General features: G+C 35.0%; 35 protein-coding genes, 5 long non-coding RNA genes and 9 pseudogenes across 74 annotated transcripts; 23 read left to right on the top strand and 26 right to left on the bottom strand.

The window, feature by feature from the left end:
* Positions 1-6,138: 6,138 nt before the first annotated feature.
* On the bottom strand, positions 6,139-7,261 carry LOC104737336 (peptide methionine sulfoxide reductase B5-like). Its single transcript, XM_010457484.3, has 3 exons — positions 6,911-7,261; positions 6,568-6,724; positions 6,139-6,467 (listed from the first exon to the last, which is right to left on the bottom strand). Exons 1-3 carry the CDS (start codon positions 7,006-7,008, stop codon positions 6,306-6,308), a joined length of 417 nt encoding a protein of 138 aa, XP_010455786.1. The 5' UTR covers positions 7,009-7,261; the 3' UTR covers positions 6,139-6,305.
* Positions 7,262-8,398: 1,137 nt separating this feature from the next.
* LOC104737334 (peptide methionine sulfoxide reductase B5) lies at positions 8,399-9,624 on the bottom strand. Its single transcript, XM_010457483.3, has 3 exons — positions 9,267-9,624; positions 8,943-9,099; positions 8,399-8,834 (listed from the first exon to the last, which is right to left on the bottom strand). Exons 1-3 carry the CDS (start codon positions 9,365-9,367, stop codon positions 8,670-8,672), a joined length of 423 nt encoding a protein of 140 aa, XP_010455785.1. The 5' UTR covers positions 9,368-9,624; the 3' UTR covers positions 8,399-8,669.
* A 74-nt stretch (positions 9,625-9,698) lies between these two features.
* On the bottom strand, positions 9,699-11,356 carry LOC104737333 (peptide methionine sulfoxide reductase B3-like). The gene is made up of 3 exons (XM_010457482.3): positions 11,056-11,356; positions 10,173-10,329; positions 9,699-10,058 (listed from the first exon to the last, which is right to left on the bottom strand). Exons 1-3 carry the CDS (start codon positions 11,262-11,264, stop codon positions 9,900-9,902), a joined length of 525 nt encoding a protein of 174 aa, XP_010455784.1. The 5' UTR covers positions 11,265-11,356; the 3' UTR covers positions 9,699-9,899.
* Positions 11,357-11,392: 36 nt separating this feature from the next.
* Positions 11,393-15,925, top strand: LOC104737331 (pentatricopeptide repeat-containing protein At4g04790, mitochondrial). Its single transcript, XM_010457477.3, is given in 17 exon segments — positions 11,393-11,696; positions 11,781-11,828; positions 11,919-12,509; positions 12,589-12,768; positions 12,897-12,961; positions 13,052-13,159; positions 13,242-13,355; positions 13,456-13,551; positions 13,702-13,800; positions 13,922-14,041; positions 14,188-14,292; positions 14,392-14,556; positions 14,639-14,766; positions 14,855-14,933; positions 15,151-15,368; positions 15,629-15,756; positions 15,759-15,925. Coding segments are annotated over 17 exon segments (2,460 nt in total). The 5' UTR covers positions 11,393-11,527; the 3' UTR covers positions 15,806-15,925.
* A 270-nt stretch (positions 15,926-16,195) lies between these two features.
* Positions 16,196-17,643, bottom strand: LOC104737332 (mediator of RNA polymerase II transcription subunit 21). 4 transcript variants are annotated; one of them, XM_010457479.3, is made up of 4 exons: positions 17,460-17,643; positions 16,848-17,152; positions 16,695-16,746; positions 16,196-16,409 (listed from the first exon to the last, which is right to left on the bottom strand). In XM_010457479.3, the coding sequence occupies exons 2-4, from the start codon at positions 17,139-17,141 to the stop codon at positions 16,333-16,335; spliced, it is 423 nt and encodes a 140-aa protein (XP_010455781.1). In that variant the 5' UTR covers positions 17,142-17,152; positions 17,460-17,643; the 3' UTR covers positions 16,196-16,332. The 4 variants fall into 4 exon arrangements, with proteins under 4 accessions (XP_010455781.1, XP_010455783.1, XP_010455782.1 ...); XM_010457481.3 differs by having other exon boundaries at positions 16,848-17,141; positions 17,460-17,551; XM_010457480.3 differs by having other exon boundaries at positions 17,328-17,513.
* Positions 17,644-18,176: 533 nt separating this feature from the next.
* On the top strand, positions 18,177-20,422 carry LOC104737330 (iron-sulfur cluster assembly SufBD family protein ABCI8, chloroplastic). Its single transcript, XM_010457476.3, has 2 exons — positions 18,177-19,845; positions 19,975-20,422. Exons 1-2 carry the CDS (start codon positions 18,412-18,414, stop codon positions 20,191-20,193), a joined length of 1,653 nt encoding a protein of 550 aa, XP_010455778.1. The 5' UTR covers positions 18,177-18,411; the 3' UTR covers positions 20,194-20,422.
* Positions 20,163-24,442, bottom strand: LOC104737329 (sugar transporter ERD6-like 15). Of its 3 annotated transcripts, XM_010457475.3 has the most exons (18): positions 24,149-24,442; positions 23,936-23,998; positions 23,735-23,824; positions 23,563-23,622; positions 23,357-23,422; positions 23,087-23,152; positions 22,937-23,012; positions 22,768-22,832; positions 22,215-22,307; positions 22,021-22,110; positions 21,833-21,917; positions 21,691-21,734; positions 21,530-21,592; positions 21,372-21,431; positions 21,219-21,272; positions 20,935-20,994; positions 20,737-20,851; positions 20,163-20,599 (listed from the first exon to the last, which is right to left on the bottom strand). In XM_010457475.3, the coding sequence occupies exons 1-18, from the start codon at positions 24,290-24,292 to the stop codon at positions 20,457-20,459; spliced, it is 1,437 nt and encodes a 478-aa protein (XP_010455777.1). In that variant the 5' UTR covers positions 24,293-24,442; the 3' UTR covers positions 20,163-20,456. The 3 variants fall into 3 exon arrangements, with proteins under 3 accessions (XP_010455777.1, XP_087338041.1, XP_087338042.1); XM_087481915.1 differs by having other exon boundaries at positions 23,735-23,998; positions 24,149-24,429; XM_087481916.1 differs by having other exon boundaries at positions 20,325-20,599; positions 21,219-21,431; positions 24,149-24,429.
* Positions 24,443-24,694: 252 nt separating this feature from the next.
* LOC104737327 (sugar transporter ERD6-like 14) lies at positions 24,695-28,593 on the bottom strand (annotated as a pseudogene). Its single transcript, XR_015578336.1, has 19 exons — positions 28,396-28,593; positions 28,124-28,284; positions 27,954-28,014; positions 27,732-27,821; positions 27,578-27,637; positions 27,369-27,434; positions 27,176-27,241; positions 27,027-27,102; positions 26,855-26,919; positions 26,620-26,712; positions 26,420-26,509; positions 26,239-26,323; positions 26,112-26,155; positions 25,936-25,998; positions 25,770-25,829; positions 25,601-25,654; positions 25,429-25,488; positions 25,221-25,335; positions 24,695-25,117 (listed from the first exon to the last, which is right to left on the bottom strand). The product of XR_015578336.1 is annotated as a sugar transporter ERD6-like 14 (transcript).
* A 324-nt stretch (positions 28,594-28,917) lies between these two features.
* On the bottom strand, positions 28,918-38,632 carry LOC104737326 (sugar transporter ERD6-like 14; annotated as a pseudogene). The gene is made up of 18 exons (XR_015578845.1): positions 38,242-38,632; positions 38,080-38,142; positions 37,866-37,955; positions 37,704-37,763; positions 37,499-37,564; positions 37,028-37,093; positions 36,865-36,940; positions 36,688-36,752; positions 30,677-30,769; positions 30,476-30,565; positions 30,286-30,370; positions 30,164-30,207; positions 29,987-30,049; positions 29,820-29,879; positions 29,660-29,713; positions 29,517-29,574; positions 29,308-29,424; positions 28,918-29,203 (listed from the first exon to the last, which is right to left on the bottom strand). The product of XR_015578845.1 is annotated as a sugar transporter ERD6-like 14 (transcript).
* A 3,241-nt stretch (positions 38,633-41,873) lies between these two features.
* LOC104737325 (uncharacterized) lies at positions 41,874-42,493 on the top strand. The gene has a single exon (XM_010457473.2). The coding sequence runs from the start codon at positions 41,932-41,934 to the stop codon at positions 42,382-42,384; it is 453 nt and encodes a 150-aa protein (XP_010455775.1). The 5' UTR covers positions 41,874-41,931; the 3' UTR covers positions 42,385-42,493.
* A 2,515-nt stretch (positions 42,494-45,008) lies between these two features.
* Positions 45,009-47,025, bottom strand: LOC104737324 (uncharacterized). The gene is made up of 5 exons (XM_087480854.1): positions 46,833-47,025; positions 46,688-46,750; positions 46,535-46,590; positions 46,002-46,074; positions 45,009-45,806 (listed from the first exon to the last, which is right to left on the bottom strand). Exons 4-5 carry the CDS (start codon positions 46,067-46,069, stop codon positions 45,380-45,382), a joined length of 495 nt encoding a protein of 164 aa, XP_087336980.1. The 5' UTR covers positions 46,070-46,074; positions 46,535-46,590; positions 46,688-46,750; positions 46,833-47,025; the 3' UTR covers positions 45,009-45,379.
* A 4,206-nt stretch (positions 47,026-51,231) lies between these two features.
* LOC104737323 (SH3 domain-containing protein PJ696.02-like) lies at positions 51,232-54,859 on the top strand. Of its 4 annotated transcripts, none has more exons than XM_087482707.1 (7): positions 51,232-51,775; positions 51,880-52,813; positions 52,979-53,179; positions 53,306-53,367; positions 53,854-54,034; positions 54,118-54,280; positions 54,548-54,859. In XM_087482707.1, exons 2-4 carry the CDS (start codon positions 52,502-52,504, stop codon positions 53,324-53,326), a joined length of 534 nt encoding a protein of 177 aa, XP_087338833.1. In that variant the 5' UTR covers positions 51,232-51,775; positions 51,880-52,501; the 3' UTR covers positions 53,327-53,367; positions 53,854-54,034; positions 54,118-54,280; positions 54,548-54,859. The 4 variants fall into 4 exon arrangements, with proteins under 4 accessions (XP_087338833.1, XP_087338832.1, XP_087338831.1 ...); XM_087482706.1 differs by having other exon boundaries at positions 53,270-53,367; positions 54,118-54,262; XM_087482705.1 differs by having other exon boundaries at positions 53,270-53,367.
* Positions 54,860-54,968: 109 nt separating this feature from the next.
* Positions 54,969-56,549, bottom strand: LOC104738443 (putative F-box protein At3g23950 pseudogene; annotated as a pseudogene). Its single transcript, XR_015578823.1, has one exon. The product of XR_015578823.1 is annotated as a putative F-box protein At3g23950 pseudogene (transcript).
* Positions 56,550-56,762: 213 nt separating this feature from the next.
* On the bottom strand, positions 56,763-58,300 carry LOC104738441 (uncharacterized). Its single transcript, XM_010458617.2, has one exon. It carries the CDS (start codon positions 58,175-58,177, stop codon positions 57,473-57,475), a length of 705 nt encoding a protein of 234 aa, XP_010456919.2. The 5' UTR covers positions 58,178-58,300; the 3' UTR covers positions 56,763-57,472.
* Positions 58,301-58,616: 316 nt separating this feature from the next.
* LOC104738440 (glutathione S-transferase T3-like) lies at positions 58,617-59,958 on the bottom strand. The gene has a single exon (XM_010458616.2). The coding sequence runs from the start codon at positions 59,735-59,737 to the stop codon at positions 58,859-58,861; it is 879 nt and encodes a 292-aa protein (XP_010456918.2). The 5' UTR covers positions 59,738-59,958; the 3' UTR covers positions 58,617-58,858.
* Positions 59,959-61,210, bottom strand: LOC147929916 (uncharacterized). The gene is made up of 3 exons (XR_015577552.1): positions 60,925-61,210; positions 60,425-60,488; positions 59,959-60,318 (listed from the first exon to the last, which is right to left on the bottom strand). It is a non-coding gene; the product is annotated as an uncharacterized LOC147929916 (long non-coding RNA).
* Positions 61,211-64,939: 3,729 nt separating this feature from the next.
* Positions 64,940-68,556, top strand: LOC104737322 (calcium-dependent protein kinase 21). 2 transcript variants are annotated; one of them, XM_010457471.3, is made up of 8 exons: positions 64,940-66,072; positions 66,627-66,770; positions 66,851-67,003; positions 67,267-67,379; positions 67,543-67,710; positions 67,797-67,924; positions 68,016-68,115; positions 68,189-68,556. In XM_010457471.3, the coding sequence occupies exons 1-8, from the start codon at positions 65,355-65,357 to the stop codon at positions 68,273-68,275; spliced, it is 1,611 nt and encodes a 536-aa protein (XP_010455773.2). In that variant the 5' UTR covers positions 64,940-65,354; the 3' UTR covers positions 68,276-68,556. The 2 variants fall into 2 exon arrangements, 1 of the variants encoding a protein (XP_010455773.2); XR_015578317.1 differs by having other exon boundaries at positions 65,169-66,072; positions 67,248-67,379.
* Positions 68,557-71,322: 2,766 nt separating this feature from the next.
* Positions 71,323-76,272, top strand: LOC104737320 (uncharacterized). Of its 7 annotated transcripts, none has more exons than XR_015578829.1 (11): positions 71,365-71,498; positions 71,604-71,652; positions 71,737-71,794; positions 72,001-72,136; positions 72,245-72,448; positions 72,580-72,637; positions 72,780-72,842; positions 73,163-73,210; positions 73,426-73,473; positions 73,888-74,613; positions 74,704-76,077. XR_015578829.1 is itself a non-coding variant. In XM_087482710.1 (9 exons), exons 4-8 carry the CDS (start codon positions 72,234-72,236, stop codon positions 73,456-73,458), a joined length of 417 nt encoding a protein of 138 aa, XP_087338836.1. In that variant the 5' UTR covers positions 71,365-71,498; positions 71,604-71,652; positions 71,737-71,794; positions 72,001-72,233; the 3' UTR covers positions 73,459-73,473; positions 73,877-74,016. The 7 variants fall into 7 exon arrangements, 3 of the variants coding, with proteins under 3 accessions (XP_087338836.1, XP_010455765.1, XP_087338837.1); XR_015578828.1 differs by having other exon boundaries at positions 73,877-74,613; positions 74,704-74,899; XR_015578830.1 differs by lacking the exons at positions 73,888-74,613; positions 74,704-76,077 and having other exon boundaries at positions 71,323-71,498; positions 71,604-71,661; positions 73,426-73,765.
* A 1,782-nt stretch (positions 76,273-78,054) lies between these two features.
* LOC147929915 (uncharacterized) lies at positions 78,055-79,521 on the bottom strand. The gene is made up of 3 exons (XM_087480786.1): positions 78,669-79,521; positions 78,420-78,494; positions 78,055-78,287 (listed from the first exon to the last, which is right to left on the bottom strand). Exons 1-3 carry the CDS (start codon positions 79,519-79,521, stop codon positions 78,055-78,057), a joined length of 1,161 nt encoding a protein of 386 aa, XP_087336912.1.
* Positions 79,522-82,192: 2,671 nt separating this feature from the next.
* Positions 82,193-83,708, bottom strand: LOC147929914 (uncharacterized). Its single transcript, XR_015578826.1, has 3 exons — positions 83,079-83,708; positions 82,889-83,004; positions 82,193-82,745 (listed from the first exon to the last, which is right to left on the bottom strand). It is a non-coding gene; the product is annotated as an uncharacterized LOC147929914 (long non-coding RNA).
* Positions 83,709-84,861: 1,153 nt separating this feature from the next.
* LOC104737316 (calcium-dependent protein kinase 31-like) lies at positions 84,862-88,033 on the top strand. The gene is made up of 8 exons (XM_010457458.3): positions 84,862-85,570; positions 86,231-86,374; positions 86,462-86,614; positions 86,900-87,012; positions 87,116-87,283; positions 87,364-87,491; positions 87,607-87,706; positions 87,815-88,033. Exons 1-8 carry the CDS (start codon positions 85,009-85,011, stop codon positions 87,902-87,904), a joined length of 1,458 nt encoding a protein of 485 aa, XP_010455760.1. The 5' UTR covers positions 84,862-85,008; the 3' UTR covers positions 87,905-88,033.
* A 3,119-nt stretch (positions 88,034-91,152) lies between these two features.
* Positions 91,153-92,025, top strand: LOC147929913 (uncharacterized). The gene is made up of 3 exons (XM_087480785.1): positions 91,153-91,569; positions 91,656-91,790; positions 91,885-92,025. The coding sequence occupies exons 1-3, from the start codon at positions 91,153-91,155 to the stop codon at positions 92,023-92,025; spliced, it is 693 nt and encodes a 230-aa protein (XP_087336911.1).
* Positions 92,026-93,804: 1,779 nt separating this feature from the next.
* LOC104737317 (uncharacterized) lies at positions 93,805-97,975 on the bottom strand. Of its 4 annotated transcripts, none has more exons than XR_015578012.1 (22): positions 97,595-97,952; positions 97,422-97,501; positions 97,198-97,284; positions 97,051-97,101; positions 96,843-96,960; positions 96,691-96,747; positions 96,524-96,588; positions 96,352-96,435; positions 96,188-96,238; positions 96,030-96,092; positions 95,894-95,940; positions 95,730-95,799; positions 95,579-95,641; positions 95,407-95,496; positions 95,265-95,303; positions 94,968-95,136; positions 94,802-94,879; positions 94,629-94,714; positions 94,489-94,537; positions 94,313-94,393; positions 94,124-94,217; positions 93,805-94,032 (listed from the first exon to the last, which is right to left on the bottom strand). XR_015578012.1 is itself a non-coding variant. In XM_010457459.3 (22 exons), the coding sequence occupies exons 1-22, from the start codon at positions 97,710-97,712 to the stop codon at positions 93,983-93,985; spliced, it is 1,671 nt and encodes a 556-aa protein (XP_010455761.1). In that variant the 5' UTR covers positions 97,713-97,975; the 3' UTR covers positions 93,805-93,982. The 4 variants fall into 4 exon arrangements, 2 of the variants coding, with proteins under 2 accessions (XP_010455761.1, XP_010455762.2); XR_015578013.1 differs by having other exon boundaries at positions 94,987-95,136; positions 95,418-95,496; XM_010457459.3 differs by having other exon boundaries at positions 94,987-95,136; positions 97,595-97,975.
* Positions 97,976-103,971: 5,996 nt separating this feature from the next.
* LOC104738439 (uncharacterized) lies at positions 103,972-106,746 on the bottom strand (annotated as a pseudogene).
* Positions 106,747-113,385: 6,639 nt separating this feature from the next.
* LOC147929912 (uncharacterized) lies at positions 113,386-114,126 on the top strand. The gene has a single exon (XM_087480784.1). It carries the CDS (start codon positions 113,386-113,388, stop codon positions 114,124-114,126), a length of 741 nt encoding a protein of 246 aa, XP_087336910.1.
* Positions 114,127-115,103: 977 nt separating this feature from the next.
* LOC147929911 (uncharacterized) lies at positions 115,104-115,949 on the top strand. The gene has a single exon (XM_087480783.1). It carries the CDS (start codon positions 115,104-115,106, stop codon positions 115,947-115,949), a length of 846 nt encoding a protein of 281 aa, XP_087336909.1.
* A 3,390-nt stretch (positions 115,950-119,339) lies between these two features.
* Positions 119,340-121,742, top strand: LOC104738438 (putative F-box only protein 15 pseudogene; annotated as a pseudogene).
* A 761-nt stretch (positions 121,743-122,503) lies between these two features.
* On the top strand, positions 122,504-125,396 carry LOC104737318 (calcium-dependent protein kinase 31). The gene is made up of 8 exons (XM_010457461.3): positions 122,504-123,242; positions 123,655-123,798; positions 123,875-124,027; positions 124,225-124,337; positions 124,463-124,630; positions 124,718-124,845; positions 124,941-125,043; positions 125,144-125,396. Exons 1-8 carry the CDS (start codon positions 122,684-122,686, stop codon positions 125,207-125,209), a joined length of 1,434 nt encoding a protein of 477 aa, XP_010455763.2. The 5' UTR covers positions 122,504-122,683; the 3' UTR covers positions 125,210-125,396.
* A 313-nt stretch (positions 125,397-125,709) lies between these two features.
* Positions 125,710-126,843, top strand: LOC104737315 (putative F-box only protein 15 pseudogene; annotated as a pseudogene).
* Positions 126,844-130,058: 3,215 nt separating this feature from the next.
* On the top strand, positions 130,059-131,198 carry LOC104737314 (putative F-box only protein 15 pseudogene; annotated as a pseudogene).
* Positions 131,199-131,425: 227 nt separating this feature from the next.
* On the bottom strand, positions 131,426-136,358 carry LOC147929910 (tRNA wybutosine-synthesizing protein 2/3/4). Its single transcript, XM_087481829.1, has 9 exons — positions 135,340-136,358; positions 134,710-135,100; positions 133,354-134,433; positions 133,106-133,235; positions 132,670-132,905; positions 132,423-132,558; positions 132,216-132,292; positions 131,996-132,102; positions 131,426-131,797 (listed from the first exon to the last, which is right to left on the bottom strand). Exons 1-9 carry the CDS (start codon positions 136,076-136,078, stop codon positions 131,703-131,705), a joined length of 2,991 nt encoding a protein of 996 aa, XP_087337955.1. The 5' UTR covers positions 136,079-136,358; the 3' UTR covers positions 131,426-131,702.
* A 1,113-nt stretch (positions 136,359-137,471) lies between these two features.
* Positions 137,472-139,055, top strand: LOC104737311 (ATP synthase gamma chain 1, chloroplastic). The gene has a single exon (XM_010457454.3). It carries the CDS (start codon positions 137,743-137,745, stop codon positions 138,868-138,870), a length of 1,128 nt encoding a protein of 375 aa, XP_010455756.1. The 5' UTR covers positions 137,472-137,742; the 3' UTR covers positions 138,871-139,055.
* Positions 139,056-142,445: 3,390 nt separating this feature from the next.
* On the top strand, positions 142,446-142,952 carry LOC104738437 (F-box/LRR-repeat protein At3g62440-like). Its single transcript, XM_010458613.1, has one exon. It carries the CDS (start codon positions 142,446-142,448, stop codon positions 142,950-142,952), a length of 507 nt encoding a protein of 168 aa, XP_010456915.1.
* A 1,771-nt stretch (positions 142,953-144,723) lies between these two features.
* On the bottom strand, positions 144,724-146,303 carry LOC147929909 (uncharacterized). 5 transcript variants are annotated; one of them, XR_015578926.1, is made up of 5 exons: positions 146,063-146,303; positions 145,469-145,621; positions 145,364-145,384; positions 145,198-145,253; positions 144,724-145,019 (listed from the first exon to the last, which is right to left on the bottom strand). It is a non-coding gene; the product is annotated as an uncharacterized LOC147929909 (long non-coding RNA). The 5 variants fall into 5 exon arrangements; XR_015578925.1 differs by having other exon boundaries at positions 144,724-145,002; positions 145,469-145,684; positions 146,063-146,302; XR_015578927.1 differs by having other exon boundaries at positions 144,724-145,002; positions 146,063-146,259.
* Positions 146,304-148,875: 2,572 nt separating this feature from the next.
* Positions 148,876-149,912, top strand: LOC104737310 (protein S40-6-like). Its single transcript, XM_010457453.3, has one exon. The coding sequence runs from the start codon at positions 149,275-149,277 to the stop codon at positions 149,758-149,760; it is 486 nt and encodes a 161-aa protein (XP_010455755.2). The 5' UTR covers positions 148,876-149,274; the 3' UTR covers positions 149,761-149,912.
* A 3,069-nt stretch (positions 149,913-152,981) lies between these two features.
* LOC109124695 (autophagy-related protein 8b) lies at positions 152,982-154,713 on the top strand. The gene is made up of 6 exons (XM_010457451.3): positions 152,982-153,265; positions 153,383-153,437; positions 153,745-153,800; positions 153,884-153,936; positions 154,187-154,305; positions 154,407-154,713. The coding sequence occupies exons 2-6, from the start codon at positions 153,401-153,403 to the stop codon at positions 154,502-154,504; spliced, it is 363 nt and encodes a 120-aa protein (XP_010455753.1). The 5' UTR covers positions 152,982-153,265; positions 153,383-153,400; the 3' UTR covers positions 154,505-154,713.
* A 157-nt stretch (positions 154,714-154,870) lies between these two features.
* Positions 154,871-156,315, top strand: LOC104737307 (uncharacterized). 5 transcript variants are annotated; one of them, XM_010457449.3, is made up of 3 exons: positions 154,871-154,999; positions 155,469-155,623; positions 155,715-156,315. In XM_010457449.3, the coding sequence occupies exons 2-3, from the start codon at positions 155,479-155,481 to the stop codon at positions 156,086-156,088; spliced, it is 519 nt and encodes a 172-aa protein (XP_010455751.2). In that variant the 5' UTR covers positions 154,871-154,999; positions 155,469-155,478; the 3' UTR covers positions 156,089-156,315. The 5 variants fall into 5 exon arrangements, with proteins under 5 accessions (XP_010455751.2, XP_010455750.2, XP_087338982.1 ...); XM_010457448.3 differs by having other exon boundaries at positions 154,875-154,999; positions 155,465-155,623; XM_087482856.1 differs by having other exon boundaries at positions 154,890-155,003.
* Positions 156,252-158,443, bottom strand: LOC104737308 (5'-adenylylsulfate reductase 1, chloroplastic). The gene is made up of 3 exons (XM_010457450.3): positions 158,095-158,443; positions 157,630-157,933; positions 156,252-157,542 (listed from the first exon to the last, which is right to left on the bottom strand). Exons 1-3 carry the CDS (start codon positions 158,177-158,179, stop codon positions 156,516-156,518), a joined length of 1,416 nt encoding a protein of 471 aa, XP_010455752.1. The 5' UTR covers positions 158,180-158,443; the 3' UTR covers positions 156,252-156,515.
* A 1,537-nt stretch (positions 158,444-159,980) lies between these two features.
* Positions 159,981-162,167, bottom strand: LOC147929908 (uncharacterized). The gene is made up of 2 exons (XR_015578923.1): positions 161,416-162,167; positions 159,981-161,328 (listed from the first exon to the last, which is right to left on the bottom strand). It is a non-coding gene; the product is annotated as an uncharacterized LOC147929908 (long non-coding RNA).
* A 2,727-nt stretch (positions 162,168-164,894) lies between these two features.
* On the top strand, positions 164,895-168,968 carry LOC104737306 (myb family transcription factor MOF1-like). 4 transcript variants are annotated; one of them, XM_087480957.1, is made up of 6 exons: positions 164,895-165,085; positions 168,106-168,182; positions 168,282-168,318; positions 168,460-168,553; positions 168,648-168,720; positions 168,856-168,968. In XM_087480957.1, the coding sequence occupies exons 1-6, from the start codon at positions 164,971-164,973 to the stop codon at positions 168,958-168,960; spliced, it is 501 nt and encodes a 166-aa protein (XP_087337083.1). In that variant the 5' UTR covers positions 164,895-164,970; the 3' UTR covers positions 168,961-168,968. The 4 variants fall into 4 exon arrangements, with proteins under 4 accessions (XP_087337083.1, XP_010455748.1, XP_010455747.1 ...); XM_010457446.3 differs by lacking the exons at positions 168,106-168,182; positions 168,282-168,318; positions 168,460-168,553; positions 168,648-168,720; positions 168,856-168,968 and adding exons at positions 165,277-165,353; positions 165,506-165,542; positions 165,678-165,798; positions 165,901-166,012; positions 166,257-166,574; XM_010457445.3 differs by lacking the exons at positions 168,106-168,182; positions 168,282-168,318; positions 168,460-168,553; positions 168,648-168,720; positions 168,856-168,968 and adding exons at positions 165,277-165,353; positions 165,506-165,542; positions 165,675-165,798; positions 165,901-166,012; positions 166,257-166,574.
* Positions 168,969-181,730: 12,762 nt separating this feature from the next.
* On the top strand, positions 181,731-186,548 carry LOC104707606 (110 kDa U5 small nuclear ribonucleoprotein component CLO). Its single transcript, XM_010457444.3, has 11 exons — positions 181,731-182,092; positions 182,558-183,306; positions 183,391-183,459; positions 183,555-184,748; positions 184,849-184,947; positions 185,059-185,217; positions 185,358-185,443; positions 185,527-185,725; positions 185,810-185,920; positions 186,008-186,214; positions 186,296-186,548. Exons 2-11 carry the CDS (start codon positions 182,572-182,574, stop codon positions 186,392-186,394), a joined length of 2,958 nt encoding a protein of 985 aa, XP_010455746.2. The 5' UTR covers positions 181,731-182,092; positions 182,558-182,571; the 3' UTR covers positions 186,395-186,548.
* A 4,216-nt stretch (positions 186,549-190,764) lies between these two features.
* On the top strand, positions 190,765-192,098 carry LOC104737302 (uncharacterized). Its single transcript, XM_010457443.3, has 6 exons — positions 190,765-190,923; positions 191,128-191,204; positions 191,316-191,352; positions 191,475-191,568; positions 191,661-191,718; positions 191,835-192,098. Exons 1-6 carry the CDS (start codon positions 190,809-190,811, stop codon positions 191,937-191,939), a joined length of 486 nt encoding a protein of 161 aa, XP_010455745.3. The 5' UTR covers positions 190,765-190,808; the 3' UTR covers positions 191,940-192,098.
* A 1,568-nt stretch (positions 192,099-193,666) lies between these two features.
* LOC104737301 (cysteine-rich receptor-like protein kinase 40) lies at positions 193,667-196,501 on the bottom strand. 2 transcript variants are annotated; one of them, XR_015577742.1, is made up of 8 exons: positions 195,596-196,501; positions 195,343-195,459; positions 195,108-195,241; positions 194,814-195,024; positions 194,704-194,735; positions 194,498-194,623; positions 194,263-194,401; positions 193,667-194,162 (listed from the first exon to the last, which is right to left on the bottom strand). XR_015577742.1 is itself a non-coding variant. In XM_010457441.3 (7 exons), exons 1-7 carry the CDS (start codon positions 196,431-196,433, stop codon positions 193,875-193,877), a joined length of 1,965 nt encoding a protein of 654 aa, XP_010455743.1. In that variant the 5' UTR covers positions 196,434-196,501; the 3' UTR covers positions 193,667-193,874. The 2 variants fall into 2 exon arrangements, 1 of the variants encoding a protein (XP_010455743.1); XM_010457441.3 differs by having other exon boundaries at positions 194,498-194,735.
* On the top strand, positions 195,589-196,914 carry LOC147929907 (uncharacterized). The gene is made up of 2 exons (XR_015577743.1): positions 195,589-196,448; positions 196,532-196,914. It is a non-coding gene; the product is annotated as an uncharacterized LOC147929907 (long non-coding RNA).
* Positions 196,915-198,009: 1,095 nt separating this feature from the next.
* LOC104737300 (putative cysteine-rich receptor-like protein kinase 39) lies at positions 198,010-200,729 on the bottom strand (annotated as a pseudogene). Its single transcript, XR_015577741.1, has 7 exons — positions 199,884-200,729; positions 199,671-199,796; positions 199,451-199,583; positions 199,144-199,354; positions 198,831-199,068; positions 198,588-198,725; positions 198,010-198,485 (listed from the first exon to the last, which is right to left on the bottom strand). The product of XR_015577741.1 is annotated as a putative cysteine-rich receptor-like protein kinase 39 (transcript).
* A 973-nt stretch (positions 200,730-201,702) lies between these two features.
* On the bottom strand, positions 201,703-204,369 carry LOC104737298 (cysteine-rich receptor-like protein kinase 40). The gene is made up of 7 exons (XM_010457438.3): positions 203,467-204,369; positions 203,282-203,383; positions 203,074-203,207; positions 202,776-202,986; positions 202,455-202,692; positions 202,218-202,356; positions 201,703-202,136 (listed from the first exon to the last, which is right to left on the bottom strand). The coding sequence occupies exons 1-7, from the start codon at positions 204,299-204,301 to the stop codon at positions 201,852-201,854; spliced, it is 1,944 nt and encodes a 647-aa protein (XP_010455740.1). The 5' UTR covers positions 204,302-204,369; the 3' UTR covers positions 201,703-201,851.
* A 13,570-nt stretch (positions 204,370-217,939) lies between these two features.
* On the bottom strand, positions 217,940-220,532 carry LOC104737299 (putative cysteine-rich receptor-like protein kinase 39). Its single transcript, XM_010457440.3, has 6 exons — positions 219,623-220,532; positions 219,280-219,536; positions 218,990-219,200; positions 218,671-218,908; positions 218,437-218,575; positions 217,940-218,341 (listed from the first exon to the last, which is right to left on the bottom strand). Exons 1-6 carry the CDS (start codon positions 220,470-220,472, stop codon positions 218,057-218,059), a joined length of 1,980 nt encoding a protein of 659 aa, XP_010455742.1. The 5' UTR covers positions 220,473-220,532; the 3' UTR covers positions 217,940-218,056.
* A 5,016-nt stretch (positions 220,533-225,548) lies between these two features.
* LOC147929906 (uncharacterized) lies at positions 225,549-228,512 on the bottom strand (annotated as a pseudogene).
* Positions 228,513-237,245: 8,733 nt separating this feature from the next.
* LOC104709720 (cysteine-rich receptor-like protein kinase 38) lies at positions 237,246-240,219 on the bottom strand. Its single transcript, XM_087480857.1, has 7 exons — positions 239,172-240,219; positions 238,994-239,101; positions 238,787-238,911; positions 238,506-238,716; positions 238,193-238,430; positions 237,948-238,089; positions 237,246-237,875 (listed from the first exon to the last, which is right to left on the bottom strand). Exons 1-7 carry the CDS (start codon positions 240,001-240,003, stop codon positions 237,555-237,557), a joined length of 1,977 nt encoding a protein of 658 aa, XP_087336983.1. The 5' UTR covers positions 240,004-240,219; the 3' UTR covers positions 237,246-237,554.
* Positions 240,220-243,185: the final 2,966 nt, after the last annotated feature.

Raw genomic sequence — 243,185 nt, 5'->3', positions numbered from 1 at the left:
GAGGAAGGGAAAACAATTGGATTCAGTTACTCAATAAATTTCTCCGTAAGTTCTTCTTAAACTGTTCAGGAAATAGAACCGCACGCCACTCCTCTTCGGATCTTTTTATCAAACCACCAGCTTCCGGAGCTGCCTTCATATTTTGTTTCGGTTTGCTGCTACGGCTAGGCCACGACCGCAAACAAATTGAGGTATCTTAGTTTAGTGAAAACTCATAAACAGGAAAATAATGAGTGTTAATTCAGACAAAGCGAGCGAGGCAGAGAGTGAATGAGTACGAAGAGAAATTTTGAGGTTGGAGAGTTAAGTTGCTAGGGTTTGGCTAAAATCCTATAACACATATATTTTGATTTTGAAATCCACTAACCAATAACCCTCATTACATCCACCACGCATAAATTATAACTACTAGATATGGCTGTCATGTAATCTTTGAAGAATCAAGAACGTCTAATCCCCACATGTACATGTATATTAATTGTCATTGACACATTATTATTGCATGTGAAAAGAGATGAATACTTACCGTTTACAGCTGGCGTGACTTCATCATTTTTGGTGCTGTGACTAGCTAGTGGATCACTGACAACGAGACAATATAATGTGTTACTAGTTTTGATTAATTTGTCATTTGTGACAATGTGGTTTTACATTTTACTATATGATTACACTAATGAGCGGTAGTACAAAGACAAACGGAAGTTGTGAGGCATTGAGATAAAGAACACGTATTGTCATCACTGGTCATATATGAACGAGACCCTAACACGTTTGTACCATGCAGATGAACATATGCATTGTTACTCGCTGGTGATCTATAGTGTTTTGATCCCAACAACTCATATATATAAAAATTTGAAATTCTATAACTAGCGATCTTTCTCAGCTAGAAAGCAATGGCTTCGATTGGGCGTGGCTATCCCAAATGAAATATAATTATACATATATATCCTTTAATAAGCTGGGGTTAAATTGGAGTTGGACTTGACAGAATATAATACTTAGTGGAAACAGAAAATGCAAATAGATTATCTGAATGATTAACATTCTGATTTCTAGTGGTTTACAAACAAATTCAAGTATTAGTTCCATGCCATTCAAGATTATCTGATTAATAGGATAGTACGTGTTGGTATTATGAAAAAATGGATTATTCATAATATATTTACATATAGAGCGTTGACGATTCTAGGTAGGCTCCCTGTTTTAGAAATCGCAAGGTGTTAGTCTGCGGTCAAGGTAGACCTAATGCCTAGCAAAAAAATCAGGAATTAAACAGGATTAGTCGGGGATTAGTTTTAGGATTATTTTATTAAATTAATAATAAAATACAAATATAAAATATTAAAATATATGAATAATTATGTTTATGTTAAAAATATCAAATAAAATATAAAACTATAGTACTGTAACACATAAAAACATAATTTTAAAAGAAAACTTTATGATTTTCATTAAAATTTTGTACATTACTAATTGTAAAACATCATAAACTCTTAATTTAAATGTCTAAATAACAAAAAATATATATTTGATATATATTTGGCTTCAAAAATAATCGGTATATACAAAATTAAGCGGAAGTAATCAGAGTAGACAAGTTATAACTAAACTAGACGGGCATAATCGGATAATCGCGGAGATTTTTAAAACAGGGAGTAATACTGATACACGAAGAAACACATACCATATATATATATATATATATATATATATATATTTGAAGTACATTTTGGGTTATACCCTTTTATTTGTACTTATTTACAACGTTAATCCCTAAATAATTTTCAAAAATAACACTATTTCAGATTTTGTTTCCTAAATATTTTACATATCATTCCAACTAAAAAAATACAACCGAATCAATATGAAAACCAAAACTATGATATATTTAACCACACTTTCTATTGTGTATTGAAGATATTCTATCTCTGAATCCTTTACAAACAAAGAAAACAACAATTTGATTCCTATTTTGTTTTCCAAAACCTGTGAACTTTGATTCTTAATCTAAAAAAAACTTTGATTCACATTTATTTAAATATTATAACTAATATCTATAAACTTAATAAAATTTTAAAATATTACAAATATGTAAACTAAAATTTTTTAAAATACTATAAAATATGGTTATATAGTAGATGAGTTATGAAAATGAGATGTTGGAATTAATAAAATATCATTAAATTTGTGCTAACACGAGTTAAATCTTCATTTTATTATTTGTCAACACTATTAATATTAGAATATTTGTCATATAAAATTAAGTTGATTTAACTAAGATTATGACTTCATCATAGCGTACAAATGACTTACTATGTATTTAGATCCCTTATCTTTTGTTATAATAATTAAAAATAAAAAAGAATCTCAAACACTAAACAAAACAAACTTAATATAACAACAAATGATTAATATAAACATTCAGCCGCGCAAACAGTCGAAAAATTTAGTTATTCCTCTATTTGAAAAATATCCAATATTTAACAAACAAATAAAATATAAAATAAAAATAATAATAAAAATTATATGCATGCAATGTACCACGGGTTAAAATATAGTTTTAATTAATAATTAATTAATGACATCAACTACAATATTTAATTTTGTCTAAAGTATAAACGGACAAATTAGAAAGTTGATTGATAACAAAAGTGAGTTCACACTTCACCATTACATTACATCATATATGATATCTATTTGTATAATTAATAGTTTAGAGATAAATATAAAAATCAGAATTTTGATTCTAAAGTGTCCAAATAAGCATAAAACATAAAAAAACAGTAAAGTCTTATTTAAAATGATTATATTTATGTTTATTATTACTTACAATTAATAACATTAAAGTTGTAATAAAAAAACTAGCTCCAACAAGATGGGAGTGGCAAGCTCTTCTCAGATTGGGTCCTAAAACTTCGAAGAAGAAGAGATGTACTAGGAGATGGAGTAGGAGACGCTCTCCATCTCCGCCTAGAGACCCTTCGCCCGGACCAGTCAGAACTCGAAAAAATTTCAGTGTTTTTAATCGAGGTGCGAGTTGCCGAGTTTAGGATCAGTTTATGTAGATGCTTTAGTTAGATTTATTATTCACTCTATTGAGTGTGTGTTTTATGTAGTTAGATTTATTATTCATTCTATTGAGTGTGTTTGATGTGATTTAAGTTTATGTAAACATTTAGTTTCACTCTATTGAGTGTGTTTTTTAAATGTTATATAACTAAATTCTCTATTTCCCTGGCGAATAGATAATAACCACCATTGATTATCAACGTAACCAAATCATCAGAAAAGTGATATATAACAAGTTTCTAAGTTGGGCCATCGTTTGTGGATGATAAAAATGATACAAATTACAGAGTTGTAAGATTTTTTGTTTTGTTTTAGTTTTGAAGAGTTTTTTGGCGTCCGCGGTTAGACTGTAAAAGAGAGAAAGAATAAATTTTATTTTACTTTTAATTAAAGTCGTTTTCTTCCTCCTTCATTTGGCAAGTCTCATTCTCCATTGATGGAGATTTTGCTAAATTATACTCAACAAATCTAGATATGAAGTTTTATAAAATCAACAATTTTATTGAGTTAGAAATTTTGGTTGTAAGATCAATTACGTTAGGATTATGTCATGATTTAGGGTTGTACATATTTTGTGCTGAATTTGGCTCAAAACTTATAACTTGGCTCAAACTTATGAATTATATTTATTAATTATACTAATTTATATTATTTTAGAATATGAGATAGTTATATACCTTAAACATCTTATTATATAAAGCTTGATGTCAAAATTACTCATTAACAATATCGTGACATATGTAAATTGCATCATTCAGATGTTGACATATGTCAATTCTAAATTTATTAAAATTTTAAAAAATAAAAATGTAAAAATTCAAAACCTACCATAAAAATGTTTTATATAAAAGTAAAATAGAGAAAAGAAAACCTAATTTTAATTTGAAATCTTTTAAAGAAAAAAAAATCTTTGTAAACTTCCAAATGTAAAACAAATCTATTAACAGTTTTAAAAATATTAAAAAGCAATTATAAGAAAATTATAAAATTTAAACAGCTTTAAATTTTTAAAAGATCATTATAAGGAAATTATATATATATATATATATATATCATAAAATTCGAAATTATAATATAGTTGATCTATTTTAATTTTAAGTTGCTAATTTTACAAGAAAAATGATTACTTTTTATATAAGATAAAAAAATGATTGTGAAAATATACAATTAATTACTGTTTCTAAAACAAATGTAAATACTCACCTTTACATAAAGAAAAAGATGGTTGAAGTAAAAAATATAAAAAGATCGTCTCATATTTTTTCATCAATCAAATAATTTATTCAAAAATACTGTTATTGTAATATATAAGATAGGAGTATGTAATATTAACGTATGCGTTTTTGTAACTATAAAAATGCTAAAGTGAAGAAACATATAATAAGTTATTTAATGTCTTCATAAAGATAATTTGTTGGTAGTAGTAAAGACTAAAGAGTATATTTTAAAAGTAAAATATATTTATGTGTACAAATACACTTTTAGTGGTAATGTATATAGTAGATTTGTAAATGGATATACATTAGTGTATTATAGCAAAAAAAATAACTATTTTCTATAACTAAAAGTTTATCTCTTTACTTTTACACATTGTTTTTACTTATGAAAAGAATTAAATATATATTCTTTGTTAAATTTAATTTAATTTTAATAACTTTGAACTCATCTACAACTATTTTCTTTAACTAAAAGTGTATCCATTTACCTTTTTTTTTCTCAACCAAATAATAAATTAAAAGGAAATTCTTCGGTTAGTTATTCAAGCTGGAGGGAAGGGGTTTACAAAAGAAACTTCAGAGATAAGAGAACACGAAGCACGAGCAAGACAATCTGCATTTGTATTTGACACACGCGGGATCAAAGAAATATAGAATAGTGGGAAGGACTCCAGTGAGTTAAACTCATCAAGCAGGTTGGAGAAGGACGGCTAATCTTTAGGGACTGCACAATAGTGAGCAACTCAGCAAAATCAGTCTCAAAATGTTGACAAGCGATCCTAGCAGCACGTATCCGCTCCATGACCGACAACAACGCTTCTAACTCCGAATGTAGGGGGGATGGGCTCCATCTTAGACACTTGGCCCCCAACAACAATGTTCGCTCCTCACTAACGCAACACCACCAGCCCAATCCTGAATGCACATTGGTTGCTTTCCAAGAACCATCAATCTGACAACCAAGTGAAGAAACCTGGACATCCGAAGACGGAGATGGAGCTGGCATGATCCGCCGTAAAAGAGTTAGCCTCTTCCTAGGCTAAGTTATCGTCCAAAGCCTGAACAATTATATCATTCGCCTCGATCTCTAAACCTTGAAAAACGTTTTTATTTATGGCCCATAAAATCTATGGTAATTGAAGAAGTTGATCAGGATCACCCTGTTGAGAGGTATCCCTCCAGACAAAAAATCCAAATTCGAGTACATCGACTCATATGGAAAACTCTCTGACGAGACTAGAGTCGGAGATAAATCCCAAACTTCACACGAGCGAGCTAGAACATTCAAAAAAACATGATTAATAGTCTCAACTGCAGAGTCGCACTATTTACACCAAATATTATATTTGACAATTCTGTGTATCAATTTATTTTTATAGATAGTTTTTACTTATTAAAAATATTTATTTTATATTTTTTGTTAAATTTAATTTATTTAAAAAACTTTAAACCCGTACATCGGGCGGGTCCTAATCTAGTACTCCCTCCGTTTCAAAATATAAGATGTTTTAGCCAAAGCACGCATAATAAAAAAATGTTTACTTTTAAAAAGTTTAACCAATCAAAAACAAGACTACATAAATAAATAATAAGAAAATATAAAAGTAGTCTAAAAGTTGTCTCAAAAATTGAAAACATCCTATATTATGAAACAAGCAAAAACCTCTAAAACATCCTATATTATGAAAAGAGGGAGTATTGTATAAGGTTGTAAATTTGATTGTGATTGTAGAGATTTTCCATAGTTATTTTGATTTTGAGCTAACGATTTAAAAAATCACTACTTGTCTTATAATATTTATATATATATATATATATATATATATATAAGATTGCAAATTTATACAAGAGGTTTAAAAGCCAAATCTCATTAATTGATGAATCTTATTACATGTTGCATTCACCACCACACAAAGTGCATATACACAACATGATGATGATGTTTTTACCAGAGATTTTCGAAGACGATAGTACAAGAAAATCTGATTAGAGGATCATACATATCCTATGATCAGACTAGAGAAGGGAAGGTTTTGCCGGACTGAAACTGATTGAAACGCTGTTAACGCAATGACGTTCATCGGTTGGAGTACCGTAACCTTCTCCTTTGAAAACATGGCCTAAATGTCCATCACACGCTGCACAAGTGATCTCAGTTCTTCTCCCATCTGGATCAGGCTGGTAATAAAATCAAAGCAAAAAAGAGATTTTGGTTACTAGTTAGCTAGTAGTCAGTAATTTAACCCAAAAAACATACAAAGGAGAAGAATGTCTTTACGGATCGGTTTATGGCACCGGGAAGTCCTTCAAAGAAAGCTGGCCAGCCACATCCGGGATCGAACTTTGTGGTTGATTTATAAAGAGGAGTCTTGCATCCGACGCAACTGAAGATCCCTTCCTCGAAAAACTTGTCATATTCCCCAGTTCCTGGCTTTCTGATATATTTTGACAACAACAACAAAAAAAACATCAGGGGAGACCAAATCAAGAACATACTCAGTGCCTTTTTGCAAATATTTCATTTTCAATGTACTCGAATGACTAAGTAATCTATACTTGGACTAGCCTAATTAAAATCTAAGGGTTATATAGTAACCAAGATAACCAACTAGACAACGTACTCGGTCCCTTTTTGACGGAGAATCCGAAACTGCTCAGGAGAAAGCACCGTACGCCACTCCTCCTCTGTTTTTTGGACCACTAAGCCAGGAGCTTCCATGATGACCACCACGGAGAGGCTGAAACTGCGACAGAGGGAATGGTCTGATGATGATGATCAGGAGGTATGTTCTTCTTGAATCAATGTAGTGATGTATATTTGTACCTAATTTTAATTGATGTATGATTCTAGTTTTGCATCTACATTCATATCATATGAACTGTTTGTATATAATCTATATAGACAGGTCAATGATTTATTAAGTTATTGAATCATTCACGTAATGCCAAAGTTGCTCATTTGCCAGCCGTCCAGTTCTGTTCCCCAGATTTGGCTTCATATAAAAAGAAGAATCCCAATATTTTTTGAAAAAGGGTTTAAAAAAAATCCCAATTTGAGATAAGCTTTAGAAAGATTGGGATAATATTGTTATAAACAATTTCAAGATTTCGGATTTGTGATTAGACATCACGAGCCAGACATGGCTGAACCGGCTTTTTTGGGCTATCATTATAATTTATGGCACTATAAGAGTAGCTTTGTTTCTTTTAATAATAATTTGACAAGAATTCTTATCTTCTTGTCATAAAGAGAAGAATTAATGCATGTAACGGTCTGTGTCAAGATAGTACATATGTGGACATGCCCCGCATGCGCAACATTGTGACAGAGCCGTGCTTCCCAGTTTTGGTTAGAAGACATGCAAATATATATTAAGCAACAGAAAAGAAAAAATAATTTTCTATAAATGGAAACTTTTTTTAGTGGAGGGCATTAAGATTGAAATGCTTACTAAAATGATAAAATATAAGAGTCAATTCTCCAGAGTCCAGACCCAACATATATATATTGACGTTAAGAAGAGAAGCAGTGTTGGTAGGAATAGGTGAGTTGGTGACTTGGTGTGGCTTGAGGTTGACATTATGAGAATCCATAAGAACGAAGAAGAGAAGAGAAACAGGAAGAAAATCGAAAGAGAGGCGGTTAGAAGTAATTTAGGTTTAGGAGTCGTATAGGCTCTTATACCATATGAATTAATTATGAATGTAAAAATTGACTTGTATTAGATAAATGATCTTTCTTTGATAAGTATTAGATGAATGATCTTACAAAATTTAGAAAATCAAGTAATAAATGTACAAAACAGATAACTGAGAGATGATTGAGGACTATAGGAGGATGATTAAGGAATGGATCCGACTCATCAACTCTGTTACTCTGATATGTGGTTTCAATATTTTTGATCCTTAAAGAGTCGATGAGTCAAATGAAGTAGTATAGGATTCAATGTGTTGATGACTTAATGGGTCATATGTGTCGGATTGTAATAGTTTCATCACTTTCATGGGTTAATAATCATTAATCCACCAAATTATCATACTATAATCATCAATAGCATCATACCATCATTGCCTTTTATACCATCCTCATGAATATGATACCATCATCATCATCAAATCTACGACATTATATAACATTGAAAATTATAGAAATGTCGTTATAACCAAAGGATCTAGATAAGATAAGATAAGATTCAGTTTGACCACACAAAAAAAAAACAGATAAGGTTCTTTAAACAGACATGTTTTAAAAACACTAATGATCCTTAAATAACAAAATTATTTAAGATCAATGTTGAGATAAATTATTTAACACCTCGAGATTTTTATTTTTCTGCTGCATTGATCCTCAGATATTGTACGATCAACAACTACTCGTCCTCAGGTGTCAGAGGAAGATTTGGCCGGGTGAAATTTGATGGAAACGCTGTTAACGCAATGGCGTTCATCAGTTGGAGTAGCATAACCTTCTCCTTTGTGAAAATGACCTAAATGTCCACCGCAAGCGGCACAAGTGATCTCAGTTCCATCTCCATCTGGATCAGGCTGGTAAAAATAATGTAGAATCAAATCAAGCAGAAAGAGTTTTTGATTAGTTATCAGTATTGATCATGAAATTAAACCAAATATTTACAAAAAGAGAAGAATCTTTACGGATCGGTTAATGGCACCGGGGAGTCCTTCAAAGAAAGCTGGCCAGCCACATCCTGGATCGAACTTTGTGGTTGATTTATAAAGAGGAGTCTTGCATCCGACGCAACTGAAGATCCCTTCCTCAAAAAACTTGTCATATTCCCCAGTTCCTGGCTTTCTGATTTGTTCCAATATATGTACAATTAAAACAAAAGACCAAAAGCAAGAAGCAACTACAGTACTTGTTTTAATTACTGTAAGATTCACTCTCAGCCTAATTAAGCTTCTTCTCTCAAAAAGGTGAAAAAGAAAACATACTGAATCTATAAAAAAAGAAAGCCTTACTCAGTGCCTCTCTCACGGAGAATCCTAAATTGCTCAGGTGAAAGAACAGCACGCCACTCCTCCTCTGATTTTTTGACCAACGAACCAGTATCTGTCGTCATGACCACCACCTCGGATGCTAACTACCGCCGCTGAAAATAACTAGAGGCTGGAATTGCTTGATGATAAGGTAGGTCCAACGAACCAGTATCTGTCGTCATGACCACCACCTCGGATGCTAACTACCGCCGCTGAAAATAACTAGAGGCTGGAATTGCTTGATGATAAGGTACGTTCTTGAAACATTAATTGCAGCGGATCTAATTTGTACACAATACTCTGTGATGTATGGTTCCTAGTTTTCCGTCTAGATTCATATGAAACGTTCTGAATCTATAGACTTGTGTATCTTGCACGTGTCAATAGAGCTTAAGACATGTGCAGCATAGCAGCTTTTGTATTACAAGAATACGTTTTTATTCAGTTAAAAATCATACAGACTACAGGTGCTGTCAAAATGCTCAAGGTGCTGAATTTAATAATAATGAAAAAAACAGTATAGGCTATACGACACACTCACACACACACCTACAAGATTCTTATTCTGTTCTGTCTCTCATTCACTTGAGTGAAAAAAAATCCAGAGAAAGAAATCTACAAGGAAGACTTCTCGGGTGTGAACTTAAGGGACACACTGTTTACGCAATGGCGTTCATCGGTAGGAGTAGGGAAACCTTCTCCTTTGAAAACATGACCAAGATGTCCACCACATGCTGCACAGTTGATCTCTGTTCTTCTACCATCTGGGTCTGACTGATAAAAACAATGTAATCCAAGAATGTAAGCAGAGCAAAAAAAAAAGAAGAGTTCATGTTTGTTATCAATTTTTGATGAGAAAGTGTATGTGTGTTTGAGAGCAGTTATTACGGTTCGGGTAATGGCACCGGGGATTGCGTCAAAGAATGCTGGCCAGCCACAACCGGCGTTAAACTTTGTGGTTGATTTATAAAGAGGAGCTTTGCATGCCGCACAACCGTAGATTCCTTCTTTGTCGAAATTAACGTATTCTCCTGTGCCTGGATATCTGAAATTAACAAAACACAAACCCACATGAACAAAGGGATTACATAACCATCCATTCTCTATTCAATATGATTTATACTCAAATACTAGAAAGACTGACACACCAAAAGACAAAGCAGACATTTTCATGGTTATTTTACATATAGCAATACATTCTCAGACAGGACCTAATAATGGTAAAGGCTCCTATAGGAACTAATAAGACTAAACGCCAAAGTTTTCTAGGTTTGAGCTCTCGTATGTCATATACATTCAGGGTAAAAGAGACTGAGGATAAGCTCACATTTGGAGTTTTAAGAGTAATAAAAGATGGTATCCCTGAAGAACTATAACCTTACATTGAAGCTGCTAATTCCAATCACTCAAAAGAATTGAGTATGAACCTGAACTGTTCAACATCTACAGCAGAAGATTTCTATGTATGATCCATGCACACAAAAGATATAAATTCCAACATATTATTGCTCATCAAGAATATATATCACTGTATCGTTTTGTATACTAATGTTGGCCATCACGTATCAATAATGTTCAACAATTACAAAAAGCAAAAGTTGAAGTTTTTTAACTCTGAGAATCACAAATGATGCGAACCAAGATGTAAACACCCTAAGTTTCAAAAACCAGATGCCTAATCCAAGGTAATATAATTCCCAAAGTTGCTAACTTTTAAAGCAAAATTGAACCATATAAATCGCTGATGAAAGGTGAAACAAAAAACCCTTACTCAGTGCCCTTTTGACGAAGAATCCTAAACTGCTCAGGAGAAAGAATCGCACGCCACTCTTCATCTCCTTTCTGAACCGATCCTGGAGCCGCCATAGCAACCGTAGAAGCTAATTCGGAAGAGAGACAAATCGAACCGAATACAACAACGATTGATGATAAAAGTAGCGTAAATGAGAAAAATAGAATCTTTGTATTGATGATGATCATCTAAATTTTCAACCTTTAAATTGAATCAAATCCAACAAGACCACACAAAATCAAATTTTTGAGAATTCTTCTTCTCCATCTTATCTATTCTTGTCTATTTACTTGATTATCCCTGATTTTTATAGTTAATTAAATTATCACCCTAAGGTTTTAAAATTGAAGTTGAAAAAACCCCTACAGGGTTTATATAAAAAACCTTCCAAGCTTCTCTTCTTCTTCTTCTTCTTCTGCTTCTCGATCTCTCTCACTCGAGAGATTCGAACATGGTTGTCTCAAAGGCTAGCAAAAGCTTATTAAGCTCAGTCTTCAAATCCCGTATTAGAAACGCCGGCGAATCTTCAATTGTTTCCGGCAACAGAGACATCGCCGGAACTTCTCAAGCTGTCAAAGAACTTCTCAGTTCCAAAAACCCTTCCTCTGGTAACCAAAAAGGTTAGATTTTTAAGGCCCAATTCGAACCATTTCAGTAATTGGGATTTTCAGAATGAATGATTCTGTGCAAATGTTTGTGTGTAGATGTTGAGGAATCGTCATTACCTGATCGAGTATCGAATTTGTTACATGGTATGTCTCTTTATCAGTTAAGTTCCTCCTTTAACGAACTCTCTCAAGTTGTTACTTGTATCAATGATCTCTATTCAATCACATTTTCAGTAACTACTTCGGAGAAGAACATATCATTGAAGATACCAAGTTTTACTACTAAGATCCCTTTTGACATTTCGTTGAGATCGAAAGAGTTGTCCCGTGAGAGGAAAGAGAAGCGTGTTTACAAGAAGAACGGTCTGTCACGGCGTTTCGCTAAGATATTTAGAGACTCTGCTCAGAAACTAGGCACCGAGGCTATGTTTGCTGCTTTTGGTAGGGTGGCCAAAGAGATGAGTGTAACTGAATACAGTGCCATGATTGGAGTTTACTTGGAGCATGCGGAGAAAAGCAATGATCTAAATTATGCTCTTGACCATATTGACAAGGCTTTTGAGCTTTTGAAATCCATGAGGGATCGTGGATTCTTGATTGAAGAAAGAGTTTACGGTCCTCTTCTTGATTATTTGACTGGTATGGATATGGTAGAGGAATTTCATAGTTTTAAGGATGTGATTAGTGAGGCTAGTCCTGGCTCGGTTGAGAGACTTGGTTACTATGAAATGCTTCTTTGGATCCAACTTGGCGACGGAGAGAAGATTGAAGAACTTTGCAGTACAATTGATGGTAATAAGGGGGAAGGCTTATCAATCTTACAAGGTTAGCCATATTCAGTTTATGACAACTCTGGTGTTTTGTGGAAAACTGTTAACCTTTTTGTTTTATCTTAAAATAACAGAAAACTATCTGCTTGCACTATGTAAGAAAGACCAAAGGTACCATCTGCAGAGTCTCTTAGAGATAGTAGATGTCACAAAAGTTCATTCGTCGGACCTATTGGCAAACATATTTGAATACCTTGGGAGGTTTTCATTGGATTCTGTTGCAAGATATTTCCTGTATGAACTAAAAGAAAGTGGTAAGAGTGCGTTTGACATAAACCAAGAAATTTTGTCTTGATGCTGACTCATTGCACAATAACATGTTTATGACTCTAGAAAATAATTGTTATAGCATGTGTAATATGTATTCCATTAACATGCACAGATGAAGGAGTGAAAAAAGTTTCGGATCTTATTTCTATCTATTCGACTTGCATCCCAAATACGACGGTAAGGACTTCTCATGAACATTACTGGTAAATTAGTTTTAAAATTCTTTGCTTAGATTGCCCATGTTTTTACTGGTTTTTTACACTAAAGGTTGTGGATACCATATTGAAGTTCAACAAGAAGCATGAAGAACTTGATGTTTTGCCTTCTTCTACATCGTACGAGAAGCTTGTTAAGTATAGCTGTGACTCAAATGAGGTATTTGTTATGCTTGCTTTACAATAATCTGGCTTTATTTCGGGTGCTCTCTCTCATGATTATTCTCTCTTTTGTACTCTAGGTAGTCACTGCTCTTGATGTAGTTGAAAAAATGGGTGAAGCAGGTCTGGTTATATCCGCAGATATCCTACATTCACTGTTACATGCCATTGATGAAGTTCTCGAGTTTGATTTGGTATGCATCCTCATATAGCTTGAATCTAGATCCATACAAAATACAGTTGAACTCTGCTCATATATGAAATGGAGTTTCCTCATACTTTTGACTGCTTCAGGTGCGAAGAATCCATTCAATTATGTGCACAAAGAGTGTGAAACCGAATACTGAGAACTTCCGGAGCATTATACGTTTGTGCACAAGAATCAAAGATGTAACTTCCTGTCTACTAATTTCAGCTTCAGTATATCCTCAAACCCTATATTACAAATGAAGACCTGTCTGTGCTGTTTCTTACAGTTTCTGGTTTGCTTGTTTTTCTAAACACAAAATTTTGCTCTAATATTTTGATTTTTATGTGCAGTTTGAAGGTGCATATATTATGCTTGGTAATTTAAAGAACTTCAATTTGGAACCGAACTCTAGCATGTTCAACTGTATATTGGCTGGATATTTTCGGGAGGTAATATCTAAGCTCCCAATTCATGTTTGCATAATCTGAACTGATAGGTTGTCCATCTTTCTGTGATCTCCCAGCGTCTCTTAAATTCTTTTCAGCTGATGGTTTTTGTATGTTTTTAAAGAAAAATGTGAGTAGCGCGTTAATGGTCGTCAAGCAAATGAAGGAAGCTGGCGTTAAACCAGATTCCATAACTTTTGGTTATCTAATAAACAACTGTAACAATGAGGACGCTATTACTAAGGTAAAATTCAGAATGTTCTGTTTTTTAGATCTTTTGGCTTACTTGTTCTTCTTAACTTGGAGTTGTGTAAACGCCACTACAAAATCTCTACTCTGTCTCTCTTTCTCTGTGTGTTGAGTGAGGAATGTCTTTGTGCCTTTTACAAGTACTACGAGGAGATGCAGCAAGCAGGAGTTCAAGCTACAAAGCGTATTTACATGTCCCTGATAGATGCATATGCAGCATCTGGGAAGTTTGAGAAGGCGAAACAGGTAGGCACTCATACTCTTTCTTTCTTTGGTAAGATCTCGAAAGTGGAATATATAGGTACGTAATTAGAGTAAGAGCTCAATACTTTTATTCTATCATAGGTGCTCCTAGACCCAGATGTTCCAGCTATATACCAAAATGAGCTGAAAAGTGTGCTTATTTCGGCTCTTGCATCACGTGGAAAATGGGCAGATGCCTTGCATATATATAAAGAAATGAGGAAAGCTGAATGCCAAGTAGACCCGAAATCAATTATATCTCTTATAGTAAGTATACATTTTCAATCACTCTTTTTCTTAATACAATATATCAATTGACTGATGATCAGTAAAATGATTATCTCTGTAGGAATACTCTGATTCGAAGGGAGAGTTAAGTACGCTAGTTCAACTGGCTGATGACCTACAAGATGATACTAGTTGGATAGATGGTTTCTTCAGAATGATCTTGTTTGCTGTCCGCAATAGAAAGTCGAGGTAGAGTAAATCACCCATCTCCAGAATTAGTTCTTGTGTGCCCCATTGTTGAATGTCTCATTCTTGATTTGCCCTTTTTGTTGTATAGCAATATTGTTGATTTGCTGAAACGGAACAAGGTGCGGTTGTTAAAGAAAGACATACCTGTGGAAAGTCATTTTGACGAGGTTTGATTTTGTTTCTCTCTTGGACTTCTGAAAACTTTGTTCATTTAGATGTCTCCGACTATGCGCAACGTTCACATTTTATGTTTGAAGTAAAAAACAAAGCAAGAACATTGAGTTAGAACATCAAGCTCGAGTCTGTAGCTAGTAGCTATCTTCTCTTTTACTATATTAGCCTTCAGTACTTTAAGCCTCTCAGTGATTTGCTGTTTTGGATCAGGTGTTTTGGGCAATCGCAGAGACAGAGCCAACCAAAGTGCAGCTAGGAATGGATTTGCTAAGATTTATGAAAGAGGAGCTTGGGTTTGTTCCTTCAAGAAAATGTCTAGATTTTCTCTTACACGCATGTGTTAATGCCAAGGACCTGAAGCACGGTCTATTGGTGTGGAAAGAGTACCAATCTGCAGCACTCCCTTCCAACGTCCTAAGCTTTTTGAGGTAAGCCAACCTCTTCCTCCTTATCTAGATTTAATAGGTTTCTTTGCTCAAGAACGACAGATTTAAGGAACACAAGACAAATCTTGTACTATCATTGGCACAAAAGAGAGTTCATAGTTTACCACTAGGGTTTCGGTTTACGGGTTGCATTAGTTTCAATAGAATGCTATTTATTCTGATAAATAGATCATCAGTTTCCAAGAGATCAAGAGGTTTCAAGGGTTCCAATATATCATTGGTTCTGGTTTATGGTTTGGCAGGATGTATCAGGTTCTACTAGCTGCAGGGGATTCGGAAGGTGCCAAGGTATTGGTATCAAAAATTCCAAAAGATGATAAAGATGTACAACATATCATCGAAGAAAGCCAGTCAGTATTTTCTCAAGCACCTAAAAAGAGAAACCGAAGAAGAAATTGATTGTTTCCCCAACAAAGTAGTGATTTTGTACAGAACTCGGATTACATTCTTACTTGCTGGACTCTGCATAAGACTTGATATGTGACAGGGAAAGGGTGAGGAGGCAAGACTAACCGGCTGAGTAATTTTCAGCCACAGGATTAAAACCTTGTCTCTACTGCTGCACCAGACTGGTCGCAATCTGCACTTGCTTAAGTCCAGTCAAGTTCCGGTTTTGGACCCCAAGTTATGGACTGATCATTTCTTTTCAGCAACTTCGATTAATGTGACAGATACCCAAGATGGTAGTAATCTAAGTATCTAACCAACCCTGACCGGAAGATCAGACATGGTGGGTCAACTATGATTGCTCTGTAACATATAGAATGAATAGGTGGATTCTATGATATTGTAACAGGTTAAAATAATAGTTTTGTTGTTGTGAGCTAACTATCATTCTTGTCATTGCTTCTGCAACAAATTGTTTTGGTGAATCAAATCAGAATTGATATTCATTCTGAACCAGATCATTTTGTTTCTGAGTCAGCTTGACACAAAGGTAATCATTTCATTCAGGTTTCTTCATGTTCAGACAATTGTCTGCAGCTTGTCCAAATAGCTCTTGGACTTGTTTTAGCTCCTTCTCTGTTACAAACAAGGTCACAGGTTGACATCAGCTTCAATTGTCAGAGGCAGTAGCAAGGAAAATTCGAAAAAAAATCCAAATTCTAGAACCACTAAAGAGAACTCCCAACAACGGTTAGATACATCTAATCCTAGTGTGTGTAGCAACCAAGTATGTATACACATTCAAATTTGAAGTGCATAATAATGGATCTGCTCCAGTTACAGATAGACACACCAACAATGAAGTGAAACCCTAAAAAGACGAAGTGGATATTTAAAGCGAAGTTGGCCAAGAAGAGTTACCTGCAGCCTCAAGTTGCTTCTGGAGTTCTTGACCAATAAGATCATTCTCCACCTGAAGAGAAAAACACAGCAGAGAAGCAAAACAGGGCAAAGCAGTTAGACGAATAACTGTGTAATTCGGATTACAAAAAAATCAATGTGACTTTGTTTTACCTGGAGTTCAGCGATTCTTTTGAGCTGAGCTTCTTCACCACCTTCTGCCAAGGGAAGTGCAGCAACCAAAGCATCAAACTGTTTAGCAGCCTTAACTAAACCGGCACTGAGCTGCTTAGGTTGCTCAGGAAAAGGGGTAGCTTCATCAGTAACCGTGGTTGCAGCAGCAGGTGGTTCAGGGTAATTAGGTGAAAGCTGGACAGGAGGTGCATCCCTTTGCAGTGTTCCAAAAGCATTGAAAGTGATAGAAGCAATCGAATTCACTTGTTCTTGCAACTGTGATATTATATCCATCTTCAAAACACCTTGAACGACAAGAGCATTAACCAAAATTGGTACTCAATTCCTAAAATTTATCAACTATGATTCAGAAACAAACTGCTACAAAGTCCAATCTCAATCCCAAAGTTCTAGCTTTTTTCAACAAGATTTGCTCTTTTATACCCTCACCACTATCCCTAAGAAAAGCTTAATACTTACATAGACAATGGCGATTTCTCAGGTGCCTAAATCGATTCTTTCTAAAAACACGGTGAAATTTGAATCAAGGAAGACAATTAATTCTCCGATGAGATCGCCGGAGCAAGGGATTGAAGGAAGAGTCTAACTTACCCGTCGACTAGATTTCTCCGGCGACGCAGAGGAAAGTGTTGTTGGAACGACGACAGAGAAGAATAGCCGTGACTTGGGCTTTATTTTTTTTTTTCTATTTTTCGTTCTGGATTTGGGCCGAATCGTTTAAATATGGGCTTTAAAAACGTGGCAAGCCCAAAAAGGCATGACTGCGTGACAAAATAAAACTCTAACCGAACAAAATCTAAATCAAATAAACCTACTGGTTTTATTAAACCAAAGTCGGTTTGAATTTAAATTTCGTAGTACCAAATTAAACCGAAGCGTATAAACCAAGATATTTGTATTTCAAATATATTCATATTTTAAAATTAATTATTATCTATTCTTTTATTTATTCTTTTTAGCATTTTTAAGATAAAAATCAAACTAAAATTTTTAATTAACCGAATCGAAATCAAATCGAGTAAAAATATGTTACATATATATATATTTTTTATGAACAACCAAAAATATTAAATATCTAAAAGAGATATTTTAACAAAAAAAAAAAGAGATTAAACTGTTTTTTTTTATGTCTAGATTTATTATTAATTACAAATTATGAGAACAATTACATATGATTCTACCATGAACAATTAGACATAATTCTACATATGAGATCAAACTGTTTTATCTTTATTTTTTTTAAAAAAATAGTCAGTGGAAAACATATGTGGTTAATAATAGTTGAGCTGAGTAGTGAAAAAATTCAAGCCAAAAAAAAAAAAAAAGTCCCGTGGTGGACACGAGACGATCATCAATCTACGGCCATAAAAATTAATCATTTTATTTCAATTAAGAAAAAAACACAAATTCAATAAATATTTCATTTTTATTCCTATCCTTTGCTTTCCAACACACGACTCTCTCTCAACAGCAAAACAACAATAACGAAAAGAAAAAAAAAAAAACAATCTTGTTCTAACTTCTCCTAAGAGCCACAGCATCAATGGCGTCTCTTCTCGCAAACGGTGTCTCCAGCTTCTCACCACAACCCACTTCCGATTCCTCAAAATCACCAAAAGGGTTTCACCCAAAACCCGAATCTTTCAAATTCCCATCTCCCAAATCCCTAAATCCAACAAGACCACTCTTCAAAATCAGAGCCGATGTCGGAATCGACTCACGTCCCATCGAAGCTACCGAATCATCAAGCTCAGCCGATAAGCTTCAACAGTATTTTCAAAATCTCGATTACGACAAGAAGTACGGATTCGTCGAAGACATCGACTCCTTCACGATCCCTAAAGGCTTATCGGAAGAAACGATTCGGTCGATTTCGAAATTGAAAGAGGAACCTGAGTGGATGCTCGAGTTTAGGTTCAAAGCTTATGAGAAGTTTCTGAAACTTGAAGAGCCTAAGTGGTCAGACAATAGGTATCCTTCGATTAACTTCCAGGATATGTGTTATTACTCTGCTCCCAAAAAGAAACCAACTCTGAATAGTTTAGATGAAGCTGACCCTCAGCTTCTTGAGTATTTCGATAAGTTAGGTGTTCCTTTGACAGAGCAGAAACGTTTAGCTAACGTTGCTGTTGATGCTGTTCTCGATAGTGTTTCAATAGCTACTACTCATAGGAAGACTCTTGAGAAGTCTGGTGTCATCTTCTGTTCCATCTCTGAAGCTATTAGGGAGTATCCTGATTTGATTAAGAAGTATTTGGGAAGAGTTGTGCCTAGTGATGATAATTACTACGCTGCTTTGAATGCTGCGGTTTTTAGTGATGGGTCTTTCTGTTATATCCCGAAGAACACTAGATGCCCTATGCCTATTTCGACTTATTTCCGGATTAACGCTATGGAGACTGGTCAGTTTGAGAGGACTTTGATTGTTGCTGAGGAAGGGAGTTTTGTTGAGTATTTAGAAGGATGTACTGCTCCTTCTTATGATAAGAATCAGCTTCATGCTGCTGTGGTTGAGCTCTATTGTGGGAAAGGAGCTGAGATTAAGTACTCTACTGTCCAGAATTGGTATGCTGGGGATCAAGAAGGTAAAGGTGGGATTTACAATTTTGTCACAAAGCGTGGTCTTTGCGCTGGGGATCGTTCCAAGATCTCGTGGACTCAGGTTGAGACAGGGTCAGCGATCACTTGGAAGTACCCTAGTGTGGTTTTAGAAGGCGATGATTCAGTTGGCGAGTTTTACTCTGTTGCGTTGACTAATAACTATCAGCAAGCTGATACAGGGACCAAGATGATTCACAAAGGGAAAAACACAAAAAGTAGAATCATTTCAAAGGGGATATCGGCTGGGCACTCGAGAAACTGTTACCGTGGTCTTGTTCAGGTTCAGTCCAGAGCTGAGAATGCTAAAAATACTTCGACTTGTGACTCAATGCTTATCGGTGACAAAGCAGCTGCTAATACCTATCCTTACATCCAGGTTAATATGTCTATGATCTAATCTTTATTATAAGCTGTTAACTTCTGTCTGCCTGTTCTTGATTGATTGCATATAAATTTTGGTTGTGAACTTCTCTTCTAATTTGTTGTGGGTCTGAAACATTACCAGGTAAAGAATCCATCTGCGAAAGTAGAACACGAAGCAAGTACCTCAAAGATTGGAGAAGATCAGCTATTCTATTTCCAGCAGAGAGGAATCGATCACGAGAGAGCATTAGCAGCAATGATCTCTGGATTCTGCAGAGATGTTTTCAACAAGCTACCTGATGAATTTGGAGCTGAAGTTAACCAGCTTATGAGCATCAAGCTTGAAGGATCAGTGGGTTAAAAGCAAACCTCACATTTACAGAACAGTTAAGGAAACAAAACAGAGTCTTTGTGCTTCTCTATAAGAACATTTGTAGTTTCAGTCTCTGTAAAACTTTGTATTATGTAATGTTTTGGTAGTTTTATGTGAATCTTGTGAAAGGTGTTGTTAATAGTATAACTCTTGCTAAAAACATGAAAGCAATAATGTTTACAGAAATGATCTTTGTAATAAAACTTTTTTGTGCACATTCTTCTTTCTTCTAATACAGTTCTTGGTAAATATTAGAAAATTGTAGAATCGTCAGGAGGAGGATCAGTGAAAAGAGATTGAATCTCTTCTAGGGATTTGCCTTTAGTCTCCGGAACAAGCGTGGCTATGAACACAAATCCAAGGCCAATCACTGTGGCAAAAATCAGAAATGTTCCTGCAATAAGTAAAACGTTTTTAGTTAGGTGACAACAACTTTACTTTCAAGATTCCGAAATTGTGAAGAGACCATATGTTTTTGCCAACTTATATTCTTTAATTAATTACACCTTAAAACAAAATTAAATATTATACCTGTGGAGCTCCACTGAAGCAAGAAACTGAAGGAATAAGCAACGAGCAATGAGCTTATAGAGCTGACCAAGTTACACATTGTTCCTGCTGCTCCTTTCACGTCTACTGGATATATCTAGTAAAGGAAATAAAACATTATTACTTATGTAATGGATTTAGCAATTTTTAGATGTCTGTGATGTTTCTATATCTATTTACCTCTGATGCTATGATCCATGGTATTGTCCCCATACCTGATCCGTATGATCCAAAATACACCTAATTAAATAAACACGAAAAAAGACGACTATTGAGATTATGAAAATTCCTTGTATTTTATATCAAATCGGATAATTTATAAACTATATATTCTATCTTTGTTCAAAAAGAAAAAAAAAATTATATATTCTAAATCCTTTAAACTTAAAAACCTAAAACAAAATTGACCTAGTTCTTTATAGATTATATAAAATTTTAGATTTATTCTCAATTATATTAATTACCATAACACTAATCAGAGACAAGATAGGTGTTCCTGTCTCCCAGCAATGGTTCTCCTGCAGAACGAAATAACCGGAAAATTTATGGTCCGGTTTGATAAAAACTAAAAGCAATTTCTGGTTTAGTAGAGAAGATGGAACAGTAATTAAGCATGCCTTCAAGAAGAATGAAATGGCTGTGGCAAGACAACCCAAGAACATTCCAGCTTGAGAAACCTACACTCAGTCCCAATAAAAAAAAATCCTAAACTTTCTTTAAAAACCGAACAAATTAATCTATCCATTTCTTGCACGAGTTTGAGATTTTGTTTTACCAATAGGAGCGTACGTCTTCCAGATACATCAACAAGCACGGTACCTAAAATGCCTCCAAACATCTACAAGAATGTGCTTTAAATTTATTTGTTTAAAAATGTATCGAAAAAAACTATGGAATTATATGCAAACATTCTCTATGGTCTTATCTTAGTATAACCTGAACAACTGATGTCGATATGAATCCAAAGTGACTCGATACACCTGGATCATCGGATGATTAAGGACCATTCAATGAAGTTTAATCATCCTTATGGTAAATATAAAAACAAGATGGTCCATTGAAGAAAAAGAATAGTTACCGGTAGAAATGAAAATGGAGCCAGTGTAAAAAGAATAACCGTTAAGACCTCCAAGCTGAGGCAAAGCTATAAGAACAACTCCAATCTGTATAATGAACCAATTTAAACAAATAAGTCAAGAAAATGCAAAAAAAAAAAAAAACAGTAATGCTTTTGATGTTTTTAACCTTTTGAAGAGATTTACTTACGGTAAGTGAGAACGCATATTTTCGCTGAAATAGCTTGAAGAAACCGCTGCCATCGATGTCTTGTTGTTGTCTAACATGTTCTGTATAGTCCTGATTATCATCAAATTGTTAGGAGATTTATGTTATTAAAATATATATATATATATATATATATATATACTTATATATGTAGATCATATGGATTATATCTTTACTAATATCTCTGCTGCTTCATCTGATACATCAGATGTTGCTCCTCTAAGGCTTAACAAAACCGCCTTAACCTCCGTTTCCCTCCCAACTTTAGCCTACAAAACGAATTAGTTTATTTGATTTAAGCTTTAAGGTTTTGCAGAGCAAGTATTCATGTAAAGATATAATGTTTCCCTTTGACTCACCAAAGATTAAGAAAAAAACACTAATCCTTTGACCAATAAATATACGTTAATTTAGTGATAAAAGTATCATGTTTAATTACACTTTTAAAACAAACTGTAAATTAAATGTCAAAGAATTTTTGTAATTAGTTTATATACAGAGATGAAAATGTTATGTTTTACATTTGGTAAATACACACTATAAATGTCTGTGGCTATCGGTTTTGGTTTTTGAAGTATCCAAAATATACTAGAAAAAAAATCACAAAAAAAAAATACCGTATTCTTATGTAATGTGTTACCTTAAAATTGAAAATAATAATCTAACATACACATATAACACAAATATAAAACACAAAATATATAATAACTGAATAAAACAAATGCTTACTAGCCATCTAGGAGATTCGGGGATGAAGAAAAGAAGAGGCATAACCATTAGAGAAGGTATAGATCCTGTCCAACAGAACACAAAAACTATTAGTACTTGTTTTTTTTTTTGAATGAAATGAGAAAGTTTGATTTTTGCATTTCGAAAAGAATTGGTCTTAATTACATACCCAAAATGGCTAAATTGCGCCATGCAACGACTGTTCCAAGTGCATAAAAGACCGATATACCAACACCCGCAGATAGCTGTAGAACATTCAAAAATTTGTGTAATAAAATTCTATTATAGTTTTCAAGATTTTAGTTCTCTTATAATTTACCTGTGCCAAGGAAGAAGCAGCTCCTCGCAAGTTCCTTGGGGCTATTTCAGTGATGTAAACCGGTCCCTGTGATTAATAACGATTGTCACATCATATAATTTGTTACAAAATAAAAGCACCAATATATTTTAAATCTTGTTTTTAATAAGTCTCAGAAGTTTATAATACCTTTTGAATTGTATCTAATCTAATTAACCCCAAAACTTACAATTTCAAAATATGCTCAAAATAATCGGATTGAACACCACTAGTATTTTTACTCATTCATACCAAATATGCGCTAATTCCGATCGAGATCCCTTGCAACAACCTTCCGAGATCAAGCAGCCAAACATCCTGTTGTTCAAACAATTAAAGAACAACAATAATAATAAGATACAATAAGTAGAAACAATTTATCGACTTTCTTTATAAAAATTTAAACCAATGTATAATTTCACTTTTTGTCCAAAATAAAAATTTATAATTTCACAAACCTTGGCAAATGCAATAGCAAACCAGCCGATTACGAAGAGGATGTTAGTGATCCATATTGTCTGGTTCGAAAAAGAATCACACAAAAGAATTGTATATTTTTATAACCATAACTAATTGTAATAAAATTAACTTCTAACATTGAGAACTAATCATTCTTCGGGAGAAACTTACGTAGACACGACCAACCAAATCTGTTAATTTCCCACAGATTAATGCTCCAAGGATTAATCCAACCGTCAATATTGATCCAAACAGTGAATACTGAATTTTTGAAAGAAAAAAATAACAGTAATCGAAAATTAGTTGAACCAGAACCAAAACCAAACAGATAACCGGAATTAACCGAAAATAAAATAAAATAGAACTTGTTACATCAGCTATGGAGAGATTCAAGTCTTGCATGATACCGGACTGTGTAGGAGCTGAGTATCCGATCTGTAAAAATAATATTAATTACACGAAGAAAAGAAAAAAAACAAGTTTTATCGAAATCTGGAACTGACGATTAAACATGCATGAACCAATTTAGTTTTCGATTAAATAATTAAGAATTAGATTGTTAGAAAATCAAGCTTAGGAACTCACAATGCATCCAAAGGCAAAGGCACCGCAAGAACCGACAATGAAAGCAAGAACAAAAGGTTTTGTAGAGGCTTTTGATATTTCCGACAGAAGTGAAGAAGATGATGCTCTACTCGGAGAAACTAATAATAAACCTTCTTCTGCCATTTTACGAAATGTGATATTATGAATCAAATTTGCTTCGGTTACTTTCTTTGTTGTTTACATTCTTTGTTCTTTAACAACAACAACAAAAAAAATTGTGAAAGGTATGATAAGTTTTGTTTTAGAAGTAGATGAGAACAATTAAAAGAGATCGGAAAGCTAATTTAGATATTTTTTTAATATAAATTGAGATAAATCTTGTAACTCGTGCAGCAAGAAATTGCGGAACTGAAAACACACACAAACTGTACATGTTTCCTTTTCTTATTTATTAGTACTAGATTTATTTGTTTTTCTAATGGTTATCACGTTTGCTTTTGTTTCTTTTTTTCATGGGCATATAAAATTTTTTAAAAGATGAGTTAATTGTATGGTATTTAAGAAAATACTTAAACAGCAATGGAGGGCAAGTAAAACACAAAGCACTTTAACTACTCTATGCCTTAACTGATGTTAATGTAGTAAACATAACCGGAGATCACTTTCGAGATCGCAATATACAACAACAAAGCACTTAATTTATGGGAATATTTAACATAATTATATGAGCACATGACCCAATATATAGTAAACAGCATATCAAGGAACCACTTTTGTTGTCTAATATATATAGTATAGCTAATAGCTTGCGTCTTGAGGTCTCAAAGTTTAGAGGTAGTATCTTAAATTTTCTTTCTTCCTTGTTTTAGAAAACTGTAGAATCTTGAGGATGAGAATCAGTGAAAAGAGATTGAATTTCTTCTAAAGATTTGCCTTTGGTCTCTGGAACAAGCTTGGCAGTGAACACATATCCAATGCAAATCACTGCCGCAAATATCACAAATGTTCCTGCAATATAATAGTTTTATTTCCCAAGTTCATGCATGAAGAAGATCATTAATTTATAACATTGTTTTTTGTATAATATATATAGTATAGACTAATTAGTTACCTGTGGAGCTCCACTGAAGCAAGAAACTGAAGGAATAAGCAACGAGCCATGAGCTTATAGAGCTGACCAAGTTACAAACCGTTCCTGCTGCTCCTTTCACGTCAACTGGATAAATCTAGTTAAGATAATGGGAAAAAAGTGAACTATTAATTTACAGTGAATTAACATTTATAGATAATGCGATTTTTTTTTTCAATCTTTAGTTTACCTCTGATGCTATCGTCCATGGTATCGATCCCATGCCTAATCCGTATGATCCAAAATACACCTATATGTAATATATATGATAGAGTTAATACAAAAAGCAGGACAATTTTTATGGTTTTGGCATTGTTTAAATAATGGTCTTTTCTTCTGTTAATAACGGTTTATTTAATTACCATAACACTACTGAGAGCCAATATTGGTGTTCCATTTTCCCAGCAATTGTTCTTCTGCATGAGTAAGAAAACCAAAAAGATTACATCTTGGTTATTCAAAACTGAAAACCAAACCACCGGTTTAGTAGAGTCGTTATATAGATAATAGGATTAGTAAGCGCATGCATGCCTGCAAGAGGAATGAAATGGCTGTGGCAAGACAACCCAAGAACATTCCAGCTTGAGAAACCTACAATCACTCTCAAAAAAGAAATTATTTTTCGAATCAAAATAATTAACCTATCCATTTGGTTATCTACACTTGCGATTTTCGGGTTTTAAGATTTCTGTTTTACCAATAGGATAGAACGTCTTCCAGATAAATCCACTAGCACAGCTCCTAAAATGCCTCCAGATATCTACAAGAATTAATGTGTGTTTTTAATGATCGGTTAAAATGGATGTATTCCGAGTGTTAGCCAAAAATAAAAAATAAAAAAATACATGCTTTATGATCTTATATTAGTAAAACCTGAACAATAGATGTCAATATGAATCCAACGTCACTTGATACACCTATTAATCTGATAATTATTGACTGGTCGATAGAGCAAAATCATGGAAGAAGAAGAAGAAGAGAGAATGAAAGCTTTCTTTACCGGTAGAAGTGAAAATGGTATCGGTGTAAAAAGTATAACCATTTAGACCTCCAAGCTGAGGCACAGATATAAGAACAACTCCAATCTGTGTAAACAAGAAAAAAAATCAAGAAAATGCAATATATATAGTGTTTTCAATTTCTGTTTCATTTTTTTTACCTCTTTTTGAAGAGTTACTTACAGTAAGTGGCAACACGTATTTTCGCTGGAACAACTTGAAGAAACGACGGCCATCGACGTCTTGTTGTTCTTCAACATGTTGTGTATATTCCTGATGACCATCAAAATTAAATGTTGGAAAATCGATCAATGTAAAAAATATATATAGATCATATGTATGACTATTCAGTATTCAGTGCATATAGATTTATATATCCTTACTAATATCTCTTTTGCTTCTTCCGATACATCAGATTTTGCTCCTCGCAGGCTTAACAAAACTGCCTCAACCTCCTTCTCCCTTTCCACTTTAGCCTACAAACAGATTTTTTATCAATGATAAGAGCATTTAAGACCAAGAATTTAACAATGTTAATATCCATATATATACATGTGAAGTTAAATGTATTTTGACCAAACAAGTAAATGCAAATGGATAAAACAAACAAGTGCTTACTAGCCATCTAGGAGATTCTGGGACAAAGAAAAGAAGAGGCACAACCATTAGAGAAGGTATAGATCCTGTCCAACGAAAGAACACACAAAAAAAACATTAGTACAAACTTTTTGTTTGAAGGAATGTTCCATTTGTGCAATTCGATATGAATCAATTAATCTCCTTCACATACCCAAAATGGCTAATTTGCGCCAATCAACGACTGTTCCAAGTGCATAAATAACCGATAGACCAACACCTGTGAATAACTGTATAGGACTTTTAAAACTTATATTACATTTTTCATAACAGGTTTTCAGGAATTTGGTTCACTTAATTTACCTGCACAAAGGAAGAAGCAGCTCCTCTCAGGTTTTTTGGTGCTATCTCGCTGATGTAAAAAGGCCCCTATGATTTTATTAATCATCATCAGATGATATGCTTTATTACAAAATTTCATGCCAACAAATAACTTAAATTTAATTTGAAATCTCATTTAAAAACACCTCTAGCTAGGGTTTTAATTCATTCATACCAAATACGAGAAAATTCCCACCGAAACCCCTTGCAATAACCTTCCAACATCGAGCAGCCAAACATCCTTTGTGACAAAAAGGAAAAAAAAAAAAAAACATAAACAAAAATAGTTAAGAGAATTAAAATCACTTATAAAGTTAAACAACTGCATTTCATTATTGATTGTAATGTAGCATAAATTAAGAAAACTCAATAAAAGTCGTAAACCTTGGCAAATGCAATAGCAAGCCAGCCGATTACGAAGAGGATGTTAGTGATCCATATTGTCTGGTTCGAAAAAGAATCACACAAAAGATTATTATAACCATACTACAATTAACATTTGAGATTGAGAACTAATCATTCTTCACTAGAAACTTACGTAGACACGACCAACCAAATCTGTTAATTTCCCACAGATTAATGCTCCAAGGATTAGTCCCACCGTCAATATCGATCCAAAAAATGAAAACTGAGAGAGAGGTAAAAACGAAAATAATAATAATATTAATTGAAAATTAGCTATCTGAACCAAAAAAATCCGATCAAACCGGAATAAACCGAAAGAGAAAATAAAAATGAAAAATAATATTTGAACACATGCATCAGCTATGGATAGATTCGTCTTTTATGATACTTGTCTGTGTAGGAGCCGTATATCCGACCTGTAAGGAAATAAAATCTGGTTGATGAAAATTAAAATTGAAACATGCATTAACCCAATTATGATTATATATATATATATATATATATATTATGAGTTTAGGAACTCACAATGCAACCAAAAGTGTAGGCACCACAAGAAATGGCAGTGAAGGCAAAAATTAAAGGTCTCGTCGAAGCATTTGATATTTCAGACAGAAGTGAAGAGGATTTACTAGGAGAAGCATTTGGAGATTGTAATAATAAAGATTCTTCTGCCATCTTTTTAGAATCTGAGATTATAAATCAAAGTGTAATTAATTAACACAATCACAAGAAAGCATAATTAAACTTCATCAAAGAAAGAAGGAGAGATATATAAATCTTGGAAAAACGCAAAAAACCTTTGTTTGTTTTTTTCTTTTGAATTTGGAAGATTGTTGGTCTCCTCAAGTAGTGGAACTACACAAAAAAACACAGGTTGTGTTTCCCCTTTTATGCTTTAAGTTGGAATTAATTAGCAAGAAATTTTGTAACAAAAGTGGGGGCTGGGCAAAGTAAAACAAATAAAGACTATCACCAGCCAACAACCACGCAGGGTCATGTACTCACGTGCCAACTACCAAAATATATATCCACCACACAACTTATGTGACTTGAGAGTTGAGAGTACTCTTGAGACTTTTTCAACGTATGTTTTATGGGCTTGTTTACTTTGTGAGTTTTGTGGCTTAATGAATAAACTTTTATAGTCCTAATGATTCCACGTGTATATTTAAATAACTTGGGCACTTCTTGTTACATAGGCCCATTTAAAGAAGCATGTGTATATTCATTATTGTTTATTCTTATTTTCCTTTTTCCTTTGCGATAAATTTTTTTTTACTTAAATTTATAGAACTTGGGCGGTCAAACCCGACGTAATTTATGGGAATATTTAACATATTAATTCGCACATGGCCCAATCGTAAAAAACATATCAAGAACCGCTTTGTTTTCTCAATCTAGCTAAAATAGCTAGAAGTCAAAGTTTAACTATTGTAGAAAAGGGTCCTTTTATCCTTATCTTTTCAGAAAATTGTAGAATCTTCAGGAGGAGAATCGTGAAAAGAGATTGTATTTCTTCTAAAGATTTGCCTTTGGTCTCTGGAACAAGCTTGGCAGTGAACACATATCCAATGCACAACACTGCCGCAAATATCACAAATGTTCCTGCAATAATAATAGTTTTATTTCCCAAGTTCATGCATGAAGAAGATCATTAATTTATAACATTGTTTTTTGTATAATATATATAGTATAGACTAATTAGTTACCTATGGAACTCCATTGAAGCAAGAAATTGAAGGAGTAAGTAACGAGCCATGAGTTTATAGAGCTGACCAAGTTACACACTGTGCCTGCTGCTCCTTTCACGTCTACTGGATAAATCTAACAAAGATAATGGTAAAAAATAAAATTTTAATTTACAATGAATTAACAATTTAGCTTTTTTTTTTTTGTTTTTTTTTAAATTTTGTTTCCTCTGATGCTATCATCCATGGTATCGGTCCCATGCCTAATCCGTATGATCCAAAATACACCTAATACGATAAATACACAAAACACAATTTCATAATTTTGGCATTGTTTATAATTGTCTTCTGATTAAAACTGTTTATTAATTACCATAACACTAATGAGAGCCAATATTGGTGTTCCATTATCCCACCAATTGTTCTTCTGCATGAGTAAGAAAAGAAAAAGAAAAAAAAAGATTACATACCGATTTTTCAAAATTGAAACCAAGCCACCGGTTAAGTATAGTATATAGATTAGTAAAGCATGCCTGCAAGAAGAATGAGATAGCTGTTGCAAGACAACCCAAGAACATTCCAGCTTGAGAAACCTACAATTGCTCCCAAAAAAAATATTTTTCGAAAGAATTCTCTCAAAAAGACCTATCGATTTGGTTATTTAATTACACTTGCGGTTTCCGTTTTAATTTTTGTTTACCAGTAGGAGAGAACGTCTTCCGGATATATCCACAAGCACAACACCTAAAATGCCTCCACACATCTACAAGAATGTGCTTTAAATGATCGTTAAAAGAATATGTATTGTGTGTAAAAAAAAAGAAAGAATAATATGTATGACTTCTAGTGATGCTTTATCATCTTACAAAAGTACAACCTGAACAATAGATGTCAATATGAATCCAACGTTACTTGATACGCCTGTTAATCATATAATCATTGATTGTTCGAATAAAAAGAAGATATATGAAAGAAGAAGAAGAATAAGGTTTTATTTACCGATAGAGGTAAAAATGGTATCAGTGTAAAAAGTATAACCATTAAGACCTCCAAGCTGAGGCATAGATATAAGAACAACTCCAATCTGTGTAAAACAATGTGTTAAATAATATAATCAAGAAAATGTGCAAAGACAATAATGTTTTCAATTTCAGTTTTAATTTTAACCTTTTTTTGAAGAGTTACTTACAGTAAGTGGCAACGAGTATTTTCGCTGGAACAATTTGAAGAAACCATGTCCCTCAATGTCTTGTTGTTCCTCAACATGCTGTGCATATTCCTAATAATCATCAAAATGTTGGGAAATCAATGTAATATATATATATATATAGATCTATCATATATATCTCATGACTATTCAGTGCATATGTATAGGTTTATATATCCTTACTAGGATATGTGTTGCTTCATCTGATACATCAGACCTTGCTCCTCGGAGGCTTAACAAAACCACCTCAACCTCCTTCCCCCTTCCCACTTTAGCCTACAAACAGATTTTGCCAATGATAAGAGTATTTTATAAGCCTTTGGTACTTTTATCGTATTTATGGGTTGAACAAGAAAAGAAGAGATTATGCTAAGCAAACAGGATCTGATTTTTTTATAACGCAATGTTATGTTTACATGTGAAGTTTAACGGGACCTAGAGTAGTATATAAGGGACACTGGAATCCTATATATGAAACTAAGCATGTGAACACAAGCGTAAATGCAAATGTATTTTGACTAAACAAGCAAAATGCAAATGGATAAAACAAACAAGTGCTTACTACGACAAAAAAAAAAAAAGCTAAAGGAAAAACACGCGCCTCACGCGCTGGCGAAAAAATTCTCTCCCGATAATGCGGTCCCTTTCTTTCAACCTTCACCTTCGCCAATCTCGGCGACGGCTCCCACCGGTCCCCATGACCAAAAAGAAGCCTAAAAAGCCTCCCGGCGGTCTCCCCACTGGAACCGTTACATCTAAGTCTCTTTTGACCAAATCCTCACCGCCTGTTTCCACAGAACCAGCTGGTTCAGATCCGTCAGATCTCCGTCCTAAGGACCTACCTGAGCCCAATTTGGCCTCAGAAACGACAAGTACCCACACTCCTGCCCCCAAGCCCCTTCAGTTGTTCAAGATGTGGTGAGTGCAAACCCTAATCGCACTGTTGCAGCTACAGGAGTCGTATCTTCGGTAACGGTACCTGCAAAGGAGCTCGTAGCACAAGATGGGTCTTCTCAACGAGAACAACACCCAGTGGAGAAGGATTCAATTCATCCCAAGCAGATGCCTGTAAAATCCTCTGTCGTATCAGACTCGCCCTAGAAGGATCTTCTGAAGGGCAACTCTATCAAAATGGAGAAAAAGGTACTCCTTTCACTTTGGAATCTGGGGAGGTGTGTGTCACAATTCCGAACTCTGTGATTGAAAAGAACAAAAAGGCGTGGGACAGTTTCATCCTTGGACAGTTCTATGAAGAAGCACCTCCTCGTGGTGCAGTTCAGGCGATTGTCAATGGGATCTGGAGTCGACAGCAAAAAGATATCACAGTCTCGAGAATGGAGGGCAACTCCTTCCTGTTCAGAGTCCCATGTCCAAATGTACGCCGGAGAATTATGAGCCAAAGTCTCTGGCAAATTGACGGTCAGTCCATGTTCGTCGCCAAATGGTCCCCTGAGGTTCAACCAACCAAACCGGAATTATCAATGGTTCCAGTGTGGTTAGAATTCACGGGTGTCCCCTTGCAATTCTTTAACAGAGATGGACTCTAACACATTGCGGGGCTTGTAGGTCATCATGTGTGTTTTCACCCTCACACTGAGAACTTTATCAATGTCGAAGTCGCAAAAGTCTACACAGTAATAGACCCCCGTAAGCCGCTTCCTGAAGCCGTTAACATCCGTTTGGAGTCTGGCCAGATCAAAAGGATCCACGTATCAAGTCCCTGGCCCCCCTCACTATGCAGTCATTGTAAGAAGGTTGGGCACACAGTCTCTCGATGTTCGAAAGCACGGCCTACCTGTAACTCTTGTGGTTCGGTGAAGCACGAAACAGCATCCTGCCCTTGTGCTAAAAAAGAAAAGAGTCAAGGAAAACGTCCCAGTCAAAGCCAACTTCCTTTGGTGGGTGCACCTGTTTCCAATGTCCCTATCAGCTCTGTCCCTTCACTCAAAGCCCAATCGTCGGATGCTCAAGAGGCAGTTGTACCAACGAAGTTACCCCAAGTGCAGGGCATTTACCCACCTAAGATAGGAGAAGTTCTTCTCGTGGCTGAGGTAACTCGGGATCAAGTTTCCAATACTAGGGAAGGAGGCTCTTTGATTCAATCATCGGTCCCAAAGAACCCTTCTGTCTCTTCGGTCAAAAGGACACAAGCTATTGGTTTTGATGACGGGGAGCTTTGTATCGACTTGCGGGAAAATATGTTTGCTCAACTATCTCCAAATCAAGTTGCAGTAGGTGAGCTGTCTTCAGATAATGCTTCTGATAATCTCTCGGAGGAGGATGATAATCCAGAAGAAGAAGAAGATCGTTTTTTGAAAGTTATCTCCAAGCGAATGCAGAGAAAGAACCTGCGACAGTTCAGGGCGGGAGGCCCTTTAAACCTCTAATAACCCCATTCCTTTATGGATATTTTTTGTTGGAATGTAAGAGGGTTTAATGATAAAATAAAGAGAAGAAGTTTTCGGAAATGGTTGAAGCTAAATAAACCGCTTTTTGGTGGGCTTATAGAGACCCATGTCAGCCAACAGAACTCGCAAACTATAGTATCTCGCGGGTTCCCAGGCTGGAATTTTGAAGGGAATTACGAGTTTTCCGACCTCGGTAAGATATGGATCCTCTGGCATCCTACTGTATAGGTATCTATCTTAAGCAAATCGTTGAAAATGATCACTTGCCTCCTTAAGTTACCATATGTTCCTCAGCGGATTGTCATCTCAGTTGTTTACGCATCCTCCACCTGTTGTGCATCGAGAAAGTTGTTATGGAATGAAATTGTGAGTCTAGCAACTAGTGCGACAGTTGTGAGCTTACCGTGGGCTGTCATAGGAGACTTCAATCAAATACTTTACCCCCATGAACACTCCACACCGCTCGTTAATCCCTCTTAGCCTGGTATGCGTGATCTTCAACAATGTCTTGACTTGACTGCTTTATGTGATCTTCCCTATTGTGGGAACACATACACATGGACGAATAAGCACTCAATCGGTCTTGTTGCTAAGAAGCTAGACAGAATAGTCGTGAATGACCTCTGGCGGATAGAGTTCCCTGACTCTCTGGCGGTATTTGGTGAACCTGCATTCTCAGACCACAGCCCGGGATGCCTGTTTCTTGACTCTGCCAAACAAAAGTCTAAGAAGCCATTCAAGTTCTTATCGCTACTGAATCAACATCCTGATTTTGCACCCTTAATCAAAATGTGGTGGGAGGCTCTCCGATTTGATGGGACCAAGATGTTTGCAATATCAAAGAAGCTGAAATTTCTTAAAGCGGTAATTCGTGAGTTTAGCAAGGAAAACTACTCAGGCATTGAGAAGCGGGCTTAGGAGGCTTATGCAATGCTTCTCCAGTGCCAACAAGACCTCCTTGCAGATCCTTCTGCTTTGTTGTGTCTCAAAGAAAGGGAAGCTCATCAGGCATGGTGCACTCTCGCACTGGCAGAAGAGTTGTTTCTAAGGCAGAAATCTAGAATTTGTTGGCTTAAAGAAGGGGACAAGAACTCCAGATTCTTTCATAGGGTGGTGCTCTCCAAACAATCCCAAAATGAAGTGATCTTCCTCATTGATGATTATGGCCAGGTGGTGGACACAAAGAAAGGTATCCAAGATCTTGCAGTGGATTTTTATAAAAAGTTGTTTGGAAACTTGGGTTCCTCTTCAGCAGCGACTGTTGCTGAACTAGCATAACTCATCCCACAAAGGTGCTCCACCACTGCCCTGCAGATCCTTAACGCACCTGTCACACCCGCGGAAATTAAAAATGTTGTGCTCAACCTGCCCAGAAACAAATCACCAGGTCCAGATGGTTATTGTGCAAAGTTCTTCATATCTCATTGGGTAACAGTAGGGCAGGAAGTCACGGAAGCAGTGCTCGAATTCTTCCAATCTGGCAAGTTGCTGAAGCAATGGATTGCGACTATTCTCTCCTTGATCCCCAAGACTCCGAATGCTCAGAAAATCGGTGATTTCAGGCCAATAGCTTGCTGCAACACCCTGTATAAGATTGTCTCCAAGATTTTAGCTAACAAGCTTAAAAAGGTGATCCCTGAGCTAATATCAAATAATTAGTCTGCGTTCATTCAAGGAAGACTTCATGTGGAAAATATCTTACTTGCTACAGAGCTGGTCCAAGGCTATAACCAGAAGAACATATCTGCAAGGGGAATGCTCAAGGTAGACCTCAGGAAAGCCTTTGACTCGGTTCAGTGGGATTATCTACTAAATGTTCTCACAGCGATGGAGTTTCCGGCTCAATTCATCGGTTTGATTGAGCAGTGCATATCCACTACAAGCTTCTCTTTATGCATCAATGGGGAATTATGTGGCTGCTTTAGAGGGGAAAAGGGGCTGAGACAAGGGGATTCTATCTCCCCGTACCTCTTTGTACTGGCTATGGAAGGGTTTTCTCGGTTGTTATCGCAAGACTACATCAATAATCAGATTGGAGCTCACCCTAATGCCTTAGAACCGCGGATCTCTCACCTTGTATTTGCGGATGACATCATGGTGTTTTTCGATGGTAAGACAGCCTCGCTTGAAAACATTGCTTCAGTCTTGCAGAAGTTCTCAGACGCCTCAGGTTTAACAATGAACAAGTCCAAGACTGACCTCTACTTTGCGGGTGTGAGCCACGCTGAAACCACTCAGATGAGTTCTCTTGGTTTCAACATTGGCTCACTCCCTATCAGGTATCTCGGGCTTCCACTTATGCACAGAAGGCTCAAAATTGCGGAATATAGACCACTGATTGAGAAGATCACGCAACGCATCACCTCCTGGTCTGCCAGAGCTCTGTCTTATGCGGGTAGACTCCAACTCCTCTCTTCAGTGATATATGGAACCCTAAACTTCTGGATGTCTGCATTCATCTTACCCAAGGGTTGTATAAAGAAGATAGAAAGTCTTTGTATAAATTTCCTGTGGGGTGGGGACGCAACTAAAAAAGGTACAGCAAGAGTCGCTTGGTGCAAACTTACTCTTCCTAAGCAAGAAGGTGGTCTAGGGCTTCGAAGCTTATCCCAGTGGAATAAGACTCTGTGTCTAAAATTGATCTGGAGACTTTTTACAGCAACAGACTCTTTGTGGGCTATCTGGATGAGAAACACAAAAATAAAAGATGTCAGTTTCTGGTCCATCGATGCAAGAAAGACTACATCCTGGACGTGGAAGACCCTCTTGAATCTCAGGCACATTGCAGGAAAGTTCTTAAAGGCGAGACTGGGTAATGGCTCGACACTTAGCTTCTGGTACGACTCTTGGACACCATATGGCTCGCTAATTGATTATCTAGGTCCCACGGGTCCTGCACAAACAGGAATTCCAATCCATGCAAAAGTTGCGCAGGCTTGGTCTCTGATGGGATGGAATCTCAGACCAGCAAGATCACCAAGGGCTGAAGAACTACATATTTTTCTTACAACAATAAATGTTCCACCTGACACTGATGAACCAGACAGGTACTTTTGGGTCTGCGGCACAGAGGAACTCTCAGTTTTCTCTACCAAAAAGTCATGGGAAATTTTGCGACCAAGACAGGATCCACCTCATTGGACTGAGCAGGTTTGGTTCAAAGGAGGTATTCCTCGACATGCTTTCATGATGTGGCTAACGCACCAGGATGGGCTACCAAATAGAGATAGATTGGTTAGATGCGGACTTCAAATCGAGCCTAACTGCTGCTTATGTGGGTTGTACCGAGAAACAAGAGAGCATCTGTTCCTTCGGTGTGAAGTCAGTGAGGAAATTTGGTCTGCAATGACTAGGAGGCTTGGTTATAGGCCGTTTTCTTTTCACACCTGGGAAGCATTCACCGCCTGGCTGGGTATAAACGATCGCACTGTACCACGATGTTTGCGTCGTCTAGCGGCCCAAGCAACTTTGTACGCTATATGGAGGGAACGAAACAACCGATATCACAACAACTCTGCAACGGAGGCTCAGATCTTGTTCAAAGGTCTAGACAGGCAAATCAGAGATGCCATTCTGGCAAAAAAGAGGAGAAAAAAATTTAAGGATCTACTTTTCGTCTGGTTAAAGTTTGACTAGGTATTCCTACTCAATTTCTTCAGCTTTTCCTCTCTTGTTTTTATTTTTTTGGGCAAGGGATGGGGTATGTATCAAGGCTTTTGTAATCTTTCTGCAACTTCAAGTTAATGAAAATTCACATAGTTATCAAATAAAAAAACAAGTGCTTACTAGCCATCTAGGAGATTCTGGGACGAAAAAAAGAAGAGGTAGAACCACTAGAGAAGGTATAGATCCTGTCCAACGACAAAACACAAAATCATTAGTACAATGTTATTTCAAATTGGAAGGAAACAAACAAAGAATGTTTGAGCTGTGTATTGATATGAACCAGTCTCCTTTACATACCCAAAATGGCTAAATTGCGCCAATCAACGAGTGTTCCAAGTACATAAAAGACCGATATACCAACACCGATGAATAGCTGTAGAACATTCAAAAACTTGTATTGTAGGAAGGTAATTACATTTTTTATAATAGCTTTTAAGGATTTTGGTTCTCTTAAGCTTACCTGCACCAAGGAAGAAGCAGTTCCTCGTAAGTTTTTTGGTGCTACCTCGCTGATGTAAATAGGCCCCTGTGATTAAATCATTATCAGAGATTATATGCTTTATTACAAAAGTCCATGCCAAGAAATTACCAGAATCCTATTTGAAAATTTCGTTTTTCAGTAATCCAAATGTCAAAGTTACACATTTTGAATTTACCATATAATCAACATCTAAAACTAAACACGTACATTTACAAGCAAAGAATAGTAAACCAAAGTCAAACAAAGTTTTTTGATGAAAGGTTAATTTTTAAAAAACTACACAACATTGCCAAACAGAGAGACCTTAAACTTCCAACAAATCTACAAAACTTGGATTGAGCCATTGAGGAATGATTAAATCTAATTAGACTTGGTTTGGAGTATTTTTTTAATGTATTTTTTCTTGATTAGACACCTCTAGCTAGGGTTTCTTTAATTATTTATTCATGCCAAATATGCGATAATTCCTCCCGAAATCCCTTGCAATAACCTTCCAACATCGAGCAGCCATGCATCCTTTTGTAACATAACAAAAAAGGATTAAAAAAAAAAGATATTTAAGAGAATTAAAATCACTTATCGAGTTAATTTAACAACGGCATTTCATAATTAAAACATAAAATTAAATTAAAAAAATAATCAGTAAATCAAAAACCTTGGCACATGCTATAGCGAACCAGCCGAGTAAAAAGAGAGTGTTTGTAATCCATATCGTCTAGTTCAAGAAAAGAAAAAGGATGGGTTTACACACCCAACTGAATAATTAAAATTTGTAAACCGAGATAACTAAACCATTGTTTTTGAATTGGAAACTTACATAGAAACGACCAACCAAATCTGTTAATTTCCCACAAACCAATGCTCCAAGGATTACCCCTACCGTCAATATCGATCCAAAAAATGAAAACTGATAAAAACGACCAAAAAAAAGACAAATAATTGAAAATTAACCGAGCCATAACCAAATCCAATCAAACCAGAAACAGATAACCGGAATAAACCAAAAAGCAAAATAATAATTGAACACTTGCATCAGCTATGGATAGATTCAAGTCTTTCATGATACTGGCCTGTGTAGGAGCCGTATACCCAACCTGTAGAAACAAAAGTTTTGGTTGGTAAAAAATTAAAATTGAAAACACCAATTATGATTTCGATCTAAATTGTTTTTTGTTCTTTTAAACTGAACTCACAATGCAACCATAGCTGAAGGCACCAGAAGAACATGCAATGAAGGCAAGAACGAAAGGTCTCGTGGAAGCATTTGATATATCAGACAGAAGTGAAGAAGATTTAGTAGGAGAAGCATTTGATAAATCTTCTGTATGAGAATGTAATAAAGATTCTTCCGCCATTTTTTTTTTTAGAATCTGCGGTTATAAAATCAACAGTGTAACACAATCACAAGAAAGCATAAAATTTCTTATAAGAAAGAAGAGATCAAATCTTGGAAAAAAAAAAATTGTGATAATGTATTTCTTGTGGTGTTCTGTAGAAAACTTCGAGCTCATTAACGACATCATGTACGTTGTGTGTCCCAAGTGGGGAGTGGGGCACATCAAACCAAAAAAATAATGCATAGCCAACAACCACGCTCCACGGCAGGGTTATACTTAATCACGTATCAACTACCTCATATCCCCACAAATCTTTTGCGTCTTTCGGACTCGGACTCAGAGCATCCACACCGTCTGTTGGGAACTTGAGTCTATTTAACCCTCAACGTATGATTTATGGGCTTGTGGACTAATGAATAAACTTTTTAATTGTCCAATGGTTACACGTAGATTAAAATCGTATGTGCGTTCCTTCTTACACAGGCCCGTTTAAAGAAACATGAATTCATTATTGTTTATAATTTATTCTTATTTTCCTTTTTCGTTCTTTTAAATATATATAATTTGGTGCGATTAAAATTAAAATAGAAGGTATGATCATTTCGGGTAAACATAGTAGAAAAGTTTTAGTTATTTTTATGGGACAATTTTTTAAAATAGCTCAATATATTTTTTTTTGGTTTGCAAACTTTCATTAAATTAAGTCCAAGATGGGCAAAGAGTTATAATTGAAAATAGAGCCCAACAAAGTAAAGCCCGATTATAAACCTAATAATCTAAAACAAAAAACAGCAACACACTATTAGGTTTAGAAAGTGACACGTATTGGACACGTGTTAATTACGAAGTTGGGGTGGAACAACGACCAAGTCACATCGCCTTCCACCGGAGCTGAGTCTCCGATCAAATCTTTTTGAGCTGTAAAATCATCTTTTTTGCCATCAGGATCCATCGATCTTTAGATTTTTGTCTCGAATATCACCACTTTCCTTCTGCATCTTCATCTAAGTGTTAAGAAACAAAGTGTCATGAATCTTCAGATCTGTGAAGCACCGGAAAATGTGAGATGGCTAGATGTCAGATTAGTCGCAAAACTTTGCTCTCCTAAACTGCTCTTCACCCTCCACAAGATTCCTCCCATCACAATTCACAAACTTAAGAAGAAACCATCATACAATGCCAATTACGGCCACTAATATGGGTATGAGGATTTACTTTCCTCTTGATTGGAATCAAGCAATCCAATGATCCAAAACCACTGAAACACCACTCAGCTTTGACCTCTTCAACATAAAAGAGATCTAAAGAGATCTATAATGTAAAAATAACTCTACTCTTATTTCATTTCACCCTACTTAAATTGAGAACTTTTTTAAATAAAAAAACCTAAATAAAAGTTGAATGTTAAGAAAATAACCCTTGTTACAAAATTCAAATCCAAAAAAATGGCTGTTCTAAACAATTAGTTGCATTAGTTTCTAATACAAAAATGCATTCAAAAATTGTAGCTTATTCCAACTATACAAGAGGATTGGTTCATATGATTGAGCTAAAGAAGCGTTAGAGAGAGATAGAGCTGGCAAAAGCCGAGTTCCTTAGCCGGTGAGTTGACTTTCCAAGTAATCACTCACACAGATCTGAACTCACCTTGTCAGTTGTCCCCATCATTATTCATGACACCGTTTGTTTTGTTTTTCATTATCATCATCATTATTTTATCTTTATTATTACTAACTCCGTTTTATACTCACTAAAAAACAATTAAATTTTCTATTTTATCCCTCCTTAATACACTATTTCATTTAATATAAATAATTAATAATTTAAAAATTAAGAGTAAAATTAAAAATTTAATACATAAAATTGCATCGTAAATACAAAACGACAAGTAATAAAAAAATAAAAAATTATCTCTAAAATGACCAGTAAAAATAAATGGAGGAAATAATAATTTATTATTAGTAGGACTAGAATATGACTATATGAGATGACAGAAACATAATTTTCAAAGCTAAATGCCCGTGGAAATTTTTGTCTTTTCATTTTTATTTAATTTATGTTGACGTTTTTGCCGGCATGCTGTATGAAATAAATGCGTCAGCTACGATATTGGATTATGTATTTTTTCCAATTATTTTTAGTTTCACATAATTGCGTCTGACGAATTGATGATTAGTGGTGAAAAAAGTTGTGTTTGATTGTATCCAGATCTAATCCTTTACAAATGTAATTCTTTCGAACTCGTCACTCTTCACAGCTTATATATAGCATATGTAAAAAAAAAAAAAAATTCTTTTCCTATTTCATATACGACCGAAAAAGCGAAAACAAACTTCCAACTTCCAAACAACTAGTAATGCACTATATATAATATTTAAATTTTATCAAAATAGTATGAACGTTCGATTTCTTCAATTCAAATGCTGAAATTTATATATAAATTTGAGTTTTTCTTTGAAATTATTTTATATCAAATATTGCTTAGAAATTAGAACAACCAAATTAAATGCTATAGCGAATTGTATTTGTTATCTACGTTTCACCATTTTCTAAATACTTTTGATAAAGAAACTAGAATATTAATTACTCATGGTAGCTGTTCATTCGTTTTACCTCGTCGTTGGATACTCATCGAGTAATACATCATTTAATGTAATGTATTATTAATGGGAGATTCCTTATCATGTTGCTTCCATCATCGGATACCTTAGAAAAAAGGAGAGTTACATGCATGCAAGTCGTGCCATCTAAATGCCACCAAAAGGCAAAAAAAAAAACAAAGCAAACTTAACATATACAGTAATTAACAAATACCAAAGGTCAATAATGATTATTTTATAATCATATGAGGAGGTCAAAGCTTGCTAAATTTATCAATGTTATGGACAGCAGGACAGGACACGGCCGCCAATAACGTTGTTTTAATCTTGATAAACCATATCATCAAACTAATTAACCGAGACTAACAAGTTTATACATGCATGATATTAACTGGTTTACATCATTTCACCTCTTTTTTTTTGTTTGTGAAAATGAGCATGATAAGATAGAAAATAATTCTCTTTTTTCTTTTTCTTTGACATCAACTCTTTTTTTTTTGTTTTCTATAATATAGATGGTATATTTTATAGATAAAATGGCTTTCTTAAAATCTGAGGTCTTGTATAATATGCGAATTATTGCAGGTAGTCAATCTTATATTTTTTAGGAGATAATTTTCTATGACTCGAGTTTTTTACATTTATAATCCAAGAAAAAAAAGCCTTTTTATAATTTATAACTTTCCCTGCAGGTTTAATGGTTCATCGTGGAATGACATTAATATGTTCAAAATTTTTAATGAATGAAAGGATTATTAATCAGAGAAATAATTACGCTGTGTTTTATATATGCGTGTGTGAGTGAATAGTATTGGCAGCAAACTTAGAAAACAATATATAATTTAATACACATGTATGTGCACATGAATATAACTCGTATAGTCATATACTAATTAATAATCCTCACATGGTCTCTCCCTCTCTCTCCCTCCCTCTCATACTATAAATGTTTATGTACTTTCGTGTTATTATAGCCTACTCAATCTTTCTTAATACTTCAACAGAACAAGAACTCAAAAAAGATCAATCAATGGCATTAATGGTGAAGAATCGTCCGTACGAGTACACAAAGATGGAGAATGAAGACCCACAGGAGCTAATTCACAGAAGAGCTCAGTTCCTAATCCAGAAGGTCTTAGAACGAGCCGACAACAAGACCAGACAGCAGCAACAGAGAAGGAGATCATCTGGACCGTTGATTATGATCCGAGTGGTTGGGATACGAATGAGAATTGGTAAGAAGCTAAGGAAGCTGAGGAAGAACAACAGTTGTGTCTGCAATAATCTCATCTCTCGTTTCCTCAAATCTTTTAAACGTTTCTTGTGTTCTTCTTCTTCTTCATCTTCTTCTTCTCGAACTATCTCTGATCTTCCTCCTCTCTTCTCTATACAAGTTTGATGATCTTGATCTTTTTGTTTTAATATTATATGTTATGATAATATATGCTTCCTATTGTAAAAAATATATAATTATATATGATATCGAGCTAAAATCTGGTTTTGAGATCTTTGATTGTTAAAACATTATGGTTGAAATACCATACGACTCATTTGATTAACCTTTGAAGATCACTAAACATTTCAAATGTTAGACACTTCATTTTTTTTAGAGCTCATGTTTTAGATGTATATTGAGGAATAATTGATTTAGTGAAAAGGTCTCTCGCATGCATATGACTTGTTAGACTGGAAGTAGGTTCAAGCGGGCCGATGAGAAAGTTAGGACTTAGGAAAATAAATTTTATCAAATAAGTTATATGAAAAGTGAGACTATATATATGATATTTCATTATTTTCGTCTAGATTGAACGACCAATCAATGAATCAATTTCTAAGTAATGTTTGGTTTAGAAAAAAAAAAAAAAAGAGAACGAAAAAGTAGAATTAGAGAGATGACATTTTAATTTAATCATGCCAAACGTTTTATATTATAAAGTAAGAAATTTGACGAGATATCAATTCTAGTTATGGAAAGCCAACCAAACATAAAAACTGTCATCATTTCAGTACTGAGATTTAAAAAATATATATATATATATAGATATACCAAACCCAAAATATATACATTATCTAAATTAAAGCAAATTTTGTCAAACATATCGGCCCTTACTCTTACTCACAAGTTGAAAGACGACGAAAGTGAGTACGAAAGAGACCAGTATATTATATTTGTTGCACCTATTTGCAAAGGAAACATATTTCTATATGCAGTGCACTATGACTCTATGACGACATTATACATTTATGTATCGTGAATCAAAGTGGTTTTAACTGAGATATCACCACTCATAACCGAGAATAACGATGCTGAGCATATTCTGTTGTATACATCAATACATGACATCGTCTAAGTATAGCAGATGGATGTCGCAGTCTATTTGAAAAAAACTACATATATTTTGGAAGTTCTAGCTTGCCATATACGCAGGGCCACACTTACGTACCTAATGGCCGAAGAAATTAAGACAACTATGTTTTACCTAAATTTTGTTTTCGTCCAAAGCAAAATCTCATAATATTCTCAACCACATAAGAACGACGAGGGGAAAATAATTGTAATGCGTTACGACTTTTATTAATCTTTTGGAAAATATGATATACTTTAACTCAATTTAAAACTATACAATTTTGAAGGAATAAATGGGAAAATGGTTGTGTGCGAGAGAAACTGGAAAAAGCTGTAAGACCGAACATGGCCACATAACTCATTCATCCATCACGATCTTGTCGGTTCTTTTACTTCTTTTGATCAAACTTTCAAAGCCATTAGCTCTTTTCTGTTGACTTTACGGTTTTATTTGGGTAGAACGTTGACCTAGTTCCTTTTATCAATATGTATCATGTCGTAGATTATTATCAAGTTGATAAAAATGAATAGTATTATATATATATAAGAAAAAACATTTTAATTAACTTTCAAAGTGTAATTCGGTAGCTTTTTAAATAATTTTGAAAGATTTTCACATATATGAAAAACCATCAAAGTAATTATGAAGTGGAATATTCACCAAAAAGAAATGGAAGTTTTCTTTTCTAAAACAAAATAGAATTCAAAACTTTTACCATTAATTCCTTTGAAATTTTTAAAGGTCAAATTTAATTATATTTTACTTTATATTTTTCAGCAAAATTGAAAAAAGACATTAAACTTTATATTTTTGAAAGGTTTTAATCATTTTCATATATCCTTGGGGCTGTGTGAATATTTCTGTTAAATCATTTTTCATATTCATATATGTCAGTTTACTTATTAAAGTTAATTGATACCCACTTTAGAAGGGAAACAGTCAAACAAATACCAAAAGAAATTATTGGAATCCCTTTTGGTTATAGAACATCCTTGGATCAAAGGGGGAGAAGCACCGGACAAGCATATTATTGATGACGATGTGTTATCCCGTATGAAGCAACTCCGAGCAATGAACAAACTTAAATAGGTAGTTGTAAAGGTTAAGAAGCAGCTCAAAATAATGATGATATTATCTTTCTGTATCCCTAATTGTGCATCTCGCGCTTATCATCTTGCAATCTCGATCGGGTTGTCATAATTGTGTGGTTGTTTGGAAGGTTATCGCAGAGAGTCTACTAGAAGAGGAGATCAAAGGTCTTAAAACCATGTTTGGGAATACCGATACTGACAAAAGCGGGACATTCACTTGTGAAGAAGTGATAAACTGGACTAATTAGGCTTAGGGTCTAGACTCTCTGTCTGAAACTGATGTTCAGAAACTCATGGGAGCCGTAAGTTATCTTCAGCATCTTGATTTCACTTTTTCAATAAAGATCTTGAGAAAAGACAAAGCTTGAAAACATATGATGATACGTGGATGGTGATGGAACAATTGACTACTAGGAGTTTTTATCTGCGACTATGCATAAATACAAAATCTTTTTCCTATATATCTGTAACTTTCTTGAGAATACCTGTGAATTCTGTATAATATATATATATATATATATATATAGAATTTTAAGTCAGAACCTGTTAATTAAAGACAACTCTCAGAATTTGTGTATGGGATGTAAACCAAAAAAAAAATGTTAACTTCCCAGCCTCTAAAATAAGAGGAAACAAATGTAAGGCGCAGCCGCAGATAATGGAAGATACAACTGACTCCTAAAATCTTCTTTAGTACATCGCACTCCAAACAGACTATGCGGTCTCTCATTTACACAAATTTGAACCAAACAAAAACATTTACTGTTCGACTCTAGAAGACCTAAGCAGTGTTACTTTTACTCTACGTCTCTATTGAACAGAAGAATGTAAGAAGCGCCTACCCTCAGAAACATATATTATTCAACTCTAGAAGACCATGTATGTGACACACCTAACTAAGTAAGCATTGTTACCCTTGTTCTCTGAACAGACGAATGGAAGAAGAGAAATACCCTCACGACGTATGCGTTTTCTTATTTGAAACACATGCATTGTCGGTCCTCTTCCTTTTCCTTGAGTTAATCTCATCATTGTTTTGCTCCTCTGCTAGGGCAGCGTCTTCAACATGTGCGTCTTCCCCTTCTGCGTTTTCCTCCTCTGCTACGGCAGCGTCTTCCTCTTCTGCGTTTTCATCAACTTTGGCTGCCTGTTCGTCTACGTTTTCATCCACTTTGGCTGCCTCATCGTCTGCGTTTTCATCCACTTTGGCTGCCTCTTCGTCTGCGTTTTCATCCACTTTGGCTGCCTCTTCGTCTGCTGCTGCGTCAACTTCATCTTCTCCATTACCTTCATATCCATTGTGTTGGCCTACACCACCATTATTCTGTTTCTCAATAATAGCTTGATCCTGTGCACCTCCGTTCCCACCACCTCCTCCGTTCCCACCACCTCCTCCGTTCCCACCACCTCCTCCGTTACCAGCTCCTCCATTCCCACCAACAATATTACCATCTGGTGCAAAGACAACGGTTTGAATACTCCCAGGGAACCACACTCGAACATCTTGTATAACAGCTCCTTCATCATGGTGCGCAGCAGTCAAGGACCATGAATTGGCGATACTAATGAAACTGTTCAACCTTGATACAGATAGTCTGCATCCGACCCAGATTTCTTGTTGTTGTTCTTGTTGTTGACCTTCCATTTATCCTGATCCAAAGAGCCAAGGGTTCAGCCAAATAATGCACAGTGATATAAATGATTTATACCAAAACAAATTAAACACAAGCCCACAATTTCTTCTTGTCTATGCCTGCAACACTTTTACATGACTCAAGAATCCAACTGGGGTTTCCACATAACATGACACATAACAACACATAATGTTCTTTTTAATCTGATTTTGTTGCATAAATGCATGATCACTAACTAATTTATGGTTTATATATGAGGTCTCATCCTTCACAAGACAAATACTCTACATATTAAAACAGATACAATCTGGGACTATACTGATTAAACCTTCAAAACAGAACTGCGTTCTTGGGAGCTTCCTAATCAAATCTACCAGTTGCAATAAAGCCGAGTTCTTGGGAGGTTCCTAATCAATTTAAAACAGCGTTCTTGGGTGCATTACAAACTAAAACTCAAAGGCAGAGTAAAAAATTACCAGATCATGTGATGAACGACGAACGAATGAGATTGAGGAAGAACTTGAGAGCGAATCTGCAGATTAAACAAGGCACAGAAGATGATTCAAAAAAAAACCCAAAACTGTTTTGAAGATTAACGAAACTGCATCAAATCAAAAGACAAATCTCACCGTCCGCAGTCCCCAAGAATTAGACTTCAGAATCCAATCGAAGAAAAAGATGAGGAAGCGAATCTGCAGAGAGCAAAAAGAGTGAAGAATCAGTGAATCGATCAAAAACCCTAAACCTTATCTGTGAATCTAAAGATGATCTCACCAGAAAATTCGATTCTTGATAGCAAAATCTTTGTTACAAGAGATCCAATTGAATCAAAAGTTGAAGCGAATCGATAGAATCGAAGCAATTATGGAGATGGATTCGAAAAGAGAAAAAAAAAAAATTGAGAATCGCAGCAACAGATGGATGATCTGTTACTGATCCTTAAGAATTTTTTTTTTTTTTTTTTTGTTTTCTTCTTCGAGGTAATTTGTTTATTATATAGCTGATCGAAATTGGGGCAAAAACTTGGGCGGGATGTGAACGTGAAGGGTTCGTTCGTTTAGTTATTTTTTCGGTTTAATAGAAATTTTGGTTCGATTCCTCTCGGTTTTGGTACGGATCAAACCGATTTATTAAACTTTAAAAGCCGAATTTAATTATTTTTTTGGGTATTTAAGAAAAAGGTAAAAGTAACCCTGGGCATAATAACCGAATCCGAAACTCGAAGTGAGCAGTTCGGTTCGGGTTCGGATAGGATAAAATACCCGATCGAATTTGATATTTCATGAGATCGGATACCCGATCGAGTTTGGGTAATACACGATACCCGAACCAGATCCGAAGATACCCGAACATAATGTAAAATCCATTAACTCCCTAATCCCTAATTCCCTTTTTCTTTCTTTGTGTTTGTCGATTTTAGAACTTGCTATAGCCTGTTCGACTACCAAGCTTCAAAATCGAGGTTACTTTTTTGCTTTTACCCAATAAAATCAGATATTAGTCTCATTTGTTCAAGCTGGAAACCCTAAATTGAATAGCATCCTCCCCTCCATCTGCGACTTCACGAAGGAAATCACAGGTTTGTTCTTTGATCTGAAACTCTATACTTGTCTGAAACTGAAACATGACAAACTGCTTTAGTGTTTAGAGTCCGATACTGCTTTGATGTTGTATGTTTCATCTTGTTTACTGTTTAGAGTCCGATACTGCTTTAGTGTGAATCCGATACTGCTTTTGCTTTCTCTGTTTATATGATTTGTCTGAAACTGCTTTGATGTTGCTTTGATGATGTATGTTTCATCTTGTTTAATTTTTAGACTTAGTGTGAATCTACAAACTCCATTGACATGATTAGATTGTAGAATCCGAAAATTAGATTGTAGAATCCGAAACTATCTACTCAAGCAATTAGTTTATTTTGATTATACATTTGTACTTGTCTTAGTTTGATTCATATATGGTTTTTAAGTGAAAACCATATGATTAATCTTATGATTCTCTGTTTATATGATTTGCATATGGTTCGTATATGGTTCTCTGTTTATATGATTGTGTAAGAGTAATCATATGTGTAAGAGTAATCAAGTTAAAATTCGTGTATGGTTCTCTGTTTATATGATTTACATATGGGCCTTATATGATTACTTTGAGTCTCTGACTTTGTTATCTCTGTTAATATGATATGCAGATGGGTTCGTCAAACCCAATGAACGAAGTTTATACCGATGATGATTTAAACGATGAAGAAGAAATGATGACACTGAGACCGAGAGTAAGAGGAAGAAGGAAACAAACTCAGGGAAGTGGATCTGGTGGTGGCACTACTGCTGAGCAAAACAAGACACCAAGGACACTAGCACCAAGGTCTGGTGTATGGACCCATTTCACAAGATTAGCAGGCAGCCGTAACAAGTGTAAGTGTAACTATTGTGGAAAGGAATTAGGATGTTCAACAAAATCAGGGACGAAGAACATGTGGAACCATCTCAAAATATGTAAGGCCTACAAGGCATGGGAAAAAGGTCAAAATGCTACAGGAGGACAGCAAGTGATTGATAAGGAAGGAAATAGCCAGTATGCAAAAGTCCCTGAGCATGTTTTCAGAGAAGCACTTAATCAAATGTTGGTGATAAGAGAGTTGCCATTGTCTTTTGTAAAAGGAGTGGCGTTAAATTTTTTTTGCGATAAGGTCAGTCACTTTGTCTTTGATTATGTGAATGATTTAATACATGTTTCTTATACACTTGATGTAATCAATCTTATCTATTTGTTACGGCTTTAATCTGTCTTTTATTATATGTAATTCATTTAGGTTAACCTCTATAAACCACATTCAAGAAGGACAACAACAAGAGACATTGTGAAAATGTATGTGGAGAGGAAGGCTACTCTTAGGCAATGGTTTTTGGCTAATAAGCAAAGAGTCTCACTCACCACTGATATTTGGGTTTCTTCGGTAACAGATACTTTTTTAAAAACTAAAATTCTGATCTTAGCTTTTTATTCTTAATAACCTATATTTACTGCTTTTTTTTTTCTTATAGGTTCAAGTTACATGGTTATCACATCACACTACATTGACAAACAATGACGATTAAAGAAGCTAATCATTGGATTTAAGAATGTGATAGATCACAAAGGTACAACGATTGCAAACACACTTCTAGAATGTCTTGCTGAATGGGGGATAGAGAAGGTGTTCAGTGTCACTGTTGACAATGCAACTGTTAATAGCAATGCTCTGAGTCAATTTCAATCAAGCTTCTCTGAGGTATCAAATGATTCTCTGGTTATGGATGGAGATTTCATGCATCTTAAGTGCGCTGGTCATATTATAAACTTGATAGTGAAGGATGGATTGACTGAAATCGATGCTAGTGTGGCTGCAGTCCGTAATGGTATCTCATATGTCAGGTCAGGACCAAATAGAAGAAAGGCGTTTCAGCAAAGAGTTGAAAATGGTAGGTTCTCAAAGGGTAGTATGCCACTAGATGTTTGCACAAGGTGGAATTCTACGTATTTGATGCTGACAAGGGCGATTAAGTTTAAAGGAGCATTTGATAAAATGGAGTTTGAGGATAAGCTTTACAATGATCACTTCTTGGAGACTGTTGATGGCGTAAAAAGGATTGGACCTCCTTTGAGTCAAGATTGGCGTAAAATTGAGAGGTTAGTTAAGTTTCTTAATGTTTTCTATAAGGCTACATTGGTAGTATCCGCCTCAACTACTATGAATGCACATCAGTGTTATGGCAAGATAGTTAACATTGCTGTGAAGCTTCAGTTACTTTGTGATAGTGGGGATAGCGAGGTGAAGTTAAATGCTGAGAAAATGTTTCAGAAATTTGATAAGTATTGGGGTGGGTTGAAGAACATTAACAGGATGTTGATTATTGTTAGTGGTATGGATCCGAGAAAGAAGATGCAGTTTGCAAATTTGTGTTTTGAGGAGTTGTATGGGGTAGAGACTGTAGAAGCTAAGGCAATGAAGGATTCAGTTAAGGCTATAATGCGTGATATGTATAAAGAGTATAGTGAGAGATATGCTGAAGCAACAACATTTGCGGAACAAACTCAGTCTCACTGCTCATCTCAGAGTAATCGAGAGAGACATCAAGACTTATTTGACTCAGTCGATGATGATTTTGATGGATACAACCCGATGGAGCAGAAGTATGATACATTGCTCAGAACTATTGGAGTTAGAGATACTAATGAACTAGATACATATCTGAGAGAAGAAGTTGAGAATCCAGATTTGATAATGGGAGTTGAGTATGATGTACTCTCTTGGTGGAAGGTCAATAGTGCAAGGTACCCTGTTTTATCTCAGATGGCTAAAGATTTATTTGTAATGCAAGTGTCATCTGTTGCTTCTGAAAGTGCTTTTAGCACTAGTGGAAGGATAATAGATCCCTACAGAAGTTGTCTTACACACTACATGGTGGAGGTTCGGATGTGTACTGAACAATGGTTAAAACAAGGCATAAAGTTTGAAGAAAAGGTGCTTACAAATGCTCAAATTCTTGCAGAAGTTGAGTTTGAAGATGAGCTTCAAAGAAGTTACTTTCTTATCTCTCTATGCCATGTTAAGTACTTACTTACAAGTTACAGTTTGTAATGTTGGTTTGTTTATTTTCAGAGTTTGAATGTGAAGAAGAAGACTCTTGAGCATGTTACATGGCAGAAGAAGAAGAGGATTAGAAGACTGGTTTAATTGTCTAATCTACTTGCTTCTCTCTTTTAAACTTTATCTACTTGTTTCTCTCTTTTAAACATCAGAATTTAGACTTGCATTCTCTTTGAATCTCTTAACTCTTTACTCTTTAAGACTTTCAATCTTTATGTTTTTTGATATTTAAGTTATATGCTTCTTCGGGTATTTTGGTACGGGTTCGAGTTTTTGATAAGGATTTCGGGTATTTTTATCGATTTCGGATAAAAATACTCGAAATCTATCGGATATCCGAAATTCAGTTTGGACTTTGGGTGTATCCGAAAATACCCGAACCCGTTCGGGTTTTATCCGAACCTGACCCGATTATATAAAATACCCGATTAGATTCTATTTTCATATATCCGAAAATCCGAAAATCCGAAGCTCCGAACCTGATCGGGTTCAGGTACCCGAACGCCCAGGGCTAGGTAAGAGTAATTTTGAAAACAATTAGATAAAGTCGGAGCCCCTTGTTGCAAAACATTTAAGGCCAACGCCTCCTTTAAATAATTGTTTTTTGAGGTATTTTTAGGTTATCTTCTAGAAACGGAGGATCTCTAAAGTGGTAGCGATCATCATCACCCATCATCTTAATTGGCTAACCAGATCATGCTCTAGTCGAATCTCAATTACTTTCTCAATCCAAAACCAAAATTGAATGATGGTGTCAATCCATTCTCAATTTTTAGTTTTGGATTGAGAAAGTAATCGACACAACGATTTTTCTTGATTTGCAGAGTTTTGAGTTATGTCTTCCGTATCTAAATCATTGGCAGGGGCATCAGCAAGATCTCATACAAGAAGTTATCGTGTTTGGCCCTTTTTGGTAGACATACTCGAAGAACGTTGCTCGATCCTTCATGTGGCACCTTAATCGCAGTCAATGAATCTCCATCAGCAGAACTTGGGGCACTCAGCTTCAATGGTTGGCGATTTCATGTTTGTAAATTGGAGTGAGGGATGATCCCTTGGTCATTTTGAATGATTTGAGGAGGCTCTGGTTAGATTTATCATATGTTTTTGTTGCTTGTTGCTCTGACATTTCCTCGGATAATTGTTATCTCGAATTCTCTCTTCTAAATGCAAATTCTTTTAATTGAGCAGGTTTCGCCATGCAGCAGTATGTGTTGGCTTACATATTCGGGGGATTTTACTATGATAAGATAGTGTCCTCTTTGCGCCTTTTGGATATAAAGGACCTTCAGTGTAAAGAAAGAAGTTGAACAACAATGTCAATGGCCCTGTGCGCTACTCTCATGCTCTGGTTGCATATGGGTCTGAATTATTCATGTTGGTGGGTACAATGAGGAAAGTGAACTCAATGACCAAAGCTCTTCTTGGAAACTTGAAGTGATCTCTGGAAAATGGCCTCATGCCAGGTTTTCCCACACACTGCTGTTTATAGGCATCTAATTGGCATAACTGAAGATTGGAACTTATGAACATAAGAGTTGTTTGTTCGAATTACAGCCAGCATTCTTTCTTGGTGATGAGCTTATCGTCTTTAGGGCTGGGGCTGCTTGCTATGCTTTTGGGACAAAGTTTAGTGAACCAGTGATAATCAACTTGCTTCAGTCTGTAACTATGAGCGAAAATCATATTCCGCATAAACCTGAAGATGTTTCTATAGAAGTGAACAAAAACAACGCAGATTTGTATAGTGAAACTTCTCCGTCTCAGTCAGGAGTAACACAATTGGTTACCGGATAGCGCTGCTTCTGCTTGTATGCTATGTAGTGTGAGGTTTCATCCGATTATGTGTTCCCGTCATCATTGTCGATATTGTGGTGGAATCTTCTGTAGGGACTGTTCTAAAGGAAGAAGCTTGGTTCCTGCAAGGGTTTGTGATGTGTGTTTTGTGAGGTTGGAGTCTGTGCAGCCTTATTTGATGGACCAAGTTATTCCTGCTGCTCAGTTGCCAACCCATGAATTGACAGATCTTAGAACATTGAGGTCTTGGGTGAATTTTCCTTGGGGACAATCCATGGAGTATGAGATTTATAAGGCAACCAACACTATTCGGGGTTATATAACCAAGGTGAGATTTGTGGGTACTGAGCTCACTCTAAACTTTTTATTTAATTTGTGAGCATTCTTGAATGTCAACTATATCATTGTGTTAATGGCTGATTGGCTGACTAGCCTCTGTCCGTGAAATCCAGAATTCTAATAGTGTGTCTTTGATTTGAAAATTTCTCAACAGATTGGTTCTTCGAGAACCGAGAGGTTGATTCCAGATGCTATTTTAAGACAAGCAAAAGGTCTTGCAGTAATCACTGTTGCCATAGTTGGAGTTATGGTTACATATAAAATTGGGACTCGATTTGTGGTTGCTCGTAGAGATGATGTTTCCTGGTCTCCACCCTCCGCCATCTCTTCATTTGGTTTGGGATGGGGTGCTCAGGTAACATAGCTCTTTTAGTAATTCGTTGACTTTGAGAGAAGGTTTACTCAAACTAAAATGGTCTTTATATTTGCTTCCCTGCGACTGAAGACTGAAAGTTTTTCTGAACTTTCCCATATGAGGCAGCCTTTTAAGCAACGACTTTAAATAAAGTAGCGAAAACATGGTGCTGTTGAGCTTCCACAGAGGTAAGTGTTCTAGAATGCTGATTTTATAATGCTCGGGGACTAAAATGGTGAAAATCCGGTTGTGTTCATGTTGTTTCCGCTTCCATCGGATAGCTTTTGTGTGTTTTCTCAACAGTTAGATGGGAGTGGCTTGGGGATATTGGTTTGCTTCCTTTAACATCCTTTATAAGATCCAGCTTGAAGTTCTATCAGTGATGAAATTTGGTCTGCTGTTGCTGAATAGCTTTGTGCCAGTGCCAGCCGCCCAAAAATAGCTTCGAACCTTTTTTATCAGAAATTTGATCAGCGCTTTTAGAATCTTACACTAACTTTACTTTTAGTGGAAACCTTTATATCATACCGATTCATCTTAAAGCACCTTAAAACCTGCATTATTGATGCATTATAAGTTATGAGAATGCTGAGAACTTCACAAAACATTTTTTCTTACCTAATTGCATCTGCTTGCCATTTAGACTTATATCATTGATTTTGTGTTTTTGTCAGGGACGAGTTGAACAGAATGGTACAAGGGATAGTACAGTGAAGATTTTGTGGGAGACAGTGGATGGGATGATCGCTGTGAAGGTGGGATCTTGTCCTCGTGGGGGAATCTCTCAGAAAAGCTTCGAATGGGTAATATGGCCTGTGAAAATGAAGTTGTGGTGGACCTATTTCACTGGAATTGGTATGCCATTATTGAGTACTGTAGAGAAGAAAAAGTGGTTTTATACCATCAAAAGCCAATGCATTCTTAATTTACATTTTCAGGGTAAAGGGCATGCTGGTGTATGCTTGTGAGCGGTATCCTCATGCTATTGTGAGTGGAATATCACTTACGGGAGGAATACTCCAAGTGATCCGGCAATGTCAAGAACTCAGATGAGAGCAGTTGGGTCAAAGCATGTCGCCACAGGTACGTCCAGAGCCAAAGGTAAAGATTCTTGGCACTCGTTTGCTTGTTGGAACAAAATATGTCAAAAGCTTTTTGAACTTATAGAAAGAGCATTGGTTTTACAAGTTAGGTTTTATTTCATAATCATACGCGTAAACTAGCTTCACCAAAATAAAAGAAGAGTAATGGGGTGTTTCCTCTACTGAAAACCGATTTTCTGAATCAAAGACTGGGTGATGAGAATGAATATTGGTTTGGGTAATCCAAGAAAAGTAAACTTAAGACTTGTACTTCTTGCCTTTTCAGGTGTTCATGATTTAGTTTGTCGCTGGGAAGTTACAGTACTGGAACATACAGAGAAGGTGAAATGGTACGCTCCTCAGTTTCGCCAACTTGTCACCGATGTGAGATGCATATGATGATGATGATGATGATGATGATACCTCTAAGAGACTTCCCATTGTATTCTGTAACTTGTAAGATCTCAATTTCAATAACCGGTTTTTCTTTTTCTTTTTTTTTCTGGAGACATTGATTTCACCAGCATAACTTGTTATCTTGTACTGGTTTCATAGAATTCATTCCATATTTTGAAAGGTTTTATTAGTCATTTTCATCCTTTGGTTTGTTTGAATACTTCTGTTAAATCATTTTCCATATTCATATATGTCAGCTACTTATTAAAGTTAATTGAAACCCACTTTAGAAGCGAAACAATCAAACAAAAAGTCACCAAAAGAAATAGTACTCTTTAAAATGGATTTTACAAAAAAAATTGATTGATCACTCGCAATAAACTAAGACGAGAAAGTTTTAATTTTTAAGATGAAAAACTTTTCTCACTTCGTTTTTCTTATAAGCCTTTATTGCTTTTCTTCTCGAATGAAAAGCAAGAACTTAATATGAGAGAAGCTGGCCAATTAGGTGGACAAGGAGCAATCGAAATCCTAAAAAATAAGGTTCTTCTCATAAAGAAAGAAAGAAAAACTAAGAAAGATGCAGCATAATCAAGAAGCAAGCTGAGGGAGCGGGTTTAGCCAGCGTGGGAGAACGAATTGCGAAACGAAGAGATTGTGATAAGGAGCGTACATATCATTAGCGAGCTTTGGATAGATGGAGTCCATAAACTCCTTGCATCATGCGTGTCCTCAAGTTAAACAAGACCAGAGAGTCCCTGTTACAACTCCAACAGTACATGATATCAGAGTTTTTAGGATGCATCACCAGGGGAAAATAATCAACACCATTACCCCTGGTGAGGACTTGCCACAGAAGTTGCCATGAATTAGGATGCTCACGCGTACCGACCAGCCTCCAAACCCTGATTGTACAGAGTCCACTATTATTATCATTGAAAACGTTGCAATACATCAAGGATCCAGCAGAGGTTGTGATTGTTCTCTTAAAACGCCGAGTGTCTTGATATTGTTGGATATCAGGAAAAGGTATCATAGTAGACTCATCACCTCCACTATAGAATCATAGTAGACAACATAATTTGCGTCCATGGAGGAGTTATCAATCGTAGCAAGCCAGTGAAGACGCCCGTTTAAAGGAACCGAATGCGCTAATCTAGTCCAGATTAAGCTTTGGCGACAACGAACCTCTTTTGTCATCCACGACCCTGTTTCAGAGGAATATATCATAAAAGTGAGTTGATTAGACACAAAACGAGAGACCGACGTCCAGACAACCTTGTAACCCACGGCAATACCCTTTTCCATCTTTGTGACCAGTCCATTGTCGTTAAAATATTGACTCTCCTGTAACCTCACGACATCATAACCTGAGAGATGCGGAGGAAATGGGATCAGAACCCATTGTTGCAACAACGGGTTTCCGACATGATACATGGGTGCTCCTTCGATGGTTTCGGTGTAAAGCAATACCAATCCATCCGTGCAGCTCAAGACACTAGTTTTTCTCACTGTGGTGGTGGTGTCATTGTGACGCATAATGAAAGAGCCTAAGGAATCGGTAAGTCCCCATCTCTGGCATCCATGGTGTCCTATGATCTCTGTTCTGTTACTATTGTTCATGAAGATTGACCACGAAACGGAGGATGAGGACGAGTTCACAGACTCGTAGAGATCTCGGAAGAAGTCGGAATCTATCGTAGATTTCCATTCTTTGCAGAATGATCTGAATCTAGCGATGCTTCTCAATGATAATCTAGCCAATATCTTCACCCATGCTTCCTCTGGCACCAAATTTTGTTTTTGTTTTTTCTCCATTTCTAGATTTATTAGATCTAGGTTTCTCTTTTTTTTTTTGTTCGTCGCAGCAAGTGCTACAATATATGATATTTCGTAGCGAGTCCAACAAAAGCTGCTAGAACAAATATAATCTAAGAGGATCTTTATTGGTGGGTTTTGATTTTTGGGTTCTTACATTTTTTAGTAATAAAAAATGTACTTTTATAAGTTAAGAATTTTTGTTTGTTAATTAAATTTGTATTTCTCCAATGGTAAACTCTTACAAGTGAGGTTCTTAGTTAAAAAAAAAATATATAATTTTTAAATATTTAAACTATGAAGATTTTATTATTGCATTCATAAACTTTTAAACATACAAAACATTAAAACATATAAAAATAGAAGCAGAAATCACAAATAGGGACAAAGTTTAGTTGTAATTTTGATTTGTGCCAAATTTTTGGCATATATGCTCAACCAAATCATCCTTCAATTGTTGATGTTTTATTTGATTACGAACTTCCTTCCGCTTGCTCAGCATGGTCATCATATTGCTGACATTTGAATGTATATCTAAGTCCACATGTGAAGTTCTGTTTGCTTCTACTTGTTCGAATTCTGCTAGATTTAACTGGTTGTACCCATCTTGTTCGTCCTCTACTATCATATTGTGAAGTATGATACACGCTCTCATAATCTTTCCAATTGTTTCCTTATTATAGACAAGAGCCGGATTTTTGACTATGGCGAAGCGAGCTTGCAAGACTCCAAAAGCACGCTCGACATCTTTACGGACAGCTTCTTGACATGTAGCAAAGAAGGATGCCTTTGGATCTTGTGGGAGTTTAATAGATTAAATAAAAGTAGCCCATTTTGGATAAATACCATCAGTGAGATAGTAAGCCAAATGATACTCGCGGCCGTTGACAATGTAATTCACTTTTGGAGCATAACCTTGTAATATATCATCAAAAACTGGAGAGCGATCAAGAACATTGATATCGTTTAATGTACCTGGAGGTCCAAAAAACGCGTGTCATATCCATAGATCGTGTGACGCTACAGCCTCTAAAACGATGTTTGGATTTCCGGATCCACGTGTGTATTGACCTTTCCATGCGGTTGGGCAATTCTTCCATTCCCAATGCATACAATCGATGCTTCCTATCATCCCCGGAAATCCTCGTAGCTCTCCAATATCGAGTAAACGTTGAAGATCCTCTGGTGTGGGTCTCCTTAGATACTCATCCCCAAATAAATTTATGACTCCTTCAACAAAATTGACCAAGCATTGCATCGCAGTGGTTTCAGAAAGTCGGAGGTATTCGTCAAGCGCATCAGCTGCACAACCATATGCCATCATACGAATTGCTGCTGTACATTTCTGTATTGCAGAGAGAGCGAACCTTCCGGTAGCATCTCTTCTTTGTTGAAAGAATAGAATTTCATTAGAGAGTCGATCAGTAATACGCATGAACAGCGCCTTGTTCATTCTATAGCGACGACGAAAAAGAGGAGGAGGGTATGTTGCATCTTCACTAAAATAATCGTTCCACAAGCGATCGTGTCCATCTTCACGATCTCTTTCAATATAGACTCTTTTTTTCCTTGGCTTTCTTGCTTGTTGGCGAGCAGCATGAGCAGAAACAATATGATCGAACGCTTGATCGTACACTTGATCAAATCTCTCATCAAGCATTTTGTCGAAATCATCAAAATTATTAGTAGAAGAAGATGCCATTTATTTCTTAAAGATGACTAAGATCAAAATAAAGAAGAAGATATGGATTTGTGAAGTGGTAAAAGAAAAAAATATTGAGCAATGAAGTTGTAGAAGAAGAAGTATTAAACGTTTAGGAGGAGAAGAGATGGAGTTGTGTGAGTTGTGGTAGTAATATATGACGTTCTTATATAGTGTTACAAATCTTGTTGAAAAAAAAGTGTTACAAATCATTTGTATGGTGTCGCCAGCCTTGGAAAGTCACGAGCAACAACAAAACAAGCATTTAAACAAGTCACGAGCAACAAAAACACAAAATGCATACAAGTCACGAGCAACAAAAATACAAATAAGTGGGTTACTCAAGTCCTTGTTTTCTTGTTTCTTCCTTTCACGAGCTTGTACCATGTCACTTCAAGTCACGAGCATCATTGTTTGTATTTGTCAACCACCTGTTTTTCTTGTCTATTCCTGTCACAAGCAACAAAAATACAAGCCATTTGAGTTTAAATTTTACACAAGAAGCACACAAATGTCCGATTACATAAACATTACATATCATCACATTAAAGCCGATTACATAAACATTACATATCATTACATTAAAGCCGATTACATAAACCATTACAAGAAGAACCGATTACATGAAAAACAAGAACAAACTAATGAGCTCATCATACATCAAGGACAAGAACAAACTTATTAGCTTAACAAATCATTAATTAGCTTGTTCTTTAAAGCAATATCAATATCACTAAGTGGCTCTGTTTTTGCAAGTATCATTTCAAGCATGCTGCGATTACTTATTTTCTCTCTCAAAGCAAAATCTTTTTCTTTTAACTCATAGATTGCCTCTAACTCCGACAGATATTTTCCATCTTCAACAACAGGGAATGTCTCGTTTACATTATTCTTCGACTTTCCCTTGCAAGATTTAACACCAGGTGGACGAGTCATTGGTTCGGAGTTTGAAGACTGTCCAGAGCCATCCCCAACCTTTCTTCTTTTAGCCGTGCCAGTCCGGTTAGTAGTAGAAGGTGAACACCATTTCTGATCATGTCTTAGCTCTCGCCAAGCGTGCTCCAATGTGAACTTCAAATTGTAATCATTATAATATATATCGTTTGCTAGCTTCATAACATCATTCTCATTTTGGCCACTTGATTTTTCCTTTGTCGCAGCCTCATAGCATCCAACAAACTTGCACACTATATCATTTATCTTTCCCCACCTCTGCTTACAATGACTGACTTCTCTCCTTTGTCGTGCATCCTTCAGATTTTCATTGAAATAATCTGCAATTCGTTTCCAAAAAGATGCACGTTTTTGCTCATTACTGACTATGGAATCCTTGCTCGTGTTTAGCCATGCACTAATGAGAAGAATATCATCTGCTGGTGCCCATTTATTTCTTGATCTACGGTCTTCATGTTGTGCATCTGAATATTGAGTGCTAAACGCCGGAACTTGTGATTCACCAAGTTCAATATTTGGTGAATCAATATCATAAGGATTGGTGTGGGTTTCTCCTTGACTATTTAATAGGTCCATGAAGCCAGGAGGGTGGCTAAATGGATTCATGGTATCGTGTTACAAGGAGAATGAAAGAGATTGTTGAAGGAGGAATGGTTTACTTTGAAGGAGAATGAAAGAGATATGTTTACTTTTAAGGAGGAATGGTTTACTATATAAGGTGAGGTTTAACTTAGTTTGAAAAAGTTTTGGGTTGTGTTGTTATTAGCAATCAATGACAATAAAACATGTTGGTGGGTGTTGTTATTAGTAATGCACAATAAGTATGATGTAGACATTTACCTAATCTAACACAACCAAACATTGAACTCATACACACACTAAGCAATTTACAATAAGTCCACACAACTAATATTCAACCATTTATCACAACCACCAAACACAAAGCAATCAATCCAAGACTCAAGTCTTACCTAATCGATATCAAAAAGCAATTCGTAATACTTAAACACAAGTGCGAGAGATGCATCTGTTAAACAATTATACTCACTATAAGTCCACACAACTAATACACACGAAATTCAAGCTTACTTCAATCAATTTTAGACATATAGACAGAGCTGAGTACCTGAGTTGATGGAGTTATTGTTTTAAATGGCGGCTTCATCATTATATTTCAACCACGTGATCTGAATGAGAAGAAAAAACAAATTATAGTAGACCATCTCGCCATGATATGTATCCAAGATGTATTCAACATACAGTACAATCTAATAAGAGAGATAGATATGATACCTTTCTAATTTAGAGAGCTGTAGTTTTTTAAGAAGATCATCTCGCCATGAATTGAACAAGGTCTCTGCGAATACCCATCATTTTTTCAAACAAGCAGAACAAGAACAAGAGGATGACCAAGGATCATAGACCATAATAACTAAAGCAATGAGAAGATGTCGAATGTGAAAATAATCCAACCAACCAAAATAAGCCTTTCACCAGAGCGATTAAAGAGAAGCACACACAAACTAGATCCAATTTGATTATAAATCATCACTAGAACTAAAACTTAGGGCAATTTTGTTATAAGATTCGAGACTAATCAGAAGATAACCTATGGAATGATTCAATTAGCTCTGAATCACATGAATCAAGTTTTGGGATTCCCAACTTAACCTAAAATCCTAAAGCTACATCAATTAAGGTAAGCGGAGGAGGAAGAAGCAAAAAACATTCAATCTGATAAGAACGAAAGGAGAGAGATGATAAAAACGCAGAGAAAGAGAGGAATCTTTTACAGAGATAGAATCATGCATCAGAGTCACGTTGAGATCTGCCGTCGGTGGAGATGATGAGTTAACGGGGTTGAACCGCCGGAGGCCACCCAAAATTGAATCATTCTTCTGCTTGCAATCGATTTTTGAGAGAAATCTCTACATCATCTGGGGATATCAGGGCGACCAGTTCCACCAAGGGGTAGATTGATTCTAGCGAGACTATAATCGGGACTCATCATCTCCCTGGATCGATTTTGCAGTCTCTACTTCGAGAAAGAGAGAGAAGAGGAAGAGAACGATAATCAACAAAAAAAAAAAAAACTTTTGTGTTAGAACAACACCCAACAATATTCGAACACATCATCGTCTCTTATGGTATCTTTAATCTCTTAGTTAAGAGGCAAATTCTTAACAATATTCTTAGTTTTGATTTAATTTTAAATAGACAAAACCTAAGAATTTGGGGCTAAGAGGTCCCGATAATGATGCTCTAACTACTCTTAGTAGGGGTGTCAATAGGGTGGTCCGACGTTGTCCGGGCCGAAACCCACAAAACCTGTATATATTTGAGTTAGGCACTTTAGGAGGAATACAAGAGTTTTCGGATTTTTCCAAGTTTATGTTACGAATAAGAAAAATTAAACTTATAATTTTATAACATGTTTTAAAAAATAATATTTAAAAGTGTACTTTAAATAAAATTAATCAAAATTTAAATAACTCATCAATATTTACTAGAACCAACTTAATTTAAATAGCATGAATACAAGAGTTCTCTTACTTTTCCAGGTTTATGTTACGAATAAGAAAAATTAAATTTCTAATTTTATAACATGTTTTAAAAAATAATATTTAAAAGTGTACTATAAATAAAGTTAATCAAAATTTGAATAACTCATCAATATTCACAAGAACCAACTTAATTTCAAGAAAAAAAAATTAAAACCAAATAATTATTTTATACTTTAACTATATAAAATATATCATATAAAATATCATAGCTAAAGATTTTTAAAATAATAAGTAAGGTTATTAAGTAAATATGAAAATTATGGTGAGAATTTTAAAGATTATTTACAGTAAATTATTAATCAAGTATTATAATCAAACAAAAATATTAACATAAAAGTAAAAATATATTTGTTTAAAAGTTTTTCAGGTCGGTCCAAAACCGATCGGGCTAAGCTCAAAAACCTTATAATCCGAATAGGCTGAACACAAAAGACTCGATTTATTCTGGACATATATATTTAAGCTCATACCTAATCTATCTTAACATTTTTGGAGTACATCTTTGTGTCATCCTCTCTTATATTTGTATCCAAACAAGTCTCAACTAAATTCTCTACAATTCTTACAACCAAACACAATTATTTCCTTATTTGATAATATTAATTTCCTAAAATCTATCTACCTAATTTAAATCAATATGTTAGATTAAAATATAATTCTCCTTTCATTTTTATTTAATCTTATATTTCATTATTTTAATTACTATTTAATACATAAAGTTAATAAAATTTTAGATTTTTTTCAGCATATGATGTGATTTGAATTTTTATAAACAGATATATATTTTAAAAATTGTCTTACTATATTTGTAACCAAACAAGTACATCCACATATAGAGCTCATAATACATTTTTGGAATACAATAGGGTGCCATCACTTTTTGCCAACTTTGGGTCTGGTTTTTAAACTAAAATTATAATCGATTAAATTTTCCGGATCCTCGTTAAGAACACCAAATATTTTGGACCCGTTTTAATTCATAGCATACTTATTTACATCAAATTAATGCCAATTATTACCAATTAAAGCTCACTGTATCTTAGGAAAGATCTAATTTGCATGCCGAATTTCTAGGGCCGAGTTTGACATAAAGAATTGATAACACAAATTATTTATTCACATCTTCTTAATCGCATCCCTATAATATAACAACTAATTCAAGATGAATAAATCTTAGGAAATATCTAATTTGCGTTTAATAAACGATTACATATTTGGTAAGATCTTATTAGCTTTAAATGTACACTACTAATCCAATAATATCAATTGAGAATCATAATAAGAACTAGATTATGACCCGCGGTACACCGCGGGTAATTTTTTTTTAAAGTTTTTTTTGTCAATATATTATTTGAATACTAATTTTGTTAATGTACTCTTTTTGTTAATTATAGTGATTTAGTATATAATATGTGGTATCCCACACAACAATTTTTACAATCTTAATTAAATCAGTTTGATTCGACATATTTTATATTGGTGTTGTTAAAATAGTAAAATAAGGATTTAACTCGTTGAAATATCATATTAATGATAGTTTATTTTTTAGTATTATCAGTTTAATCATGTAATGTTATATAACCCGTCATGTAATATAACTCGTTGTGTTATTTTGAAAATTTAATCTGTTTAAATATTTATAATTTTAAACTTTTTATTAAGTTTAGATATACCAGTTATAAATTAAAAACTTCTTAAAATTTTATAATTTACTATATACAGTAAATTTACTATATATGTATGTTGAACACACATTTTTATATTAATTGAGTAATATATGTTTGTTTAAAAAAATTCAAATCACAATTTCTGAAGGAAAAATACACATTTTTATGAATTTTATATATTATACGATGATTCATTACATTTAAATTTTAAATCAAAAAGAGATGATAGGAGAATATTTTTTTTAATCTGGAATAAATTATAGAATATTATATCTATATATATAGATAATTAAAATATTTTAACTGTGTTTGGTTATAAAGATAGTAGAGAAAGTTAACTAAACTTGTTTGAATATGAGTATAAGCATTAAATAACATTCAATGTAAAAACTTTCCAAAAAATATTTTTGAGCAAAAACTGCTGCAAAAATACTAGTATAGATATGTCATATCATTCATTCCTAAATCATAACTAACTAAATCGTAAAATGTATATTTCCAACTTGCGAATCAAGAGTTTCTACAAAACCCTACTTACAACCGTTAACAATATATAGATGCAATTCACCATCGACTACACGCACCTCTAAACCATTACAATATCATATTAACAAAATAATAGACTCGTGGTGTACCACGGGGTAAAACCTAGTGTATTTTAAAATCAGATCAGGCTAGTCCGCAGACCTTGGTCCTAATTGACATGTCTAACGAAGTAAGTTCCTCTCAACCACGGTCCACGCAAGATATTTAAATCGACCTAATTTTGAACCACAATATATTTTTGTCAAGCTAAGAGATTGAACAATTCTTGGGTTCACTCCTACGGTGAACCCCTTTGTTCACTTCTCCTTATTATAGCCAATGAGAATATTACATCTCATAATACATTTAAGAAGCTATTTATTCACATTCTTATAAAATAAGGAAACAAAATCTGTATACATTATTATAAAATTTAAAACTTAAACCGCTTATTTATAAACCCAAATTGATATATAATTTTATTCTAATTGTAAAATCTAAACCCTAACCATCTCATTTATAAACCTAAACCGACATATAATTTCTTTCTAATTGTAAAATCTAAACCTTAAACATCTCATTTGTAAACCCAAACCAACATATAATTTCGTTCTACTTATAAAATCTAAATCCTAACCATCTCATTTGTAAACCCAAACCGACATATAATTTTGTTTTAATTATAAAATCTAAATCCTAACCACTTCATTTGTAAAATCAAACCGACATATAGTTTTGTTTTAATTGTAAAATATAAACTCTAACCACTTCATTTGTAAACCCAAACCGACATATAATTTTGTTTGAATTGTAAAATCTAAACCCTAATCATCTTATTTGTAAACTCAAACCGATATATCATTTCATTCTAATTGTAAAAATCTAAACCAAGCCAATATTTAGCTTCCTTTAAAAAAAATTATACAGAATTTCTTTTTTTAATATGTATTGCTTTTTAATTTAATTTTGATTTTTTTTTAAATAATTTAATGTAAAAAAGACTCTGATTGGTATAAAAGGAAGAAGTGAACAAGAAGTGAACCTAAATATTTCTGTAAGAGATTCTACACATGGAAAACAAAAAAACAATAGTATTCAAAGTTTGAAATTTAAAATTTTTGTAATTATGAAGTGGAATATTCTCGTCCAACAGAAAAATAGAGTTTTCCTTTTCTAAAATAAAATAGGATTCAAATCTTTTACTATTAATTCCTTTGAAATATTTTAAGGTCAAATTTAATTATATATTTTCAGCAAAATTGACAAAAGACATTAACTTCTACAGTTCACCGTACACTCACACGCATTGACGCGGCTGGAATAATTCCAATTGCAGTCAAACAAAACTCAATTCATCTTCTTCTTCCTCCTCAAATCTCAAATATTTCGATCTGGGGTTCTCTCTTTCAATCCTCAAACCCCATCTTCTTCAAACCCATTAGCTAAAGTCTCCACCTTTACTAGCAAATGGGTTGCTTCAGCAGTAAACACCGGAAAACTCAAAACCACGGCGGAGAAAGATCAATTCCGATCAATCCAATACAAACCCACGTCCCTAATCAAGTCCCCGAGCATCGTAAACCTCAAATCCCAACCCCCAAACCCAAACCCACAAATCAACCAATCCATCAACAGGTTTCAACACCTTCATCGAACCCAATCTCAGTCCGAGATCCAGATACCATATTAGGTAAACCATTCGAAGACATCAGGAAATTTTACAGCTTGGGGAAAGAACTAGGTCGAGGTCAGTTTGGGATTACGTATATGTGTAGAGAGATTTCGAATGGGAACACTTACGCTTGCAAATCGATTCTTAAGAGGAAGCTGATCAGTAAGCAGGACAAAGAGGATGTGAAGAGAGAGATTCAGATAATGCAGTATTTGTCAGGACAACCAAACATTGTTGAGATCAAAGGTGCTTATGAGGATAAACAATCTGTACATTTGGTTATGGAGTTGTGTGCTGGTGGTGAGTTGTTTGATAGGATTATAGCTCAGGGTCATTACTCTGAGAGAGCTGCTGCTGGTATCATTAGGTCTATTGTGAATGTTGTTCAGATTTGTCACTTTATGGGTGTGGTTCATCGAGATCTCAAGCCTGAGAATTTCTTGCTTTCTAGTAAAGAAGAGAATGCTATGCTTAAGGCTACTGATTTCGGTTTGTCTGTCTTCATCGAAGAAGGTGAGCTATTAGGTTCTGTTTTTTGATTTGATAGTTTTTTGTATGTTCAACTGTTTGGAATCTTGCATTAGGCTCCTTTGTATCGAAAATGGTCTTAGGAGTTTGGTAGTTCATTGCATTGTGATCTCAAGCTCGAGAAGTTCTTATTCTTGTGAAACAGTGAGAATGTTATGGTCAAAGCATTCAATTTTGGGGTTTCTCTTTTCACTGAAGAATGACCATATTCTTTAGCGTATTGATGTATGAGTGTGTTTGATAGGTTTAGGATCCGAGCATGTTTCTTAATAATGTTTAGATTCTATAAGACTGTCTTGCATAAATCTCTTTAGTATTTAAAAACTGCATTTTCTTTGCTTTAATCATGAGCTAGGTTGGTGACTTATGTTCCAATGCATAGGAACGAGACTCAAGACTATTTAGTAAGAGAATTGGGTTTATGTTGTCTTATTGCACAGATTGTGATCCTTGTGATATTGTCAAGTATGTCATTTTCGTCTATTTTGATTCTTATGTTAATATGCTTGATGTTACGTTTGTAAAACCAAAAACTACAGGAAAAGTTTACCGGGATATAGTTGGGAGTGCTTACTACGTTGCTCCTGAAGTATTAAGGCGAAGTTACGGGAAAGAAATCGACATTTGGAGTGCAGGTGTTATTTTATACATCCTACTCAGTGGTGTACCTCCTTTTTGGGCCGGTAAAAACTTTAACCTAACAAATCTCTTTGATTTTTTCTTCTTATTGGAGTTTAATCTATTATCATATGCTATATTGTAGAAAATGAGAAAGGAATATTCGATGAAGTTGTAAAAGCTGAAATTGATTTTGAAAGCCAACCATGGCCTTCGATATCTGAGAGTGCGAAAGATCTTGTTAGGAAGATGCTAACCAAAGACCCGAGGAGACGATTCACAGCTGCACAGGTTCTTGGTAAGATTATGTGAACACCAGTATATATATTTTTTTCTTTCCAATTTGTATGTAATCTAATGAAATCAAATTAAAATTCCATGTTAGAAGGCTTGATTATACATTCGATAGGGCTCAACACCAGAAAAACATAGTTAGTCCATTGTATAAGTCATAAAAAGACACTGGTGAATGTTGAGGTCTGAACTTGATATTGCCTTTTAGTTTATAGTCGTCTAACTAGTAATGTTTTACTAATATGTAGCAATCCTTATGGTTTATAGAACATCCTTGGATCAAAGGGGGAGAAGCACCGGACAAGCCTATTGATAGCGCTGTGTTATCCCGTATGAAGCAATTCCGAGCAATGAACAAACTTAAGAAGCTAGCTCTAAAGGTAAAGAAGTAGCATAAATAATTGTGAAGTTATCTTTCTATATTCCTAATTGAGCATCATCCTTGTATTAATCTCTGTGCTCTAAACAAATAGAACGTCTCATATCTACTAATTGAGCATCTTCCTCACACTTCGGGTTGTGGTTTGTGTGTTTGGTTTGCAGGTTATCGCAGAGAGTCTATCAGAAGAGGAGATCAAAGGTCTGAAAACCATGTTTGCGAATATAGATACTGACAAAAGCGGGACAATTACTTATGAAGAACTCAAAACTGGGCTAACTAGACTTGGGTCTAGACTCTCTGAAACTGAAGTTAAGCAACTCATGGAAGCGGTAAGTTATCTACAGCATCTTGAGTTCACGTATTCAGTTAAGATCTTGAAAAAGACAGCTTGAAACACATGATGATAACTTTTCAGGCTGACGTGGATGGTAATGGAACAATTGACTACTACGAGTTTATATCTGCAACAATGCATAGATACAAATTAGATCGAGATGAGCATGTATACAAAGCATTTCAACACTTTGATAAAGACAACAGCGGGTAAGATTCTTTTATTTTTCTTTTTTTAAGGGGATCCAAGATTCAAATGTTATGAGGTACCAATGTGGTTATTGCTTTGGTAATACAACAGGCACATAACTAGGGATGAGTTGGAAAGTGCCATGAAGGAATATGGAATGGGAGATGAAGCTAGCATCAAAGAAGTTATATCCGAAGTTGATACCGACAATGTAAGTCGCACTCTCTAAGCCAATATCTCAAACATAAAAGCTTGTTGAAACCTTGTGTTAAACTCTGTTACAGGATGGAAAAATAAACTTTGAGGAATTTTGCGCAATGATGAGAAGCGGCTCCACGCAGCCACAAGGGAAACTGCTTCCATTCCATTGACCACGACGGCATAGATTCCAACAGTTTATCAACCAAAGCGATTCTTAAACCCGGAGAAGAAGAGTCAAACCGGGGGAAAACCCAGATGGGAGTAGTTGATATACTGTCTCAAAATGTTCTACTTTCTTCTCTGTGTTTGAACAGATTTATTTATCTTTCTCCTTAGTTAGTCTGAAACTGAGTTTGAGATACTGTCATGGCTTAGCTCTTTGTAACAATAACAAATCCAGCTCTTTTTTGTGTAACTTATTAAGACTTTCAAAGAGTAAATTCTTTTGTTATACATTTCTCTCTGAATAAAAAAACTAAGGAATGAACAAGAGATTTGGTTGATGAGGTTGGTCTAGGAAGTAGGAAGAGGTAAAATGTTCTTTTAGAATAGAAAAAAAAGATAGAGATATTATCACTATATGATGGTTAATCGTGTGTGTTTTGCCTATAAAGGTCACATTGTATCACTTAACCTATAAAATGTTTGGAATATTTCAACAAAAGAGTTTATTCTTACAGTATACACGAGGCTAATACCCCCAAACCCAAATTAAACATAGACTGCTAAACTCCCATTGATTTGGCTAAGCTAATTATTAGGGATTTAGTATTTAGTGCATTGGTGAAGCTGATCTGGGTGCCTGAGATTCTTGAGATGCATGGTTTTAATTTTAATGCTTAGAGTTTAGTGCTTAGTGCGTATCATTTATGGCTCGAGAATTATTTGTTTTTTGTGACTCTTGAGATGTGTTTTGTCATATCCATAAATCAAAAGAAACATTGGTTCATCCTGCTGCACTATTAGCATCATGCTTTAAATATTACGACCTTTGTACTAACCAGGCTTCACCTACATTTTTTTAATGTTTTTACAAACATATAAACTTTGAAAAAAATGATAAATTTTTAATAAGACAAACAAAAGAATTATTTATCAAATTGAAATACCACCAAAACTTATATTCACAGTAATAATGACAGAAGAAAATCCACAAACAACTTAAACAAAAATTAAAACAGCGACTAAGTGGAAAGGTAAAACATTTTTATAAGAGCTGATTAGTCGTTGATTATTCGTCTATATGTAATTAACGACTCTCGTCACTCGCGGTTTTTTGTCACTTAAATACAATGAATTATATTTAAGTATGATCACACATTTTCGTAGTCAATATGAAAGTTGTAAAGTGCAATGAAGCCTCGTAAAGTTTTTTTTTTCTGCAACTACTTCAAAAGATTAAGAGGGGGTATTGGTTTGAGATTTAAAGAGAATTCTAATGACTTTAAAAGTTTTATAAAATATGTTGTTGTTTAATCAAAACTTTTTAAAACTCTTTAAAATTTTGGTGTTATTAGTTGTAGATTTCTAAAAAGTTATTTAAAATCTTGATAAATATAGTTTTATTGGATTAAGAGTTTTATAAAGTCATTAAAAGTTTTATGTTATTCAAGTAAAACAAAAGAATCTTGGATTGTTAATGAATTCAAATATTATGTTATTGGTTTAGGATTTTATATCATTTCCTTCATAACAAAAGTCATGAAAACTCTTTAATCAAATAGAAAGATTGTGAAAGATTTTATGAAAGATCTTACAAGATTAGGAAAAACAAATCAGCAAAATTTTAAAAAACTTTCTAACAATCTCTTAGAATCCTTCATTTTCTACTTTATTTAAAGTCATTAAAATTTTCTTTAAATCTCAAACCAATACCCCCCTCTAATTTTTCTTTATAAACTATTTACATATATATATAAGAAACATAGGGACTAAAATTGAGGCCTAAAGCGAAATACAACTGAGGGCCTATTTTGTTTTTTAAAATTATTTTCATAAACTCGTAATTTAGTTTCAACTTCAAAAGTTATTGTTTAATAATCTAAGTTTAGTACTAATTAGTAATGTCTATGTACCTTTTATGCGAAAAGTCTCTAAAATTAGGCACATCTATACTAGTATTTTTGGAAAGTTTTTGCATTTAATGTCATTTAATGCTTATATTTATATCCAAACAAGTTTAATTAGTTCTCTCTACTATCCTTATAACCAAACAAAATTAAACTATTTTAAATATCCATATATATATTATTCTATAATTAATATATATATATTTAGAAGATTATTCCATATTAAAAAATATTATTCTCCTATCATCTTTTTTTTTATTTTAAATTTTAAATGTAGTGAATCATCATATAATACATAAAGTTAAATAAAATTTGTATTTTTCTGTATATATTGTGATTTGAATTTTTTTAAACAAACATATATTACTCAATGAATATAAAAAGTGTGTGTTCAACATATATATATAGTAAATTTACTCTATATAGTAAATCATAAAATTTTAAGAAGTTTATAATTTATAACTGATATATCTAAACTTAATAAAAAGTTTAAAATTATGAATATTTAAACATATTGAATTTTCAAAATAACATAAACGAGTTATATTACATGACGGGTTATATGACATTATATGATTGAATTGATACTATTAAAAATATATATTTCATTAATATGATACTTTAATACGAGTTAAATCTTTATTTTACTATTTTAAGTTTTAATAACACCAATAGAAAATATGTCGAATCAAACTAATTTGATTAAGACTGTATTAAACAAAAATTGTTGTGCGGTATACCACGAATTATACACCAAATCACTAAAATTAACAAAATAGTACATTAACAAAATTCTTATTAAAATAATATATTAATACTGCGGTCATAATCTAGAATGATTTAAAATGACTTCAGCATAATTTATCTTTACATACAGGTTTTAAATAGGAAAGAAAGATGTTTAAATTAGAATTTTAAAACTAATAGACCTTATTGGGCCTTCTTTATATAACTATAATCCATCTAACCTATAGATAACCACGAACCCGTTTAAAATAAAAATGCTTTTGCTTTTGTGTTTGTTGTTTATAAAAAAGAAATACTATATCACTTTTAATCGTGAAAAATGCAGAATTGTTAGATTAAAATATACGATGAATCAACGGTCGATCCTCCATATACAAAAGTAACCGTTAAAAAAACGCGTTATGTCGGCGATATACATACATATAAACATACATATCGATATCGGGGGGTTAAAGAAACGCTTTAATTTTTCTTTTTCTCCCAATTTTTTTGTTTTGCTCGCTTCGGGGTTTTCGCATGAAGAATGCTTCGATTCGACGACTGCTGAGGAGATTCACGTTGAGTAATCTTATGATTAGTATGTATTTCAATCTGTATCGCTAATTTGTTTTCAGGAATTGTATAAATTTTTTGTGTAATCCTTCTTATATTGATTTCGGGTTTTGATTTTGATTTGATCCAGGGATGAACCATTACAATCGACTGGGATTCTTCTCCGTCGTGATTATTTGGTAATTAAGGTTCATTCCTCTGATCCTCTCTTCGTGTTTTTGTTTAGGGTTTTCAATTTGACTAATTCTTCTTATGTTGTACAGATCTAGGATTTGTTTGTTCTGTTTGGTTCGATTCGGCACGAAACTATTTAATCGGCGGGTTGGTTTCTTCTTCCTCTGATACTCGCTTAGGATGATGATGAATAAAGCTTTTGTAATTGTAGATTATGGCTTTCTATAATTCCATGGATTTGCTGAGTTTTGGGTCATGAAGTGCACATGAGATCGAAGTAACTTCTTTTTGTTAATCTTTGACATTCCTCAACGTATAGGTGGCTTAATTTGATTTTTTAACTTTGAACACAGGACTGTGTTTTTGCATATCACATTGATATGGTTGACGATGAGCTCATGCGATTTGGTCATAAATCTATCATCGGCAAACATTTTGTTATCTAACGAGTATAGTCCACATCGGCTAGTCTGGGAATTTGGTAGTGGGGTATTTAGTCATGGTCTCATCTCTCTTGTGACTGGATCAGCTTATTTCTTTCCAAGTATTTTGGAAAATTGCTTGTGTTGGTTTCATACATGTGTGTATGATTTGTAGTTACCTCAAGGAGCTACTAGCAAAGGAAGGGTATTTAATAGTATCAGTGCCGTACAATGTTACATTTGATCATGAACAAGCTGCTAAGCAGGTTTATGAGAGGTTCAATTCCTGCTTGGACACGATTGTCTCATCTGGAATTCCAACTTCAAATTTGAAGCCTCAAGATCTAGCTGACCTTCCTCTTTTCTCAGTTGGTCACAGGTGGGAAAATTTTTTTTTCAGTTCTCTCCTCAATTCAATGTGTTCACTTATTCTATATGTGATTTTTTTTTTGCTCAACCCTATGAATTTTCTTTGTCCTGAATGCTGACTACTGTGAACTTTTTATACAGTAATGGTGCACTGTTACAAGTTTTGACCGGAAGTTATTTTGCTGAGAAGATACCAAAGGTTAGGTTACTTGTGAGCTAAAATTTTCAATATCAGTAAAATCAGCAAAGATTAGATCACCAAGATACCAAAGGTTAGGTTACCTTTTTATTTGTCTTAATTCTAAGCAAGTGTGACGAATATGTTATATCTCTTCTGAAAGGTTAATGCCATCATTTCATTCAACAATAAATCAGCGACAGAGGCAGTTCCATATTTTGAGCAGGTAATATCACCATTGGTTATGACTAGTCTCTTAAGCTTTGCTTGGTTTAGAATGTGTATTAGTTAATTGTCATTGTTCTCCTACATTTTCCTATTTAAACCTTCATTATATGACTCCGAAAGAGATCCCAGTATACAAATAAAGTAGCTAAACGTTCTTATTTGCCTGATCTTGGGGCTGGGGCTATTATCTTCACAATATTTATTAATGTGTCTTTTTTTTTTGTGCCAATTGATTTGATTCTGTACTACAACGGAGCTTATTGAACTGTTTTTGATTCAAATGTTTTTTCACTTAGTCAGAACTCTATTCTTTAGCAGGGATTATTATATGGCTTTGCTTGCGTTGTATCATCATCACCAAGAGAGGTAATATTTTATAGAGATGAACTTGTCCATTGTGTATGATCATAATTCTGATTATAGAGATGACACTAAATCAGGTTCTTTGAATCATGATACAATGATTTGTAAAGCACGTAATGGGGCTAACAAGCTTAGCTCTCTGTTTGAAGGAAGTACATTTTTCAGTCATTAGAATTTGTCTCTTTTTTCATTTTGATTTATCTATCATGTTCTTGCAGGTTTTGAGACCGCAAGTGGAGGAGTCAAGATGAGAGATGAGCACTAAGGTACCAGTTGTTCCTGCTCCTTTTCTTACTTGTTTTTTTGTGTGCACATGAACAAGGTAAATTCTTTCCTTTTTGTTATTTTTTTTTTTTGTGTTTTCAAGATTTTGACGACTGAAATCAAATGGGGTACAATTGATCAGTCCACTTCTGTTCGGATTTATTGTTTTTATTTTATTTAAGCAATTGACTTTTGTATCATTCTGATTTTAGAATCAAGATTTTTTGTTTTGTTTTTGTGGTCTTGGTTACTCCTTTGGTTTTTCACTTTAATAAACTCAGATCCGTTTTTGGTTTTGGTTACTTGGTCTGCGGATTCTTAGTTTTGGGGCTTTTAAGTTTTGATGTTTGTTTTTGTTTTCTTTTTAAACCCAAAACAGATCATTGACAGACATTAATCTAATAGTGTTGTGTCAGATTCTATTTTGGGGACATTGTCCCGAGCAAAATTGTGAACTGTTGGCTTGGTAGTGCATGCATGTTGGGAATTGGAAAAGAGGTTGCGTTTTGTAGGCTAAAGAAGTCTTAAGACAAAAGACATAGAACCAAAGAGTTCTCAAAGTTTGGTACCCTCGGCTGGTAAAAACCATAAGACATGAATAAAGAACCAAAGAGTTCTCAAAGTTCGGTACCCTCGGCTGGTAAAAACCATAAGACATGAATAAGGAACCAAAGAGTTCTTAAAGTTTGGTACATCGGCTGGTAAAACCATAAGACATGAAGAAAGAATCAAAGAGTTCTCAAAGTTTGGTACCCTCGGCTGGTAAAAACCATAAGACATGAAGAAAGAACCAAAGAGTTCTCAAAGTTTGGTACCCTCGGCTGGTAAAAACCATAAGACATGAAGAAAGAACCAAAGAGTTCTCAAAGTTTGGTACCCTCGGCTGATAAAAACCATAAGACATGAATAACTGACCTTGCGGCTTAATGATTCCTAAGACAAAGACATAAAAGAACCAAAGAGCTCTGATTGGTACCATTGGCTCGGAAAAACCATAAGACAAAGGAGTCAAAAGACATTGGAAGGGTAGTGCATGCATGTAAGGAAATGAGTTGCGATATGTTGGATTGAGCGGACTAAAGAAATCTTAAGACAAGATTGTGACTTGTTCGATGGTAAAAATGACCAGAAATTGGACCAACGTACGGCTTAAAGAAGTTTAGCCCAACGAGGTAAGTATATACATTCACATAAAATGAAGACTAACAAATTCTTTTTTCTTTTCCTTTCAGGTATGTGCTTCTCAAGTTACGGTGTTCAGATTGTCAAGACTTTTGATAGGTATATATTCTTTCAAACCTTTTTATTTTTGTTTAACTGCTTTCCAAACTTGTTTGTAATTAGTATATGAAAATCACAAGTGAAAGACACATACAACATCCTGAACTCCAAAGTGGTAGTTTCTGGTGCTTTTATCAACCAACCCTTAATGATGACGCAGTTGGGAACAGATTCCAATTCGAGAGACTAGGTATTATTTTCAGTTTGAAAATCATAAAAATTGGTTGCGTTTCTAGATGAGCACATTGTGTATTTTAATTTTACTATTCTCTATGTTTCAGTGCTTGTGTATCATAAGCTCTCTTATTCTATATAGTGGATGTAGAGTCTCTCGTAGATTAACTTATGTAGATTGTGTTTGTGTTCCTTGAACCTTGAAAGTATTTTTTTGTTTTGTGCTCTAAAACTTTGGTGATTGTTTTAAACATGTGAATGACATCCTAGGATTTTGCATCATCCACTGAGTAAAGGTTGATTTTAATTTGGCTTTTGAAACATTATATTGTGTGTTGAAAATACTTAATATCTCTGTTTTGGTGTTTGTATGTATAAATAACTTTTTCATTTAATGAAATAGATGCATCTTGGGATCTACTGTAGTTACTTATTTTTTAATGTCTGTGATAGTACTGCACATTATGGTAATAATATTATTGAATCTCGAATGTCTTTGTTTTGCATTATGCTCTAAACCCTTGGTGATTGCTCTGGAATTCCGCATTTACTATATCTATACACTAACTGAATTATGGTAATAGTATTACTCTCGAATGTCTTTGTTTTGCGTTATGCTCTAAACCCTTGGTGATTGTTGTAAGCATGTGAAACCACATTATGGAATTCTGCATTATACTCTAGTGAATACTGTGTTGGATTCTATAATTTATACCCCTTGGCTTGAGTATTTACTATATCTATACACTAACTGAAAATGTCATAAATTCTCTTGTTTTACGAAATTAATGAACATAGTTGAGACTCTTGCAGATTATGACAGTATTTTTGTTAAATCATGAATGGATTTGTTTCGTGTTATGTTCTCAATCCTTGGTGATGGGTACAAACATGTTAACTGACATTCTCAAAATTTGCATCATACACTTGTATGATTATTATGTTAGTTTTTACCACTTGTTGTACTCTCTGCCTTAATCTTCTTACAACACTAGTGCCTATCTTTTGGTCTCTTAGTCTTTGCGCTTGGAACTCTATCGAATGATTGGTGTATATAGTTAGAATGCAATGTGTATTTCTTTATTCTGTTCTATACCTTTTGTTTTAATCACACTTCTCTTTTTGATTGATGTCAAAATTCAGTTGTAGCCTCTCGGTATACATCTATTCCATTTTTACCATTCAATTTTGGTTGTTGTTGTTGTTGTTGTTGTTGTTTGTTTGTGCTAAACGCACAACTTGAATTTAACGCACAACTTGAATTTCAATGTTATTGTTGTTGAAAAACATAGTTTTTGTATGGTCATGAACATACATAAAATATATTTTTTTTAGCTTTGTTGTGTTAGATTATAAAATATGTATGGTCATGAACACCGTTTTTGCATTTTTGGTTGGAAAACGAATGATATATCATTTTGCGTTTCGAAATAGTTAGTTTGGTAAATTATACCAAATTAAAGATATGCTATCAATTTTTATGATTGGTTATGAGGATGTAGATAAGACTTTCAAATTTTAATCGTTTGTTTAATGCTTGGTTTCATATGATTAAACGTATAACTTGAGGTTGAACACTACTGATACTAGATATAAGTTAGATATTCAAAGAAACTTGTATTCATACTAGGAGTGGGTATTTTGTTTTGGAAAATATCGTATTCCACTAGAAGATGGAACCGAAAAAATAATGAGTTTTTTTACATATTTTTTCAAAAAAAAATTAGTCTACTTTTTCCACACGAACTTGTAAAATTGTATAAATTAAACTCCAAAATCTATATGTTGAAATCTCTACTTGAAAACTCAAACATAAGTGACCCCAAAACACTTGAAACATTGTAGAATCCAGCAAATCCACACATTTGACAAACCAAAAGCTATAAATGTATCCTCCGGGAAATTCCATTGGTCATAAGCTTTCTCCAAATCCAACTTAAGTAATATCCACCCCTTTCTCCCTTTCTTTCGCTTCATAGAGTGCACCGCCTCCTGCACCACTACTATATTATCAATACTCAACTTCCCAAGTATGAAACTCGCTTGCGCAAGGCCAATTAGCTTGGTCATTAACCCTTTCATCCGCAACACCATCACTTTGGTAATGATTTTAAACAGAACATTACACAAACTGATTGGTCTAAATTGTATAATTCTCTCCGGTTTATCTTCCTTCGGAATTAACACCATTAACACATCATTTGTCCCTGGTGGAAGCTTCCTTGAGTCAAAGAATTGTAGCACAAACTATGTCACCGACTCACCAACAACCTCCCAACACTGCTAGTAAAATCCTGGCTGAAACCCGTCAGGACCAGGGGCTTTGAACTGGCCCATGCTCCTCAAAGCGGCTTCAACCTCATGCAGGACTACCGGCCTACACAACCCGCGTCTCTCACCATCTGTTAACCGTTGTAACCCATCCTGCGGGAGTCCTTCAACCAGATCCTCGAGATCCTCCATATGAGTAAAGCCTCTGATAATAGCTCATTACCAACTGCTCTAACTCTTGCTGATCCGAGATCCACCTGCCATCATCACCTTTCAGGTTATCAATACGATTTCTCCGCTTCCGAATCACCGTAGACATGTGAAAGAATTGAGTATTTCTATCGCCTTTTGTAATCCACTTCTCTCGAGATTTTTGAAACCAGAGAGTCTCCTCATGCTCTAGTACCTAATCTAGTTCTTTCATAAGAGCATCCTCTCTCTGTAGCAACCCATCAGATTAGTGTTGGCTGATCTAACTCATCGTGCACTCGCTGAACCTCAGCCAACAACTCCTCCTTTCGTCTATTCACATCCCCAAAAACTTCTTTATTCTATTTCTTCAAAGCAACCCGCAGGGAATTCAATGCCACCAAGAGTTGTCATGTCACTTCTCCAAGACGACACTAAAAGCTCCTTAAACTCAGTATGCGCAACCAAGCAGCCTCAAATCTGAAAGGACGTCGACGGGGATCTCGACTTACTTCAGGGCTTAGTTGAAGAAGCAGGGGCGTATGATCAGATACCAAAAAGGGGAGATGAATGACCGACGCCTCCGGCCACTTCAACCGAGCTTGAGCACAACACAATACACGATCTAACCATTTGGCAACAAAAAACCTCTGTTCCCGACCTCTTTACTAAGTAAAATTGATACCGGTGTAACCCATGTCAATTAAGGATTCTTTATTAATCCGTTCTCCGAATGCTAATGAATAGATGGGTAATCTCCCATTCCCTCCAGATCTTTCATCAGTCTGAACAATAGGATTGACGTCTCCACCCACCACCAATGGTCCATCAATACCTTGTATAACCTGGTGAAACTTATCCCATAATCCAATCCTCCAATTAACTGAAGGGGTCGCATAACCTACGATAAGGTTCAAAACATACAAACCATTTTCCACTTTAGCATAAATGTATTGATCCGACGCCTCCATAATCACAACATTACCCACATTCGACCTCCATAAGAGCCACAACCACCACCCCCCCCCCCCACTTTGGCCTTCAGCATCCACCCAAAACGAGTGATCAAACCCTAGTTCCAGGCAAATATGACTTGCCCTCTCACCTCCTGCGTGAGTTTCGAATAAAGCAAGAATATTCGTACTGAACTTCTTCAAAAGATAACAAATCTACCCTCGAAAGTTGGGTTTATTCTCCTTCCGACAATTCCAGAATATACAATTCATGATGATTACCTCCAACAAAGTAAGAATCATTGGGGCAACTTCTTATTGCAACCCACCATCTGTTGCCTTTGCCGGTGGGCCCGTTCGCAGAACCATCGCTTTACAGCCAGGGTCCACCACAACACGATCACCGCTACTCCTTGACTGCTCAGAATCCTCCCCCAATTCATTCTCCCGGATCAACTTCGTACTACTGAATTGAATCCGAGCGAAACCACCACCAGGACCCTCTAGAGCCTCCTTTTCAACTCGAGGTCGCTTGCCATTCACCGTAAGCTCTGTTTCACCTTTTGTCGGACCAAAAATTAATCCCTTAACAGGCCGATTAACCTTAGTCCCTTTGGGCCGTGACATGTGCTTCATCTGCCCCTTACGTTGGGCTTCCTTCTGTCCTAAACTCCTCTCACGAGGCCCAATAGCTCCATTATTCAGAGTGGCCCCAAAAACCACTTTTCTTGCTTGAGTACCACTCTTTCCTTCCTGAATCTGATTCGAATAATAAACATTCTCCTTATTCGCTCCATGAATGATTCTTCTTTCCTTTTCTACTGGGGTTGCCAAATCAACAACTATTTTACCAAAACTGTTTGAGACTGCGATATTCGCGGGATTATTCTCTCTCCGAGAATCACGGTGGTGGTTTCCTTTATTCACGTTGCCCCCCATAACTGCCAACAGGTTGGTTCGCCGCGAAGGTTCTGACGTCTTCCCCCGGTGTCTCACCTCAATAAACCCATCCCCCGCCTGGACAGGTGCATTTTCCGTCGCTTTACCTTCTGCTACTGATGGCATAGGAGTCACTTCCCGATCATGGACTCTACTGGGACACGAGTGAATTAGATGTCCATACAAACCACATCCTGCACATATCTCCGATAACCCCTCATAAGCCACAAAGTAATTTACCATTTACCATGATAATGCCTTTAAGTAATCGTTTCAAATTAACCTCCACATAACTCTAGCGAACCTTACTCTCTCCACATTCAAGGTTGTTCGATCAACCCTAATAGGATTCCCCATGCCTATTGTCATCCTCATTAGGATCTCATTATGATAAAAATTAAACGGTAGATTCGCCAACCTCAACCACACCGGTGTTGTGGCAATCCCATCCTTCAACGGGTCAAACTCCGGCGACCAAGCTTGCACTAGAAGATAGCTCCCAAAGACTCTCCAAGGCCCACCAGTCAAAATTGCGAGGTACTCTTCCTTGTTTCCAATCCGCAGCATGTAAAAGTGTCTAGGCAGATCCACAATATTCAGTGTACCAGCCGGTTCCATAACACTCTTTGTCGTCAGCCAAACAGCGAGATCGGGACATTTCGACCAAGTACTTTGACAATCATACAGTTCCGCCACATGCCATTCATAGCATCCAACACCTCCTTCCCTATAGTGACCACTGGTTCACCGTCCTCTCCATCCGGGAACGTTAACGACACTCTCTCCGCCACAAACGCTGCGTCAACCACCACCTCTGGTACCAGCCTCCAACCAACATTTGTTCCCACCACTTTCTGGACCCAAGTCCCCAAAGCATCCGGCGGATCACCTGGTGGGCGGTCCTTCTCAGTTCTCACCAATATCCTCCAAAGTTGCATCTTGCTCACCACTCGAAACCCTAGAATCACCCTTAGTCGCTATTGTTTATGTAAATTTTTTTTTAAAATGTTATAAAAACATATCAATTAATAAATGTAAAGAACATATATACTCTATCTGTTTCAAAATATAAGATGTTTTAGCCAAAACACGCATAATAAGAAATGTTTACTTTTAAAAAGTTTAACCAATCAGAAACAATACTGCATAAAATAAATAATAAGAAAATACAAAAGTAGTCTAAAGTTGCCTCAAAAAATGAAAACATCCTATATTATGAAACAAAAAATCTTCTCTAAAACATCTTATATTATGAAACGGAGGGAGTATAACTTATTAACATATAACAATATGTTTTTTTTGTTAGTATCATTACCATAGTAATTTAACAACAGGCTTTCAATAGTTATTATAATTGATTATAGAGAGGAATATATTACTCTTGAATTATCACGAACTCGTTAACAGAAAACTTAATTTACAATAAATATAGATTTATATATCTATTTTAACATTTTTGAAGTACATTTTTGTGTCATCCTCTCTTATCTTTTTATTCAAACAAGTCTCAACTAAATTCTCTACAATCATTACAACCAAACACAATCATTTCCTTATTTGATGATTTTAATTTCCTAAAACTATCTACCTAATTTAAATCAATATGTTAGATTAAAATATAATTCTCCTTGCACTTTTATTTAATCTTATACTTAATTATTTTAATTACTATTTAATTCATAAAGTTAATAAAATTTTAGATTTTTTTTCTGGATATGATGTGATTTGAATTTTTATAAACGGATATATATTTTAGAAAAAATTTTAGGATATTTATAACCAAATTTTATTTAGGATATATATAGAGCTCGAAATACATTTTTAAAGTACAATAGGGTGTCATCACTTTTTGGTTTTTTGCCAATTTTGGGTCAGATTTTTAACTAAAATTATAACCGATTCAATTATCCGGATCCTCCTTAAGATTACCGAATATTTTGGGCCGGTTTCTAATCTATAGCGTACTTATTGACATCCAATTAATGTCAATTAATGCCTATTGTATCTTAGGAAATGTCTAATTTACATGCCGAATTTTTAGGGCTGAATTATGTAATCACATCCATATAATATAGCAACTAATTCAAGATGAATACATCTTAGGAAATATCTAATTTGCGTTTAATAAATGATTACATATTTGCTAAGTTCTTATTAGCTTTAAATTGACACTATTAATCCAATAATATCAATTGAGAATCAAAATAAGAATATGTCATATCATTCATTCCTAAATCATAGCTAACCAAATCATAAAATGTATATTCTCAACTTGCGAATCAAGAGTTTATACAAAACCTATCTACAACTGTTAACAATATATATAGATATGCAATTCACCATTGACTACAAGCACCACTAAACTATTACTACTATATCATATTAACAAAATAATAAATCTGTGGTGTACCACAGGGTAAAACCTAATATTTATACATAAATATAGAATTGACAGCAAATTAGTGGATATCATGATATGTGATTATTTATATATATCTTAGTATATAAACTAATTAAACTCAATATTTAGTTTGATTATTGATTAAAAATGAAAATATGGATAACTAAAAAGGAATATTCGTTCTAATTGTATATTCTTCTGTTTGCTATTAAAAGTATTAAGACATAACTCTTATCATTATAAATAAACTTATTACCCAAAAAATCATGAGATATTTAAAATCAATAATTATTAGATTGTGCAAAATTTTTATAATTACTCGACAAACTATAAATATAAATTTGATCTTTAAAACACACAAGATTTTGGAGTTTCATTATTTTTTCATAATGGTTTTTTTTGTAATATTCCGTCATTTATTAAAAACTAGATGAGGACTCGCCCAATTTGTGGGTTTAAAGTTTTATAAATTAAAATTAATTTAACAAAACTTATATTAAAATTTGTTGTATGTTATTTATAAATTTTATTTTTGTTATGTTATTTTTATTTAACAAATCTTTTGTGTATATTACTATTAAAAGTGTATTTTTACAAATATATTACAAATAAATTAAAAAGTATACTCTATTTTACAAATATATTTTTTATCATCACCTAGAAAATATCTATACGAACACATTAAGCCAACTATTTTACTTCCACTTCTGCATAGTTATTTAATTACTAAAATTATTGGCTCAAAAAATATTTTGAATAAAAAATATATTACATAATATACTAACCAATGATGTATCATCACAATAATGTATGATCACCATGGAGAAAACTTCGGCTCCGTCCTCATCCCTTATGGAGAGAACCTTGGGTCCAACATCCTCCACCATGGAGAGAACTTTGGCTCTGCCTTCCTCTCTTGGGAAGATAACCTTGCGTCTATTCTCCTACACCTTCCTCCCTTGGAAAGATAACCTTGCGTTCAACCTCCTCCACCTTCCTCCCTTGGGGAGATAACCTTGTGTCCAACCTTCTCTACCATAGAGAAAACCTCGGCTATGCACTCCTCCTGTGTGGAGAGAAAATGTTCACGTCTTTTTGGTATCTCAAAATGGCTTTCTCAGACAACCAATGAAAGTAAAAACTTTTTTTTTTAATGTCACAAAATCTTTTGATAGTAATGTTAAAATTTCCAATGTATTCATGACAAACCTTTTTTTAGCATATATCTCTGTAACGCCTCAATCGCCACCTTGCTTAGTGAGCACATGTTCCACTTTGAGTCCATAAGCCCACCTTCCTAAGTGGGCTCTACATCTATTCTCGGCCTGTGGACCCAACCATATTCGGTGGTCGGTTTATTATGTTTGGGAGGTTTTTAAAACTTGTTTACCGATCTTACCAATTAACAAATGATATTTTCCTGTGTTTTGTCTTCACTCGCACAGTTCCGACAATCACTTCGAGGAAGGCCACCCATCATGAAATTCTCTCAGGATCCTTAACCGAAAAAATAAGTGCATTTTGATGATATATATGGCCAAATCAATTTTTTTAAACTTTTCCGCAAACCAGATTGTCACAGACTTTAAGCTCCTATAAATCTATTAAGAACGATTTATGTTTTTCCAATTTATCTATCTATGTTTGTTGTAACCTTGTGTTTAATTAGCATATTTTATCCATCCATTAGGTTGATGAGTTTATACTCCCTATCTTCTTTTGGGATTGAATGAATAATGGTAGCAATGATGTTTGCAAAAAAAAAAAGGTTTATGATCAACCAATAAAGGTTGACAAATTATAAGAAAATTAATTTGGTATAATGAAAGAATCAATAGAAAATTATAAGCACGGTAATATATGAATGCCAAATAATGCAAAGATGAAAATATAAATTAAAGAAAATAATCTAATCTAATCTAAAAATATTAAAATAAAATTTAAAATACAATATTAAGAAAAGAAGACACATCTATTAATATTTTTTTTGTTTAACCTATTAACCTTACCTATTCCTAACTGAAAAAGGAGAAAGTAGGAGAAAATTTTGGTTTAAAAATATAAAAAAATTTACCTTCCCATTAAAAAAAGTTCTCAATTAACAAAGTTGAAACCAGTGTTTTTAAATAAATTATTTAAATATGAGATGATCTATCTTATTATTTATAATTAATAATTAACTGTATATTTTCCTTAATCTCTTTTTCTATATTTTTTTGTAGAATTAATAACTTAAAAGTAAAAATAAATAAATAATATTATAATTTTTAATTTTATGTAATATATATATATATATATATATATATTCTCCTTATAATTATTTTTGAAAAGTTTTTATTTTTTTTATAAACTCTGTAATTTTGGATAATTATCTTTTTACATTATTAATAATTTTTAAAACAAAATATTTTTTTTTTGTAATCAAATTGCTCCTATTAAATATTAAATTTTACACATGCCAAAATTTTGTTAATGGCTAACTTTCAAAACCCAACTTTATATAATAAGATATTAACAAACTCATCAACTCAAAAGATTTAAATAGCCTAATTAAAATATTAAATTAATAAATTAGATTATTTTCAGAAATTTTATTTTAGAATCTGATTATTACTAACATAAATATTAAATTACTCTTAAATCAATAAATATATTTTGTTATAGTTCCATAAGAAACATGCAAAATTTTTATGATTATACGATAAAACATAAAAAAAATATGAATTTGAGTTTTAAACCACACAAAAGACATGTTTTAATAAATACTAACATTTTGTTAATACTCTTTTTACGTTCAAAAATTTTACAAGTGAGACATAACTTTTACACGAAAGAAACGCAGATTTGAATAAAACAAAACAAAGAAAAACTTTAGTTACAAATTATGTTTTACATAAACAGATATTGGTTCTTAGATAATAATTTATCTTATAATTATTTTATTTAAATCAATCTATCTCGCACGTAATGCGGACTATTACCTAGTTATCTTCAATAGTAACATCAAAATATGAGATGAATAAATCCCTCTAGTACCTTAACATAATCCTACGGTTCATTTAACACCATCGTTGCGAACCTTCAGGCTGAGTCAGAGTGTTCTATCTTGTGTTGTGTCCCAACTTTTTCTACGTAACAAACAAAAAAAAACAATAAATTTGAATATTTTAAAGACCATTGTCCATTGTCTTAAAAATACCAAACGTACTACAGTGTTCGGACTTGAGATTCTTCTCTCCATTAAAAATCCAATTTTGAGTTCCTCAAAACATCTCATCTTCTTCAATCAACCCAGAAGGGTTTCTGAAAAAACTCACAATCAGATTAAAATGGGTTGCTTCATCAGTAAAGACCCAAAAAAACCATCGAAGAAGACGATACTCGAGAAACCATTCATGGACATTAGAAAGCTTTACATCCTCGGGGAGAAATTGGGTGAAGGCCAATTCGGTATAACTCGAAAATGCGTTGAGAGATCCACTGACACGACTTACGCCTGCAAAACCATACTCAAGAAGAACCTAAAGAAGGAAGAAGACGAACAAGCCGTGAAGAGAGAGATTCGTATCATGAAGCATTTGTCTGGTCAACCAAACATCGTCGAGTTCAAATGCGCTTACGAGGATAAAAATGCTGTACATATCGTTATGGAGTTTTGTGGTGGTGGTGAGTTGTTTAAAAAGATCGAAGCTTTGTCTGATGCTGGCAAGTTTTACTCTGAGAAAGATGCTGTTGAGATCATTAGGCCTATTGTGAATGTTGTTAAGAATTGCCATTTCATGGGTGTGATGCATCGTGATTTAAAGCCTGAGAATTTCTTGCTTTCGAGTAATGGTGAGGATGCTGTGCTCAAAGCTATTGACTTTGGCTGCTCTGTCTTTATCGAAGAAGGTGAGCTCCGAGATATATTCCTTTCTTTGAGTGTGTGTTTGATAGGTTTTAGATCCGATTATGTTAGTTTGTGCCTGTTTGCTTTAGTCATGTGCAAAATGTGGTGACTTTTGTTCCTTTGTATAGAGATTGGGACTCATAAACTTAGTTTAGAGGTTGTTCTTTAGTATTATAGAATTGGGTTTATGTTTTATCAAAACTAAGGCTAGAGGTTGATCTTTGAGGTTAGAGATTCTTTGAGTGTGTTCTGTCTTTAACGAGTATGTTAGTTTGTGTCTATTTGCTTTTAGGCCTTTAGTCATGTGCAAAATTTAGTGACTTTTGTTCCTATGCATAGAGAGATTGGGACTCAAAACTGAGGCTAGAAGTTGTCTTTGATATAATTATCTTAGGAGTTTGATAGTTTTGGATTATGTTACTGTTTTGTGTCTATGATATTTGTCTTTCACAAGTCTCTTTAGTATCAGAATCTGCGTTTGGTTGCTTCTGTCATGAAAAAATTTGGTTACTTTTGTTTGAATGGATAGAGATTCGGATTTGATGACTCATTGTCTTTTATTTAACAGATTGTTTTCAGGGTAGTCCATATTAGTTAGTTTGGTTGTTTTTTTTTTCATATGGTTGATTTGATGCATTTGTTTCTAAAACCAACAAAAACAGGAGAAGTATACCAGAATCGTGTTGGGAGTGCTTACTACGTTGCTCCTGAAGTATTAAAGGGAAAATATGGGAAAGAAGCTGACATTTGGAGTGCAGGGATTATTCTGTACATCCTGCTCTGTGGCAAACCTCCCTATGAGGCCGGTAAGAACTTAAAGCTACAGGATTTGTTTCTTTCTTAGTGTTTGATCTGTAATTTATAGGTTTATATATGTTGTGTATACATCTTAGAAACTGAGGAAGAGCTGCTCAAAGAGGTATTGAGAGACCAGATTGATTATAAGAGCAAACCATGGCCTTCAATATCTGTGAAGGCACAGCATCTTGTCAAAAAGATGCTTACGAAAAACCCCAAGGAGCGATTCTCTGCTGCAGATGTTCTTGGTAAGTTCCTTTATTTCTCTTTTCTAGATAGTTCTAAAGCCAACACAAATGTTCTATCTAAAGCAATCAAATTGGAAAGCAGATGAATCCATGGTTGTTTTGTGTTTATTGGGTGGGATTTAGGTGAGTTCCATAAGAAGCTTCAGGACTCCAGAATTGTGCTCACTATGTTTCCCCAAAAGACATTCCATTGTTTAGGCGTTAGAAGGACACTATGTGAATCTTGAAGTCTTCGTTGTGATCTGTCTATAATGCTTTACTACTATCCTTGTTTTTTGAATATAGAACATCCATGGATGAAAGACGGAGAAGCTTCAGATAAGCCTATTGATGGTGTTGTTTTATCCCGTTTGAAGGAGTTTCGACATATGAACAAGTTTAAGAAGGTAGCTCTAAAGGTAAAGAGTGTCCCGGTTCTTTCTAATTAATGTTACATCTCATATCCTTGCAAATGATCTTTCTTCCTATAATTGTGTATGAAGCATCAATTATGATTTGCAGGTTAGTGCAGCAAATCTATCAGAAGAGGAAATCAAAGGACTTAAGACACTGTTCACCAACATAGATACCGATAAAAGTGGTACAATTACTCTTCAAGAACTCAAAACAGGTCTGACCAGACTTGGATCTAAACTCACTAAATCCGAAGTGGAGGAACTCATGAAAGCCGTGAGTTATCATCATGTCTTTTAACTCTATATTATATCATCATGCCTCTTTTATCCAAAAGAAAGAGAAAATCATTTCAGGCTGATGTGGATGGTAATGGAACAATCGACATAGACGAGTTTATCTCTGCAACGATGCATAGATATAAACTGGATAGAGATGATCATTTGTACAAATTATTTCAACACTTTGACAAAGACAACGACGGGTAAGTTTCTTTCCGCTTTTGCTTATCAGATGCCAATAGAAACAAGAATCTATGTAGAAACAGATCGAACAATAAAGTTTAAACTAAAATGTGAAATGGTTTGTCTAAACAAAAGGCACATAACGAAGGAAGAGTTGGAGATGGCGATGAAGGAGTATGGTGTAAAAGATGAAGGAAGTATCAAAGAAATCATAACCGAAGTCGATACCGATAATGTAAGTTTGTCCAATCCAATCCAATACATCAAACATAAAACATTAGACCTGTTTTTTGTGTTTTGTAACCTTGTAACTGATGAACATGCAACTCTGTGTTACTTACAGGATGGAAGAATAAACTTTGATGAGTTCCGCACAATGATGAGAAGTGACAGCAGCCTGCTGCCACAAGGGGAACTTCTTCCCGTCAATTGAATCATATATGTATGCTATGCTCTTATTAGTTCTTAAATAACTTACTTTCTTGTATAATCCACTTAAAAGGAGTCATTCTTTTCGTATTTGTGTTATATCATAAACTGTCAAGTATTTGCGTTAACAAAACTCTCTTTCCCTTCTCATCTTCAGTAACCTCTCTCTAATTAAAAGAGCCAAATTACACAGCAAAGCGTACATCAAATAAATTGCTAGAGCATCTCCAATGGGAAAGATAACAAATGATGCTTAAGTGGGGTTAGAAATATTTTAATATTAATTTTTTAAAATTGTTTGGTTAAAATTTTTTTAAAGAAAAAGTAAAATTATATGCCTCAAGTGGTAGATCATAATTTTAGATCCTTAAACTTAAAAAAAAATTATTTTGAAAATTATAATTTTAGAAATAAAATTCATTTTGTATAAATATTTAAAATTATTTACAAAACTTAAAAATTATTGCATTTTATAAAAGTTTAAACAAACATTACATAAAAACATATTTAAAACAGATTACAAAAACAAGTAGTTGTAATACTATTGAATATTTTCAACTAATTTAATCATTTTTAATCTTTAAATTTAATAGAAAAAATATTTTCAAAACTTAAGTATTAAATTTTAAATACGTTAAAATCAATGGACTTAACATCTTATCTCATCTTACTGGTTTGTAAGCTTGGTGTCTAAGTTCAAAATGTTTATACGTAGTTCAAATCTAACACTTCAAGTTTTTTTTAACTAATTTTTGATAAATAGTTTTAAAATGAGATTGCAACAAAAAAAAAGTTTTAAAATGAGATTGTCTTTAAATTTAACAAAAAATTTTAAAATGTTTTCACACTAAGGGGAAGTTATTGGCTCATGGAGTTTAATAGATTTGAAAATCAAAACAAATATCATTTGTTACTCAATCATTGATTTTAAAATATCAAAATCATGTGTTATAGGTTAAAATCCTATTGTTTTTTTTCCTTTGTAACACTCCGTAATAAATATATGTAAATGCACTCCAAATATAGCCATTAATCTATTAAATTAGGGTGGGGGGGGGGGGGGAGGGGACAGAGGCTAAAACTAATGCAATAAATTCAGCGAGATTAATGACCATTCTTTTAATTAATGATACTTCTATGCTTTAAAAAAATTAGTAGCTTCAATGTTTTGATACTAATTATGGATATTTTTAAGTATTTTAAATTCATAGTTGACCATACCAAAAATTATACATTATCACTAAGCCAAGTTTCATTAATTTTTAAGTAGTTAAACATAGCCCAAACTAGAACCAACCCCACAATTCAACAACAACCATAAAGAAAGATATGACATCGCTATTGTCCAATAAATTCATAGAGAACAAATAAATGATGTCTTAAATTAAATAGAGGGCAAGCTTGGGAGAAAACAATGGGCATTGAAGATATTGCACCGTAGAAAATGTTGAAGAGGCTAAAAAAATTATTCAACCAATTTTCGCTATTTAATGAAGATCTTGAAAATAAAACTATCTAATCCATTCAACTAAAAAAGTTGAGAAAAAATATCCTAAAACAAAAAAAGTTGAAAACAAAATTAAATTAATTATACAGGAAAAATGTTCAACTTGTTCATCAACTTTTTTTATGATGAATGAGATAAATGATATTCAGCCCAATTTTATTGATGCAATCGATTGATAGTTAAAAAAAAACTAATTGAGATGGAAAAATAACCACAACTAGATTTTAACACGCGGTACATCGCGAGATAACTTCTTAAAAACAAAAATATTTTTAAGTTTGATTTATTTGTTTTATTTATTTGTTAATTTTATTTGTTTTATTTAGTGTTTGAAATCATATAATTATATCTGATTGTTAATTCCATGATTTAACCCGTGGTACACCACAATTCTTTTTATTTGTAAGTGACATTTTCACTGTTCTAATTTTGTATATATATATGTGAGTAAGATTGAGTTATTATGCTCTATATTATTATTGTAAACGGTTAATATACACCAATATATATAAAACATAATATTATTATTCATGGAAACTATAAGAATGTTATTTGATGTATGTCTATATATAAATGTATATATAAATTTATACTTGTGGGATTTTTAATTATTTGTATTTCTAAAAAACCCTATATTAATTTACTGTCTAATACCACTAATTGCATAACTTAACACTTTCATATAAATAAAGTATTCACTAATAATAGTTGTATCATTGTATTGAATTGATTGAATAACAAAAAAAAGAGTTGACCAAAACCAAACTTGTTACTGACAACTTGAACCAAAAACCATTGAACGAAAATCTAGTAATGTATGAGAAATAAAATAAAATACACAAAGAAACAAATAACCAAACTTCAACTCCAAAATAGTAGCATCCATCAAAATAGTTTTGGAGATTTAATGGGTTAAAACTTTAATGGGTGGAGTTGTTTTTGGAAAAATCATAATGTATAGATGTTGTTAAGATTTTTTGGCAATAAATGTAACAAATGTTGGTCAATTTAAGAAAGTTTAGTATTTGAGTTTCTCTGCAATGTTATTTATAGAATTGTTTTAGGGGTTAATGTAGTAAAAAAAATTAAATAAGTAAAACGAAAAGGACATAAACCAAAATGTACTTCAAAAATGTTAATATAGATGAAGGAACTTATCACACAAATTTAAAGGAATATTCTCTACGTAGAATTATATTATTCAGTTTTGAGGATGTTATTTAATTTAGTTTCCAATCATGTTGTTTTCTTAGTAACTAAAACTAATATGACTGGTTTTTATCATATCAGTGTGCAGCGAAAACACATGGCACCTAAACTGAAAAATTATACCATAAGTAAAAAGTTTCAAATTATTACGCAGATTTACATGTCAATGTTGTAGAGAAGATATTTTTGCCTGCCTTTCAGTTTTTTAAGACAACGTAAAAATCCAAACAAAAATCATTTGTTATTCAATCATTTATGTTAAAATAATTATCAAAATCATGTGTTATTAGTTATATAATTTATATATAATGGTTAAAATATTTTTCTTTTTCTTTTGTAACACTCGGTAATAAATATATTGGGGGGGGGGGGGGGGGAGGGGTGTGGGGGAACATAGGCTAAAACAAAGCAATAAAATCAGCGAGATTAATGATCATTCTTTTAATTAATGATAATGCTTAAGAAAATTAGTACAGATTCAGGACCCTTAGTTAAAAAGTTTTCATTTAATTGATCATGGAACAAATTCATGGCGTATGGATATGCTTCAAGCGCATTTTGATTCGGAAGATATTGCACTGATTAGGGTTATTCCTTTGGGTAACATTCCAATGGCAGATTCGATTGGTTGGCACTTTACGAAAACGGGGAAATACACTGTCAAATATGGGTATGAGACGGAGTGTGCTGTCAAACAGCAGATCAGTAAGGTTATTCGATACAGGCCAGATATTACTCCTCTCCTGGCGGCTGTTTGGAAGGTGCCCTGTCTACCAAAACTGCAGCATTTTATGTTGCAAGTTTTGTCAGGTTGTATATCAGTATCGGCAAATTTGAGGAAGCGGGGCATAGATTGTGATTCGGGCTGTGCTCGTTGTGGGATGGATGAGGAAACCATCAATCATGCCATATTTCGGTGCCCGCCTGCCCGTCAGACCTGGGCTTTAGCTCAGGTACCGGTTGGCCCAGTATCTTTCCCAACCGACTCGGTGTACGCTAATATGGACCATTTTTGGGTAAATCTAATCCGGGTTCTCAGGTGGAGGCTTTTCCATGGCTTATGTGGTATATCTGGAAAGCGAGGAATGCACGTCTTTTCAAAAACCAGACAGAAAAACCGGAGGATGTTGTTAGAGTAGCGGTTGGGGAAGCGGCTACATGGTTGCAGGAACAGGTGTCAGATGTGGAGGAGGAATCTTCCATCATACCCATTGCCTCTAGGGCTCGGGTAAGGGGCCTCCCGGGTCAACTTCCTTTTTTGTTTACAGGCTATCGGTGTTTCGTCGATGGATCCTGGAAGGCTGGCGATTCCTTTGCCGGTGCAGGATGGGTGTGTTCATCCTTTCAAGATCTGTTACCTACGAGGGGAGCCTCCAATTTCCGACAAAGTCTTTCCCCCTACACGCTGAAGTCGAAGCTTTTGTTTGGGCTATGCGGTGTATGATTGGGCACGATTATCGGGACATAGCTTTTTATACAGATTGCTCAGATTTGGTGAAGATGGTTTCTTCTCCACATGACTGGCCGACCTTCAAGACGTACCCGACGCGATCAAGATTGATAGGGAGGAGTTTTCTTCTTTCTCTTTATCCTTCATTTCAAGAAACGCAAATGTAAGTGTGGACTCTCTGGGACGCTAAGCGCGTACCTCTCCGCAGCCTATTTTGTTTGTAAACAATTTTCCGTCAAATTGGCTCATATGAGCTGATATTTTTGTTGAAAAAAAAATTAGTACAGATTCAATGTTTTGATATTAATTATGGATATTTTAAATTCATAGTTGACCTTACCAAAAATCTCCTATATATTAATAGAGAAACACTCTTGAAAGAATGTTGATGTGTCGATGCCAGAGAGCTCGAAGCACATTTTAGCAAATAAACCCTATTAATTAATCATAATTACATCTCTGCTATTACAGACTTAAATAAAAATTCATTAAATAAATTAAACTATTTGTAGTCATTTAATTTGAAACTATATTATACTTCTTTAAAAAACAAAAAATTTATTTCTTATAAAAATTTAATAATTATTCATGTTTTAATAAATAAATTTCATACAAATTTTTTCACCGCGTTAAAATTATTATTTACTTTCAAATATTTCACGGGTGAAACATATTTTTATATAAAATAAACGTAAATTTGAATAAAACAAAAAAAGAATTATTTACATATTTTATTTTACACAAACAAATACCAAATCTCAAATAATAATTTTATTTGAATTGATTTATCCGCACTATATATCCGGGTTGTTACCTAGTTATACATTATTGTTCTACTCAAGTCTGTTCCGATGAGAACACAACCTTGTGGTTAATTATTCTTTTAGCTCAGGGTCAAGTCGAGGGTGTTGAGAGTTATATATAATTAACCATATGGTATCCATGTTACAAAGAAACAATAGTTGATGCAGCCAAAATGAATACATAATATATCTTCCCAGTGGTTATGTTTACATGGAGAAATATTTCTTAGTTACCCAAACACAATGTTACTCCGTTGGTTTTTGAGTTTTCAATGCATTTAGAAGGCAAACTACTTCGTACCACTCCACCTCAGCATACATGCATACTTTTCACTCAGCCAAGTTTCATTAATTGTTAAGTAGTTAAACATAACCCAAACTAGAACCAATCCCACAATTCAACAACAACCCTAAACAAAGATATGACATTGCTAGCGTCGAATAAATTTATAGAGAACAAGAAAAAACCATGCCTTAAATTAAATAGAGAACAAGCTTGGGAGAAAACAATGGGCATTGAAGATATTGCACCTTCGAAAATATTGAAGAGGTTGAAAAAAATATTCAACTAATGTTCACCATTTGAATTGAAGGGGTTGAAAAAATATATTCAAACCATTCAACTTAAAATGTTGAGAAAAGGTTTCCAAAAAAAAATTAAAATTAAAATTAATTATACAGGATAAGTGTTCAACTTGTTCATCCATATTTTAATTTTATTGATGCAATCGATAGTTAAAAGAAATCTAATTAAGATGGAAAAATAGTCACAGTGGAGCAGTAGCACACAAATTAATACTCATATCCTCTACGTAGAATTATATTATTATTATTTATTTTAGTTTCCAATCATGTCCTTTTCTTAGTGACTAAAAAACTAATGTTGATTGGTTTTGTCACGATCAGTTGCTAACAAAAACACAGGACACCTAAACTGGAAGTAAAGAGTCTTAAATTATTAAGCAGCTTTACATTTCAATGTTGTCACTTGTAAGAGAAGATGTCTTTGCCTGTCTTTGTCTTTCAGTTTTAAGACAAAATGTATTCTCGATCGGCTTTATTCTTAAATATATATGTACAAACTGTATAAACGAGGAATGAAGAGCTTTCAACTCAATTTCTCAAATGTGCCTGAAGAAGCTTCCTCGCAGCCAAAATAAATCCTGTAAAAGACTTTTCCATATTACAAATCTGAATCGAGCTTCTACGATCAGGAATATGAGACAAAAGATAGTCAGAAAAATCAAGACTTGCCTAAAAACAGAGGAGAAGGTCTAGTGGGTCTTGACTTAAACTCTGGATGAAACTGAACTCCAACATAAAATGGATGATCTTGAAACTCAATCACCTGTTGAAACAAAAAGATTTTGCAGAAAAAAAAAAGAAACCAAAACAAACAAGAGACCAAACACTAAGATGGTGTTTTCTTTTTTTTTTATATACCTCAACTCGTTTCCCTGTATCATCTTTACCCACAAGTCTTAAACCAGCTTCTTCAAGTACTTGAGCTACTTCTGGATTCACCTACCATCATTATTATATAAATACACCTTTTGTCACATCGTTGTTGTACATACATTCACTTTAGACCAGCTTACCACCGTTAATGAAATACCAACCTCGTAACGGTGTCTATGCCTTTCGTCTAGGTAACAAACGTCACCGTATCTGGTAAATGCCCGGAGAAAAAAACAACTTGCTGTCTTTAAACCGTGAACTGAAAACTACAAGGAAACGACAAAGATAAGTGCAAACTTACAGTTTTGAAGTGAGAGAGTCTCGGTTCTGTAAATGTGTTCTTCGGGATCCAAGTCTCATTGTGCTTCCCATATGTGTTCTTGAGCCCTGTAAGGGGAAATATCAATAACAGTGAGAGAATGAACAGGACGGACTCCGTTGATAGGTCTCTGAATACATGTTTGGAATACATACTTCTGGCATAAATATAACAACAGGGTCAGGTGTCTGAGCATCGAACTCGGTGCTATTTGCTCTTTCCAAGCCCAAAACCTGAAACCAATGTCACAGAATAAGAAGAAGAAAGATAAGAAATAGTCTTAGGAAGACAGCAAGTTGAAGCTGTTAGTTCAGAGTTTACAAGATACTATATTTCTTACAGATCTGGCAAACTCAATTACTGCAATTTGCATCCCCAAGCAGATCCCAAGATAAGGAATTTTGTTGTCTCTAGCGTATTTGGCTGCTAAAACCATTCCGTTCACGCCACGATCTCCAAAACCACCAGGAACCAGGATGCATTCTGCGCTCTACAAACAACCAAAAACAGTGACTAAAAATTGTCTGTCGGCAAACAAATGTCTCCTTTTCAATACACAAGTGGAGAGGTTATGGACTAAATATTCAAATCAGAGAATCCTAAGACTGATATTCTCACCTTCAAGATCTTCCAAGCAGCAGCATGTGCCTCCGGAGTCTGCAAAGGAGAAAGTGATGATTAATAGGAAAACCGTGATAGTGAAAGTAAAAAATCTGGATCAGAAAGTTTCAGGAAGATCAAAGTCATTAATAATATATACCGATTTCTCACTTTCTTCATCAAGATCTGAAGCTGCAATCCATTCGATATGTGGCTTCAATGAACATGCAATGCAGGCATGAAGAAGGGCCTGCAATGAAGAAGGAAAAAAAATGAAGAGCAAAGCAAATGCGGTAGAAGACCAAAGTCTAAGATTTACTTTCCAAGTTTACCTTAACAACCGACAGATAAGAATCCGTTAGACCAATGTACTTTCCAACCATAGCAATTTTGACCTGTGCATAAAGAAAAGTACAGTCCCTTTGAATAAGAAAAGTCAAGGCTCTAAAACAAAGTTGTACTAGCCAGCTGTAAAATACACACATGATTTGTCAAGTTATCAAAAGTCTCAGCCATCTTAGTCCAGCTATCCAGATCAGGTTCTGTTGCAACGCTGAAAGAGATGAGTTATATGGAATCTCATGTTACGCTGAAAGTGTTCAATTATGATATCGGATGTAATGAACACCGTAAGAAATGAGACTAACCTAGTTAGATTCAGTTGTTTGAGAATCGAGTGATGAGCGTTTTGATTCTGCAAATACATGGAAAAAACAACTTCAATAACAAAACACATATTTCTATTTCCTTTTCTTGGAAGAGCCTAAAATGCATCCAACTTACACGGAGTAGGAGAGGAACATGCCAAATGTTTGGAACATCATGGATATTGAGAATATTAGCTGCCTGTAAGAAGTCATCAAGTGATATGAGATCCCAACCGCATAAGATATACATCAGTTCAGTAAATACATAACATAGACTTCATACAAAACTTATACCGCCACATGACAAAACTGAGACAATTTTGCCTTTGTAGCTTCCAGCAGTGGCTGTAGAAAAAGACAAAAAAGACATGTCAAGACTCTGCAGCAACTGTGACTGGACAAAAATTTACCAAGGTGTATGCGAATTATAACTGATCTGACTGAATTTGAAGCGATACCTGAGCAGAGCGACATGCCAAAAAGTGAGGTGTCAATCCCAAAGCTCTTAGTTCTCGGACACTGTGTTGGGTTGGCTTTGTTTTCTGCATGAAGGTTAAAACAGAATTTAAAGTTAACCATCATTTAATGGGATGTAAAGTAGTCCAGGGCTTGAGCAGGTAAGAAATATACCTGTTCCCCAACAACCCCCAGAACGGGAATCAAGCTCACGTGAATCAGGCAAAAATTTTCTTGTCCTAGCAAGGGAAATATGAACAAACATCATCAAGAATAAAGTAGAGAACCACTGAAAGAAAGCATACTTAGTTTCTCCAGAAAAGAAAGATTCACAGGCTTACCAACTGAGAATGACAATTGTCTCAAGGCCTCGATAAAAGGCATTGATTCGATGTCACCTATCATATAAGCAGCAGAAAAAGAAAAGTAGATTTAAGGATCTTTAATTAAGTAAGTAAACGAGAACCAAGATATGAATGGTATGGTAACGTACCAACAGTTCCTCCCAGCTCAATAACACAAACATCAGCTTGGCCTTCCTTTCCATCCACAGGAATCAGAGAGACTGACTCAATCCAACCCTTGATTGCATCAGTAATGTGTGGAACAACCTTAAAAACAAAACCCGGATTTAAATTGGAATCACATCACATGAGCAACGTACAACACAATCCTACTAATTCAACCACACAAAGTTTTACCTGAACAGTCTTTCCAAGGTAGTCGCCTTTGCGTTCCTTGTCAAGAACAGACTGGTTGAGAAAGAAAAAAGGAGAAAACGTTCACGTTAAGCACGTTAAAGTTAACAACATCACATATCTAACACAAGACAAAATATATATGAGCACCTGATATATCTTTCCAGTAGTTATGTTGTTGTCTTTGGTTAGTGTCACATCGAGAAATCTTTCGTAGTTCCCCAAATCAAGGTCAACCTTTAGACATGGAACACAAGTCAAACAGCGATATTTATTACATTCTTTAGGCAACTATATATGTATCAGTGAATTAAACTGAGAGAGATGGCTTTACGAAACAGTAGTAGTGTAGAGTGTAAAGAAAACAAGAAAACCTCTCCACCATCATCGAGTACAAAGACCTCTCCATGTTCAAAAGGGGACATAGTACCAGCATCAGTGTTCAAATATGGATCTGTATAAGATCAATTCCAAAAAAAAAAAGGCTCAGACTTTATTGTGTGAAACTAACAAACAGAGGAGTGGAGAGAGAGAAGAGATCTTAAACCAATTTTAATGGAGGTAACTCGAAGGCCACAAGCTTTAAGCACGACGCCGATACTACTAGCTGTAACGCCTTTGCCAAGCCCACTCACCACTCCTCCAGTCACCAACACGTACTTCATCCCTTCCAATTACGAAACGCACACCAACTGTTTGTCTTAATGTCTGATCGGAAACTACAAAATGCGACTCTGGTTTCCCCAAATCCAATCATAGACTTCTTTTCCAGGAACAATTGTATTCAACCACTAATATGCTCCCACGTGTCCCGCTCTTTCTTCTTTTTTTCTTTTTTCTTTTTTTTTTTTTCTTTTTCTGTTTCCTTAAATGATCTCAATCTTTTGTTTTTTTGGAGAAAACTTAAATGATCTCACTCTATTCATTTAAGAGTTAATTACGAGATTGTTATTATTTTTGAAGAGTACTATCAATTTAGGGATTTTTGTCTGTCCTTCCACATTTAGGCATTTTTTCTGTTGTCAAATGACATAATTATCCCTAACCAGCAATACAAATATATTTTTTTTTATTAATTGTTTTTAAAAAAAAATTTGTGCAGAGAAATAGATTGTCGACAGTTAATTTTCGCAACACTCACCCTTTTTCCTTCTGATTTTAACGTCTCTTCACCATCAATGAGTTGTTTGAAGAAGAAGATAATATCTATCTCACAAATTAAGTCTAAATTACTCAAATTCATTGTCACCCTCATTCGGACCCTCTCAGATCTGCGCTCTCATATTATATTACTTTGCATTGGTCCAGTTCAATTTCACAATCTCAGCTACAACGTTTGTGTTGTCTCCCTTTCCAGATTACTATATCAGTTCGATCTCCTAATTGAAGATTTGAGATCGCTACAATTGACTGCAACTTGACGATTTCTGAGCACTTGCGACACCATGGAGGTTCGTATTTCATAGTACTTGTACCAATTTTGTTTATTTTTCAATTTTTTGACTCTCTTCCTTCTCCGGACATGTCCCCAGTTTTACCCATATGTCTTTCGGCCTTAGGGTTTAGTTTACCTCTATCTCGCCCTTAGGGGTTTATCCCTTCCTCATGTTTGGGTTCCATATGCTTTCCGTCCTTAGGGCTTAGTTTACCTCTATCTCATACATGTGGTATCTATCGCTTGTTTATTTCATTCACCTTGTTATTCTTTATTTGATTCACCCTTACAATTGACTTGTTGTATCACTTATGCTTTCTGTTTGCTAAGGCCATTATGTGTGGGTTCTATATGTGTTTCGGTCTTATGGTTTACTGTATCTATATCTCAAACATGTGGTTTCTACCCCTTGTTTATTTCATTCGCCTTGTTGTTCTTTATTTCATTCGCCGTCATCCATATCTCGCTTCCTTTTCTAACTTTGTCATCATCTACTTGTTCAAGGTGAGCTCCCTGATCATGTCGTCCGTATCAATTCCTATTCAAGACCTCGCTAGTTTGCCTGAGCTAGAAAAATTGTTGGCATCTCCTCTTGGCGCTCTGTTTTCCTTGCCTGTTCGATATTGTTCCCTCTCTGGCCAGCTAGTCCACCAGATGCTATGTAGACAACTTTTATTCCTAATAGTGATGAAATGTGGTTTTTTTATGTCAGCCATCCTTTGCGCTTTTCATTGATGGAGTTCGAACAATTGACTGGCCTTTCATGTGTGCCTTGTCTCCCAGCAACAAACCTTCTCGCTCCAACTACTCATTCTGATGGTTGTGCTCCATACTGGTATACCCTTATTGGCCACAACCTTCATGCAACCACTGTTGAAGACCTTCTCAAATTGTTGAAGAGTGAGACAAACATGCCAGCTTGGCGTAAGTTTAAACTAGCGTTAGTTGTTATTGTTGAGGGAATTCTTCTGTGTAGAACACAACCAGTGAAACCATCATCAGGAGTTGTGGAGATAGTTAAAGATGTTGACTTCTTCCTTCATTACCCTTGGGGGAGACATGCTTTCAAAAGACTCCTTAGAATGGTCATAGTTGGGGATTATAATCCAGATAAGCCATCTCTAATAAAAAAACTCAAACAATCATCACTTGCCGTTCATGGGTTCCCTCTTCCCATTCAGCTTCTTGCATTCAAATGTATCCCGTTGCTTTTGAAGATTCTCCTGTATTCTGAAGATCAATCAACGTTTCTTGACCAGACTCTTACCTCTCTTCCAAAGTGCAAGTCATTTCATACCGACAACATTTTGTCTGTTGAACATGATCCATCTGTATGTCGTCAGATACAACAATACTACTCAACATTATTGTACTAAATCTTTGCTCACATTTGTCTCATATGTTTTTGCAGCTGCAGGTTTCGTTTCCTTTTCAAGATTACACAGAATTTTGTCTCACTGCCCAAGTTGACGACAAAGGTAAGCTATTACAAGAGCTGATCTCATCTGCTTACAAGTTTGACAAGTCCTTCTCCTTTGGTGGTGATGCTTCTTTGCCATCTCTGTGTTCTTCATCAAAGCACAAAAAACAACATACCAAAGCTGAGAGCTTTTACAAAGTGCTCCCAGAGTCACCAGTCGTTACAGATCATCGTAAACCATCTAAGGTCTTCCGTTATGTAGAAGATGTTGATGGTATTGTGACGTTGAAGGTGAAAGATTTTAAAGATTCTTTGCTGGCTGATCTGGGTGAGCTGCTTGTCAACGACAACTCTAGAGGTAAACACATCTTATCTACAAACCGAACTAAAACTGACGTTGCAACAAAAGGTATTTCTCAACCATCGCATCCAACTCGGTCTGATTCTTTTTCTCCATCCACTGCTGCTGGTGAGCTTGTAGTTACATCAAACCGTGTTGGACGTTTCAAATGCAGAAAGCGAAAAAAACCAGAACAGGTTCAACTTACATCAACTCTCACTGTCTAAAAACCCTGTCACCCTCTCTAATCCATCGTCCTTACTCTCGTCAGCTTTGCCAGGTAACATCCGGAAGACGTTCATTGGTCACTGATGCAATGAGTGCTTCACGTTCCTGTTCAATGTTGCCTGCTACTCTATCTCCAGTTCCTTTAACGAAACATTTGGACTTATCCACTATGGATGTTGTAAGTGTCTTAAGCCCCAATTCCTCACTTTCTCTGTCTTCACCGATGGGGATCATGCATCTCTACCATTTCTGTTTTCAAACATCCTTTAACTATGATTTATATCCTTATCTTTTGTAGATAAATTCTGAGAACAGATTTTTCCTAGTCCATCCTCTACCTCATGGATGTCCTCATGGCTCTCCTATTGATGGTGATTAGGTCCAATCATCTCCACGTCATAAACCTCAAAACTCGACATGCTGACCTCCTGCACAATTCCAGCATATTGACTATAGTTGTCTTGCGATTGTTACTCTCGTTTGACATACTGTTGCTGACAGCTTCCATTCGCTTCATAGTGAACTAATTGCTTTCGTTACATGGAATCCATTGCATCCTCTTCACAGGAATGAGACTCCTTATTCTGTTACTCGTTAACAGGTTTACTCAGATCGTTTCACATTGGCATTGGTTCTTATAAATCAGCATCCTCGTCATATGATTCTACATTAAGACTGTGTGATGTGGACAGCTGTTTAGGGTGGTTTCTAATGGCATCGGGTGCTAAACTGCCAGCATCGTTTTATTGTTTCCCTCATTCTCTTTATCGCTTCACTTAGTAACTAGTACTCTGCTCTGCATTTTTTTCCAATTTTCTCCTTTAGTTGACAACTTCAACAAAGTTTGTTTATCCCCCTTAATACAATAACTTTCACCAGTTAATAAACATTTTCTTCTCATATCTCCTCCAATATCAAATGATTACGCACTTCTTTCTATATCTTTATGAGACGCAATACATTATAGGATACAACAAGGAACAGTTTAAAATTGTATTTCACTGTCGTGTGCTACCAACAACCACCTTACATGAATTAAATGTGGTAGTCTCTGTGTATGCCCATAAATATGCCAATGTGCTGCATCAATATTCTTCCATCAATGTATTCTCCCTCAAATCACCCAAATTTGTAGGTGCCATGGAAAAACTAGATTTTGATGGTGTACTTGACATTGCTTGCCGAGTTGGTCGTTCAAGTTTCACTGATCTCTCGGGTATGCTATCAACGTCTAAATTTTACTGTCGTCTTGCCTACCATCCTTTAGTCCTCCACAACATATCTATCAGATTCCTCTTCTCAAACCCAGATTTCATCAACCTTAACTCTCCATACCGTCCATTTTTCACTCGTTGCTTACAAGCTCACAACCCAACAGCTTGTTATCTCGAGAGCTTGAAACTTGTGGCAAGAGATGGCCACGCAGAAACAGCTCTGCAACTATTACAGTCAATAGATAATGGTCCACCCCATGCTTTGTTTGCAACCGCACTGCTCCAACTTTTTATGGGCTTTTATGAAGAGGCCATACACAACATTGATTCATTTGTCAGTTTTGTAGGATCTTTTGAAGTAGCAGATGAAATTGGAAGCACTGTTTTCCGTCAGATCATGCTTATTGACCCAAAAAAATTTGATCACATGCAAACACTTGGAAATATGACCATATTCCAAAGTGTGGTCCGTGCTCCCTCTCCAACCTTTGTAGGAATTGTTTTTTCTATTGGTTTTCAGTAATGTATTTGCTTCTGTGTTAAGTTTGGAGTTACTAATTTCTATTTAGTGACCTATTATATCTATTGTTCTTCTGCAACCGTTGTACTGAACTGCAGTTATATGCAATGAGAATATCTACTTGGATCCTCTTACCTTCTGTATTTATTACTTTCTACTGACACAAGTTATTGCCAACCCCAGAACCTTCCCGTCAACACTTCACCTCACTAATCGCTACTCTTCTATTTACTTCCTTAGGCTCTTGTTTCACCTGCTTCCATAATTACCTCAGAACCTTCCCATCAACACTTCACTTCACCAATCGCTACTCTTCTATTTACTTCCTTAGGCTCCTGTTCCACCTGCTTCCTTACACTCCTTCTTACATGTTCTATTTATTGCTTATCTCCCACTAAATACAACATGTTGCGGAAATTTAAACGCAATACTTATCAACACACTTAAACCTTTACAAACAAACTTTCATTACAGAACCCTACAAACTACAAACTGCAATCACAATGGAGTCCATTCTCGACTCCCTTCCTCACGTTTTGCTGGTAGACATTGTTACCCGGGTTGGCCATAGTGGCTTTCGTGAGTTGGGATCTTTAGTGGCTTCTGGTCCCGAATTCAACAGCATTGCGTTTGATTCTACAGTCTTACAAGAAGTCGACATTGACGAGTTTGTTTTTGTAAGCACTCTCGCTAACGAGCGTTGTATTTATCGACCCTTCTTACTCCGATGTTTGGATGCTGGGAATCAAACTTCTCAGTACGTCGAAGGATTGCGACTTGCTGCTCAACGAGGACCTTCACAAGACTCAATTGCTCTGCTCAGTTTAGCAGCTCCAAACAACATATACGATCGGTTTGCTCTAGGCACCTTCCTCATATGTTCTAGCTCATTTGACAAAGGTATGGAAGTTATTAACTCCTTCTTAGCTTTGCTTCCATCACTAGAGGAAGCCGTAGAGATAGCAGAAATGGTTGTCAGCCAGATAAGAGAGATTGGTACACCAAATTCCTGCTTCTATTCTCATAGAATGCGTGTTGTTGTTCTGCCAGACTGTATCCTTACTACCCTCTCTGTCCTGCACGTGTGTCCTACTTGTTTTGCATTCAAGTAAGCAATACTAGTTAAGGATTTATGCTAATCTAATCTGCCTATATCATTATTATTGCATTGTTTTATGTTATCATTTATACTATAACGTCAATATTATCCTAAAGCTTGATGTCTAAGCTGGTGTTTTCTTCGTCTAATCAATAGAATATCAAGTTGACACTGCTATCATCACTATTATGCACTAGAAGCTTCACTTTTCATATATATATAAGTTACCAATATTCAAACAACATCCATCCAGAGTTACAAGACATTGGAACACTACTTTTAAATCAGTTATAAAAACAACACTTGCAGTTGCAGTTTTATGTTCCATATATACCAAAAAACTTGACATCCACCTCCCCCTGCATTATCCTCAAACTCGTCCCAAACTTGACAAAGATCTCCAAGTTTTCCAAAAGTGGCTACCTTCACTCCACACTTCCCATTCAGATTCACATATGCTGCAGTTTTATAATCGTCCTACAAGCATTACAAACTCTCGCTGCCATTGGTGCCCAAAAAACATAAACACGCCACCTAGAACATGCCTCTAGTGCCCAAAAAACATAAACACACCACCTGGAACGACACATACAATTGATTTCCAACATTAAAAACAGGACTCTCCTATATACTTTCACAAATGTGCCTACAACCATAGGTGTAATACCTTATTCGATGATGTTTTTGCATGTAGCTCGGTTAGGGCCGGCTTGACCACATGTAGAACACTTATGTGGTGTCGTTCTTTTCTGCTTATTCCCCTACACACATAAGAAGCTTTCAGAATAGTGCAGGGAAAAGTAATTAGGGGAAGCAAACATTTTAGGAGAGTCCATTACCACTTGTTCTCCAGTGGAAGGGATCCTTCGTTTCCTTCTGCGTTCTGGGCCTGGTGGGTTAGTAGGAGGCTCAAATTCATTCTCCACTACCACAACAGGGACTTCCTCATCGCATTGATTAGGCACAGGATATATGAGCTCTGAATATGTATCAGCAAAGACACTAACATGGTGCATTTTCTCTAGAAGAGAAGAAATGTATATACCATTTATTCTTGATGCAGCCAAGGCATGACAACAAGGGATCATAAGCTTTTGAAATGCATTACAAGTACAACTCTTGTTTTGTAAATCTATAAAGTAGGTCTTCCCCTCTGTTTTCTTCACCTCGTAACACCAATCTGATACTGCAGTAACTGCCAAACCAGCTGATTCTAAATGGTAGCGAAGCATAAACTTGTTTACATTCGGTGTGATTGGCTCAGGGAGTGTAGCCAGTCTTTTTGCTTTCGCTCGCCTAATGCAGAACCACTGCATTAACTTGGTCTTGATAGACTCAACCATAGTCACAATTGGGAGCTCCACAATCTTGCCTATAGCACTATTCAGAGCTTCTGCAACGTTACTGTTCATTATATTGTACCTTTTCGCCTCACAAAAAGCATGAGTCCAATGTGGAAGTGGTATTCGATTCAAATATTCTTCACATCGCCTGCTTCTAAAACCGATTTTGTCAAAGGACTCATTAAAATCACCAACATTAAATGCACGAGCAGCTTTTCCAACTAATGCTAATAGGCCTTTCCCAGAAAAAGGTCTGACATTCCTCTCTATGTGAACTGCACAAGCTCCATGAAAAGCTTTTGAGTAAACCTGACCTACTCCAGCATAGATAGACTAGTGCCGATCAGATATAATAATCAAGTCTTCAGCATCTGGGACTATCAAAGTAAGCTGCCTGAAAAACCAAGTCCACGCAGCTTCATTCTCAGAGTCGACAACTGCAAATGCAATTGGAAAAATTTGGAAGTTTGCATCTTGCATGCTTGCAGCTATGAGGACCCCTTTGAACTTCGACTGTATAGATGTACCATCAACAAGTACCACCTTCCGGCAATGCTTAAACCCTGCAATGCTTGCACCCAATGAGAAAAATAAATACTTGAACTTCTTACACCCATCTGCTGCATATGTGTGCTCCAATTTGTAAATAGTTCCAGGGTTCCCTAGCTCAAGCAAAAACATATAGGTAGCCAACAACTTGTAGCTTTCTGCATCAGTTCCTCTGCTATTCCTAACAGCAACTTCTTTTGCATATCAAGCCTTCATGTAGGTACAGAAACCTTCAGCTCGGCAAGAACAATGTCTGGGATATCACATGCTCTTGGTCCTGGGCGACCATTTGCGTACTTTCCATTCAGAACAGATGCAATAACCTTTGACGATACAAGATTTGCATATTGTGCCATGGATGTTATTGTGCACGTGTGGATTAAGGTCAAGTACGAACTTCAAAGTTCTTTGAAAACTTCGACACAACATGCCAAAACACTCTCCAATGGCAATTAGGATTAACACAAACAAATATAAGCCTCTGCGGGTCAAACCTTGTTTGCCGGAAATAGAACAGTCGTTTGATGACATATATGGACATGGTGTTTTGCATTTCTTCTTTGTCTTTGAACACGCGCCCTTTGAAAATTGCATCTTCTTCTGCTTATAGATTCCCACAACCGTTAGTGTTGGTCAAGTCAAGAACATCGTCAAACACTGGCTCTGCATCTTCAGCTGGCATATTCTGCTCATATGTAATGGCGTCATTCAAGGTTGGTCGAGAAATCTGGTCATACCTTGCAGTAGCAACATATGATAGAACATGGTTGCCAACATCTCCTGTACTCCCATCTAGACCTTGCCCTCCCACTGAATCTTCAACCAAAGAGTCTCGAACATGTGGCATGCTACGACATTCAGCGTCTTGTGGTTCTGCTAAAGAAGATGGACCACCTTCTTCTAGGCGAGATCCAACAAATTGTCCATCAAAGTTCTGGTTAATAGCATCATTCCAACCAGAGTAGTCAAAATCTTCATCGGCTTCGTCAGGAGAAGCAACAACACCATCTGTGAAATATTGATCAGTCAAAGGACTTAGTATATTGTCTCCACCTTCCGGAACACTATAGTCTCCACATTCAGGCAACATTTGCTGTGGAGATTGTGGGACAACTTGCACCAGAGATTCTGGGATAACTTGCACCGGAGATTCTGGGACAACTTGCACCGGAGATTCTGGGAAAACTTGCACCGGAGATTCTGGGACAACTTGCACCGGAGATTATAAGATAACAGCTTTCCCTTTTTGTCTGGCCAGCTCCTCTTGCCTCATTTCCATTAGTTCAAATTCTCGAAGAACACGTTCATCTTCAGAGTTGCAGTAATCCTCGTACTCTTTCTCATTATCTGACATTGAAGAGTTGCTGCATCTACAAGTCTGATTATACCATTATCATTTGTTCTTGGCCACTCCTCTAAACCAAATTCTGTCACCGCCCCTTCACCACCACTGGTTCCTTCTCCACCAGAAATATCCCTAACAATTATACCAGTTGGGACATCATCAACGTCGATGCCTTTCCCTTTATCAATGTTCCTTTCACGTACCATCTTATGTACCTACACATCTTCCCCATTCTGAGCATTGTCAGGGAACAATACACGCCTAACAGCAGTCCCACGAGTTGACTGTGAAGGAACAGATTCAATGCTACACATTCTGATGCCCGCACTTGCTTGTTCAATGCTACACATCATGATGCATCCACTTCCTTCTTCAACCTGATCCCCATCTACAACATTTTCTCCATCAAGGTTCGTTACACACACCTTCTTTACGCTCCTGCTTCCATTACCTTCATCATCTAGCGCTTCGAAAGATAATAACAAGTTTAAGTGAATCTGACTTCTTCGAACAATGAGAAAATTCCTTATCCCCATTCGGCTTGTAATAAGTACGGGAGGCCTCCTGTTGACAGAGAACATCGAAAGCTCAGATGGAAGCCAATAACTCATTTTTGGCTTGAGGTTCATCTCTCTTAGGCCAAACTCATCACTTATATGTCCAATGAATTCTTCATAACTCATTGACATCCTCATTGTAACATTCCTTCCATAGCATTTCTTTCCAAGTACAAAATCCCACACTCCAGATTCAGACAATTCCCAACTCCCTGCAATCACAACGACTTCAAATTCTTCCCACTAGACAAAAACAACACAGACAAAGAAATAAAGCATCAGCTACAACATAAAAGTTGATAAAGCATCAGCCACTAACATAATAAAAGATCGACTCAAGGCATTAAGAACAAACTTTCAATAGACTACCAACCACGTTTGCAGACACTAACACTAACATACTAAAAACCGACCAAAAGCAATAACACATTCGAGGTATTGAATTAGCATAACAACATCATCCCAAACTACGTTCGATATCAATAAAAGTTTCAATAACAAACGACAATCGGTAAAACAGAGTAACGAGCATGTTCTTACCTCATCGGCCATAACTGATTTTCACTCAGACGACGGTTAGGTAGATTTACTCTGATCCTTAACTTAGCGGTTTTTTTTTTACTTCTCCACCTTTGTCCACAGAAACACATATCCTCACATATATATCCGCAACAACCTCTTACTTCAACCTAATCGACTGTTCCCCAAAGCCACATCACCAATTAACAACCACAGAAAAAGAAAACAGTGAACGGCACATCAAATCGGCGAAGCAGTGACCAATTTTGAAGTAACCAAAATCCCGCCCATCTCCAACAAGGACATAATCATCAATTCGCCAGCAGAAGAAATACCCTAAAACGAGAGGACGGACAGAAAGGCCCATTTTAAAAGTTTTAGGGGAAAAAAAGGCCCATATCAACAATAACCCCATTCATTTAAAATATAGGGGCATGTATTGTATTGGATTAATGATTTCATAAGACTTTGTTTTTTTTTTTTATATAAATCAAATCTTGTTATATAAAACTAGGATGTCGGCCCGTGCGTTGCCGCACGGAAAAATGAAAATTTGAAATGACTAACATTGTTATTTTCACATTTCGAGTGATAATTCTTTAACTCTATAATATAAAAAAATCAAAAATAATGACTAAGATGAATCAACCAAATTGATTAAATAATTTTTTTGTTGTATATATAAAAATTGATTCAGTGACAATAAGAGAATAATGTTAAAGATATATGAATCAATGCTTGCTGAATCATACTCAGATAATCAATTTTCAAAGATATTCGTATAAAACAAAATATAAATCATTATTCTATCAAAATTTACAAAAAAATAATAAGAGAAGAAAGGAGAAAGAGCTCATAGCTGCAAGTCTGCAACCAACCAAATTGACTTAAAAGATAAATCTATAAAAAATTAGAAATCACAATCAATTACCTAAATTAAGACTTGGAAGATATGATCGATGTGGGTATTAGATGGAAAATGACACCAAACAAAAGTTAGATGAACGAATCAATAAATAAAACAATCGAAATTTTAACAAAGATAAGTGAATCAATGTTGATTAATAAATTGAAAGAAAATAATACGCAGAATTTTTAAATTTGGAGGTGTTATCAAAGTACAAAAACATTTTTCAAAGTTCGTAAATATATCTATATATATATACATATATATAATTTAGAGGTGTGAAACAAAAATGTGCGAAACAAACAAGTGCAAACATTGAAAGTTGTAGTACGACGAATAAACACAATTGATGGATCAAAACATTGCAACTTTTGAGATTATTAAAAAATCTAAACAGTTATATGAGATAATAAAAACAATCTCATCCGTTAGATTGAAATTGACCCCTAAAAGTGGGTTTGCTATATAATATATAAACATATAAATCTATGAAAAATTAGAAATCACAATCAATTACCTAGATTAATACTTGGAAGAGATGATTGATACAATATAATGGAAAACGACAGCAAAGAAAATTTAGATGATGAAATCAATAAATAAAAAAATCCAAATTTTAACGAAGATGAGTGAATCAATGTTGATTAATAAATTGAAAGAAAATAATACTCAGAATTTTAAAACTTGGAGGTGTGAAACAATACTAAAAAAAACAAAAAAATCTTTTCAAAGTCCATAAAAATCTGTATATACATAAAATAAAGAGGTGTGAAATAAAAATGTGTGAAACAAAAAAGTATGAAGACTAACAAGTGCAAACATTGAAAGGTAGGGGCAAGATGAAGAAACACAATTGTTGGATCAAAACATTATCAAGTTTAAGATCATTAACAAATCTAAACTGTTAGATGATACAATAAAAACAATTTCATTCGTCAGATTTAAATTGACCGTTAAAGTGGGTTTGCTAATACATATAAAAATAAAAATAAAAACACTGCAATAAATCAATTATGTGATTTATCACAAATTTGTACCCCCTTTCTTAATGTCTTACCAACATTGTAATTCATTTCATGCTTATTAATAAAATCATAAGAGTTATAAAAGAAAAAAAGAATCAAATCTTTGATTTTATTTACTAACTTGTAAGTTTAAAATTAAACTAATACTCAAAAAACAATAAAATCGAAACTTTTTTAATAATCCATAAAAATCAATATAAAATAAACAAAGAGGTGTAAAATACATAGTTGTAAAACATAGAGGTGTGAAACAAAAAGGCGTAAATTAATAGGTGTCATTTTTGAAAGATGGGGGTACGACGAATAAACATGATTAATGGAAAAAAAAATTGCAACTGTTGGGATCATTAATAATTATAAACCGTTAGATGAGATAATAGAAATAATCTCATCCGTTAGATTAAAGTTGACCCCCAAAAATGGGTTTATTAAAAATAGAACATTACAAAAAATAATAAAATAAACTTTGTATGCATGAAGGATTATGTCTTTATATATCATTAATGTTATATTCTTTCCGAACTGTATGACCACACATATAATAATAATACTCTAATAGAGAAGAAATTAATTTATTTGTATCTAACCGAATGGACACTAACAAGTTCATAAATAGACACTAACAGGTTCATTCGTAAGCTTTTGTCATTGGTTCATTGATTTCATAAATCTATCTATATCTATTACAACGCAACACAAATATAAATATACCTTGAATTGAAGATTGATGCATGTTAAGTTAAAAACACTCCAATAAAACAATTGTTTGATTTTATTTATTAACTTGTAAGTTTAAAAAATACTCAAAAAAACAATGAATTCGAAACTTGTTTTGTAGTCGATAAAAGTTAATATAATAAACAAAGAGGTGAAAAATATAAAGGTGTAAAACAAAGAGGTATGAAACAAAAAGGTGCAAAGATTAATCGGTGCAAATTTGAAAGATGGGGGTACGACGAAGAGATGCAAAAATTAATAGGTGCGATTTTTGAAAGATGAGGGTACAACGAAGAGACACGATTATTTGAATGAAAAAAAATTGCAACTGTTGGGATCATTAATAATTTTAAACTGTTAGATAGAATAATAAAACTAATCTCATCTGTTGGATTAAAATTGACACAAAAAGTGGGTTTGCTATTATATATAGACTTGTAAGTTAAAAAAATATACTCAGAAAACAATAAATTCAAAACTTAGTTTTGTAGTCGTTAAAAGTTTATATATAATAAAACAAAGAGGTGTAAAACATAAATGTGTAAAACATAGAGGTGTGAAACAAAAAGATACAAAGAGTAATATGTGCGATTTTTGAAAGATAGGGGTACGACGAAGAGATGAAAAAAATAATAGGTGCGATTTTTGAAAGATGGGGGTACAACGAAAAGACACGATTATTTGAAGGAAAAAAACTTGCAACTGTTGGGATCATTAATAATTTTAAACCGTTAGATGGAATAATAAAACTATTCTCATCCGTCAGATTAAAATTGACACAAAAATGGGTTTGTTATTATATAGATTGAGAACGAGAAAACATTTAAATTTTGCTGCTAATGTTTTACTTAGAACTAGGATCTCACTCGCGGTACACCGCGGGATCATTTTTGCATCTAATGATATTTTAGTATTTTGTGATATATTATTGAAAAATTATAGAAATTCAATTTATAGTGTTTTTAGAATAAAGTAAGGGGTGAGATGAATATAGAATTGATGGTATGTCTAAATAATTTTATTGTGTGATTAATAGTTGTAATTGTTATGCATTATTTAACTTTTTGTAATATAATTTTAATCTAAATTATAAAACTTTACTATAATTCTCAGTTTTGCGTAAGACTACAATATTTTATGTGTGTTGACAACCTGTAAATTAAAACTATATAATCATATTTTTGTAATCTCAAATCCACTCTATCACTTGACCCGCAAGCATTTAAGTTTTATTTTAGGAATTAACAAAATATTTTAAATATTTGTTAAACAGTATTTTAATTATGTGATACTAATTTCTTTTAGATTTATTTTAAATATTTTTTGGAAATTAATTTAAAATATGATTTAATCTAATTTTGATAGACCATGTAGAGAATGCCAATTTAGGGTTTTTAAGAAGGATATTCTCTTTTTTTCTTTTTTTTTTTTAAATGTGTTTTATTGTTTATAAATAAAAACTTTAGATTACCTTTAAAATATTTTCAATTTTCAAATTAAAATATTTTATGTGTTTTAGTAGACAATCCATAAAAAACTATAGAATCATATTTATGAAAAAATCTAATCCAATTCATCACATAGTTTGTAAGCATTTAAATTACTTTTAGTAACTTAAACATATTTAGAATAAACATTTTTGGAAAAAATTTTAGTTATGGGATACTAATTCCTTTGTCAGTATAGTTTTCTCTTGGGAAGGTGGAACATTAGCAATAGCCCAATCGTAGATTTCTCTTATCTTATCCTTGTTCTTTAGAGTCTCCTCTAACCTAATGTAATTGAACCACGAATCATAGTTCACAGGGTTCTTCCTAACTTCATCTTGAAACTGAAACTTTGTTTTGCCAACAATGGCGTCTCAATTCCTTCGTTATCACCAGATCGTTTCTCATCACATGCCAAAAGTTTCCAGTAAAAAATTTCAGCTTCATCGTATGCAAGCTCTGTCTCATGCATTCAAACACTTTCCTAGCAAGATGATACTTTCTTCATCATCATCGTAATTGGCATTCGGTGGTTGAATCTAGGTACCACTGCAATAGGAAACGAACCCAGATATCGAGTTATCGACTCCGCCATAAACTTGCTGCATTGTCGTGAGAGTAAAGACAAAAGAAGAAGAACAAAAATGGAAAAGAGATCAGGGGAGACGACGATTGAGAGGAGGATCGGAGGAAGATAAGAGTAAGTTAAATGACAATTATATGTCTTCCGTCACGATCAAAACAGAGTGTTCTTCAATTTTTAGTTGTTAACAAAAAGAACCGATCCACCAAAGATTCATTTGAGAAACGCGCGGATCCTAACATTATGGGTCGGACTTTTCATTAACATTTATAATCTCAAATTTTACCCTTCTTAATTTCAATTAATCACCTCCTTTATACATCATATTTGAGGGTGATTGTTTCCAAACACCTCTTTGGCTTTATGAACAAATGTGTATTGATTTTATAAATTCATAAATAAAATTCCATTTTGATGAAAAAAAAAAATCACCTCCTTTATGCCTAATTGAGTGACAGTTTAAGTAATTTCAATTAGCTACTACTAAAACGTGGCCACCACAAAAAGTTCAAAAGTTTTTTCTCCCAGGCCCACTTCCCAAATCAAGCCCAAAGAAGAATGAAGCTTTTGAAAATCCACATCTCACCAACCCTCTAAACCCAAAAAGAGAAATATCCAGCGGTCCATCAGCCTTGTGTCTCAAACAAACGGACCGATGGCAACTCCGGCAACTATTCCGACGACTTCTCCCGACCAAAAGCTACAGAACCTCCACCTCTCCCACTAACGAAACCTCTGGTATCTTCTTTCAACTTGTATTGCTTTTCACAGACTTGCTTCTAACCCTGTGAAACCTGTTAACCCTTGTGAACCTTTAAGCCAACCACCAAGTTTGTCAACCTTACTCCGACTCCCCCCCCCCCCCCAACCGTAGCTGTATACCATCTCTCTGAACCACAACAAGTTTCGACTGCAACCATGGAGAAACGCATACCCTACCACCAGAAAGGAAAAAACATCAAGAGGGGTTACTCACCACCCCCACGCTAGCGTATCCGAGCCCCAGAACTCGATACAACTAACCTGATTGCAGAAAATGCCCTAACCTTGATGGGTCACCTGAACAACCCTTCACTCCAGAGACTATATGCCCTCTTCCCCTTCCTCGTTAACAGGTGGAACCTACGAGGAAAAGCCATAGGAGCATATCTAGGAAGAGGATGCTTTCAGTTTAAGTTTGAGTACGAGAAAGACCTCCAAAGAGTGTTAGACAACCGACCTTACCACTTTGACCAATGGATGGTCATATTAGAAAGGTGGGAACCTATCATCTCCAAGTCGTACCCCTCAAAGATCCCCTTTTGGGTGGAAGTTCAAGGCCTCCCAAAGCAGTTCTGGCAGGATGAGATGTTGCGTAGCATAGGCGAGGAGTTGGGGCTTGTCTTGGTAGTGGATATCACAAGCTCTTTCGCTCGAGTCAAAACCCTCATTGATGGCCTCCTCCCGCTCACAAAGGAGACAATAATTGAATTCTCCAATGGAAGTGATGTACTGGTTACTCTGGAGTACAAAAGCCTAAAGAATCAATGTCATCATTGTCTAAGGCTTACCCATGAAACCAAACTCTGTCCAGGCCAACAGAAACTAAGAGAGGATGAGCCCTTACCTCTAGCGCCCTCCCAGCCATCCCAATCATCTATCCGCAGGAATTACTATACCCTGGAAGATAATTTCAGGGCACCAAGACACGAGCCTACTTTAATCTCCAACTCGCAGGGAAACCACCTCTCTTCCCATCTACCTACCCAAACATCAAAATCTTACCAAGCGGAATACCATCGAGAAAGATAGAGGAAGTTTGAGGATTTTAGACACTTCCCTTCGAGGAATGGTGGCCCCCGATCACACAGTCAGAGATCCTACTCGAATAGAAGCTCCCCTCATCGACATGTAGACCAAAATCTGAGAAGTTCCAAAACACACAGACCTGGACCTAACTTGAACCTACAGTGGCGCGAACGCTCTACTCCACGAGAGCTTATATGGACTGAATCATCAGATACATCTAGATCCAGATGGCCACCCCTGGAAAGAACACAACCACTACCTTCCCCACTTCCTACGATAACTAATATCCCCACCACTGCGCAAATTATGGGAGAACTAAGAGAAGTACCAGTTCAATATACTTCATGTGCTGATCCAACAGAGAGTCTAGCAAGGAAACAATGAGTTATCCAAGGTGAAAGCAGAGGACTCATGGCTGAAACAGCAGCGGGGATTTTAGCTGCAACCTCTCCAAGGCTACAAGACCTCACTAATCCAACCCCCACAAGGAATGGAAACAATTCTGTAATATCAAGAGATCTACCTCCTCACCTGGCATCTTGCACTGGTGATGGTACCAAATCTACAAGGAAAAAACGAGGTCGACCACCTCTTACCAAACCTGTTAGCAGGAGTCCTTTGCAATTGAATGGAATGAAATCAAGCAAAAGGAACAAAACCATCATTCATCACTCACCTAGGAGGAGGTCATGCGCTGGTAAATTTGTATCCATAAGCCAACCTACAAACTCAAAAAGCAAAAGCATTGGAAAACAAAACCGGAAAAATGCAGAGTCAGAAGCAGGTCCTTCTAACACAAGGAACCAACCTCAGATCCAACTCATCCCTGCAATGGTAAAGGATACGGTGGATTTTCACAATCCACCACATCCTCTTCCTTAAGGATAGCCAGCTGGAATTGTTGTGGGTTGGGGAACCCCGCAACAATCCGGCGACTAAAGGAGATCAATCGCTCGATCTCCCCTGATGTTATGTTCCTCATGGAGACTAAGAATCAAAATGAGAAAGTTCTAGATATCCTCCAAGCACTAAACTTCATGAACACCAAACTAGTTTCTCCCTCAAGCGTGGGAGGAGGAGGTTTAGCTCTACTTTGGAAAGAGGATATCAGTCTAGAGGTAATAACAGAGAATAACAACCTTTTGGACACCAGAATAGAGGCAGAAGGAAAGTCATTTTTTGCTACCTTTGTATACAGTGAACCGGAAAAATCAAAAAGGAAGGAAGTCTGGAGACAACTTACTGAGATGGGTAACCACCGCACGGACCTTTGGTTCCTCACCGGAGACTTTAATGATATTATAGACTCCTCTGAAAAAGTTGGTGGACCAGACAGGCCTGAAGGCTCCTTCATTGACCTATGTACCTTAATGTCAGAGTGTGATCTCTTTGATCTTCGCCACTCAGGTAACTGCCTCTCCTGGAGAAGAAAACGGTATGAACATCTAGTTTTTTGTAGACTTGACAGGGCAATGTCAAATAGTGAATGGGCTATAAACTACCCGACAAGCAGGAGTGAGTACCTTAGTTTTGAAAGATCCGATCATAGACCCCTTATTACTTACTTTGACCTCAAAAACAAGAAAAAAGGGGCATATTCAGATATGATAGATGACTTGGGCAAAATGAGGAAGTCACAGAGCATGTTAGAGAGCAACGGGAACCTGAAACCATTGAAACCATCCAATCAAAGCTCACGAGATGCAGAAGGGCTATTATTAAATGGAGTAAGGAAAAAAACCGAAATAGCCAAAAAAGGATTGAGGAAATCCGCCAAAAGCTGGAAGAAGGCTTCTCAAGCCTTGATCCTGACCCCTTACAATTAACACTCCTGACATAAGAGTTGAGCAAAGCTTACTTAGAGGAGGAAACTTTCTGGAAACAAAGAAGCTGCCAGTTGTGGCTCACCTTAGGGGACAAGAACACAGGATATTTCCATGCCATCAAAAAAAGGAGAAGGGCTGTAAATATATTTACAGTTATCGAAGATGAAGAAGGAAGGCCTTTTTATGAAGAAGAGGACATCTTAAGAGTTATAACTGATACTATGATAAGCTATTCACGTCAATAGAAGGTGATAGAGAGAACCTTCTAGAGGGCCTTGTCCTTCCCCTAGTCTCCGAGGAGGAGAACCAGAAGCTCATAGCACAACCAACAGATGAGGAGATTCGAACTGCGTGCTTTGCAATTCATGCAGATAAGGCTCCTGGACCCGACGGATTCTTGCAAGCTTCTTCCAGACCAATTGGCCCACTGTAGGAAGCCAATTCATCTGTGAGATCAAAAAGTTTTTCTCCACCGGAATCCTGCCATTATCCATAAATGAAACACATGTCAGATTGATTCCAAAAGGGCAAAGTCCTAAGACAATGAAGGACTACCGTTCTCTTGCATTGTGCTCAGTTTACTACAAGATTATTGTCAAACTCCTTACCAAAAGACTCCAACCCATTCTTCCCTCTCTGATATCAGACAATCAATCAGCCTTTGTCCCCCAAAGAGCCATTGATGATAATGTTCTAATCTCACATGAAGCCCTACACTATCTGCACACATCAAAAGCAAAGAAACATTGTTATATGGCAGTGAAGACTGATATGAGCAAGGCTTATGATTAGGTGGAATGGGACTTCATCAAACTCGCTATGGAAAATATGGGCTTTCATAATGTGTGGATTAACTGGATCCTACAGTGCATCACTACAGTAACATACTCATATTTGTTAAATGGTCCAGCAAAAGGTTTGTAACACCAAAGAGGGGAATCAGACAAGGAGACCCCATCTCTGCGTTTGTCTTCATTCTTTGCAGCGAGGTCCTATCTGGTATGTGCCACAAAGCGCAAGAGGAAGGTAAGCTCACTGGTATCAAAGTGGGAAAGGAAAGTCCAAGGCTTACTCACCTCCTATTCGCATATGACACGATGTTCTACTGTAAAGCAGATAAGAGCGAGTGCTCTAACTTACGCCTTATCCTCCACACGTATGAGGCTGCTTCAGGTCAGGTCATAAACAACCAGAAATCAGACATTACTTTCTCTGCAAAAACTGCAGCAGACATCAAGGATCAGATCAAGCAAACACTTAACATACATAAAGAAGGAGGACAAGGTAAGTACCTGGGATTACCTGAACTCTTTAGCCGTAAGAAAAAAGATCTCTTTACAAGTATTGTGGAGAGGATACGTTAAAGAGCAAAGAGCTGGTCGTTAAAGTTCTTATCTTCAGTTGGTAAGCTTGTCATGCTCAAGTCAATCCTTGCGGCAATACCTACCTACACGATGTCCTGCTTCAAACTCCCCAACTCCCTATATAAGCGCATTCAATTCGTCTTAACACGGTTTTGGTGGGACGATAAAATGGAAAAAAAAAAAGAAGATGTGTTGGGTCTTATGGACAAACCTTCCAAAACATAAGAGGGATGGAGGACTGGGCTTCAGAGATCTTTCTAGCTTTAATGATGCCCTCTTAGCAAAGATTAGCTGGAGGATATTAACCAAACCCTCAAGCCTATTGGCCAGAATCCTCTGCGGAAAATACTGCCACTCGACCAACTTCCTACACTGCAGCCCTCCGTCCAACTCCTCCCATGGTTGGCAGAGTATTTGCATTGGAAGAGATCTCCTAAAATCACAATTGGGACGACTTATTGGAGATGGGGCACAAACTTCCCTTTGGAATGACCTGTGGATATCTCTGGATACACCCACCACACCAATGGGTCCCCCAACAGAAGCTAGCCAGAATCTATGTGTTGATGAATTGATATCCCCCTCCTCGCACGAATGGGATGTTGATCGCATCCGCCAGCTGATACCTGAACTAGAACACCAAATCCTGGAGCTGAAACCCAGTAAGTGTGGAGCAAATGATCGGTATGCATGGCTACCATCCAACTCGGGAGAATACACAACTAAATCTGGCTACTACGAGATACTCAAGACCTCCCCTGCACATTATAACAAACCACAGGTCACATATGGATTTAATTGGTCAAAGGCAGTCTGGAACCTACATGCATCCCCAAAAACAAAAATTTTCTTGTGGAAAGTCATGCGAGGAGCATTACCAGTGGGAGAAAACCTTCAGCGGATAGGGGTTCTTTTAGAGAACAAATGTCCTTTCTGTGGAAACGAGGAGACCACTGCCCATCTTTTTCTCCACTGCAAATTCGCGACTACAATTTGGAAATCGGCCCCTTTCAAAACACCAGTTGTCATATCCCCCACAACCTCCTTTCGGGATCTCCTTGAACAAGCAAACTCCCTCCTGAGCCTTCCCTCGTGCGGAATTGGATTTGGACCCTTACTCCCATGGGTGATTTGGGCGATATGGACGACCAGAAACAAACTCCTCTTCTAGGATAAACAAGCTTCCCCTGAGGAGACCCTAACCCAAGCACTTAAGTCAGCCCGAGAATGGAATACGGCACAGGAACCTAATCCTATTAGAGGTAAGAGACCACACCCTCCACGAGTACACCTGACGGAAGCAAATGTAACCTCTTGCAACACAGATGCGGCGTGGAACAAAGATACAAAGATATTGGACTAGGTTGGACCTTCAAAAAGATTGGAATCACAAACCGCCGATCGGGATCGCTCCAGCTGGCCCATAGCAGATCCGCATTGATGGCAGAAGCCTACGCCATATACCATGCCCTGCTCGACGCACTCGCTTTGGGTATTACCACCATCTTAATTGCCTCTGATTCAAAAGTGATCATTGAAATAATCAAATCGGAGACTCCTCTCAAGGAACTCCATGGGATTCTATTTGATATCCTATCTATCGCAAACATGTTTAGATCTATCTCTTTTTCTTTTGTGTATCGTGAATTCAACAAAGAAGCTGATGCGATAGCAAAGCAAGCTTTGTTGCTATCTTCTGTACCAAACCTGGTTTAATCAATTAATATATGGTTTTGAACAAAAAAAAAAAAAAAAAAGATTCACTAATCAATTAATATATGGTTTCTAACTTGTACTTTTAATTATAAGAAGATTCACTAATTGGGAACGAGATAATATTTTGAAACCCCCAACGTTTTTGGTTTACTTCAATTCGAATGGTATTTTGGTTCGGTTAAACCGTAACAGTTTGGGTTCGGTTGATCACAATTCGACGCCTAAACCCTAACCTAACTTTCACAGTCCTGATAAGAAGAAGAAACCTCGAGCGTCAATTAAAGTTACGATTTATATACAGCGAGCGTCAATGGAAGAAACCTCGAACCGGTCGTTGCCACTTGAGTTAGTAGAAGAAATACTAAAGAGGACTCCTGTTGAGTCTTTGAGCCGATTCAAATCGACGTGCAAGGAATGGTACGATCTCATCACCGACAAGAGATTCATGTACAATCACTTGGATCGCTCTCCGGAACGTTTCATTATAAGAATCTTTGATGACCGGACAGTTCAAATCATGGATCCAGTGACCGGAAACATCTCATACTCACCAATCTCAGACATGTTTGATGATCCATATTCGAGTGCTTCTATGGTTCACTGTGATGGACTCATGCTTTGTATGTGTTATGATGACTCGTTTTGCCGACAAACAAGAGGCGCCACTCTCGCAGTTTGGAATCCGGTAACGAGGAAAATCAAATGGATCGAACCGTTGGTCTGTTACTCTGAAACTGATTACTTTGGAATGGGATACGACAATACATGTCGCCATAACTACAAGATCTTGAGGTCTTCTGGTCCTCCGTCTCTTGGTGATCCAGAAGAGTATGAGATATATGAATTCAGGTCTGATTCGTGGAGAAGTCTTGATGCTAAGGTCGATTTGGATGAAGATACGGATTGCAGAGGTGTGTCAGTGAAGGGTAATGTGTATTGGATTGCTAAACGTACAGAGAAGGAAGAGTTTATCGTTTTGATTTCTCCATGGAAACGTTCAAGGACATATGCTTTTTTCCTTGTTGTAAATATCGACTGGACAGATGGTGTAATACTCGAAGCTAGAGCTGTCAAATGGTCCGTCCATGGACCATTTGGGCGAGTCCATCTGGACATTTTTTTGCATGGGCCAAACTTGGACAGTCCCAAATGGAGAATGGTCCACAAAGTGTCCATGCCTATTAAGACCATTTCCAAATGGTCATGACCATGGACAGCCCATTTTTTTTTCTATTGTCATTCACTTATAAAATCTGAATTTTATTTTTATTATTTTTTTTTGCTATTCACTTATAAAATCTGAATTTTATTTTTGTAATTTTTTTTTATAAAATCTGAATTTATTTTTGTTGTTATTCACTTATAAAATCTGAGTATTATTTTTGTTATTTTCTTTTATAAAATCTGAATTTTATTTTGTTGTTTCTTTTATAAAATGTATTTTTTTTTTGTTATTTCTCTTCTAAAATTATGAGTTTGGTGGAAAATTACGTAATTACAATTTCTCCTCAAAACCAAAATTAGAGTATCCACATTTTTTGCCAAAACCGTAAAACTGTGTTTTCCCGCCAAAACTGTAAAATTACATTTTCCCGCCAAAATCGTAAAACTGTGTTTTCCCGCCAAAAACGTAAAATTACGTTTTCCCGCCAAAACCGTAAAATTATGTTTTTCCGCCAAAACCGCAAAATTATGTTTTTCCGCCAAAACTGTAAAATTGTGTTTTTCCGCCAAAACCGTAAAATTGTGTTTTTCCGCCAAAACCATAAAACTGTGTTTTCCCGCCAAAACCGTAAAATTACGTTTTCCCGCCAAAACCGTAAAATTACGTTTATCCGCCAAAACCGTAAAATTACGTTTTCCCGCCAAGATCGTAAAATTGTGTTTTCCTGCCAAAATCGTAAAATTGTGTTTTCCCGCCAAAACCGTAAAACTGTGTTTTCCCGCCAAAACCGTAAAATTACGTTTTCCTGCCAAAACCGTAAAACTGTGTTTTCCCGCTAAAATCGTAAAATCACTTTTCCGCAAATACAATAATTTATCTGTTTTATGAAAAAAAAATTATAAATGTATTTTATGAAAATAAAAATTTATAAATGTAAAATATAATAATTTAAAATTATTTAGTTGTAAATGGAATTTCTCATTTTGGTAAGTGGACAACCCATTGTCCATTTGGTTAAGCCCATATGGTCAATGGACAAAAATGGTCAAATGCCTAAATAGACTATTTATTTTTTTGTCTGACCATGGTCAGCCCATATGTATATGGACATGCGCATGGACATGGACGGCCCGCCCAATTGACAGCTATACTCGAAGCTTAGGCTGTTTCAAAGGAGATAGACTCTCTTTGTTACTACAACATTGTAAAGGATCGTCAATGGATATTGAGGTGTTTGTGACAAACAAGTTGAGTGACAGGGTTGTTTCGTTTAGCAGATATTTTAATTTCACTAGCCCTCATCTTCCGTCGTTACAGTATTATTATAATAGGGCTCATCCGGGACACTTCATTGGCAAGCACAACAGTATCATGGTATGGTGTGAGGCAAAAGATGAAAAGTACTGTACTTGCATCATTCTTTACCACATTGATGAAGGTGGGATCAGAAAACAAATTGAAACAGGGCGACATGAAGCGTTAAAGTATGATAGCCCGTTTATTTGTAGCTACGCGTATGTTCCAAGTCTGATTCCAGTTCCAGAATAAGGGGTTTGTTTCTAGTTCTTAAAACTCTGTTTTTTTTTCTTTTGGTTCTTTGTGTCTGTTGATCCTTCTACGTACCATGTATTTTGAAATCAGCTATACAAATGTTATTGGCATACGCTACTGGTTTTGGATTCTGTAATGATCTTGAGAAGTTTTACTTTTTGGTCTACAGTAGCATATGTGTACTCCCTCGGCCGAGAGGTTATGCGATGGAGACTGCAGCAACTATCTAGAAATCCCTTGGCAATGGTGTGTGAGTTTGTAGGGTATTTTTTAGGTTTGGAGAAAGATAAAGAAAAACAACCTGAAAGTTTTGTAATGGATGCAAATACTTGTCATATGTTACATCCAAGGATATAACAATCTACAAGAAGTTTTGCAAGAATCTAAAGTAAAATTACCCAAAACTTTTTTTTTTTCTTCTTGATCCCTTTGTTCCTTGAAAGCTCGTGAAACTTCTTTAGGAAAAGAATTTTTTTTGTGTAATTTATATTTCCACTAAATTATGTAAGATTGGTTAACTCGTTGGTTTCAAATGTATGAAATTGAAAGTTTTAGACCGTCACCTAAGCCTAAAGACCAATATCAATGAGTAAAGTCTACTGTCTACCACTTGTATAGAACAAATTGAGTTAAAACTAAAAAAAACTAAATCAACACTTCAAAATATTTAAAGACCAATATTTTAATTGAATTTTTTAAAAAGTCTTCGTGGACTAAGTAAAAATCATATAAAGAAATGACCAGTTTGTATATTTATTAAAGACCAAAATTTTTAGTCTAATGTTGGCAACTTGGCAGTTGGCACTAGCCTGGATGAACAATGACCTTCATAAAAAAAAAAAAAAAAAAAAAAATCCAAAATTTCAAAAGCTTACATTTTTTTGACAATCTGAGATTCTCTTCTCAAAAGATCATATTTCTACAAACTCAGAGTAATTATGGGTTGCTCCATCAGTAAAGACCCAAAACCATCGAAGAAGACCATACTCGAGAAACCCTTCGTGGACATCAGAAAGCGTTACATCCTCGAGGAGCAATTGGGTAAAGGCCAATTCGGTATAACCAGAAGATGCATAGAGAAATCAACGGGTACGACTTACGCCTGCAAAACCATACTCAAGACGAACCTGAAGAAGGAAGAAAATGAACAAGACGTGAAGAGAGAGATTCGTATCATGAAACAGTTGTCTGGTCAACCAAACATAATCGAGTTCAAACGTGCTTACGAGGATAAAGAGTCGGTACATATCGTTATGGAGTTCTGTGGCGGTGGAGAGTTGTTCAAAAAGATCGAAGCTTTGTCCGATGCTGGCAAGTGTCACTCTGAGAAAGATGCTGTTGAGATCATTAGGCCTATTGTCAATGTTGTGAAGAACTGCCATTTCATGGGTGTGATGCATCGTGATTTAAAGCCTGAGAATTTCTTGTTCTCCAGTAACGGTGAGGATGCTGTGCTCAAAGCTATTGACTTTGGCTGTTCTGTCTTTATTGGAGAAGGTAAGATTCCTTTCTCTGAGTGTGTTAGTTTGGTAGGTTTTGGATCCGACTATGTTAGTTTGCATTAGTCATTTGCGAAATTTGGTGACTTTTGTTCCTTTGTACAGAGATTGGGACTCACAAACTGAGTTTAGAGGTTGATCTTTGTTATAATCATCTTAGGACTTTGCTAGAATTGGATTTGGTATGTAGATAGATGTTTTGAATCTATAATCTTTACTCTTTAGTATCAGAATCTGCGTTTGGTTGCATCAGTCATGAGAAAATTTAGTTACTTTTGTTTTAATGCATAGAGATTCGGATTTGGTTATTCTTGAACAGATTGTTTTCAGTTTTGCCAAATTAGTTACTTTGGTTCTTATTTTTCTCATATGATTGACTCAATGCATTGTTCTGAAACCAACCAAAACAGGAGAAGTATACCGGAAGCGTGTCGGGAGTGCTTACTACGTAGCTCCTGAAGTACTACAGGGAAATTACGGGAAAGAAGCAGACGTTTGGAGTGCAGGGATTATTTTGTACATCCTGCTCTGTGGCAAACCTCCCTATGAGGCCGGTAAGAACTTAAAGCTACAGGATTTGTTTCTTTTCTTGGTGTTTAGTCTGTAATTTATAGGTTTTATGTTGTGTAGAAACTGAGGAAGAGCTGCTCAAAGAGGTATTGAAAGACGCAATTGATTATGAGAGCAAACCATGGCCTTTGATATCGGTGAAGGCAAAACATCTTGTCAAAAAGATGCTTACTAAAAACCCCAAGGAACGGTTCTCTGCTGCAGATGTTCTTGGTAAGTTCCTTTATTTTCTCTTTTCTATATAGCTCTAGAGCCAATACAGATGTTCTATCTGTTTGTGATTCTAAAGAACTCAAATTTAGATGGGTGGGATTTGGGTGAGTTCCAAAAGAAGTTTCAAGAATCTAGAAGTTTCCTCAATAGAACTTTAGGAGTTAAAGGAATCTTAAAGTCTTGTTTGTTGTATATAGGACATCCATGGCTAAAAGACGGAGAAGCTTCAGATAAGCCTATTGATGGAGTTGTTTTATCCCGTTTGAAGGAGTTTCGACATATGAACAAGTTTAAGAAACTAGCTCTAAAGGTAAAGAGTGTCTCGGTTCTTTCTAATTTATGTTACATCTCATACATATCCTTGAAAATAATCTTTCATCCTATAATTGTGTATGTATGAAACATCGGTTATGATGTGTGCAATCTGCTTTTCAGGTTAGTGCAGCAAATCTATCAGAAGAGGAAATCAAAGGTCTTAAGACACTGTTCACCAACATTGATACTGACAAAAGTGGCACAATTACACTTCAAGAACTCAAAACAGGCCTGATCAGACTTGGATCTAAACTCACTAAAACCGAAGTGGAGGAACTCATGGAAGCTGTGAGTTATCATCACATCTTTTAACTTGCCATTTGCTGATCACTTGTCAAATCCAAAATCTTGAACAAACAGAGAAAAACATTTCAGGCTGATGTGGATGGTAATGGAACAATCGACATAGACGAGTTTATCTCTGCGACGATGCATAGATATAAACTGGATCGAGATGATCATTTGTACAAATTATTTCAACACTTTGACAAAGACAACGACGGGTAAGTTTCTTTCTACTTTTGCTTATCAGATGCCAATAGGAACAATGAGATGAAATTTTAAACTAAAATGTGAAATGGTTTGTCTTATACAAAAGGCACTTAACAAAGGAAGAGTTGGAGATGGCGATGAAGGAGTATGGTGTAAAAGATGAAGAAGGTAGTATCAAAGAAATCATAACCGAATTCGATACCGATAATGTAAGTTGGTCCAATCCAATACATCAAACATAAAACATTATACCTGTTTTTTGTTTTTTGAAACCTTGTAAGTGATGAACAACGTAACTCTGTGTTACAGGATGGAAAAATAAACTTTGATGAGTTCCGCACAATGATGAAAAGTGACAGCTGCCTGCAGGCATAAGGGGAACTTCTTCCAATGAATTGAATCATATGGGAGAAAACCAAAGTGAGAGAGTTAGGTTGAGCTGTCAAATCCCTATAACGGACTCATTAATTCTTTTGGTATTTGTGTTGATTGTGTTAATTATAAAGTGTGATAACTTTGTCAATATGATTCTTCTATTAATATTTGAGAACATTGGTATCAATACTAAACCTATATTAACCAACACTAAACCGGTACACATTTGATTACTCTAATATGCATACAATATGAATATTGAGATTGAATAATATCTATTTTCTAAAATTGTATATCTTTCTTCTTTTATCAAAAGTTTTTTTAATACCCATCAAAATATTTATAAAAAATCTGAACCGCTCAACATTTTTGGTTTACTTTAATTCGATTGGTATTTTTTGGTTCGGTTGACCACGATCTTAAAGTCTTAAACCTAACTAAAAAAGGAAACAAGAAACCTTATCCATCAAGAAACCACATCTCTCTGTTTCAATCAGTTCATGGCTTCTTCGAAGCATCTGTTGCGGTTTTTGCCATTTGAGCTAATAGAAGAGATACTAATCAGGACTCCGGCTGAGTCTTTGAACCGATTCAAGTGGACGTGCAAGCAATGGTACGATCTCATCACCGACAAGAGATTCATGTACAATCACTTGGATCGCTCTCCGGAACGTTTCTTAAGGATCGATGATTATCAGACGGTTCAAATCATGGATCCGGTGACCGGAATCCATAAAGATTCACCACTCCCAGACGTGTTTCGCTCTCCACATTCGTTTGATTCTATGGTTCACTGTGATGGACTCATGCTGTGTTTCGGTGGTCACCCGATTTACGATAGAGAAAGAGACATCGATCTCGCAGTTTGGAATCCGGTTACGAGTAAAATCAAACGGATCGAACCCTTGGTCTGCTACTCTAAATCTGATTACTTTGGGATTGGATACGACAATACGTGTCGCCATAACTACAAGATCTTGAGGTTTTCTGGTCCTCTGTCTTTTGATGATCCAGAACAGTGTGAGATATATGAATTCAAGTCTGATTCGTGGAGAACTCTTGATGCTAAGTTCGATTGGTATGTTGATCCTCAGTGCAAAGGTGTGTCAGTGAAGGGTAATATGTATTGGATTGCTGACACATATGTTCTAAGTTTTGATTTCACCATGGAAACGTTCAAGAACGTATGTGTTTGTCCTAGTACCCGGGAGACTAGACGATTAGGCTGTTTCAGTGGAGATAGGCTCTCTTTATTACTACAAGATATACAACATGGTGACGAAGAAGTATCAACTGAGATTGAGGTGTGGGTGACAAACAAGGTGAGTGACGGAGGTGTTTCGTTTACCAAATTTTTTAATGTCACTAGCCCTCAGCTTCCGTTGTTACAGTACCATACTGATATGGCTCGTCCGGGATACTCCATTGGAAATCACAAAATTATCATGGCATGGTGCGAAGGATATGTCAAGGAAGATGATGATAAGTGGTTTGCTTGCATCACTTTTTACCAAATTGATCAAGGTGGGATCAGAAAACAAATCGAGACAGGACTACATGGATCTGATCACTACGGTGACCCGTTTATTTGTAGCTATGTGTACGTTCCAAGTCTGATTCCGATTCCAGACTAAGAAGGTTGTTTGGTGTTCTTAAAACTCTTTTTTTTTTTTTTTTTTTTTCTTCTTTGTGTTTATTTATTGTTGATTAAGGATCATACTTCTACCGTGTATTTTGACATCAACTATGTTACTATACTGCAGATGTTATTGACATAGACTAGTTTTGTATTCTCTGTAATGATCTTCGAGGACTAAGTAAAAATCATACATATAAAGAAATGACCTGTTTGAATAATTAAATTGAAGACCAAAAATTTTAATCTAATGTTGGCACTAGCCTGGATGAACAATGACCTTTTTTTTTTTTTTGAATGTAATGTTAAATTATATTTAAAGGTAAAGACGTTTTTACAACTAGTGCAACAGTTCTTTTAGGGGTTCAAAAACAGAGTATAGAGGTTGTTCTTTAGTAATGTTTTACCATCGCTCACATTTGGACTCAAAACTGAAGCTAGAGGTAGATTTGGATTATTTAAATGTTTTAAATCTATACATTTGTCTTACACAAGTCTCTGTAGTATCAAAATCTGCGTTTGGTAGCTTCATAGAGAAAATTTGGTTACTTCTGTTTTGATTCATAGAGATTCGAATTTGGTGACTCATTGTCTTTTCTTGAACAGATTGTTTGGTTCTAACTTCTTCTGATTGACTTGATGCATTGTGTCTGAAACCTACAAAAACAGGAGAAGTATACCATGGTCGTATTGGGAGTGCTTACTACGTTTGACTCTGAGGTAGTAAGTGATAGTTACGGGAAAGAAGCAGACGTTTGGAGTGCAGGGATTATATTGTACATGTGTTAAGCTTCAATCCATCAAACTATATGAACAGTAGCTTAATCTCATAAATGTAACCATTAGTCTTTATTAAAAATCACTGTTTGATTACAACTCTCAAAAGGAAAACTCAGAATACAAAGAGATAAATATTGAAATAGTGAAAGATGAGATCAGAATCTTCAACATACTCTCAGATTCTTCTCCCCCCCCCCCCCCCCCCATACGTTAGACTCATGTCGTCTAATCCCTCACAATAATCAACATGCCCCTCTTAATCCTCCTCCAGCTTTATTTATACCATCTTATTGTTTAGCCGCCCTCAAAACCCTTCACACGTGCCTGCTGAATGACTCATCACTCTTGCAAAAGCATTACCCTTCACACGTGGAAGTGGCACCACTCTCCTGTGTCCTCCTCCTGACGTACACCCTATGTAACTTATCAACATGCTGCTCTGTTGCAAACCTCCCTATGTGGCCGGTAAAAACTTAGAGCAACTGGATTTGTTTATCCTTGGTGTTTGATCTGTACGTAGTTTATAGGTTTATGTTGTACATACATTGTAGAAACTAAAGAAGAGCTTCTCAAAGAGGTATTGAGGGACCAAATTGATTATGAGAGCAAACCATGGCCTTCAATATCTGTGATGGCAAAACATCTTGTCAAAATGATGCTTACTAAAAACCCCAAGGAACGGTTCTCTGCTGCAGATGTTCTTGCTAAGTTCCTTTATTTCTCTTTTCTAGATAGTTCTAGAGCCAACACAAACGTTCTATCTGTTTGTGATTCTAAAGAAATTAATTTAGATGGGGCCATGATTGTTAGTGTTTGGTGGGTGGGATTTAGGTGAGTTCCAAAAGAAGTTTCAAGAATCCAGAACTATGTGAATCTTGAAGTCGATACCGATAATGTAAGTTGGTCCAATCCAATACATTAGACCTGTTCTTTTGAAATCCGATAATGTAAGTTGGTCCAATCCAATACATTAATCCAATTGTTAATGTCTGGATTCTTCTGGAACAGTAGTGGTCTGAATAAGTCTAAGAAGCAGTTATTGGTTAAGGAGTGGGTTAGGAAGAATGATTTTCAGTTTGGTTGTATAGTTGAAACAAAGGTTCGGGAGGCTCGAGTTGGGAAGGCTCTACACTCTATGTTTGGTGATTGGAACCTCCTCTCCAATTATGAGTTTAGTAGGCTGGGGAGGATTTGGGTGTTAAGCTCTCCGAAAACTAAGCTACGGGTTTTGTCTAAAGGTGGTCAGGTGATTACGTGTGAAGTTCAGCTTCCGGGAATGGCTGAGGTCTTTTGGTGTTCGTTTATTTATGCTTTTAACACGGCGGAAGAGCGAGAGGGATTGTGGCAGGATCTTAAACATCAACATGATCTTGCTACAGTCCGAGGTATACCATGGCTCTTATTTGGTGACTTTAATGAGACAATAGATGTTGAGGAGCATTCCAATGGCGGTGTCTCTCCTTTTGTGACTCAAGGGATGAGAGATTTTCAGGAAGTTATTCGTTATTGTTCTTTTCCGGAACTGGCGGTTCATGGTCCTTGTTTCACTTGGACTAACAGGCGAGAAAGTGGTGTCATTTGCAAGAAGCTTGATCGAGTGCTTCAAAATGTGACCTGGTCTAATGTTTTTCCCCATTCTTACTACGTGATGGAGTCAGGAGGATGCTCAGACCATTCCTACATTGACTCTTCTTTTTGCAAGCCGAAGGGTCCTTTTAAGTTCACAAATGCAATGGCTTCTCAAATTAAGTTTTTGCCACGTGTGATAACTACTTTTTCAATGTTTGACAATAACTAAACCAATATTAAGTATTAACCAATACTAAACTGGTACACATTTGATTACTCTAATACGCAAACAATATGAATATTGAGATTTAGAGGGGATATTGAACTTAACATTTTAAATGATTTTAAAGTATTCTTAAAATCCTTTGTTATTCAATTGAACATTTTGAAAAATCTCATGAAATCCTATGTTATTCAACTAAGATTTATATAAATTTCTTTAAAATAATCTAGAATCTCTTGTTATTCAATCAATAGTTTATAAAACCAACTTTAAATCTCTTGTTATTCAAAATATCACAACTTTTTTTAGAATGCTACTTTGAATGATTCAATGAAACTTTTTTTTTTCTTTTTAGTTAATCTCTATTTTCTAAAAATTGTAGTTTTCTTCTTTTGTCAAAAGTATTTTTATAAACACATTAGAATATTAAAAAAGAAAAACTCTAAACCGCTCACATTGTTGGTTTACTTTAATTCGATTGGTATGTTTGGTTCGGTTGACCACGATATTATAGCGCTTAAAATCTTAAACCTAACTAAAAAAGGAAACAAGAAACCTTATCAATCAAGAAACCACATCTCTCTGTTTCAATCAACCTTATCAATCAAGAAACCACATCTCTCTGTTTCAATCAAGCGTCCATGGCTTCTGCGAAGCATTTGTTGCGGTTTTTGCCATTTGAGCTAATAGAAGAAATACTAATCAGGACTCCTGCCGAGTCTTTGAACCGATTCAAGTCGACGTGCAAGCAATGGTACGATCTCATCACCGACAAGAGATTCATGTACAATCACTTGGATCGCTCTCCGGAACGTTTCATAAGGATCGATGATAATCAGACGGTTCAAATCATGGATCCGTTGACCGGAATCCATAAAGATTCACCACTCCCAGACGTGATTCGCTCTCCATATTCGTTTGATTATATGGTTCACTGTGATGGACTCATGCTGTGTTTCGGCAGTGACCCGATATCGATTTACGAAGAAAGACACACCGAACTCGCCGTTTGGAATCCGGTTACGAGTCAAATCAAATGGATCGAACCGTTGGTCTGTTAGTCTGAAACTGATGATTACTTTGGGATGGGATACGACAATACGTGTCGCCATAACTACAAGATCTTGAGGTTTTCTGGTCCTCTGTCTGATGATGATCCAGAAGAGTATGAGATGTATGAATTCAGTTCTGATTCGTGGAGAAGTCTTGATGCTAAGGTCGATTTGGATGTAGATACTGATTGCAAAGGTGTGTCAGTGAAGGGTAATATGTATTGGGTTACTGATCAAAAGTTTATTCTAAGTTTTGATTTCACCATGGAAACGTTCAAGAACGTATGTGTTTGTCCTAGTACCCGGGAGACTAGACGATTAGGCTGTTTCAGTGGAGATAGGCTCTCTTTATTACTACAAGATATGCAGGATGATGAGGAAGAAGTATCAACGGAGATTGAGGTGTGGGTGACAAACAAGTTGAGTGATGGAGTTGTTTCGTTTACCAAATTTTTTAATGTCACTAGCCCTCAGCTTCCGTTGTTACATTACCATACTGATATGGCTCGTCCGGGATACTCCATTGGAAATCACAAAATTATCATGGCATGGTGCGAAGCATATGTCAAGGAAGATGATGATAAGTGGTGTGCTTGCATCACTTTTTACCAAATTGATCAAGGTGGGATCAGAAAACAAATCGAGACAGGACGACATGGATCTCACTACAGTGACCCGTTTATTTGTAGCTATGTGTACGTTCCAAGTCTGATTCCAGTTCCAGACTAAGAAGGTTGTTTGGTGTTCTTAAAACTCTTTTTTTTTTCTTCTTCTTTGTGTTCATTTATTTTTGATCAAGGATCATCCTTCTACCATGTATTTTGACATCAACTATGTTAGTTTTGGATTCTGTAATGATCTTGACAAGTTTTACGTTTTGGTACACAGTAGTATGTGTATCAGAATCACTCAAAATGGACATGTAACTATTTGACAAAAAGAATCTTACTACTTAATTTGGAAACCAATAATATAAAACTTGTCTTAATTTCTTCTGGATTGTTACAGAGGAAGTCAATGTCTCAAATAGTAAAAAAAACTAGTTATAGCAGTTGAGAATTGAGATCATTCAAGTTAAATAAACAATACAATGGGAAGTCTCTTTGCACTCTTGTCATTGTCCATCATCATCAACTGCATCTCACATCGGCTACAAGATGGCGATTCCAAGGAGCGTACCATTTCACCTGCACAATGGGAAATCTCTTTGCACTCTTGTCCTTGTCATCATCATCATCTGCATCTCACATCGGCGACAAGATGGCGAATCCGAGGAGCATACCATTTCACCTTCTCTATATGTTCCACTGTAACATCCCATCTATGACCTAAACCATGAGAACCCAAAAATATATGTCCCAGGTTATTCTCTAGTATTTACCCAAATCAAGATAAGAAATCTCATCATCACGCAGTAATATCCTAGTCTTGATTCAGAAACTGGTTTAGGAGTACCAAAACTACAATTTGAAAAACAATGCTCTTTCTTTGAGGGTTTTCAATTTTGTTCATAAACTTATTATTACCTTCGGCTCTAGCGATATCATTTAATGTTTTGGTGACATGCTCGCCCCAACTGCTCTCATCTGAGTCCTTGACATTCCCGTGCACATGGAGTACTCCTCCCTCCGGCCTGCAAGTTCCAATAACAAGTACAGAGACATGACTCAGTTCTAAAACTTGTTTCAAATTTTATGCTGTTGGTTCTTGTTATAAAGAACCAAGTTTTAAGGAGATTAGAATCACCTTAATGCCTGAATAGCTGTGACCCAGCTTCCTTCGCTACTCGGGATAAGACCAAGATTGACTCTGTCAGCTACCCCCTGAGAATCAAAATATTTGAAACGCAAAATCTATTACTTAAGTAATTTACTCGATCCAACAATTATACCATGAACCGTATTGCCTAAGATTTGATATATGGTAAGCAGTTTGGAATATCATCAACCGTACTTTAGGTGCGGTGATCCGGTTATCCCCTTCAAGAATGATACAACGCTCAGAAACAGAATTTGCTTCAAGATTACGTCGAAGAGCTTCAATAGCATGGGGATTCCACTCACAAGCATAAACTATCCTTGCTTTTGCCCTGCAAATGTAAATTAAGAATGCATTGTAGTTGCATGTGATCCAAGAAAGTAATGGCTTCTGATTGTATAAACCACGATGTCTGCTCTACTTTTTTTGGATAATGGCCTACCTCACAAGGAATGGGAGAACGAAATATCCAATTCCAGCAAACAGATCCACCACAACTTCATTTTCACAGGCCATGTTACCCATACGAAGCTTTTCTGAGAGGTTACCCCACGAGAACATGCACTTCGTAGCATCAAAAGAGTACAAGATCCCATTTTCACGGTGATCAACCCATCCATTGTCTCCCACAAGAATTTCCAATGTACTATCTCTTGTACCATTAGCTTCAACTCGTCCCTAAAAAAGACACAAAATCGATGATAAGTCTTACTGGTAAGCAAATGAAATTTGGGTAAGACAGTGGTTTGTAAAGTTCTCAGCATTGTCATAACTTGTAATAAATCAATAATGTAGATTTCGAAGTGCTTCAAGACGAATAGGTAAGATATAAAGGTTTGCACTTAAAAAAATTGGTGCAAAGATCTAAAGCAACATACTTGGCGTGCAAGGCGGTTGGCACTAAGCGATTTAGAAACAGCACACCAAACTTCATCACTGATAGATCTCCAAGCTGGATCTTTAAAGGATGTTGCAGGAAGCACAACAATATCCCCAAGCCGTTCCCATCTACCAGTAGAGAAAATACAATTACTTATCAGATGGAAGCGAAAAAAACATGCACGCAATCAGATTCTCACCATTTTAGTTCCCGACTATTATAAAATCAGCTTTCAGGAATACTTACTTCTGTGGAAGCTCATCCAAAAGCTCTTCCGGTAGGCCTTTCTGTTTAAGTACAGATGTTATATCTTCTCTCATTCTCTGTACTGGGGATTTTGCAACTTTTTTGGCTTCAAAAGATACATTAATGAGTTTTTTAGCACCATGTTCCTTCAATAGATTCAAAGCTGCTAAGCTGGATATATCCTTTAACGATAGACCCTTTATTAGGTTATCATCCTCTGACCCTTCTTTGTCTTCGCCCAAAAGCTGCTTCTCATGGAAAAGTTCAGAAAACTTTTCAGTCACAGGAAAGCATATACAAAGACCTTTTTCGTTTGAGTAAACCTTCCTCTCAAGGTCTAACCATCCGAAATTTTGAAGTATGTCTTTGCCAAACTTTGCATACTTTCTTTCTAACTGTATCACCCATGGTTGAGACAGAGACGTTTCAGTCTTCAAATCTGCATTGTTTTTATTCGATTCTATAGAAACATCTTCAGGTTGAGGAGGAACAAGATTTTCACTCATAGTCACAGATTGAACCAAGTTGATTTTCACTGGTTCACTAAACTTTGTCCCAAAAGCATAGCAAGCAGCTCCACCACCAATGACGATGAGATCATCACCAAGAACGCTGGCTGTACTTCGAACAAACAACTCTTTATTCATGAATTCCAACTTCACACTCCTCCACATTCGGTGCTTCAGATCTAGCAACGTCAACTCTTGACAATTTTGTGAGACAGGACAACCTCCGATGATACCAATAATATGCTTATAAACAAACATTGAGTGGGAAAATCTGCCATGAGGCCATTTTCCAGAAATCACTTCAAGTTTCCAATAACAGCTTTGGACATCAAAGCTGTATAGATCATTGAGTACATTTTCTCCATTGTACCCTCCAAACATGAATAACTGAGACTCATATGCAACCATAGCATGAGAGTGGCGCGCACAGGGCCATTGACCGTGTTGTTCAATTTCTTTCCACTGAAGGTCCTTTGTATCCAAAATGTGCAAAGAGGAAACTATCTTATCATTGTAGAGCCCACCAAATATGTATACTTTTGAGCCAACACTGGCTGCTGCATGCCGATGCCTGCTCAATTCAAAGGATTTGCATTTAGAAGAAAATTTGAGTAACAATTATCTGAAAAGATGTTAATACAACAAAAACATATAATCAACCAAAGAAACGAAGCAAGATAGACATCAAACTAAGTGCAATAAATAGGATTAATAGTTTCTAAAATACAGTTGAGAGCATCTCTGAGAATTTGAGGTTCATTTAACAAAATAAACAGTACATAGAAGTTTATCATTGGAAATAGGTCAAAGGTTTGTTAAAGAAATGGACACACAAAATGACATTTACCTTGGAGGAAATTCACTTCCAATACACCTCTGTGAGCTCCATTCACCCTTGGGTATATCGAGCCTCCACACATCATTCAAAATTTTCAAGGGATCAGCCCTTCCTCCAATTACAAACATAAAATCGCCAACCATTGAAGCTGTGTGGCCAAGTCGTGCTGATGGAGATTCATTGACTGCAATCAACTTTAAGGTGCCACTTGAAGGATCGAGCAACAAAGACTCGTTTCTTCGAGCATGTCTACCAAAACCTCCAAACCCACCAAACACAATAACCTCTTTTCTGTCTGTTTTATCTATCGTACAAGCTGAGTGTCCCCAAAGGTAAAGCTTCTCAACAGTTTCCCCGACTATGGATAATTTTGAGAGCAGTATGAGATCTTGCTGAAGCCCTGCCAATGATTTAGATACGGAAACTGGCTATCACGTTTAAAATTTGAAAGTTATCCTGCAAACCAAGTAGACATAACTCAAAACTCTCGACCATAGGATACACTACCTCCAGTATAAACTAAACAAGACTATAGTTAAACACTACATTACAGACTGACTGTAGCATATCCTATCTCATTGCACTACTCAAGCTATCTTACTAACACAACAATCACATAGGGATATAACAAAAACTTACCAGGATGCAAGTCTCCATTGTTGATACTTAAATCATGATCTCCAGCTAGATTCTCGTAATTATCATCTTCATCCACATCATTTGCATCTGGATTCTTGAAACCATTACTAGTCAAAGCTACACCAAACCCAACGGTTCGCTTCCTATTCGCATCCATCTTCTCATTAGCAATATCAACTAGAAACTTCACATACTCAGGTGAAACCATCAGCTTCTGTGTATCACCCAAAGGCACCTCCATTCGAATAGAACATCGTATAGCTATAATCACCCTTTTGCCATCGCCGCAAGATGTGATTCCCGACTCTCTAAACCCAGCTGAGATAGCTAGCGCCACAAGAAACTGAGCCGAACCCAAATCCTTACATTCAACAGCAATGATCAATGGCTCGAATCGGAAGACTAATTCGCTGGGCTGGTCAACTTTTGGGTCAATCTGATTTGACTTGGAAGGGAAAAGGAGAGAAATCACCAAATCCGGATCGGCTGGATCGTGCGTGATGTAGAGCCATGACCCACCACGAGCTTTCTTCTTAGTTGAATCGTTCAATTTTGGTTTGGGCTGAGAAAGGATTGAGACTCGACCTGAGCATGAACTTGTAGTGAAGTAAGATGGGTGATGGTTGATGGTTTCGAGGAGAGGGATGATGGGTTCATCGAGATAGCCTTTGGGAGATTTATCAGTCACCGATGAACGAATTGAAGCCAAGGTCGCAGCTTTCCTCTTCTCGAAATCCATCTCCTTTGAGTTTATGTGTTAAAACCCTAACCTTTAAGGTTTCATAAACCCTTAAGAGTGTGGCGCTTTAGATCCAGTGACGAAGAAGATGACTCAGTACGAAACGACATTATTTGCTGCCGTTTTAGAAGCGTTGTGTAATTTGGATTTCGTTTCGGTTATTTCCGGTTAGGTACGGCTTTCTTTACTCGGATCATAATCGACGTAACACAAGATGCGTGAGAATGGTGTATATTTCGTGACCTAACTAAGTAGTAACTAACATCAAATTTTTGTAGGTGATGAAGGTCTTTGTGTCTTATTATATATATTGAAGTTGCTTACACTTTGCACTATCAATCTATTTCTCACTTGTCTTTTTCTTTTAAAGTTTCATTTTCCAATAAAGATATCGAATTCGATGGATCACTATATTCATTTTACTTAAGAGTGATGGTAGTCAATCCAAGTTAGACTGCTCCCTGTGTTGATATTGTAATCTTTGTTCGATTGAGATTTTCTAAATTATCAGTCGAGCAAAAGGTTCATATTAATACGGGACAGATTTAACGTGGATTGTCTCTATTAGCCCTAAATATGATTAAAGATTCTTTCCATCAGGTACGGTATGCATCGAAGGTTGATTTGATTCTTACTTAAAATAAATAAATAGAATGTTATTAGATTGTCGGTTGTAATTTATGGCGATGAATTATTGAGTTTGTCCACATCCATAAGAAACTGAGCTTAGTAGTAATAATAAAAGATAAAAAGAATGTTTGGTGATGGAAAGAGGACAAAACGTAAGACTAAAATCTTGTTCATAGCAAGGTTGAGAATTTTTGTGGTTTCTATGATCATATTAAGCATATTCCAAGTGCTGGCTAAAAAAGAGAAGCATATTCTAAATATGCATGTATTATTTCGGTTTCAATTGTAGTTTGACAAAAGTAAAAATAAAAAAAATTCTATGTGTTGACTACCATGTATTAATTGTTTCGGTTTCAATTGTAGCCAGAATTTTATTTTGATGAAAGTTGATTTTTTAAAAAAATATATATATATTTAATTTGATGAATAAAATTTTATAAATTTCTATGTGTTGTATATAATTTAATTATTTCAATGTAATATGCTTATTGAAATATTCTGGATTTTGAAGCAATTAACAAAATCAAACCAGATAAAACTTCCACTTGTAAGGAAATCTGATTGGTATATATGTTTTGTAATTGAACCAATTACACCATACCAAATCACACTAAACCAATCCGAATAACACTAATTTCTATCCTTTCTTAATTAAATCAGATATTTTCAAAATCAAAACTCATAACGCATAACATTGGTTGGCTGGTAAACAAAGAACTAGATATAACCCACACACACACAAAAATGGGAATTTTTTTATGAAGATCTCGAACTATCCACTAATACAACGCCATGTCAACAAAGAGGATCCCACCATTGGGCAGACAGACTCCAAAGACTCAAAGGCTAAAAACCTTATCTCCAAACCCAATCTCATTACCTTGGCTTCCCTCCACTCAAATCTCTTCCTCTCTTCTTTCTTCTTCTTCTTCTTTCATACAATCAGAAGAAACAGAGATAAGGTTAAGCGAAAACAACAAAACAAAAGAAGAAGAATAAGAAAAACAAAACCTTCTCTCTCAGAATCAAGAACAATGGCTTGCTCTAATCTAACAACAATGTGGGTTTCATCAAAACCATCTCTTTCTGATTCCTCTTCCTTATCTTTCCGATCTGTTCTCAACCCACTTCTCCTCCCTAACCACACTACCTCTCCTCCTTCGAGATCTTCCTCTGTTTCACCAATCCAATCGTCTCTTCGTGAGCTCCGAGACCGTATCGATTCCGTCAAGAACACTCAGAAGATCACCGAAGCTATGAAGCTTGTCGCTGCTGCTAAAGTCAGGAGAGCTCAAGAAGCTGTCGTTAACGGACGACCATTCTCTGAAACCCTAGTTGAGGTTCTTTACAACATCAACGAACAGCTTCAAACCGATGATGTCGATGTGCCTTTAACCAAGGTCAGACCGGTTAAGAAAGTGGCACTCGTTGTCGTAACCGGTGATCGTGGATTGTGCGGTGGATTCAACAACTTCATCATTAAGAAAGCAGAGGCGAGGATCAAAGAGCTTAAAGGTCTTGGTCTTGATTACATAGTCATTAGCGTGGGCAAGAAGGGAAACTCGTATTTCCTCCGTCGTCCGTACATCCCCGTCGACAAGTTCCTCGAAGCCGGAACTTTACCGACGGCCAAAGAAGCTCAAGCTGTGGCTGATGATGTCTTCTCTCTGTTTATAAGTGAAGAAGTCGACAAAGTCGAGCTCTTGTACACAAAGTTTGTGTCTTTGGTCAAGTCAGAACCCGTGATCCACACGCTACTGCCTCTATCGCCTAAAGGAGAGATCTGTGACATTAATGGGAACTGTGTTGATGCTGCGGAAGATGAGTTGTTCAGGTTAACGACGAAAGAAGGGAAACTGACTGTTGAAAGAGAGACTTTTAGGACACCAACCGCTGATTTCTCTCCCATCTTGCAATTCGAGCAAGACCCTGTTCAGATTCTTGATGCTTTGTTGCCTCTGTACCTTAACAGTCAGATTCTTAGGGCTTTGCAGGAGTCGTTGGCTAGTGAGCTTGCAGCTAGAATGAGTGCAATGAGCAGTGCTTCGGACAATGCATCGGATCTTAAGAAATCGCTTTCTATGGTGTATAATAGAAAGCGTCAAGCTAAGATTACTGGAGAGATTCTTGAGATTGTTGCTGGAGCTAATGCACAGGTTTGATTTGTTTGGAACTGTCAAACTCTTTTTTAATTCTCGTTATCGTTTGTATAATGTATAATGGTAATCTCTAGAACAACTCCTTATAATCTTTTTTTTCTTCATATAATCATGCAATTACAAACAAAGTGCGAGGTTGTATCTATTTTGGCCTTTCATTGGATAAATTGATGGAAATCTTTGTTGAATATTTTGTGGATGATGAGCCTTTTTGTAGAATCCTTTTGAAGGAATAAGATTTGTTTTTTTCTTGTTAGTTGAATCCTATTCAATTGCTGTTATGAAGGATCTTATCTTAGTTAGGCATAACAATGCATCATTCTTGGCTTTATGATTCAACTTTAACCAAAGGAGCTATCTTATAAGCAAGAAATTGATATGGGAGAAGCTGACCACTTAGGTGGACAAAGAGCAATGGGGATCCTAATATAAGTATGGTTTGTGTCAATTACATACTTGTATCATAAAGGAAGAAAAGCAAACGACAAAAAAGAAGAAGCTAAGAAAGATGCATAATCAAGAATAACTATGGCTATTGCTTTCTCATACTCATCTGCAACTCGAAGCTCCCGAGTAAGCCCTTTGGGCAATATATCTGTACATACACAACCAATTTAGAGAACCGTAAGAAGAAAAAGGAGACGACGTAAATCTGATACATGTTTACATAGATAGCACATAGAGTCCCCATGCCACGTTAAACGTGAAGAGAGCTGGAGGAAGCAAAGCCATTTTAAGTTTTAACTAAGTATATATATGGAGAAGCATTCACCAAAATTTAATAACAACTTGAGAAAGTTTTGAACCAAAAGCCCTGCAACAACACCCTGAATTTGACAATCAAACAAGAGTCATATAATATAAAAAGCTTTGAACGGAAAAAAAAAAACAAAATTGAGATTGAAAGAGGAAATATATATATTTTTTCTTGTTAAATTTTATACAAATAAAAAAAAGGTTCACATTTTACAATGAAACCCCAAAAAACCAAAACCTAGCTCTTTAGCAGAGAGAGAGCACCGGGAACATTTTACTTACTACATAATATGAGCTTTGCCACACTTAAAGTGGGCTAGTGATACAACCGAAATAATAGCCAAGGAGAGAGATTCCGGAAGCTGGGTCCTTCGACGAGAAAGAGATTAGGCGGTTCCGCATCGTGCAACCTATTAGAGTCTTAGTAGCTGCGAGAGAACGAGATTCCGTTGAGAAGACCCTACGGTTTCGTTCCTTCCAGATTTCATATATCACCGTTTGCAACAAGAGCTTAAGGATCTTACTTGCGAAGGCAGGAGGAGAAGATTGGACATTAAGCACCTAGGAGAATGCACTTACTAGTGAAACCAGAGGGTTAGGCAAGATTCTCGCCGCTAGAGAAACCCACAGGGCCGTAGAATATTCACATTCGAAGAAGAGATGGTGATGAGACTCCAACCCGGAAGTCCAGAGAACACAAGTTGCAGGAACAGTTAACCCCCACCGAGTTAACCTATCTCTCGTGTTCAACCGTCCTTGAGCAGCCAGCCAATGGAAAAATGAGAACTTTGGTACCACCTCCTTAAACCAGACACTTTTAAACCAAGGCACTGAGGGAGAGCTCTCCCGAGTTTGTAACCAAGTCCCTTTTGATGAGAACTTCTCAGCAAACGAACCTGAGGGTTGCCTCCATTGGTAGTGATCAGGACCCCCGAGAGGGAGATGGCGGTTGCATAGCCAAGAGACAGATTTGCAACTGTTCTGCTTGGTGAGACCTTGCATTAGGCATGCACCACTGTCCATTGCGAGTAGCCTCCCAAACCTTAGCCCATTTGGGGATACGAAGCTTCCTTGGTCCCAACTCACCAAAGAGATCAATTAGGGGACCTAGACACGTCCATGAATCAATCCAAAATAGAGCCTTAAGCCCATCACGAACCTGGAAACGGAACAATCTCTTGAAAGTAGATTTGAGTTCAATCATCTTCCTTATGCTCCAGGACAAACGCGAAGAACTCTCCATTAACCAGTAGTTTCTGCGGTCGAAAACATTAAAGTCCAGCCACCTGACCCAAAGGGAACCAGACCTGGTGAAAAGGTGCCACACCTGCTTCAGTCTGAACATTGTTGCGAATTCTTCAAGGGAGCAGATGCCCAGACCTCCCTCTTGTTTGGTTTTACAGAGGTCCGACCATGCTACTCGTGCACCTCTTGCTGAGGAGGTTGCGTTTTTCCAGAGGAATGTCGCACAGAGGGAGTCAATCTTCTGGTAAAGACCCTTTGGAAGGACAAACACTTGGCTCCAGAAATTTATTTTGCCATAAATAACAAAAACAATAGGGGAATTTTCCCTGCATATGATAAATACTTGGCGGTCGAAGAATGCAACTGGTTTGTTATCTTTTGAATGAACAGTTGAAGAGTAGGCAGAGACAGCTTGGTGTGGGGCTTAGGGCAACCTAAGTATCTAGTAGTAAAGGAACCTAGTTTAATTACAATCAACTCAGATAGCTCAACCGCTTCCACCTCGTCAAACCCTCCAAAGAAAAGCTCAGATTTTGTTAGATTTATGTCAAGCCCAGTGAAAGAGTGAAATAGCTGAAGAATGTCACAAATTCCGCTCAGGGAGTGATGCGACCCATCAAAGAATACAAGGAGATCGTCAGCGAATGCCAGGTGAGTGAGACAAGGAGAGATACACAGAGGATGTGCAGAAAACTTGCCTTGCTCAGCCCCCACGTCCAACATCCTTAAGAGAACCTCCATGACCATGATGACCAAAAATGGTGAGAGGCAGTCCCCTTGTCTTAACCCCTTCTCCCCTTTGAAACAACCCGCTAGCTCACCATTGATTGCTATGGAGAACTGCGGTGTAGATATACACTCCTTTATCCATGCTCTAAAAAGCAGAGGGAAAACTTGAGCTTCCAATATCCTGATGATGAAATCCTAGCAGACGGAGTCAAAAGCTTTCCTGATGTCCACTTTAAGCAAAGCACTCTTGGGGCAAGACGCTTTACCATAGTTGCAAATAAGTTTCGAAGCCAACAAAACATTCTCTCCAAGACTGTGCCCACTCAGAAACGCTGCCTGGTTTGGAGATATACAGCCTTGAAGAACTGGCTTTAAGGTTGACTACAAAGCTAAAAGGTTGATCACTCAGAAACGCTTAGTGGTTTCTAATTGCTTTAGGTTTTTTGATTTAGGGTTGATAGAAGCATGACTGGGTTCAGGGATCTACCTTATGATATGGTTTAGAGTGTGGTTTTGTTTACCTCTGCAAAAAATTCTGCGTTCGTTAAGCTACTTGCTCCGGAGCTTCATAGTCTCTTTGATATCATTCTGTCTCTTCAATACACGAACGTTCAGGGGTACGGAGACGACTTTGCCGAGTTTGTGGCAAGCACTTCTCGTTTGAACAGCACAACTCGGGTGAACAAACTGGTCATTGATTACCACAGTCCGATGGGGGTTCGTAGAAATCATCTGAGTAAGCTGAAATCTTGCATAGAACACCTTACTCCTAAAGGTCTCCTGGACGCTGAAATCAATGTTGAAGCTGGTTCCATCGAATTTCCTCCTGGTATCTTTAAAGCAAAACCATGGAGAAGTTGAAATTAGGCAAAGACTTCAGAGTTAGAACACTTCCTAGGAATGCTTTTCTCCCTATGCTCGAGAGCCTCATTCTGAACTCAGTTAGATATGATACTCCTCCGTGTCAGATTTGTGTGTTCCAAAAATTTTTGGCTGCTTGTCCTGCCTTGTTTTCACTAGAGCTTGCTGGTGTCACATGGGATATGTGGAGGTGGGGAGGAGTGATTTCTAGTCCTAGTCTTACAGTCCTTTGGATTGTTAAGGACATTTATATTCCGCTGGTTGACTTTACAACCTTGAGTTTTGAGACACCAATGCTCGAGCTTCTCTACTACCGTGATTTTGTACCACAAACCTATGGTGTTGTGAACTTTGATTACTTGCATACAGCTCAATTGTCTCTGCATTTGAGGGAGAACCAAGCCTTTGATGCAACCAGGTTTATTGAAGCGCTGGGTAATGTGAAAACATTGAACCTATGGTCTGCAGACACTCTAAGGGTAAGAGAAAGCTAGTTTTTGTATCTGCTGAAGTTTTTTTTCCCACACTGACCAAGAACTCTCCTAGTCTCAAACGTGTCACAGTATCTAGTAACCTTCATAACAGTAGTAAAGCCGACCAAATTTGTGAGTGCCTAGAAGGGTATGCGTGCCTCTCTGAATCAGGGATAGAAGATTTTCGAGTAACATCTTTAAACCATATTACCATCTTCGAGTTGTCTCAGTTCTTACAAATATTAGCATGCCTCATACTTGTTTACATAAACTATCAGATAGGTGCAAAGGAAGCGCAGGGCTAGTTGTGAGAGACATAAGGAATCTCTATTTTTGAACAATTCTTGAGTTCACTCCTAAGGTGAACCCCTTTGTTCACTTCTCATTATTTTAGTCAATGAGAATCTGACATGTCATAATGCATTTAAGAACCTATTCATTCACCTTCTTATAAAATAAGGAAACAAAATCTGTAAAATTAAAAACTTAAACCGCTTATTTATAAACCTAAACCGATATATAATTTCATTTGAATTGTAAAATCTAAACACTAACCATCTCATTTGTAAATCCAAACCGACATATTCATTCTAATTGTAAAATCTAAACCCTAATCATCTCATTTGTAAACCCAAACCGACATATAATTTCATTCTAATTATAAAATCTAAAACCTAACAATCTCATTTGTAAACCCAAACCGACATATTATTTCGTTTTAATGGTAATATCTAAACCCTAACCACTTCATTTGTAAACCCAAACCGACATATAATTTCGTTTTAATTGTAAAATCTAAACCCTAACCACTTCATTTATAAACCCAAACCGACATATAATTTTGTTTGAATTGTAAAATCTAAACTGCAATCACCTTAATTGTAAACCCAAACTGATACATCATTTTATTATATAATTGTAAAATCTAATCCAAAACCAATATTTAACTTTCCTTAAAAAAAATTATACAGAATTTGTTTTTTTAATCTGTTTTGTTTTTTAATTTAATTTTGATTTATTCTTTTAAATAATATAAAGTATAAAAGATTATAATTGGTCGAAAAGGAAAAAGTGAACAAAAAGGTTCACCCTAGGAGTGAACTTAAATATTTTCCTCCATTTTTAGGATTAACCAACCGCACAAAAAATGTCCTTTTGATTAATGTGGGAAAAGCCATTTACTAATCTAATTAATAGGAAAAACTTTTTTGTCAAAGCTTTAGATATAGTCGTTTATGTACAATTAGTAAATATAGTCAAGTCTCTAAAACTCGCCCCAAATCACCCCAAATCATTTTCTTCTTTTGATTGTTTGTGTGTTGTTGAATTGTATAATATGCAAAAACTATGGTCGAATTAAACTTTAAACCAAATTAGTTAAAATAGCAGCTTTTACTGTTATTTTAATTTATTATTCAACATAAGTTTGACATCACCACGTTAACAGTAATTGTTTAGTTCTGTCGTAAACATTAAAGATTATAGTAATTATAGTTCCTATCATTTCAAACAAATTGTTTGAAGATGTGAATCTTTTACGTTTCTTTTTAATATCTTCATCTCCAAACTTTGTCATATTTCTTAATTGAAAAAGCTATGTCAATTAATTATATAACTCATATATTGTTGTTGATCTGTTTTTATATCTCTAAACTCTAATTTTTCTTTTACCTTATTCATTTAGAACTATTTTCTTGTTAATATGATTTTTCCTACGTGCATAAAGTTTAAGGGCCTCTATTCAAATAAGTAGCTCGTAGTATAGAAGCTAGAGCATCACCAACCGTGAGACTTTTATTTTGAGGTTTTTAAAATTTTTAAGAATTTATTATGTATTTTTTTTTAAAATAAGAACTTGTAAAAGAATAATTAAAATTTTGCTCCTCCAATGGTGAAGCTCTTTTTGGGATTCTTAATTTTGAAAAAAAAAATTAATTCGATCTAGCCATCGTTTGGGTCCATAATTCAGCATCATCAATGGGAAGGAAGTGCATCATATATATCTGAGTATACTTAGTGTTGTCCTTGACAAAGATTTGAGTCAACATCGTCATAGTTGCAACACACACACCTGTTTCGTTTCACCGCCTCAAAAGAAACAACAAACCAATTGTTTAGTTAAGCTCCCATAAACAAAACAAAAATAAAAAAAAACAAAAACAGAACTCTGGTTTCAAAAGCAAAACATTCACACACACCACCTCTGTAATAGTAGAAAGAAATAAAAATCAGAATCGATACACATATAGGGTTGAGAAAGAGATACCTCTGACTTGTTTTTTGGCTCTCTCTCGTGGCCTTGTTGTTTTGGCTTTGAATTTGCTAGTGATAAGAATCAACACATTAGAAAAAGGAAAAAACAAGTAACTATGACCACAACCAAGCATTAGGAGGCATCGATCTCTTGACATAAACAAAATCAAGTATCTTACCATGTAATTCCTTGACAGCCTCTGCATACAACTAAACCGATCAGGAAACAATTCTAACTATCTTCAAAAGCCGTTACAAAAATAAAAGCGTCCAAAATTAGCAACCTGTAGGATTCTCGACATGTTTTGCTTCAGAGGAAAAGTGCACTTTGGTAATATAACTAATCATCTTCATGCTGTATCTAAAAGTGCACTAAAACACTAAAGACAGACCAGTGTAAATCGGAGGGAAATCCCTGTTAGGAGCTGCATTTGAAGCTAAAAGTGCGGAGTTGGTCAGTGAAGTAGTAGACTGATTTGCATAACAGAGCATTGAACAATCTGAAGGTAAGTACACAAACAAAGAAAAGCCCTTAGACCCATAAATTTCACAAAGGGTTTAAGCACATTCCTCTCAAGTTAGTCTCAACATATAAGTCACAGAACCTAAAAGCATATTGAATAAACTACTTAACAAATCCACTGATCCTAACTTTCTTCTATCAACGAGATGTAATCGGAGAAATCTGATCTAGGAGATACATAAAGCTATTCAAATTCCTCAGCAAGGCAGCTATAAAATCCCTAAACTACACTAGTACTCAATCCAATAGCTCCTTTAGATATCTTCTGAAATCAAACCCCAAATTTTGGGGCCCAAAACTAAACCAAAGACACAACGTAATTGCAGGAGATTCATAGTCATGGATATGTAAGTACCTTGCGCTGCTCAAAACTCCTCACGATCCGTTCGATAAATTCTGGATTAGGTTTCGACTCATCGATTAGCCGTACCACAGTCGATATGATGATGATAAAACATCCGATAGCCTCAGTTTTCGCTTTTCAGAGACTTTCGGGAGAGAGAAGAACGAAGAAAAAAAAACGAAATAATTTTTTTTTTATGTATTAAACCTTTTTCCAACCAGACGGTGACACGTTTCAATAAGAGACATCTCTTACTGATCCGAAATTAGAGCTGCCTCTTATTCTTTTCTCTATTTTTGATTTTTTTTTTTTAATCTATTTTTCACATAACAACCCCGCTAAATCTCCCCGTTGGAGAAGCTCTAAGTTCTCACTCATACAACAAAGTGCATGAACAAGTTCTAAATATAAAAAATAATTAAACTGATTGTCTTTCAATTTTGGGGGAATCGAGTTTTGTACTGGTATAAATAATGAATCTTTAAAGGATCTGCTGCAAAAATATCTATAATTTTGGGAATTTTGGGGCGTCTAACGAAAATATACCATACGTTCTAAATAAACCGCCAAACCCACAAGAGCATTGAGACAGCTGACAAATGGCTTGTCCAAAATAAATATGATTTTACCCCCACCAAATCCTTACAGCTAATAGTAATTTAGTTACATCAAACCTCTCGAAGTCGATTAGATATATAAACAAACTCTTCCATCAACACAATGTTTAAATTAAACAAATTTGTCGGATTAGAGACAACCAAACTAGTCAATGGACTTTTACATTAATGTCTTGTTATTTATTTTGGATAAACCGAGTTGGTAATAATAGGAGCATACACACAAGGTTCTTAGCTAATGCAGCAACGTAACGACACTTGTCATCGGATGCTTGTGGAATAACACAAGCACTCTACAAAATTTGCAATCATATTTTTTTAATGAGTTCGTTTTACTATTTGTGTGCCAGTATTCAAAATATAAATGAGACGTCTCGTTTGGTGTCTTAACAGAGAGTAAGATTATAGAAGTAGATACATGAGTATGTGTGCCTAATCTTTTTGCTCGTTTACCGGAGTAATTAAAAGAAGCTTTTGTGTTGGTGTGAGACAGTGAGAGTGAGAGGAGTTTTTTTCTTTTTAAAAGGATAAGAGTTTCTGAAACTAAAGTGTATGTGTACTGTGTAGGGTGATGTGTCCACATCATTCTCCACTCCTCCTCATCATCTAATTTAATCTCCATTTCAATTCAATCTTCTAAATAAACATCTACTACGGACACTTTTTTTTATATTGCATCTAAAGATTTAAATATATTATAGCTAGGTTCCATAACTTTTTTGGATTAACCAGAAAGTTCTGAATCGAAGTCTGTAATCTTCTTGGAATCGGGACCTGAGTAAGAATTAAAACGGTTCCCTTCTAACTTCTAAGGTGCCTTTGAACCCTAGCTAGAAGACAAAAGTTTCTCGATCCGTTTGAGTTTTGACGGGTTACTGACCGTAACTTAGTCGTTTATACACAATGTAAGTAGAGTGCAAGTCTCTAAGATTTGCCCCAAAATGTATATTCCTTGTGAATAGGTATTTCTGTAGCTGTGTGATTAATTAGAAAGAATTATACGCAAACGATGGTCCAATTAAACTTTAAACTTAATCAGTTAAAATTATGTAGAAGTTTTCTTTGTTATCTTAATTTATTACTCATTAGTATAGGTTTGACATTACTACGACATCTATATATAATTTTGTTACGTAAACAATATAGATTATAGTTCTTATAATTATTTCGTAATGATCACATCAAACAATTTGTTTCGACCTTTGTTATAATTGACGTGAGACCATTTTTTGTTTACATATTTATATCTTTCATCTCAAAAGCTTAGTCAAATACTCAAATCTCTTAATCAAAAAAAAACTTTGTAAAACTTAAGGGAGAAAACCAATTACATAACTCATACATATATTACTATTACCACTTTTTTAGTTTTCCAATCATCTAGAAGACTAGAACCACATAAACATCGTTTTTCGAAAACATTGGTGACCTGTTTGATATCTCTAAGCTCTAATTTGTCGTTACCTTATTTGTTCAGAAATATTTTGTTGTTAATATGTTTTTCGTACGTGCTCTTATTTTTGCTTACATGACTTTGTCTTGGTTGACAAAAAAATGGATAGAGACATTGCCTTGACATTTTTGTGATAGTTTAATGTATCTATCTATAATCTATGTATATATTTCATTATTTTTTTTTCTTAGAAGTTAGGACAATACATAAACTTAGATTCTTGTTGCAATGATGCTGCAGTATCACATTCTTATGTCAATTATTATATAACCCATTCGTATCTTAGACGTATCACATTTTTTATGTAACACGTATGAACCTATTATCACTAGTATCTTTTGTGGATCACGCTCTTGTAATAGTTTTCTGTTTGACATTAAAACGATGCACCTAATTATTGAATGGTACGTAAATTGAATGCAATATAAGAAGAAGTGATCTCTCTCTCTCTCTCTCTTTCTTTTTCACGTTTTGGATAAGAGATGGTAAGTAACTCTAATCAGGTAACGTCATTAAAGACGCTTTTGAGTTAAATTTAATTTCGTCCTCTTATTTTTGGGATATTCATCGTGAATTCTATTAAATTTTACCAAAAAAAGAAATTTAAAAAGTATATATAATTTGACATAAAAGCTAGTCTTTTCATATATAGTACAATGTTTTTGTCGTATTGTATGAATCAGACTCTGTCAATAATTTGGCAGGTCTCAGTAAGAAAATAGTACTAAAGGCTACTTACTCTTTTAAAGTTGTAGTAATGCAACTGTTGATTTTATTTAACTTTTTAGGAAGCATTCTTTGAGGTCTTTAAAGCACAAATTATTGCAGAGAAAATAAGAAGAGTACAAAAATTATTACACGTTTTGGAGTTTTCCGAAACCCTCTCTCTCGTTGAGTGGCTCTTGTAATCGATCTTTGAAGCTTCCTTCTCTATATATCAGACTTTTCTCTTTCTCTTTCATTTTGCCAAACAAAGAGAGATGGTTTAATGTTTATTTTGTGATTATCTCTTCTTTCACATTTTTATATATTTTCTCACTTAACTCAAAACGAACAACAACAACAAACACTTAAAAAAAGCAAAAATTAGTAGTAAAAGGATTTGTTTATTAACTCTACTTATTATCATCTGGTGCTTTGATCTTTCTCTCTCAATGGATTCAGGGGGTAGAAGAAGGGTACATAGTAGTAGAAGGGTTCCTTCAATGGGAGTAGAAGGGGATGAAGAGTTTCAAGAAGAAGATGTGTGGTCAGTTCTGAGAGAAGGAGAAACTTCAGGTCTTGAAATGAAAATACCCAAAAGTCATTTCTCTTCCTCATCTTCACCGTGGAAGATTCATAGAAGCAAGGACGTCTCAGGGGTGAAACAGTCATCGGCACCTATGAATGTCCCTGATTGGTCCAAGGTTTATGGTGGTGACTCAAAGAGCAGCAGATGGAGTAGTCATTTGTGTTCTCATGGTGACGACGAAGATGATGATGGTTGCATGGTTCCTCCACATGAATGGGTTGCAAGAAAGCTAGCAAGAACACAGATCTCTTCTTTCTCTATGTGTGAAGGAGTTGGAAGAACACTTAAAGGAAGAGATCTAAGCAAAGTGAGAAACGCTGTCTTGTCAAAAACTGGTTTCTTAGAGTAAGTAGGTTTATAATATCTCATCATCATCATCATCCATGTGCATGGAGGAGCATGAATCCCATAACTCTTGTTTAACATTATCATCATCATGAAAAACTCAACTTTATGGTATCCACATCATCATCATTATCAATGTCATTGTCGTCATCATCATGTGGGGATCACTATACCAAGAGTCTTTTGTTTAATTTTTTTCCTTTATTATCGTTATTATTTATATTTCAATGTGTTATTTAGAGTAGATAAGTATCATAGTGATGATGATGATGACTTGTCAGCCCCATGCAGGGGTCCCGTTTTATTTTTCTTCTGTTGGTTTTTTTTTTTGGTTTCTATTTGAAGGTTCTTGTTTTTTTTGTATGATCTTTAATTAGAGAGCCTAGAGGCTTAGCCTTAAGTACCTTTAACTAGAACCTCTTTGAGTTCTTCACCATGTTTGGTTAAAGTTTTTGTCCTTTGCTATCGATGTTATATATGTAAACTATGTACCTCTTTTTGTTAACGTTAGCTATATATGTCTATCATCTGATAATATCAATCGTAGAATGAGCACGTAGTTCCTTAGTAATTCATGCTTTTGACAAATCTACTAGCAAAAAGTCATTAACTATGTCCAATTTTCAACCATATCATCAATCGATCGATCTACATCATAATCCTTCATCGAAGGTATAACGAGATATGCCACATCTAATTATATTTATGCCTTTCCCCAACTACATGTACTTACAACAAGAGCAACGGAAATTGGTATTATCCAACATAAGAAATATGTTAATTACGAGAATAATACGAGTTAGAATTGTTTGTTTACAATTAGACTTAAATATGCCATTAGTTACCGGTCTTTACCTTCATATGTGGAACCGTGTGTTTGGTCTCATGGAAAGATATTTTCTATGGTTTATTAGTTACGAAGCATATATATAACGTCGTTAATAATATACTACATTGGAGAGTTACTGATATCATCAGCTCATATAGTTGGACAGCTTTCTTTATATTGCCATGATTTACACTCACAGTGACAAACCCGTTGCAATCTGGAATGGGTAGGATTGAAATATATAGACTCTTCTCTTCCACTTGACTTTGTTACAAGTCTAACCGTATCCATTATCCAACTTCTTCACACGTGTCTTGCATTCTTGCTTGAGCTAATTCATTCTTATACAATTCTTGTTTTGCAAATCGCAATAGACTCTTTATTTGCGTCTTATTAGTATCTAAGACTCTGAATGCATGGTAATATGTGTTTGATTTGATACCATATATTGTCGAGCTAAGCAGAAAATTAAATTTCATACTTTGAATTTTGGCCCAGTAATTTATTTCCACATAAATATAAAATATAAATCACTCAAAAGAAAACAAAGACGAAGAGAGGGCTAATTGGAGAAGAAATAACCTCGGATAAAAGGAAAACGACGGATAATATAATTGGTGATGCTGGAACAACTAAGTATTTGATAACCTAATTATATAATTTTAAGATTTTGTAAGTATATAAGTTTGAACTAAAATATTGGAATTACAACGGCCTATAATAGGCACATCTCTACAAACATATATCTTGAAAATCCATACACATCAAGTTCTTTTCATTTGAAAAAAATTAAACTCAAGAGCTTCATCATTACCTGTTTGTAAAATGATACGGGAGAAAAAGAATTTTCTAAGCTGATATTTTTATCAATAAGATGAAACAAAAATAATTTGAGGTTAAATGCATATCCGTGGGCTTCTGAAAAGTATGACGTCCGTATCAAATGTAATAATTGCATCTATATCATCATCATTTAACAAAAAAAAAAATGGTTAGGAATGCAAACTTAACGTAGGCCTCGTACATGGACTGCACTTCGTCTCTTTTTGAAGCAAATACTCATAATTGAATTTATTATTATTATTTTAAATGTTGTTTCCTATGACTGTTTGTATCAAAATGGTTGATTGTTTTTAGTGAATTAGTATCCTAAGATATAGTTAATAAATTTATTATGATTTGGTATATTGATTTTTCAATATAATAGTCTTATATGTTGAAACAAATGTATGTATTAATGAACCTCTTACAAATACATTCTATGATAATATTTTTTAGGTTTACGTAACATAAGACATATTGACAAGATAATATAAAAAAGAAAACAAATAAAAAAGACAAAATAATGTTAAGGAAAGGATTTGACAAAAAGTAAACACTAAATACTAGTATTGAGGATGGACATAAGCAATTAAGAATAATATGATGTTTATAATAATAGTTACAATTGTTATCCAAAAGACTAAACTAACACACACAAACAAAAATTTGGTTATAACATTATTTTTTCAATACAATCATTAACTAAAATTTGAAAAATCAAAGTTTATAACTAATATCATATTCCAAGGATGAAATAGCTAGGTCATTTGATATTTCTTGTGGTATACTCAAAGATAATATAAAATAATCAACTCAACAAATTTTTCTTTTTCTAAATAGGCTTTTAACAGTCAAATTTTTCATGACATAACCAGTTCTTGAAATTGGTACTGAAGATGAAACTGTATAAAGTTTGATGAAAGCTAATGGAAACTAGCTTATATATATATATATATATATATATATATATATATATATATTTAATATGGTAGTTCAAAGTTCAAACCATTTAATGGATATCTATATTTTTGTTTTTTACGACCAAAATAGAATTCTATACATGAGAATCAAGTAAAATTTGAAAAATCAAAGTTTATAACTAATATCATATTGGAAGGATGAAATAGCTAAGTCATTTGATATTTCTTGTGGTATACTCAAAGATAATATAAGATAATCAACTCAACATGATTATTAATTTATAATATTATTGGGAGTATATTTTAAATGGAGATTTCAGAAAAATTATTATTTTATCGAATTTTGTTATTTTTTACAATGGCCCGATTTGGAACTGACAAAATTTATTAATTTATAGTGTTTATTGATTTATAGAGTATTAATTTATAGAGGTTTTACTGTAGTTTGATATTTGATTTGAATTTACATAAATGAAACTAAAAAATTATACCCTTAAAATTTTCCAATAAGTAGAATAGTAGATGCTATAACCAATGTTTTTTTCTCTACTTTTTTTACCATACCAAATTACAATTCTAATAGTATATAATTATAAATTAAAAAATGGACCTAAACCAAAAGCCTCAATACTGTTTCCGTATCCGCACTCTCACGAGATAATTAGATAATTTTCTTTATTGAATAAAAAAAAAAAAAAAAAGTAAAACAAACCCAAATTCTATTAAGTTTGGGTGCCGTGCAGGTAACACTCAATAAACCCTAAATCCATCCTCTGATTCCTTTATATATATATACTCTCTCCTTATTTCTTTTTTTTTTTTGTGATCCTCTTCCTTATTCATCACAATCCAAAACCCAATTTTGTTTTCCTGATCATTCGCGAACCCTAATAATCTTTCTCTCCGATCATCATTCATCGATATTTTTCTTCTTTTAGGTTTGTTTTTGATTTCGCCTCTCCTCTTTTTTCAATTTCGAGTTTCTGCGTTCTGGGTTTTATCCCCGATTTGGCCTAACAGATAAAAGTTTTGATCTTTTTTCTTAATCATCGCAGATACTAATCGAATCCGTCATGGCTAAGAACTCGTTCAAGCTTTCTAATCCTCTGGGTTAGTTTCTTCTCTTTACTGATTGATCCATATTACTTTTAAGGGTTTTATGAATTGTGATAGTTTTTTGATTCTAATCTTGTTGATGGAACTCGATATTATGAGCCTGATTAAGAGTTAGTTTGCTTTCATTTAACTGCTCTGATTCGATCTTTTGATATTGGTTTCTCTGTTTGCTTTTGATAGACCTAATTGATTGTTGAATCTATGAAGATTTGGTACTTGAATTATATTTCATTGTCGATGTGTTTGTATGATGGATCTATTAGCTGTGAATGAATCTTTATGGTTTTGTTTTGATTTTCAGAGATGAGAATGGCTGAATCCACTCGTATCAGAGCGAAATACCCAGACAGAGTTCCGGTATGTTTTGTAAACTTTATCCATTACTGAAACAAAGTTTTGTAGTTTTAGTGGTATTTGTTCTAATCAGAAATCGAATGCAGGCGATTGTGGAGAAAGCTGGACAGAGTGATGTTCCTGACATTGACAAGAAGAAGTGAGTATATGATACATCATCTCTCTTTATCTCTCTTGTTGGATCATAATGTAATCGTTGTTTTTGTTCAGTAGCTGATTCGTTTGACATTGCCAAGGGTATTTTGTTGTGTTGGTATCATAGGGTTAGAGTCTTGCTTAGGTTGTAAACTTGAAAAACTGTTACTTTAATTGCTTTGATCGGTTATTAGCTTACTTAATGTTTACATCTGAACTCATGTTTATCTGATCTTGTTTCTTCTGCCCTTCAGGTATCTTGTACCAGCTGATCTAACCGTTGGCCAGTTTGTGTACGTTGTGAGGAAAAGAATCAAACTTGGAGCTGAAAAAGCAATCTTTGTCTTTGTCAAGGACACATTACCCCCAACCGGTAAAGTAAACCCTTCCTTTTATGAACCTTGTGTGTGTGAATCTTCGACTTCCAAGATGTACATGTTTTTTAATTTGGTTTCTCTCTTCTATTTTGAACAGCGGCATTGATGTCTGCAATCTATGAAGAACACAAGGACGAAGATGGATTTCTCTACATGACATACAGTGGAGAGAACACGTTTGGATCGGCCTGTTGATTGATCGATCATCTTGATGATGATTTGTACATTCGTTTACCCTCCTTTAGCTTTTGCTCTGGTTCCTCGACCTTAATAATGTGTTTTTACTTTCTGGGTTTTATCTTTTGAGCTCCCTCTCTCTCTCTCTTCTGCTATTGAATGATTTGAAACCAGTTTCGTTCTGTTTTTGTAGTTTGACTTGACATTAACTCACATCTCTCTTTTTACTTTGTTTTTGTTTCCTCTGCTCATGGCTATAGCCTATAGTTTATATGACATGAAAACAAAACCTCTAATAGTAAATAATTTCAAGATAACCAAATCGTCGAGTCTTGTGTTAAATTTGACTAAACCGGGAAAAGAAGTCGTAAAATTCACCAAACCGAAAGAAAACCAAAGCTAAGGGAGATAATAGTTAAATAATAGGATTTAATTCTCTTCGTATTATTATTCCTTTGCGACTGTTGCAGTCCCCGCCGCGAATTGAGCCTCTGGCGTCGTCGACTACCCAAGGCAAGTATGATCTACCTAATCTAATTTTAGGGTTTTGTTTTAGTGGGTTTCTCAATTAGGTGAGAAAGATTCGTGCTTGATTTGTAATTTAATCATTTTTACCTAATCCCCTGTTTTCGAATTTGCTAAACGAACTTGATTTGTATTTCTGGGAAATGACTTCAGTAAATCGTAGAAGAAAACTAAGCACCGAGAGAATATTATATGCGGATTTACAAAGCTAAAGTCTCAGTCTTTTGCCTAATTTGTGAATCCTCCTCCCTCTTGTTGATGCTAGGAAGTTTAACAAAGTTCATTTGCTTTCTGAAATTTATGAACTTTACAAACTCTTCTTATATGCTGATTTTACAAGCTAAATTCTCAGTCTTTGGACTGTTTGTGGATCATCTTGTTTTTGTTACTTTATGAAATTTATGAGCTTTTTTGGGTTTTGTAAATTGGACTAAGTTGGAGATTCAATTCTAGTCAGAGTTCTTATCATGAAGAAATGTATGATGCGATGGGATAATGATGATGATGATGAGGAAGATGACTCATCCGAGGAATCATCGTCGTCTTCTGACTCAAACCCGGATAACTCAGAGACTGGGAAGAAGAAGAAGAGAAAGAGCAAGAAGCCCATAGGTAGGACGAAAGTTTCATTGTTCTTGGTGTGTATTAACATTTTTTGAGATCTCTCTCTCATGGAACTTTGTTTTTTTTTTAACTGTTGCAGCGAGGTTTGCAAAGAAAGATAAGAAAGCTTTCGACTATGAATCTCTGCAACAGCATGGTTACAAAGCCGTTGGTCTTCCAGATATACGTGCTCCTGTGGAGAAACAGGATTGGTCATGGGATACTGGAAAGGATAAACAAAGAGTAGAGGAAGTGAAAGAGAGTTATCAAGAACGAGAAGCTACCAGAGCTGCTGTTACAGGTGGCGAGACGATTGAGAATGCGCAGTTGCGGGGTGATAGGAAGAATCTATCTTTCTCACAGAAGGAGAAGAAGAAGAGAGATTTAGGACAAGCGAGTAGAGGGAAGAATTACGTTGAAGAAGAGAAGAGGCAGTTGAGAGAGAGTGGTGTTTACTCTGGTTTTGATTCCTAAAAAAGATGATCTCTACTTTAAGGTAAAATCTATGTATTTGCTATGAATGCGATGAAACAAAGAGCTTGATTTCACTTAGCATTGTTCTGTTTCCTGTCAATGTATGTTAGATTTATTTACTTCGCTTTTGAATCCTAAGTTCTCTGTTGTAAGATATGTTTGATTGCAAAGAAGAACCCGGGAGCTTGATTTTATTACACTAATAAACACGCATTTACATGGAAAAATCAAACACTATTGCAGCTTTACAATCTTACAAAACTGCAATAACTGAAGCTTTTGTAGCAAAGCTGATCTATGACGACTCTCTGATCCAAAGCTTATGATTTGATTCTCCAAACACCAACTTTATCTGTTCTAGCAATCTGGAACGAGATGAAGTTATTACTTATTACTGATGGCATTGTCGACTGGTTATGTTGTTTATTTATCGGACAAGATTCAAAAACGAAGTCAAAGAATCTACATCTCTCTTCTCAGACGGATACTTGATAGGTCTTGAAGAGTTCTTGGGGAAGACAAGTATCGTCGGGAAGCTACCGAGCTGCAATTCTTGCTTAGCAAACTCCTTCTGGTCACCATCCGCTCTGAATTTAGCTACCTTAATCCCGCTTCCAGCCAACTTATCCGCCAGTTCATCATACGATGCTTCCATGGCTTGACAAAAGGGGCACCACGGAGCATACAGCACAACGATCCAAGGCTCTTTACGGTTCTCCAACTTCATCAAATTCTCCACGCCTTGCCTGCTCAAAGTCACAAGATTCTCACTCTTAAAGATATCTGCAACAGCAGCTTTCGATTCCCCATTTATTACTTTAGCATCAGCTGCGTTTTCCTTGACGTTCCCTTTGTGAAGTCCACATTCTTTAGCTTTAGCATCTTCCCACCACCATCTCCCTTCTCTCTCGTGCTGTCCCGGTAAAACCGCTTTCGTGCAAGGCTCACATCCAATGGAAATATACCCTGCCGCGTGCAATGTGTTAACTGGAACATCCATAGTCCTCAAGAAACTCCAAACATCGTTCCCTTCAACATTCGCAACAGGATTCCACTTCACCAAACTACCAGCTCCACCATCCAAACCTTCAAAAACCGGATCAACCTGAACAACTGGTATCTCAGACCTAGTTCCAGGCGATTGATCTTTCCTCTGACCAGTAATCCAAGCCTTTAAACCCTTGAGAGCACGCCTCAATGGTCTAACTTTCCTCACACGGCAACACTCCTGATGACCATCTTCATAGAAAGAGAACAATCCCTTGCTCCTAACCAAACCTTGAGCCTCAACAGAATCAGGAAACATATACTCAATTCTAATCCCATAGTGTTTCTCCACCTCATCAAAAAACCGATACGTCTCAGGATTCAATCTCCCTGTATCCAAACTAAACACTCTAAATGGTCTCCCAGTCAAATGAGCATACTCAATCAGAGCAACATCTTCAGCACCACTGCATAACACAAACAACAAAATCAGCCATCTTTTTCAAAAATTTAAACAAACTGACTCATAACTCATGATTGATTCATCTTCATACCTAAATGCAATAGCGATATCGTTCCCGAACTTCTCAAGAGCTTTATCCATAATCTCAAGAGGTGAAGCATTCTCAAGCTTCTTTGCAAGCTCTTCAAAATCCTCAACCTCTGCTACTTCAACAGCTTCTTCCTCTGCAGCAATCTCTGCTACCATTGTCGTTGCTGCAAGAGGAATCATAGAGTCCTTTGTCTTTGGCTCTGCGTTTAAAGGTTTAACAGATGATGATCGCTTCCCAGATAGATTCAAAGACACCTGAGTTACATGAACACGATCCGATAACCTCAACGAACCTATTTGCGGCACTGCAAGAAACCAAAAAAAAAACAAAAAAAAACGAAACTTTTTAGCAATTCATATCTAAATTAACCAAATTTGATACGTAATAATCAAAATCCACATTGACCCATCAATCCAATTTGGGAAAATATTGTGATTTCACAGAAATTGGAACTTAATATTATACCTTTAGGCTCAGATGAAACGCCGGAACGTGAGAAACCAGAGTTTATGATCCTTGAAGAAGAAGAAACATGAACAGCCATCGCCATGTTTTACAGAAGAAAATTTCGATTTTTATTTCCTTTTGTTTTGTTTATTCTTTCGTAGTTTCGTTTCAAGATGCTTTTGAGGAGAAGCGTTGGGGTTAAATAACAAAAAATTCAGGTGAAACCAGATTCATTGAACCTAGACGCATTTCTTTTGTTATTGGAAAGTGCGAATTTAGTCTGGTCCAATTGAATGACGTGGCAGCTATTAAGTGGATGAAGTTATTTTTAAAATCTTCGCTCTTATTCGCTCCTCACTTGGGCCGCCTGCAGGGTCCATAGAAATCGCGGTAAAGTCAAATTTGGCAGAACCAATCAAATTATTGTTATTTTATTATTTTTTTACATGGTGAAAATAAAATTAAATAATACTAAATAAAAATAAAATTATAATTAAATGAGACTATATTTTTTATAATGAATTACCAATAAATCATGTATAATATAATCTCTCTTTGTTAAAAAAAAGTAATATGAATATACATATGTATATAGATATATATCTTCTCCTTTTTATGTAAAAGTTTTTATTAAAATATATATATTGTTGCTACTTTTCATATCTTAACTTTTATTGGTAGAGTTAAAACACATAAGCTTACCAAGTTATAAGATTAGGTGATTCACCAACCTAAACATTATAATGCATGTGGCAAAATGAGAAGTAACACATGTTTGTTTTTTTTTTTTTTTTTTTTTTCTTCTCGGTAGTATAGAGAATAACTAATTCTGATTTTGGGGACTAATTTCTAGAAGCTTTAAGAGAGATTTACTGTATATGGATAGTAAAAAAAAAAAAAAAATTAGTCGTCAATATGGATTGGTTTAACGGTGATAGTTATGCTTAAATTAGTGGAAGATCAAATTTAAACATTAACAAGGATCATCTAGAAGTAGATTATCAATATTTTTTCCAACTTCCTTTTAGGATCATTACCATAGCTCTTGTTATTTTGAGATCTTCCATAGCTCGTTTCTATTTCTAGATCCTTTAAATAGAATATTACTACTCTATGCTTTGGGCTTTAAAACAATTTCAAAATCATTGATCCATCCAGTAACTAATTTTAGAGTGCTAATGGGCCAATTTAAGCATTAAGCTGTCAAAAAGGTTGCTGAACTATGTCCATATCCTTGGGTTATATAAGCTATATGAATTTAAAACCCACTAAATGTTGACTAATCATAAAATTCTGCAGCTTCCGTTATACTACTCATTTATTACTATGGACTAATTAATATTTATGCAGTTTGAGTAGAATACACTTTATCAAAAAGAACGAAAAGAACGAAAAGAAGAAGAAGAATGTTAGGGCTGACATCTTCTTATATATGTCAATCCGATTAGCGAGTTCGTGCACATGAGTTCAATTTATATGCAAAGAAGCTAATTACAAGTTGGTTAATTAGGGTAAACCAAAACAGTGAACCATGAAATTACTCTCAGTCTAATCAATTTCACCACCTTTTCATTGGACCGGCTTCCATATCGACATTTTAAGCTTCAATCTTGACTGATTTCCATCACCGAAGCAATTAGAGAAAAATTTAAACATGATCGTTTTTCTTTTTTGGCCTACGAGTTATCACTAAAACGATTTAGAAATATTATTTCTTCATATCTACAAGTTTAGAGGAACCTCGTATGGTAGTAATTTTTTTATAATTGTCATTTACTCATTAATTAGAGCGAGCATATGCATAGACTATTGCACTAATTATTAATCACGTTTTTTTTTTAAATTGGAAAATATTTTTTTTTTTTCTTTTTGAATGCAATGTTAAATTATATTCAAAAGAGAGCTTTGGTACAACTAGTGCATTAGTTTTTTATGTGTTCGAAAGAGTATACAAAATCAAATTCTAGAACCTAGCCATATGAGCAACCCATCGTCGTAACGCCGATCCCCCATGAGACCTATCGCAAGAAGTTGATCTCTGATCTGCCTGTCAATTCGGTGAATAAGACGAGAGGCAGGGTTTGGTGGCTCGCCATGCTTCCTCCCATTCCTCTCATGCCATAGAGTATACACCGTCACCTGTAGAACATAACGAGCTAGGTAGGAAATCTTTCGATCGTGCCAGTTGCTACAAGCTGCAGCAACCACCGAATTCCCACTTGTGGAGAAACGGGTTTTGTATATATTCTTTGCAGTAGCTTGCCACACCTCCAAGCTGAAGTGACAAGAGAAAAACAAGTGGTCGTGAGATTCCATGGTATTGTGGCAGAAGACACAGTTCCCCAGATCTGCCCAGGACAATTGCACAATTCGATCTCCAGTTGAGAGTCTATTGCGGACAGCCAACCAAGTGCCGAAAGATTGTTTTGGTGTGGAGTGGGTAAACCAAACGCATTTGTGCCAGCTTACCTCTACAGCCGTAGTGCTAATTTGCTGCCAAGTTTCTTTGGAGGAGAATGATGGGTGAAACTTATCGTTTTTTCCTCTCCAGAGGACAACATCCTCACTGGAGTTGTTATGGTCACGTGCTGAATCAAGTTCAGCTTCTATCTGAGTCAGAGTTTGGAGGCGATGTCGACGTCGACACCGTGAGCCCCACGCATCTGCTACCGTCATATGAATACTTATCCCCATCTCAATAATACCTCATTCCCCTGCAACATCCACCAAACAACCCATGGTCGACCAATTATCAAACCAAAAAGAAGTCCGGAGACCATTATTGACCTATGTTTTACACAGATTTGCTGCAACTTGCCGAAGCTTGAGTAACTTCCTCCACATCCATGATCCAGCATTGGTGGACTGCGGAAGAGACCAAAAGTTTAGGCGTTTGAGGAGAGTGGTTGTTGTCCAATTGACCCACAAAGACTCTCCCCCTGACACAATACGCCAAATTAACTTCAAACAGCCAACATCATTCATTTCTTTCAGCGACCGTAGTCCCAGCCCACCTTCGTTTTTCGGTTTGCATACGTCATCCCAAGCAACTTTGGCCTTATGATGATTTAGGTCCGGACCTGGCCACAAAAAGGCTGCATACAACGTATCCACCTCCTGAATATATTTCCGCGGTAAGCGAAATGCAGACAACCAAAAGTTACAAATACTCCATAACACTGATTGTACCAAATTCAATCTTCGTGCAAAAGACAGAAAACGAGCTGTCCAAAAACCAATTTTCTGCTTTATCTGCTCAATAAAGGGTGAATAATCAGAAGGAGTGAGACGTTTAGTAACCAATGGTAAACCTAAATATCTCACTGGGAGGTGGCCTACCTCAAAACTGAAACTGTGCTGGATTGATTTGTTATTATGAAAATATATAATATCGATATATACATTGAATCATTTTGCCTCAAGAAATAAAAATGAAACCAATAACACACAAAAGATTAAAGAAACTTCAATCAAACTTAATGCAAAATATCTCTACTTCAATCGACCTTAATGCAAAACTTCAATCGACCTTAACCTAGTAGAAACTTCAATTAATTAAAGTTTTGGGATAGACGTCCTATTTCCCTCTCCCCCCGAGAACAGAGATAACCGGACGCATATAGACATAGCCCGACTAAATTCTCTAACCACCGCCGGGACATCAGTTTTAATGACGAGCTGAGCAAATTCGTGTACCCAAGATTCGTACCTCGCCTTCTTCGACTTAAGATTTTCTTTGACATAACTTTGATCTCGAAGATTTGGTTGTAGATTGGGAAGAAGATGACTGTGATCGATCTTCTAACAGGAGTTGACTCCATTTGGGATATGTGGGGTTGTCTCGATTCAGGTTTAATCAAAGCTCTAGAAGATCCAATTATGAAGCAGACAAAGCGAAGATGAGGAATAAGAAAAAGAGAGAACCACTACAAAATTAATCTATAGCCACTGTCATCGGAGCCGACATCACCAGTCACCAACAATGGAAGAGAGAAATCCAAAGAAAGAAGGGAGGAAGAAGACCATCGTGAAGGGAGGAAGAAGAAGCCACCGTGTTCCATTTTTTTTTTTAATTATTCAATCTATTAATTAATTATTAATTTAATTTTTATGAGTTTATATGAGGTTTAATCCGGTTTGATGTTTTTGTTAGTTGGTTGGAAAAATTATAAACAAACAATAAACTGTATAAACCCATATTAACGGGGAAATAGATGTGACCTTTGAAATCGAGGGAGAAATAGCAATAGGTTGAAATTCTGAGTAGATCTAGTACGGTGCCATAGTTCTTGAGGGGAAATGAGTCGTGTATGCTTAAAATTGCTACTAGATTATACAGGATACCACGTACGTACAAAATATCTCTACTAGCAGTATGTATATATACTAGTAGCAAGCTAGCACTTTATAGTTTATATTAAAGTCATTCCTTACTAGCTCCCCTTTTCCCGATCACTAAACTGACAAGGAAACTTATTAAAGTACAATGTACATGCGTAAATGCGTTACAAAGAATATAAAAATGCGACGATGTTGGAAAAAAACGTGATGATGCAAGATTGGTAATTAATAAAAATGGTATCCTCTAGCCAAACGGCAACGCCTCTAAAGAGTTGCAGATTCTTTTTTTGTCTTTTCGTTTGGACACTAAATTCGGTAAGTCAAATATACTAAATTTTCAATTAATATAAAAGTGTTAAATTTGAGAAGTAGGCATATAGTATAAATTGTAGTCTAATTAAAGAGACAAAATTTACAATAAAAGCTCTCCTGTAATCTTGACATAAATAGGTCGGATGGACAAAAGGACTTAAATAAAAAAAAACAAAATTAAGGACTAATCACATCTAAATACGTGATTGAAATGTTATTCTATTGTTAATTAGTATTACGTCAGCGGACATTATTGAATATTCTATAAACCGAAACGGAGACTTTTTGTTTTGAACGTGTTACGTGTCATCGGAAGAGGATTCACATACATGCAATATGCTCGCACGTCACTGTTATTTAGTACACTTGTTTTTTTCTTTGGTTTAAATGTTTAATGAATTATAGTATATATTTAGTTACTCTAGCTCCGTTTCGTAATTGTAGATTCAATTTTTTAGTTGTTGTTAAACAGATTGGACATGAATCAACAAAAAGATTGGATACCTTAAGAATATAAGACCATCATCACAGAGGAATCCACAACTTAGAGTCTTAGATTATGTTTTGGGTTACTCGCTACAAATTGATGTATACAATATTTAAATGATATGGACCAAAGAAAGTGACAAGGAATGAGAATTGTGGTTGACTATAATAAAATAATAATGGAAAGAATTTTGAGTCAGTTCGCTAATAACATGCAACAGTTCTCCCGCAAACGTAACGGTCGTGCATGGGGACAAGGACAAATGTATATAACTATTTATATCCCGGAGGAAAAATATACCTATTTATATATTCTATTTGCTCAAGTTCGTTCTTTCCATTAACCTTTATCTATACAATTGTGTGATTGGTGATTTCATAGTTGGCACTTAGCGGTTTATATCCTGATTTTTGCCACTAACTGAGAGAAATATGTTACTAATCACTGTTATTGAGATGCGGTACAAAATTCCCGATTAATTCTAATTATGATAAAATTGATTTTTTTTTAGTGCAGAATCAATTTTGTAAACAAATTATTTAATATTCCAACATATACCGCTAAACAAGACCTAGTATTCATGACTTCACCATGTTCTTTAGTCTTGTTGGAGAGAATTACCTAGAAGGATCAAGGAGGTCGCGTCAGTTACAACAACTATAATGAGAACTAAATACAATTTTTGTTTCTGTGTGCATAGCTATATACTAGTATTACTTTTCTACATAAGTAGGGGTATTAATTGGTGAACAAAAAAAAAGAGTAAGGGTATTAATTAAAAATCATTTTTAGTTACTAATTAAGATATAATTTCACTGGAGAATCTATCTTAACTTCTTAATTGAGTTCAGCACTTCTATATAATCTCTCTGGTTTACCTTGTATATAATGTTATCACTTAATGTGTGTATAATGTATTAAAAGATTACAGTAGACCTATATATTTCTGTTTATATTAATTAGAAAAAGAAAAAAATAGTCACTTATTGTAAAGACAAATATTAAGAGAAATAAGCAACACTTTTGAATATTAAGAGAAATAATCAACATATTCTACCAACCCTTTTAAATATAAATGAATTATGGAGATGCAGAAAACCAACATTAAATCTGTCTTTTTAAAATATGTCAAAAAGCATATAATATTTAATTTTTTAAAAAATTTGTGTCTAAATATATCACATATATATATATATAGGATAGATAACTCTTGTTTTTTTTTTAAATTTTGTTTTCTTGTTTTTATATAAAAATTTAATTAAATAAAATGGTTCAGAAATTCAAACCAAATATAATTATTTAAAGTATTTTAGGTCAAAATGATTATATGCTAAGCTTTTAGGTCATATGATTAGTCTGACTTACTTTTTGACTTACATAATTAATACATATATGTTTATATTATTTAATTTTAGCAAGTATATGAAAAGAATAAAACCTTGTATTACAAATTGGTATTCTTAGAAATGGTCACAAGGATGGCAAAGGTGAAAGATAAACGGTTTTGATAAACTAATTAATTAAGGAGCATAAATTGACAAGCCACAACAAAGCATTTAGTCACCTTTCTTTAGGGTTTCTATTTCATATTATTTTATTTATTTTTCTGACACAACAAAAATAAATTATATTAAGACAAGAGATAAACAAGGACACAATTAGTCAATAAAAGCTTTTGCCTTCATCCCTTCGATCAGCCGGATCTAAACGCCAGTTTCAGTAAGAAAACAGGAAAAAGAAAAAGAAAAAAAAAAATGAAAAACCCAATCGTTAGATCTTATGTTAGATCAAAAGTGCCGCGGTTGCGATGGAACTCCGAGCTTCACAACTCTTTTGTTCAAGCTGTTGAACAACTCGGTGGAGAAAATAGTAAGTAAATTATATATGATTTAGTTTTTTCTTTTGAAAAGTGATCTATTTAAGTTCTCATTTACAATTTCTGCCATCTTGTTCTTATGAATTTTTATAATTTTCACTTATCATAGTAAAATTTCTTTTTATTATTCAACATTTTTTTTCCCTTTTCTCTTTGGTTGATATTATTATCCTTTAAATTGCAGGAGCAACTCCGAAGATGGTTTTGCAGTTAATGGATGCCAAAGGACTCTCAATATCACATGTAAAGAGTCATCTTCAGGTCCTAATTGTATATACGTCCCGCTAATAATTATACAAACATATGTAATTTATATATCAGTATATGTGTATATTTATATGAATAGTATTATTATAGTTTATAAATTCTGGTTTGGATATTGAACCATATATATATCTTTCAACTTCCTACAGATGTATAGGAGCATGAAGCTGGAAGAATCCATGCAAGGTATAGATATCATTTGCTTATTTATTTTAATTTTTTACATATAAACTTTTATGTATTGAATATGACCATTTAAACTGAGGTTCAACATAATGTATATAAATTATATATATAAACACATGCAATTTTTGGCAGAAGAGATATTAGCAAAGAGGAGTGTTAGAGTGACAGGACAAGTAACTTGGTGGCAATTTCAACAGTATCTTCATAACTACCAACGGCTTCGAGGCAATGCAAACTTTTTTCAAAATCAACAAAGGTTCGTCTAGTTATTAAGATATATAAATAAAGCTTTTAGTTTTTCTTATATATTTATAGATATATATATTTTTTTTTCTTCTATAATATAAATTTCTTGTAGGCAAGAAGAGGAAATGTATGAAAACATTATAACATTTGGTGAATCAAGTAATGGAACTGAGGAAGTACCAAGTGACTATTTTACCTGCAAGTCTCTCTATGAATCATCAAAGGTAATTATCCTTTTTATATGCATTTCTTCGACTATATATGTTAACATGTAGAAGTGGTGCATTCATCTTAACTCTAATATATATAAAACTTGTTCAAACTTGCATCTGAAATTTAGGTATATATGATATAGAAGATCACAAGAGAAGGATTTTGATTTTATATTATAATCCATGAGTCGTTCTGGTTTTCAAAAATTTACATGTAATTAAAGTCAGAGATAACTATATAGTTTGACTATAACAGGCCCAGCTTAATAAAACTAGAGATGATGAACATGGTGATGTTGTTGTTGCTATTGATGATGATGGTAATGTTGTTGATGAACATGATGATGATGATGATGACAATGATGGTACTTTGTCGTTAAACTTCATAAAAACTTCAAAAGATGAAGACGAATTATCTCTTGAGCTCACTCTTGGTCTCAAAGCATAACAAGACTTCAATTTATCTTTTGTAGACACTGTTGGAAGTAAATATGTTGTAGATGTATGTAACAAAGATATTAATAAGAAAGTACTACATAATAAATAAATTAAAATATTTGTGTATTAGTGAAAATCGTCGCAAGTGGTTGTGTATTTAGATTTTACTTTAGATTAAATATTGTGTATCATGCATGTTTTCTTTTGCTAGATCTGTTCGGACCCAATGCTAAAATGACAACAAAAAAAGTTTCATGTTAAATGTGATAAGTTTCAATTTTTAAATTTTTATGATGAGACTAGCCAAAAATAATAATAAAAACAAATTTGTAGTGAAAGGAAAAGTCAGAAGCTTTTGCAATTGTATCGCTTTAAACGCACCAGTAGAAATTGTATTCTGCGATAGTTCTACTAAAATTTTTAAAATGTGGTTTTGCAATTTTTCTTATTTGATGTTAAAAATATTTATGAAGTTATTTTTGCAAAAAAATGCGATTTGGCGAATTTGATAAATAAATATAAATTAGCGATTTTTTTTGTTTTTGAAAAGAAAATAATAATTTAGTAGTTATATGGCATTATGGTGCTTGTAGAATAAGTTAGTTCTTCAATTTTGATAGAAGAGGATAATTAAGTTTTTTGGTTTTAAAAAATATTATATTATCAAAAAATAGCAAACTATACATAATTAACATGATTTTAGTTATGATTGTAAATGAAGTACTTTTAAAACATTTTGATTCTGTAGATGGTGAATCAGATATGAACTCTCCTTCAAAACTCTATAGTTAAAGATTTTTTTATAAATAGTTTTTGACACTTGTAAATTTTTGAAAATTAACATTTATTAAACCTAAATATCTACTTTTTGAAAATTTATTTTGAGGAAAATCGAATTTTAAAATTAAAATATATAGAAGTATATAGCAAAAATTTGAGTGTAGGTCCACATAATAAATTACATTACCTGTCTAAAAGAAACATTTCCTAAATGACATAAGGAGAAATTTAAAAGGGGTTGTTACTAAAGTATTTAATATAATAAATCATACCATAAAATACTAATTCAAAATGTTAAATTAATAAGTAATAGAAAAGATTTCAATAGTAGTGATTCTATTAAAAAGTTTAAAATAAACTAAAAAACAAAATTATAATGCAAGTAATGTACAATATACGAAAACAGCTATTAGCATTAAATCTGTTTTCCTTAGGATATTTTTGAGAATTATATATTAATAGTTTTTCCTGTTACACTTTTCTATATATCATCGGTACGTATGCTAAGAAATCATCAAACTTAGAGCTTCACCTAAAAAAAATAGCAATGAGAGACTCTATTGTTAGATCTTACATAAGGTCAAAAAACGCCTCGTACGAAATGGACCGAAGATCGTCACAACCTTTTTGTTAACGTTGTAGAATACTTCGGTGGCGAAAGGAGTAAGCGATTTTCTTCCATATAAAAAAAACAAAAAGAAGGACGATTCCTCTGAAATAAAACAGAAAAATCAAAAGTTTTGTCATTGAAATCAACAACCTCATTTTATTTAAGTTTCATAAAATTAGTTATTCTCTCATTTTTTTAATTATTATATTTTATTCATGGTCAAATTTTTCTTAATATTTTTTCTAAATTCACTATTATCGATATTATCATTATACAGCGGCAACACCAAAGAAAATTTTGGATAATATGAATGTGAGAGACCTTACAATATCACAAGTGAAAAGCCATCTTCAGGTCTTTATTTATACACACATTATCATCTGTCAATATATAATGTCATAAATTATGTAATCTGATATGGTTTAGTCAAAATATATGGTTTATTTTAAATAGATGTATAGGAACAAGAAGGAAGAAGATTCTATAAAAGGTAAATAGTTGTCTCACACTTTAGTTAGTGTTGTAGCTTTGCATATGAAAATATATTGATATTAAACAGAATGCATAAAGAGAGTTTATGTCTCTTTTATCAATATTTTTGCTCTATTATTCAAGTCCTATCATATGGTAGAAAGGAGAATGATAAGGCAAATGAATAGGAGGCACTCTCAACAATACCTTAAGATCAATGAACATGTTCGAGATGCTATTCAAAATCAACAAAGGTTCTTCCGTTTGATGTATAGGTTTTTTGCATAATCGCTTTTTTTTTTGGGTAAATTTTTGGTTAATTGTTATTTTTTTTTTAATTTCTTCTACGCTACAATTGGATAGTACTGAGAAAGTAACTCCAATGGAAGTATCTTGCAAGTCTTTGTATCAATATTCAAGGGTAATTTTTCCTTTTTTTGTCCTTGCATTTCTTACCTTATAATGATTTATTGCATAGATGTATTTTTTGTCCTTCTATTTATTTGTCATTGATAATTTGATGCATTTGAACTAGATAGATGTATATGTAAGGCAGGTGGGACCAAATGAAAACAAAGACAATGATGTTAATTTTGTTGGGGATGGTGCAAATGGTGAAGAAGACATGTCCCTTGAACTCACTCTTGGTCTGAAGTACTAAGAGAACTAGTTTTTCTAGGCTCGCTCTTTATTTTATGTAAAGCTTAATGGCTTATACTATTATACATATGGTATGAGAAAATAAAAATCGAACAATATGTTATGGTAATTTTCATCCATTTTTGGGTGAATTATTATTTTATAAACTAAATCTATTTCATCTATGAAAATATATATTTAGAAATCTATTTTTATATTCTTAAGAAGTGTTCAATATATTTTTGATTAACAAGTCTGAAGAACACCAATATAATTGTAATCAAAGTGTTTGCTTTATGCAAATTTACATCGCCCAAAATGGTTGGCAAAAGTGCAAATGGAACAAAATTAAAACAAAAATTTTGTTTTGAGGAACAACTTTGGTATACTTTAAATCAATTTTGAGAAGATTTGGCTGCACTCGAATTTTTTTTATAGGATATCATTAGACAAAATATATTACTTACATGCATATAATTTTTTTTGGGGAAAATAAGTGAAAATATCCAAATTTTTAGAAAACAGTCTTTATAATATACTCTCTCTGTTTCACAAAGAGTGTCATTTTGACATAATGCACACAAACTAAAAAAATTAAATTTCTGTTTTACCTTTTATAAATACACTAAAGTTTTTTTCTGTTTCTAATTAATAAGCTCAAATAATAGAGATAAAAAGGAGATTTAATCTTAAAATTTGCATTGAAAATATAAAATGACACTCTTTTTGTAACAAGAAAAAGTGTCAAAATGACACTCTTTGTGAAACAAAGGAATATGTTTTAACAAAAGAAGAAAACTAAAGAGCAATATAAAAAAATCTATAATTGAATCAATCTCATTGGTCGGAAAAGATTTCTTATCCTCTTTCGATTAGAGTATACAAATATTTCAGCAATTCTATTTTTAAAATCATATATATATATATTATTTATTTTGTCTAATTTATTGATAAACTTGTTGTGTTAGAAGGTATATAATATTAATTATTTAAATTAGTATTGTTCAAAACAACATTTTATAATATAAACTAGCAATTGACCCGCGCTACGCGCGTGAGTTAGATTAAGATGTATTCCGGGTTTTTTTGTATATATTATTTTTTTGTTACGTAGATTCATCTTTACGTCTGTTTTTATATTTGATTTGGGTGGTTATGTTGTTTTGTTGGATATTTTCAAGCATATCGCTGTTTATTTTTCAAAAATTGAGTTAATCTTGTGTGTTTTTAATGTTTTTTTTTTAAATTATTATGAGAAGTTAATATTGTGTAGTTAAAGTTGTTGTTTGGCTGTACTTGTTAGTTTTGATTAATTTATTATTATTTATCATTTTGTGGTTGGATTGTTATTTGGTTTTATATGTGGTTTTGGGTTAGAGTTTTTAATATTTTCATATGTATTTAGTAAACTGTGGGAGTAGTTTTTTTGTCAATGTTTTAGTGTTTGGAGTGAAAAAGTTGTGGATTTTATTAAGAAAAGTAAATAAAATCAATAACTTACATTTCTTTTTTTGGGGCTATTTTTCTTTGTTTCAGCCGTTGGGCCCAATTTCTCTGTAAGGCTTATAATGTGTTGGTCTATTGGTTCATTATTTGTATGTTATTGAGTTGGAAATGAATTTATTCTTTTTAAAAATTCGATGTCCTCGTGAACGGATAGGAGAAAAGCAATGTTTGCGATCTAGAGGACATTATGAGTATTGAACCTATTTCTTTGATGCTCGTAATCGTTTTTTCAGTCATCCCTTTCATATATCCATTATCTTTTTTTTTTTGGGTTTGCGTATTTGGTTGATTTCCTGCTCGCTTCACATCTGTAGGAGATATTTGGTTATCCCCCTGTTGATTTCGTTAAACGTAAATGTGAATTTGTGTTCAAAATTTTTAATATGAAAATGTGTTGTATTTCTTAGATTTCCTAATTAAGTTGTGAGTTGTTTTTGTGTTCTTAGTTGTATTTTTTTCCGTTTGTCCTCTCAGTGATTTTTTCGATTCGATGTGAGTTGTGTTTTGGGAAAAATTAATTTTCTTAGCTGTTATTTTATACAGTCCAGGTTCTTTTTTGTTGGCTCAGTTTTCATTTTCATATAATTTAGTTCTACGATTATCGATTGTGGCACTCATATTTCTGAATCTCTTTAGTTTACAAAAGGTGTGTGCATCTCTTACCTTCTTTGTCTTTGGTGATGGTTTTGTGAAGTGCTGCCAAATGATGTTAATTGGTTTCTAGTTGTGTTTTCCTGATCCTCTGAAAGTGTTGCTTGTGTTGCCTTGCTTTGATTTGGTTATTCTTTTTGATTTTGTATAGCCCAGTTTTTCTAAGCCGAGTTTTTCTATGATGTAGTTGTCCCTGAAGTTAAAGACCTCTTTGAATATATTTATGTCCTGTTGGTCGTAATACTTGAAAACTTTTTTCTTGAGATGGATGTAGGAAGTTTTTTCAACATATTTTGATCTTCTATGTTCTGATTTTGATATGATGGTAAGCGGCGGACTTAAGCTTATATGCAGAGTGAAGATATTTTTTTCATGATAAGAAATGGCAGCAAATTCATGTTTTGTTTTCTTTGGTTAGTACTGTGAATGAATTAAAAGTATAAGTAACATAAATCATTATGATGAAATTTTAAAGTATGAAATCTTAATTTTGTACAATAAAACTATAATTTGTCGGCCTGAAATGCTATTATCTATCCTTCATGACAACAATTAGTCAGTAATACATGTTTTCATGTGATAATTTATAGCTAAGCGTGTTTGTTACTTGCAATCATTTTCCATCAAAGTAAAAGTTGATTTGATTTTTGTATCTAGAACTGGTAGAGCACACAAAAGATTATGCGGCAGAATTCATGCCAATCACTTAAGCTTTTCCACTTACTATATGCAATGAATTATGGACACATACACACCCATATACATACCCATTTGCATTATTTGCATTCGAGGTGCAACAATCTAAGCGAAAACATAACTTTGGCCTCTACTTTAACTGGTTTTTCCGACCAAACTACTAACAGAACTTACAACACTTTCATTCTCTCCACTCTTGCACTAACGCACCACCTCCTCAAATTCTTCGTCTTTTTATGTCACAAACAAATTGATCATCATCAGCATAGACATCATGGTGTTGTACTTCCTCCTGTCAATGCATCTTCAAGCACTACAAGAAAATAATTTTATTAAGATGAAATATTTAGTCACAATTAAAATTATTTAGTCACAATATAAACATTGTTACACATTTGTGACGTTTTTTGAATGGTTGCAATACAATGGTCACAAATTTTTATTTGTAACAAAAACGTCACAAGAGTTGCAACGAATATATTAGTAACCATTTTGGGATTCTTGAGAAATATGTATAGTGAGGATATACTATGTTCAATGTAGTACGTATATATGTTCTAATCATGCAATAGCAGGAAGTTTATAAAATATCTAATATACATAAGTGTAAGCTCTATACCTTTGACAAAAATAAAAATTTAAAACTGATCAGATTTGTATTTAATTACCATGGCAGTCTTACAAATTATATCAGAGTATTGAATAAGAGAATGTCTATTAGCCTAACCTTAATTTGAGACAGTTACGTTGTGGAAGCTTAGCATTTATAACTTTCAAACTCTTTCGCAATGACGTTTCTTTTTCTTAACTTCCTAAATGAAAAATGCAAACAAAAGTACAGAAAATAATCAAATCATGATATGTAGTTCAATTATTTTAACCCCATGAAGCACATTATTAATAAGAGTACATACGAACAGTTAAATAAACACAAAATGGTTTGACCAACGAAGGAAAAAGTGTTTGATCAGCATAGGAAAAGCCCAACAAAATCACTCTTCTGAATGTAAGTTGTACCTATGATTTAGCAATTGGAGGAGTCTTCGTATGTAGGTCTCTGGATTTTTCTCCTCATCCAAAGCTTTTCACCTGCAAGAAATCAACAAATTTACTACATATAAAAAGGTTTAGATAAGCAACATAAGTTATTATAGATTGGACATATTCCACATGTGTCAGACTATCCATATCAAACGAAGATAATACTAAACTTTAATATAAGTTCTCCAAATATAAAATTTATTATAAGTTCTTAAGAAAGAGCAGCTACCTGGCGTTTTTGGCTACGTAAGTGATTGATAAACCAAACTGAAACCATCAGTCAAGGTTTTTAAATCTGGGAAAAAAAAGATCACAAAATGAATCACCAATCGGAGGAAGCAAAAGAAATACGGAGTGGATGTTTTTTTTTGGTTAGACACTTACATTCCAGAATGAGTTGCACTTCCCCGAACAATATGTCATTATCACCAGGATTTGATATGTTTAAGCCCTAATCCTAATTAACGTCCATGAGACCAGTTTCATCTCTGGAACTTGCACATACCCGAGAAGTCATATTAGGAGTCTCAAATAATTAGGGGTTTCAAAGAAATTTGGTCCAAAAAACAATAGAAAATGGTTAGTGGGTAGTTTATAAAATTTGGCCTCATTAAATAGAAGGAGTAGCTGAGGTGGCAGCACCAGGAATGAGAAAAGTGAACTTTATATATATAGATTTTGTTAGAAAAACAAAGAACATTTTAGTAGGCCTTAGCGTTTCTTCCTAACTGAATTGACCAAACCGGAATTTAGTCAATTCGGTTTGTATTCGGTTTTTCCTCAAGAACCGATCAGACAGTCAAATAATCCCATTCGCATCAGTTCGGGCCGGTTCAGTATTCGGAACCGATTGGTTTGCACATGTGTTATATCATTTGTTCAGTTTGATGAGTCTTTTTCTGCTTCTGCTGTTCTCCAGTCGTTTCTCTTCTCATTGTTAGAATATTGATAAGAAGAAAAAAGAAACAGAGAAAGAGATTGTGTGGCTTCTCTGTTAGAGAACAAAAACAAAAACTGAACTTTTTATTTACACAAAACTTGTTGTTTACAACCAAGACAAAATTTGTTTATATAGTTAACAAATAGACACAACGACACAATGACTTGTGTCTCTGATCACACTTATGCCTCTTCAATGAAATAACACACACACCATTGTCAAGACTGAAACATTGCAACTGTTAACCAAACTCAATTATAGACCAACACTCATGTCTCACTTCTTCAACCCTTATGTTTTTCTTCTTTATGTTTCATTGTCAGATCTCTCTTTGTTTCTGTTTTTCATTGTCAATGTCTTTAGTGGTACACCTGAACGATTTCAGTCGACATCTTTGTAGTGATTCTAGAATCGCTTGTTCGACACAATTCACACAAGCTTACTTCTCATAGCCTCGTCCATAAAGAGCTAGACTGTAAATTTGTTGGAGCCTTCTCTGATCCAATTGGAGCGTTGTAGAAATCAGCGTCGTTATTTGTAGGAGTAAATAAGAGAGAGTTGAGGTTCTCACGGCAAGTAAGATGTCGTCACAAGCAGCCTTAGCGTCGTTGAACGTTTTAGAGAGAAGAAAGCAAGCGAAGAGAATAGTTAACAACACAAACTTTAGCTAACTACTGAAAAATGACTTTTTTTTATACATCCACAATTACAATATGTTAGATTCATACATCGAACGATGAACTGTGCAAAAACATACATGCAGCTTTAATTTATTTAAATTTCATACCCGCAATTATAATTTTATGCTTAAATATACAAAAACATGATTAATTACTAACTCCGTTAATCTCTCCGTTAAGCCAATCTGACGTGGATTCCACATGTTATTTATAATCTTTATTTTATAATATTTTAAATAAAAAAGTAATAGATCCTACAAAAATGGAAAGATATTTCTAATCTTCAATTATGTTATTTACAATAAAAGTATAAATAATAGAAAATTATTTTCTGAATGAAATTAACTTTAAAACCAAATAAATAACAAATTATTATAGAAAATGAAAGAAATTATTTTTTTTGTAAATCCTAGATAATTTTTTTTACTCAATAGATTGTTTTTTGTAAAGTTTTCACACAAATTAAAAAAAAATAATTTTTAACTATTATTGTATTATTTATTTAAAATTAACAAAACTCTCATAGGCGATATACCGCGGATTAAAATCTAGTGTATATATAATATTGTAACATCTATATAAACTACGAAAGAAACACATTCATTTCTATAAACTAACTTATTTAATTGATTTATAAAAATAACAAAAGACGAAAAGGAGTAGAAAAAAAAAAGACTAAACACCGACTTAACGAGTCTTTCCATTTTTCCAATATAAAACCTCAATCTTATAAATCGTATATTCATTCCTTCTTCGACGGCTCTGTTCACCAAAACTGTCTGAGATGTCTCGTAAACAAAGAAGAAAAAACCTCGAACCTAGTCGCTATCGCCAAGCCAGCCATCGCTCATCCTCCTCTTGCGCATCACCGCCTCACGTTTCTCTCCCACACCGAGGTTTGTCTTCTCTCACTCCTTAACCTTTTATTCAGCTTGAATTTTGCTCTTCCTTTAGGGTTTTGTTCGATCGAGTCCAACTTAGCGTAAGTTTCTCGTTGATTCTTGCCTAGGGTTTTTGCTTTACTCCGAAATCCGAATTATCTTAAGTTTTCGCTTGCTTTATGTATGATTCTATAATGGTTTCTGAGTTTCTTTTTATCAACTGTTGAACGTTGTGATAGCGTTAGGGGCTAAATTGATTCTTTGGTGATTTGACTACTTGTGAGGTTATATTTGCCGGTATAAAATTCTGATTGTTTCATTGGATTATGTTTTTGACAGGTTTACATAGAAAGATGGATGATACGTACGTTTCAACTCAGAATCAGTGTTTATTTTCCGGGCCATTATTCATTATTAGTTGTGTCGCTTTGTTTTTTTTTTGTTATATTATTTGTACCCGCAAGTATTTTAGTTGTAGTTTTTGGTTTTTCTCCTTCTTTTGTTTTTGGTCTTCTTTTGTCACATTGAGCTCTATGAGAGTCTACATCAGCTTTTTTACAATTTTTGTTATAGCTAGTCTCTATCCTACTCTTTTGTTTTTGGTCTTCTTTTGTCACATTGAGCTCTATGAGAGTCTACATCAGCTTTTTTACAATTTTTGTTATAGCTAGTCTCTATCCTACTCTAATTTGTTTCCAAGTTGTCACATCATCAAAACTCAAGTCTCTCCTTTAAGGTTTTCACAACTTTACAACGATTGATCCATGAAATTTAAAACGGCTCGACTTCCTTTCAATGTCTCTTAAATTGACAACGTGTTACAGTCCCATCTATAGCGCATCCCTCCACATCTCCTATATATTATGCTACGTGAACTAGCCCAATCGAATTTAAACCAAAGGTTCATTCATGCTTTATCCATTAATATAAAGTACATCTTTCTATTTCATCCGTTCCCGTGATCATCACATCACCAACGTTGGTTTGCGGCTGTAGGTTGCCGGATTCGTTTCAAAATCTGTGATTTGATCATTGTTGGGCATAATTTTAATCATGTAAATTGTAATAGATAAATTATATTATAATTATAATATATTCTACAAATAATAGAAGATTATGCATTATCTATAACTAGGATGTCGGCCCGTGCGTTACCGTACGGGAAAGTAAAAATTTGAAATGATTAATATTATTAATTTCACATTTCGAGTGAAATTTTTTTGGTAATTTTTTAACTATATAATATAAAAGTCATAAATAATGACTAAGGTGAAACCAAATTAGTGAAATAAAATATTTGTTATATATATAAAAATGAAAAATCGATTCAGTGACAAGAAGAGAATAATATTAAAGATATATAAATCTAGGTTTACCGAATCATACTCAGATAATCAATTTTGAAATATATTCACATCGAATAAAATTTAAATCATTATTCTATCAAAATTTATAAAAATAATAATAAGAGAATCATGGAGAAAGAGCTCATAGGTGCAACTACAACCAACCAAATTGACTAAAAATATACATCTATGAAAAATTAGAAATCACATAATTACCTAAACTAATACTTGAAAGAGATGATCAATACAGTTAGATGGAAAACGACACCAAACAAAAGTTAGATGAATAAATCAATAAATAAAACAATCCAAATTTTTGAACAAAGATGACTGAATTAATGTTGATTAATAAATTGAAAGAAAATAATACTCAAAATTTTCAAATTTGGAGGTATTAAACAATAGTCAAATAACAAAAACTCTTTTCAAGGTTCATCAAAAAAATATATATATAAAGAGGTGTGAAACAAAAATGTGCGAAAACTAACAAATATGAACATTGAAAGTTGGGTAGTACGACGAAGAAACACAATTGTTGGATCAAAATATTGCAACTTTTAAGATCATTAACAAATCTAAACAGTTAGATGAGATAATAAAAATAATCTCATCCGTTATATTTAAATTGACCCCTGAAAGTGAGTTTTATATAAACATATAAATCTATGATTTTATTTATTAACTTGTAAGTTTAAAAAAAATACTCAGAAAACAATAAATTCGAAACTTGTTTTTGTATTCCATAAAAGTTTATTTATAATAAACAAAGAGCTGTAATATATAAAGGTGTAAAACATAGAAGGGTAAAAACAATGTGAAAAATTAATAGGTACGATTTTTTATGATGGGGGTACGGCAAAAAGATGCATATAAAATAAAGACGTGTGAAACAAAAAGATGCAAAAACTAACAAGTGCAAACATTGAAATCAAATGGTACGACGAAGAAACACAATTGTTGGATCAAAACACTGCAACTTTATATAAACAAAAAGGTGTAAAACAAAAAGGTGTGAAAACTTACAGGTGCCTACATGGAAAGTTGAGGATGCGACAAAGAAACACAATTGTTGGTTCGAGTCTTTGAAACTTTTGAGATCATTAAAAAATGGTGAGATCATTAATAATACTTAAATAATAAAAACTCTTTTCAAAATCTATAAAAATCTGTATATATATAAAAATAAAAAGGTGTGAAAACAAAGGTGTGAAACAAAGGTGTGAAACAAACAGGTGCGAAAACTAACAAGTGCAACCATTGAAAGCTAGGGGTATGACGAAGAAACACAATTGTTGGATCAAAACATTGCAACTTTATATAAAAAAAGAGGTATAAAACAAAAGGGTGTGAAAACTAACAGGTGCCAACATAAAAAGCTGGAGGTGCAATCGAAGAAACATAATTGTTGGGCCGAAACTTTGCAACTTTTGAGATCATTAACTAAGGGTGAGATCATTAATCATACTCAAAGAACAAAAACGCGTTTCAAAGTCCATAAAAATCTGTATATATATATATATATATATATATAAAACAAAGAGTGTGAAAACAAAGAGGTGTGAAACAAAAAGGTGTGAAAACTAACAAGTGCAACCATCGAAAGCTAGGGGTACAACGAAGAAACAAAATTGTTGGATCAAAACATTGCAATTTTATATAAACAAATAGGTGTAAAACAAAAGGGTGTGAAAACTAATGGGTGCCAACGTGGAAGCTGAGGGTGCAACGAGAAAACACAATTGTTGGACAAAAACTTTGCAACTTTGAGATCATTAAGGGTGGTGAGATCATTAATAATACTCAAATAACAAAAACTCTTTTCAAAGTCCATAAAAATCTGTATATATATAAAAACAAAGAGTGTGAAAACAAAGAGGTGTTAAACAAACAGGTGTGAAAACTAACAAGTGCAACCATTGAAAGTTAGGAGTACGACGAAGAAACACAATTGTTGGATCAAAACATTGCAACTTTATATAAATAAACAGGTGTAAACCAAAAGGGTGTGAAAACTAACGTGTGCCAACATGGAAAGCTGGGGGTGCAACAAAGAAACACAATTGTTGGACCGAAACATTGCAACTTTTGAGATCATTAACGAATGGTTAAATAGGTGCGATTTTTAAAAGATGGGGGTACGACGAAGAAACACGATTATTGGAAAAAAAACTTGCAACTATTGGGATCATCAATAATTTTAAACCTTTAGATGAGATAATAGAAACGATCTCATCCATTAGATTAAAATTGACCCCCAAAAGTGGGGTTTGCTATTATATATAGATATTGAGTCAATACCGACCGAAACGGTGAACATTAAGTCAATATGGGCCGTAACGATAACAAGTCGTAACGGTAGGCAATGAGTCAATACAAGCCACAACAAGATATGGCTACCGACATTGTTAAGAGAATATTCGAGTCTATCTCTTGGAGGGAATATTCGCAACGACCTTATCTCGTCTAGAGGCGGTGACTTAAACCCGAATCCCACACTAAAAGAAAACATGGAATTGTCGACTGTAAGTTGCGACTTAAAAAGCAGTCGCTAAATTTAGCGACTGCATTACGATTGTTTTGCTACTGAATGACTACTAAAATAAAACAGTCGCCTAGTAGACACTAATTCGAGACTGATGCATAATGTCGCAGTTTAGTCGCCAATTTGGACTAATTTCGAGACAAATTTGACAGTCGCCAAACATTGCGAGTAAACAACTACTCATTAGCGACTGATATATTTAATTTGAGCCTTAAACCAGATTTGGGCCATAACAAAACGGCGAAAACCCAAATCGAGCTCATCCTCATCCCCGAGATACCCTAATCCCTCATTTCTCTCATCCGCCGAGAAAACTCTAGATCTCAATTGCTCTCAATCGAGAAAAGCCTAAATCTTCATCCCTGTCCTAATAGCTCTCGATTTTGATAGCTGGAGTAAAGAAAAGAGGCAGAGGAAGAAGAAACCCCTCTAATCGAATCTCTGGAACCTCACAAACAGACCCGCCAATCTTCCCAGCCAGTATGCCTTCACGCCGGCGAACCAGCGAGATCCAGACACTGATTCTCAGGGAATTCCTGTCCTCCAGCTTCCATCGAGACCTACACCTACTTACAGAGACTATCCACCTTCGACAAATCTGTTCCATAACACGAGGAGCTACACCTACTCGCTAAAGCGTTGCAATTCAGTCGCAAATTTAGCGACTGTTTGGTGAGGGAAGAAAGGCCACAATTATCAGTCATCGATTAGTAGCTCCGTGTCGACTGTTTAGCGACTGATTATTTTAGCGACGCACTGTTTAGCGACTACGTATGTCAGTCGCCAATCAGTCGTTACTAAGTAGTTTGCGACTGTATAGTGACTGTTTTTGTAGTCGACAATTCCATGTTTTCTTGTAGTGCCATGAGGATTAGGGTAAATAGACTTCTCTATAAAAAGGAGACGATATCGACACAATACGACACGAAATCGAGAGCGAAACAAGAGACCAAAAACACAGCCACACGACTCACTTCCAAAGCATTGCTAGGGTTCTTAAATTGACTCGTTGTGCCTTAAACTCTTTTATTTGAGCTCGATACCTTGATCAATAAAAAGCGATTATTCAACATATATTTCCTATTTCCGTAGTCTCTAAACGAATCGATTACTTTTGTCCAAACAATCATAAAGGTTAACTCTTTTCTATTCCTCTTAGCGATTTGCGCAAATAAAATCTTAATATATGTTAACAAAAACTTCTTTAGAGCATAATTTTTAGTCAAACGTCTATGGAAAACACAAATAACATTCATCACCCCCCCCCCCCCCCCCCCCTTTTAACCTAAACTCGTAGTCTCTCTCTTGAAGCCACAATCCCTCTCATAACATGTGATTCCAATTTTAAATTTCCTCTCCACACTTTTAGTTTCCTAAAAATCCATTGTACATGTATCCACATTTTTGGTTTAATTTCCTCTATACAATCGACGAGGAGGTTTATTAACACAAGATCACGTTCGTAAGAGCAACATATATATATGACATTTTTTATCCTTCGAATTTTCATCTTTAAGCTTTTATGGATTTTAACATTACGTAATGTCTTGATAAAGTCTGGTGACTTAGTTTCTCAGAATTATGATGTCGAACTCACCCTTCAGATCAGCTCAACCGCGACGGTAATCAGCTCATCAGAACCATAGATAGCGGGAGAATTGATATAGGTTGCTATGATTTTTTTCATTTATTGCTAAACACAAATTAATAAGAGGTAAACAGAGGTCTAGAGAATCATATCTAGTTGGTATGGTGAGAAGCGGTTAAGGATGTAGAAGAAAGAAAACGAACCGTAGAGAAAAGAGGGATAGAAGCATAAAAGAATCGAAGAAAATATGAAAAGAAGGTGAAAGAAATCCGAAATTGCATGAAATCGACGGAGCGCTTGTAGGAAACTATACTAAGACTATTAGATTACTAGTGTGCACTAATTAAGAGTTTCAAACATAAGTATTTAAAATTTAAAATTTCAATAATTTAGTTAAGAACTGAGCTTTTATCTCAATTTTAGCAACAAAAGCCTGGGATACATAATGTGCCTAGATCAATCATAACATACTATAGCAAATAACACCAAAGTTAGTTGTCAAATTTCAACCCTCAAGGTAAGATTATCTTGTTCCTCCGGTCCATTATATATTTTAATATTGTAAAACTCATTTAATTTTGTTTTTTTGACAGAAACAAAAACAAAATTTTAATCAAACTATATGCGTAATATTGTCCAAATATTAAAATTCAAAATAAATACTATAATTAAAAATAATAAATACTTATAAATTACGCACGGCAAACCCCTACCTTAGTAAAATAAAAGAAGAAGGAGTTTATCTCCTATAAATGATACATCAAATTTTTGAAGTAATCATTAGGTGATAGAACAATTAAAATGTGTAACCAATATAATTTGATTAACTACTAAAAATCAGTATTTGTGCAGATGTAATTTGATGAATAAAAAATAAAAGTCAAGATGTGTTAAAAACTCTAGGCAGCAATAGAAATCAGTATCAAAGGTTGAGTTAAAATCTAGTACACTTAAAAACTGTTGCAGTTTGAAGATTTTTTTTTTTACTCTTAATATCTATTTATAATTTTTTTTATTTCATTTTACATATTCTTGGAATACAAAAAAAAAAAAAAAAAAAACTAAACACCGACTTAACCCCCTCTATGTGAGAAAGAGTCTTTCCAATCTAAAACCTAAATCTAAAAAATCTTATATTCATTTCCTCTTCGACGGCTCCGTTCACCAAAACTGTCTCAGAGTCTCGACGAAGCTCGAACCCAGTCGCTATCGCCGAGCCAGCCATCACTCTTTCTCCTCTCTAGCTTGCGCACCACCGCCGCTCGTTTCTTTCCCTCACCGAGGTTCGGCTTCTCTCACTCTCCTTTAAGTTTTATTCAGCTTGAGTTTTGCTTCTACTCTAGGGTTTTGCTCGAGTCCAACTTAGCGTAAGTTTCTCGTTGATTCTTGCCTAGGGTTTTTGATTTATTCCGAATTATCTTAAGTTTCCGGTTGATTCTTGCTTTTCCCGGTGTCTCTCTCAGACGCTTTCGCGAAAGCTACGCAAGTCCGGCGATTGTTAAGTGAAGATCCAAACGATTTTTGCCGATTTTGTTTTCTTTGTTTTTCTCATCCAAATGTACGCGTCTAGAATGGTTTCTGAGTTTCTTAGTATCAACTCTTGAATCTTGTGACAGCGTTAGGGGCGAATAGGTTTCAGATTTGGTATAGTAGAACCCAGATTGATTCTTTGGTGATTTGACTACTTTTGAGGTTATATTTGCCGGTATAAAGTTCTGATTTGCTTCATTGGATTCTGTTTTTGACAGGTTTACATAAAAAGATGGATGATAGTTTGTATGATGAGTTTGGTAACTACATTGGACCTGAGATTGAGTCTGACAGAGAGAGTGAGGATGAAGTAGAAAAAGATGAAGATAAGCAGCCTGAAGAAAATGGGCATGGATCTGATGGCGAACAAGGAGGTTCAAATGGCTGGATTACCACAATCAATGATGTTGAGATGGAGAACCAGATTGTTCTTCCAGAGGATAAGAAGTATTACCCTACAGCAGAGGAGGTTTATGGTGAGGATGTTGAGACCTTGGTTATGGATGAAGATGAGCAGCCTCTTGAGCAACCCATTATCAAACCTGTTAGAGATATCAGATTTGAGGTTGGGGTCAAGGATCAATCAACGTACGTGTCAACTCAGTTTCTTATCGGCCTCATGTCTAATCCCGCCCTTATGAGGAATGTTGCTCTTGTGGGTCATCTACAGCATGGGAAAACTGTCTTCATGGATATGTTGGTAGAGCAGACGCATCATATGTCTACTTTTAATGTTAAAAACGAGAAGCATATGAAATATACAGACACCCGAGTCGATGAGCAGGAGAGAAATATCTCAATCAAGGCCGTTCCAATGTCCCTTGTTCTTGAGGACAGTAGATCCAAATCATACCTGTGCAATATCATGGATACTCCTGGACATGTCAATTTCTCTGACGAAATGACTGCTTCTTTAAGACTTGCCGATGGTGCTGTTCTCATTGTTGATGCTGCTGAAGGAGTCATGGTATGTCTTTGCTCTCTCATTATGCTCTGTATTTTTTCGTTGAGGTTTACTGATTGTACATAACGCTAGTAAATATTTTTCCAGGTAAACACAGAGAGAGCTATTCGGCATGCAATCCAGGACCGTCTCCCTATTGTTGTTGTGATCAATAAGGTACATCTTGCTTCAACAATGTAAATTGAGATTTATTGTGTGAAATTTTATATTTCCATACATTTACTTGACTTTTGCTGTTTGTTCCCCAACAGGTAGACAGGCTCATAACTGAGCTCAAACTACCTCCAAGGGATGCTTACTACAAGCTTAGGCATACAATTGAAGTCATTAATAACCACATATCTGTTGCTTCAACAACTGCTGGAAACTTACCCCTTATAGACCCTGCAGCTGGAAATGTATGTTTTGCCAGTGGGACAGCTGGATGGTCTTTCACATTGCAATCTTTTGCTAAAATGTATGCCAAGCTACATGGGGTGGCCATGGACGTGGATAAGTTTGCATCTCGACTTTGGGGAGATGTATATTATCACCCTGATACTAGGGTATTCAAGAAAAATCCTCCAGTAGGTGGTGGAGAAAGAGCATTTGTTCAGTTTATTCTGGAGCCTCTATACAAAATATACAGCCAAGTGATAGGTGAACATAAGAAGAGTGTGGAGACCACCCTTGCAGAATTAGGAGTGACTCTGAGTAATAGTGCATATAAGCTAAACGTCAGACCTTTACTTAGGTTAGCCTGTAGCTCAGTTTTTGGTTCGGCATCAGGGTTCACTGATATGTTGGTAAAGCACATTCCTTCTCCCAGAGAGGCTGCATCGAGGAAAGTCGGCCATGCATACACTGGGCCAACAGATTCCCCCATTTATGAGTCAATGGTAGAATGTGACCCATCTGGACCTCTCATGGTTAATGTGACAAAGCTGTACCCTAAATCAGATACTAGTGTGTTTGATGTGTTTGGAAGAGTTTATAGTGGTAGGCTTCAAACAGGGCATAGCGTACGTGTACTAGGAGAAGGGTATTCACCTGATGATGAGGAGGACATGACTATAAAAGAAGTGACCAAGCTATGGATATATCAAGCGAGGTATAGAATACCAGTGAGCAGTGCCCCTCCTGGTTCATGGGTTCTAATTGAAGGTGTTGATGCGTCCATCATGAAAACTGCGACTCTGTGTGATTCAACCTTCGATGAAGATGTCCACATATTCCGAGCGCTCCAATTTAATACCCTCTCAGTAGTGAAGACTGCTACTGAGCCTTTGAATCCTAGTGAGCTGCCTAAAATGGTGGAAGGGCTTAGAAAAATTAGCAAAAGCTATCCCCTTGCGATTACCAAAGTCGAGGAGTCTGGAGAACATACTATTCTAGGCACGGGTGAGTTGTACTTGGACTCCATCATGAAGGACCTCAGGGAGCTCTATTCAGAGGTCGAAGTAAAGGTGATCTACTTTGGCTCTATGATGATAATTCTCTTCTACAAGCCAATTGCTGATTTGTTTTTTTGATCTTTAAGATCCTTTCGATTTCTTAAATTTGCAGGTTGCAGATCCGGTGGTCTCCTTCTGTGAGACAGTTGTTGAATCTTCGTCCATGAAGTGTTTTGCTGAGACTCCAAACAAAAAGAACAAAATAACAATGGTAAGAGATATTCTGTCTGGATTTTCCCTTATATATAAGACTGAGATGTTTGGTATGGTACTCAAGCACAATTACTTTGGGACTAATCTAATATCTGTGTACACGCTAAAGATTGCAGAGCCATTGGACAGAGGGCTTGCTGAGGACATTGAGAGTGGCGTCGTAAGCATTGACTGGAACAGGAAACAACTCGGGGACTTCTTCAGGACGAAGTATGACTGGGATCTACTTGCTGCACGTTCCATTTGGGCTTTTGGTCCTGACAAACAGGTGAATGCATTTTTTGTCTTAAAGCCCTGCAATCTGGGTGCTCTCTGTATCTTTATGTTTGCCTTTTGTTATGGCTTAAGCAAGCTTAACATCTCTGTTTTGACAATTCATTTTTTAATTGTTGATATCTAACTGATCAGGGGCCAAATGTTTTATTGGATGACACCCTCCCAACTGAGGTCGACAGGAACTTGATGATGGCAGTGAAAGACTCCATTGTTCAAGGGTGAGCATCTTTCTTCTGTTACACTTTTCTTTGGCTCCAATTTGTTGGCTGTAGCTGAATGGCTTGTTTTAATCACTCTGCAGGTTCCAGTGGGGTGCCCGTGAAGGTCCCCTCTGTGATGAGCCCATAAGAAATGTAAAGTTCAAGATTGTTGATGCACGGATAGCACCAGAGCCGCTGCATAGAGGATCTGGTCAGATGATTCCAACAGCAAGACGTGTTGCATATTCAGCCTTCCTTATGGCAACTCCAAGGCTGATGGAACCTGTGTACTATGTGGAGGTACATTATCCCTTTCTACTTTGCTCTTTGCATTTTTGCTCTTATAAATTATATTGATCATTTAGAGTTATGGTTGTGTTTCAGATACAAACACCAATCGATTGTGTTACTGCAATCTACACAGTTTTGTCACGTAGACGTGGGCACGTCACATCTGATGTTCCTCAGCCTGGTACTCCCGCTTACATTGTGAAGGTTAGTCTTTTTACTTGCTTTGTTTCCTATAATCTGACTGAGTGATGATTCAGTGATTGATTGATTGATTCTTTGGTGTTGATGCAGGCTTTTCTACCTGTGATAGAATCGTTTGGGTTTGAGACAGACCTGAGGTACCACACACAGGGACAAGCTTTCTGCGTGTCTGTGTTTGATCACTGGGCCATTGTGCCAGGAGACCCTCTTGACAAAAGCATCCTACTGCGTCCACTTGAGCCTGCCCCTATTCAGCACCTAGCTCGTGAATTCATGGTCAAGACCCGCCGTAGAAAGGTATAAGAACGAAACATAACATGCTCTTTAAACCACACTGGTTACAATCTCTGACATATCTATGTTGTGGTGGTTTTGCAGGGAATGAGTGAAGATGTTAGTGGCAACAAGTTTTTCGACGAGGCCATGATGGTGGAGTTGGCCCAGCAGACTGGTGATCTTCATCTTCAGATGATGTGATGATTTCCTACTCTCATCGTATGCCAGACCCTAGACTAGTAGAGACTTGTAGTATCTCTCCTCTACTCTTAAATATTTGAAAGGAGAAAACAGATCGAAATGTTTTTTAGATGATTGTGTCAAGTCAAATGTTGATGAGAGATTTTTTACAAAACTCCTCAAGTCGAATGTTTTTAAGATGATGTGTCAAAGTCAAATGTTGATGAGAGGTTTCAATGAAACTCTCTTACATACACGAGAGAAGAGGAGATTTGACACACGATCGTCACCCACAGTATCCACGATCAGGTTCAGCTCCATCGCTTGACTTCAGATCCACCATTGCTAACTTCTACTGATTCATCCTCAAGATTGGAATCCTTAAAAAAAATTTCATATCTGTTCCGACTTCAACTAAATCCAAGATAGAAGCTCCGCCTTTAGACCTATTATGAAGTCTACTTCGTTATTTATTAACAAAGAATTTCTTAGCGAAAATATTACTCCATTTTGAGATAGTTAAGCAGATGGCTAAACCAATTTTTCTTTTACGGGATCTGAATGAAGTTCCTGTAGAAAGAAGAAGAAAAACAAAAACAAATCTAAACCCTAATAAGTATTAACTAATAATCTAAGATGGAAATATATAAATCCAACACAGCATAAAGGAGTAACAAGCTTGTCGGGAAAAAAAAAAAATCTGACGTTCACCGGAAATCTTTTTTGTCTCTCTTAAAGATAAGAGTGTGAAGAGAAAGAAAATCTTCCAACTTTTCTTACAACAAAATGTTCCCATGATGACAAATATATATTTTTTTTCTTTTTTTTTTTAAAATTCGTATAGTATTTTTTTTTAAATGCTCCTCATTGAAATTGAAAGGTTTATCTGATTTTGTGAGGTATATAAGGCCTTTCTGAATTGTAACTACCACTCGAAGACTCAGTTAAAGTATTTATAAGGGCTTACATACAGATAAGTATAGTTTTTGTATTTGTTTTGTAAGGCTACATACATATATGGCTAGATTTCAGTTTTTTAGAGACATTTTTCAAGGTTTTAGAGATACAATATTTTTGTAAGTGGTATCAGAAAAATCACTTCTTAAATTTTCCAAAAATTGTTTCATGTGTAAGCTCCATTTTTTTGTTTGTCAATCACATATTTATTAAAATCAAACTTTATGATTGGTGGTCCAAGCTGGAGAAAAGAGTTCGAAGCTCCATCAGCGTACCATGAGAGAATTGTAACATTCAAGAACCAATAGTTTTAGCTAGGATGGGTGTCGGTTGACACCATCAATTTCTAATTTGAACGGTTTGTTATAATTGTCGAATTAGAGCGGTCTAATTAAGAAAAAACCCTAAAACCGTGATATTTAAGGTTGGAAGTCAACTTAGGGCTTTGCTCAACATCTTTTGTCGTTTCAAGAGAGAAAGAGAGAATGAGAAGTTTTCCAGTGAGTTCTTGTGAGTTTTATGCCTTTTTTTGAGAGATCATTCCTGTGGACTGCTGATCTTAGGCTAGAAACGTGTTGGAGGCTTGTTGTGTTGTTATTTTCGCCCTTCTAGACTCATATTATTCTTGCTAAAAGGTGAGTGCATGACTATGGCTTATCTAAGTTTGAGATTCTCTGATTTTGTGTTCTATAAGTTGTTTGGTTAATTCCCTTGATTGTTTAGGTGTTTTTCGTGTCGTATGTGCTTGGTTTTACTCCTAGGAATGCCTTGGACAAGTGTGAGGTCTTTGGACGCGGAAATCGAAGCTGGAGATCAAAGGAGATCGATGTTTGGCATCAGTGTCGGTCGACACCAATGCGAGGACAGCGAGAGAACCATAACGAGTGTCAGTCGACACAAACCAAGATTTTCCGGAATGTATGTCGACACCCAGTTGCGAGTGGTGATTGACACCAACCTTCGCCAAGTGTCAGTATCGATCAACATTAGAAGGTGTCAGTCGACACCATTCTTCAGCTGTGGCTGATCTTTGTGATATTAGGATTTTTGTACGTCCTAGTAGGTCTCAATTAACCTAATGCGGTTGTAGTACAGAAGGTGTCAATCCAATTGGGAAACTTTACTAACAATCAAAATGCAATCAAGTAGTCACAAGTTAAACCAGATTCAAAAAGAGTTTTTGTCTAACAACCTAGAGTGATGAAAATGCAAAACTGAAATGGATTACAGAACTAGAAACGAAAATGCATGACAAGAAGTAAACAAAAGTGAAAACGAAAACGAGTCTAAGCATGAACTATATAACGGGATTAGAAACGGTTTCAGGATGTAATAAAAATCTGAAAGAAAGAAGTCCTAAGGATGGGAGTAATTGATGTCGGCGGAGTATCCTAGTCTACAGAGCGTTTAACATGCCACAAGCAATCTATTCATAAACAATAAACATCACAACTTAGCTAATCCAATATCTTGGCAAAAACTACTCAGACTCAACCACTTCCATACCTAGCTCTCGCTAGAGAAACATGGTTGAGCAGGCATGACAAACAAGTTCATTCACATCAACAAACATCCTAGAGAACTAATCTCTTAGGCTAGGAACGTAAGTCTCTAGCACTAGTTGGTCAGACATTTCATCAAACACCTTTTGGGTGTAGAAATGTCTCGAACCTTGTTCCAATTGATCAGAGAGAAACTAGTATTTCTAATACTAGTCCAGAAGGGAATCATACAAATCAAAGCTTAAACACTCTACATCCTAAGATCTTCCACCTAGTCTATCCCATCCCTAAGAATTCTAACACTAATCAGATCCAGAAATCATCACCAAAGACAGAAATCCAGAAAACATTGAACAAAGCCTAATAAGATAGACAAGAATGAGATGAACAAATTTGTAGAAGAAATCAAATGCAAAAACTAAACGGATTAAAAGATATCTGGATACAAAGTCCCCCAACATTTTAGGTGGCTAGGTAGAATCTTAAGAACAAAACGAGATCAAAGATAAGATAAGATGTCTCGGCGAAGACTTAACAAAATGTATATATAGTAGTCCAACATGGAAAACCCTAAAACTTAAAACGACAAGGAAAGGAGTCGGTTTTGGAAATTCCCTCAAGCGTGTGAGACCAAACGTCTTTCTTCCTGACATGTGCGATCGAGTCCGTGCGCGTCGAGTGGAATGCAATGTCATCATGGCTCGACCTGGTTGGCTTGAGTGAACGACTCGAACGGTGATGGTGTTGGCCCGAGCGGGCGACTCGAACGACGTCGACTCGAACGGCTCGAGTGGGCGACTCCTAGACACCTAAAATACTCCAAAATGCACTATGTATGCAAATATGATGCAAGAACTACCTAAATATGCAAAGTGTACAAAAGAGGCTAGAAATTGATGTAAAACAACTAGTTATCCTAGCTAAATGCATGACAAATATATGCTAAGGAGAGACAAAATATAGACATATCACTTTGTTTGTTGCTTGGTTTGATTGTGTTACTTGTTGTTTGTTGATTGAAGACCTCAATTGCTTGTGTAGATAGCCGAGTAGATGGGAGAATTGCTTCACTGAGTATTTGTGATAATACTCATACATCTCAATTATTGTTGATGGTGCAGGTAAAGACAAAGTGTGACCGCGAAATTAAGGCGATGAAGGGGAGGATGTTCTAACGGCTCGTTGATGTGTTATTGGTTTCCATTAAGTTGCTAGAGTGAGTCATTGGAATGATGTTGGGATGATTTTATTACTTTTTGATATTATTGAGTTGATGGTTATTGGTATTGTTTATTCGTTTATTAGTTATTTGATTAAAGAGATTGGTTTATGTTATATGTTGTGGTTTGATTGGAGTTAAGATGTTAGTGAGTATGAAATCGCTAGTTTAATATTATATTAAAAACAAAAAAGGGGTCAGGTTGTTTCAGAAAGTTCTAATTAAAATAATATATATATATATATATATATATATATATATATATATATATGTGTGTGTGTGTGTGTATGTGTGTTATTTTTTTGGATAGTTTTTAAATTATTAATATCATTAAGTTCAAAATAGTGATAATAAGCAACAATGCTTATGCCATAAATGAGTTTTGAATATAAAAAATTATTACATAAAAATAAATCTATATTAGAATATAAAAAGAAGATAAATCTGATAGTATTAATTTTGATTTGAAAAATAAAAATCCTATCATATATATTATTATTATTAGATAAAAGACAACTCAAAGCTGTCAGAAAATATATCTTTAAGCAAATGTGCAATTTTGTGTTTCCTTGTTTGAAGAAATAATTAAATAAGAAATTACAAGTGACAACTAAGAAATAATAAGCATTAAATTTCTTATGTTAATTTTGAGAATTATATATGAATATTTTAATCATAAAAATATTCTATAAATATACGTCATATTTTGTAAACAAAACATAAAATTAACTAAGAGTTTAGCCGGAGAAGAAATTTGATGAGAGACGCGATCGTTAGATCTTACATTAGGTCAACAATGTCGCGTATGCACTGGACTCACGATCGTCATCACCTTTTTGTTGAAGCTGTTGAAGTTCTCGGTGGCGAAAGGAGTAAGCGATTTTTTTTAAACCTGAAACAAAGTCGATTCCTCTGTACTAAAACAGAGTATCCCAAAATTTCGTCATTGAAATCAACAGTCTCTTTCATTAAGATACCTTCCCTCTCAGTTTTTCAATGATTATATCATATCCATGATCAAATTTCTCTTTATATATCATTTTTAGATTCATTATAGTTAATATTCTTAATTGCAGCGGCAACACCTAAGAAAATTTTGAAATATATGGGTGGAAGAGACCTTACTTTATCACAAGTTAAAAGCCATCTCCAGGTCCTTATGATTCATACACACATTATTAGCTTCTATACATGATATGTATCCATATAAAAGCTATATATGCATCAATGTAATTAATCAAATATATGTGTTTACTTTCCATAGATGTATAGGAACAAGAAGGAAGGAGTATCTGTAAAAGGTAAATAACTATCTTATTATGCATAGTTAAATAAATATGTTAATTGAAACTTTGCATACGGCAATACATGCATTGATGTTCAACATAGTGCGTAGTGAGTTTATTATGTTCTTCTTATGCAGAAAGGAGAATGATACGGAAAATGAATCAGATGCAGTCTCAACAGTACCTTATGATCTATGAACATATTCAAGATGCTATCCAAAATCAACAAAAGTAATTAAATTAGGTTATTGCATAATCATTATTTTTTTGGTAATTTGTTAGTTAACTATCTTTTTAAATTCTTCTATGCTACAATTGGATAGTACTAGGAAGGTAACCCCAATGGAAGTATCTTGCAAGTCTCTCTATCAATCTTCAAGGGTGACTTTCCTTCTTTTTTTGTTTTCCTTTTGCATTTCTTACCTTATAAAGTATTCATTTTCATCAACTTGTCGATTTGATGCATATGAATTAGATAGATGTATATTTTATGGCAGGTGGGAGAAAATGAAAACAGAAACAATGATGTCATTGCTGCTGGGGATGGTGCAAATGGTAAAGAGGACATGTCTCTTGAACTCACTCTTGGTCTCAAGTACTAAGAGGACTTTGGCTTCTATTTTTTGTTTTCCTATGCTAGCTCCCTATTTATATAATGCTTATATGGAATAAGAAATAAAAAATTGACAATGTGTTATGGTAATTTTCATCCCTTATTTGGGTGAAAGATTAATTTATATTACATTTCTGTTTAATTTTTATATATTGCAAGTCTCAAGGAAACAATATAGTAGTAATATTCCCTAAGACTTGTACTATACTTTATTTTACAACCTTCCCTTTATTCAACTCTCTCACAACCATATATACTTAACTATCATACGATGACTCTTATTTATCACACATGTTTTTATTATCCATCACACAATTGTACTTATTATTTATTTAATATATTGCAAACTAATTATTCGTTAACCAGTTTTAAATCAATTATAAGCTTCTATATTAGTATTTTTGCAGCAGTTTTTGCTCAAAAATATTTTTTGGAAATTTTTTACATTGAATGCTATTTAATGCTTATATTCATATTTAAACACTTTAGTTAACTTTTTCTACTATCCTTATAACCAAAAACAATTAAAATATTTTAAATATCCATATATATAATGTTATATAATTAATATAGATATTTAGAAGATTTATTCTAAATTATAAAAAATTGTTATCCTATCATCTCTTTTTGATTTTAAAATTTAAATGTAGCGAATTATCATATAATACATATAGTTAATAAAAATGTGTATTTTTCCTGCATATATTGTGATTTGAATTTTTTTTAAACAAGCATATATTACTCAATTAATATAAAAAGTGTGTGTTCAACATACATATATAGTAAATTTACTGTATATAGTAAATTATAAAATTATTAAGAAGTTAATAATTTAGAACTAATATATCAAAACTTAATAAAAAGTTTGAAATTATAAATATTTAAACATATTAAATTTTCAAAATTACACAACGAGTTATATTACATGACGGGTTATATGACATTACATGATTGAATTAATAATACTAAAAAATAAACTACCAGTAATATGATATTTCAATATGGGTTAAATCTCCATTTTAATGTTTTAACAACACCAATATAAAATATGTCAAATCAAACTAATTTAATTAAGATTGTAGTAAAGAAAAATTATTGTGCGGTATACCACAATTTATATATTAAATCACTAAAATTAAAAAAAAAAGTATATTAAAAAAATTAGTATTAAAATAGTATATAAATAAAAACAATTCAAAAAAAATTACCCCGCGGTGTACCGCGGGTCATAATCTAGTTTGAATAGTATAAACAAAGTCTTTGCTTAATGGTATGAAGGATATGTGCAAGGGAACAAACTTAAAACAATAAAAAAAGACTGTTTTGGGTAAAATCTAATTCAAGTTTGAAAAGATTTGGCTGGACTTAATATTTTTATAGGTATATTATTAAAAGAAATATATTTTTCCTGTTTGACTAAAACAAGAAATATATTTTCCTTCTTTGTATAATAAGATATATATATATGTATATGTATACAATACCTTCTGTGTATAATATTTATTAACAAAAAAAAAAAAAACATCCTTATATCATGTAACTATGATTAGGAATTGATACTTTATCTTTTATTGGCTGGAGAAGATTTCTTATCCTCTCTCTATTGGGGTATTTAAGATATTTCAGCAATTTATTCTTAAATTATATTATTTATCTCTTCAAAAAAAATTTATTACTTTATTTTACTTTATTATTTTTATAAAATAAAGCCAGTACTGGTCAAGACAACAATATATACCTTGAAGAAATATGTCAATTGGCTAACCATTTATTTCCGGTTAACAAAATAATAACACTGTCATTATTTTCCAGTTTTATGGCCAAGACTTCTCCGATTGTTACCGCTTTGGTTTATACATAAATTTCCTATATACCAAAAGGAAAAATATCGCAAGACCACAAGATAAATTGCATAGTGATTAACTCAACGACAAGTCAACTCCGTGAAGACATCGCCGCTCATTGACATTGTTGTACCACTTTCAGATTGGGATTGGCTCCCAGTGAAAGCAGGAGCATTAGGTAAAGGAGTGAGGATGGTCTCACTTCCAAGCCAAATTATCACAGAACTCATGGTTGGTCTCTTTGCTGCATTCTCTTGAACACACAACAAACCAATCTTGATCAACTTGATGATCTCGTTTCTCGGATGCTCTATCAATAAAGGATCAATTATAATCTCAGGCTTTCCTTCAACCCATCTCTTCCATGTCTGCTCCAACGAGAATATGTGTTGTTACTTCTTGTACACAAGAGGTTTGAAGATTATAAACAAATGGACCAAATAAGACTGATATGTGAAGTAAGCTTACAAAAGCAGCAAGTCCTTCTCCTTCGTAGCTCTTGTTTTTTTCACCACTTATCATTTCTAGAAGCATGACACCGAAGCTATAAACATCAGATTTAGCTGAGATTTCTCCGCGATTCAGATATTCGGGAGCCATATATCCACTGCATGCAACCAATAACGTTTATACGTCTACAAGACTCTGTTTTAAAAACAGAGCATTTAAATATGTCTACAAATTTGATTGATATATTTCTTACCGGGTTCCAGCTATTCGTTTTGTTTCAGCTCGAGTCTCGTCAGTGTCAAACAACCTCGCTGTCCCAAAATCTGCAACTTTAGGGTTCATCTCAGCGTCTAAAAGGATGTTGCTCAACTTCAAGTCTCTGTGAATGATCTTCAGATGAGAATCCTCATGAAGATAAAGAAGACCTCGAGCAATGCCTTCTATAATTTTGAACCTTACCTCCCATGTAAGAAGCGAACGCTTTTCTTCATCTGTAGAGTTTAAAGAAACAATGTTGTGCTAAAGGTTTCTAGAACTACAATAAATGACATTGTCTTTTGAAAGCTCACCGAAGATAAAGTTATCAAGACTTGCGTTAGGGACAAACTCGTAGACAAGAATCTCTTCACCTCCTTCATTACAGAACCCAAGAAGCTTAACCAGATTCCTATGTTGGAGTCTTGTCAAGAGTGAAACCTCATTCTTGAACTCTATATCTCCTTGTCCTGAACCTTTTGTTAATCTCTTGACGGCTACCTCTTTCCCGTTTGGAAATGTACCCTGAAACCAATTCTCAAGATATTTTTAAGTTACCCATAAGTGACTTAAAGTTGATCAAGAACTAGGGAAAAGGTTATTATTACCTTATAGACCGTACCAAATCCACCTTGGCCAAGCGTATTTTCAGAAGAGAAGTCATCGGTTGCTATTATGATCATACCAAGATCAAACCGTAACATGAATTGACCATCAGAATCAGAGTACTCTGCACCACCAACTTTAAAAAACAAAAAACAAAAAAACAAAGAAAAGAAATAAGCCTTACTCTCTAAATCATAGGATTGATTGAAGCAAGTGACAAGGTCAAGGTACACTAACCATTTTTTAGATTTCTCCTCTGAGCATATACTTGGATGAAGCCAATAAACACCAAAATATTAATGAATGTAAAAACAGCGATTATTGCGATAATTCCGCCAAATCCTATGCTCCTACCTGCAAAATACTAACCCTTTTTAGTCTTTTCTTTTTTTGTGGTTCAAAACCCTTTTTTAGTCTTTTTTTTTTTTTGGGTTCAAAACCCTTTTTAGTCTAAGAACCTCTTTATCATACTCTAATTCATTTGTTTTACCTTTCTTATCTGTTTTAGAGTTCTCCTTTTCCTGAACATAAGGCCGAGGAGGAGGCGCAGGAACTCTTGTTACATCATCAAAAGCACCATGGAAAGGATAAAAATCCCACCTGAAAAAACAGCTTGGAAAACTAACCATGCCTCCTCCTCTTCCTAGATACTTTGTTCTAAAATATACCACGCAACCTTCCAAACATGCATTGCAATCTTCAGAAGTTATATCGGGTGTGCATTGCATCAGCATGTAAACATCTGGAAACTCTGTGAACCCGGCTTTTCCGGCACTATAGTACTTGAGTACCGAGGAAGTATTAGCCTTCGTGGCAGCCTTGAGGGTCCGATTAACCATTGCTTCCCACTGTGGTACGAAAATTGTCAACGTTTTAGATGGCTCGATAGAATTTGGACTTACGGATACAAAAGGAGGACTAAGCTGGAGGCTCCTAAAAGTTGAGTTGTTTGAGGAACGAACAAGACAAGAAACGTCGTCATTGCCTCCCCATATGAAGGAGTCCTTGCGGCTTTGGCATTTATTTTGTTTATCCAGAGCCAATGATTGGACGCAACTGAAACAAGCTTCTTCGTCGTAGCCTCTTGCGCACATGGCAAGAGCATAAACTCTGTCGGGGTATTGGCCGAATGAAGCGTTGTAGAATCCGCGGTTAGCAACGACTTTATCAGCAAGATCAGAGAAGAGTTTCTCGCGGTTCTTAGGGTAGCTGCTGTTACGGTTGTATGAGCTTCCGAAACACTCTACGGAGTTAACACCATGGAGTGTTTGAAGGACAAAAAGAATAAAAGAAGAGAGGTATATCATCAAAGCAGGGCATTTCCCCATTTTTGTTTGTTAATGGTAACAACTTTTTTTTTTTTTTTCTTTCTTTCTTATTCATGTACTACTTCGTTATGATTTTTAAGCTCGTTATATTTATATAGCCAGAGCATGCCGGCTTTGACATCTCAAATGATGCTCATGATGCTAAAGCACAGGCAAATGAAATGACCACGTATTGGTTTTGTGAGACGTTAACGTATTAAGAACTTTTGGCCCCAAAAAAACATTGAGAAATGCCGTATTAATTGGTTGTTCCGAAAGAAACCAACAACAGTTGCTGTTGTGAAGTTGGAAGAAAACACATAGAGCCAACAAGGATAGCCAATGAAGTCAGGTTTTACTTGAAGCTCAACAAGGACATCCGATGAAGTTAACTGAAGACTTAGCCTCAATGTATAATATTTTTGCTGTCTATTTATTTCATCACATTCAGATGTAATTGATATTATCCTATTATACATGATAATCAATCAATCGAACCTAAGCTACATGCATCCCATTCGATCATAATAAATACCGTGACTCAGACTCTATACGTGACAATTCTTTCTACAACACATTTGAGACCATCACGAACAGTTGTATCTACAACTTTTGCTAGAATTCTCGTACTGTGTAAATTATACTATTCGTCTCCATATAGCCCGCACATCCATTTCATTCAATAACAGCTTTTGTTTTTGGCCGCGTGGCAAAAAAAAAGTCTTCCCCCTTCTAGGTCGAAAGTAGTATTGAGGCAAAGATTATCACAATTTTTTTGGAATTTGCCGAAAAAAATAAGATATGATGTAAAAAGTGATCAGTTTGATAGACACTACCCTTTTCCAATACAGCTTTAGCCTTTATGGACGTCCACAAGAGTTTCATAAAAAAAATTGGTATTTGTAAAATGGTTATATAAATAGAGAAAAAGTCATATTATAATGAAATGAAAAAAGGAAAACTTATAATAAACGCGAGAAGGACCAAACAGGTACTGTATTAAAAACTGAGATCAAATGCTATCTACTTGAGCACTCTTGTTAAATGTCCAAACCTTAAATTGTGCTTCTGCGTATCGTTTACTTTCTATTTGACTAGGCAACCCCTATCGCACGCATACGGCATCCTTTTACATTGAGATATATATAGAAGTCTTTATTTTTGCTCCTTTTACATTGAGATATAGAAGCCTTCATAGAACATAAAGTCTTTCCTCGTCAGGACCACGACTAATAAAAAAAATATTGCATATCCTCGATTCTCTATTGGGGGCAATTACAAACTTTAACCAATTTAGCTAACGTAGTCTAGTGACCTAGCACATTTAAATCACATAAAACAAGTTTTTGCGTGACTCCACTTCCTTTTACGTGGATCCGTCTTTGGTGTCATCGGAAAGAGTTTGGGGAAAAAAAATTATCCAAGTAATCAACTTTTCACTTAATCATAGTTTCCGAAGTGGTGTCTTTAACAACAGTCCAATATTTATAGGTTTTGGGTCATGTTTGTTTTGATGTCCATAATTTTTTTTTTCAATGCATTATTTGTTCTAAAACCATGAAATATTTTGTTGACCTAAAAAATGTAGGCTTTGTGATGAAGCTTAGGAAATGAAGATTTCATACATTAATTTACTATTTATGCTTTGAGATGAAGCTTAGGAAAATATCTAAAGACCACCAGATAAAATGAAAGGTTTCGTGATCATGATCATGATCAGGACCACAAGATACGTACAATGTATAGTTTGCTTTCGGAAAAAAACATTTTGATGAACTGATTTAAACCTCAACGACAACTCAACTCCGTGAAGACATCGCTGCTCATTGACATTTTACCACTTTCAGATTGGGAATGACTTCTAGTGAAGACAGGAGCATTGGGTAATGGAATGATGATAGTCTCACTGCCAAGCCATATTATCACAGAGCTCATGGTAGGTCTCTTTGCTGCATTCTCTTGAACACACAACAAACCAATCTGGATCAATTTGACGATCTCGTTTCTTGGATGCTCTATCAAGAAAGGATCAATTATAATATCAGGCTTTCCTTCAACCCATCTCTTCCATGTCTGCACCAAGAAAATAAGTATTATTTACATTTTGTACACAAGTGGTTTGAAGAGTAAGAACAAAATGGATCAAACACTGATATCATATGTCAAGAAGCTTACAAAAGCTGCAAGTCCTTCTCCTTCAAAGCTCTTGTTTCTTTCACCACTTATCATCTCTAGAAGCATGACACCGAAGCTGAAACATCAGATTTAGCTGACATTTGGCCGTGATTCAGGTACTCAGGAGCCATATATCCACTGCATATATGCAAACCAATAACATTAATTCTTGATTGCTTAAATGTCTGCAAGACTCTGTTTTAAAAACAGAGCATTTACAAATTTGATTGATATATATCTTACCGGGTTCCAGCTATTCGTTTTGTTTCAGCTCGAGTCTCGTCAGTGTCAAACAACCTCGCTGTTCCAAAATCTGCAACTTTAGGGTTCATCTCTGCGTCTAAGAGGATGTTACTTAACTTCAAGTCTTTGTCAATAATCTTCAGCTGAGAATCCTCATGAAGATAAAGTAGACCTCGAGCAATGCCTTCTATAATTCTGCATCTCATCTCCCATGTAAGAAGTGAACGCTTCTCTTCATCTGAAAATAAACATTTGTATTTTGCTCAAAAGTTCTAAAACTATCCAAATTGGCAGTTGTTTTTCGAAGGCTCACCGAAAATAAAGTGGTCAAGACTTGCGTTGGGGACAAACTCGTAGACAAGAATCTCTTCATCTCCTTCATTACAGAACCCAAAAAGCTTAACCAGATTCCTATGTTGGATTCTTGTCAGTAGTGAAACTTCATTCTTAAACTCCATATCTCCTTGTCCTGAACCTTTTGTTAATCTCTTTACTGCTATCTCTTGCCCGTTTAGCAATGTCCCCTGAAACCGGTTCTCAAGATTTGTTACTCATCCCGTCATCCGATTCCGAGATCAAGATCAATCAACAACTCAAAATCGTGAAAATGTAATTACTACCTTATAGACAGTACCAAATCCACCTTGGCCTAGCGTATTATCAGAAGAGAAGTCATTGGTTGCCATAATGATCATACCAAGATCAAACCGTAACACAAACTGACCACAGATTCAGAGTACTCTGCACTACCAGCTAACAAAAAAAAGAAACAAATAACCCTTAATTACTATATCATAACTCATAAGGTTGACTGAAGCAAGAAATTAAAGGTACACTAACCATTGGTTATGTTGTATAATTTTTTCTTCCGTGCATAGACTTTGATGAAGCCAACAAACACCAAAATATTAATGAAAGTAAGAAGCACAAATATTACGATAATCACACGATACCCAGTGCTTCTTCCTGCAAATCATTTAACCCCTTTTAGCCTGAGAACCTCTTTATCATACTTACAAATTTTATGGCAATGCTTTAACTCATTTGGTTTACCTTTCTTTTCTGTTATAGAGCTCTCCTTTTCCTGAGCCTGAGGTCGAGGAGGCGCAGGAACTCTTGTTACATTATCAAAAGCACCATGGAAAGCATACAGATCCCACCTGAAAAAACAGCTTGGACGATAAACCTCACCTCCTTTTCTTCCCCAAACCTGTTCTTTAAAAAGCTTCATGCATTGTCCCAAACATGTCTTGCAATCTCGGGAAGTTATGTCGGGTGTGCACTGCATCAGCATGGAAACATTTGGAAACTCTGTGAACTCGGCTTTCTCGGCAATATAGTATTTAAGTACCGAGGAAGTTTCAGCTTCCGCAGCAGCCTCGAGGGTCCGATTAGCCATTGCATTCCATTCTTGCTCGAAAAGAGTCATGTTTTTCCATGGCTCGATACTATCTGGACTTTGGTATCTAACAGGAGGTCTAAGCTCGAGGTTACCAAAAGTTGAGTGGTTTGAGGTACTTACAAGACAAGAAACATTGTCTTCACTGTCTTTGTCCCACGTGAATGAATCCATGCGGTTTGGACAACTCGTTGTCGTAAGTATACCTGAACGGCACTTTCAACACAACTGATACATGCTTGTTGCTCGTAGCCTCTTCCGCATAGACCAACAGCGTGAACTCTGTTGGGACTTTTGCCGAGTGAAGCGTTGTAGAATCCACCGTTGGTGGCGACTTTATTTGCAAGAGTAGAGAAGAGATCGCGGCGATTCTGAGCGTAGCTGCTGTTACTGTTGAATAAGCTTCCAGTACATCCCACGGCGTTAACAACTTCGAGCTTTTGAAGGACAAGAAGAAGAGAAGACGCAATAAAGAACATCAAAGCAGGTTGATTCCCCATTTTTTTTTTTTTTTCCTTTTTCTTGAACTACTTCGTTATCGTTAAGACATCAATAGATAATCAGTTATAGAGCAAACGAGTATACTATTACTAGTTGACTTGATAACATGTGTATTGGTCAATTTTTTTTAATTAGTGTACGTACGAGGAAAGTACGTAACACGCGGATACGCGTAGGTTTTCTTTGTAGAGCTATAACTAAAATACACCTAACAATAAGTAGTGTGATATGTTATGGAGCCATACGGAAAAAAAAATATTTGTACGTTTAAGACAAATAGTATAGTTGCTTGTAGTGAATCGGGAGAATGTTTACTATAAACAAAAAAAGACTTTTTTTTACCCACAAGGCCGCAAAACCTAACTTTGAAAAACAATTGCAAAATTTACAATTTATGATTGATAGTGAGTAACAAATTTAGCGATTTTTAAGTAGTTTTTTTGTTTTAATATATAAGTCAAGTAGCAAATTAGAAATCTTATAAGTCTTTGGTCGTAACTCGTAACTGGCAACGGTGGCCAAGTAAGAAGAGTAGTACAAAGTTCTTAGAATCCATTATTTATCAGAATTAAATATACCTAACTATAGAAGAAAGAAGCGTGAAAGTATCAAATCAAAGACCAAGACTCTTCACTTTAAGTGGACGTACAAGTAATATCTATTTTGAATTATTGTTATGTTCGAATTAACAAATTTTATTTCGTATCCACTTTCTCATTTTTTATGAGTAGAAGACTATGTGTCCCTAGGCTTATACATATCCAGGGAGAGGTCCATCCCATATGATTTCAACTCTAGTCTCTATGTTTTCTGTAACAATTTATGCGTTTAGATGAAAAGTAAAGAACTGATGTACCATTATTGTCAAAGAGATGCATAATATGGTAACGTAAGTTATCATTATTAACAAGATTTTAGTTTTCAAAATGAGAAGCAGAGCAAAAAATGAACATATTGAGCTTAGAGCTAAAATTTATGAGAATCCATACATTCATTTACTATTTGCCAAAAGGACAAAAATATTTAAACACCACAAGATACAATGAAAGGTTCCTTAAAGAAAGTTTTTTTGTGAAGTTTGCTTTCGAAAACAGTATTTTGATGATCAAATGATTTTTAACTCAACGACAACTCAACTCTGTGAAGACATCACCACTCATTGACGTTGTACCACTTTCCGATTGGGACTGACTTCCAGTGAAAGCAGGAGCATTAGGTAACGGAATGATGATAGTATCACTGCCAAGCCAAGTGATCACCGAGCTCATGGTTGGTCTCTTTGCTGCATTCTCTTGAACGCACAACAAACCAATCTGGATCAACTTGATGATCTCGTTTCTTGGATTCTCTATCAAGAAAGGATCAATTATAACCTCAGCCTTGCCGTCAACCCATCTCTTCCATGCCTACACCAACAAAATAAGTCTTTTAACTTTTTTGTACACAGATATATGAAGATTAAAAACTGATATGTGAAGTAAGCTTACAAAAGCTGCAAGTCCTTCTCCTTTATAGGTCTTATTTCTTTCACCACTTATCATCTCTAGAAGCATGACACCAAAGCTATAAACGTCAGATTTAGCTGAGATTTCTCCGTGATTCAGGTACTCAGGAGCCATATATCCACTGCATATATGCAAACCAGTAACACTATATTCATGACTGTTTAAATGTCTGCATGACTCTGTTTGAAAAGCAGAGCATTTAAAAAAATTATTCCTTACCGGGTTCCAGCTATTCGTTTTGTTTCAGCTCTAGTCACGTCAGTGTCAAACAACCTCGCTGTTCCAAAATCTGCAACTTTAGGATTCATCTCAGCATCTAAAAGTATGTTGCTCGCCTTCAAGTCTCTGTGAATAATCTTTAGCTGAGAATCCTCATGTAGATAAAGAAGACCTCGAGCAATGCCTTCTATAATTCTGAACCTCATCTCCCATGTAAGAAGTGAACGCTTCTCTTCATCTGCAGAGTTTCAAGAAACAATGTTTTGCTAAAAGTTTCTAAAACTATAAAAAAAAAAATGCGACTGTCTTTCGAAAACTCACCGAAGATAAAGTTATCAAGACTTGAGTTGGGGACAAACTCGTAGACAAGAATCACTTCATCTCCTTCGTTACAGAACCCAAGAAGCTTAACCAGATTCTTATGTTGGAGTCTTGTCAAGAGTGAGACCTCATTCTTAAACTCCATATCTCCTTGTCCTGAACCTTTTGTTAATCTCTTCACGGCTACCTCTTGCCCGTTTGGGAATGTCCCCTGAAACCCATTTTTAAGATCTATTTACACCTAAAAGACCTTGATTGATCAAGAACACACATTTTTAGGAACAAAAGTTATTACTACCTTATAGACAGTACCAAATCCACCTTTTCCAATAGTATTTTCAGAAGAGAAGTCATTGGTTGCCATTAAGATCATACCAAGATCAAACCGTAACATGAATTGACCATCAGAATCAGAGTACTCTGCACCACCAACTGGAAGAAAAAAAACAGAAATAAGCTTCCTCTCTACATCATAAGGTTGATTGAAGCAAGCAAGTTAGCCTTACCACTTTTATATTTTCCCCTCCTTGCAAAGACTTTAATGAAGCCAATAAACACCAAAAGATTAATGAAAGTAAGAACCACAAATATTGCAATTGTACTTCTTCCTGCAAATTATTAACGCTATTTAGTCTGAGAACCTCTTCATCATACTTACAAATTGTGCAATGCTATAACTCATTTGATTTACCTTTTTTATTTGTTATGCAGCTCTCCTTTGCATGCGTTGGAGGCCGAGGAGGCGCAGGAATTCTTGTTACATTATCAAAAGCACTGTGGTAAGTATATAGATCCCACCTGAAATAACAGCTAGGAAGACTAGCCATTCCCCCTTTTCTTTCCAGATAATCTTTTCTATAATTCATCACGCAATCTCCCAAACATTTTCTGCAGTCTTGAGAAGTTATGTCGGGTGTGCATTGCATCAGCATGTAAACATCTGGAAACTCGGTGAACCCGGCTTTTTCGGCACTGTAGTACTTGAGTACCGAGGAAGTTACAGCTTTAGTGGTAGCCTCGAGGGTCCGATTAACCATTTCTTCCCACTGTTGTTGGAAAAGGGTCATGTTTTTAGATGACTCGATAAGATCTTGATTTGGCCATATAACAGAAGGTCCAAGCTGGAGGCTCCTAAAAGTTGAGTTGTTTGAGGAACGAACAAGACAAGAAACGTCGTCATTGCCTCCCCATATGAAGGAGTCCTTGCGGCTTTGGCATTTATTTTGTTTATCCAGAGCCAATGATTGGACGCAACTGAAACAAGCTTCTTCGTCGTAGCCTCTTGCGCACATGGCAAGAGCATAAACTCTGTCGGGGTATTGGCCGAATGAAGCGTTGTAGAATCCGCGGTTAGCAACGACTTTATCAGCAAGATCAGAGAAGAGTTTCTCGCGGTTCTTAGGGTAGCTGCTGTTACGGTTGTATGAGCTTCCGAAACACTCTACGGAGTTAACACCATGGAGTGTTTGAAGGACAAAAAGAATAAAAGAAGAGAGGTATATCATCAAAGCAGGGCATTTCCCCATTTCAACTTTTTTTTCCTTTTTTTTCTGTATTTTACGTATATACGTAATGTTGTAAGAATTTAGATGTTGAGCTTTGTTCTATTTATCATTATGTATATATATAGAGGTGAGATGAGAAAAAGAGTATTAACTTGACTTGCAAATCGATAAAACGGTGAATTTTCAAAGATGGAAAAATGCCAACAGGATATTTCAATTAAACAAAATGTGGTCCAAATTTATAGTATTTGTTATTAATAATAAGAAGGAAATGTATAACAAGATACATATTAGTATGGGGAATTCTAAAAATGTCATTTTTTCATACCCTTTTTCAAAAAGACCTTATTTCTAAAAAAAAAAAAAATGTCTTTAAATTTATACTCAAACTAGGTTTTCATCCGGGATACACCGCAAAACTAAATTATAAATTATTATATTTTAAATAATAATTTTTAATATATTTAGTTTTCAAATTCTCAATTAATTAATTTTTATCTAATTAACTTATAATTTTGTTTAGAATGTTTTTTTCTTCTTCTTACGTTTTATACAATTTAGAACTTAATTACATTATATTTGTTATTAGATAAAATATAAAATTTTAAAACACTTACTTTTGTTTTTTATAATTAAATAGAGGTATATGTCTATATTGTATGTTAGTGTATATTTTTATGTGTATACAAATTTTTTATTTTTTGGAATATTAAGAAGTATGTGTAAGATTTTGTAGTTCATATACTAAATAATTTATAACTTAATTTTCCAAAATCTATAGTACATAAAATAAACTAATAGTTTTAGTGTTGGTTCGATAGTCCAAACCCGCCATGCTAGGCGGATCATACAACATGTTTAAAAAATTTTAATCTGCAAAAACTCATTATACAAAACCCGTGAAAGTAAAATATAGTATGTAAGACTAAAAGTCACTTTTTATCAAATCAATTTTTTAAATTTTTATCAAATAAAGAACAATACTTGGGTTCATGGGTTTGCTTCTAAGGGTGAATTTCTTCATTCACCTCCTCATAAAATAAGGAAATAAAATCTGTATACATTTGCAATTATGTTTGTTACCTTTTAAAACACTTAGTTTCTATAAAAAAAATTTGGATATAACTATTAAATTAATTATTTAATGTCAATAGTATGTTTGTAAATAAGTTTCAACTTCAGGATTTATTTCATAAATATCTCCAAAAATGTATATATAGATAAGTATGTAATCTTATAAACAACATACAAACTAGAGGAACATTTTTGAAAATAGACACGCTAAAATGAGAATTTCTCAAAAATTCTCTATTAGCTTTAGAAATGTAGCATCATGAATTTCCGAAAGTTTATGTGTTTCCCTAAGATATGTTGAAATTTAAATAAAACAATATATTAACTTTAGATGTGTTTCACTAAGATATTTGTATTATTTCAACTAATTTCATAAAATCAAATTTTAAATATGAACGATTAATTTTAATTTAATAAAAGATACCTGATATGTATGATTACTTCTGATTTTTTTTTATGTAAGATAATTGTAATCATTTGAAATCTAGTTCTATAATTATTTTCGATGATATACCAAATACCAAACAACAAATCTGGGGCTATACTTCTAACTGTATTTATAAGATAATATATATATATATATATATATATATATTGATAACTTAGAGTAAATCTCTAGGTTTATAGAAGATAGAAAACTAATCTTTTAGGAAAGTTCAGCCCACAGATAAACTCTCTCTTTAAATATTTAAATGGATTGAAAACAATGACTTATATCCATGTGGCCTATACTTTTATCATATAATGTTAGTAGAATTGTATTTTGTAATTTTTTTATCGTAAAGTGTTGGATTCTGTTTGATATATTGTATTTTCTTTTTAAATATGAATTTGAAATGTATACTGTAGTGAGGAACAATTATTATTTATATATCTTTTGGGTTTAAGAAGAATTTGTTTTTGTGTTAAGAAGAATTCTTAATATGTTCCATTTGGTCTAAGTGTATGTGAGGCATAATTATGAAAACGATTACGATACAGGTTTACTAAGGAAACTACTAAATCTGACCACGTTGCAGTAATAGACGAATCTTCAAAAGGGTTTTGTAGTCTTCGACTGTCTCAAATATCGTCGCATGTAAACCCTTCATTAACAGATTGTTGCATGTATAAAGTAAAAATCTAAAATCACGTCGTATTATTTAAGTTTATCTACAAGCTATTCCAAAACCTTTCAATACGGCTGTGTAAAATATTCTTCTTGTCTTCATGTAATTAACCCGGTCCTTACGGCATACACATTTGACATTTTCATAATGTATATACTTTTTTTTTTTTGTTTTTGGTCGCGGGATAAAAAAAGACTTCCCATGCTTGGTCTAATAATGGTGCTTCGGAAATAAAATATATCCACTCTTTTTATAAAACTATTTTCGAAATGGTAATAAACAGTACAGAGTGGCGGATTGAGACCGACAAAACTAATTTAATACGCGGAATCATCCAACTACCAAAAATTGATGAAATAAACGACTTCACGACGACAGTATGTTCTGATACAAACAATTTTATCTGCCTCACATCACATTCGTGAATCGTGATAATTAAGTTTTGTTAATAAAACACTTGATATTACGAACGACGGATAGGATCTACTTACAAAACTTTAGAACCTTGAATAAATTTAATGTCCACTAATATACAAAGAAAGTGCACTTTCCGAAAATCAAATCACATACCTTATGTAAAAAAATTTATACGAATAATATATATTTTTATTATTATTTTGAAATGGAAACAAAAACAATTAATTCTTAAAAACGAAACATAACGAATATGTTGGAAGTTTCCTAGGTCCAGTGATTCATCAAGAATTTATTAACTATTTATACACTAAATGTCTGGGGTTTGAGCTCCAGTAATCATCTTTTTCTTAGATTAATGATGCAAATATTATCAGAACGTCTAGAGTGCTGCACGAAGAATTTGTTTGTCGTGTGTTACGGAGAAAAATTACATCGTATATAGTAAGTATTTAATCATTTCATAAATTATAGACCATACAAATTAGGTAATATTATCATGACCATACAGATTTTTTATTACTACTAGGTTTTGAACCACGCTATACGTGAGTGTATTTGATATATTTTAATGAAAACTATATATGATTGATGACAGTAATAAAATATTATCTTATAAAAAAATTTAAATTAGTATTAAGAAAAAAAAATTAAATTTCAGATTCACAATTTTTAAAAATATAAAAATCAGTTGTGTTATAAAATCAAATCTGATAAAAAAATCATGAATTTAACTCGACGTCCAGCCAAGACGAATCAAACTGATGACCTCACATATCCTAAACCATTTCTTTGACCACCAGAAAAATGAAACAATTTTCTCATCATGAATTTAATTCGTTTTTATATTTAATTGATCGCTACCACCAATATTTTCGTGTTTTTTATTCAATATTTTCTTATTCTTCATATTCTTTCTTTTCATTTTCAAATTTTGTGGTAATTGTCATCGTTACTTTTACCGTTTGGTTCTTCGTTATACTCTTTTTCTTATTCCTCCTCGTCAACTTCTTCACATTCTTTCAATGAAATTTTTTTTTTAGACTATCACACAACTTATTAACCCATCAAACTCCAAGAACAAAAAAAAATTAATGAAAGAATATCAACTCATCTATAAAATCATATACAAAAATATGTTTTACAGCTCATAAGAAATAAAAAAACACAAACGTAGATAAATAAGATAATTTATGTATTACATGAATATTTATAATATTTTAAACTTTTAATTTGAAATATAAAATTTGAACCTTTTAAAAAGTTTCAATATTTATAATATTTTAAACTTTTAAAAATTTAAAAATTATAATATTTAAAAACTTTTTAAAAGCTAAGAACTTTTAAAAGTTTCAATATTTATAATATTTAAACTTTTAAAAATTTGAAATATTATAATATATATTTTTGAAACTTTTTAAAGTTTTAATTTGATCAAATAAAAAACCGGATCAAACCGAATAAAACTTTTAAACTTGGACGCTTGATAAATCAAGCTTTCCTGCTCATTCGTTGTTGGAAGCATATTAATCTTATTTATACTGGTTCTGAATCATTGTTTAAAATTTTTTTAGCCGATGTGGGATATTGTACATAGTTCTTTTATTTTCATAAATTTAAAATTTTTTATTTTTTTAAAAATTCTGGAAATTTAAAAAATGTTAATTAATGACATGTCAAATCCTGATAGGTTGTTTAATATAATTCTTAATATATAAAATTCTGGAAATATTCTGGAAATTCTACAAACCAGATAAGCTGATTTGGCATTATACTAAGTCAGGGAAATATTCGGTCAAGACGGGTTATCGGCAAGCACGTGAATTGATTATGGAGGTTGAATATGGGCCGTATTGTACGGCCCTTAGGGCACAAGCTTGGAAACTGGATGTTCCCTCGAAGGTTCACCATTTCTTCTGGCAGATTGCCTCGGGTTCCCTCCCAGTGATGGAACGACTTGCTCATCGGGGTGTTCGGTGTGATACCCTATGTAAACGTTGTGGGTCGGAGGTGGAGACTATTCAACCACGCACTATTTGAGTGTTCTCATTCCCGTCGGATTTGGGATTTTTCGTCTGCAGACTTAACTTCTGGGGACTTTCCCTCTGGTTCCATATACACGAATCTAAATTATCTTTTTTGGCGGGTGTCATCCCTGGTGGATATTCCGAATTTACGTTTTTGTTTACCATGGATTGTATAGTCAATTTGAAAAGATAGGAACAAAAAAGTTTTTCAGGGATGTGAGGCAGAACCAATCGAGGTTATTAATCAAGCGGACAATGACATATTGTTATGGGAAGAGGCTAAGACTTTCTACTCGGCCGTCCTAGACCTCCCGCCTGCAAAGTCTCGGGATTCTTCCCCCCGGTGCCAGGTTGATGGTTCTTGGAAAGCGTCAGATCCTATGGTCGGTTTGGGTTGGTGGTTCTGTAATAGTGAGGATTCCACGCAACTAATGGGAGCACGGAGTCAACGTCGCTGTCCTTCCCCTCTACATTCAGAGCTTCAGGCTTTGATTTGGGCGATGGATTCCTTACTGACTGCGGGGGTTGATTGTCAGAGCTTCGAGACTGATTGTGCAGAATTAGTGGTGATGGTGCAGTCTCCTGATGAATGGCCCGCTTTCTCCAATCTTTTGGACGACTTCAATGTAATCCGGCTATCCTTCCCAACCTTCCAGCTGTCTAGGATTCTCCGAACGTCAAACATTCGGTCAGATTGTCTAGCACGTTCTTCGAAATCTTTATCTTCTGAGACTTCTTTTGTAAACTCTTACCCTCCGGTTTGGGCAACCAATCTTGGAGTTATTTTCTAGTTTAATGTTTGGTTGAAAAAAAAAAAAATCTGAAAATTTTTAAAAATGTTAATAAGTGAGGTGTCTAATCACTATTGGTGGTTTTAAATCTTAGGTGGACGCCTTAAGGAGCTTATAGCTTCTATTTTTTATTAGTATAGATTATATTTCAGGTACTAGATTAGGACCCGTAGTACACCGCGGACAAATTATTTATAACTAAAACATTTAAATTATAAATTATATTTATTGATTAAATACGTTATAATCATATAACTAGGTTTTACCCCGTGGTACACCACGAGTCTATTATTTTGTTGATATGATATTGTAATAGTTTAGCGGGGCTTGTAGTCGATGGTGAATTGCATATATATATATATATATATAATGTTAACAGTTGTAAATAAGTTTTGTATAAACTCTTGATTCGCAAGTTGAGAATATACATTTTATGATTTGGTTAGTTATGATTTATGAATGAATGATATGGCATATTATTATTTTGATTCTCAATTGATATTATTGGATTAATAGTGTACATTTAAAGCTAATAAGAACTTAGCAAATATGTAATCGTTTATGAAACACAAATTAGATATTTCCTAAGATGTATTCATCTTAAATTAGTTGCTATATTATAGGGATGTGATTACATAATTTGTGTTATTAATTCTTTTTGTTAAACTCAGCACTAAAAATTCGGCATGTAAATTAGATATTTCCTAAGATAGAATGAGTATTAATTGGCATTAAGTTGGATGTAAATAAGTACGCTATGGATTAAAAACCGGCCCAAAATATTAAGTAATCTTAAAGAGGATCTGGATAATTGCATCAGTTATAATTTTAGTTAAAAATCTGACCCGAAGTTGGCAAAAAGCCAAAAAGTGATGACACCCTATTGTACTTTAAAAATGTATTTCGAGCTCTATATGTAGATATACTTGTTTGGTTATAAATATCCTAAGAAAATTTTTAAAATATATATCCGTTTATAAAAATTCAAATCACATCATATGCTGAAAAAAATCTAAAATTTTATTAACTTTATGTATTAAATAGTAATTAAATATAAGATTAAATAAAAGTGCAAGGAGAATCATATTTTAATCTAACATATTGATAAATTAGGTAGATAGTTTTTAGGAAATTAATATTATCAAATAAGGAAATGATTGTGTTTGGTTGTAAGGATTGTAGAGAATTTAATTGAGACTTGTTTGGATACAAAGATAAGAGAGGATGACACAAAAATGTACTTCAAAAATGTTAAGATAGATAATTGTTAATTTTATGGTTTAAAAGTTTAAACCATATAATACCACAATATAATTTATTTTTTACATAATATTTATTTAATCAATTTAATTAGATATGTCTATTCTCTGATACGTTGACAAAATAATGAAATGATGTTTTACCTGTGTAACACCAAATTAATGATATTTTAAATTTATATAAATATCGACAAACCCGTCCCGTTATATAACCCCGTCTGAGATATTTTAACTTGCACTATATCATCTTAATTTTTAATATTTATTGTTTTGTGTTATAAATATTAGCTTAAGTTGATATGTTATTTATTAAGATTGTAACCATTTACATTTTTACATTATAAAATTGACGCTTCTTATAAATTTTAAATATTTAGAATACTTAGAATTCTTAAAACGGTTGAGTATTTCTCATATATGAAGTTTCGTAAAAGTTTAAATATATTATTAATATTTTAAAGGTCTGATAACTTTTTCAAAAGTTGAAATATTTATAATATTTAAACTTTCTAAATTTGCGACTGACTTATAATTTTGTTTGATGGCTTGGTGGCTCATTTGCCACTTCGGAAGCATCATTCCATGTCATCATCTTCTAAGAAAATACGAAACGTCTTTTTCGACACTTGCTATTCAGCTTGTTCAAAAATGAAGGATTTACATGTTCTTCATCTTGTTCTTCACATCAACCGAGATATCCATAAATTCATTTTCCTCATTCTTCTTCAATTTCATTTATGGATCCAGTTCCGTTTATTGGTAAAGAAACACAAAACACCGACGATATAGGGTGTAGAGTTGTGCATATCGATGCGGAAACAACACAAAACAAGCTTGTGAAGTTGGTTCATGATGACTACGAATTGCACGAGTTGAGCCATCAGCTAAAGCTGAGCTACATGTTCTCGAACAAGGTTTGTGTCAGCTTAGTTATTTATATACAACCGAATAACAATATAATTCAGCCTTCATATGAATCTACAAAACCTTTTGTTTTCCCTTAATTTTATAACTCCGTCAAGTAATAAAATTCTGCCATTTACTTTCAGTTTAGTTCTTGTTATAAGTCAGCCATGGAGCATTATAACTCAGTTGTTATATGAATCTACGAGACCTTTTGTTTTTTCTTAAGTATTATAACTCAGTCGTGAAGTAATATAAATCATTCGTTTACTTTCAGTTTATTTCTTGTTATATGTCAGCCACCTAGCATTATAGTTCAACGTCATATGAACTCTACGAGACCTTTCGTTTTCCCTTGAGTATTATAACTCAGCCATCAAGTAATAAAATTCAGCCATTTACTTTCAGTTTATTACGTGTTATAATTCAGCCACAAGCATTATAACTTAACCGTCATGTGAAATTTTAGAAAAGATCGTCTCTTGACTGAGAATGTGCTTTTAGCAACAGAGTTGGTTAATGATTATCATAAGGATTCTCTATCAAGCCATTGTGCTATTGAAATTTATTTCTCAAAAGCTTTTGATTCAGTCCAAGGGTCTTTTCTAACAAAGGTACTTATCACCCTCAACTTCCCAACCCCGTTTATTTGATGGATCTCCTTATGTGTTACGATTGCTTCTTTCTTGGTTCAAATCAAAGGAGAGCTGGCAGGTTACTTTCACAGCACGAGAGGTTGAAAACAAAGCTGCTCCTTGTCTTCGTATTTGTTCGTTATTTGTATGGATGTGCTTTCTAAGATGTTGGATAAGCCCGTGGGAACAAGAAAGTTTGCTTATCACCCACGGTGTAAAATTTTCTGCTCAACTCATCTCAGTTTTGCAGATGATCCTCTTTAACGGCAAGGTTCGATCAAAATCAGTATCAAGAAATTGACTTTATATTTAACGGGAAGCACATCAATGGTTGCTCAACAAGTTTCACATTGGTTCCTCTTTGGTCTTTGCGGTCGGACAGCTTTCAGTGCATTATTTAGGACTCCCCTTGGTAACAAAACAACTCAAACTAGCAAACTGTTTCCCTTTGCTTGAGCAGCTCCGACAGAGGATTTGATCATGGACAGCACGTTGTTTATCATTTGCAGGCCACCTATGTATCCTATGCTCGGTTCTTTGGAGCACTTGCAATTTCTGGCTTGGTGCTTTTCGGTTCCCCCGGGAGTGCATTTGTGGAATCGATAGAATTTTCTCAGCTTTTTTATGTAAACTAAAGCCTGAAGGAGTCCTTTGTTTGAGATAGAATTTGGTTAGGGACGGAGATGAACCCTCATAAAGCTAAAGTCGCGTGGGATATTGTATGTAAACCATAGCCTGAAGGAGGCCTTGGTTTGAGATCGTTAACAGAGGCAAACAATGTGAGCTGCTTGAAGCTGATTTGGCATTTTAGTCTCGCATAGTGACTCGTTATGGATAAGATGGGTTGAGGTAAATCTGCTTGAGAATGCACCCTTCTGGTCAATAATAAGACTTCACATCGGGTGTAGTGACCCGTATCACAAAGTACGTACCGGACGCGATGGACGTGTACGAAGGACGTGGAGATGTCTCAGACAAGCAGAGAAAAGGAAATTTTGGAGATTGGTGATCAAATGTCAATTAAATCCCAATGTGTACTCCACCACGATCTAGTGGTATCGTTGTAACACTTCAGGATCGAATCCACAGAGACCAAACAATTGCACTATGAAACTATGAAGATCAAATATAGCTAAGACAAAAGAGAGCCGAGAAGTATTAGTGTCGGACGGATCAAATATAGCTAAGACGGACGTATTGGACGTACAGGACGGGAGGTCCGAAGAGAGCCGAGAAGTATTAGTGTCGCGGACAAGGGGTCCGAGGAAGATGAGGAATGTTGGAGTCACGGACAGGAGTACCGAGTACTGCCAAAGAATTTAGACTTGCGGACGAGAAAATGGTTTTGCGGACGAGTACAGACGTACTTGGGACGCAAGAAGGACGAGGGAAAGACGAGGAAGTGGAAGAGTCTCTGCATGGGAAATAGATGCCACGTGTCATCAGATTAAGCCTTCTCCGCTAGCGTTTGAGATACACGCGCGAGTGGGGGAGAGTGCATGCAATTTTTTTGACACTTGTCAAGCCAAAATTGCCACTTGCCTAAACCTAAAAATCGAGTGTGGGCTTATAAATAGACCCCCTTGGCTTCTCATTTCGGCATCACTCTCTCTAAACACCAAAGCTTTGCCAAATTTTTTTCTCAACTTTTTGGGGAAGAAATCTTGTGACTTTGAGCAAAGAGAAAGAAGAAGGAGATCTCGCCGGTGGGAAGCTCGCTCAAGGGGAGGTGCTATCAGATTGGCGTGGTGAGGTGGAGTTCTAATCAAGCCAAAGATCTTCAAAACTAAGGTGAGTTGTGGATCTAAGGGGAAGGGAGGTGTGTGAGCTCTCTAGCTCTTGCATCGGCCTAGTTGTTGTTGTTGTTGATGTTGCATGTAGTGTTGCATGTAGATCTATAGATTGCATATAGACTAAGGGGGATTTTAAGCATTATTGGGGAAGAATGGCTTGATCTTAGACTAGATGCAAGTGTGAAATGCCTAGCATGCTAGATCTAATGATTTTAAAACTTGAAATTTGGGTAAAAATAATTTTTTTAGAACCTCATGCAAGTGTGAAATGCCTTGCATGATGGATTTCTACATTTTTAGGAATTTTTCCAAGGGTGGAAATAATTTTCTAAAATCACTTGCAAGTGTGAAATGCCTTGCATGTTGAGTTTTAGAGTTTTAAGAATTATTTCAAGTGTGGATTGCCTTGCATTATCGATTTTGGGAAAAATTGGGTTTAGAAAATGCATGTTAAAATTATAATTTAATTTTTGCATAAATTTTTGATGGAGGTTAAATCCTTAGATCTGATGGGAGATCAGTCTAGGAAAAAGGGGTTTGATTTTGGTGAGTCCATACGAGAATCTCCAAGGGTGGAAAGAGCCGTATGATGTACCCAAAATTTTAATATGTGAGTTTAACCTCTAAAAATTAGAAGAAGGTTGTTGGGGAGGCCATGCGAGGAAGGGTGCCGCATGTGAACCCAAAACCAAGGAATTAACCCTCATGGTGCTGATGGTAGATCGGACCATTGGAGTGTTGTTTCCTAAGGACATGCGAGAATCTCCGGGAAGGAAAGAGCCGCATGAATAAGAGGAATTTGAGGATTATGGTGCATGTAAAATTTAATAACTAAAAGACTTAAAACTTGGGGTTTGGGAGCATATAGGATGCATGCATGTAGGATTTTCTTAAGTTGCATGATTGTTTTCTTGTGGCTTAAGTTTGTGTGTGGTGATTGATTGTTGTTGTGAGCATGTGTTGCTTGCAACTTGTGTGCTGTTTGTTGTGCTTAATTCTTGGAGTCTTGAGTCCTAGAGTTAAGTGTTGTCCTAGCTAGTTCGCGGGTTAAATGTCTCGGTCCTTAGCTAGTGATCGTACTCTGTTCTTGACGTGTGTGTGGAAATCCGGTGAGCTAATCCAGAGGGATCTCATGGCAGGATGGATTCAGGTCTAGCCAGCTACTAGCCTGAAACGCATGACGATGCGGCACGGTTTACCCAATTGTGTGCCTGGGATGGGTGACAACTCGGATGATTTGGGGTGTGTCTGGTTGGTTGCCTTTGTGGTATCAACGCGGAAGAGTGTTGGGACAGGACAAAGGATCGATGGGCCCTAGGTTGTGGAATTGTGGGATGTGTTCCTTAGGTTGTGAAATTGTGTGGGATGTGTTCCCTAGGGTGATTGTGATATCCCTAGGTGAAGTTGGCAGTGTCAGTCATGGTGTGGATACCTGACTTTGGAGTCAAGCGTGTTCAAGTTATCTTGATGCATGGCTAAATCTTACCGCTTTGGCAGTGATTGCAAAGTGAAGTGGCGTGTAGGCCAAGTTAGAGTCAATGTCTAGACGAGTCGGGTCTTGTTTGTCCTTGTTTGATTGTTTGATTGCTTGATTGCTTGATTGTGTGTTTGTTGCTTGTTATGCTTCCGCATTGCGTGCTTTGATTGTGGAGTAGTTGTGGGGTAGTTGGTAATTTGAGATAGCATGCTATAGAGAGATAGCATGTTATAGGGAGATAGCATGTTATAGGAAGTTAGCATGTTATGTTATAGGAAGTTAGCATGTTAAGGGGTTAGCATGTTAGAAGGATCACCCAACTCACTGAGTAATACTAGATTTCTCACCCCTCTCCACAATTGTTTTTCTTGCAGGGAAAGTTAGGTGGGTAGTACCGAGTGTTATGGATCAGATAGGATCAGGGGCGGATCCAGAAGAATTATTAGTATGGGGCACATATCTAATAATTAATAAATATGTGGCCAAAAATTATAATATATATGTGACAAAAAGAGTAAAAAACAACAAATGGAGGGATCAAACACCTCACCAGCAAAATTATGAAGAGGAATACATAACCAAATGATTTAACAGACAATTATAGCAACATGTACTAAAAATATTTATAAACTGTGTGGGGTAAGTGCCCAACCTACTCTTAACGTAGATCCGCCACTGGATAGGATGTTTTCGTGCTGTGTTGCAAAGTCCTTGCCTCTTGTTGATATTTATATCTAATAATTAATTCTATATATATTAAATCGTTTATTTTCATATATAATTCGGACAAATGGAGCTATTTTCGGAGATATTTCGGGTCCAGCAACGCCGCGTACGGACCGAGGGTTGCAAAGCCTAAGGAATGTACGTAGCGGATAGACGAATGCCAGTGGACTGGCTGGAGGACCTAATTCGTTGGTGGAACCTCGGCCGGATCGCATGCAATCGTCTGATTGTGACGACCACCGGACCGGTCTGTGGTTAGTCCGGCCATAGGACGGTTTGGGGGCGTTACATCGGGACTCTTCGATCTAGGGCTAACGACTCAAATTCAAGGAGGTGGCTAAAGATTTCTGCAAAGTTGAAGTGGGGATGGAAAGTGTACGTCCTTCTTGTATAATCTGTCGTCTAACTTGTGTATTCTCGCTGACTTCCTAGTCCTAGGTGATAGAGGAGTAATTGAAATGGGCGTTGAGTGGAGCAGCTTAGTCATGGGTGTGTGGGCTACTCGGCTTCGTCGTCGCCATTCCTCTGACCAACTTGTTCAGATTGAAGATGCTTTGAATATGTAGTGGTGGAACAGAAGCCACAAGGAGGATGTTGTATTTTGGAGGGAAAAAATGACGTCTTGAGACCGCGGTTTTCTACTAAAGATACTTGGAATCATGTTGGAAAATTGCCAACACGGTGACTTGGCATAAGGGTGTGGTTTACTCATGCTACTCCAAATTTCTCCTTATGTGTATCGTTGGCAGTACACGATAGGCTTTCCACGAGGCTCGAATGGCTCAGTGGTCGGATGCCTCGTCGGGACTCTGGTCTCTCCAACGCACACTTGGAAACATATGATCATCTGTTTTTTGCATGTGATTACTTTCTGAGATTTGGGACGCTCAAGCAACTGAAAGATCAACTTACAATGATTCAACGTCTAGGGGATCACCAATACGCGGATGATCACCAATACGCGAATGCAGCATTAGTTTCTTTTTGATTGTAGAGCTTTAGCTCTTTCTGTCCATAATTCTTTTTTTCATTTCTTTGTGTAGTATTTCGAAGTACCAGTTATAATAATAAAATTTATTAGAAATATTTTTTTGAGATTTTTTTTAAAAAAATAAGGTTATTTTTTATATATAATTTAACATTAATTTTGAAAAGAAAATAGAAAATTCAATAATTTTTTAAATGTTTTTTTTTTAATTTGTTTTAAAGTCAAGTAGCAAATTAGAAATTTTATAAACCATATCGTAAGTGGCAACGGTGGCCAAGACCTAACATAGATCAAAACTCTTCACTCGGAAGTGGTCGTAGAAGGACTATTTTAAATTATTGTTATGTTTGTAATCTGTTTTTTTTTTCCGACAACAGAGTAACCTACACATTAGGCTTTAATTGACCTTTTATCACATAATAATATGGCAGAGTTAGTTACTATCACTATAAAATAGGTAAATAGATATTGTGGTTTGAGCTGAAATTTAGGAAATAAAGGTACAATGAAAGGTTCCTTGAAGAAGGATTATTGTGTAGTTTGCTTTCGAAAACAGTATTTTAATTAAATTATTTATAACTCAACGACAACTCAACTCCGTGAAGACATATTCGTTCATTGCTATTGTAGCACTTTCGAATTGGGATAGGATTCCAGTGAAAGCAGGAGCATTAGGTAAAGGAACGATGATGTTCTCATTGCCAAGCCAAGTTATCACAGAGCTCATGGTTGGTCTCTTTGTTGCATTCTCTTGAACACACAACAAACCAATTTGTATCAACTTGATGATCTCGTTTCTTGGGTCCTTCATCAAGAAAGGGTCAATTATAATCTCTGGCTTTCCTTCAACCCATCTCTTCCATGTCTGCACCAAGAAAATTTAAATGTTTTTACTTTCTCTACAGAAGTTTGAATAGCGATATATAAATGGAACAAAGACTGATATGTGAAGAAGCTTACAAAAGCTGCAAGGCCTTCTCCTTCGAATCTTTTGTTTCTTTCACCACTTATTATCTCTAGAAGCATAACACCGAAACCATAAACGTCAGATTTAGCTGAGATTTGTCCGTGGTTCAGGTACTCAGGAGCCATATATCCACTGCATATATGCAAACCAATAACACTAATTAAGTCATGACTGTTTGATTCATTTAAATCAAATGTGTCTTCAAACTTGATTAATATATTTCTTACCGGGTTCCAGCTATTCGTTTTGTTTCAGCTCGAGTCACGTCAGTGTCAAACAACCTAGCTGTCCCAAAATCTGCAACTTTAGGGTTCATCTCAGCGTCTAAAAGGATGTTACTCAACTTCAAGTCTCTGTGAATAATCTTCAGCTGAGAATCTTCATGAAGATAAACAAGACCTCGGGCAATGCCTTCTATAATTCTGGTTCTCAACTCCCATGTAAGAAGTGAACGCTTCTCGTCATCTGCAGTGTTCACAGAACATTTTCATACTAAAAGTTTCCAAAAATATACGAAAAATTACATCTTCTTTTACCAAGGCTCACCGAATATAAAGCTGTCAAGACTTGAGTTGGGGACAAACTCGTAGACAAGAATCACTTCATCTCCTTCATTACAGAACCCAAGAAGCTTAACAAGATTCCTATGTTGGAGTCTTGTTAAGAGTGAAACCTCATTCTTGAACTCTGTATCTCCTTGTCCTGAACCTTTTGTCAATCTCTTCACTGCTATCTCTTTACCGTTAAATAATGTCCCCTGAAACCGGTTTTAAAGATCGGTTACTTATCCAAGACAAAGATCCGTTACTCATTATCGTGAAAAATGTAATTACTACCTTATAGACTGTACCAAATCCACCTTGGCCAAGCTTATTTTCAGGCGAAAATTCATTAGTTGCCGTTAAGAGCATACCAAGATCAAACCGTAACATTTGTTGACCATCAGAATCAGAGTACCCTGCACCTCCATTGATGATGTTGTTTGATTTTCTCCTTCGTGCATGGAACATGATGAAGCCAACAAACACCAAAAGAATAATGAAAGTAAAAACAACAACTATTGCAATAATTCCGCTATCTCCTATCCTTCTTCCTGCAAATCATTAACTCCTTTTAGTCTAAGAACCTCTATCTATCATATGTACAAATTTTGGCAATGCTCTAGCTCATTTGTTTTACCTTTATCGTCTGTTCTAGAGCTCTTCTTTTCCTGAGCCGGAGGTCTAGGAGGCGCAGGAACTCTTGTTACGTTATCAAAAGCACCATGGAAAGCATATACATCCCACCTGAAAAAACAGCTTGGACGATAAACCTCACCTCCATTTCTTCCCCAAACCTCTTTTTTAAAAAGTGTCACGCTTTTACTCAAACACGTCTTGCAATCTTGGGAAGTTATGTCGGGTGTGCATTGCATCAGCATGCAAACGTTTGGAAACTCTGTGAACTCGGCTTTCCCGGCACTATAGTATTTAAGTACCAAGGAATTTTCAGCTTCCGCGGCAGCCTCGAGGGTCCGATTAGCCATTGCATTCCATTCTTTCTCGAAAAGAGTCATGTTTTTCCATGGCTCGATGCTATTTGGACTTTCGTATCTAACAGCAGGTCTAAGCTCGAGGTTACCAAAAGTTGAGTGGTTTGAGGTACTTACAAGACAAGAAACATTGTCTTCTTCGTCTTCGTCCCATGTGAACGAGTCTATGCGGTTTTGACATTTATTTTCATGTAGTATACCCTGAGTTGCTCTTTCGACACAACTGATACAAGCTTGTCGTTCATAGCCTCTTGCGCAGAGGGCAAGAGCGTGAACTCTGTTGGGAATTTTGCCGAGTGAAGCGTTGTAAAATCCACCATTGGCGACGACTTTTTTAGCAAGAGTGGAGAAAAGATTCTGGCGATTGTGACCGTAGCTGCTGCTGTTACCGTTGAAGTAGCGTCCGGCACACCCGACGGCGTAAACGACTTCGAGGTTTGGAAGGACAAGAAAAAGAGAAGAAGCAAGGATAATCATCAAAGTAGGGCACGCCCCCATGTTAAATGATATAACAAGTTTTTTTTAAATGTACTATTTCGTTATTGTTTAGAAGTAATCGATCTTCGAGCTTTGTTATTATATTTATATAGGTGAGCTGAGAAAGAGGTAATATCTGACTTCACAAAATGTGTATTGGTCAATTTTGTTTGGAATACTAACATGTGATCCCCAAGCATTACGTACTTCTCTAGCTCCAAACTTACGTTGAAGTTGTCAAGTCTATGGTTTTCGTATGTTTTGCGAGGACACTGCAACTTATAATATGGTTAATTGAAATATTAGTTATATAAACTTTTCGTCAATAGAAGGAAAAGTTTAGAACAAAATAAAATTTCAGTAAATTCTCTACAAATTAATAATGTACTTCCTCCTTTTTTTTTAAACTTGATCTTTTAAAATTGTGCCCAAAAATTAAGAATTCATTTAATTTTTGATTATTTTATAAACAAAAGCATCATTTAATATTCATTTAAACACAATTAGGCCAATCATAAAACAATAGGCAGAATATCAATCCTAAAACCATTAAAAACTAATTAATTTTGCATAAAAATATGAAAACATCATCTATTTTAAAACAGAAGTATAAGTCCAAAAGATCACTAAAAAAACACACACAAGGAGTAGGACGAGAACCATTGTTTAGAACTTTTGATAGCATCGTCAAATGATTAGTTCAACTGTTTTACCATAATTGGACTATTCTTTCACTACAAGAAAACAGGCCATTTGCCACTCCTACTATAGTCGCTTTTTAGTCGTAAATAAGGGTTTTGCGACTACTTCGCGACTTTTTTCGATGGTCGCAAAAAAACGGTCGCAAAATATGTTGGTCGCAACATAGTCGCTTATTTGCAACGGATTACAGACTCGTTTTTATAGTCGTATATTTGCGACGATACTGTGACTATAATTGGTAGTTGTACATTTCCGACTAAACTGCAACGAAGTCTACTTAGGGACAGTTTTGTGACTACATATAACAGTCGTATGTTTACGACCGTATTGCGATTAACGGTAGAGTATGGGCTTAGCGACAGATTAAGGACGACCTATTAGTCCCAAAAGGGTTGCAAAGTCTGTTTTAGTTTAGTAGCAGTTGAGTCGCAAATTAGTCGTTTATTATTGCGACTATGTTAAGACTGTTTTTGTAGTCGCTAAGGAGTTCGTTTTTAGTAACTATTCTGCCACTATTTTGTGAATTGGTTTAGTCACAAAATAGTCACATTTTGTGAATTGGGTTAGTCACAAAATAGTCACATTATTTGAATTCGTTTAGTCACAAAATAGTTACATTATTTGAATTGGTATAGTCACAAAAGAGTCACATTTATTAATTGGTTTAGTCACAAATCAGAAACGTTTTAGCAATCCTAATTGTGATTAATTTGGGAATTTCAAATGCTAATAATCAAAAGGAATGATGATTGAAACTACCACACAAGCAAACTTATCATCCAAAACAAAAAGATCATCCTAAACATCCAAGAAACAATATTCAAAAGCAAGTTCATACATAAAGAAAAGGGGAATTAGAAGTTTAGTTGGAAGAAGTATTAGAGGTAGGGGTTTGTGCAGCTGGACTGGAGGGTGGTGTGGTGCCTCCATCGATGGGTTGTGCAGTGGTTGTAGGCGCGATAGCTGGTTGGGTGGCTGCAGGAGGAGGAACCGTAAAAGCTGAGTATTCAGGAATTTTTTCAGAGATGAAGAGGACAAGCTTGTTGATCACAGCTTGAGACTCTCGGTGTTCCTGATCACGTCGTGCATTCTCAGACTCATGTTCAGATATCTTGCGCCGAAGTTGATCTTGAAGCTCCGCAAGAGTTGCTGCAGAAGAGCTCGCATAACTCTCTTTCCTTTTTCCTTTCCTTAGTGTCTCAACAAGTGATCCAAGGCCAAATGGGTTACCTCTGTTATCTGTTTGAGTACACTAAACCAAAAGATAAACATTCGCTAATCAGCACAAACCAGATAACCAAATGCAGAATCAACATCAAATATTCTAGGTTCCTAAGCATAGCTCATTAAACAAATTTAAGAAAACCAGGAGACTGTTAATCTAAGAATAAACATCAATCATCATTCACATTAAGAAACCAAAATTGACAAAGAAAAATCACACACAAAAGACAAACGAATTACCTCAAGCAAGATCTCATTTCTTTCTTCAAGGGAAAGAGTTCGATGTGTTGAACTCTCTGAACCATCTGGACCATCATTTTCCGTGTCAGTTTGTCTGTCTTCTATGGTCTTCTCATAGGTCTCAGCAACTTGTTTGGCTTTTTGATCCACAAATGATCCATCTGGCCGAGTGTGTGTTTTAAGAAACACTTCGACCAGTGATACAGGACGCCCCAGCTCTTCCTCCTACAATGATAGTGAAACACATTAAATTATGAAAATTTTAGAAAAACATTAGGAGCTTAAGTGGCCGTGAGAGCATTAAATTATGAAAACATTAGAAAAACTTTGAGGTGAAGTGGATGGAAAGAGAAGTGTTACCATTTCTTGATGAATTTGTACATATGATTTCTGACCAGCTAAGTGTTTGTGCACTCCAAGGCCTCCACGGTCCGAGTTTCTGCAATGAGAAGCATTCTCACTCCTCTCCATGGCATCAGGGGTGTTCCAATATTCGCACATAATAGGCCATACTTTATCACCAATCCATGGTGGTTGTACACCACTCCTCCTAACTTGACTGACAATGCCTTTCATCCTGCTCTTTGCTATCTTCAAGAAACCTTCTTTAACAAGCTCAGTAATCCCGATAACCCAATTATACTTCCGCTACAATAACACAAAACATTTAAGTTAGCAAATTGACCAATTCATTTATATAGAGTTAAGTGTTTAAAGCATTGTCAAAACTATAATTTGACTTACCGCAAATGTCCTGAAGTATCGCTCTTGAATGTGTTGTGGAGTAACCTTCCAATTGTAGTAAGGCCCATCAAACTTTCTCCTTAAGATTCCAGCAATGACTCGAGAAAGCTTTCCTTTGTGCCGGTTAAACCTGTTACATTTACTGAGTAAGTCTACTTGAAAATATGAACCAATAACCTATTGAAACTATTGAATATCTAATAACAACCGTTTACTGAACATCAAACAACAACAAACAACAAACAACAAACAACAAACAACAACCGATTAGTGAACCTATTACCGCAAGAGGAGAGAGTGTTACCGAGTATACTTAAAGATCAAACTATTGAACACATTCATGCTTTAAAGATTCTATGTGACATACCGAGTATACTTAAAGAAAAATTACAAGAGGAGAGAGTGTTTATACCATAGAGTTTCGACTCCAGGGATAGGATGCTGAGACAGGAGTGGTAGATGTTCTCGGCCTGGAAGAGCTAGCAAACCATCTAACATATCTTGGTAGTGATCGTTATTTTGATTAGGGTTTTGTTCTTCCTCGTTTGCTTTGTCGCCGTTATCTCCCTCTGGAACAAGCTCCGGTTGCGGTTGAGGGTGAGGAACAGGAAGAGGCGCTTGTTGAGGAATCGGAGGCGGTTGAGGGTGAGGAACAGGAAGAGGCGCTTGTTGAGGAATCAGAGGCGGTGTAAGTATCCTCCGCGGTGGATGACTACTTGACGGTTGATTTGTCCTCGACGGTGGATGACTACTCGACGGTTGGTTTGTCCTCGACGGTGGATGAATACTCGACGGTTGGTTTGTCCTCGACGGTTGATTTGTCCTCGACGGTGGATCTGTAGTCGGCAATGGACTACTTATTGGTGCTGGATTTGTCGGGGGAAACTGTGAAGGACGGCTTTGATGTGAATGGGTTGCAGACTGTGTTGCAGAGTCTGTGCGTTCAGAAGGGTTCGACGAATGAGAAGAGGATATGCTAGAATTGAAGATTCGGACACCGTTGGCGGTTCTGCCACCGCGACCTCTGGAAGCAACCTTGGTCTTAGGAGGCATCGGATCGACGATTGAGAGAGAGAGAGAGAGAAGAAGAAAAAGATTTAAAGAGAAAGCGATAGAGGATTGAGAGATTGAGAGAGAAGGAGAGATCGATGTGTTTGAGAGAGAAGGAGCGTGAAGAGGTTTGAGAGAAAAAACCCTAGATCGATTGAAAAAAGAAAATAAGAAGTGTTAAAACGTTTAAGTGTTTGCCTAGTTATTAACGAACCGACGTTGCAATGTAGTCGCAAAACAGTCGCAGTATAAAATTTTGGGGAAAAAAAACGCGTAAATAATTAGACAAATTTCACAAAATTATTGGTGGGAACATAAACCGCCAAAACAGGGTGGCAAAACAGTCGCAAAAACAGTAGCAACAGTAGCAAAACAGTCTCAAGACAGTTGCAAAGTGGTGGCAAAGTGTTACTCTTTTGTGACTGTATTTTACTAGTCAATTTAAAAGTTTGATTTTCACACATTAGGAGCTTATTTGCATCCATACATCACTCATACTAGTAGTAAAGAGTATATAAAATAGGAAGAGTATGTAAAACATTGCTTTTAAAACATAAGAATTACATTTTCCTAAAGTCCTACACATTCTTCCATGGTGACATGTTTTTACAAAGATGGCTTTGGAACATATGCATGTATTCATTGTTAACATTGAAATTTATGACCTTAAAAAAGTTTTAGTTACTAAATTCAGTCAAATACAAGTATAAATGTATATCTAAGGATGTACATACATCTCAAAAATGAAATTTAAGATACAAAAATAACAAGAGTGGGAAAAGAGTCGCAGAAACGTTGCTAATTCAGGTGTTAGTCGCTTATTAATTGCAATTCGGTTGCAAAGCAGTCTCAAGACAGTTGCAAAGTGGTGGCAAAGTGTTACTCTTTTGTGACTGTATTTTACTAGTCAATTTAAAAGTTTGTTTTTCACAATTCGGTTGCAAAGCGAAACGTTGCTATATTGTTTAGTTACTAAACGATCGCTAATGTGCGACTCTTTTGTGACTATATTTTACTTTAAGATACTAATTTTACTTGCAAATTTCCAGATTAATCAAGCTATTAAGTTTTACTATAATTGAAATAAGTTTATTTGATTTTAACATAGAGACAATATTTTACAAATCAGATGCACATTTAGTTTTCATATGCAAGTTCTTCATCTTCATCTTCATCTTCGGATGTTGACAAGTTACATTGAAATTCGTCTTCTCCTTCACCATCTTCTATCTCAAAATCGATTGGTTCATCTTGATGACTCTCGTCGACTAAACTCTCAATGATGATTTCTTCAACCAAAGTCGGAGTTGCCTCAATAACAGTTTGTTGCAATATAACCAAATCTTCATCGTTAAACTTCCCTTGAACAACATTCCTCGGATTAACTTTGCACACTGTAAGCCACGATTTGCGAGGTCGTTTAGTGTATGGATATGACAGATAACACACTTGATCAGCTTGAGAACCTATATAAAGAAACGGAACATATTAAATTAATATTTATTTAATAATATATATACGGTTCGTAATTAATTAGCTTAAGAACCTATATAGTAAATTAATTAAAATATTTAGTGAAAAGAAACTTAACCTAAAATAAAAGGTTCGTAGTTTCGGTATTTTCTTGACGGAAGCACGTCTACGATGCCTCCATTTGTCATGCGGATACCTTTGCCAACCGTTGGGTCAAACCAGTCACAGTAGAAAAGTGTTATCTTTAGGTTAATAATGCCAGGATACTCGAGCTCGATTATGTTTTCAACGGTCCCAAAAAAATCATCCTCCATAGATGCTTCAGAATAATTTTGCCCTCGGACACATACCCCATAATTCATTGTCTTTTTCGTCTGCCCGTGTTCACGCGTGTGAAACATGTAACCTCTGGTAAAATACATGGGCCACGTCTTGATTTTGTTTTCTGGACCATCAACCAATTCATGAACCCATAGAGGAAAACTTTGGATATGTTTCATTGTAGACACCTACATAAGAAATAAATATAAATTGTCGGAAGTGAACCCATTCATTAAATTTTTTTTTTATATTAAACTATTTACATATACTTACATATTGGCAAACCCAATCGCTAAAATCTTCATCTCTTTTCGATGTGACTTCATCATCAGTGAGTTCTGGATATTCATACCGAATTTGATCGTCCAACACACTGTTTTTCCCAACATATAGAAGACAATTAATCCATAAATATATTGAAGAGAAATAGCTATAAAAATAATCTGAAACATATACCTCTCTAGGGGACGAAAGTAATCACAATTCCGCAATACATATGCATGTGCGCATTTTTGATCTTTATCAGACAGCCAAAACTCTGTAACTTGGCCACTAGGACGACCAACTTGAGTGAATATATCTGGTAGGGGTACTAGATATACAGGAACCTCACCCGCATCATATCGCAAAGACCTGAAAAATATTTAAAACTTTAAGTAGCCTTACATGTTAATTTAAAAGACCATTATATATTATAATGTAAGTATGAAATACCTCCTTCTACTAGCTGTAGAAATGGTTGAAGCAAAGTAGTGTTTTGAGAAGTATGATATCTCATCATTAATATATGATCGAACGATTGATCCCGCTGGATATCTTTTGTTCTTCGCCTTCCCTTTCAAGCGTTTGGAAAACCTTTCGAAAGGATACATCCACCTATACTGGACTGGACCACCAAGTTCGGCTTCGTATGGTAGGTGTACAGGAAGGTGCTCCATGACATCAAAGAACGAAGGTGGGAATATTTTCTCCAAATTGCACAAAATCATCACAATATTTGCTTTCAGGACTTGGACATGACTTATCTCCAATGATCGACTGCATAAGTCACGGAAAAATGATCCAATCCCTACAATATATAAATAAAATCATTAATTAATTTGACATATATATAAAATTAAATTGCTATATATATATATATATATATCAAATTTTTACCTGATATTGCAAGATGGACGTCACGTGGTAACAACTCTGCAAACACAAATGGAAGCAATCGTTCCATAAAGACATGGCAATCGTGGCTTTTCATTCCTGAAAACTTTCCATCCTTGATGTCTGCACAACTAGCTAAATCAGCTACATACCAATCTGGAAATTTAACATCTTCTTTGACCCATTGAAGTAGGCTTTTTTTCCCTTTCGCACTCAATGTCCAAGTAGGAAAAGGAGCTCTCCCACCAGCATCAACATGCAATTGACTTCGATCACAAAATCTTGCAACATCCTATCGGGACCTCACATTGTCTTTTGATCTGTCTTTCACATTCATAACAGTGTACATGAGATTATCGAGAATATTTTTCTCAGTATGCATCACATCAAGAGTGTGTCGCAAGTTAAGATCGGTCCAATACGGGAGCTTCCACAAGATGCTTTCTTTGTGCCAATTATGCCAACTTCCATAACCATCCACTTTATTTTCATGCCCATTTCCTCCGCAGTCAGAAGTCTTTGGCGGCTCAGCATTTCTTATACGCTCATGTAAGACCTGTTCACCCGTCAAATATTGCGGTGGATAGTCGTTCACTGCGTGTTTGCCTTTGAGAAAGTGTTTTTTATCCTTTCGCATTGGATGATTAGCAGGAAGAAATCTCCTGTGGCAATCAAACCAACATGTCTTCCTACCAGCTGGCAATTGAAATGCATTTGTATCGTCCTTACAAATTGGGCAAGCTAATCTTCCGTGTGTTGTCCATCCTGACAACATGCCATATGCTGGGAAATCGCTGATAGTCCACAAAAAGACAGCTTTAAGGTTGAAATTTTGATCTAAGGACACATCATATGCCTCCACTCCATTATACCATAACTCTGTTAACTCATCGACCAATGGTTGGAGAAAAACGTCAAGACTAGCTCGTGGATGATTCGGTCCTGAATTCAAAATCGTCAGAAACAAATACTCTGTGTTCATGCGCATCCCAGGAGGCAAGTTGTATGGAGTCAATATCACTGGCCATAATGAATGGTGTTTCGACATCCCAAAAGGATTGAAACCATCTGTACATAATCCAAGATAACCATTGCGCGGTTCTGCTGCAAATGAGGGATGCAATTACTGAAAATTCTTCCACTCAGCCGCATCTGAAGGATGACACATTAATCCCTCCTTAGAGCTGTGCTCAGCGTGCCATCTCATAAAAGCTGCAGTCTTCTCAGATTGGTACATTCTCTTCAGCCTTTCCGCAATCGGTAAATACCACATCTTACTGAACGGTATTCTTGTTCTTCCTTCACTAGCCTTATATCTTGGTTTGCCGCAGAACTTGCAATGCTCCAACTTCTCATCATCTTTCCAAAAGAGCATACAGTTATCTATACATACATCATATGTACGACACGGTAATCCTAGCTTTCGCATCAAAGTCTCCGTCTCATAGTATGAACCGGTTGCCTGATTACCCTCTGGTAAATACTCCGTAAAAAGTCCTGTCCATGAATCTATACAATTTTCAGACAAATTGTAGTCGACCTTATTGTTCATGAACCGAGCTGCCAACGATAACTGCGACTGCCCTTCCCGACATCCATCATACAGTGGCGTGTTTGCAGCAGCTAGCATATCATAAAACCGTTTTGCTTCTTGGGTGGGTTGTTCATGAACGTGATCATTTCCACTTTCATGTTCATGATACTCGTTATATGGTACAGAACCATGAAATGCATCATTCACCATCCCAACATATATATTCTCCCCATCCAATCCTATTGGTTCACTAGCTCTAGCATAATCTGTATTACTAGCATAATGACTACTATTTCCCTCCCCAACAACATCATAATCTTCACCATGTTCATACCATACATAATAGTTAGGCATAAACCCCCTACTTAGCAAATGATTCGAAACAGAAGCAGCTTTCAAAGACTTCGAATTGTGACATACTACACAAGGGCAGTAAAACCTACCTCTACTATTTTGTGCATGGCTACAGGCAAAATCGATGAACTCTTCCACACCCGCCGAATAATCCGATGAGATATGATTAGTGAACGGATCGATCAGATTGTACATCCATGCTCTTGAAGGATTGTTCCACATTATTCTTATTTTTTTTTCTCTCTTTTTTTTTTTTTCGTCCTCTCGATTTTTTTTTCTCTTTCTCACGTTTTTTTTTTGTTTCTTTCTCCCTTTTTTTTGTTTCTTAAATGAAAGAAGAAGTGGTGGCATATATATAAGATAAATTTTGCCACTGTTTTGTGACTATTATAGAAAGAGTCACAAAATTTCAGTTCACCTAACACACTTTAAACACGTTTTTTGCCGACATGGTGCGACTCTTTTGCGACTGTTTTCAATGTAGTCACAAAAGTTGAGTACAATATCTTCCACATTCTCAACGTTTTTTGCCGACATGCAGCGACGACTTTGCTACTAAATGATACTCCAAAAAGTCGTTGCAAATAAGTCTCTATTTTGCGACTTATTTGCGACGGCTCTCACGTACCAAAATTGCAGTTGCAAAGTAGTCACAAAATGCATCTTTTTTTGCGACGAAATAATATCAGTTACAAAAAAGTATATATTCGGTCGCAAAGGTGAGACGTTTTTGTGACTTTATTGTTTCGTCGTAAATTTGCGACAGTTTTACTTCCGTATTTTGTATGGTCGTTAATCGGTATTAAAATAGTCGCAAAACCGTCGCAAATATTTGCGACTAAACAATCAGTCACAAACGGTCGTCGCAAATGGCATGTTTTCTTGTAGTGTTTCTATAAATTTAGTAAATTTTCAGCTTGATCTTTTACGTAACTTCGACAAATCTTTTAAAATTATGAGATTAATACCATATTTTGTGGAAATGGAAAAATATTCTAAAATGAAAGTTAATCAATAACTAAAATTTTCAAACAAAACATTTTAAGTTTTTAACACAAGTTAGATGTACTAGATGCCGACAAATCTTCTACAATATTTAGAACTTTTAAGATTTTAGTATTTCAGTGAGAGAACATGGAAAGCATCTACCCCTTATGCTTTTTTTTTTTTCATTGATAGGTTTTAGAGTATACTAGGTACGGACCCGCACGTACATGCGTGATTGATTTCAAAAACTATGTTTACTATAAGGTTTGTAATATATTGTTTACACATAGAATTACATATATAGATATAATTATTTGTTAAATCATTTACCGTTCAAACTTATATTAGTTTGGTTTCATCCAGTTTGTGATTTTTGAAATAGTAAATGTTTCAGCATCAAATTAAGATTCACAAAACAACATACCTGAATCTAACGTTTATCGAATTAGTGATTAATCGGAATTGTATAAAACTTGCAAATTATGAAACGGATAAAAACCATCAAAAAATCTCGAAACAAATGACCTAAATCCTTAAGCGGGCCAAACCCGTCCCGGTAGCCTTACTCCATATGGGGTATAATATTTGTTTAGCCTTACTTCAAAATATTTTAAAATACTAACAAAAAAAAATTTGTAGTTGTATTAGATTTTGTTAATTTCGGTTTAACATATATATATATTTAAGGAAAAAAAGGAAAATCGTTATTTTGAATTATATTTAAAATCTATTCAGTTTTGTATGTTAGGTAATATCAAAACGAAAAAAATTATGTTACTAAAAATATAACTAAATACAACATGTTTACATTTATAAGTTTTTGAATTTAATTGTCTGATTTTGATGGTAACAAACTTACCTTGAATATATTTGAATTTAAATTTAGTTTGTTGAAATTAGATAGTTTGAAAAAAGACTCACGCTAAGCTTGGTGAAAAAAGGCATGTGAAAATTGAAGATGAAGTTTGTTTGTTTTCTCTCGTGAGTGTTAGGAAGAATGTATTTATAGGTGAGGATAGATATGTGTAGGGTTTTAGTTTATGCACTTTTTTTGTGCAATTAAATACAATGACACAAAGATGTAACTAATTAGAAAAATTAAGGGGATTTTGCAAAAATGTGCACTGAGCTCTGTAATGCTGACACATCAGCTTTTTTAGTGAAAATGCTTTTCTTTTAATATATAGGGGATAAATGGTAGAGTATGCTTGAACGTTTCTTGTGTTTGTTTTAATAAAATTTATTAGAAATGTCCTTTTTGAGAAATTTATTAAAAACAACCTATGGTGAAGAATAAGAAAGATAATGAATCCAATAATCAATTAATCTAATAATCCATGAAATCCGTAATGATAAACCCTAAACCTAACAAGCAGATCTACTCACACATAATTGTAAGAATATAAATCATGAATAAAATATATAGCATTAAGAGATTAAAGGAAGAAGAAAAGGAGTTCTGAATCTTCTCTCAAGGAGTCTTGATTCTTTTCTTCAAAAGCTCTCTAAAAATCTCTCAGGGTTCTCTATTAAAAGTTGCACGGAAAAATAAAGCTTAAGGGTTTCTAAACCCAAAACAATATATATATATATATATATATGTCATAAAACACGACAAGGACTAATAATGCAAATACGGAAAACTTTGGGCAGATTTGTAAAACTTCCAAAACTTGGATCTTCTTGCGGTTAACAAGGGTGTCGACCGACACCAAGGGTGGTGTCGATCGACACCGTCACTCTTTATTGATTCCAAGTTCTCTTCCTTAGCTGAATTGCTCAAAAATCCCTTCTAATTGCTCCATTTAGCTATTTTCATGCCAAAATCCTAGAAAACCTGTAAAGACTCAAAAGCATCATAGAAAACAAATCAAAAGACTCTAAAAGACTCTTTATATCATGGTTAAAAACCATGATATAACAGTATAGTTTTTAAGGGGTAGGGTTTAGTATTTGGGTTTAGGGTTTAGAATTTTGTCATTTTATATATTAAAAACAGTTATTTTTGAAAATAAACACCATGAAAAAATATTTTTGAAAACTGACATAGGAAAATGGGTAATTTTGAAAAACTCCCATGTTTTAAACGCTTTCAATATTTTTAGAGAATTAAATTTAGCATACATGAGAAGATTAAAATACCTAAAAATTGTTTAATTAGGATTGAGAAATATGAAATTTAGATATGTAATATTTTGCTGCCACAAAAAACATGTTCTTGTAAATAAGAGAAAAATTAATAACTTTAATAAACAAAAAAAGAGAGAAAAATATTATAATTTAAGAATATATGCATACTTAATATTATATATTTTAAATATTAGTTAAATATTTAAATAATTTTTAATATTAATAGTAAATACTTTCACCCCATAACAAACAATAAAACTATATATATATATATATATATATATATATATATATATATCTGCCCCATAATAAATATAAAATTTTACTTAAACTATCTAATACCCCCTCTAATTCATATTATTTGTCATTCTAGGTAGTTTCACACAAATTAAAAAATCAATTAATTTTCTGTTTTATCCTTCAAAAATATTCTATTTTATTTTATATAAATGATTAAGAAGCTAAAAAATAGAGAAAAAACTGGAAATTTTATTCATAAATTAGCATCATAAATACAAAACGACAAGTACTATGAAAAAAAAAATATACTCTACAACGACAAAAAAAAACAGAGAAAGTATATTGGTATTCAATTCATGTTTCACATCACTTTTAAAATTAGGGTGAACATTTCTCTAAGCTACTTAGAGGGGGGGTATTAAACTTGTTTTTTTAGGATTTGATAGGATTTTAATATTTTAGAATTTTGAAAGATTTTAGGAGATTTGATTGTGTTTTAGAGTTTTTCTTTTAGAAAAAAAGGAAAATGATATGTGATTCTATGAAATTCTATGAGATTCTATGAGATTTTATTAGTAAATTTTGGGTGATTTTAAAATATTTTATAACACAAAAAAAAAATTCTATACAATCGATTTGTGTTTGTGAAGGTGAAACGACCTGACCCGTTTTTTTTAAATAATAAATAATAATAAAATAATAATAATAATAATAAACTACGACTAGTGGTCTCATATCCACTAGCCACCTAACCACAATCACAAACAACAGCGGATTAACAAATACCAATTAAATAACAAACAAACCAATATCCAATAATAATCTATTATTATAACATAAACCATCCCCAATAATTCAGCCAACAAGAAAACATAGAACCACCAACCTAGCAATGTTTCTAATGACTCAACTCTAGAAACCTAGCAATGCCAGATTGCCAGACAGCAAACAATCGAGTCACTAGAACATCTTCCTCTTCATTGTCTTGATTCCACGATCACAGTTTGCCTTTACCTGCACCACAAACACAAATTGAGATGCATTGAGTATTTGATAAATACTCAGTGAGGCAATCCTCCCATCTATTGGGCTATACACACAAGCAACAATGATCCAATGTTCCAAAACAACCAACAAACAAAACACACAAACCAGGAAAACGAACATCGTCTTGTTGGAAGGGAGGTGTCGACCGACACCAGCCTAGTGTCGACCGACACTGGCATTGGTGTCGACCGACACTACCCCACAATGTCGATCGATGCCAATTTTTGCTAGTGTCGACCGACACCAAGTGGTGTCGATCGACACTCCACCTGCAACTGCGATCCGCACGATGCCGAGAGTCAAATCTCGCTTCCCAACCTCCTCCAAATCGTCCAATACTCAAAACTCATGCCGGAAACATCATTAGGAACCTGTACAATCCAATCCCCAGCAAGAAAACACACAAAACAACAACAAACAAGCAAGAACAAGGAAATCAAGGGCTTAGATTAGCCATGGTTATGCACTGACCTCTTTGCAGGAAGTTTCTGACCAACAATGAACGAATCCACACTCTCAGCAAGCTTCCCACACGTTCCTAGCCTTGAATCCTCACTCTCACAGCAAAATCTCACCAACAAAGCCTTTAAATCTCACAATCTCCCTCTAGAACCTCAAGAACAGTTTTCTCTCTTTTCTTTTTTCTCAAAGCTGCGTGAGACAACAAAAACACGACCCTAGGTCGTTTTCTCCTTTTTAAACCTTGGTCCAATGGTTTCCTTAAACCAAACCGGTTCAAACCAATAATTAAATCAATCTGGTCAAACCAGAATAAGTGGTGTCGACCGACACCCACCCTCGAAACACTGAGTTTTGGTTCGCCGATGTTACAGAAGGTGCAGGAGAAACTTCAAAGAGAGGTTCCACATTAATTTGGGTTGTGAATGAATTGATGAACTTACCACTACCAGTTTCCTATATTAACCCAACCCAACGTTGAGTTTCCTATGAGATCGGAGAAAACAAAAAAAAGTCAGATCACATATAAATTGTAGATACGTAGATGGGAGATAAAAATCAAACAAAGCTATTATTATATTCACAGCTAGAGATCATTATCAATTTCAATCTTGGATTAAACAAAAGATTCAATCTTCCTATGAAACAAAGCTATTATACTGAACTAGTAATAAGGCAGAGAGAGGTTCCTTTCTTGATTTTGGATTAAACAAAGCTATAAAATTCTTAGCAACCCAGATTATACTGAACTAGTAAAAATCCCCAAATCGAGGATTGTATAGAGAGAAAGAGAAGAAGGAGGAAAAGTTGGTTTTGAGAGAGAGAAAGAGAAGAAGCTTCAGAAGGTATGATTTGTTACTCATATTTTTCACGAGACCTTGATCTCTCCGATTCGTTTTTATTCGATGAGTTGCTCTGTTTTATTGCTGATGCCAAGTTGCCTCTAAAGAAGCTTCTTCTCTCCAATTGCCAGGGTTTTACTTTCGATGGGTTATCGTACGTGCTTTCTAAGTACCAAACAGTGCTTCACTTGAACCTTAACGGAGCTAATTTCCTCTCTGATGATATTATTATGAAACTAGCGATGTTCTTTCCGCGTTTAACCTTTGTGAACTTTAGCTTCTGTTCCAAGTTGACTGGTTTATCATTCTTTACCATCATCGAAAGATGTGTTTCCCTGAGGTGCATGATTATTGAAGGACGAATTTTGGAGTGGAAGACTATGACAATGAACTGATTGTCAAGTCAAGAAACCACAATTTGTGTGATGAGTGTCTCGAGAAGATATCACGCCACTGCCCTTTTATCTCTGTTGTATTGTATCGAGTGTTGATTATTTTTTATGAAATCCTCTGAAATTCCACCTTATAAGGTATGATTTTGTTACTCATATTTTACAACTAAAAAACAAACAAAAGTCTTGTAGAATCATTTAAAATAGTATTTATTTTTAAAAGTTGTGATATTTTGAATAATAGTAGATTTTAAGTAAGTTTTGTAAATCAGTGATTGAATAACAATATATTGTAAATGATTTTAAATGATTTTACATAGATTCCAAATTGAATAACATAGTATTTTAGAAGATTTTTAAAAATCATCAATTGAATAACAAGTTATTTTACTCTTTTAGAGTGATGATTGTAGGCATGTTTAGAGCCATCAAATTTGTTAATTATTTATTAAAAAAAATTGTCCTTTTATAAAGACTAAAATTATTTTAGGTTTTATAATTATCAATGGAAGATTCCAAAAGAAAAAGACTAATACAGTATTGAGGTTTTAAAATTGTCAATGGAAACTTGAGGTTTTTAAAATTTAAGGTGTTATAATTATCAATGGAAGATTCCCAAATAAATAAAATACAATTTTAGACATTTTAAAAAGAGTAATATTATTTGAGGTTTTAAAATTATCAATGGAAAATTTCCATATTTGAATCGTATCACCAATTTCCATTGGATTATTTGACCATCTTAGAATTTTTTGAAACCTCGTAGGCTTCCACGTACTTGCTACAGCCTACATGAAATTCCTTTTCTTTACTTCAATATACTAATGAAATAATTAATACCGGAAACAATGTCGTTGTTTCCATTGTCGAAGTCTTGAGCATACCGTTCATTTAATTAACTGATGAAATTTTTGACGAGCCGCGTACGTTATGACTTATGATACTATAAGAAGCCAAAGGGATATTAGTTGACTTAAAAACTGACAAAATAGATATTAATGAGTTGACTTCCAAACTGAGAAAACGTGTATTGGTTAATTGGACTTTAACCAAAAAAAAGTGAAAATGGCAAAGCTGTGACTAGAGCTTCCATAAGCCGTGGGAGAAAAAAAAAAGTGATAGTCTTTTATAACATGTTATATTATAATTTTTAACTGAAATAAAAATTGAAATTTTGTATGTTATTCAAGTTGAAAAAAAGATAATAAAATCTAGAAAAATTTACAATTATATCATGTTCAATATACAAAATAATATATATTGTAGTGTATAGTGGTGTTTATAGCAATTTCTTTATACTATAAGCAGATCACTTTGTACTTTATACTAGTTATAAAGTTTTTACTTCCATCCAATCTATAAATTATTTCCAGTTAACCAAATTCAGTTAATTGCTACTTAAAATCGTAAAATCGTAAATTCAATTAATGGCCACCTAAAATTTTCTTATATATAGTCTTTTCTATATTTTCAAATAAATAAATAAGTATATTCGTTGACTTCCTCCGAACGTAACTGAGAAGATGTGTATTGGTTGTTGTTTAAAGATGCAAAAATGGCCAGCCAAAATTTTAGAGATAATTGCAAAACAAAGATTTAATTCATAGCAGCTTCAAATAAATAACAATGATCTTCGGTGGGAGTATTAACTGAAATTCAATTTTATAAACGCAAATAATGTATGTATGTTTTTTCGGTTAAGTCTTGTTTAATGTATGTATGTATTTGTGCAACTCTTTATTAGTCTTGGTTTAGTAATTTTTTTTCTTCTAAAAACCGTGTAACAAATCTTTTCTCGAAAAAGATAGTACACAAATCTTTGATTGTTACACTAATATGTGCTGTAAAAGTTTTTTCGTGACAGTGATGTTTCTTATCTTTACAACAAATTAAGGTGGAGGAGGAAAAGTAAATCTTGATAGAGTTAAACGCAAATGAGTACAATTTATTTAGATGTAAATGAAAGAAGTTAAACGCAAAGAAGGATTACAAGGATTGTCCTGCAAATATGCAATTGTAATTGAAGTACTATAAAAGTAAACACTATTCTTCATCCAATTAGTTAATTGGTGAACACTTGGGTCCTGCGTGAGTCTAGATTCGATATGAGAGCTTGTATAACTATATATCGTCTCTTCTAACGAACCTTGGTAAGATCAATAAAGATTCCTGTTTTTTCTTAATAAAAACCGACCTTTAGATCTCAGTTTCAACGAGGACTTAACTCGGTGATTGAGAGCTTATTCAAAGACGATGTGCCAGCTCCACCTTCGGCTTGATTCGATGCATTGGTTCCATGCAGTTCGACAGGAAAATTTGTGGTGAAACCAGCAGCTGTAGGTAAAGGAATCGCGATAGTGTCACTTCCAAGCCATTGAATAACCAAACTCATGGTTGGTCTTTTTGCAACATTCTCTTGAACGCACAACAAACCAATGTGGATGAACCTCATGATTTCGTTTGTCGAGCTCCTATTCAGTACATGATCGATGATACTGGTAGCCTCGCCCGCAACCCAACACTTCCATGCCTATATGTTATCATCATAACTTAGTTATTATATATAACGTAAGAAACAAGGCTCTGATAGTTATATGCTTACATATGCAGGGAGCCCTAGGGCTTCGAAATAGTTCTTGTTACTTTGACCCGTTATCATCTCGAGAAGCACGACTCCGAAACTGTAAACGTCTGTCTTGACTGAAAATCTTCTGTGCTTAACGTACTCAGGAGCCATATACCCCCTACGAATATGCAACAATAACATTACAGATGGCCCCAACTTCTAAAAAAAACAGAGGAGCTATGTGTTGTTTAACAGATTCTGTAAAAACAGAGCAAACTTACAAGGTTCCAACTACTTTTCTTGTCACTGCTCCAGTCTGGTCCATGTTGAACAACCTTGCCATCCCAAAGTCTGATATTTTAGGGTTCATATCTGCATCTAAAAGGACATTGCTTGCCTTCAAGTCTCGGTGTATAATCCTTAGCTGGGAATCTTCATGTAAATAAAGAAGACCTCGCGCAACGCCTTCTATGATTCTGAACCTCATGTTCCACGTTAGTAGCAAACGCTTCTCTTCATCTGCAGATTTTAAAAGAAGCGTCAATAATACTAAACATTTAAAAACTTACACAACATCTAAGTGAAAAGGCTCACCAAATATAAAGTGGTCGAGGCTTGAATTGGGGACAAACTCGTACACAAGAATCTCTTCATCTCCTTCATTACAAAACCCAAGAAGCTTAACAAGATTCCTATGTTGAAGTCTTGTCAAGAGTAAAACCTCGTTCTTGAACTCTATATCTCCTTGTCCTGAACCTCCAGCTAATCTCTTTACCGCTATCTCTTGCCCGCCCGGTAATATCCCCTGCAAACCCGATTCTTATGCTATTAGGTTTCTGAACATTGATAGAACATTTTTTAACAAGTTTATTTACCTTGTAGACAGATCCAAATCCACCTTGGCCAATCTTATTTTCAGAGGAGAAATCATTTGTTGCGATTAGTATCATGCCAAAATCGAACCGTAGCATAGATTGACCACTAGAATCACTCTGCTGCTCTGTACATACCAAAGTAAAACAACAACTTAATTATGATTTATGAGCAATGATGCATCACAAAGTTTAATTGACAAAACATACCATTGATTCTGTTGTTCGATTTTCTTATCTGACTATAGGCTTTGATCAGACCGATAAACACGAGAAGATTAATGACGATAGGAACTACGAATATCACAATAATTCCTCCTGCAAGATTAGTTTTTCTAATGAGAATCTCAGATTTTCACAAGTGACAATGTTTATCATTCACATGCACCTTTCAAGCGAGTGACGGAGATTGCTTGTGCTCGAGGAACCAAAGCTCGAGGAGGCGCAGGAACTCTTGTTACATTAGCAAAGGCGCCGTAAAAGGCAAAAAGATCCCACCGGAAAACACAGCTCGGTCGACAAATCCCGCCTCCTTGTCTTCCCCAGAACTGGTCTCTAAAATAGGTAACGGACTCTTGCAAACAATTCTTGCACGCGTCTGAAGTTATGTCTGGTGTGCATTGCATCATCATGTAAACATTTGGAAACTCAGTGAACTCTGCTCTAACAACACCGTAATACTTAAGAACCGTTGTGGAATTGTCAACGGTTGCAGCCTCAAGCGCCCGGTCAACCATTGCATCCCATTCTTGGCGGAACAGGGTCATGTTCTTGGTTGATGTGTCGATGGCAACAGGGCTCGGATCAAGCGTAGCCGGTCCAAACTCGGGTAGCCTATAAGTTGAGTGATTCGTGGTACGTACAAAACAAGAAACACGGTCTCTATCGTCACTGTCGCAGTTGAACGAATCAACACGGTTAGAACAACTTGTTTTTATCTGTCGAATGGATTTTTCGACGCAGTCGATACAACCTTGCCTCTCGTAGTCTCTTCTACAGAAGGCAAGAACGTGAACTCCGTCGAGTGAAGCATTGTAGAATCCACCGTTTGAGGTGACGTTATCAGAAAGAGTAGAGAAGAGAGAGTCACGGTTTCTTTGGTAGATGCTATTGGTAGGGAAGGAACTTCCGATGCAGTTGAAACCAGCTTTAACGCCGTGGAGGGTTTGAAGGAGAAGAATAAAGGAAGAAGTGAGCAAGATCGCAGTAGAGTTCTTCATTATTTTTGTTAAGAAACGGTGTTTACGGATTTGTTCATTGTTTATTTTTTATTTTATTTTTTGTAATGAGGGAATAAATGTTAAGATGTTATATTTGTATAATTAGGTGACATGAGAGAGAATGGGTTTTTGTTGACGACACAAGTAAGAAATCTGAGCAGTGGTTGACTTCAAAGATGGCCATTCAAATTAAAAAAATTGACAAAATTTTAGCTCAATTTAATCCACATCTTGATTAGCCTTTTCTATTAAATTAAAGGCGTATGTATAAATTTTGTATACAATATTACGACGTATAAATGCAATTTACATGCACATCTCTGTGTGAATGAGGGAATAACGAATTATGCTATGATGACCAAAACAAAGTTTAGAACCGTAAAAGGGGTTTGGTCATCTTCCAATGTCTCACATATGTCGCATGTATAGAAAGGGTAAAACACTTGACCAAAACACTTGACGTTTAAATCACTTCGTGTGATCTAACCCTACATGCCACATGCACATCAATGTCGTCAAATTCCAGTTTTTGTTTTTGGTCGCGTGACCAAAAAGTCTCCCTTTGCTAGGTCTACAATTGGTACGGAATAAAGTATAGAACAATTCAAAAAAAAAAAAGAGTGAATTTTTTTTGTATATAGAAGAATTTATGAGAAACTCGTAAGTCGTAATAGCAAGTCTTCTAAAAAATCTTAATGCAATTAGCAAATAATTTTCGACAGTTTTGTTATTCTCCAATTTGCAGAAAAAGTTTCATATGATGGAAAAATATTTATCAATTCCATGGCTTGACCGCTCCATGATATTTGTTTCCTATAATTTGTTTTCAATTTTTTAAATTTTAATAAAAATAAATTACATGACGTTATTAGTTTGATTTAAGGATTATTGTCACTATGTTTTCAAAAGTCTATTGAATATACTATAATTTAAATATAATATAAGATGCTCATTATTTTATTTTTTGCTATTGATTTTTAAGAACAATAGCCACAATAGTCCTCAAATAAAACAAATGAATTCCTAGTTTTTTGAGATTTTTCTAGTATATTTCTTGAAGCTCAATGATTTGAACAAGCAAAACAAATGTAATAAAAAACAGAATAAAATTAATTAAAAATAATACAATAAAAATTTCAGTTTATTTTTTTCCTATATTTTAAGTAATTCAGAAGCTGACCATAATATTAAAAAATTTAAAGTGAAACGAACTTCCACCATTGTTACTATTTTTAAGAAGTTAGTGCTGAAGTGGAAAAGAGTAAAGTTTCTTCTTTATTATATGTCCATTCAATCTAAAAAATAAAATACTAGTCAATAAATGATGAGGACATAAAATCATCATCAACCAAGGATCATTCAGGGCTTGACTGGTTCAACCGCAACGTTTGCGGTTACGGTTGCGGGAGATTGCGGAAGCGGATGGTTGTGGTTTCAAGCGTTTTGAATGACTGGTTTAGCGTTTTAAAATGAGTGCGTTTGCGGGAGTTTACGACTGGTTGACCAGCGGGTGCAATAGCGGTTAAAACATAATAAATATAATATATAATTATATAAATGTTGAAAAATACCAAATTTTTTATTAAACTTAATTTATAATTAAAATTCATTAAAAAATACTAAAATAATAATTAAAAAAACAAATAAATTTCATATTGAAATACTTATTACTTTATGCATTTGGCTTTTTATAAAACTTTAATCAAGTAATTTGATAATTGATCGTTGATAGTAATGATCAAACGAGAGTTGAGAAAAATCACTCGTGATTTATTTTTATATTTTTCACAAATAATCTTATTTTCTTAAATTTCTGATGAAATATTATATTTATTTAAATTATTTTGAACTTACTTGCCATGTGCCATTAAATTTACATCAACTTTTCCTGGTTATTGTTAATTGAAATCTTATTTTCTTCCAATTTTTTTATTTTTTAATATTTTCAATTGTATATGTACTTCATTTTCTCTCATCCTTAATGAATAAAATAGTTAGGTAAAAGATATATATATATATATATATATATAATATTTCATTATCATTGATTTGTTTCAAGTTTGAAAAAAAAAATCCAAACGCAATCGCCCGCAGCCGCAAACACTTGCGAAAAGCAGCTTTTGGAATTCAATGGTTTGAAGCGGTTGGAAGCGATTTGAAGCGATTGTAAGCGATTTGTGTGATTGGTACCAAACGCTAGCAACCGCTACGTTTGCGAGAGGTAGCGGAAGAACTAATCAACACCTCAGAAGACACATCTAACCATACAGAAGAGTTAGCTAACACTTTGCCATACTCGAGCACCCAGAAGATTAGGCAAATATATATTTCCCTCAACTTTCCTAATTTGGCACTAAATGCACTTAAAGGAGTTCACACTGCAACAGATCATTTTCTGTTTGTTTATCCACACATTTGAGACTCTCCAGCTGAAGAAGAGACACACTAGAAGCCCTTGGTTCGCATCCAAGTATAGAGGAGATCTTACTTTCCACCTGTGGCCAAGACTACATGTCTCTTTTGATCTCCCAAGACTACATGTCTCTTTTGATCTCCAACGGCTAGAAAAATCAATGCACGTGATTATCATTTATTTTCTCCTATTAGAAGACCATAATGAGCTCACTACCCATCACCAACGACCATATTCAATGTTGCACACAAAATCTCTCATTTATATTGATTTTTAAGTTTCCTTTCTTTACACTTTTAGACTGTTTGTATTGAGCGTTACATAAGCTCTTCCATCATCATTGTATTATGGACTTTTCAATCATTTTTAAGAAATATACAAAGTTTGTTTTTGTTTTATTCAAAAAGTGTCTTTGTTTTAAGCAATTTTGTCTTTTAGTTTCATTTGAGAGTTCATTTGATTCTTGAGATTATAGGATTAAGATTGTTTGTGTGATTCAAACAAGTCTAGTTCTCTACCGATTGAGAGAGTCAATCAAGCTCACAGATTGATAGAGTCAATCAAAGCATCACCACCACCTCTACCGTCGTTTGCATCGTCCGCCAATGCTTGTTGATCAGTTCTTGATCACCATTTATTCATAAATTTGTGAAGTGATTCCCGATCTTGTAAAAATAAAAATTTGGTTTTAATTATTTTATCAGATATATAAAAATCTATGTTTTTTCTCTTTACAATTTGATATGCATCTTTTTTTTTTTACAACAAA

Source organism: Camelina sativa, chromosome 13 (genome assembly GCF_030686135.1).
Source record: "Camelina sativa cultivar CO46 ecotype springtype chromosome 13, ASM3068613v1".
Lineage (NCBI taxonomy): Eukaryota > Viridiplantae > Streptophyta > Magnoliopsida > Brassicales > Brassicaceae > Camelina > Camelina sativa.
This window is presented reverse-complemented; position numbering and strand designations above follow the sequence as displayed.

Excerpts from the sequence above, each read along its gene's own strand:
- LOC104737336 (XM_010457484.3), bottom strand. The coding sequence starts at position 7,008 with ATGGAAGCTCCTGGCTTAGTGGTCCAAAAAACAGAGGAGGAGTGGCGT. Across the intron at positions 6,725-6,910 it reads CTCCGTCAAAAAGGGACCGA|AAAGCCAGGAACTGGGGAAT; the intron begins GTACGTTGTCTA and ends AAAATATATCAG. Across the intron at positions 6,468-6,567 it reads CCGGTGCCATAAACCGATCC|CCTGATCCAGATGGGAGAAG; the intron begins GTAAAGACATTC and ends TTTTATTACCAG.
- LOC104737334 (XM_010457483.3), bottom strand. The coding sequence starts at position 9,367 with ATGACGACAGATACTGGTTCGTTGGTCAAAAAATCAGAGGAGGAGTGG. Across the intron at positions 9,100-9,266 it reads CTCCGTGAGAGAGGCACTGA|AAAGCCAGGAACTGGGGAAT; the intron begins GTAAGGCTTTCT and ends GGAACAAATCAG. Across the intron at positions 8,835-8,942 it reads CCGGTGCCATTAACCGATCC|CCTGATCCAGATGGAGATGG; the intron begins GTAAAGATTCTT and ends TATTTTTACCAG.
- LOC104737333 (XM_010457482.3), bottom strand. The coding sequence starts at position 11,264 with ATGATCATCATCAATACAAAGATTCTATTTTTCTCATTTACGCTACTT. Across the intron at positions 10,330-11,055 it reads CTTCGTCAAAAGGGCACTGA|ATATCCAGGCACAGGAGAAT; the intron begins GTAAGGGTTTTT and ends TGTTAATTTCAG. Across the intron at positions 10,059-10,172 it reads CCGGTGCCATTACCCGAACC|TCAGACCCAGATGGTAGAAG; the intron begins GTAATAACTGCT and ends TGTTTTTATCAG.
- LOC104737332 (XM_010457479.3), bottom strand. The coding sequence starts at position 17,141 with ATGGATATAATATCACAGTTGCAAGAACAAGTGAATTCGATTGCTTCT. Across the intron at positions 16,747-16,847 it reads AAAGAATCGCTGAACTCCAG|GTGGAGAATGATCTTATTGG; the intron begins GTAAAACAAAGT and ends TTTTCTCTTCAG. Across the intron at positions 16,410-16,694 it reads GAAGCAACTTGAGGCTGCAG|AGAAGGAGCTAAAACAAGTC; the intron begins GTAACTCTTCTT and ends TGTTTGTAACAG.
- LOC104737330 (XM_010457476.3), top strand. The coding sequence starts at position 18,412 with ATGGCGTCTCTTCTCGCAAACGGTGTCTCCAGCTTCTCACCACAACCC. Across the intron at positions 19,846-19,974 it reads ATACCTATCCTTACATCCAG|GTAAAGAATCCATCTGCGAA; the intron begins GTTAATATGTCT and ends AAACATTACCAG.
- LOC104737329 (XM_087481915.1), bottom strand. The coding sequence starts at position 24,292 with ATGGCAGAAGAAGGTTTATTATTAGTTTCTCCGAGTAGAGCATCATCT. Across the intron at positions 22,833-22,936 it reads GCGCAATTTAGCCATTTTGG|GATCTATACCTTCTCTAATG; the intron begins GTATGTAATTAA and ends TCTGTTGGACAG. Across the intron at positions 21,273-21,371 it reads CCATTTCATTCTTCTTGAAG|GAGAACCATTGCTGGGAGAC; the intron begins GCATGCTTAATT and ends TTCGTTCTGCAG.
- LOC104737325 (XM_010457473.2), top strand. The coding sequence starts at position 41,932 with ATGTTTATGTACTTTCGTGTTATTATAGCCTACTCAATCTTTCTTAAT.
- LOC104737324 (XM_087480854.1), bottom strand. The coding sequence starts at position 46,069 with ATGGAAGGTCAACAACAAGAACAACAACAAGAAATCTGGGTCGGATGC. Across the intron at positions 45,807-46,001 it reads AGACTATCTGTATCAAGGTT|GAACGGAGGAGGTGGTGGGA; the intron begins GAACAGTTTCAT and ends AGGAGGTGGTGG.
- LOC104737323 (XM_087482706.1), top strand. The coding sequence starts at position 52,502 with ATGCTATGTAGTGTGAGGTTTCATCCGATTATGTGTTCCCGTCATCAT. Across the intron at positions 52,814-52,978 it reads TTCGGGGTTATATAACCAAG|ATTGGTTCTTCGAGAACCGA; the intron begins GTGAGATTTGTG and ends ATTTCTCAACAG. Across the intron at positions 53,180-53,269 it reads GTTTGGGATGGGGTGCTCAG|ACTGAAAGTTTTTCTGAACT; the intron begins GTAACATAGCTC and ends CTGCGACTGAAG.
- LOC104738441 (XM_010458617.2), bottom strand. The coding sequence starts at position 58,177 with ATGGCATCTTCTTCTACTAATAATTTTGATGATTTCGACAAAATGCTT.
- LOC104738440 (XM_010458616.2), bottom strand. The coding sequence starts at position 59,737 with ATGAATCCATTTAGCCACCCTCCTGGCTTCATGGACCTATTAAATAGT.
- LOC104737322 (XM_010457471.3), top strand. The coding sequence starts at position 65,355 with ATGGGTTGCTTCAGCAGTAAACACCGGAAAACTCAAAACCACGGCGGA. Across the intron at positions 66,771-66,850 it reads TGTACCTCCTTTTTGGGCCG|AAAATGAGAAAGGAATATTC; the intron begins GTAAAAACTTTA and ends GCTATATTGTAG. Across the intron at positions 67,925-68,015 it reads TTTGATAAAGACAACAGCGG|GCACATAACTAGGGATGAGT; the intron begins GTAAGATTCTTT and ends GTAATACAACAG.
- LOC104737320 (XM_010457463.3), top strand. The coding sequence starts at position 72,234 with ATGATTTGTAGTTACCTCAAGGAGCTACTAGCAAAGGAAGGGTATTTA. Across the intron at positions 72,449-72,579 it reads CTTTTCTCAGTTGGTCACAG|TAATGGTGCACTGTTACAAG; the intron begins GTGGGAAAATTT and ends CTTTTTATACAG. Across the intron at positions 73,211-73,425 it reads TATCATCATCACCAAGAGAG|GTTTTGAGACCGCAAGTGGA; the intron begins GTAATATTTTAT and ends ATGTTCTTGCAG.
- LOC147929915 (XM_087480786.1), bottom strand. The coding sequence starts at position 79,521 with ATGGTAAATTACTTTGTGGCTTATGAGGGGTTATCGGAGATATGTGCA. Across the intron at positions 78,495-78,668 it reads ACCGGCAAAGGCAACAGATG|GAGGTGAGAGGGCAAGTCAT; the intron begins GTGGGTTGCAAT and ends AAACTCACGCAG. Across the intron at positions 78,288-78,419 it reads GGTGGATGCTGAAGGCCAAA|GTTATGCGACCCCTTCAGTT; the intron begins GTGGGGGGGGGG and ends ACCTTATCGTAG.
- LOC104737316 (XM_010457458.3), top strand. The coding sequence starts at position 85,009 with ATGGGTTGCTTCATCAGTAAAGACCCAAAAAAACCATCGAAGAAGACG. Across the intron at positions 86,615-86,899 it reads CTCTGCTGCAGATGTTCTTG|AACATCCATGGATGAAAGAC; the intron begins GTAAGTTCCTTT and ends TTTTGAATATAG. Across the intron at positions 87,492-87,606 it reads TTTGACAAAGACAACGACGG|GCACATAACGAAGGAAGAGT; the intron begins GTAAGTTTCTTT and ends TCTAAACAAAAG.
- LOC147929913 (XM_087480785.1), top strand. The coding sequence starts at position 91,153 with ATGGATATGCTTCAAGCGCATTTTGATTCGGAAGATATTGCACTGATT. Across the intron at positions 91,570-91,655 it reads AGACCTGGGCTTTAGCTCAG|GTGGAGGCTTTTCCATGGCT; the intron begins GTACCGGTTGGC and ends CCGGGTTCTCAG. Across the intron at positions 91,791-91,884 it reads CTACATGGTTGCAGGAACAG|GCTATCGGTGTTTCGTCGAT; the intron begins GTGTCAGATGTG and ends TTTTGTTTACAG.
- LOC104737317 (XM_010457459.3), bottom strand. The coding sequence starts at position 97,712 with ATGAAGTACGTGTTGGTGACTGGAGGAGTGGTGAGTGGGCTTGGCAAA. Across the intron at positions 96,589-96,690 it reads ACAATTGTCATTCTCAGTTG|GACAAGAAAATTTTTGCCTG; the intron begins GTAAGCCTGTGA and ends TTCCCTTGCTAG. Across the intron at positions 95,800-95,893 it reads AAACAACTGAATCTAACTAG|CGTTGCAACAGAACCTGATC; the intron begins GTTAGTCTCATT and ends CATCTCTTTCAG.
- LOC147929912 (XM_087480784.1), top strand. The coding sequence starts at position 113,386 with ATGGGTCACCTGAACAACCCTTCACTCCAGAGACTATATGCCCTCTTC.
- LOC147929911 (XM_087480783.1), top strand. The coding sequence starts at position 115,104 with ATGGAGACTAAGAATCAAAATGAGAAAGTTCTAGATATCCTCCAAGCA.
- LOC104737318 (XM_010457461.3), top strand. The coding sequence starts at position 122,684 with ATGGGTTGCTCCATCAGTAAAGACCCAAAACCATCGAAGAAGACCATA. Across the intron at positions 124,631-124,717 it reads TGGAGGAACTCATGGAAGCT|GCTGATGTGGATGGTAATGG; the intron begins GTGAGTTATCAT and ends AAAACATTTCAG. Across the intron at positions 125,044-125,143 it reads CCGAATTCGATACCGATAAT|GATGGAAAAATAAACTTTGA; the intron begins GTAAGTTGGTCC and ends TCTGTGTTACAG.
- LOC147929910 (XM_087481829.1), bottom strand. The coding sequence starts at position 136,078 with ATGGATTTCGAGAAGAGGAAAGCTGCGACCTTGGCTTCAATTCGTTCA. Across the intron at positions 134,434-134,709 it reads GGAAGTGAATTTCCTCCAAG|GCATCGGCATGCAGCAGCCA; the intron begins GTAAATGTCATT and ends TGAATTGAGCAG. Across the intron at positions 132,906-133,105 it reads CCAACCGCCTTGCACGCCAA|GGACGAGTTGAAGCTAATGG; the intron begins GTATGTTGCTTT and ends TGTCTTTTTTAG.
- LOC104737311 (XM_010457454.3), top strand. The coding sequence starts at position 137,743 with ATGGCTTGCTCTAATCTAACAACAATGTGGGTTTCATCAAAACCATCT.
- LOC104738437 (XM_010458613.1), top strand. The coding sequence starts at position 142,446 with ATGGAGAAGTTGAAATTAGGCAAAGACTTCAGAGTTAGAACACTTCCT.
- LOC104737310 (XM_010457453.3), top strand. The coding sequence starts at position 149,275 with ATGGATTCAGGGGGTAGAAGAAGGGTACATAGTAGTAGAAGGGTTCCT.
- LOC109124695 (XM_010457451.3), top strand. The coding sequence starts at position 153,401 with ATGGCTAAGAACTCGTTCAAGCTTTCTAATCCTCTGG. Across the intron at positions 153,801-153,883 it reads AATACCCAGACAGAGTTCCG|GCGATTGTGGAGAAAGCTGG; the intron begins GTATGTTTTGTA and ends AATCGAATGCAG. Across the intron at positions 154,306-154,406 it reads GGACACATTACCCCCAACCG|CGGCATTGATGTCTGCAATC; the intron begins GTAAAGTAAACC and ends TATTTTGAACAG.
- LOC104737307 (XM_010457449.3), top strand. The coding sequence starts at position 155,479 with ATGAAGAAATGTATGATGCGATGGGATAATGATGATGATGATGAGGAA. Across the intron at positions 155,624-155,714 it reads AAAGAGCAAGAAGCCCATAG|CGAGGTTTGCAAAGAAAGAT; the intron begins GTAGGACGAAAG and ends TAACTGTTGCAG.
- LOC104737308 (XM_010457450.3), bottom strand. The coding sequence starts at position 158,179 with ATGGCGATGGCTGTTCATGTTTCTTCTTCTTCAAGGATCATAAACTCT. Across the intron at positions 157,934-158,094 it reads CGTTTCATCTGAGCCTAAAG|TGCCGCAAATAGGTTCGTTG; the intron begins GTATAATATTAA and ends GGTTTCTTGCAG. Across the intron at positions 157,543-157,629 it reads GATATCGCTATTGCATTTAG|TGGTGCTGAAGATGTTGCTC; the intron begins GTATGAAGATGA and ends TGTGTTATGCAG.
- LOC104737306 (XM_010457445.3), top strand. The coding sequence starts at position 164,971 with ATGAAAAACCCAATCGTTAGATCTTATGTTAGATCAAAAGTGCCGCGG. Across the intron at positions 165,086-165,276 it reads ACAACTCGGTGGAGAAAATA|GAGCAACTCCGAAGATGGTT; the intron begins GTAAGTAAATTA and ends TTTAAATTGCAG. Across the intron at positions 165,799-165,900 it reads TTTTTTCAAAATCAACAAAG|GCAAGAAGAGGAAATGTATG; the intron begins GTTCGTCTAGTT and ends AATTTCTTGTAG.
- LOC104707606 (XM_010457444.3), top strand. The coding sequence starts at position 182,572 with ATGGATGATAGTTTGTATGATGAGTTTGGTAACTACATTGGACCTGAG. Across the intron at positions 184,948-185,058 it reads AAAAGAACAAAATAACAATG|ATTGCAGAGCCATTGGACAG; the intron begins GTAAGAGATATT and ends TACACGCTAAAG. Across the intron at positions 186,215-186,295 it reads TCAAGACCCGCCGTAGAAAG|GGAATGAGTGAAGATGTTAG; the intron begins GTATAAGAACGA and ends GTGGTTTTGCAG.
- LOC104737302 (XM_010457443.3), top strand. The coding sequence starts at position 190,809 with ATGAGAGACGCGATCGTTAGATCTTACATTAGGTCAACAATGTCGCGT. Across the intron at positions 191,205-191,315 it reads AAGTTAAAAGCCATCTCCAG|ATGTATAGGAACAAGAAGGA; the intron begins GTCCTTATGATT and ends TACTTTCCATAG. Across the intron at positions 191,569-191,660 it reads GCTATCCAAAATCAACAAAA|TACTAGGAAGGTAACCCCAA; the intron begins GTAATTAAATTA and ends ACAATTGGATAG.
- LOC104737301 (XM_010457441.3), bottom strand. The coding sequence starts at position 196,433 with ATGGGGAAATGCCCTGCTTTGATGATATACCTCTCTTCTTTTATTCTT. Across the intron at positions 195,460-195,595 it reads CTCTAAAACAGATAAGAAAG|GTAGGAGCATAGGATTTGGC; the intron begins GTAAAACAAATG and ends AGTATTTTGCAG. Across the intron at positions 195,242-195,342 it reads GAGGAGAAATCTAAAAAATG|TTGGTGGTGCAGAGTACTCT; the intron begins GTTAGTGTACCT and ends TGTTTTTTAAAG.
- LOC104737298 (XM_010457438.3), bottom strand. The coding sequence starts at position 204,301 with ATGGGGAAATGCCCTGCTTTGATGATATACCTCTCTTCTTTTATTCTT. Across the intron at positions 203,208-203,281 it reads GAGGGGAAAATATAAAAGTG|TTGGTGGTGCAGAGTACTCT; the intron begins GTAAGGCTAACT and ends TTTTTCTTCCAG. Across the intron at positions 202,987-203,073 it reads GATTTGGTACTGTCTATAAG|GGGACATTCCCAAACGGGCA; the intron begins GTAGTAATAACT and ends AATGGGTTTCAG.
- LOC104737299 (XM_010457440.3), bottom strand. The coding sequence starts at position 220,472 with ATGGGGGCGTGCCCTACTTTGATGATTATCCTTGCTTCTTCTCTTTTT. Across the intron at positions 218,909-218,989 it reads TCTTGACAGCTTTATATTCG|ATGACGAGAAGCGTTCACTT; the intron begins GTGAGCCTTGGT and ends TGAACACTGCAG. Across the intron at positions 218,576-218,670 it reads AAACGAATAGCTGGAACCCG|TGGATATATGGCTCCTGAGT; the intron begins GTAAGAAATATA and ends GCATATATGCAG.
- LOC104709720 (XM_087480857.1), bottom strand. The coding sequence starts at position 240,003 with ATGAAGAACTCTACTGCGATCTTGCTCACTTCTTCCTTTATTCTTCTC. Across the intron at positions 239,102-239,171 it reads CTCCGTCACTCGCTTGAAAG|GAGGAATTATTGTGATATTC; the intron begins GTGCATGTGAAT and ends CTAATCTTGCAG. Across the intron at positions 237,876-237,947 it reads CCCTAGGGCTCCCTGCATAT|GCATGGAAGTGTTGGGTTGC; the intron begins GTAAGCATATAA and ends GATAACATATAG.